We start from the raw sequence: 256656 nt of genomic DNA, 5'->3' as shown, positions 1-256656 counted from the left end.
CAATATACGCAAGTTGCTTGTTGATTTTGGAAAGGGAGAGAGGGATGAGTTGAGTGGTGTGGTCAGCTACCTGTCTGCCTTTGCCTAACCCCAAGCCTGGGCCCTTGCTTTGCTTCTCTTTTTCTTGAATAGAAAGTGAAGATTGGAAACATCATTTCTCAGTGATTCTTGGGCCATGAATTGTTAAAGAGTAATTCTCTCTCTATCTTTCTTTTACTATATCTTATTACCTTGCTGAATCAATTACACAGATGGAAGTTTCACAAACCCATATTCTGTGTCATCTATGCTATATTCTATCATCTGCCTGAAGGTTGGTATATTCATACATGACAAAGTGTTAAGAACAATGTGGAAGAGACAATTGTTGAAGGGAAGCCCCTTCCCCCCACCACCAGGAGAGACCATACAGGCTCAGAGAGTACAGTCAAAAGAAAGTCTTTAATACTGGCTGGGACTACACTGGACAGTCAGGTGCCCCAAAAAGTGCAGTGCCCAGTCTGGTCTTATGGCCCCTTTTAAATAAGAAAGTACACCCGCCCCCATCCTTATTCACTCAGGCGAAGAAAGTCCCTGATGGTTTTTTCCTGCAAGTGCAATCCAAGGGTGACGTTACAGAAGCTAAATCAATATTATAAGCAGGCATGAACAGGCTTAATCTCCCACTGCCCAGACAGAGATCATCTTGTTTCATGAAGTCAAGTTCTGGTTCTGCAGGACCATTTCTGCTAAAGAATCTACTTGGGTTTGTAGTCAGGAAAGGGAATTTTCTTTTTTTTTTTTTGTCAGTCGTGGGGCTTGAACTCTGGGCCTGGGCGCTGTCCCTCAGCTCTTCAGCTCAAGGCTAGCGCTCTACCACTTGAGCTACAGCGCCACTTCCGGTTTTCTGGTGGTTTATTGGAGATAGGAGTCTCACGGTCTCTTCTGCTGGGGCTGGCTTTGAACTGTGATCCTCAGATCTCAGCCTCCTGAGTAGCTAGGATTACAGGCGTGAGCCACCAGAGCCCGGCTAGGAAAGGGAATTTTCTAAGTGTCCTAAATCCATATCTCTCTGAGGGCATAGTTCTTTGAAGTTTTTTCTGCTATGACTAATGCAGATGTGCCAACAGCAGCTGACTTAGCAATCCATGCTCCAACTAAAAAAGGCATGAGGAATCGGATGGCCCTTTGAGTCTGGACCAGTCCTGTGTTTATGTGAATATAGGCTCTCCCTTCTTCCCTACTGTAGCTCTACACTTGAGGAATGACTTGGAGTAATACACGAAGACCTCACCCTTCTTGGCCTTCTAATAAATCAGAAGCTACACACTTAGCTAACCCATTCCAACCAGATAGTCTGATAATAATCTCTTTCTTTCTTTCTTTTTTTTTTTTTTGTTCATGGTGGGGCTTGAACTCTGGGCCTGGTCACTGTCCCTGAGCTCTTCAGCTCAAGGCTACTGCTCTACCGCTTGAGCCACAGCACCACTTCTGGTTTTCTGGTGGTTGTATTGGAGATAAGAGTCTCACAGACTTTTCTGCCCGTGTAGGCTTTGAACTGTGATCCTCAAATCTCAGCCTCCTTGGTCCCTAGGATTACAGCTATGAGCCACCAGCGCCTGGCTTGATAGTAATCTCGTTGGTTTGTTACTCTTCATGTATGCAGGGTAGCATAGCAGGCATCTGTGTAGGGAAATTTCTTTAGGTCATAGACAATCACCCTGGGGAGCCTTCAAAGTCCAGGAACCTTGTTGCCTGCCAGGGTGATTCCAGGGATTACAACCTATTGGATTTTTAACAGGAGTGAAGGTCTGGTTAGTCTCAACCTCTGTGTAGTAAGTAGGTTGCAGGTCTAAGCACAATCAACAGTCTTGACCTAGACTTGGACTAGAATGAGTTAGGAATTGATGGACCTTCTCTAACAGGCTTAACATTGAGAGACAAGCCTCTGATCTTGGGATATTGTGATCGGGATCAGTCCACAAGCGGTAACTATAGGGGCCTGAGAATGCCTGTGATCTGTAGGCCTCTGGGGTCCTGGTAGAACTAAACCAGAGATAGGGCCTATAGGCTGAGAGTCTCAACGTGGGAGCCTCCATTGTATGGTGAACTTCTCTCCGGGATCCTGACCCTGGGTCACATAGAGCCTGGCTGCCCGGGCCCTTCCAGTCTCCCAGCCAAGGTTACTAACAGCATTCCAGGCCAACACTTTGACATCATGAGATCACAGCTGCCCAAACAACAGATGGTAGGTTTTCTTTCCCAGAACACAGAGACATAAGAATCTACATGTTTTCACGATGCCTCTGTCTCACAATCCAGTGGGCACAGCAGCAGTGGCCCTCCCCTTGGTGAGAGGGTCCTGCAGTAGCAAGACACTCATAGAGTTGAATAGACTGATAACTTTCTCTATAGTCGCATTTCCACATTCATAGCCTCAGCTGCCCCCTCCTAATACTTGCCTTGATGGTAAGCAAAAGGATTTATCATGGAGCAAAGATCCTCTTTCAAGATGAGTTGACTAGCCAGGTGACAGTGGCTCAGGCCTATAATCCTAGCTACTCAGGAGGCTGAGATATGAGGATCATGGTTCAAAGCTATCGTGGGCAAGAAAGTCTGTGAGTCTCTTATCTCCATTGAACCACCAGAAAACCAGACGTGGCGCTGTGGCTCAAGTGGTAGAGCACTAGTCCTAAGATGAATGAAGAGCTGAGAGACAGTGCCCAGGCCCAGAGTTCAAATCCATGATCAAAAAAAAAAAAAAAAAAAAAAAGATTGGTTGAGTAGCAGTAGTTACAAGAAGTAGCAGTAGTTTGCAAGAAGTTTCCTATCGCCTGTCTTTCTGAGTTGCCATTCCCATGTTTGGAGACAGAGGTTGTTGTATATTGCCTGACCCATAAAATAAATGTAACCATTAAGGGGCTTGTCATAGTCTTATCTTTAGTAGATCAGAAGTTTGGGTGACTGTCCATGTTTCTTTCTCATCTGCTACTTCCTTTAGCTGCGGCTGGTGGATATAGGAGGGAACACCAGCTACCCTCACAGCCATTGCTGTGCTCAGGATTATAGGATAAGATCCCTTCCAGGTTGGATCTAAAGTCTGAGCAGGAACTCTTTTCACCCACCCCAAGTCCTCTGGTTGGAATCTGTGGACTGGCTCGAGCGCAGGCTGGGGGTCTGCTCCTCTGACTGCCTGGTGAATAGCCTTGCAAGTGGGCTGGAGGTCCTGAGATGACTTGAGAGAGTGATTATTCGTCTCTGCTCTGGGGACATCTCTTCATCTCGGGGGATAGGTGATGGTCTTCCAAACATGATTGCATAGGGAGTAACCCCCTCCTGGTATGGATACATGTAGTCCTGAGGGGGCAAAGGGAAGGAGGCGGGTCCAAATTGTGCCTGTCTCTCAGACCAGTTGAATCAAGGTTCCCATTAGGGTCCTATTCATCCTCTCTACTTGCTTTGAACTCTGTGGCTTATAGGCATAATGTAATTTCCAATTGGTATTTAATGCCTTTGCCATAATTTGGGATATTTTGGCTGTCAAAGCCAGGCCAGAGTAATTGGTAGGCCAAATGTAGGAACTAATTTTTTAAGTAACTTCTTGGTGACTATTACAGTCCAGGTGGGAAAAGCTCTGCCTAGCCTGAAAAAGAGTCCACGGTTACCAGGAGGTATCAGTATCCAAAAAACAGTAGGTTTGGTTTCAGTAAAGTCCAGTTCCCAATGCTCTCCAGGTGAGGTGCCTCGGGACCGTATTCCTTCGGGGGCCCTTCTTCCCTCTTTAGGACTCACATGAGCATAGGTAAGGCAGCTAGTGTGACACCCTTAACGATATAATCCAGTCTAGGGATGTAGGACCTTGGCCTAATGAGCTCAGCAAGTTTGGAGGTTCCCTGATGCCTGGTCTAGTGCAGTTGAGTCACCAACTGTTTTCCCAGCACTGCTGAGAGAACGGGTCTCTGCCTGGCAACCAGCCAACCTGTTCCTTCTAGCTTGAAGTCCAAGTATTCTGCCCATTCTTTCTCCTCTGATGTGTGGGAGGGTCTAGGAGCAGATCTGGCTCTGGCAGCATTATCAGACCCTAGAGAGGCCCCACTAATTCTAGGGGGCCTCCCTGGCTGCCAGATCTGCCACACTGTTCCCCTGAACTTCAGGAGATTCTCTCTTCTGGTGTCCCTGCCAGTGCACAATGGCCAATTTCTAGTTTATCCAAATAGCTTCTAGTCAAGCCAAAATCTCCTTCCCAGCTGAGGTGAGGAGCCCCCCTCTCCTGATACATAGCTCTGGGTACGTGAGTAGTAGCAAATGCATACTTGCTGACTGTGTATACTTCATGGCCGTGTCTCTTTCCCATCTCAATGCCTGTGCCAAGGTGATAATTTCAGCCATTTGAGCCAACATCCTTTGATTGAGGGACTGAGCCCATATTGTTTGATCTTTTTTTTTTTTTTTTTTTTTTCCGGTTCATGGGCCAGGAACTCTGGGCTGGGCGCTGTCCTCAGCTCTTCAGCTCAAGGCTAGCGCTCTACCACTTGAACCACAGCACCACTTCCCGCTTGATCTTTTGTGGAGACTGCTGCCTTCACATACCTTATCCCATCTTGAATAAAACTGCTCCTGTCCATGTATACCTCCTCTGCCTCCAGCAGCGGGGCATCAGGCAAGTCCAGTCTGGGAGACTAGATCAGGTCAGTTACCTCTGTACAGTCATGCAGAGGTCATTCTGGGTCATCATCGAGCAACAAGCTTGCTGGGTTCAGGGTTGATGTTCTGCAGAACTTGATACAAGGTTGATCCAGGAGAAGTGTCTGGTAGTGTGTCACTTGGCTATTTGACATCCATCTTTTCTGAGTACAATATTGATTTAGCTTCTGTAACTACACATTAAGCTGGCACCTGTAGAAAAGAATCCTCAGTTACTTTCCTCCCCTGAGTGAATAGAGGGGGTGTGGTTTTCTGGATTAAAAGGGGCCATGAGACCACACTGAGCACTACACTTTTTGGGCACCTGACTGTCCAGTGTAGTCCCAGCCAGTATTAAAGACTTTCTTTTGATGATACTCCCTGAGCCTGTGTAGTCTCTCCTGGTTGGAGGGTGTGTGGGGGGGGCCTTCCACTCAACAATTGTCTCCTTTACATTGTTCTTAACACTTTCTTACGTATGAATATACCAATCTTTAGGAAGATGGATAGAATACAGCATGCATGACAGGGAATATGGTTTTGTGAAACTTCCATCTATGTAATTGATTCAGCAAGGTAATAAGATTTAGCAAAGGAGAGATAGAGAATTACTCTTCAGCAATTCATGGCTCAAGTATCGCTGAGAAATGATGTTTCTAATCTTCACTTTCTATTCAAGGAAAACACAAGCAAAGCAAGGGCGCAGGCCTGGGGGTGGGCAGGGAGCTGACCACACCACTCAGCTCCTCCTGCTCTCCCTTTCCAAAATCAACAGGTAACTTGCCTATATTGTGGTGTGTGTTGTTCTCTGCACTTTGGCCCTCCCCATGGACCTCAGACAGATTGCAGATGCTGGTGGGTCTCCCCCTGGCCCCCCCTCTCTTTTTTGTTGTTTGTGGAGCTTGAACTCAGCCTGGGCACTGTCCCTGAGCTCTTCAGCTCAAGGTGAGTGCTTTACCACTTGAACCACAACTCTAATTCTGTTTTTTTGGTGGTTAACTGAAGGTAAGAGTTTCACTCTTGCCTCCCGTGCGCGTGCGCGTGCGCTGGTCCGGGGCTTGGCGCCTCCGTGCCAAAGGCCCTGCGTGTGGACAGCACCACGTCGGGGTCCGTCCTGAGCCTCAACAGGCCCGGGCCCCTCAGGCCCCTCGGCTGGCATCACCAGCGCCTCCGACCCCAGCGCGGGGCGCGCCCAGGGCGGGCCGGGATGCCAAGGTGACCTTGGGGCCCGCGGGCGGGGCGACGGGCCAGAGAGCCCAAGCGGCATGAGGTCCACCCCGGACTGGACTGGAGGAGCCGTCGCGCGCGCCCGCGAGAACCTAGCAACCGCCGGCCAATCCCCGCCCGCTCCGAACGTTTCCGACAGCAGGTCCCGCCCCGCGTCGCGCCGAGGGGTGGGGAAGGTGTGTGGCCGGTGCAAGCCAATCCGAAACGTCTATTTCAGCGCTGCGCCTTCCCATAGGATGGGAGGTGGGCGGCCGTAAGGCGTGGCCGAGCGTCGTGAGGCGGGCCCTGTAGCTTCGCGGTGGGCCGTGGAGGTTCTAAGGTGGAGTCTGCTTTCCGGGCCGGCACCGCGGGGCCCAGCAGCTGCATCTCCGCCATGGCCGGGGCCCTGGTGGGCAAAGAGCGGCGAACTATGTCGGGAGCAAGGATTTCCGGGACTACCTCATGAGCACGCACTTCTGGGGCCCAGTAGCCAACTGGGGTCTCCCCATTGCCGCCATCAACGACATGAAGAAGTCTCCAGACATCATCAGCGGGCGGATGACATTTGCGCTCTGTTGTTATTCTCTGACGTTCATGAGATTTGCCTATAAGGTTCAACCTCGAAACTGGCTGCTGTTTGCGTGCCATGCCACCAATGAGGTGGCCCAGCTCATCCAGGGAGGAGGGCTCATCCAATACCAGATGGGTCAAAAGGCCTCTGCATAACCATGGAACTGCTCTTGCTGGTCAGCACCCAGCCCCCACTGCGTGTCTCCGATCCCCTGCACGGGAATGGCCTTGCCAAGGAGAAAGTGCCCAACTCCTGCTCTCTCACACCATCGTGTAGAGGTGGTGGAGACTCCCTCACCCCCACTCTTCTGCCTTTCCAGTGCTGAATGCTTTATTTCCTTCAGCTCCAAAAAGGGAGCTGACTTAATCATGCCTGATGAGGATTTCATGAGTACTATATGTATACCTCTCTTGGGATTTGCTTAATAGACATCAACAAAAACAAAATTGTGTAAGTACTAACACTTTGGTCCTCGGAATTCTTGACTTCAGTGACCCTAGACACCCAACAGCTGGCCATATACCTAAAATCTGACTTCCAGTGTTGAGAAGTACCTTCTTATTCATACAGTGTGTATAGTGAGATGCTGTAACTTAAAGGCAATAAATGACATAAATATTTAAAAAAAAAAAAAAGAGTTTCACTCTTTCCTGCCTGGGCTGGCTTTGAACTGTGATCCGTAGATCTCAGCCTCCTGAGTAGCTACCTGGTGGCATGAGCCACCAGGGCTTGGTCTCTGCTTGTCTTGTAAGAGAAGAAGGAGGAGGAGGAGGAAGAGGAGGAAGAAGAAAGATAGGAGGGAGAAGTAAGAATTTCACCTAGAGATCCTTACAACCACAGCTATAATTTATAATCTTAGCATCTCCTTCCTAGATTTTTTTTTAAAATGTTGATCCTGGGGCTTGTATTCGGGGACTGTGCATTGTCTAATCTTTTTTGCTCAAGGCTAGTGCTCTACCTGTTCCACCACAGCTCCACTTCCTACTCTATTGTAGTTTATGGAAGGGAAGAGTCTCACAGACTTTCCTGACCTGGCTGGCTTTGAACTGCAACCCCCAGATCTCAGTACAATGAGTAGCAAGGATTATGTGTGTGTGTCACTGGCCCATGTTTTTCTGATTTTCATGATCTTGTCTCTGTTATAGAGAGATTCCCAACCCATACATCCTGTCTTCACCACCAATCAATCTAAGGATTTCAATTCTACTGTGCATCCCCTAAATCCCTATCTCTTTGGCCTGTCTTCAGTCTGGGGTTCCAAGTCCTGTCTCAGTCATCAGCCACACAGCTTTGAAAATCTCCCCTCCCCAGCTCTGAATTCAGCCTGGAGCTCCGGAACCTGTGAGTGTGCCCAGCTGCGTGTGCCCTGTCTTTCCTGGCTGTGGGTGTTTCAATGTATGGGTGGGGGATGAGATTCAGCGAGAAAGTGACACATTAAATAATAGGAGCTAAAGCCTAAAGGCACACTGCCCCAGCCATCCCTGCCTGTACAGAGGGTTACAGTTACATGAGTCAGGTAATGAGTACACTTCCTCTTGAACATTGTTACCCCCTCCATTGTTTTCCCCCTACCATCCCCTCCCTCCCTCCTTTCCCGGAGGTTCTTTTTTTTTTTTTTTTTTGATTGTGATTAAGTGATTACATAATTTCCGGAATTTCACAGTATTGTGGAATAATGATGCTCATTTAAAGTCACAAGTTCATTCTAACTTTCCTGGAGGAAATTGTCTAGCACAGTGTGTAACATAACGGTGTTCACATGTTATACACCATATATGTGATCAGCAGCATGGGGATATTTAGTAGTGGTTCGACCAGATGAGTGGGAGTTCTTTGTTTCTTAAGTCCTGTTAGTTTTGTCATATCACCTAACATTTTGGATTTAGCATCCACTTATCAGGGAGACCATGTACCGTTTGTATCTTCGCTCTTGGCTTACGTCGCTCAACATGATTCCTTCTAGCTCCATCCATTTCCCTGCAAATGCCATTATTTTGTCATTTCTAATGGCTGCATAATATTCCATTGTGTATAGATACCACAATTTTTGGATCCATTCATCTGTGGTGGGGCATCTGGATTGTTTCCATATCCTAGCTATTGTGAACAGTGCTGCAATAAACATGGAGGTGCACGTGTCCTTGTATATTGTTTCCTGTTGTTCAGGGTAGATGCCTAGAAGTGGTATGACTGGGTCGTAAAGGAGGTCAATGTTTAGCTTTCTAAGGACCCTCCAGACTGCTTTCCAAAGTGGTTGTATAAGTGTACATTCCCACCAGCAGTGTAATAGGGTTCCTCTTTCTCCACATTCTCTCCAGCATTTGTCATTGGCTGATTTGTGGATGTGGGACATTCTGACTGGGGTAAGGTGGTATCTCAGGGTTGTCTTTATTTGCATTTCCTTCACCACCAGGGATGATGAACATTTCCTCATGTGTTTCTTTGCCATTTTTATTTCTTCATTTGAGAAGTCCCTCTTTAGTTCCCTTGCCCATTTAGTAATTGGTTTGTTAGGTTTGGGAGGGATTAGTTTCTTGAGTTCCCTGTATATACAGGATGTTAACCCCTTGTCTGATATATTGCTGGTAAATATTTTTTCCCAGTTAGTTGGTTGTCTTTCTAGCTTGGTTGCAATAGATTTAGCTGTGCAGAAGCTTTTTATTTTAAGGTAGTCCAATTTGTCGAGTCTCTCTCCAACTTGTTGTGACCCTGGGACTCTGTTCAGAAAGTTCCTTCCTGTGCCTATTAGTTCAAGTGTTTCTCCTACTCTGTCCTGCAGTAGTTTCAGAGATTCAGGTTTAATGTTAAAGTCTTTAATCCATTTTGAGTTGATGTTGGTGCATGGTGATAGGCTGGGGTCCACTTTTAGTTTTCTGCATGTGGCTGCCCAGTTTTCCCAGCACCAGTGGTTGAAGAGGCTGTGTTTTTTCCATTGTATGTCTTTGGCTCCTTTGTTGAATATCAGCTGGCTGTAGGCCTGTGGATTTATTTCTGGATCTTCTATTCTGTTCCATTGGTCTTCAGGTCTGTTTTTGTGCCAGTACCATGCTGTCTTTGTTATTACAGCTCTGTAGTAGAGTTTGAAGTTCGGCATGGATAGCCCTCCCATATTGTCTTTATCCCCTAGAATTGTTTTGGCTATTCTAGGTTTTTTGTTGTTCCATATGAATTTTTGGACTGTTTTCTGTATTTCAGTGATGTACGTCATTGGGATTTTAATAGGAATTGTGTTGAATTTGTATATTAGTTTTGGAAGTATTACCATCTTTACTATATTAAGTCGGCCTACCCAGGAACATGGGAGGTCTTTCCATTTCCTAGTGTCTTCTGCAATTTCTTTCTTTAACTTTTTATAGTTCTCATTAAATAGTTCTTTTACATCTTTGGTTAGGTTAATTCCTAAATATTTTATTTTTTGGGAGGTTATTGTGAATGGGGTTGCTCCCCTTATTTCCCTCTCTTCTTGTACATTGTCAGTGTACAGGAAGGCAACTGATTTTTGTGGGTTTATTTTGTATCCTGCTATTTTGCCAAAGTGATTTATGATTTCTAAGAGTTTGGAGATGGAGTTTTTGGGATCGTGAAGGTATAGTATCATGTCGTCTGCAAAAAGGGATAGTTTAACTTCTTCTTTCCCTATGCGGATCCCTTTAATGTCTTTTTCTTGCCTTATTGCCCTGGCTAAGGGTTCCAGGACTATGTTGAAGAGGAGTGGAGACAGTGGGTATCCTTGCCTTGTTCCTGATTTTAAGAGAATTGGTTGTAACTTTTCCCCATTAAGTATAATATTGGCTATTGGTCTGTCATAAGTGGCTTTTATTGTTTTTAGAAATGTTCCTTCTATTCCTATTTTCTCCAGAGCTTTTAGCATGAATGAATGTTGAATTTTATCAAAGGCCTTTTCTGCATCTGTGGCGATAATCATGTGATTCTTGACCTTGGCTCTGTTGATATGTTGGATTACATTTATTGACTTACGTATGTTAAACCATCCCTGTGGCTCTGGGATGAAGCCTACCTGGTTATAGTGTATTATTTTTTTTATGTGTTTCTGGATTCTGTTAGCTAGAATCTTGTTAAGGATCTTTGCATCTGTGTTCATCAAGGAAATTGGCCTGTAATTCTCTTTTTTGGTTGGGTCTTTGCCTGGTTTGGGGATGAGTGTGATATTGGCTTCGTAGAATGAGTTTGGGATAGCTCCCTCCTTCTCTGTTTCTCTGAAGAGCTTGAGGAGTATGGGTATTAGTTCTTGTTTAAAGGTCTTGTAGAATTCTGCTGTGAATCCATCTGGTCCTGGGCTTTTTTTTGTTGGAAGACTTTTGATAGCTTCGTGTATCTCGTTATAGGATATTGGCTTCTTTAATTGGTTAACTTTTTCTTTGCTCAGTTTGGGCAACTTGTATTTCTCTAAAAATGCATCCATTTCTGCCCGATTTTCTTCCTTTAGAGAGTATAGCTTTTGAAAATAGTCTGTTAGAATTGTTTGGATATCTTGGGTACGTGTTGTGATGTTTCCCGTGGCATCCCTAATCCTGTTAATATGGGTTTCCTCTCTTCTTTTTTAAATTAATTTTGCCAACGGGCCTTCAATTTTGTTTAGTTTTTCAAAGAACCAGCTTTTTGTTTGGTTTATTTTGGTTATGATTTTCTGATTTTCTAATTGGTTAATCTCTGCTCTTAATTTGGTTATCTGGCTTCGTCTAGTAGCTTTAGGTCCCATTTTTTCTTGTTTTTTCTAGCTGTTTTAATTGCAACATCAGATTATTTACTTGGTCTGTCTCCATTCTCTTGATGTGGGCACAGAGGGCAATAAATTTGCCCCTCAGGACTGCTTTTGCTGTGTCCCACAAGTTTCTTTGTGAGGTGTTTTCATTTTCATTGAGTTGTAGGAAATACTTTATTTCTTCTCTGATCTCTTCCATTACCCAGGCGTTGTTAAGGAGTGTGCTGTTCAATTTCCATGTCTTAGAGAAATTTCTGCAGTATGCTTTGTTATTGAGAGCCAGCTTGATTCCACTGTGGTCAGATAGGATACAGGGGATTATGTCGATCCCTTTGTATTTGCTTAAGTTCCTTGCATGAACTATGATATGGTCTATTTTGGAGAAAGTTCCATGAGCTGCTGAGAAGAATGTGTACTGTGTTGTTTTAGGGTGAAATAGTCGGTAGATGTCAGTTAATTCCGCTTGAAGTATGGCCTCACTTAATTCGGTAGCTTCTTTGCCAATCCTCTGGTTAGTAGACCTGTCCTTTGGTGAGAGTGGTGTGTTAAAGTCTCCTAGTATTATCGTATTGGGATCTATTTTATTCTGTAAGTTTGAGAGCATTTGTTTAACATATCTGGGTGCACCAATATTTGGGGCATATAAGTTGATGAGGGTAATATCCTCCTCTTGGATTGTTCCCTGTATTAATATGTAGTGTCCGTCCTTGTCTTTCTGTACTGATTTTAATGAAAAGTTTATTTTGTCAGAAATCAGGATAGCTACACCTGCTTTCTTACTGGGGGCATTTGATTGGTAGATCCTTTTCCACCCCTTCACTCTGAGTTTGTTTGTATGTTTGGCTGAGAGGTGGGTCTCCTGCAGGCAACAGATGGATGGGTCTTGTTTTCTGATCCAGTCCTCATTTCATTTTCTTTTCATTGGTCAATTCAGCCCATTTATATTAAGAGAAAGTATAGAGAGATGCATTGTTGTCCCTGCCATTCCATTTTCCTAAGTTTTTCTTCTTTCCTTTCCTCCTGTGCTTGCTCAGTTAGACTTTGAGTAATGCCTATTTGGGGCAGGTCCCAGTTCCTGGTTGCTTTCTTCAGGTTGCGTCCCCCCTCTTAGAATTCTTTGTAATGTTGGCTTAATGTTTATGTATTCATTTAGTTTTTCTTTGCTATTAAAAGTTTTCAGTTCTCCATCGAATGTAAATGCTAGCTTTGCCAGATATATCAGTCTGGGTTGGCAGTTATTGGCTTTCAGGGCTCGTATGGTGCTTTCCCAGGCTTTTCTTGCATTCATTGTTTGTGTGGAGAGATCTGCAGTGATTCTAATTTTTTCCCGTTGTAGTATAGCTCCTTCTTCATTTTTGCTGCATGCAGGATTGTTTCCTTATTATTCCGGTCTATTATTTTTACTATAATGTGTCTAGAAGTGTTTCTCCTGGGATCTTGCTTGTTGGGTGTTCTATATGCTTCTGTGATGTAGGTAAGATGTTCTTTTTTGAGGTGGGGAAATTTTTCAGTGATTATCTTCTTGAATAGCTGTTGCATTCCCTTGCTCTGGGATTCCTCACCTTCGTCCACTCCGATTATACGAAGGTTAAATTTCTTGGCATTATCTGCTTGCTCTTGAATTTCCCTTTGGTTTAATTTGAGTGATTTTTCCATATCTGTCATTTTTTGGTCCAGTTGGTGTATTCTGTCTTCTGTATCTTACACTCTACTTTCCATTTCATTCAGTCTGTTGACCGTGGCTTCTATTGTGGTTTGCATGGAGGAAATGGATCCCTTTATGGATTCAATGTTGGTTCTCAGAGTACTGATCTCAGTATGTATTACCTCTACTTTGGTGTCTATCTCACTTCATACTGAGGTTTGTGCAGCTTCTATTTTTGCATCCAACTCTTGTTTGATATCCTGTATCTCTTTTGATAGTTCATCCTTGTGCTCTTTCAATTTCTGATCAGTTTCTCACTTTATTTCTTGAGTCATTGCCTCCAGCAACCCTTGGATGTAACTTTTGTCTTCTATTCCTGCTTTGCTCCCATTGGGGCTCTCCCCTGCCTGGCTGCTGGCTTTTGAGGTGAGCTTGCTGTCCTGGGTGGTGGTAAACCTTGTGATTTTTCTCTGTGATTTTCTCATGGGGGTTCAGGAGACTGCTCTGCAATTTTGTTTTGGTGTGTCTGTCTTTGCTTGGTTGCTGATTCTGTATTGGTAGAGAGAGTCTGTGCCTGATCTGGGTTCTGTTGGGGGCCTATTTCCAGCTGCTGTTCTGACCTACTTAGGATTCTCAGCTCTCTGCTGTAGATTGCTGGCAATTCCCGCCTTTGGAAGGGTTGAGCAGCCTAGACTGCTTGTGTTTGCTCCTACGGGTGCTCTTGGGAAGATCAGATGCTCTGGATGCACTCTCCCAAATACTGGAGTCTACTATGGGCTCCTGATGTGTTTTTGTTTGTTTGTTTGTTTTGGGCTGGTTGTGAGCTTGAACTCTAGGTTTGGGTGCTGTCCCTCAGCTCTTCAGCTCAAGAATGGCACCCTACCCTTTGAGCCACAGCACCACTTCTGACCCTTTTTGCTTTTGTGATGCTGAGGAATCAGATCCAGGGCCTCATACATCCAAGACTATCACTCTACTGCTGAGCCGCCTTATCAGCCTGAGCTCCTGCTTACTATCAGGTGCTGGCAGCCTGTGTTGCCCAATTTCCAGCCTAGGGTATATGGGTGGAGTTTTGGTGGGGTTTGGGCTTCTCTTGTCCTGAGCCTCCAGGTCTTTTGTTGTCACAGGCGTGCTCCCCGGGGAGTGCTGTTCCCTGTCTTTCTCCCCTCTGTTGAGGCGTATGCTCAGCTTTTGACTTCAGTTGGGAGGAGTTGGTTGTGTTGTTCAGGCACCAGATCCCAAGGCCTGGTTCCAGCCCCAGCCTGGAGTGCGCTCGTTAGGCCTGTGCTGCTGTGTTATGCAGCCTGGGTTCCACAGTTCAAATTTCTTCTACTGTTGGTAGTCTTGACCCAGAGGCGCTGTTCCTGGCTTGGGCATTTAAGCTTCCTTCCAGGGGCACTCTTGCTCTGGCCTGGCCAGCGGAGTGTGCTCCAGGGGCTGGTGGAGCTCTCAAACAGTTCCCAGTTTTAGTGAGTCCTGTGGTCCGGGTGTTGGGGTAGGGAGTCTAGGTCAGGGTCTGGGGATTCCCTCCAGCTCTGGTCTCCCTTAAGGGATACACTTCCCCTGTGGGGTACTCACCCTGGAGCTGGTTGTTTCTGTGTGTTGTAGGTCGTCAGTTGTTGTTGCAATCCGAGTTCAGTTGGGGTGGTTGCCGGCTGGGCTGGGCGGTGGTGGCTCTGTGTGATTCTTTTCTGTCTCTGCCTCTATGGAAGCTGTCAGGTCCCCAGTGTCCACGCCCAGGCGGCTTCTTCACGGGTTGTGGAGATCCGGTGGGTCTGACGCCGGTGACTCAGGGGGCTTCTCGCGGTTGATCTGCAGGCAGCCCCCTGTGCCTCTGGGACCTGGGCGGCCCCCTCCGGCTCATTGTGATCAAGGTCGGGCACGCGGTCGGGTGGGTCCGGTGCCTCAGGCGGCTTCTGCGAGGGTTATCTGCAGGCAGCCCCCTGCGTCTCTGGGGCTCCGGCAGCCCCAGCCGGGCAGTAAAGGTTGGGGGAGGGGTCTTTGCTTTTCTCTGTTCTGAAATTCTTCTTTTCCTCTCTTTCTTTTTTTTTTTTTTTATTTTCCACCTCCTGCTTTTCTCTGAGTGTTGGTCTTTTTGTTGTTGTCAGTCTCTTGGGGGAGATTAAGTGTTGGAACTTGAACTCTCTTTTTGGTTGGGGAGAGCTGTGGCATTTCCCTACTGCCCCGTCGCCATCTTGGTCCCCCCTCTCCCTAGATTTTTTTAAAATGTTGATCCTGGGGCTTGTATTTGGGGACTGTGCATTGTCTAATTTTTTTGCTCAAGGCTAGTGCTCTACCTGTTCCACCACAGCTCCACTTCCTACTCTTTTGTAGTTTATGGAAGGGAAGAGTCTCACAGACTTTCCTGACCTGGCTGGCTTTGAACTGCAACCCTCAGATCTCAGTACAATGAGTATCAAGGATTATGTGTGTGTGTCACTGGTCCATGGCTTTCTGATTTTCATGATCCTGTCTCTGTTATAGAGAGATTCCCAACCCACACATTCTGTCATCACCACCAATAAATCTAAGGATTTTAATTCTACTCTGCATCCCCTAAATCCCTATCTCTTTGGCCTGTCTTCAGTCTGGGGTTCCAAGTCCTGTCTCAGGCATCAGCCACACAGCTTTGAAAATCTCCACTCCCCAGCTCTGAATTCAGCCTGGAGGTCCAGCACATGTGAGTGTGCCCAGCTGTGTGTGCCCTGTCCTTCCCGGCTGGGGGTATTGCAATGTATGGGTGGGAGGGATGAGATTGAGCGATAAAGTGACACATTAAATAAATAGTAGCAAAAGCCTAAATGCACACTGCCCCAGCCATCCCTGCCTGTCACCTCCACCGCCACCATGCTGGCCTCAGGCATGCTTCTGGCGGCCATCCTGGCCTGCCTGAGCGCCATGGTGCTGATGTCTGTCTGGAACCAGAATTTCTGGAAGCTGCCACCTCCTGGCCCCAACCCACTGCCCCTCATTGGGAATTTCCTCCAGCTGGATACGGGAGACATGTACAATGCCCTTATGAAGGTACGGCCTGGCAGGGAGAAAAGTTATGCCTGGAAGATATAGAATTTGCCTCCATTTCACCTGGCTACATTGGCAGAATATTGGTAGGGTAAACCAAACGGTTAGCCAGAGTTTGGCAGATTGATGGATGAATGCAAGCCAGGAACAACCAGATCTTTGGATGTTTCATTCCTTGCTTTTCAACATCAGATTGAGCAGGGGCACTGCTCAGTTGAGTTCATGCCTGTCATCCTAGCAATTCAGGAGGCTGAGATCTGAGGATTGCAGTTCAAAGCCAGCTGGGGCAGGAAAGTCCGTGACACTCTTATCTCCAGTGAACCTCCAAATAAGCAGAAAGTCTAGCTCTGTTTCAAGTGGTAGAGTGCCAGCCTTTAGCACAACAGCTCAGGGACAATGCCCAGACCCAAGTTCAAGTCTTAGGATGGCACACACTCAAGAAAATGACACAAGCAATATCAAGCTTGATACTCTAGTACAGTAGTACATAATGATAGGCCGTATATTTTGACCTTTCTGCCTCTGTGTATGTGTGTGTGTGTGTGTGTGTGTGAGAGAGAGAGAGAGAGAGAGAGAGAGAGAGAGAGAGAGAGAGAGAGAGAGAGAGAGAGAGAGAGAGAGAGAGAGTTGTGCTGGGTCTTGAATTCAGGGCCTTGGCACTATCCTTTCAGCTTTGGTTCCTATGGCTAGTAATCTACTACTTGAGCCACAGCTCCACTTCCAGCTCTTTGGTGGTTCATTAGAAATAAGAATTTCAGGGGTTTTCTTGCCCAGGCTGGCTTCGAACTGCAACCCTCAGATCTCAGCCTATTGAGTAACTAGGATTAAAGATGTGAGCCACCAGTGCTCAGCTAAATGGGCTCCTTTTATTCTTTTCTTTTTAAAGTTGGTTTAAGATTTATTAATAGTACAAGATAGGGGACAGGTCATAAGAAAAGTTCACGGCTGCATATAATACCTTTGGATCCAGAAATCTTCCGGGCTGGGTAGAAACTGTGGTTTCAAGTCTGTGTTGGGCCAAGGCCAGGTGCTGGGCTCTGAGGCTGGCCTGAGGACTCTGGGGTTGATACTGGGCCCCATCAGGGTGGGAAGGGCAGAAACTTTGCTCCATCCATATGCACAAACTCTGCCCATCTGCTTGCTTCTGGGCCTAGGAGACAGGCTTTAGAAGAACACAGGTCTGATGGAGCTATTGATTGGCGGCTGGGGATGAGTAGGACGTGGATGTTGGCTCATGACTTCCATGAATAATTGCCTGTCTACCTTGAGCAGACTCCAAAAGGAGGGAGCATCAAGGCTTATTTGAATCATCTGTTGGCTGCTGAGGTGGGGTGGGGCCCCATTCTCCCTCTGCAAGCGAATCCTTTGTGTGTAATTTCCAGCCATAATAGGGGGAGCATGGACAGGAGCCACCAGGGCTGTGGTTCAAGTGGTAGAGCCCCGGCCTTGAGCACCAAGAGGCTCAGGATCAGCACCTTGCACCTGAGATCAAGCCCCAGGATTGGCAAAAAAGAAGGAAGGAAAGAAAGATGAAAGAAAGAAAGAACGAAAGAAAGAAAGAAAGAGAGAGAGAGAGATGGGGGATGAGGGAAGGGGAGAGGGAAGAAGGAAGAAAAAGAGGACAATCCTTTCTCTCTGGAGTTTGTTTCCTTTGTGTCTGTCCTTCGTTATATTTCTTTCTCAGCCAGGCATTAGTGGCTAACCCCTGTAATCCTAGCTACTCATGTGGCTGAGATCTGTGAGGATCACAGTTCAAAGCCAGCTTGAGCATAAAAGTCTCCCCCTTCTGACCCCATGACTCTTATCTCCAATGAACTACTAAAAAACCACAAGTAGAGCTGTGGCTCAGAGTGGTAAAGCATTAGCCTTCAGCACAAAGAGCTCAGAGACAGTGCTCATGACCTGAGTTCAAGCTCCATGACCAAATAAATAGAACACACACACACACACACACACACACACACACACACACACACACACACACACACGTAATAAAAAGCGATGGAAACGCCTCAGCAAATGTCATAAAGCTGCTGGGGACTTAGCTCCTGTCAAAGGCCATAACCAGGCTTGGAGCTGCACGGTCTGATTGTGCTCAGCCATGCACACAGGCTTTGAATGAGAGCTGCTGCTGCTGCTTGGAACTCAATCTCCAGACTTGCCTTTCTCCTTCCACTGAAAATCCCTACCCAGCTTTACCCTGCAGCCTGGATCTACAAAGATAAGCTCCCTTGTATGTGCATGATCCGCCCTCCTTCACTCCCTCTCTCTGTTCACCAAGCCTCACCCACAAGTTCCTACAGATGCCCCCAAAACAACATTAATTCATATGAATATCAGTTGTTCAAAGGAGCTTCAACATAGGCTTTTTTTTGTCTGTGTGCTGGTACTGAGGCTTGAGCTCAGGGCCTGGGCACTGTCCTTTAGTTTTGTCCACTCAAGCTTGGCACTCTAGCACTTGAGCCTTAAACTTCAGCTCCACTTTTGGCTTTTGAATAGTTCATTGGAGGTAAGAGTCTCATGGTCTTTCCTGCCTAGACTGGCTTTGAACCTCAATCCTCAGATCTCTGCCTCCTGAGTTGCTAGGATGACAGGTGTAAGCACTGGTGCCTGCCAGATGTCAGTTTGTGGTTTTGCATGAGAAATTCCCTTTGTGATTTCTTATGGTGTTCCCTTGTAGGGGAATGAAAAGTCACCAATCAATTCATGAACAATATAGAAGAGAGAACCCCAAAACAACAATTTAGGTTAGTTTCAGACCTTGTGTGTGAACATTTGCCAAACTGGAAGACACGTGTAATGTCAGTGTCAACACTGGGTCCAAGTGTTTTGGAACTGTGTGCTTTTCTTTGAGGTCCCTAGAGGCTGATCCATGCTCTCTCTGTCCCTGGCATGTTTGTGCTCAGCAGCAGCCTGACTGATGTTCTTGCCAAATAGCTCAGATGAATTTTCTATATTTATCAAAGCTTTGGCAATGCTCTTCCTGATGGTAGCAACAATTTTGCAGGGCTGAGACAGACAAAAGGGACCCAACTTTCTGGGTCCCTTTAGGTGTTGGGCCAAGAGCTAAGCAAGTAACTGGGAAATCCCTGTGACAAGAACCTGTTTTCATACGTATTTCCTCTTCTTTTATGTATGGTACAACTTTGAGGGGCAAGGAAATTGGACTTTGTGTATGCGTGTGTGTGTGTGTGTGTGTGTGTGTGTGTGTGTGTGTGTGTGTGTGTGTGTGTTTGCCAGGACAGGGGCATGAATTCAGGGCCTGAGCACTGTCCCTGAGCTTTCTCACTCAAGGTTGGTGCTCTACCACTTGAGCCACAGCTCCACTTCTGCCTGGCTCCAAGAGTTTCTTGAAGAGATTATTCTTTTCCCTGTGGCTTCTTGTCAAAGTTAAGAATTGGTATCTGGACACTGGTGGCTCACACCTGTCATCCTAGCTACTCAGGAAAGTAAGATCTGAGGATCATGGTTTGAAGCCAGCCTGGGCAGAAAAGTCCCTATGAAACTCTATTCTCCAATTAATGAGCAAAACCCCCCAGTGGGCTGGAGGACTGAAGTGGTAGAACAGCAGCTGTGAATAGAAATGTCAAGCAAGAGCAGTACCGCAGTCTGAGCGTGCGCACGCGCGCACACGCACACACACACACACACACACACACACACACACACACACACACACACACTACAATAGAATGGCTGCCCTACTTGATAGACAGGAAATGGAGACCCTAAAGGATAGACAGTTCCCAGTGAAGAAAAGCTCAACCTGAGAACCTACTTTGTCTTGAGTCCTAAACTCAACAGATACTCAGCTATCTTCCAGTCTACATGGAATTTTGAACCAGGGATGAGAAGAACTGGGGAATTCAACACAGGAAGAAAAACCAGGCACTGGTGGCTCATGCCTGTGACCCTAACTACTCAAGAGCCTGAGATCTGAGGATGGCAGTTCAAAGCCAGCCCCAGAAGGAGAGTCCCCATGAGACTCTTATCTCCAATGAACCTCCAGAAAACCAGAAGTGGCACTGGGGCTGGTGGTAGAGCGCTAGCCTTGAGCAAAAGCACTCAGAGACAGTGCCCAGGCCCCAAGTTCAATCCCCACGACTGACAATAAAAAAAAAAGAATCAAAAAGCAGTAAAAGGTAATAGGAAGAAAGGAGAAGACCCCTCCCCAGAGATTTTTCCCAAGGGTGAATTCAATCTATTTGTACTCAGGGGGAGATTATAAGTTACATAAATCCCCTGCCAAGGAATCTGTTCCTCTGATGGCATTACACCCAGCACACCTGAGTTTCAGGATATTTAGATTTCAGTTTAAGCTCCCAGAAACTATTTAGGAAGGACCTGAAGCCGAGGAGTGAACTTATCTCTCCGTGTGGCATGATGGATATTGAGGGGCCTTAACCATGTTTCTGGCATTCAGTGTATCTTTTCTGTTCATCCTCATGGCCTGGAAACAAATCAACACGGGAGGAAAGCTGTCCCCAGGCCCCACCCCAATTCCTTTCCTGGGGAACGTGCTGCAGGTCCGCATCGATGCCTTTTTCACTCTTTCATGAAGGTGAGTCTTGTGGGCCTCCCCCCACAGGAGAGGAAGTCATGATCCCCACGGCCCGGTGCCCAGGGCGAAAGTACACATAGGGAACACACTTGGTTGGCCATCTTAGAATGTGGAAAACAATCCCAGAATCAGAAACTTCATGAGAACTTACGTTCCTTGTGCATCGGGGTACATCTCTGCGTAATGTCAGGAAGAAAAGTTGGAGGGTCAGTATCTCAAGATTCTAGAAAGTTACCCTGGGGTGTCAGTGGCTCATGCATGGGATCTTAGCTACTCAAGAAGCTGATATCTGAGGATCCTGGTTCAAAGCCATCCTGAGAAAGAAAGTCTGTGAGACTCTTATCTCCAATTCACCAGCCAAAAAAAGAAAAGCCAGAAGTAGCTCAAAGTGGTAGAGTGCTAGCTAAGAGTCAGCACCTATGCCTTGAGTTCAAGTCCTAGTACACACACACACACACACACACACACACACACACACACACACACACACACACACACGCACGCACACACACACACAACATATACACAGAAAACATACGGTCAGAAAGTTAATGTTTTAGAGAGAAGCATGGATCTGAATTCATCTAATCCACATCCATCACTTTACAGATGATGAAACTAGAACATTCATCTTGTGTGTGTGTGTGTGTGTGTGTGTGTGTGTGTGTGTGTGTGTGTGTGTGTGTGTATGCTAGTTCTGCAGTTTGAACTCAGGGCCTGGGTAGGCACTGTTTCTAAGCTTTTGTGCTCAAGACTCGAACCACAGATCTACTTCTGGATTTTGGTGGTTCATTGGAGATCAGAGTTTCACACATTTTCCTCCCCAGGCTGGCTTTGAACCATGATCCTCAGATCTCAGTCTCCCAATTAGCTAAGATGACAGATTGGAACCACCAGCCCCTGTGGACTTTCATCTTTGGTTATCTGGATGTGGGTCCCCACCCAGCCTCTGCCCCAGGTCACAGAAGTAGACTGTCCATTAGTTCTTTCAAACTTAGGATGTATCTTTATGTTATTGCACTCCTCTGGAATCCCACTAATCTCTATCAGCTCCTTGACTGGTCCCTGTGTCCTGCTCTAATCCATCATCTCCTCCATGCCTTCCTTCCCTCCCAGCTCCAGAAGAAATATGGCAATGTGTTCACTGTGTACTTGGGTCCCCGGCCAGTGGTTATTTTATGCGGACATGATGCAGTAAAGGAGGCGCTGGTAGATCAAGCAGATGACTTCAGTGGCCATGGAGAAATAGCAACCATAGAGCAGAACTTTCACAACCATGACCAAATACCACCAAAGAAAAGTGATCACTATGTCAAAACTAGATCTCACACACACACACACACACACACACACACACACACACACACACACACACACACACACACACACACACACACACTGGATGTGATAAATGATATGGGACTCCAGACTTTCACTCACAATGAGATCAAAGATGAACAAAAAGGCACAATGCCTACATGCTTCTGATCATATAAAATAATACTGAATGAGCTAGGGGTCAGTGGCTTATGCCTGTCATCCTAGCTACTCAGGAGGCTGAGATCTGAGATGGGGGTTTGAAGCCAGCCTGGGCAGAAAAGTCCCCTTGAGACTGCTATCTCCAATTAACCATTCAAAAAACCGTTAAGTGTCACTGTGGCTTAAAGTGGTAATACTCTAGCCTTGAGCAAAAGAGCTCAAAGTCATTGCCCAGGCCCTGAGTTCAAGCCCTATAACCACCAAAAAAGAAAGAAAGTAAGAAAGAAGGAAAGAGAGAAAGAAAGAAAGAAAGAAAGAAAGAAAGAAAGAAAGAAAGACAGAAAGAAAGAAAGAAAGAAAGAAAGAAAGGAAGAAAGAAAGGAAGAATGGAAGGAAAAAAGGAAGAAAGGAAGAAAGAAAAGAAAGAAATGCTCACAGTGCATTTAGTATGTTCCATGTTTTGTAAGAAGAGCAGGAATCCTTGTTTTGAGTCCTTTGAGGAAACTATCAAAATTAGGCTAATTTTGCTAACATGAAAGCTGATGGTGAGAGACAGAAGGTAATGATACATGGTGAGTGGCATTCCACTTTGATTTTTATTATTAATTGGTGTGTATGTGTGTGTGTGTGTGTCAGCCCTGGGGCTTGAACTCAGATCCAGTACAATGTCCCTGAGGTGGTTTTTTTTTTTTTTTCGGTCATGGGGCTTGAACTCTGGGCCTGGACACTCTCTCTCAGCTCTGCAGCTCAAGGCAAGCGCTTTACCACTTGAGCCACTTCCTGTCCCTGAGTTTTTTCACCTCCTCAGTAGTAAGGATTCCAGGATTGAGGCACCGGCACATGGCCCTGCCAACATTGAGTTTTATCTTACCCCGCATACACATGTGTTTTCTAGAAGCTCCAGAAGGTTCTTTTCTAGTGTTTCTCTGGCACCCGCCTGTCTGCATCCTTCCATCCTAATCAGGTTACCTTGTCTGTTCCATCTCTAATCTACCCATTGGTCCCTGTATTTTTTCTCCTCCTATCTATTACTCCATAAATCTGTCAAAAATATATTTATTAGAGATTCTTCTAATAAAGAAGAATCTTTCCAACCAACTATATATACTAACCTATCAATTATTTTTCATTCACCCATCAATATATCATTTTATCTATTCTTTTACAAGCCTCTTCATCATTCATAAGTCTGTTACTCTTTCATCCATCCACCAATTTATCCATCTATCCATCCATTTCTCCATTACCCATCCATTCATCCATCCACGCACCCATCCATCCATTGCACCCACCTGCCATTCCAGTCATAAACCTTTCCATTCATCAAATTACATTTCCCAACAACTCACTAATATGGTTATTTCCACATGAGAGTTAATCTTAATGTTACCCCAACACCCACTGAGTGGAAAATTGGGGGAAGTTTCCCCCAGAGCAGAATTGAGACCTTTGCTAGTCCATCTCCATCCTGACTACCACAGTGTTAACCAGAAAGCAGGGCAGGGTAGAGGGAAGATGATTCTGACATCTTGGCAGGTTTGGTTATGGCCAATGGAGAACGATGGAAGGTCCTTCGCCGTTTTTCTCTGACTGTCCTTCGAAACTTTGGGATGGGAAAGCGGAGCATTGAGGAGCGGATTCAGGAAGAGGCTGGGTACCTACTAGAGGAATTCCGGAAGACAAAAGGTATGGAGGTTGGGGGGAGCTCCCCAATGGCTGCTAGGTGATGGAGTGTCAGTGGAGGGAGAGTTCAATCATAAGAAGATGGGCCTTGTGGCAGAAAACTGAAATGGGAGAAGATGGAAACTCTCCAGATTTACTGAGATTTCCAGCCAGGTTCCAGGTTAAAAAACTAACATGTGATAATCATAGCTCATTCCTGTAACCCTAGCTCCTAGGAGGCTCACACCTTGAGAATCACGGTACAAAGCCAGTCTAGGTAGGAAAGTTTGTGAGACTCTTTGTCTCTCATTAACCACTAAAACCACAAGTGGAGCTGTGGCTCAAGTGATAGATCAGCAGACTTCACCCTGAGTTCAAGCCCAGTACCCACCAAAAACAGTCAACATGGAAGACCCTTAGAAACTACTTATCCAGAGCCCTTCATCAATGGACTCCCAAAATCTGTATGTAGAGTTTTGGTGATAAGGGTGTAGCCAGGGCTGGTTTTATACTCTCAGTTATTCTCAGCCTGCCCAGTGCTGGGTCTATACTCATGTACCTCTATACCCAGCCCTCAGTGTGCTTACTGCACATCAGGAACTGAGTGAAGCCTTTTTTCATAACTCCATTACTGCGCGTGATCACCTCCAACATGAATGATTTCCACTCCCTCCCTCTCCCCTCACTCCCCCCTCCAGGCACCCCAATTGATCCCACCTTCTTCCTGAGCTGCACGGTGTCCAATGTCATCAGTTCTGTGGTCTTCGGAAACCGCTTTGACTACGAAGACAAGCAGTTCCTGAGCCTTCTGGGGATGATTAATGAGACTTTCATTGAGATGAGTGTGCCCTGGGCCCAGGTAACCATGGGGAGTCACTTTCCCTGCCCCTTCCTCGGGGTCCCCAACTCTGACATGCACCAGTGACTCATGCCTGTCATCCTAGCTACTCTCAGGAGACTGAGATCTGAGGATCGTGGTTCAAAGCCAGCCTGGGCAGAAAAGTCCATGAGACTCTTATCTCCAATGAACCACTAGAAAATCGGAAGTGGTGCGGAGGCTCAAGCAGTAGAGTGCTCGACTTGAGCTGAAGAGTGCAAGGATAGTGCCTAGGCCCAGAGTTCAAACCCCACAACTGACAAAAAAGAAAAAAAGAAAAAAGAAAATGAGAAGTGGTGTTCTGATTCAAAGTGGTAGAGAGCTAGTCTTGAGCACAAAGAGGCTCAGGGATAGTTCCTTATGTGCATGTGGTGGACGAAAAGAGGAAGTATTTCATACAGTTCACAGTGTGTGTTTGTGTGTGTGTGTGAACACAGGCATGCACATGCATGCACCCGCCAGTACTGGGGCTTGAACTCAGGGCCTGGGTGCTATCCCTGAGCTTTTTCCTTCAAGGCTAGTGCTCTACCACTTGATCCACAGCTCCACTTCTCACTTTTTTGGTGGCTCAGTAGAGATAATCGTCTCATGGATTTTCCTGACTAGACTGGCCTTGAACCTTGACCCTCAGATCTCAGCCTCCTGAATATCTAGGATAACAGGTGCAAGCCACTAGCGCCCAGCTAGAAATTTGCATCTTTGCATTGCAACATTTTCATGATAGAGTATTAGCCTTGAGCACAGAGAGGCTCAGGGACAGAGCCCAGGCTCCGAGTTTCAGCCCCAGGGTTGACAAAAACAAAACAAAACAGAAAGGAAGTTTTAATGACACTCTGCTTTCTTCTCCCAGTTCTCTCTCTCCCCCTCTTCTCCACCTCCCCCTCACCCACCCTGTGTCTGCCTTACTATTTTCAGATTCACTCCTGCTTCTGGACTTTGTTTACCCATATGTTATATTTTGGAAAACAATTGCCTTTCTGGGCACCAGTGGCTCATGCCTGTATTCTTAGGCATTCAGGAGGCTGAGATCTGAGGATCATGGTTCAAAGCCAGCCCAGGCAGGAAAGTACATAGTAGACTCATCTCCAATGAACCAACAAAATAAAATCTGGAAGTGGTGCTGTGGCTCAGGTGGTAGAGGGCTGGCCTTGAGCAAAACAGCAAATGGACAGCACCCAGTCCCTGAGTTCACCCACCAGGACTGATACACACACACACACACACACACACACACACACACACACACACACACACCCCACACATACACACACACAAATCAGCCTTGTACATGGGTGGAGGAGAACCCCAACAACACAGAGACAGAAGAAGGTAATCCTATTCACGATCTCCTTCTCTCCCAGGATAAAAAGGATCCACACACAGAATTCAACCTCAGGAACTTGGTGCTTACCACCCTCAATCTCTTCTTTGCTGGCACAGAAACAGTGAGCTCGACCCTACGCTATGGAATGTTGCTCTTAATGAAATATCCTCAGGTAGAAGGTGAGCTGAGGTGACATCTCCCACTCCTCTAATAGGAAGAAAGGAAGATACCATCTTGAAAGGGCAAGATATACCAGGCACTGGTGGCTCATACCTGTCATCCTAGCTACTTAGGAGGCTGAGATCCGATGATGATGGTTCAAAGCCAGCCTGGGCAGAAAAGTCTGTGAGACTCTGATCTCAATGAACCAGCAAAAATGCTAGAAGTGAAGCTGTGGGTCAAGTGGTAGAGCTCTAGCTTTGAGTGGAATAGCTCAGGGACTGTGACCAGGCCCTGAGTTCAAGCCCCAGTACCAACACAAAAAAACAACAAAATAAAACAAACAAAGCACACAAGGCTTTTACCTTCAGAGGTGAACAATAATTTGTAATGGAGATAAAGCAATCTCTCCATCTAAGGATCTATAACTCTATGGTATTTGCAAAATCCAGACCAGCATCTGCCTTAGCTACTCTGACAGAAACACCTGCTGCCCTTTCTTGCCTTCTTTTGCTCAAGGCTAGCACTCTACCACTTGAGCCACATCACCATTTCCAACCTTTACTGTTTATGTGGTACCCAGGGCTTCATGCAGGCTAGGCAAGCACTCTACCCCTAAGCCATATTCCCAGCCCTTTCCTGCCTTCTTTTGTGAAATGTCTTCCTGGATTCTTCCAGCTAAGGTCCAGGAAGAGATTATCCAGGTGATTGGACCACACTGGATTCCCACAGTGGATGAACGCATCAAGATGCCCTACATGGATGCTGTCATCCATGAGATCCAGAGACTGACAGACATCGTGCCCCTGGGAGTCCCCCATACCGTCGTCCGGGACACTCACTTCCGAGGCTACTTTCTGCCCAAGGTGATAGTTTTCACTGTTACCTCTTTATCTTCTCCATGCCCCCCCCTCTCTCACACACACAATGCTCCTTATTCAACACTGACTTTTTCTAAATTCCCTCCATCTTCTCACCAGGGCATAGATGTCTATCCACTACTTGGCTCCGTCCTCAGAGACCCCAAATACTTCCAACACCCAAATGACTTTTATCCTCAGCACTTCCTGGATGAACAGGGACACTTCAAGAAGAATGATGCCTTTGTGGCCTTTTCTTCTGGTGAGTTCCCATGGTCTATGAAACTCCCCCCAATAAGGACTAGAGCCATCTCTTCAAGTCCACAACAGAATGGGATGCTAAGGGCTATGTTACAGAATCATTAAATCCTAGAATCCCAGAATCAAAAATCTGAATGACTGACTCCATGATTAGTGGAAAAATGGTAGCTCTGGGCATGGTGGTGCATGCTTGTAATCCCAGCATTTGAATAGTTGAGGCAAGAAGATCGAGAGTTCCACTTTAGAACAACAGTACGACTGGACAAGGCCTCAACAGATTTCTTTCCATTAAGAAAAAAATTTAACACCGGTGCTGGTGGCTCCAGCCTGTCATCCTAGAGACTCAGGAGGCTGAGTCTGAGGCACACAGTTCAAAGCCAGCCTACGCAGAAAAATCCATTATACTCTTATCTCCAATAATCAACCAAAAAGCTGGAAGTGATAGAATGCTAGTATTCTATCACTCTATTCAAGCGGTAGAATGTTAGCCTCAAAGTGTGTGTGGGGAGCTCAAGCCCCAGGACTGGGACCCAAAGATAAGAAAAAAATCCCTAGACCCTGTTCAACCCTCCCACCTCTTCTGTACCCTTAGGAAAGCGGATCTGCGTTGGGGAGTCCCTGGCCCTCATGGAACTCTTCCTCTACTTCACCTCCATCTTTCAGAACTTCTCCTTCAGCTCACTGGTGCCACCTGCTGACATTGATATCACCCCCAGAATTTCAGGCTTTGGCAACATTCCCCCCAGTGTATAAGCTCTGCCTGGTGGCCCGCTGAGTGCCCCCTCCTGGGCCAATAAGAACCTTCCTGTTGCACAGGGTCCATGTCTCCTCCTTCTCCTCTTCATCCACCAATAAAGAACCTCCGCTTTGTACTGGCCCCATCTCACCTCCTCTTCCTCTTCCTCCTCTTCCTTCTGCTCGTCTTCCTCTTCTCAATATCACACTAAGAGTTGGCACTCTCCCTATTTTCCCTCAGGCTTAAGGTCAGGAAGAGTCATCTACAAACACACAGCTGGATATTTTATTCAGGCGGAGAAAACATTAAAAAAAATCTATGCCCTGTCCAAGATTTTGTGAGTTAACACAAACTCCATACCCTTCTTGCCTTGAAGTCTGCCTACACCAAACTCTGGTACTTTTTTTTCTCTACATCTTTATATTGTCTCTTTATTTTGCTTTTCTTTTCTGCCATGGATGTTACCAAAATGTAGTCCCTAATCCATTTCTCCCGTATTTCCATCTTCCTTCTCCCTCCTCCCTCAATAAAGTCAACACCAAACTCAAGACTGTTAAATGTAAACAAGTTTATTGTGCATCGTGCAAACACTCAGATTATCTATGCTAACAACTTGAAATTGAGATAGGAAAATGAAGAGCACAGGAAGGGGGAGAGTAAAAAAAAAGTAAAATATAGGGACAAGAGCTCTGGGCTCACAAGAAAACCCCAACGTGAACTGAAAATGACCCCATGAAGGTCCTGGACCTTCAAAAAACCTAGGTGAAAATGTAACTAACAGCCAGGTGCTGGTGGCTCACGCTTGTAGTTCAGCTACTCAGGAGGCTGAGATCTGAGAATCATGGTTCAAAGTCAGCCCAAGCAGGAAAGTCCATGAGGGTCTTATCTCAAATGAAGCACTGAAAAGCTTGAAATGGAGCTGTGGCTCAAATGGTAGAGTGCCAATCTTCAGCACAAAAGCTCAGGGACCGTGCCCAGGCCCTGAGCTCAAGCCCTAGGACCTCAGGGACAGTGTGTAGGTCCTGAATTCAAGCCCCAAACTGGCACACACACACACACACACACACACACACACACACACAAACACACACACACACACATACACACACAAAATGCAGAAGGGTGAAAATAAAGATCAAGCCTGATGATATTGTTAGTGTCATTTTTGTGTGTGTGTGTGTGTGTGTGTGTGTGTGTGTGTGTGTGTGTGTGTATGTGTGTCCTGGGGCTTGAACTCAGGGCCTGGGCACTATTCTTTTCCCTTTTGTGCCCACAGCTAGCCCCTACTACTTGAGCCACAACTTCACTTCCAGCTTTTTGGTGGTTCATTGGAGATAAGAATCTCAGGGGGTTTCTTGTCCAGCTTGGCTTCATCAAACTGGGACATTCAGAACTCAGCCTCCTGAGTAGCTAGGATTATGGGTGTGAGTTACCAGTGTTGGCCTATTGGCTCTTTTTATTCTTTTATATTTTTTGAAAGCTTACTTTAGTATTTACTAAGAGTACAAGAAAGGGGGCAATTGATATGAAAAGTCCATGGCTGGGCTGGGAATGTGGCTTAGTGGTAGAGTGCTTGCCTAGCATGCATGAAGCCCTGGGTTCGATTCCTCAGTACCACATGAACAGAAAAAGCTGGAAGTGGGCCTGTGGCTCAAGTGGTTGAGTACTAGCCTTGAGCAAAAGAAGCTCAGGGCCAGTGCCCAGGCCCTGATTTCGAGCCCTAGGACTGGCAAAAAGAATAAAGAAAAAAATAAAGGTCCATGGCTGCATATGTATTTGGATGAGGAAATCTTCCAGGTTGGGTAGTAACTGTGGTTTCAAATCTGTGTTGTGCCAAGGTTAGATGCTGGGCTCTGAGCTTGGCCTGAGGTTTCTGGGGTTGATACTGGCCCCATCAGAGTGGGAAGGGCAGAAACTTTGCTCTGCCCATATGCATAGAATCTGCCCATCTGCTTGCTTCTGGGCCTAGGAGACAGGCTTTAGAAGAACACAGACCTGGTGGAGCCTTTGATTGGCAGCTGGGGTTGGGTAGGATGTGGATGTTGGCTCATGACTTCCATGAATAATTGCCTGTCTGCCTAGAGCAGACTCCAAAAAGAGCGAGCATCAAGGCTTATTTGGATCATCTGTAGGCTGCTGAGGTGGGGTATGGCCCCATTCTCCCTCTGCAAGCAAATCCTTTGTGTGTAATTTCTGGGCAGGAACCATTCTGGTAGCTACATATATTATTTATCCAAACAATCAGACAGAGGAAAATAACCAAAGCAAAAGACACTGATTTTCTTCTCTTCCTTTGTTTTCTCCTTCATGACATTTCGCCAATCTTCTCCCTGCTCCAAACTCTCAGAAAGAAAGCACCCCATCCAAACGCTCAGAAACACAAATATTTTCAATATTCTGGTCACAACCTCTTAATCCCCAGCCTCACCTTCCTCTTCCATGGCCGGACCTGGCCTGGCACTACCTGATTGCTTGGATCTTTGGTTAAGATGGCAGAGAACATAAACAGTAGGTGGAAGATCAAATCTCTTTCCTCTTAAGAGACATGTGTGTGCATGCGTGCACTGAATCTGGGGCTTGAACTAGGGGCTTGGCACTGTCCCTGAATTTTTGTGTTCCAGACTGATGCTCTACCACTAGAACCACAGCTACACTTCTGACTTGATAGATAAGGATCTCAACAAAATTTCTTGCCTGGCTGGCTTTGAACCGTGATCCTCAGATCTCAGCCTCCCGAGGAGCTTGGATTATAGGCGTGAGCCACTGATGCCCAACCTTAAGAAACTTTGAAAATCTATTTTTTTTTCAGCGATGAGGACTGAACTCAGGGTCTTTTCACTTGTCAGTCAGTGCTCTTCCACTGAGCTAAATCCCCACTTTCAGGTTTAGGAGGACTTCCCCCCCCCCCCCCAAGAACTACAGGCAATAAAGTAACAAAAATAGAAAAGAAAGCCAGGCATTGGTTTTATTTTACTCAGTAGACACTACGTAGAAAATGAACTGTGCAATTTGTGGGGCAGGGACTGGAACGGAGAACTAGGGGAAAGCAAAGGAAGAGTGACATTGTCCCAAACAACAAAGATAATCATTACCTGAGTTATGGAAAGGGGACCCCCTGTACAACACCTTCATAATATCAACAAAATTATATTAACAATAAATGAGAAGTCCTCATCTTGCAACTCTTGTAGTATCTGCCTAATTTTCCTTCCCTACTCTCACATGAGTTTAGGAAAGTGGTGGAGGTGTCTGGAGTTTTCCCTGGTTTAATGTTTTTATTCACAGCTTATTCAGGGCCATCTCCTGGTGTTTCATACAGAAAAGCAAGCAAGGCTGGGTGATCAGGAGTGGTAGGTAAGGACATGGAATGTAGCAGGGTACCAGTGCTCATGCCTGTAATACCCTTTCCTCACGAGGCTGAGATCTGAGGATCTCAGTTGAAAGCCAACCTAGGCAATCCAAGAGACTGACTCTGATTTCTAATTAGCCACCAAAATGTTCAAAGCAGAGGTGTAGCTCAAGGGGTAGAGAACCAGCTTTGGGGTACAGCGAAGAGAGGGAAGCTCAGGGAGAGTGCCCAGGCTCTGAGTTCAAGCCCCTAGGACCCGTGAACTCAAAATAAATAAGCCAGGCACTGGTGGCTCCTACTCAGGAGCCTGAGATCTGAGGATCACAGTTCAAAGTCAGAATGGGCAGAAAACTACTCACCCACACTCTCATGTCCTAGGAACCACTTGCAAACTGGAAATGGAGCTGTGGCTCAGAATGCTACGAGTGCTAGCCTTGAGCACAAAGAGCTCAGAGACAGTGCCTAGGCCCTGAGTTCAAACCCCAGGACCAAATATGTAGATAGATAGATAGATAGATAGATAGATAGATAGATAGATAGATAGATAGATAGATAGATAGATAGACAGATAGATAGAAAACAAAATAAAATAAAACAGGGGCTGGGAAGGTGGCTCAAGTGGTAGAGCGCTAGCGTTGAGCTGAAGAGCTGAGGGACAGCGCCCAGGCCCAGAGTTCAGGCCCCACAACTGCCCCCCCACCCCAAAATAAAATAAATAAAATAAAACAAAGTAGTATGGAAATTCTTTAGCAAATGGCATAAAGCTGCCGGGGACTTGGCTCCTGTCAAAGGCCATAACCAGGCTTGGAGCTGCACGGTCTGATTGTGCTCAGCCATGCACGCAGACTTTGAATGAGAGCTGCTGCTTCTGCTTGGAACTCAATCTCCAGACTCGCCTTTCTCCTTCCACTGGAAATCCCTACCCAGCTTTACCCTGCAGCATGGATCCACAAGCTAGGCTCCATTGTATGTGCAAATTCTGCCCTCCTTCACTCCCTCTCTCTGTTCACCAAGCCTCACCCACAAGTTCCTACAGATGCCCCCAAAACAACATTAATTCATATGAATATCAGTTGTTCAAAGGAGTTTCAACATATGCTTTTTTGTCTGTGTGCCAGTACTGGGGCTTGAACTTGGCCTGGGCGCTGTTCCAGAACTTTTTCACGCAAGGCTAACACTGTACCAATAGAGCCACAGCTCCATTTCCAGCTTTTTGGTGGTTCATTGGAGATAAGTGTCACATGGACTTTCCTCCCCTGGGCTGGCTTTAAACCTCAGTCCTCAGACCTCAGCTTCCTGAGTAGTGAGGGTGACAGGGGTGAGCCATTGGCACCTGGCTTTTTTTGGTCAGTTGTGGAGCCTGAACTCTGGGCCTGGGTCCTGTCCCTCAGCTCTTCAGCTCAAGGCTAGCACTTTACCACTTGAGCCACAGTGCCACTTCTGGATTTTTCTGCTTATGTGGTGCTGAGGAATCGAACCCAGGGCCTGATGCATGTGAGGCAAGCACTCTACCACTGAGACACCTTCCCAGCCCTAAACCTGGCTTTTATCAGATGCTTTTTATGAAGGATGTATCACTCATATACACCCATCAAAACAGCCAAAGAGGTAGCTCCTTGGTCTCCTTGGTTCCAAAAGCTCAGAGAGCCAAATCATCTCTTCCAGGGCACATGAAAATGAAGAAAGAAGATTCTAGCCAGGCATTGGTACCCATGCCTATAATCCTTGCTAGAGGCTGAGATCTGAGCATCAGAGTTTGAAGTCAGTCAGGGCAGGAAAGTCCATGAGACTCTTAACACCAAAAAAAACAAAAAACAAAAAACAAAAAAAACCCCAAAACAAAACAGTGGAGCTGTAGTCTCATGATAGAGTGCTAGTTTGGGGCACCGAAGTTAAGGGACAGCACCCAGACACCAAGTTCAAATCCCACAACCAGCATAAAAAATAAAAATAAAAAGAGCATTCTAAAATCTGAGCTTCATACTTGCTCTTAACCTCAGGGAAACTGAGGGTCTGGCCAGGGGGTAGAGGGAGATATTTCTTTTGTTTTCTTTTTTTCTTTATTGAATATTTTCTTTCTTTTTTTTTTTTTTGCTTATGGGGAATCAAACCCAGGGCCTCATGCATGCAAGGTATGCGCTCTACCACTGAGCCATCTTCCCAACCCTTGAATATTTTCTTGAGTTTAGCCTCACTTGCTCATTTTGTCCTGAGTCACTACGACTGACAAGTGTCTCTCCCACGTGACTCCAAACATCGATCCCTCATTCCAAGTTCCAGAAAACATCAACAAGAGCAAACACACATGACCTCTTTGTCCTTAAGTCCATCTATTCGCCTATACCAAGCCCATTCCAGGAGGGCTCACTGGAGCCCAGCTCAACTCTCAGACCACTTCCTGATGCATCCTTCACAAAGCACTAAATTCTCCCAATGTCTCTTATTCAAGAAGAAGGAGAAAAAACACAGAGGGGAGAAGAGAGGCCCAGGCGAAGGGCTAGCCCAGGTGTACACCCCGATCTAGGGTAGCAATTTCTGCCAAGCCTTTGCTAATCCTTTTTCCCACCTCTTCCCTCTCCAAAATCAACAAACACCTTTTCTATCTCTCAGCTTTGTTCTCTGCACTTTATTCACCCCACATAAGGCTCAGAGTCCAGCACTTAAAATGGGAGGAAGCAAACCGCAAGCACCAGGCCAGGCCCGGGGATGCCAGCCTCACCCAGCTCCCACCCATCCAAAGTCCTGAAGTGGGTGGCCAGCTTCTGCTGTGTCAATAATCAATGCCTCTATATTGCTTATCCAGAGCCTCTGCCAGGGTCTGTGACACAACCCACATGACCCAAACTCACAAGTTATATGGCGTCATCTTTATGCCTTCTCCAAGGAACTTTGGTGACCTTCTCCTGTATCTACTCTTTCGCCACACAGGGCCCCAAGCTCAAGGCCAGCCTGATATCTCTCCATCTCTGAGTGTAGTTCAAGCTGACTGCACAACTATTCCAATCTTAGGACCCACCTTAGGCAGGGAGGGCTGGGCCAGGCAATGAAGTGTGGAAGGAAGAGAGTTCTAATCCTGCTTTCTCACACAGCACCTGGGTCACTTTAGTGGAGATGATGAGGCAGTGTCTTCATCACCACTAGCAATCAAAAGATAAGGAAGCCAGGAACCAGTGTGCACGCCTGTCATCCTGACAGCATAAGAGGCTAAGATCTGAGGATCTTGGTTCAAAACCAGCCTGGGAAGAAAAGTTCATGAGACTCTTTATCTCCAGTAAACCAGCAAAAAGCCAGAAGTGGAGGTGTGGCTCAAATGGTAGAAGGCCAGCCTTGAGCATAAATAAATAAATAAAGCTAAAGGACAATGCTGTGGCCCTGAGCTCAAACCCCAGGATTTGCATAAGAGAAAAAGAAAAAGAAAAACAGGCTGAGACCTGGTTGCTCATGCCTGCCATCCTAGCTTCTGAAGAGGCTGAGATCTGAGGATCTTGGTTCAAAGCCAGCCTGGGCAGGAAAGTCCATGAAACTCTTATCTCCAATGAACCACCAGAAATCCAGAAGTTGAACAGTGGCTCAAAGCGATAGAGTGCTAGTCTTCAGCAAAAGAGGGATAGCACCCAGGTCCTGAGTTCAAGCCCCACATTTGATGAGACAGTTTCCTATGTTTGTATTCTAGGCATAATCCCTGGGTTCTGGGCACAAGACACCTACATGTAAACTAGGCGACAATCATAAATAACCACAATAACAGAAGTGATATAATAAATTGAGTGCACTTGCCTATAGGTAGGAAATCCAGTGGGAGTTCTTTGCCAATCGGACCCCTTTGTGGATGGGATTTTCTGCCATACTGGTGGTTATTATTTCTAAACTTGGTCTGTTCCTCTGCCCATGGTGACCTTGGAATTCTGTCTTCAGGGCTGGGTGGTGTTCCACTGAAATGTGACTCTGGTGGCCGACCACAGGCAGTGGCAGGTCCTGGCTCCAGGGCCCCCAAACGTGACCTTCAACCTGGGGTCTCAAGAGACAGCACAGGGCTTGAGTCACAGTAGGTCCACATCTGGGCTCAGGGGCTCACTCTAGATTCCTATTGGGCTTTCTTACCCCACACTCACAGTTCTAGATCTTTCTTAGCCAATCTATCCAATCTATCATCCTACCCCTCCCAAATCTCACCTCATTGAAACATTGTCAAATTCATATCCAACTATCTTCTACCAATCATTTGAGTGAGACCCACACCTCTCCTGAGACCCTAAAAAAATCCATCCATGGCAGGGAATGTGTCTTAGTGGTAGAGTGCTTGCCTAGCATGAATCAAGCCCTGGGTTTGATTCCTTAGTACCACATAAACAGAAAAATCCAGAATTGGCACTGTGGCTCAAGCGGTAGAGTGCTAGCCTTGAGCAAAAGAAGCTCAGGGACTGTGCCTAGGTCCTGAGTTCAAGCCCCAGGACTGACAAAAAAAAAATCTACCCATACTTTCAGAGTCCTTGGTCTGAGAGACTTTCTATCTAAAGCTCCAGGAACTCTACCCTAGCTTTGAGGGTAACAGATCCACAGTCTTGGGATATTTTCTGGTCAAATGCCACCAGCCTGGCCTGTGCCCGGAGAATCTCGGAGGTCTTCCCCTCCCCAACTCACTGGCTACATCTCAAACTAGTTACAATGTATGGTCAGGGAGAAGGGGGGAAGGAGGTCTTGTACAAGGTAAAGGAGACAGTTATGCAATCAAGGCCAAAGTCCAGCCTTCCATCCCACAGAGTATAAAGGCAGCCAGAACAGCTGCTCAGCCACCAGCATCTGACTGGCACCCTGGCCGCCACCATGCTGGCCTCAGGCATGCTGCTGGTGGCTGTGCTCACCTGTCTGACTGTCATGGTGTTGATGTCTGTCTGGAAGCAGAGGAAGCTCTCAGGAAAGCTGCCTCCAGGCCCCACACCATTGCCCTTCATTGGAAACTATCTGCAGCTCAACACGGAGCAGATGTACAACTCTCTCATGAAGGTGCGTTGGGGATGGGAGATGGGTGGGATGGGGTGGTGGGAGGGAACTGCCCAGATTCACTGGGCACTGGCCACAGACTGGACAAGCCACAGTCTTAAATGGGGAATTTTTTTCTTGGAGGTGGAGGGAATTTAGAATTTAGAAGCCAATTTCTATCTTGGCACTGTGGCTTATGCCTGCCATTTAGCTACTCAGGAGACATCTGAAGATTGTGGTTCAAAACCAACCTGGGCAAGAAAGTCCATGAGACTCTCATCTCCCAAGAACCACTGGAAAACCAGAAGTGGGGCTGTGGCTCCAAGTGGCAGAGCGCTAGGCTTGAGCAAAAGAACTCAGGGACAACACCCAGACCCTGAGTTCGAGTCCCACGATGGGCACCAAAAAATAAAAATAAATGTGTGTTTTATTTTCTGAGTAGGAAAAGACCATGTGTGGGAATATTCAGTCTGTTGACTTGGCCAGAGTTTCAGGGGAATCAAAACCAATGCACCTTGGTACCTGGCTCCTTAAATTATTCCCATCTGCCCTTCCCCCAGTTGAGTGATCGCTTCGGTCCAGTGTTCACGGTTTACCTGGGCCCTCGGCGGGTCGTGGTGCTGTGCGGTCAGGAGGCCGTGAAGGAGGCGCTGGTGGACCAGGCCGAAGAGTTCAGCGGGCGCGGGGAGCAGGCCACCTGTGACTGGCTCTTCCAAGGCTATGGTGAGCGGGGTGCATGTCATCGTGTAAAGGGATGTGTGGCCTCCGTTTCCCCAGCCTTTCTCCTCTGGACCCTTCAAGTGTCTGCCATGCCTCATGTCCTCCCGGCGTCTTCCCACCTCGCCTTCCCGTTCTCTGTGGACAAAAACCATTCACTGTTTTTCACTTCAAGTCACCTCCCCTCTTGCTGCCTCTCCCCTCTCTCCTCCTCCCTCCTTTCCCACTCCCTCCATTGGCTGCCTCTGTGCCTGATGGGGCAGTGTGGGGGCTGCCTCCCCTTCTCTGTGCCTTGGGGACCCTGTCTCCCTTCTCTGTCTCTTTCTGATGATCTGCAGATCGTTGGCGCCGAGTCTGAGGCTTTCTTTCCTCTCTCCTTAGTGTTCTCTCTTTTACCTATAGGGTTTCCTTCCTCTCTTGCTCTCTGCAGAATCTGGCATCCTGGCCTCCCTGCTGCCCCAGTGTCTCCAAGGGTACTCTGCAGGTCCATTCCATATTCTGCAGGTCACCCTGGTCTGATCCCACCCTCCTTCCCAGCATGACCATCAGCCTGACCCCTTCTCTTGGCCAGGTATGGTCTTCAGCAATGGGGAGCGGGCCAAGCAGCTGAGGCGCTTCTCCATCACCACGCTGCGGGACTTTGGACTGGGCAAGAGAGGCATCGAGGAGCGCATCCAGGAGGAGGCAGGCTTCCTCATCCAGGCACTGCAGGACACACATGGTAGCTGCTGGACGGGGTGGATGGGGAGTAGGGGGAGGGGAGGAGGGAGGCCCTGGGGTTCAGACACCCCCCAAAATCTTTCCCAAATGGTCAGACTGGCATCAGAGCACTCCGTTTGGTTGTTTTCCAGGAAGACAGATATTTCCTGGGTTCCCCAGCATCCCCTACTTTCCACCCCTGCAGACCCCTACCCTCCACTCCTGCAGACCCCTCACCAGAGCCCTCACCCTCTACCCCTGCAGACCCCTCATCCTCCACCCCTGCAGACCCACACCCCCCACTCCTGCAGACCCCTCACCAGAGCCCTCACCGTTCACCCCTGCAGATTCCCCACCCTCCACCCCTGCAGACCCACACCCTCCACTCCTGCAGACTCCTCACCAGACCCCTCATCCTCCACCCCTGCAGACCCACACCCTCCACCCCTGCAGACCCACACCCTCCACCCCTGCAGATCCCTCACCAGACCACTCACCCCACCCCTGTATACACCTCTCCCTTCTCCCCTAAAGATCCTCACCCTCTACCCTTTCAGATCCAGACCCTCTACCCCTGCACACCCTTCACTCTCCATCCCTGCAGACCCAAACTCTCCAGCTCTGCAGCCCCACACCCTTCACCCCTGCAGACCCACATCTTCCACCCCTGCACACCCCCACCATCCACCCCTGTAGACCCTTATTCTCCACTCCTGCAGCTCCTCACCCATCATCCCTGCAGACCCCAACCTCCTCCTGCAGACCCCTACCCTCCACCCCTGCAGACTCTCACCCTCTAACCCTGCAGACCCCTCACCCTCCACCCCTGCGGATCCTTACTTTCCACCACTGCAGACCCCCATCCTCCACCCCTGCAGACCCACACCATCTACCCCTACAGACTCCTCACCCTCAACCCCTGCAGACCCCAACCCTCCACCCTGCAGATCCTCACCCTCCACCCTTGCAGACCCCCACCATCTACCCCTGCAGACCCTCATTCTCCACTCTTGTACACACTCACATTCCACCCCTGCAGACCACCACCATCCACCCTGCAGACCTCCACCATCCACTCCTGCAGACCTCCACCCTCCATCCCTGCAGACTCAAACCCTCCAGCTCTGCAGCCCCACACCCTTCACCCCTGCAGACCCACATCTTCCACCCCTGCACACCCCCACCATCCACCCCTGTAGACCCTTATGCTCCACTCCTGCAGCTCCTCACCCACCAGCCCTGCAGATCTTCATCCTCTACTCTTGCAGACCCTCCCCCTCCACCCCTGCAGACCCCAACCTCCTCCTGCAGACCCTTACCCTCCACCCCTGCAGACTCTCACCCTCCACCCCTGCAGACCCTCACCCTCCACCCTGCGGATCCTTACTTTCCACCACTGCAGACCCCCACCATCTACCCCTGCAGACCCTCTTGTAGACCCTCACACTCCACCCCTGCAAACCACCACCATCCACACTGCAAACCCCATCATCCACCCTGCAGACCCCACCATCCACTCCTGCAGACCTCCACCCTCCACCTTTGTGGACCCCAATTCTCCACCCTTGTAGGCTCTTCCATAGACCCTTCACCCTGCGACCCTACAGGCCCTCCATAGACCCACACCCCATCTCTGCAGGCCCCTCCATAGACCCACACCCCCATCTCTGCAGGCCCCTCCATAGACCCACACCCCCATCTCTGCAGGCCTTCCATAGACCCTCCACTCCAGCAGGTATCTTCATACACTCCCACCCATCACCCCTGCCAGCAAACCACCTCCACCCCCTGCAAACTCTCCCATTCTTTATCCCTTCCCTCTTGCACGTACCTGCATAAACCCCTCACTCTCCACCCTGCAGGCACCTTCATAGATCCCACCTTCTACCTGAGCAGAATGGTCTCCAATGTCATCAGCTCCATTGTCTTTGGGGACCGCTTCGACTATGAGGACAAGGAGTTCCTGTCTCTCCTGCGAATGATGACGGGCAGCTTCCAGTTCACAGCCACCTCCACTGGGCAGGTAACCCACGCCACGCCCTGCCCCGACTCTATGAGCAAAACCCAGGTCAGAAAAATACCTTGAGAATATCCAGGACTCACGCCTGTCATCCTAGCTGCTCAGGAAGATGAGATCTGAGGATGGCAGTTTAAAGCCATCCCTGGCAGGAAGGTCTCTGAGGCTCTTATCCCCAATTAACCACCAGAAAATCAGAAGTAGAACTATGGCTCAAAATGGGTAGAGTGCTAGCCTTGAGCAAAAGAGCTCGGGGACTGTGCCAGGCCCTGAGTTCAAGCCCTACAGTTGACAAAACAAACTTGAAGGCCTGTGACCCAAGCCTGGATTTCCAGCTATTCAGGAGGCTGAGATCTAAGGATCTCATCCTGGGCAGGAACAGCTGTGAGATTCTTATGTCTAATTAACCAGCAAAAAGCTATAAAGTGGAGCTGTGGCTCAAGAGGTAGAGCATGCGGGCAGTGGCCACACAGTCACGAGCCCAGGACTGGGCAGTGTGCATCTGTCAGAGACCATTCAGTTGGTTTGGTGCCACCTCACAGCCCAGGAGTCGAGTGGGTGGTGGTGCCCACGCTTTTACCAGCAGGCTCTGTTTTCAGGCCATGGTGGAAATGTCCAGGAGTCCTCAGAGACCTGCATATTAGACACTTGCTCTAGGTCCTGACATAACTGTTCAGATGTACAAAAGTGGAGGCTGGTTTTGAGGAGGCCTTGGAGGCAGGAGGATGGCAGATGGGGACCCCATGGCTGGGGGAGGGCAGTGACACTTGGGGTAGGGATGTGATTTTGCCTTTGGTTCCACTGGAGATTGAACCCAGGCTAGTGCATATTAGGCAAGTATTCTATAATTTGAACTATGTCTCTTAGTCCTTATTTTATTTATTCACTCATCTTTGTGAGGCAGAGTTGCCTCAAATGAGGCCTTTCTGGACTCTATTTCCAGAGAGGCTGGGATTCCCAGTATGCGCTACACCACCTGGTGAATGTCTGTCTTTTCTCTGCTTTCTCTCTCCACCCCTCTCCCCCACCACAGCTCTTTGAGATGTTTTCCTCCATCATGAAGCATCTGCCGGGACCACAGCAACAGGCTCGTAAGGAGCTGAAGGGGCTGGAGGACTTCGTAATCAAGAAGGTGGAACAGAACCAGCGCACCCTGGACCCCAACTCCCCACGAGACTTCATTGACTCCTTTCTCATCCGCATGCAGGAGGTGTGTGCCGGAGGTGGGAATGGAGGGAGGGAGGGAAGTTCAATGCCAGGCAGAGGGGACTCAGATTGGGCTGGGGTGGAGAGCAGAGGGCTATGCAAATTATATAAATTATCCTCAAGGTTGATTGTAATGAACATGGGTGTTCATCTACAGAGCCCTCATCCACAGAGAAGATAATCCCAACCAAGTCTACTGCATTATCTATGCTAAGCATTTTTGGGGGGTTGGTTGTGGGGCTCAGAGTCGTGTGTGTGTGTGTGTGTGTGTGTGTGTTTTGTGTGTTTGTGTATGAGTCAGTCCTGGGGCTTGAACTTAGGGCCTGGGTACTGCTCCTGAGTTCTTTTGCTCAAGGCTAGCACTCTACACGTGGGCCACAGTGCCGCTTTCAGTTGTTGTTTTTGGTTTGTTTGCTTGCTTGGTTGCTAGTTAGTTGGAGGTAAGAGTTGCATAGACTTTCCTGCCTACTCTGGTGTTGAACAGCAAATCCTCAGATCTCAACCTCCTGAGTAGCTGGGATTATAGGCGTGAGCCATCGGTGCCTGGCCCATTGTAGATGTTGAATGAAGTTATATTAGGATCACAATGAGGAATCGCAGCACAGAGAGTGTTGATGACCTGCCTGAGCTCCCATAGCATGGAAGCTGTGCCATCTAGCTTACTCTTGGTCTGTCTCTGAGGCTAGTGCTTTAGGCCTGGCTCAGTTGGTAGATCACCAGCCAATAAGCGAAAACATCAGGTACCAATGTTGAGTCCCAGTCTCAGCTTTTATAAAGAAAAAAAAAACCTCAGAGGTTCACCAGGCAAAGGTGAGAGGTATATTTTGGGCAGAGTCAGAATCCTGGGCAAAATTCTGCAAACTGGACAGAGCCTGGCAGATTCATTTTCCACCTGGACCTCACAGAGGTAGACTCTAAGGGAACCTTCCAGAAGATCCTGCTAAAGCATGGGAAGAGGGGTGAACTTGAAGGCCTCTCTTCCTGCAGGAGAAGAAGAACCCCAATACAGAATTCTTCATGAAGAATCTGGTGCTCACCACACTGAACCTCTTCTTTGCGGGCACAGAGACCGTCAGCACCACCTTGCGTTATGGCTTCCTGCTGCTCATGAAATATCCAAATGTGGAAGGTAAGGCTGGGTAGGGGTAGGGATAGAGAAGTGGGGGGTGGAGGCCCAGGCCCTAAAAGCTCCCCTAGGTCAGCTGCAATGTTCTGATTTCTCCCAAGAACCCAGACCCTCACATGGGTTTGGCTATAATCAAGACAGGAGAGCCAGCCTGTAGATTTAGCTATTAAAGTCTTAGCTATGAAAACACTGCACATGGGTGGCTCAGACCTGTCATCCTAGCTACTCTGGAGGCAGAGATGGGAAGATCATGGTTCAAAGACCATCTGGGCAGGAAACTCCTTGAGACTCTTATCTCCAGTGAACTATCACAAAACCAGAAGTGGAGTTGTGGCTCAAGATGGTAGAACACTAAGCCTTGAGTAAAAATAGCTCATGGACAGTGTCCAGGCCCCAAATTCAAGCTCCCCACCCCCACCAACAGAAAAATGATGCTAACTGAATGGATTGATAAATTGCTGATCTAAACCCCAAAGGACTCCTTCTCCAAGCCACACCCCTAAGCCTGCTCCTTTAATACTGACAGAATAGTGAGCTAATGGCCAACACCCACTGTGAATGAATGGGGAGCTGTTTGCCTGTCATCCATTGTTTCAAGTCCTTCATCCAGTTTTCTTTCCTTTTCGTTTCTTTTCTTTTCTCTTCTCTTCTTTTCTCTCCTTCCCTCCCTCCCTCCCTCCCTTCTTTCGTTCCCTTCTTTCCTTCTTTCCTTCCTTCCTTCCTTCCTTCCTCCCTTCCTTTCTTCCTTTCTTTCCATTTTTGTGGGTTATTGGGCTTAAGCTCAGGACCTGGGCATTGTCCCTGAGTTTTTTCCCTCAAGGCTAGTGCTCTACCACTTTGAGCCACAGCACCACTTCTGGTTTTCTGGTGGCTTATTGGAGATAAGAGTCTCATGAACTTTCTTGCCAGGCTGGCTTGGACCCTGATCCTTAGATCACAGCCTGCTGAGTAACTCGGATAGCAGGTGTGGACGACCAGTGCCTGGATCTTTTCTTTTCTTCTTCTTTTTTTTTTTTTTTTTTTTTTTTTTTGACTCTCATCCCTGCCTTGAAGCTTTCAGATATCTAAACATATTTCCCTTTCTCTCCCCAATCCCAGCCAAAGTCCATGAAGAGATTGATCGGGTCATTGGCAAAAACCGGCAGCCCAAGTTTGAGGATCGACTGAAGATGCCCTACACAGAGGCCGTGATTCATGAGATCCAGAGATTTGGAGATATGATCCCCATGGGGCTGGCCCGCAGGGTCACCAAGGACACCAAGTTCCGGGAATTCTTCCTGCCCAAGGTGCCACTTGCCCGCCCCTGGGATCCTGGCACCCCAAATCCCTAACAGGCAGGACTCCCTGGCTTCCCATCTTTTTTTTTTTTTTTTTTGTCGGTCATGGGGCTTGAACTCTGGGCCTGAGCACTGTCCCTCAGCTCTTCAGCTCAAGGCGAGCACTCTACCACTTGAGCTACAGCGCCACTTCCGGTTTTCTGGTGGTTTATTGGAGATAGGAGTCTCACGGTCTCTCCTGCCCGGGCTGGCTTTGAACCGCGATCCTCAGATCTCAGCCTCCTGAGTAGCTAGGATTACAGGAGTGAGCCACCAGCGCCCGGCTCTGGCTTCCCATCTTAATCAAAGACTCCCTCACCCACCCTGTCCCTTCTTTCCTACTGAGAGACTTCTGTATCCTAGCTCCCTGCAACCCCACCTTACCCCCAACTTCCCCTGCTCAAGAGATCCAAGCCTGGCCTTCTTAAATCAAGAGTTGACGCCAGGTGCTGGTGGCTCACACCTGTAATCCTAATTGCTAAGGAGGCTGAGATCTGAGGATCACAGTTCCAAGGTGGTCTGGCACAAAAATCCCCATGAGACACTTATCTCCAATAAACTCCCCCAAACCTGGAAGTAGCATTGTGGCTCACGTGGTAGAGCACTTGCTTTGAGCACAAAGAGGTCCAGGGACAGCACCCAGGCCCTGAGTTCAAAACTCACAATTAGAGGGGGGGGGATGGGAAAGAGAGGGAAATCCAGGCTCTTGTGACTCAGACCTTGTCATCCTAACTATTCAGGAGGCTGAGATCTAAGGATCAAGGTTTGAAGCCAGGCCAGACAGGAAAGTCCAGGAGACTCTTATTTGGAATTAACCACCAAAAATGCTGAAAGTGGAGCTGTGGGCTCAAAGCAAAAAACAGGGCAGGGACATTGCCCAGGCCCTGATTTCAAGCCCTAGGACTGGCACACACACACACACACACACACACACACACACGCACACACGCACACACACACACACACACACACACACACACACACACATACAAACACACACACGGAGGGCGGGGCAGTTCAATCTTCTTTACCCAGACCTCTTGCTTAAGAACAGGAATCTCCAGTTTGTGATCCATCCTTCTCAAGGATTCCATATCTCATGGCCCTGGCACATCTAACTGCCAAGTCTCCTGCCCCCCCCCCCTGCAATCACCTGCCTGGAGAGATGGGAGCTGCAGATCTCCCAATCTTTGGCATCAGAGACTCAAACCTGTGTCCATCAACCAGCTGATGTCATTGAACGGGAGCTTCTACACACCCTCAGGGACCTTAACTTCATGTCCCCTGAAGCTCTTCCTTCCACCCTCCACTCCCACAGTTCCACTTCCTGGCCCCTCCTACCATTGTCCAAGGGGAGTTTCAGCACATTCATTTTCCCATCTGCATATCTCACTCTCCCTGCTCCTCTTCTTTTCAGGGTACAGAAGTGTTCCCCATGCTGGGCTCTGTGCTGAGAGACCCCAAGTTCTTCTCCAACCCCCAGGATTTCAACCCTCACCACTTCCTGGATGACAAAGGACAGTTTAAGAAGAGTGATGCTTTTGTTCCCTTTTCCATCGGTGAGTGACCAGCGTTGGCCACTAGGCCACAACTCTCAGCAAAGGGGACAGCTGCATAGGCCAGCCCCCTCTGAGCTACAGCCTCATTAATGCCTTTCCTCAGCTTGGAAGTTCCTCTTGGATCTACTCTGCGATCAATTACATGCAATCCCCCATCATCCTCAAATATCCTGTATGGGGGTCCAGGAAAGCAAAAAGGGTTATCAGATCTCATTCATTCAGAGATGAGGAAAATCAAGAACAAACAGTTAGCCAGGTTGTCCATGGCTCACACTAGCTGTCCATTCTAGCTACTTAAGGGGCTGAAAGCTGAGGATTGTGGTTCAAAGCCAGCCCAGGCAAGAAAGTCCTTGAGACTCTTAGCTCCAACGAACTACCAGAAAACTGAAAGTGGTGCTATAGCTTAAAATGGTAGAGCACTAGCCTCCAGAGGAACAGCTCAGGACAGCACCCAGGCCCTGAGTTCAAGCTCCATGACTGACCAAAATTATATTGTAAGTGGAGCTGTGGCTCAAGTGCTATAACCAACCTCAATGGGAAAAGCTAAAGGACAGTGCCCAGCCCCCTCAATGACTAGGGAAACGGAGGCTCAGAGAGGATGAGAGCCTTCATGGAAAGTCTCCCGGGCAAGAATTTTACACCCCTCCCTACGCCTATTAGAGAACTCAGCTGGGGATTTGGGGTTTGGGGGTGACATCTCAGAGAGAGGGTTGGCTTCACCCCTGCCCTCTCTCCTCTCCTCTGCAGGAAAGCGGTACTGCCTAGGAGAAGGCCTGGCTAAAATGGAGCTCTTTCTCTTTCTCACCACCATCATGCAGAACTTCCGCTTCAAGCCCACGCAGGCTCCCCAAGACATCGACGTGTCCCCCAAATGTGTGGGCTTTGGCACCATCCCACCCACCTATACTTTAAGCTTCCAGCCTCGCTGAGCCCCAGGGGATTGCAAGGGGGTGTTGGAAGAGATGAGGATGGGGGATAGGGGGACCCAGGGAAAGGCAGAGACTTAGGCCACTCAGAGTGGGGAGGGCCAAAATGAGGGGGGAAGGGAGGGGACCAGATGGGAAGAGGAAACAGGCCAGATTGCTGACCTTGCTGAAGAAGATGGCCACTTCCAAGTTGAGATGCCAGAAAGGGAATTTTTAGGTCACAAAGAGTAATAAAAAATAAACCAGATCTTATTTATTGAAGGAAGGTTGTTTGTCAAATTCATATCTGGGGTCTGATGATGTCTGCACACACCACCTGTGCAACGGAAACAGGGCTTGTGCATCTTTTGCAGATGAGCAGCATGCTCATGTTTAGGAAGTTGAAGTGGTTGCTGAGTGCTGCTATTCATGCCTGTCATCCTATCTACTCAAGAGGCTGAGATGTGAGGATCAGAGTTAGAAGCCAGCCCAGGGAGGAAAAGTCCATGAGACACTTATCTCCAATGAACCATCAGAACACCAGAAGTGGTGTTGTGGCTCAAAGTGGTAGAGTTCTCACTTTGAGAAAGAAGAAGAAAGTTGAAGTGGTTGCTGAATGCTGTCACTCATCAGAAGGCTAAGATCTGAGATCCCAGTTCAACACCAGCCGGGGCAGGAAAATTCCATGAGAAGCTTATCTCCAATGAGTCAGCAAAAAACTGGTAGTGGAGGCATGGCTCAAGTGGTAGAGTGTTAGACTTGAGAGAGAAAGCTGAAGGACAAACAAGCACCCAGGCTTTAAGCTTAAACCCCATGAGAGAGAATTGGGGGCTGGGGGGGGGGAGAAAGCCAAGAAAAATTACGAAAGCTTAGGAAAAAAATAATTAAATCACCAAAAACTTTAATACCAGAAGAGGATTTTGGTATGAGAGTGGCATCTCCAATGTCTTCAATGGTCAGAAGTGGAAGAAACACATTGCGTCCCTCTCTGGTGCTGGTCCAGTGTGTTGGAAGTACATCAGGCGCCAGCCATGACTCCCCTGCTCCCCCTCCTGGCCCATCATAGTATTGTCAAGCATGGATGGAAACCACCCAATTTCTTATCATTTCTAAAAACTATTATCCTGGGGTTGGAGGAGTGGCTCAGGTGGTAGAGTGTCAGCCAATGAGCATCAGATACTGAGGTTTGAGTCCTGCTACTATTGCATATGTGTGTGTGTGTGTGTGTGTGTGTGTGTGTGTGTGTGTGTGTGTGTGTGTGTGTGTGTGTCCTGAGGTTTGAACTCAGGACCTGGGCAATGTCTCTAGAAGCTTTTGTGCTCAAAGATAGTGCTCTACCACTTGACTCCCAGCTCCACTTCTGGCTTTTGTTTTGGGTAGGTCATTGGTAGTTAACCTTGCTCAGGCTGGATTTGAACCATGATCCTCAGATCTCAGCCTCCTGAGTAGCTACCATTTAGGCATGAGCCACAGCACCCAGCTTCTATCTTAATTTTTAAGCTTATAGTGTAATAGGGATTCACCACTTTAGAGTTTACTCTTAGCTTATATAACTCTGTTTTTTTTGTGACTCCACCTTACAAGGCTGCACCCCACTTGTGAGATTAGTTCTTTATAGCTGGACACTTCCAGATATATGTAGGCATTGTTTCTTTCTGTTTCTAGGTAGCAATCATAGTAATGGGTTATGGAAATGATCACAGTAATGAGTTATAGGAATGATCATAGCAGTGGTTATGGTTATAGAAATGTCATGGTGACTATCATGTTGCCCCGCTTATGATTGCTTACAGCACTGTTTTAGCCCACTCATGCCTGCTTACAATATTGTTTTACCTTCTGTAACTTCACACTTGGCTTGAACCTGCAGGAAAGAACCAGGGACTTTCCTCCCCTGAGTGAATAAGTGGTGGTGGGGGGCTTTCTGCTTTAAAAGGGGCTGTGAGACCAGACTGGGCACTGAACTTTTGTGCACACCCAACTGCGCAGTGTATTCCTGGCTGGCAATAAAAGACTTTCTTTTGGTTGTACTCTGAGTCTGTGTGGTCTCTTTGGGGGGGTCTTCCCCTCAACGTTCTGGAGTCCCTAACGAGATCCCAGGAGACAAGACCTCAGACAACCCCAGGTTGTCTTGGCACCAGGGAGATAGGGTGAGTCGATTCCTAGGGGAGGCACCCCTTGGAATGCCCCAGGGCCCCAGGGACTGCACCCCTCTCCTCCTTGCTGCTCTCGAGGTAGCACCCCAAATTATTATTTTTCTTTATGTTTTCTTTTTGAATTGAAAATGTGATGAGCTGGGGGGTTACTTACGTAGGTAAGACAATAAGTATACTTGTTTTTAATCATCATCACCCCATCCGTCTTTATCTCCTACTTATCTCTCCCTAGCCCCACCCTAAGTTGTAATGTTCACATCCCACATAGTGTCGACTATGGATGTTGCTGTGGTTCATCCGTTGTTCTGCGGTTTCTGTGATTCCCTTTCCCTTTTACACATTGCATTGTCTGTTAGGCAAAACACGAGGCTCAAAACACTGAGAGAAATGAAGAAAGACAAAAACAACACTAGAGAAAAAGAATGAGCTATGTACAGGGTCTAAGGTGAATATCCGTTTCTATAAGTTGGAGTTCATATTAATATTCTTTATTATATATAGATTTTTGCACTAAGCACTTGGGTTCCTGAGATCCCCTGTTAAGAATATTTTCTACATATTCTAGTTCTTAGAGATGAAGCAGATCGTGTGACCTGCTTTTCTTTGGGTCTGGCTTACTTCACTTAATATGGCTTTTTCCAAGTCTTTCCATTTCCTTATGAATGTAACAATAATAACTAGGAGAAACACTAAGGCTCCTTGGCACAGGTCAAAACTTTCTTAATAAAGATCCAGAAACACAAGTCACAGAAAGCCTGGATAAATGGGATTGCATTAACCTGCAGAGCTTCTGCATGACAAAGGACATAGCTAGCAAAATATATGAAAATCCCATACAACAGACAAAGGTCTCATATCTAAAATATGCCAACAGCTCAAGAAATTAAATTCCCCCAAAACAAACCCCCAAAGAAACAACCACCCTATTAAAAAGTGGGCTAAAGACCTTAAGAGAGACCTCTGTGAAGAGGAAATAGGAATGGCCAAGAGACACATGAAGAATTGCTCAGCCTCTCTGCTTAGAAAGGAAATGCAAATCAAAACAACATTGAGATTCCACCTTACACCAGTTAGAATGTCCATAATCAAGAAATCTAACAACAGATGCTGGCGGGGATGTGACCAACGGGGAACGCTACTACCCTGTTGGTGGGAGTGCAAACTTACTCCACCACTCTGGAAAGCAGTGTGAAGATTCCTCAAAAACTACACCTAGAGCTCCCCTAGGACCTGGCAACCCTACTTCTGGGAATCTACCCAAATGTCCACAAACAAGGCCACACTAAACCCGCCAGTAGGATGATATTCATTGCTGCAGGATTTACCTTAGCCAAGATATGGAACCAACCCAAATGCCCCTCGGTAGATGAATGGATCAAGAAAATGTGGTACCTATACACAATGGAATTCTATGGATTCACCAAATTATTTTTTGACATCATAGAAAGTTGCTTTTCTTGGAGACCTCTGGCGGGAAGTTTGTGTGGGGTGCCCTCTTGTGGACATCGTGGAGAGTCTGGACACAGCCGTTGATCCAGTGTCCTAGGACCTTGAGAGACATCACAGGCCCTTTGAAACAGACTCAAGTCTTGGTTGGGATTCTCTGGCTTGAGTCCTGGTGTGTGTGTGTGTGTGTGTGTGTGTGTGTGTGTGTGTGTGTGTGTGTGTGTGTGCACGTGTGCGTGCACACATATGCATTGTTAGCCACCTAGTATTTGCTCTGTGATGGTTTCTGTTGGTGTTGGTCTTGTTTTCGTTGTTTTATAAAAAAAAGAAATGGGGGGAAGTTCAAGCTGCCGCAGAACTCCTTTGAAGTACATGCTGAAACATTTCAGAAGCGAGGTGTTGGTTGCTCAGGCCTGTAATCTTAGGTACTCAGAGGCTGAGATCTGAGGATCATGGTTCAAAGCCAGCCTGGGCAGAAAACTCTATGACTCTCTTATCTCCAATAAACCATTCAGAAAACTGGAAGTGGTGCTGTGGCTCAAGTGGTAGAGCACTGGTCTTGAGCTGAAGAGCTGAGGGATAGCGCCCAGGCCCAGAGTTCAAGGCCCACAACCGACCAAAAAAAAAAAAAAGAGTGTTCAAAAATAGGGAAAAAAGGACAGATGTCCAACTGAGTGCATTTCATGGCTCCCCAGGAGCCCATGGTGTCAGCAAAAGTTGCCCATGGTTGGAGGAATATTGCCTACAGCTGAAATCGGCTCCTGGCAGTACTCCCCAGCCCTCGGAGTATCCACACTCACTGAAGACCAGATTCCCCCAAGTCTGGGCAGAGAACAATCCACCTGGCCTGGCAGCCCACCGACCTCCATCTGTTGTCTAGTTACTGAGCTTGGCAAGCCCCATCAGAGTGAGGCGGTACCCCATGAGTCTAGAGGTGAAGCAGGGAATTGCACTCCACTTGCCCCACGTCATTCACCTTGGAAGACCCCATGACTCCCAGTCTTGAAACCCAAGACTACTGGCTGGTGCAGGACCTCAGGGCAGTTAATAGACAGGTTGAGACTATACATCCAATACATCCTCTGAACCCCGATACTCTCCCAAGTCTCCTTCCACCAGAGAGGTAGGTCTATACTGTCCTGGATCTTAAAGATGCTTTCTCCCTGCCCTTGGCACCTGTATGCTAACCCATCTTTGCTTTTGAATGAACTGACCCCAAAGGGGGATACACAGGCTAACTCACTTGGACTAAGTTGCCTCAGGGATTTAAGCACTCCTCAACCATGTTTGATGAAGCCATGAGTGTTGATTTATTGGAGTTTCACCAAAAATACCCAAAGAGCACCCTATTCTAATATATAGATGACCTCTTAGTTCCTTCTGAAACTGAGGAGTGTAGAGCAGCAATTGAAGGACTATTGGAGACTCCACAGACCCTGGAGTATGGAGTCTCACCAATGCCCCATGTCACCTACTTGGGGTAGAACCTTGAGGAAGGGAAACACACCCACTCTCAGAGTTGCATCTCAGTGATTTTGAAGATTCCTTCTCCAGAGAACAAGAAGCAGGTAGAAGAGTTCCTGGGGCCGCTTGGCTACTGCTACTTGTGGATTCTAGGGTTTGCTGAGATTGCCAAATCCTTCTATGCTGATCTCAGGGGAAGCTAACCCCTGCAGTGAACACTTTTTTATTTTTAGTCATGGGGCTTGAACTCTGGGCCTGGGCACTGTCCCTGAGCTCTTCAACTCAAGGCCAGCGCTCTACCACTTGAATCACAGCACACTTCCAGTTTTCTGGTGGTTCATTGGAGAGAAGAGTCTCATAGACTTTCCTGCCAGGGCTGGCTTTGAACTGTGATCCTCAGATCTCAGCCGCCTGAGTAGCTAGAATGACAGGCTTGAGCCACCAATGCCCGGCCAGAAAGCTTTTGAGACTTTAAAGAAAGCCTTTTTGTCTGCACTAGCCTGGGCCCTCCTGGACATCACAAAACCCTTTCACCTATTCATGGAGGAGGCTAAAGGGATAGCAAAGGACATCTTAACCCAAACCCTGGGACCCTGAAAGCAGCCTGTGCCCTATCTCTGCAAAAGGCTGGGCCCAGTGTCTGCTGGCTGTCCAGCCTGTATTGGAGCCGTGGCAGCCACTGCCATACTCAAAAAGGAAGCTGATAAGCTAACTCTGGGACAGGAACTTTAGCTAACTATTCCTCACTCAGTTGAGACTCTCCTGCAGGGATTTCAGAAAGATGGATATCAAATGCCCGGTGACACGCTACCACGCGCTTCTCTTAGATCAACCCCCTGTATCAAGTTCTGCAGAACCTCGGCTATCAATGTGGTAAGCCCGGGGCCCGATGATGACCCACAACAACCTCTGCATGACTGTGCAGAGGAACCCACTTGATCCAGTCTGCCAGTCCAGACCTGACTGATGCTCCACTGCTGGAGGCAGAGGAGGTATTGTCCGTGAATGGGAGCAGTTTCTCTCAAGAGGGTATAAGGTATATGGGAATAGCAGTCATCAGAAAAGATGAAGCAATCTGGGCTCAGTCCCTCAATCTAGGGATATCAGCTCAAAGGGTTGAAGGTATCGGCTTCGCCACAGGCATTGAGACGGGGAAGAGAGAAGGCCATGCAGTATACACAGACAGCTGGCATGCATTTGCTACCACTCACGTACCCAGAGCTCTATATCAGGAGAGGGGGCTCCTCACCTCAGCTTGGAAGGAGATCAGAAACAAAGAAGAGATCTTGGCTTTATGGAAAGCCATTTGGATGAACTAGAAATTTGCCATTGTGCACTGGCAGGGACACCAGAAGAGAGAATCTCCTGAAGTTCAGGGGAACAGGGTGGCAGATCTGGCAGCCAGGGAGGCCCCCTAGAACCAGTGGGGCCTCTCCAGGGTCTGGTAATGCTGCCAGAGCCAGATCTGCTCCTAGACCCTCCCACACATCAGAGGGAAAAGAATGGGCAGAGCACCTGGGCTTCAAGCTAGAAGGAAAAGGTTGGCTAGTTGCCAGACAGAGACCCGTTCTCTCAGCAGTGCTGGGAAAACAGTTGGTGACTCAACTCCACTAGACCAGGCATCAAGGAGCCTCCAAACTTGCTGAGCTCCTTAGGCCAAGGTCCTACATCCCTAGACTAGATTATATCGTTAAGGGTGTCACACTAGCTGCCTTACCTGTGCTCATGTGAGTCCTAAAGGGGAAGAAGGGCCCCGGAAGGAATACGGTCCCGAGGCACCTCACCTGGAGAGCATTGGGAACTGGACTTTACTGAAACCAAACCTACTGTTTTTGGATACTGATACCTCCTGGCATTCGTGGACCCTTTTTCTGGCAGAAGCTTTTCCCACCCAGATTAAAACAATCTCAATAGTCACCAAGAAGTACTTCAAAGTTTAGTTCGTAGGTTTTCCTTTGTTGTTGTTTTTAATGTACTATGTGATTTATTAGTTTCTTTTGTATGTTCTTCCCCCTATGATATATTCCTTGTTGTCACTGTATTTGAGTTTGGTATCCTGGTATTGTATATACATTTATTTGAATTAGGGAAGAGAAGGGAATAGCAAAATGGTGAGACAAAGGACAAGGGAGGATCCAATGCAACAGCGACATCCACAGACAATGTGATGGAAATGATCCGTACAGCCAGGGGCTGGGCAGGTTGTGGGGGAGGGCAAATAGGAGAAAAATGAGGGAAGGGGTAACCAGTTTGACAAGAAATGTACTTATCACCTTGACAATAAAAATAATTAAATACACAAATAAAATAAAAATAAAAAGTAAAAAAAATAGTTCCTAGTTTTAGCCTACCTCTTATTTTAGGGTCTGATAATGGCCTGGCTTTGACAGCCAAAATATCCCAAATTATGGCAAAGGCATTAAATACCAATTGGAAATTACGTTGTGCCTATAAGCTACAGAGTTCAAAGCAAGTAGAGAGGATGAATAGGACCCTAATGGGAACCTTGATTCAACTGGTCTGAGAGACAGGCACAATTTGGACCCGCCTCCTTCCCTTTGCCCCCTCAGGACTACATGTATCCATACCAGGAGGGGGTTACTCCCTATGCAATCATGTTTGGAAGACCATCACCTATCCCCCGAGATGAAGAGATGTCCCCAGAGCAGAGACGAATAATCACTCTCTCAAGTCATCGCAGGACCTCCAGCCCACTCGCAAGGCTATTCACCAGGCAGTCAGAGGACCAGACCCCCAGCCTGCGCTCGAGCCAGTCCACAGATTCCAACCAGAGGACTTGGGGTGGGTGAAAAGAGTTCCTGCTCAGACTTTAGAACCAACCTGGAAGGGATCTTATCCTATAATCCTGAGCACACCAATGGCTGTGAGGGTAGCTGGTGTTCCCTTCTGAATCCACCAGCCGCAGCTAAAGGAAGTAGCAGATGAGAAAGAAAAATGGACAGTCACCCAAACTTCTGATCTACTAAAGATAAGACTATGATGAGCCCCTTAAAGGTTATATTTATAGTTCCTTTTATTCCATGGTGGACAGGCAGTACACAACAACCTTCATTTCCAGTCTCCAGACATAGGCATGGCATTCAGAAAGACAGGATATGGGAAACCTCTTGCAAGTGTAACTACTGCTGGTCAACCAATCTTTCTTTCTTCTTCTTTTTTTTTTGTTGGTTATGGGGCTTGAACTCTGGGCCTGACAGCTGTCCTTGAGCTCTCCAGCCCAAAGCTAGTGTTCTACCACTTGAGCCACAGTGCCACTTCCATTTTTCTGGTGGTTAATTGGAGATGAGTTCTCAGACTTTCCTGCCCAGGCTGGCTTTGAACCGTGATTCTCAGATCTTGGCCTTCTGAGTAGCTAGAATTACAGGTGTGAGCCATCAGTGCCTGGCTCAACCCATTTTTTCAGTGCATCTTGGCTCATTAATAAATCCAGTTGTTTACTTCCCCACTGGGAGAACCAGAGGTGGGGTGGGGAGCTAAGGCTGTGGATGTGGAAATGCGAAATAGAGAAAGGTGTCTACATATACATATACACATAGACATATACACTCTTGTGAACAAAGATTGTTTTTTGTGTGTGTCCGGTCATGGGGCCTGAACTCTGGGCCTGGGTGCTGTCCCTCAGCTCTTCAGCTCAAGGCTAGCGCTCTACCACTTGAGCCACAGTGCCACTTCCGGCTTTTTTCTTTTTGCTTATGTGGTGCTGAGGAATCGAACCCAGGGCCTCAGGCATTCAAGGCAAGTGCTCTACCACTGAGCCTCCTTCCCAGACCGTGCACAAAGATTTTACATGTGCAAAATGAATACCAGCTGTACATTTTCCAGAATTTTCAGTTGCAAGAGATCTTCTTGCTAATCTTACTCTTGCAGTTGACTAAGATTTAAGATGAAAGTTTTAGCAAATCACTTTAGTATTTTCCAGCCCCATCACCTCAGAGCTTGCTCGCTTTACCAAGCAAGGCATATTAGCACATGAAATATTTTTTTGCTAGAGAAAGCTGAGTGTGGGTCTCCGGAGCTAAACTCAGCCCACCCAGTACTTGACTCTAGATGTTAGCCAAAGTTTGACTAGAGCATTTTACATATTAATTGACTTTTTGAATACCTTCAGTTGGGGGAAAGGATGGGGGTTACCTGAAGTTAATCTCAGCCTATCTGGTGGCCTGACTGTCTTTTACCAGTTATAGCTTTACCATTTTTAATCTGCTATGATTAGCAAGTTGTTTGAATCAGGCTCTCAGTTGCCTGCACGCTCCAACTGCCTCCTTACAGAAGGGTCATAGCACCTAGCAGGTCTGATTTCCCCCATAGAGACCCAAGACCAAACCCAACAAGAGACTCAAGACCAAGACAAACACAGAAAAAGTTGGCCAAGGTGGGGTCTCTCCCACCATGAGTGGGACCCCCCAACGCAACCGTATCCAGAACTCTAGACTGCACAAGAACACTCGTGGTGGGATTTGATCCACAGATCTTCCATCAGAGGCTGCAGAACTGTCCACAGTATCAGAGTCTGCAGAGTGAGCCACTCACACCCAGTGCCACCAGAACCTCCCGACTCTGTCGGTATGGGAGGAGGAAGAAGGGCGGGTCTCGAACATGTCGGCTCCCTTTACCTCTTCAATCTCCAGATGGATCGGTCCCCAGATTTCAGAAAAACATAGAAACATAAAAGAGGACAGAGAAGCAGAGACTTACTTCCGGAAGATTTCTAAGAGACTCCAGGAAGATTTCTTTTTGATGGCATGTCTGGCATCAACAAGCTAGCTGTCACAGCGGCAGAATAGACCACAGGGCCCTGGAACTTTTCACAGGGTGCACTTCCCTCGTAGGGGTTTCCATCCCTTGACAGCTGGCCCTCCAAGGCCAGCTTCAAGACCAGGGCTTCAAGGAACCCAGATGCTCTCCTTGGACCTGGGATCTCGGTGGGGTCTCTATCTGTTGTAAGGTGAGAATTCAAAGAAGCCGCATTTTGAAAGATTGAATCTTGGAGTCTTTACTAGAGCGCTAGCACTGTGCAGGCAGTCAATTGTTACGAAGGCCTGCCACCCACAAACTCACTTAACACTGTTAGGAAACAGACCAGAGAGGAAAGAAAGAGCAATCACAGCACCAACAAACCAATTCAGCTCCAGTGGAGAGCTGAATTGAGATATGTGGTGACAGAAAGAGCCAGGGGACAAGATCCAGGACGTGAACATGGACACACATGGTATAGCATATGGTGTCTATGCTCGGCTCGTCCTAAATAGGGTCAGAGCAGGGGGCAGCGTCACAGGAAATTCCCAGGCACTGAACTGAGAGGCCCAGCAACACATCAGCCAAGTGCCCACCAAGTGCCTGCCTGCAGGGATTCAGGTTCGCCATCACATGAGGGGTGTAGGCTCCACCTTCCCCCACTATGAAGGCAAGATGCCAGACCTTAAATGGAGATACCTAGGTACCAGCAGAATTTTTCCATCAGGGAAAATAGGCCTTAACCTTCCACATAGGGTATGCGAAGAGGCTACTCAGAGGCTAGGGATTAAAACCATTTAGGGAGTTAATCAGTGCAGAATTGGAGTATTCTCTCTCTCCCTCTATCTCTCTCTCTATATCTATATCTCTATTTCTATCTCTAGATATCTAGAGATATATATCTATTTCTAGATATATATAGGTATATCTAGATATCTAGATATATATAGAAAGATACATACATACATATATAGGGATAGATAGATAGACAGATAGATATACATATAGATATAGCTTTCCTAAAGCGATAACATCTGAATTTCTCTGAAGCAGAGCCCTCCTAGCTCACCTTGAGCTAGCATCTGTATTGAGTGAAGCCTCTCTCGCCTTTAAGCTTTTCAGCATTGGATGGAGAATTTCCCCCACATGCAAGAGGCATATGGATGGCTACCAGAAATTACTTAGACTCAGCTTCCTTACTTCAGCACCTTTAATCCTCGAAAGAGCATCAGACACATCCATCCCAGGGGACCAGGCAGAGGCAGGCAGGCACAGGAGAAAGATTATTACCAGGTTTATCAGAGGAGCCATATTTCCCCCAAGAGGGCGCACAGGACACCTGTCCCTATCAGGTAGTAGGAGGGTCTGAGGGATAGGAAGTGAGGTAGATGGGAGATCAGGTGGGTCTGGTCGGAGAGAGGGAGGGGCCAGATGTATAGCGGGAACTCCAGGAATGGGAGAGGGCCCAGGTGTGGGTGGAGCTGAGGACCAAAGGTGAGCATCATACTAACAATCCTAGCTACTCAGGAGGCTGAGACCTGAGGGTTGTAGTTTGAAGCCAGCCTGGGTAAGAAAGCCCCTGAGTATCTTGTCTCCAATGACCCACTAAAAAGCTGGAAGTGGAGTTGGGGCTCAAGTAGTAGAGTGCTAGCACAAAAAGCTGAAAGTATAGTGCCCAGGCCCTGAGTTCAAGGCCCAAGAGACTCTGTCTCTCTCTCTGTCTTTCTATTTCTGTCTGACTCTCTCTCATACACACACAAAGCTGAATGGCGGAAATAAAGGACATATCATTATGCATTACTACAATAGAGGATCAAGCTGATATTGTTAGTGTCATTTTCTTGTGTGTGTGCCAGTCTTGTGGCTTGAATTCAGGTCCTGTGCACTGTCCCTGAGGTCCTAGGGCTTGAAGTCCTGGGCACTGTCCCTAAGCTTTTGTGCTGAAAGCTGGCACTCAACCACTTGAGCCACAGCTTCACTTCAAGCTTTTCAGTGGTTCATTGGAGATAAGAATATCATGGACTTTCCTGCTTGGGCTGGCTTGGAAACATGATTCTTGAATCTCAGCCTCCTGAGTAGCTGAACTACAAGTGTGAACCTCCAGCCCCTGGCTGTTAGTGACATTTTTCACCTAGGTTTTCTTGAAGGTCCAGGACCTTAATGGGGTCATTTTCAGTTCTTGTTGGGGGTTTCTTGTGATCCCAGAGCTCTCTGCATGAATAAACATAATAGGGAAAGCTAGTCTCTATATCTTACTTTTTTTTTTATACTCTCCCCTTCCTCATGCTCTTCATTGTCCTATCCCAATTTCCACTTGTTAGCATAGTTAATCTGAGTGTTCGCATGGTACACGATAAACTTACTTACATTTCACAGTCTTGAGTTTGGTGTTGACTTTATTGAGGGAGGAGGGAGAAGGAAGATGGAAATGCAGGCCAAATGGATTAGGGACTACATTTTGGTAACATCCGTGGCAGAAAAGAAAAGGAAAATAAAGAGACAACATAAAGATGTAGAAAAAAAGTACCAGAGTTTGGTGTAGGCAGACATCAAGGAAAGAAGATTAGGTATGGAGTTTGTGTTAACTCACTAGCTTTTTGCCAAAATCTTGGACAGGGCATAGATTTCTTTAAATTTTCTTTTCTCTTCTTGATTAAAACATCCAGCAGAGAACCCTTCCTGATCTGAGGCCCCAGAAAAAAAGGGGAGAATGCCCATTCTTAGTGTGATGGTGAGAATTTAAGGAGGAGGAGCAGGAGGGGGAGGAGGAGGAAGAAAGGCAGCCAGAGGAAGAGGAAGAGAGGAGGAAGAGGCCCAGCAAAAGCACATGGTGTATTATTGGCCCATCAAGGGGCATTCAGCGGGCCACTAGGCAGAAATGATAAATTGGGGGAATGTTGCCAAAGCCTGAAATTCTGGGGGTGATATCAATGTCAGCAGGTGGCACCAGTGAGCTTAAGGAGAAGTTCTAAAGGATGGAGGTGAAGTAGAGGAAGAGTTCCATGGGGGCCAGGGCCTCCCCAAGGCAGATCCACTTTCCTGCAGGCACAGAAGAGGTGGGAGGGTTGAATAGTGTCTAGGGAGATTTTTTTTTTCTTTTACTTTCTTTTGGTGTCAGTCCTGGGGCTTGAACTCAAGGCCTGGGCATTGTCCCAGAGCTTCTCCACCCCCATCCAAGCCCTTCAAGGCTAATGTTCTACTGCTTGAATAGAGTTACAGAGTTACCAGAAGAAAAGGCCACAAAGGCATCATTGTTCTTGAGGTGTCCCTGTTCATCCAGGAAGTGCTGAGGATAAAAGTCATTTGGGTGTTGGAAGTATTTGGGGTCTCTGAGGACGAAGCCAAGTAGTGGATAGACATCTGTGCCTGGTGAGAAGATGAAGGGAGTAAGAAAAAGTCAGTGTGGAATAAGGAGCATCATAAGAGAGAGAGGGAGGTGTGGAGAGATAAAGAGGTGAGAGTCAACGCAATCTCACCTTGTGCAGAAAGTAGCCTCGGAAGTGAGTGTCCCAGGTGATGTTCCGGGGGATGCCCACAGGTGCGATGTCTGTCACTCTCTGGATCTCATGGATGACCGCATCCGTGTAGAGCATCTTGATGCGGTCGTCCATCATAGGAATCTGGTGTGGTCCAATCACCTGGGTAATCTCTTCCTGGACCTTAGCTGGACGAATCCAGGAAGACATTTCACAAAAGGGTACAGGAAAGGGCTGGGAATGTGGCTTAGTGGTAGAGTGCTTGCCTAACCTGCATGAAGCCCTGGGTTCCATTCCTCAGTAACACACAAACAGAAAAAGCTGGAAGTGGTGCTGTGGCTCAGGAGGTAGAGTGCTAGCCTTGAGCAGAAGAAGCTCAGGGACAGTGCCTAGGCCCTGAGTTCAAGCCCCAGGACTAGCAAAAAAAAATAATAAAAGGCAGGTAAACTGATGCTGCCAGTGACTCATGCCTGTCATCACAGCTACTCAGGAGGCTGAGATCTGAGGATTGCTGTTTGAAGCCAGCTTTAGGCAGAAAAGTCCATCAGTCTCTTATCTCCAATGAAATCACAGAAAAAGCTCGAAGGGACACCATGGCTCAAAGTGGTAGATTGCTAATTTTGAGCAAGAGGAGCTCAGGGACAGCACCCAGGCCCTGAGTTCAAGCCCCACAAGTACAAAACATAAAAGTTAATAAAAAGAAGGCAAGAAAGGGCAGGAGGTGTTTCTGTCAGAGTAGCTTGGGCAGATGCTGGTCTGGATTTTGCAAACACCATGGAGTTATAGATCTTGAGTTGGGGAGATTAATTTTTATCCGCAGTACAAATTATTGTTCACCTCTGAAGGTAAAAATCCTTGTGTGCTTAGTTGTGTTTTGTTTGTTTGTGTTGTTATTGGGGCTTGGACTCCGGGCCTGGGCACAGTCCCTGAGCTTTTCCACTCAAGGCTAGAACTCTACCACTTGAGCCACAGCTCCACTTCTAGTTTTTTTTTTGCTGGTTCATTAGAGTCTCACAGAATTTCCCGCCTAGGCTGGTTTTGTACCACAATCCTCAGCTCTCAGCCTCCTCTGTAGCTAAGATGACAGGCCTGAGCGACCAGCGCCTGGCATATCTGGCCTTTTCAAAATGCTATCTTCCTTTCTTCTTGTCAGAGGAATGGGAGAGGTCAGCTCGGCTCACCTTCTACATGAGGATATTTCATTAAGAGCAACATTCCATAGCGTAGGGTCGAGCTCACTGTTTCTGTGCCAGCAAAGAAGAGATTGAGGGTGGTGAGCACCAAATTCCTGAGGTTGAATTCTGTGTGTGGATCCTTTTTATCCTGGGAGAGAAGGAGATCATGAATAGGATTATCTTCTTTCTCTTTCTTTCTCTGTGTTTTTTGGGTTCTCGCCCCTCTCCCCCCACCTCCCCACAATGTAAAATGTAGATTTCTATGTGTAAGTCCTGGGGCTTGAACTCAGGAGCTATCCTTTCGCTGCTTTGCTCAATACTAGCACTCTACCACTTGAGCCATAGCATTACTTCTGGCTCTTTTTGGTGGTTCTTTGGGGATGAATCTCCTATGGACTTTCCTGCCTGGGTTGGCTTTGAACCATGATCCTCAGATCTCAGCCTCCTGAATGTCTAGGATTACAGATGGGAGTTACTGATGCCTAGCAAGGTAGATATTTTTGGAAATGTAGAAGATAGGCAAGCCAAGTCCAGAAGCAGGAGTGAGTTTGGTGTGTTAGAAGAATAGCAAGGCAGACATGGGGACTGGGGAGGAGGGGGGAGAGCAGAGAGAACTGGGAGAAGAAAGCAGAGTGCAATTAAAATTTGTGTGTTTCTGTGTTTTTTTTTTTTTTTTTGCCAATCCTGGGATTGGAACTCAGGGCCTGGGTTCTGTCCCTGAGCCTCTCTATGCTGAAGGCTAGTACTCTATCAGGAGAATTTTGTGATATGAAGATGCAACTTTCTAGCTGGGTGCTGGTGGCTCATGCCTGTTATCCTAGCTACTCAGGAGGCTGAGATCTGAGGATTGAGGTTCAAGGCCAGTCTGGACAGGAAAGTCTATGAAGCTTTATAATGAGCCACCAAAAAAAAATCCAGAAGTGGAGCTGTGGCTCAGGTGGTAGAGCACTAACTTTGAGGGGAAAAGCTCAGGGACAGCGCTCAGGCCCTGAGTTCAAGACCCAGTACTGGCGTGCACACGTGTGCATGTACACACACATACACACACACACACACACACACACACACACACATGCACACACACACACAGTATGAAATAGGGATTAAGTGACCCCAGCAGAACTTCAAGGAGAGAGAACAGGGCAGGGGGGGGAAGCATCTTTATAAGGAAGCAGTCGATGAAATCTCACGGGTTTTGGGGTCAAGCGTGGCTTCATTGGCCTTCACTCTGGATGCTATGAAGGCCTTAAGGTCCTCTATCAAGTCATAGAGGTGGTTGTGTCTTCTGAGCAAATACTGCATGACTCCCGAATACATGTCATATAGCTGAGGACCCGAGTGACAGAGATGTGTCAGCCATGGGGAGCAGGGGGCCAGGGGAACCAACCAGGTGACCTGAGACTGGGATCAGGAAAGAGCTAGGGTTGAGAATTTGGGGTGACCTTTATAGATTGATTGATTGTTTGATGGATGGATTGAATTTTGTCATTCACAGGTCTTGCATTTGGGGCCTGGACGCTGTCCCTGAGCTTCCTTGTGCTCAAGGCTAGCTCTCTACCACTTTGAGACACAGTGGCACTTCTGGTTTTCTGATGATTCATTGGACATAGAGTCTCACAGGGACTTTCCTGCCCAGGCTGGCATTGAACTGCAATTATCAGCTCTCAAGTGTCCTGAGTAGCTAGGATGACAGGCAGGAGCCACCTTCGTCTGTCAGGGTTGGGACTGGGGGTCCAGGGAAAGTGACTCCCCATGGTCACCTGGGCGCAGGGCATGCTCATCTCAATGAAACTCTCATTAATCATCTCCAGAAGGCTCAGGAACTGCTTGTCTTTGTAGTCGAAACGGTTTCCAAAGACCACGGAACTGATGACATTAGACACTATGCGGCTCAGGAAGAAGGTGTGATAGATCGGGGGGCCTGGGGCCGGGCAGTGGAAACCATCCATATTGGACATGATCTCGGGCGACAATGGAGTCAGTCATGCAATGGTGGAATTTGACTCTTAGATCTGCTACTCTGTGGCATCAAGGGAGTGACTTCATGTTTGTAAACTGAGTCTATATCTCCCTGTCTGCAAAATGGTTGAGACCCCAACTAGGCATCTAGATAATGATTTGTAAGAACAATTTCACTCAGTGCCTGATGTGCAGTAAGCACACCGAGAGCCAGGTATAGTGGTGCATGAGCGTAGTCCCAGCACTGCAAAGGCTAAAGATAAATGGAAGTATAAAGCCAGCCTGGGCTACACAACAACAAGCCTTTATCATCAGAACTCTCCATACAGATTTTGGGAGTCCATTGGTGAAGGGTTCTGGATAAGTAGCCTCTAAGGGTCTTCCATTTTGTTTATTTTTTGATCCATCATGGGGCCTGAACTCTGGGCCTGGACGCTGTCAATCAGCTCTTCAGCTCAAGGCTAGTGCTCTACCACCTGAGCCACAGCACCATTTCTGGCTTTTTGTGCTTATGTGGTCTGAGCAATCAAACCCAGGGCCTCATGCAGGCAAGGCAAGCACTCTACTAGTGAGCCACCTTCCCAGTCCCCATGCTGATGTTTTTTGGTGGGTACTAGGGCCTGAACTCACGGTGAAGTCTGGTCCTCTATTATTGAGCCGCAGCTCCACTTGTAGTTTTACTGGTTAATAAGAGATTAAGAGTCTCACAGACTTTCCTGCCTGGACTGGCTTTGAACCACATTCCTCAAGATAGGAGCCTCCTAGTAGCTAGGATTATAGAAGTGAGCTACAGGTGCTTGGCTAATGTCAAATTTTTAACATGTAACCTGGCTGGAAATCTCAGTACATTGTGGAGAGTTTCTATCTTCTCTCATTTCAGAGATTTCTGCCACCAAGGCCCATCTTCTTATGATTGAACTTTCCTCCATTAACAGCTCACCATCTAGCAGCCCTTCCCATTGTGGGAGCCCCACCATTCCTATACCTTTTGTCTTCCAGAATTCCTCTAGTAGGTACCCAATCTCTTCCTGAATTCGTTCCTCAATGCTCTGCTTTCCCATACCAAATTTTGGAGGACAGTCAGAGAAAAACAGCGAAGGACCTTCCATGGTTCCCCATTGGCCATAGCCAAATCTGCTGAGATGTGAGAGTAACTTTCCCTCTGTCCTTCCCTGCTCTGTGGTCAACACTGTGGTAGTTAGGATGGAGACAGACTAGTAAAGGTCTCAACTCTGATCTGGGGGAAACTTCCCACAATTTTCCACTCAATGGGTGTGTGTGGAGGGGAACAACTACAATTGCCTCTCATGTGGATATAACCAGATTAGTGAGTTGCTTGAAAATATAATGAACTTATTTTGGCAGTTTAATGAATGGAAGAGTTTATGACTGGAATTGTGAGTGGGTGCAATGGATGGATGGATGGATGGATGGATGATGGATGAATGGATGGATGATAGATAGAAAGATACATGGATGGATGGATGGATGCACAGATGGGTAATGGAGAAATGGATAAATGGATGGATAGATGAAAGAGTAATAGACTTATGAATGAGGAAGAAGCTTGTAAATGGAATGATGGGTGAATGAAGTATGATTGAGAGGTGTATTCATAGTTGGTTGGAAAGGCTCTTCTTTATTAGAAGACTCACTAATAAATGTATTTTTGACAGATTTATGAAGCAATAGATAGGAGGGAAAATACAGGTTCCCTACAAGGGAACACCATAAGAAATCATAAAGGGAATTTCTCATGCAAAACAACAAACAGACATCTGGCAGGCACCAGTGCTCACACCTGTCATCCTAGCAACTTCGGAGTCTAAAGTCTGAGGATTGAGGTTCAAAGCCCATCTAGGCAGGAAAGTCCATCAGATTCTTACTTCCAATGAACCATTCAAAAGCCAAAAGTGGAGCTGAAGTTTAAGGCTCAAGTGCTAGAGTGCCAGCCTTGAGTGGACAAAGCTAAAGGACAGTGCCCAGGCCTGAGTTCAGGTTTCTGCTGAGGCTGGCTTTAAACCATGACCCTCAGATCTAAGCCTCTTGAGTAGCTTGGATTACAGGGGTGAGACACTAGTGCCTGGCTGAGAAATATAATGAAGGACAGACACAAAGGAAACAGACTCCAGAGAGAAAAGATTTTCCTTTTTTCTTCTCCTTTCTTTTTGTTTTTCTTTTTTTTGCCAGCCCTGGGGCTTGATCTCAGGTCCTGAGTGTTGTTCCTAAGCCTCTAAGTACTCCAGGCCAGGGCTCTACCACTTCAACCACAGCCCTGGTGGCTCCTGTTCATGCTCTCCCTATTCTGGGTGGAAAGTACACACAAAGGATTCGCTTGCAGAGGGAGAATGGGGCCCCACCCAACCTCAGCAGCCAACAGATGATCCAAATAAGCCTTGATGCTCGCTCCTTTTGGAGTCTGCTCTAGGCAGACAGGCAATTATTCAGGGAAGTCATGAGCCAACATCCACGTCCTACTCATCCCCAGCCACCAACCAATAGCTCCACCACACCTGTGTTCTTCTAAAGCCTGTCTCCTAGGCCCAGAAGCAAGCAGATGGACAGTTTATGCATATGGGTGGAGCAAAGTTTCTGCCCCGCCCATTCTGTGAGGCCCAGCATCAACCCCAGAGATCTGAGGCAGGCCTCAGAGCCCAGCACCTGGCCTTGGCCCAACACAGACTTGAAAACACAGTTACTACCCAGCCCGGAAGATTTCCAGATCCAAAGATATTATAGGCAGCCATGGACTTTTCTTATGACCTGTCATCCATTTTGTACTACTAATAAATCTTAAACTAATAATAAAAGAAAAAAGGATAGCTGGGTACATTGGCTCATGCCTGTAATCCTAGCTACTAAGGAGGCTGAGATTTGAGGATCACATTTCAAAAGTCTGTGAGACTCTTATCTCCAATAAACCACCAGAAGACTAGAAGTAGGGCTGTGGCTCAAGTGGTAGAGCCCTAGCTCTGAACTGAAGCTGAGGGACAGCACTCAGGCCGAGTTCAAACCCCATGACTGACAAAAAAAGAAGAAAAAAGACTAAAAAGAGCTGATTGGTTAAGTACTGATGGCTCACACCTCTACTGCTACTCGTACCTTTAATCCCAACTACTCAGGAGGCTGAGATCTGAGGGTTGCAGTTCAAAGCCAGCCTGAGCAAAAAAACCCGTTGAGTTTCTTATTTCAATGAACCACCAAACACCTGGAAGTGGGTTGTGGCTCAAGTAGCAGAGTGCTAGCTGTAGACACCAAAGCTCAAAGGACAGTGCCAAGACACCGAGTTTAAGACACTGGACTCATTCACACACACACACACACACACACACACACACACACAAACACACACACACACACACACAGCAGAAAGGTAAAAATAAGGGCATATCATTATGTACTACTGCACTAGAGTATCAAGCTTGATATTGTTTGTGTCATTTTCTTGAGTGTGTGCCATCCTAAGACTTGAACTCGGGTCTGGGCATTGTCCCTGAGGTTTTGTGCTAAAGGCTGGCACTCTACCACTTGAAACAGAGCTCTACTTTCTGCTTATTTGGTGGTTCACTGGAGATAAGAGTCTTGTGGACTTTCCTGCCCCAGCTGGCTTTGAACTGCAATCCTCAGATCTCAGCCTCCTGAGTTGCTAGGATGACAGGCATGAGCTCAACTGAGCAGTGCCCCTGCTCAATCTGATGTTGAAAAGCAAGGAATGGAACATCCAAAGATCTGGTTGTTCCTGGCTTGCATTCATCCACTCAATCTGCCAAACTCTGGCTAACCCTCTGGTTTACCCTACCAATATTCTGCCAATGTAGCCAGGTGAAACGGAAGCAAATTCTATATCTTCCAGGAGTGACCCTTCTCCCTGCCAGGTCATACCTTCATAAGGGCATTGTACATGTCTCCTGTATCCAGTTGGAGGTAATTCCTAATGAGGGGAAGTGGGGGGGGGCCAGGAGGCAGCTTCTCTAGAACTTCTGGTTCCAGACAGACATCAGCACCATGGCACTCAGGCAGGCCAGGATGGATGCCAGAAGCATGCCTGAGGCCAGCATGGTGGCGGTGGAGGCGACAGGCAGGGATGGCTGGGGCAGTGTGTGTTTAGGCATTTGGGGGATAGAAGGGGAGGCCTTTGCTCCTATTTATTTAATGTGTCACTTTATCGCTCAATCTCACCCCCACCCATACCTTGCAACACCCTCAGTAGGGAAGGACAGGGCACACAAAGCTGGGTACACTCACAGGTTCTGTTGCTCCAGGCTGAATTCAGAGCTGGAGAGTGGAGATTTTCAAAGCTGTGTGGCTGATGCCTGAGACAGGGCTTGTAACCCCAGACTGAAGACAGGCCAAAGAGATCGAGATTTAGGGGATGCACAGTAGAATTGAAATCCTTAAATTTATTGGTGGTGAAGACAGGATGTATGGGTTGGGAATCTCTCTATAACAGAGACAGGATCATGAAAATCAGAAAGCCATGGGCCAGTGACACACACACATAATCCTTGCTATTCATTGTACTGAGATCTGGGGGTTGCACTTCAAAGCCAGCCAGGTCAGAAAAGTTTGTGAGACTCTTCCCTTCCATAAACTACTGAATAGTAGGAAATGGAGCTATGGGTGGAACTGGTAGAGCACTAGCCTTAAGCAAAAAAAAAAAAAAAAAAAAAAAAAGGCTTGGATAGTGCACAGACCCTGAGTTCAAGCCCCAGGACCAGCATAAAAAATGTTAGGGAGGGATATACTAATATTATAGAGTATAGCTGTGTTGCAAGGATTTCTATGTGAAATTCTTCCTTTTCCCTCCTCTCCCTCTTCCTCCTCTCCCTCCTCCTCCACCTTCTCTTAGGATACAGGCAGGGGGGAGATGCACCAGCAACTGCTACCTTTCTGGGGTCAATGGGGAGGGCCAAAGTGCAGAAAACAAAACACACAACAATATAGGCAAGTTGCTTGTTGATTTTGGAAAGGGAGAGAGGGAGGAGTTGAGTGGTGTGGTCAGCTACCTGTTGGCCTTTGCATAACCCCAGGCCTGTACCCTTGCTTTGCTTCTCTTTTTCTTGAATAGAAAGTGAAGATTGGGGGCTGGGAAGGTGGCTCAGTGGTAGAGTGCTTGCCTTGCATGCTCGAGGCCCTGGGTTCGATTCCTCAGCACCACATAAGCAAAAAGAAAAAAGCCCGAAGTGGCGCTGTGGCTCAAGTGGTAGAGCGCTAGCCTTGAGCTGAAGAGCTGAGGGACAGCGCCCAGGCCCAGAGTTCAGGCCCCACCAACGGACCCAATAAATAAATAAATAAATAAATAAATAAATAAATAAATAAATAAATAAATAAAGTGAAGATTGGAAACATCATTTCTCAGTGATTCTTGGGCCATGAATTGTTAAGGGCAATTCTCTCTCTATCTCTCTTATTATATCTTACTACCTTGCTGAATCAATTACATAGATGGAAATTTCACAAATCCATATTCTGTGTCGTCTATGCTATGTCTCTTTCCCATCTCAATGCCTGTGCCAAGGTGATAATTTCAGCCATTTGAGCTGATACCCTTTGATTGAGGGACTGAGCCATATTGTTTGATCTTTTTTTTTTTTTTTTTCCGGTCATGGGCCTGGAACTCTGGGCCTGGGCACTGTCCCTCAGCTCTTCAGCTCAAGGCTAGCGCTTTACCACTTGAACCACAGCACCACTTCCTGCTTGATCCTTTGTGGAGACTGCTGCCTTCACATACCTTATCCCATCTTGAATAAAACTGCTTCTGTCCATGTATACCTCCTCTGCCTCCAGCAGCGGGGCATCAGGCAAGTCCAGTCTGGCAGATTAGATCAGCTCAGTTACCTCTGTACAGTCATGCAGAGGTCATTCTGGGTCATCATCGAGCAACAAGCTTGCTGGGTTCAGGGTTGATGTTCTGCAGAACTTGATACAAGGTTGATCCTGGAGAAGTGTCTGGTAGTGTGTCACTTGGCTATTTGACATCCATCTTTTCTGAGTACAATATTGATTTAGCTTCTGTAACTACACATTAGGCTTGCACCTGTAGGAAAGAATCCTCAATTACTTTCCTACCCTGAGCGAATACAGGGGGTGTGGTTTTCTGGATTAAAAGGGGCCATGAGACCAGACTGAGCGCTACACTTTTTGGGCACCTGACTGTCCAGTGTAGTCCCAGCCAGTATTAAAGACTTTCCTTTGACAGTACTCCCTGAGCCTGTGTAGTCTCTCCTGGTTGAGGCTTCCCCTCAACAATTGTCTCCTTTACATTGTTCTTAACACTTTCTCACATATGAATATACCAATCTTGAACTCAGCCTGGGCATTGTACCTGAGCTCTTCAGCTCAAGGTGAGTGCTTTACCACTTGAACTACAACTCCAATTCTGTTATATTGGTGGTTAATTGAAGATAAGAGTCTCACAGTCTTTCCTGCCTGGGCTGGCTTTGGACTGTGATGCTCAGATCTCAGCCTCCTGAGTAGCTAGGATTATAGGCGTGAGCCACCAGGGCTTGGCCTTTGCTTGTATTTTAAGAGAAGGAGGAGGAGGAGGGAGAGGAGGAAGAAGAGAGATAGGAGGGAGAAGGAAGACTTTCACCTAGAGATCCTTACAACCACAGCTATAATTTATAATCTTAGCATCTCCTTCCTAGATTTTTTTTAATGTTGATTTTGGGGCTTGTATTCGGGGACTGTGCATTGTCTAATCTTTTTTGCTCAAGGCTAGTGCTCTACCTGTTCCACCACAGCTCCACTTCCTCCTCTTTTGTAGTTTATGGAAGGGAAGAGTCTCACAGGCTTTCCTGACCTGGCTGGCTTTGAACTGCAACCCCCAGATCTCAGTACACACACATACACACACACACACACACACACACACACACACACACACACACACACACACACACACACACACACACACTAAAAAGCAATGGAAACGCCTCAGCAAATGGCATAAAGCTGCCGGGGACTTGGCTCCTGTCAAAGGCCATAACCAGGCTTGGAGCTACACGGTCTGATTGTGCTCAGCCATGCACACAGGCTTTGAATGAGAGCTGCTGCTTCTGCTTGGAACTCAATCTGCAGACTCGCCTTTCTCCTTCCACTGGAAATCCCTACCCAGCTTTACCCTGCAGCCGGATCCACAAAGATAAGCTCCCTTGTAAGAGCACGTTCCGCCCTCCTTCACTCCCTCTCTCTGTTCACCAAGCCTCACCTACAAGTTCCTACAGATGCCCCCAAAACAACATTAATTCATATGAATATCCATTGTTCAAAGGAGTTTCAACATATGCTTTTTTTTGTCTGTGTGCTGGTACTGAGGCTTGAACTCAGGCCTGGGCACAGTCCTTTACCTTTGTCCATTCAAGGCTGTCACTCTACCACTTGAGCCTTAAACTTCAGCTCCACTTTTGGCTTTTGAATGGTTCATTGGAAGTAAGAATCTCAGACTTTCCTGCCTAGACGGGCTTTGAACCTCAATCCTCAGATCTCTGCCTCCTGAGTTGCTAGGATGACAGGTGTGAGCACCGGTGCCTGCCAGATGTTTGTTTGTTGTTTTGCATGAGAAATTCCCTTTGTGATTTCTTATGGTGTTCACTTACAGAAGAAAGAAAAGTCAACAATTAATTCTTGCATGATATAGAAAAGAGAACCCCAAAAGAACAATTCAGTTTAGTTTCAGACCTTGTGTGTGAATATTTGCCAAACTGGAAGACACGTGTAATGTCGGTGTTAACATTGGCTCCAAGTTTTTTGACATTGTGTGCATTTCTGTGAAGTCCTTGGAGGCTGGTGCATGTCCTTTATATGAGGTCATGCACCACACACACACACACACACACACACACACACACACACACACACACACACACACACACACACACATATACTAATTTGCTTCATTTAGCTCAATTGATAATAGCAAAATATTACTTTTTCACATCCTATATTGTTTTATTCCTCAATCAAAACTCCAAATTTAAAAATATCTTTCTCCCTGGAGTCTGTTTCTTTTGTCCCTCTCTTTCATTAAACTTCTTTCTCTGCGGGGCACTTGTAATCCAGTAATATAGCTCACACCTGGAATCCTAGCTACTCAGGGGTCTGAGATCTGAGGATCCTGTTTCAAAACCAGCCCCGGCAGAGAAGTCTTCCCTATGAGACTCTTATCTACAATTAATCATTCAAAAACCAGAAGTAGAGCTGTGGCTCAAAGTGATAGAGCACTAGCTTTAAGCAAAAGAGCTCCAGGATAGCACTGAAGCCATGAGTTCAAGCCCCAGGACCAACTAAAAACAAATTAATAAACTTCTTTCTCTTTGTTTCCACACTAGTTCTTCTCATTTCTGGGCAGGAACCATTCTGGTAGCTACATGTATTAGTTATCCAAACATCTAGACAGAGGAAAAAAAAAAACAAAACAAAAGACACCAACTTTCTTCTCTTCCTTGGTTTTCTGCTTCATGACATTTCACCCACCCTACCCCCAGCTCCAAACTCTCAGAAAGAAAGCACCCCACCCAAACGCTCAGAAACAAATATTTTCAATATTCTGGTCACAACCTCTTAATCCCCAGCCTCACCTTCCTCTTCCCTGGCCAGACCTGGCCTGGCCTGGCACTACCTGATTGACTGGATCTTTGGTTAAGATTGCAGAGAACATAAACAGTAGGTGGAAGATCAAATCTCTTTCCTCTTAAGAGACACGTGCATGCATGCGTGCACTGAATCTGGGGCTTGAACTAGGGGCTTGGCACTGTCCCAGAATTTTTGTGTTCAAGACTGATGCTCTACCACTAGAACCACAGCTACACTTCTGACTTGATAGATAAGGATCTCAACAAATTTTCTTGCCTGGCTGGCTTTGAACCATGATCCTCAGATCTCAGCCTCCAGAGTAGCTTGGATTATAGGCATGAGCCACTGATGCCCAACCTTAAGAAACTTTTTTAAAATCATTTTTTTCAGCACTGAGGACTGAACTCAGGGTCTTTTCACTTGTCAAGCAGTGCTCTTCCACTGAGCTAAATCCCCAACCCCTAAGATCTGTTCTAACATTCTGGAATCTTCACTTTCAGGTTTACAAGGATTTTCCCCCCAAGAACTATAGGCAATAAAGTAACAAAAATAGAAAAGAAAGCCAGGCATGGGTTTTATTTTACTCAGTAGACACTATGTAGAAAATGAACTGTGCAATTGTGGGGTAGGGACTGGGGAACGGGAATCTGGGGGAAAGCAAAGGAAGAGTGACATTGTCCCAACCAACAAATATAGTCATTACCTGACTTATGGAAAGGGGACCCCCTGTACAACACCTTCATAATATCAAGAAAATTATATTAACAATAAATGAGAAGTCCTCATCTCCCAACTCTTGTAGTATCTGCCTACTTTTTCTTCTCTACTCTCACATGAGTTTAGGAAAGTGGAGGAGGTGTTTGGGGTTTTCCCCCATTTTTATGTTTTTATTCAGAGTTTAATCAGGCCTATTTTCTGGCATTGCATAAAGAAAAAGAAGCAAGGCTGGGTGATCAGGTGTGTTAGCTAAGAACATGGAATGTAGCAGGGTACCAGTGCTCATGCCTGTAATACCCTCTCCTCATGAGGCTGAGACCTGAGGATCTCAGTTGAAAGCCAACCTAGGCAGAAAACCCAAGAGACTGACTGATCTCTAGTGAACCACCAAAATTCTGGAAGTGGTCCTGTTGCTCTATAGGAAAGAGGGAAGTAGCGGGGGAAGTAAGGGGGAAGCTAAAGGGACAGCACCCAGACTCTTCTGAGTTCAAGCCCCCAAGATGTATGAATTCAAAATAAATAAACAAGCCAGAATGAGCACCAGTGGCTCACTCCTGTAATCCTAGCTACTCAGGTGGCTGAGATCTGAGGATCACAGTTCAAAGCCAGCCTGGGCAGAAAAGTCTCTCCCATGAGAATCTTTACTCCAATGAACCACTCAAAAACCAGAAGAAGAGCTATAACTCTGAGTGGGAGAGCACTAGCCATCAGCACAAAAAGGTCAGAGAGTGCCCAGGCAGAATTCAAGCCCCATGACCAAATAAAAAATAAAAATAGGGTCAGGCGCTGGTAGCTCAGACCTGTAATCCTATGTACTCAGGAGGTTGAGAGCTGAGGATGACAGTTCAAAGACAGCCTGGGCAGGAATGTCCGTGAAATATTTATCTCCAATAAACCATCAGAAAACCAGAAGTGGCACTGTGGCTTAAGTGGTAGTGTGCTTGCCTTGAGCTGAAGAACTTAGGGACAGCGCCCAGCCCAGAGTTCAAGCCCCATGACCAAATAAAAAATAAAAATAGGGTCAGGCGCTGGTAGCTCAGACCTGTAATCCTATGTACTCAGGAGGTTGAGAGCTGAGGATGACAGTTCAAAGCCAGCCTGGGCAGGAATGTCCGTGAAATATTTATCTCCAATAAACCATCAGAAAACCAGAAGTGGCACTGTGGCTTAAGTGGTAGTGTGCTTGCCTTGAGCTGAAGAACTTAGGGACAGCGCCCAGCCCAGAGTTCAAGCCCCATGACCGACAAAAATAAAATGAAATAAAATAAAATAATAAAAATTTAAAAATAACAATAAAATAAAAAGTATGGAAACTCCAACACAAATTGCATAAAGCTGCCGGGGACTTGGCTTCTGTCAAAGGCCATAACCAGGCTTGGAGCTGCACGGTCTGATTGCGCTCAGCCATGCACATAGACTTTGAATGAGAGCTGTTGCTTCTGCTTGGAACTCAATCTGCAGACTTGCCTTTCTCCTTCCACTGGAAATCCCTACCCAGCTTTACCCTGCAGCCTGGATCTACAAGCTAGGCTCCCTTGTAAGAGCACGTTCCGCCCTCCTTCACTCCCTCTCTCTGTTCACCAAGCCTCACCTACAAGTTCCTACAGATGCCCCCAAAACAACATTAATTCATATGAATAGCCATTGTTCAAAGGAGCTTCAACATATGCTTCTTTGTCTGTGTGCTGGTACTGAGGCTTGAGCTCAGGGCCTGGGCACTGTCCATTAGCTTTGTCCACTCAAGGCTGGCACTCTACCACTTGAGCCTTAAACTTCAGCTCCACTTTTGGCTTTTGAATGGTTTATTGGAAATAAGAGTCTCATGGAATTTCCTGCCTAGACTGGCTTTGAACCTCAATCCTTAGATCTCTGCTCCTGAGTTGCTAGGATGACAGGTGTGAGCACTGTTGTACTGTTGTTGTTTTGCATGAGAAATTCACTTTGTGATTTCTTATGGTGTTCCCTTGTAGGGGAAAGAAAAGTCACCAATCAATTCTTGCACGATATCGAAAAGAGAACCCCAAAACAACAATTTAAGTTAGTTTCAGACCTTGTGTGTGAACATTTGCCAAACTAGATGACACGTGTAATGTCAGTGTTGACACTGGGTTCAAGTGTTTTGGAACTGTGTGTTTTTCTTCAAAGTCCTTAGAGGCTGATCCATGCTCTCTCTGTCCCTGGCATGTTTGTGCTCAGCAGCAGCCTGACTGATGTTCTTGCCAAATAGCTCAGGTGAATTTCCTATATTTATCAAAGCTTTGGCAATGCTCTGCCTGATGGTAGCAACAATTTTGCAGGGCTGAGACAGACAAAAGGGACCCAACTTTCTGGGTCCATTTAGGTGTTGGGCCAAGAGCTAAGCAAGTAACTGGGAAATCCCTGTGACAAGTACCTGTTTTCATACTTATTTCCTCTTCTTTTATGTATGGTACAACTTTGAGGGGCAAGGAAATTGGACTTTGTGTACGCATGTGTGTGTGTGTGTCTGTGTCTGTGTGTCTGTGTGTCTGTGTGTGTGCGTGTGTTTGCCAGGACAGGGGCTTGAATTCAGGGCCTGAGCACTGTCCCTGAGCTTTCTCACTCAAGGTTGGTACTCTACCACTTGAGTCACAACTCCACTTCTGCCTGGCTCCAAGAGTTAATTGAAAAGATTATTCTTTTCCCTGTGGCTTCTTGTCAAAGTTAAGAATTGGGATCTGGGCACTGGTGGCTCACACCTGTCATCCTAGCTACTCAGGAAACTAAGATCTGAGGATCATGGTTTGAAGCCAGCCTGGACAGAAAAGTCCCTATGAAACTCTAATCTCCAATTAATCACCAAAAACCCTCAGTGGGCTGGAAGACTGAAGTGGTAGAACAGCAGCTGTGAATAGAAATGTTAAGCAAGAGCAGTACCCCAGTCTGAGCGTGTGCGCGCATACACACACACATACACACACATACTCTCTCTCTCTCTCTCTCTCTCTCTCTCTCTCTCTCTCTCTCTCTCTCTCTCTCTCTCTCTCTCTCTCTCTCTCTCTCTCTCTCTCTCTCTCTCCCCAATAGACTGGCTGACCTACTTGATAGACAGGAAACTGAGACCCAAAAGGATAGACACTTCCCATTGACGAAAAGCTAAACCTGAGAACCTACTTTGTCTTGAGTCCTAAACTCAACAAAGATACTCAACTATCTTCCAGTCTACATGGAATTTTGAACCAGGGGATGAGGAGAACTGGGGAATTCAACACAGGAAGAAAAACCAGGCACTGGTGGCTCATGCCTGTGACCCTAACTACTCAAGAGCCTGAGATCTGAGGATGGCAGTTCAAAGCCAGCCCCAGAAGGAGAGTCCCCATGAGACTCTTATCTCCAATGAACCTCCAGAAAACCAGAAGTGGCACTGGCGCTCAAAATGGTAGAGCACTAGCCTTGAGCAAAAGCACTCAGAGACAGTGCCCAGGCCCTGAGTTCAAGCCCCACGACTGACAAAAAAAGAAAGAATCAAAAAGCAGTAAAAGGTAATAGGAAGGAAGGAGAAGACCCCTCCCCAGAGATTTTCCCAAAGGTGAATTCAATCTATTTGTACTCAGGGGGAGATTATAAGTTACATAAACCCCTGCCAAGGAATCTGTTCCTCTGATGGCATTACACCCAGCACACCTGAGTTTCAGGATATTTAGATTTCAGTTTAAGCTCCCAGAAACTATTTAGGAAGGATCTGAAGCCAAGGAGCGAACCTCTCTCTCTGTGTGGCATGATGGAACTTGACGGGCCTTGACTGTGTTTCTGGCATTCAGTTTGTCTTGTCTGTTCATCCTCATGGCCTGGAAACAAATCAACAAGGGAGGAAAGCTGCCCCCCAGGCCCCACCCCAATTCCTTTCCAGGGGAACGTGCTGCAGGTCCACATCGATGCCTTTTTCACTCTTTGATGAAGGTGAGTCTGTGGGCCTCTCCCCACAGGAAAGGAAGCCATGAACCCCATGGCCAGGTGCCCAGGGCGAAAGCACACATAGGGGACACACTTGGTTGGCCATCTTAGAATGTGGAAAACAATCCCAGAATCAGAAACTTCATGAGAACTTACGTTCCTTGTGCATCGGTGCACATCTCTGCCTAAAGTCAGGAGTTTGGAAGACAAGGGCTCTTGTGGTCAGATTATTTTACAAGTTGGAGGGTCAGTATCTCATGATTCTAGAAAGTTAGCATGGATGCCAGTGATTCATGCCTGTAATCCTAAGTACCCAGGAACCTGAGATCTGAGGATCCTGGTTCAAAGCCAGCCTGAACAAGAAAGTGGGGAGACTCTTATCTCCAATTCACTAGCAAAAACAACAAAAAAGCCAGAGGTGGCTCAAAGTGGTAGAGTGCTAGCTAAGAGACAGTGTCCAGGCCTGGAGTTCAATTCCCAGTATTCTCTCTCTCTCTCTCTCTCTCTCTCTCTCTCTCTCTCTCTCTCTCTCTCTCTCTCTCTCTCTCTCTCTCTCTCTCTCTCACACACACACACACACACACACACACACACACAGACACAGATACACACACATAAAGCATGCACACACACACAACAAACACATGGTTAGAAAGTTAACATTTTATAGAGGGAAGCATGGATCTGAGTTTCTCTAATATACATCCATCACTTTACATGTAAGGAAACCAGAACATTCATCGTGTGTATAGGTATGTGTGTATGTGTGTTTATATATGTGTGTATGTATGTGTGTGTATCAGAGAGAGAGGAAGGGAGGGAGGGAGAGAGGGAGAGAGAGAGTCTTGGGGCTTTAACTTAGGGCCTGGGTGGATGCTGTTTCTGAGCTGTGGTGCTCAAGGTTGGTGCGGTACCACTTGAAACACAAATCTATTTCTGGCTTTTTGGTGGTTCACTGGAGATCAGAGTCTCACAAACCTTCCTGCTCAGGCTGGTTTGAACCATGATCCTCAGATCTCAGTCTCCTGAGTAGCTAGGATGACAGGCTTGACCCACCAGCTGACAAGGACTTTCATCTTTGGTTATCTGGTATGGGTCTCCACCCCAGGGTCACAAAAGGAAAGACTGTCCATTAGTCCTTTCAAACCTAAGATGTATCTTTATCTGTTATTGCATCCCTCTGAAATCCCTTAGCCCTCCATCAACTCCTTGACTTGTCCTTATGACCTACTTCAGCCCTCACCTCCTCCATGCCTTCCCTCCCTCCCAGCTCCAGGAGAAATATGGCAACTTGTTCAATGTGTACTTGGGTCCCTGGACAGTGGTTATTTATGCAGACATGACACAGTGAAGGAGGCGCTGGTAGATCAAGCAGATGATTTCAGTGGCAATGGAGAAATAGCAACCATAGAGCAGAACTTCCAAAGCTATGGTAAGTTACAACCATGACCAAACACCACCAAAGAAAAGTGGTTACAATGCCGAAGCTATACTTCAAAGACACGGGCACATAATAAATGATGCAGGACTCCATGCATGCACTCACAGTGAGACCAAGGAGGAACACAAAGGTGAAATGTCTACATGCTTCTGATCAGATAAAATAATACTGATTGAGCCAGATGCTGGATGCTCATGCCTGTAATCCTACCTACTCAAGAGGCTAAGATCTGAGAATCACAGTGTGAAGCCAGCCAGTGCAGAAAAGGCCCACTGAGACTCTATTTATTTATGTATTTGTTCATTTATTTATTTATATTGGCTGTGGGGCTTGAACTCAGGACTTGGGCAGTGTCTCTGAGCTCTTTGTGCTCCAGGCTAATGTTCTACCCCTTGAGCCACAGCTTCACTTCTGAGTTTTTGAGTGGTTAATTAAAGAAAAGAGTCTGATGGGGATTTTTCTGCCCAGGCTGGATTGGAACCATGATCCTCAGATCTCAGCCTCTTGAGTAGCTAGGATGGCAGGCGTGAGCCATCGGCACCCAGCAGGGCCTCCCTTTTATCACTGTCCACTGTCCCCACATGCTGCCTGGCCCACCACCCTCATGTACACCCAGGGTGTCTAGAGACTTGCACCTCATGGGTCTTGAAGAAGGGGGAGGTCTCCAGAGCTTCTCAAGGTTCTTCTAGTGGCCATGTACTTTTTCTGAGTAGGAGAAGTTGGGTGTTTTGGTTAGAGACTTAGTGGGACCTTTGTCAATCACTTTAAGACCTGCCCTCATTCTGTGCTCTCCAAAGTGGCCAGACTCCACAATCACAAAAAAATAGAATAGGAACGAAGGAAGGAAGGAAGGAAGGAAGGAAGGAAGGAAGGAAGGAAGGAAGGAAGGAAGGAAGGAAGGAAGGAAGGAAAGAAAGAAGGAAGGAAGGAAGGAAGGAAGGAAAGAGGGAGGGAGGGAGGGAGGGAAGGAGAGAGAGAAGGAAGGAGAGAAAAGGAAAGAGAGAGTGGAAAAACAGAAGGCAGGAAGACAAGAAGGAAGGAAGGAAGGAAGGAAGGAAGGAAAAAAGGAGAAAGAAAATGATCACAGTGCATTTGGTATGTTCCATGTTCTTTGAGAAGAGCAGGAATTCAAGGATTCCTTGTTTTGAGTCCTTTAAGAAAACTATCAAAATTAGGCTAATTTGCTGATATGAAAGTTGGTAGTTGGGCTGGGAAGATGGCTCAGTAGTAGAGTGCTTGCCTCCTATGCATGAAACCCTAGGTTCGATTCTTCAGCACCACATAAACAGAAAAAGCCGGAAGTGGTGCTGTGGCTCAAGTTGTAGAGTGCTAGCCTTGAGCAAAAGAAGCTCAGGGACAATTGCCCAGGCCCTGAGCTCAAGGCCCAGGATTGGCACAAAGAAAAAACTACAGGTGATGAGAGAGAGCAGGTAATGCCACACAGCAAGTGGCATTCCACTTTTGGAGTTACTAGTAATCTTGGGGTGGGGAGGGTGAGCCCTGGCTGGGGATTAAATGCAGGACAATGCCCCTGAGCTTTGTTTACCCCCTCAGTAGCAAGGATCCCAGGCATGACCCATCAGCATGTGGCCTTGCCAACATTATTTTTGTCTTCCTCTGCATACAAGTGTATAAACACAACAGGTTCCACAAGGTTCTTTTCTAGTGTACCTCTGGCATCCAACAGTCTGTGTTCTTCCATCGCAATCAAGTTCACCTTGTTCCATCTCTCATCTACCTGTTGGTCCTGTATTCCCCCCTCCTATCTATTGCTCCATAAATCTGTCAAAAATACATTTATTAGCAAGTCTTCTAATAAAGAAGAACCTTTCCAACACTGTATGGCTGGCGACATTAGCTAGTGCTCGCTCTACTCTATCTAATGGGGAAGTAGAGGAGTATAAGAGACGGAACTGTATCTGCCTCTATTTCCAATGGGCTCACGTTCAACTTACACACAACACACACACACACACACACACACACACACACACACACACACACACACACTCCAGGAAAATTGTATTAATCCTTTTTTTTAAGTTAATATAAAATTATAGCAAAAAAATTTAAAGGAACCTGGACTTTGCTAACAGCTGGGATCATCCGCAGCAGCGGCGGGAGAAGAGATTTAACTGAGTTGATTTGCTGTGGTCATTGGTTGTTCTCTAGTCTCACAGTGATGGTGGCTGAGCATTGTTTTTCAAAGGGACCCAGAAGCTGCTGGAGGTTTGGTTCTTCTGGCATCAGCCCGATGCAAACCAAGGATCTGGGGATCTTTGCACTACCCCAAGATCTGAATAGGAAGTACTTTTGAAGGATGTACAATGTTCAATCATAAGTGTGACAAAAACTGACAAGCAGGAAGCATACGGATTCAGTGAAAGTACTGTGTTTGTCTCCAAGAGACGGTTCAGTTTGAAGATATGGGGTACCACCCTCTTGCTGAAAGCACTGGTTCCACTATTGAAGCTTGCTAGGGATTACAGTGGGTTCGACTCAATTCAAAGCTTCTTTTATTCTCCTAAGAATTTCATAAAGCTGTCCCACCAAGGATACCCACACTGGAATTTCAGGGGGGAAAAATAGAGTTTCTTAATGCAATTTTCCCAAATGGAGCAGCATATTGTATGGGACGGGTGAATTCTGACTGTTGGTACTTGTATGCTTTGGATTTCCCGGAGAGTCAAGTAATCAGTCAGCCAGATCAAAACCTTGTCAATTCTGATGAGTGAGCTTGACCCAGCAGTTATGGACCAGTTCTGTATGAAAGATGGTGTTACTGCAAAGGATGTCACTCGTGTGAGAGTGGAATTCATGACCTGATACCAGGTTCTGTCATTGATGCCACACTGTTCAAGCCTTGTGGGCATTCAATGAATGCAATGAACTCAGATGGAACTTATTGGACTATTCCCATCGCTCCAGAACCAGAATTTTCTTAGGTTAGCTTTGACACAAACTTTAAGGCAGACTTCCTATGACAACCTGATGGGGAACGTTGTAGAAGTCTTCAAGCCAGGAAAATTTGTGACCACCTTGTTTGTTAATCAGAGTTCTAATTGGTGCACAGTGCTTTCTTGGCCTCAGAAGATTGAAGGCTTCAAACGTCTTGATTGCCAAAGTGCTACATTCAATGATTATAATTTCATTTTTTTTTACCAGTTTTACTTAGGAGCAGCATCAACAGCAGTGTTGATTAAGAAAAATAAAGAAAAAATACAAAACAAGATGACACATAGATGGTGGCGAATGCTTTCTAGATGTTGATACGGGGGCCTTGTGTTCCATAACCACCACTTTGTAGTTGGAGAAAGCCCTAGATGTAATGATAGTGTAATCATTTTGAAGTGTATGCATCATTGTATCAATGAGTTAGATATCTTGCATGAATGCTCTCTTCTGTGTTTAGGTATTCTATGCCACTCTTGCTGTGAAATTGAAGTGCATGTAGAACATAACTGTTACTATAAGAAACGTTACAACACTTATGAAAACAATTCAATTTGGTTTATGCACAGTATAAAAGTTCTGCAAGTATCATCCAAAATTCCCCAGACAGCGCTTTCATTGTCCTTAGGTGATGGCCTCAGTCTAACCATCTGGGACTGTTCTATTAAATTGCTGCCAGTAACCTCCACTTTCTAGAATATGTTCTCTACTAAAGTTACTGAAACGAGTTTCTACTTCATACAGATGTTTTTTGCAATAGCAGTTACACTTTTTTCTTCCACAAGTTGGATCCTTGTAGAATGATTCTAGTTCTCTCTTCTTGTATGACTATTTTCATCATTGTTCTTGCATTTGTACTCTTGTAACTGGTGTCTTCCCTCACCAGGAGGACTTTTCCCTCTGCCCCTCAAATAAACAATACACTGTTACACTGTGGGTTTATATACGAATCTCATTCCCCACGTGGGAAAGCTTGGAGATGATCCCTGAGTTTAATTTTCTTTCAAGGGCGTCAGAATTTTGCCTCCTTTATTGGCATAGCAAAGTTGAATGTATCCAAACTCTTTTGAATCATTTCCAGCAAGAACCCATACAGAATTATAGATGTTCAGAGTATTCTGTAAATAATCTAACTATGTTCTACTTGTGAGTAAATTGGATTAGCTTCTAATGGAATATACTAACTTGTCCTAAGTAGCAGTATAAAAAAAGAACTTATCACTGAGTATGTAAGCAAGGACATAGCATAAAGATGATCTGTTCAGTTTGGATCATTTACCTTATACTTTGAGCAGCTATTGCCACTAATTTTCATTAATAATCACTGCTATAAACTTGAGTTCAGAGCAGAATCAGTGGCTTTTTTCATCTTGTGGCTTAAAGTTCTGTGGTTCTGTAATACACATGAGAGGTGGATTCTTCCTGTTCCTGTATGGTCTTTTCACCATGGCAGTCACAGGATGAATAATGTCCAGAATGAGAAGTCAAGTTAGTCAGACAACTGTGTGGCAGGATTTTTATTATCTTTAAGTAGTTGTACAAAGAAGTTCCCATTCTACAAACAGTATATGAGTACAAAGTGTCTGACAACATTGTCACCCATCTCTCTTAACTCATCCCTTCTCTCATTTTTTTCTTCAATTGAGATGAGGTGATTACATAAATTTCACATATTTCACAGTATTGTGGAATAGTGATACTTAGTTAGAGTCACAAACACATTTTAGCTTTCACAAGACAAATTGTCATTGTCATGGTCTATACAGTTGGTGAATTCTATGAGTTTTGACAATACAAGTTATTTTTTCACATCAGGTGATGTTTACATTTCTTTCCTTTTGCTTAGTGTGGGCTGTTCCCGCTTATTCTTTTCCTCCTCTAGGCTTCCCACTGTTGCGTGCATATATCCACCATATGTATGGTCAAGAACATGAAGTCATTTAGCAATGATATGACAGAATGGGTGGCTGTCCTTTGCTTCTTGAGTCCTGTTTGCCATATCTTCTTGTATTTTGGCTTTAGCATCCACATATCAGGGAGACCATGTGCTGTTTGTCTCTTTGTTCTTGGCTTACTTTGCTCAATAATCTGCTCTAGTTCCATCCATTTCCCTGCAAATGCCATTATTTTGTGCTTTCTAATGACTGCATAATATTCCATTGTATATAGGTACCACAATTTTTGGATCCACTCATCAGTAGTGGGGCATCTGGGTTATTTCCAAATCTTGGCTATTGTGAACAGTGCTGCAATAAACATGGAGGTTCATGTGTCTTTGTATATTGGTACCTGTTGCTCAGGGTGGATGCCTAGGTGTGGTATAGCTGAGTCATAGGGGAGGTCTATATTTAGCTTTCTGAGGTATCTCCAGACTGTTTTCCAAAGTGGTTGTATTAGAATACATTCCCACCAACAATGCAGTAGGGTTCTTCTTTCTCCGCATCCCCTCCAGCATTTGTCTTTGGCTGACTTTAGAATGTGGGCCATTCTGACTGGGGTAAGGTGCTCTCTCAGTGTTGTTTTTATTTGCATTTCCTTTACAGCCAGGGATGATGAACATTTCCTCATGTGTTTGTTTATCATTTTTATCTCTTCTTCTGAGAAGTCTCTCTTTAGTTCCCTTTCCCATTTCATGATTGGTTTGTTAGATTTGTGAGGGGTTAGTTTCTTGAGTTCCCTATATACAATGGGTATTAGACCCTTGTCTGATATTTTGCTGGTAAATATTTTTCCCAATTAGTTGGCTGTCTTTCTAGTTTGATTGCTATTTCTTTGTCTGTGCAGGAAGTTTTTATTTTAAGGTAGTCCCATTTGTCCAGTCTCTCTCCAATTTGTTGTGACCCTGGGACTCTGTTCAGGAAGTTCCTGTCTGTGCCTATAAGTTCAAGTGTCTCTCCTACTCTGTCCTGCAGTAGTTTCAGAGTGTCAGGTTTGATGTTAAGGTCTTTAATCCATTTTGAGTTGATGTTAGTGCTCGGTGATAGGCAAGGGTCCACTTTCAGTTTTCTGCATGTGGCTACCCTGTTTTCCCAACACCAATAGTTGAAGAGGTTATGATTCTTCCTCTGTATGTCTTTGGTTCCTTTGTCAAATATCAACCAACTATATATGTGGCCTTATTTCTGGGTCCTCTAGTCAGTTCCATTGGTCTTCAGGTCTCTTTTTGTACCAGTACCAAGCTGTCTTTGTTATTATGGCTCTATAGTAGAGCTTGAAATTCGGTATTTTGATCCCTGTGTTGTTTCTTTTGCTTAGAATTGCTTTGACTATTCTAGGTCTTTTGTTGTTCCATATGGAGTTTTGGACTGTTTTCTCTATTTCAGTAAATGACATCATTGGGATTTTAATGGGAATTGCTTTGAATGTGTGTATCAATTTTGACAGAATAGCCATTTTCACTGTTAATTCTGCCTATCCAGGAACATGGGAGATCTTTCCATTTCCTGGTATCTGTTATGATTCCTTTTTTTAGGCTTTTATAGTTTTCATGAAATACATCCTTTACATCTTTGGTTAGGTTAATTCCTAGATACTTTATTTTTTTGAGGTTATGAACAGGGTTGTTTCCTTGATTTCCCCTTGTGCTTGCACATTGTTGGTGTACAAAAAGGTGACTGATTTTTGTGGGTTAATTTTGTATCTTGTTACTTTGCCGAAGTAGTTTATAAGCTCTAAAAGTTTGGGGATGGAGCCTTTTGGATTGTTAAGGTATAAAATCATGTCATCTGCAAAAAGAGATAGTTTAACTTCTTCCTCCTCTATGTGGAACCCTTTAATATCTTTTTCCTGCCTTATTGCTCTGGCTAAGAATTCCAGAACTATATTGAATAGGAGTGGGGAGAGTGGGCATCCTTGCCTTGTTCCTGTTTTTAGGGGAATTGGTTGTACGTTTTCCCCATTAAGTATGATATTGGCTGTTGGTCTGTCATATAAGGCTTTTATTGTTTTAAGGAATGTTCCTTCTATTCCAATTTTTTCCAGAGCTTTTAACATGAATGAATGTTGTATTTTATCAAAAGCCTTTGCTGCATCAATGGGGATAATCATGTGGTTCTTGACCTTGGATCTGTTGATGTGATGGATTACACTTATTGACTTATGTATGTTAAACCATCCCCACATCTCTGGAATGAAGCCTACATGGTGATAATGTATGATTTTTTATATGTTTCTGGATTCTGTTGGCTAGAATTTTATTGAGGAGTTTTGCATCTGTGTTCATCAAAGAGATTGGTGTGTAGTTCTCTTTTTTTGTTAAGTCTTTGGTTAGTTTGGGGATGAGTGTGATATTGGCTTCATAGAATGAGTTTGGGATTACTCCCTCTGCTTCTATTTCTCTGAAGAGCTCAAGGAGTATGGGTATTAGTTCTTCCTTAAAGGTCTTACAGAATTCTGTAGTGAATCCATTTAGTCCTGGCCTTGTCCTTGTTAGAAGGCTTCTGATTGCTTCCTCTATCTCATTGAAGGTTATTGGTGTATTCAATTGAGTTATTTCTTCTTGGTTCCATTTGGGCAATTTGTATCTCTCTAGCAATTCATCCATTTCTGCTAGGTTTTCCTTCCTTTCTGAGTATAGAGTCTGGAAATATTTCTTTATAATTGTTTGGATGTCTTGGATGTTTGTTGTAATTTTTCCTGTAGCATCTTTGATCTTATTAATTTGGGTCTCCTCTCTTCTTTTTTTAGTTTATCTTGCTAGTGGCCCTTCAATTTTATTGATTTTTGTCAAAAAACAGCTTTTGGTTTTATTAATTTTATTTATAGTTTTCTTAGTCTCTATTTCATTACTTTCAGTTCTTGTTTTGGTTATCTCGCTCCATCTAGCAACTTTAGGTTCAACTTTTTCTTGTGTCTCTAGCAGTTTTAGTTGCATCATGAGATTGTTTATTTGGTCTGTCCCTGTTTTCTTGATGTGCACACTGAGAGCAATAAGCTTGCCCCTCAGGAATGCTTTTGCTGTGTCCAATAGGTTTCTTTGTGCCGTGTCTTCATTTTCATTGAATGGTAGGAACTTTTTCATTTCTTCTGTGACCTATGTGTTGCTCAGCAATGTGCTGTTTAATTTCCATGTGCTTTTTTCTACTGTATGCCTTGTTATTGAGAACTCATTTGGTTCCAGTATGGTCAGATAAAATACAAGGGATTATGTCTATCTTCTTAGACTTGCTCTGTTGGTAGAATTTTGTTCTTGAACAGTCTCCCAGGAAATTGTGATGACATTTTGGGCTTGAGGTCTGGTTTTTCTTTTCCTAACATAATTAAGAGTTCTAATGTTGAAAACTTGCACAAGTTTATGTGGAGCAAAGCCTAGAAAATGAGAACTGTAGATTGAATAGAAATCTATCTTAGCATGGTAGAGGAGGGAAAATTTTGGTGCCATAATTTCTCTCTTCATTGGTGTTGGACTTTAATCAGTTGCAATGTATTTCTGTACCACAATGGACGTTTCCACAAAAATTTGCTTAATTTAAACAATAAGAATATTTCCAACCAACTATGTATATACCTCTCAATTATTTTTCACTCACCTACCAGTCTATCATTCCACCCATCCATTTATGAGCTTCCTCATCATTCACAAATATATTACTCTTTTATCCATCCATCCATTCATCCATTTATCCATCCATTTCTCCATCACCTACCAGTGCATCCATACATGTATCTATCCATCATCCATCCCTCCATCCATCCACCTATCTAACCATCTAACCATCCAATGCACCCACCCAACATTCCAGTCATAAATACTTCCATTCATCAAACTGCCAAAATAAGTTCATTACATTTCCAAACAGCTCACTAATCTGGTTATTTCCACATAAGAGGTAATCTTAGTGGTCCTCCCACCCCCCAATTAAGTGAAAAATTGGGGGAGGTTTCCTCCAGAGCAGAGTTGAGACCTTTGCTAGTTTGTCTCCATCCTGACTACCACAGTGTTGACCACAGAGCAGGATGGGGCAGAGGGAAGCTGACCCTGACACCTCTGCAGGTTTGGTTATGGCCAATGGAGAATGATGGAAAGTCCTTTGCTGTTTTTCTCTGACTGTCCTTCGAAATGTTGGAATGGGGAAGCAGAGCATTGAGGAGCAGATTCAGGAAGAATCCGGGTACTTACTAGAGGAATTCCAGAAGACCAAAGGTATGGGGGTGGGGAGGGCTGCTAGGTGATGGGATGTCAATGGAGGGAGAGTTCAACCATAATAAGATGGGCCTTGGTGGCAGAAATCTTTGAAATGAGAGAAGATAGAAACTCTCCAGGATTTACTGAGGTTTCCATCAGGTTCCATGTTAAAAAGTGAACATGTGCTAAGCACCCATAGCTCATTCCTGCAACTCTAGCTACTAGTAGGCTCAATTCTTGCAGAACATGGTTCAAAGCCAGGAAAGTCTGTGAGACTCTTTATCTCTCATTAACCATTAAAACCACCAGTGGAGCTGCAGTTCACCCTGAGTTCAAGCCTCAGTACCCACCCAAAAAATATCAATATCAAAGACCCTAGAAACTACTTATCCAGACCCTTTCATCAATGGACTCCCAAAATCTGTATGTAGAGTTCTGGTGATGAGGGTGTGTCATTGTGTAGCCTGGGCTGGTCTTATACTCCCAATTATCCTCAGCCTCCCCAGTTCTGGGTCTATACTTATGCACCACTATACCCGGCCCTCAGTGTGCTTACTGCATCATCAGGCACTGAGTGAAGCCTTTTTTCATGAAATGATTATTGCTCATGATCACCTCCAACATAGATGATTTCCACTCTCTCCGACTAACCTCCTCCCCCCCCAGGCATCCCAATTGATCCCACCTTCTTCCTGAGCTGCACAGTGTCCCATGTCATCAGTTCTGTAGTGTTTGGAAAGCACTTCAACTATGAAGACAAGCAGTTCTTGAGCCTTCTGGAGATGATTGACAAGACTTTTATTGAGATGAGCATGCCCTCGGCCCAGGTGATCACTGAGACTCACTTTCCCTGCCACCCAGGTCCCCAACCCCGACAGACATCGGTGGCTCATGCCTGTCATCCCAGCTACTCAGGAGGCTGAGAGCTGAGGATTATGGTTCAAAGCCAACATGGGCAGAAAAGTCCATCGGACACAACAAATCACCAGAAAACTGGAAGTTATACTGTCGCTCAAAGTGGTAGAGCACTCGCCTTGAGCTGAAGAGCTGAGGAACAGCGCTCAGGCCCAGAGTTCAAGCCCCACAACCAACAAGGAAGGAAGGAAAGAAGGAAGGAAGGAAGGAAGGAAGGAAGGAAGGAAGGAAGGAAGAAAGGAAGGACGGAAGGAAGGAAGGAAGGAAGGAAGGAAGGAAGGAAGGAAGGAAGGAAGGAAGAAAGGAAGGACGGAAAAGAAAAGAAACATTTAACATGGGCACTGGTGGCTCACACCTGGTGCCCTAGCTACTCAGGAGGCTGAGACCTGAGGATCACAGTACAAAGTCAGCCCAGGCAAAAAAGTCCATGAAACTCTTATTTCCAATGATCCACCAAAAAGCCAGAAGCAGTAGAGTGCTAGTTCTTTATCACACTTCTTCAAGGGGTAGAATATTAGCCTTGAAGGGAAAAAGAACAAGCTCTGGGACAATGCCCAGGTCCTGAGTTTAAGCCCGGAGACTGGCACCAGAAGAAAAGAAAAAAAATCCCTAGACCCTATTCCACCCTCCCACCTCTTCTGTTCCTGCAGAAAAGTGGATGTGTGTTGGGGAGGCCCTGGCACCCATGGAACTCTTCCTCTACTTCACCTCCATCCTTCAGAACTTCTCCTTATGCTCACTGGTGCCACCTGAGGACATTGATATCATCCCCAGAATTTCAAGCCTTTGCAACATCTCCCCAATATATAATTTCTGTCTGGTGTCCCTCTGATCACCCCCTGCTGGGCCAATAAAGAAGCTTCCCATTGCCCTGGGTCCATCTAACCACCTCCTTTTCCTCCTCCTCCTCTTCCTCTCTCTCAAATTCTCACTATCATGCTAAGAATCAGCACTCTCCCTTTTTTTTACCTGGGGCCTCCTGTCAGGAAAGTTCATCTGCAAACACCCTCCTGATGTTTCAGTCAGGAGGAGAAAAAAAATGTTAAAAACTCTATGCCATGTCCAAGATTTTGGAAAAAAGCTTTCTGGTTAATAAAACTCTTCTTGCTGTGAAGTCTGTCTACACCAAACTAGTATTTTTGGTCCATTGTTGTGTTGTCTCTTTATTTTCCTTTTGTTTTCTGTCACTGATGTTACCAAAAGATAGTCCCTAATCCATTTCTCCTGCATTTCCATCTTCCTTCTCCCTCCTCCCTCAATAAAGTCAACACCAAACTCAAGACAGTTAAATGTAAGCAAGTTTATTGTGCACAAAGAGAACTTTAAATACCCCATTAAGGTTCAGGATCTTCAAGAGAACCTAGTTTAAAATGTCACTAACAGCCAGATGCTGGTGGCTCACTCCTGTAATGCCAGCTACTCAAGAGGTTGAGATCTAAGAATCATGGTTTAAAGCCAATCCAAGTAGGAAAGTCCATGAGACGCTTATCTCCAATGAACTGCCAAAAAGCTTGAAGTGCAGCTGTGCCAGTGATAGAGTGCCAGCCTTCAGCACCAAAGCTCAGGGACAGCATCTAGGCCTGAAGTTCAAAGCCTAGGACCTCTGGGACAGTGTGCAGGCCCTCAGTTCAAGCCTCATAGATAGATAGATAGATAGATAGATAGATAGATAGATAGATAGATAGATAGATAGATAGACAGACAGATAGACAGACAGACAGACTGACAGACAGATAAATAGATGGATAGATAGATAGATAGATAGATAGATAGATAGATAGATAGATAGATAGATAGATAGATAGATAGACAGACAGACAGATAGATAGATAGATAGATAGATAGATAGATAGATAGATAGATAGATAGATAGATAGATAGATAGATAGATAGATGATAGATAGATAGATAGATAGATAGATAGATAGATAGATAGATAGATAGATAGATAGATAGATAGATTGGTAGAATAAAACAAAGAATGAACAGTGGATACCCCTCAGCAGTTTGTGTAAAGCTGCCTGGGACTTGGCTGCTGTCAAAGGCTTGGAGCTGCATGGTCTTGTTGCACTCAGCCATGCACTCAGGCATTGAATGAAAGCTGGTTTTTCTGCTTAGAACTCAATCTCTAGACTCACCTTTCTCCTTCCACCAAAAATCCCTACCCAGCTTTACCCTGCAGCCTGGATCCACAAGTTAGACTCCATTGTATGAGCACGTTCTGCCCTACTTTACTCCCTCTCTCTCTGTTCACCAAGCCTCACCCACAAGTACCTACATGTCCCCCAAAGAACACTGATTCATATGAATATCCCTTGTTCAAAGGAGCTTCAACATATGCTCTTTTTTTGGTCTATGTGCTGGTACTGGGGCTTGAACTCAGGGTCTGGGTGCTGTCCCTGAGCTTTTTCATCAAATCTAATGCTGTACCAATAGAGCCACAGCTCCATTTCCAGCTTTTTGGTAGTTGATTGGAGATAAGAGTCACATGGACTTTCCTTCCCTAGGCTGGCTTTTTTTTTTGGGGGGGGGATGTCCGGTTGTGGGGCCTGAACTCTGGGCCTAGGCACTGTCCCTCAGCTCTTCAGCTCAAGGCTAGCGCTCTACCACTTGAGCCACAGCGCCATTTTCAGCTTTTTTCTTTTTGCTTATGTGGTGCTGAGGAATCGAACCCAGGGCCTCATGCATGCAAGGCAAGTGCTCTACCACTGAGCCACCTTCCCAGCCCCTTAGACTGGCTTTAAACCTCAGTCCTCAGACCTCAGCTTCCTGAGTAGTGAGGATGATAGGTGTGAGCCACTGAAACCTGGCTTTTATCAAATGCTTTTTATTAAGGATGTATCAACTCATATACACCTCATCAAAACAGCCAAAGAGATAGCTTGTCGCCTTGGCTCTGTTACGGATTTCAGAGAGGGGAAGTCATCTCTTCAAGGGCACATAACAATGAAGAAAGAAGATTCTAGCCAGGCACTGGTGCTCTTGCCTGTAATCCTTGCTAGACCCTGCGATCTGGGGAATCACAGTTGAAGTTAGTTAGGGCAGGAAAGCCCATGAGACTCTTTTAACCAATGAACCACAAAAAAGGCTAAAAGTGGATATGTGGCTCAAGCAGTAAAGTGCTAGTCTTGTGCACAGAAGTTCAGGGACAGCACCAAGGCCCCAAGTTCAAATCCCACCACCAACCAACACACACACACACACACACACACACACACACACACACACACACACACACACACATACACACACATTCTAAAATCTATGCTTCTTCCTCTTTCCTCAGGAAAACTGAGGGTCTGGCCAAGGGATGGGGAGAGATGTTTTCTTGAGTTCACCCTCACTCACTCATTTTGTCCTGAGTCACTGTAACTGGCAAGTGTCTCTCCCACGTGACTCCAGACACTGATCCCTCGTTCCACGTTCCAGAAAACACAAATAAGAGCAAACACACGTGACCTCTTTGTCCTTAAGTACTTCTCTTATTCGACTATACCAAGCCCATTCCGGGAGGGCTCACTGGAGCCCAGCTCAACTCTCAGGCCACTTCCTGATGCATCGTTCGTGAAGCACTAAATTCTCTAAATGACTGTTATTCAAGAAGAAGGAGTGGGGAGGAGGAGGAGGTAACCCAGAAAGGAGAAGAAAGGCCCAGGCCAGGGATAGCCCAGGTATAGGCTGGTCAACCTGATCCAGCGTAGTAATTTCTGCCAAGCCTTTTCTAATCCCTTTTCCCCACCTCTTCCCTCTCCAAAAATCAACAAACAACTTGTCCATCTCTCAGCTTTGTTCTCTGCCCTTTATTCACTCCATACACGGCTCAGAGTCCAGCACCTAAAATGAGAGGAAGCAAACCACAAGCACCAGGCCAGGCCCGGGGATGCCAGCCTCACCCAGCTCCCCCCATCCGATGTCCTGAAGCGGGTGGCCAGCTTCTGCTATGTCAACAACAATCAATGTCTGTACAGTGCCTACCCAGGGCCTCTGCCAGGGTCTGTGATGTAACCCACATGGGCCCAAACTCACAAGTTATATGGCATCATCTTTATGCCTTCCCCAAGAAACTTTGGTGACTCCCTCCTGAATCTACTCTTTTGCCACACAGGGCACCAAGCTCAAGGCCAGCCCGATATCTCTACATCTCTGAGTTTAGTTCATGCTGACTGGTCAACTGTTTCAATCTTAGGACCCACCTTAGACAGGGAGGGCTGGGCCAGGCAATGGAGGGTGGAAGGGAGAGTTCCAATCCTGCTTTCTCACACTGTACCTGGGTCACTTTAATGAGTGAGATGATGAGGCAGTGTCTTCATCACCACTACAATCAAAAGATCACTCAGCAAGGCACCGGTGTGCATACCTGTCATCCTGGCAACTCAAGAGGCTAAGATCTGAGGATCCTGGTTCAAAACCAGCCTGGGAAGAAAAACCATGAGACTGTTATCTTCAATGAACCAGAAGAAAGCCAGAAGTGGAGGTGTGGTTCAAATGGTAGAGGGCCAGAGTTGAGGGGAAAACAAAAAAAAAATGAAAGGATGGTGCCAAGGCCCTGAGTTCAAACCCCAAGACTTACACAAGAGAAAGGAAAAAGGAAAAACAGTCTAGGAGGTAATAGCTCATGCCTGACATCCTAGCTGCTCAAGAGACTGAGATCTGAGGATCTTTGTTCAAAGCATTCTAGGTAGGAAAGTCCATGAGACTCTTATCTCCAATGAACCACCAGAAAACCAGAAGTGGAGCAGTAGCTCAAAGTGATAGCATGCTAGCCTTGAGCAAAAGATCCCAGGGACAGCGATCAGGTACTGAGTTCAAGCCCCAGAACCAACAAGACTCTCCCATGTTTATATTCCAGGCATAATCTCTGGATTCTGGGCACAAGACACCTACATGTAAAATAGGCAGCAGTCATAAATAACCACAATAGAAGTGATATAATAAATTGAGTACATTTGCCTAGCAGGTAGGAAATCCAGAGTTCTTTGCAAATCGGGCCCTTTCTGTGGACGGGATTTTCTGCCATACTGGTGGTTATTATTTCTAAACTTGGTCTGTTCTTCTGTACATTGTGACCCTGAAATTCTATCTTCAGGGCTGTGTGGTGTTCCACTGAAATGTGACTCTGGTGGCCGATCACGGGCAGTGTCAGGTCCTGGCTCCATGGCCCCCAAACATGACCTTCAACCTGGGGTTTCAAGAGACAGCACAGGGCTTGAGTCACAGTAGGTCCACATCTAGGCTCAGGGGCTCACACTAGATTCCTGTTGAGCTTTCTTCTCCTACACTCAACACTCTGGATTTTTCTTAGTCCACACCTTCCAATCCATCACCCTGCCGCTCCCAAATCTCACCTCAGCGCAACATTCTCAAACCCATAACCACCTATCTTCTACCAATCATTTGAGTGAAACCCACACCTCTCCTGAGATACTAAAAGAAAATCCACCCATGGGAGGAAATGCATCTTAGTGGTAGAGTGCTTGCTTAGCATGCAGGAAGCCTTGGGTTTGATTCCTTAGTACCACATAAACAGAAAAGCTGTAAGTGGTGCTGTGGCTCAAGTGGTAGAGTGCTAGCCTTGAGCAAAAGAAGCTCAGGGACAGTGCCCAGGCTCTGAGTTTAAGCCCCAGGTCTGGCAAAAAGAAAATCTGGAAGTAGACATCTGGTTCAAGTGATAGAGTATTAGCCTTGAGCAAGAGATGCTCAGGGACAGTGCCCCAGCCCTCAGTTCATACCCCAGTACTGGGGAAAAAAATCCATCCATACTTTCAGGGTCCCTTGGTCTAAAAGACCCTCTGTCTAAAGCTCCAGGAACTCTACCCAAGATTTTGAAGGTAACAGATTCACAGTCTTGGGGTACTTTCTCCTCAAATGCCACCAACCCAACCTGCTCCCAGTTAATCTCTGAGGTTTTCTCCTCCCCAGCTCACTGGCTACATCTCAAACTAGGTGGGGTGCATGGTAGGGGAGAAGGGGGGAAGGAGGTCTTGTACAAGGTAAAGGAGACAGTTATGCAATCAAGGCCAAAGTCCAGCCTTCCATCCCACAGAGTATAAAGGCAGCCAGAACAGCTGCTCAGCCACCAGCATCTGACTGGCACCCTGGCCGCCACCATGCTGGCCTCAGGCATGCTGCTGGTGGCTGTGCTCACCTGTCTGACTGTCATGGTGTTGATGTCTGTCTGGCGGCAGAGGAAGCTCTCAGGAAAGCTGCCTCCAGGCCCCACACCATTGCCCTTCATTGGAAACTATCTACAGTTCAACACGGAGCAGATGTACAACTCTCTAATGAAGGTACATTGGGGATGGGAGATGGGTAGGATGGGGTGGTGGGAGGGAACTGCCCAGATTCACTGGGCACTGGCCACGGACTGGACAAACCACAGTCTTAAATGGGGAATTTTTTTTCTTGGACAGTGGGGAGTGGTGAGGGTACCTTTAGAAGCCAATTTCTAGCCAGGTACCGTGGCTCACATCTGTCATCTTAGCTATTTAGATGACTCACATCTGAGTTCAAAGCCAGCCTAGCCAGGAAAGTCCATTAGACGATTATCTCCCATGAACCACTGGAATACCTGAAGTGGGGCTGTCACTCTAAGTGGCAGAGTGCTAGCCTTGAGCGAAAAAGAGCTCATGGACAGAGCCCATGCCCTGAGATCAAGCTCCAGGATAGGAATCCAAAAATAAAAATAGATGTGTGTGTGTGTGTGTGTGTGTGTGTGTGTGTATGTGTGTGTGTGTGTGTGTGCATGCGTGTGTGCGTGCATGCATGCGTACATATGTATTTTCTGAGCAGGAAAATATGACGTATGGGGATACTCAATCTGTTGACTTGGCCAGAGTTTGGGGGGGAATCAAAACCAATATACCTTGGTACTTGGCTCCTTAAATTATTCCCATCTGCCCTTCCCCCAGTTGAGTGATCGCTTCGGTCCAGTGTTCACGGTTTACCTGGGCCCTCGGCGGGTCGTGGTGCTGTGTGGTCAGGAGGCCGTGAAGGAGGCGCTGGTGGACCAGGCCGAAGAGTTCAGCGGGCGCGGGGAGATGGCCACCTTCGACTGGCTCTTCCAAGGCTATGGTGAGCGGGGTGCATGTCATCATGTAAAGGGATGTGTGGCCTCCGTTTCCCCAGCCTTTCTCCTCTGGATCTTTCAAGTTTCTGCCTTGCCTCATGTCCTCCTGGCATCTTCCCACCTCGCCTTCCTGTTCTCTGTGGACAAAAATCATTCACTGTTTTTCACTTCATTTCAAGTCACCTCCCCTCTGTCTGCCTCTCCCCTCCATCTTCCTCTCCCCTTTCCAACTCCCTCCATTGGCCCATCTCTGTGCCTGGGGGAGGTGGGAGGCTGTCTCCCCTTTGCTGTGTCTTGGCCTGTCTCCCTTCTCTGTCTCTTTCTGATGATCTGCAGATCTTTGGCACGCTGAGTCTGAGGTTTTCTTTCCTCGCTCCTTAGTGTTGTCTCTTTTACCTATAGGGTTTCCTTCTTCTCTTGTCTTCTGTACAACCTGGCCTTCTGGCCTCCCTGCTCCTGCAGTGTTCCCAGGGGTGCCTTGTGGGTCCCCCCATATTCTATGGATCACCTGGGTCTGACACCACCCTCCCCCCCGCCCCGCCTTCCTCAGGAGTGGCTTTCAGCAATGGGGAGCGGGCCAAGCAGCTGAGACGCTTCTCCATCACCACGCTGCGGGACTTTGGCGTGGGCAAGAGAGGCATCGAGGAGCGCATCCAGGAGGAGGCAGGCTTCCTCATCCAGGCACTGCGGGACACGCACGGTGGGTGTGGACGGGGCAGGGGGAGGTAGGGGAGGTTGATCACCCAGTTTGGTTCCCCAACCCCCACTGCTTTCCACCCCTGCAGACCCCTGTTATGACCTCAGTGCAATAAAATCCACGAAGGCATGATTAAGGGTGACAAAGAAGTTTTATTAGTCAGTCTGCAACTGCCTTGTCCTAAGCTACCTTAGAACTAGGAACAGCTGCAACATCCAAGAGGAAGAGCTTCTTTCTCTTCTTCCTTCCTCCAGACCTCTCCTCTCCTCGGGCCTCTTAGCAGGACTCTCTTTTCTTCAGGCCTCACCGCTCCAGAGACCTCACCCCTCCACCAGTCTTGCCGCTCCTCAGGCCTCTCCTCTCCACAGGCCTCTCAGCAGACCTAACCTCTCTGAAGTCTTCCTCTTCTCCTTAGGCCTCTCAGCAGGCCTCTTCTCTCCTCAGGCCTCACCGCTCCAGAGGCCTCACCTCTCCACCAGTCTTGCCACTCCTCAGGCCTCTCCTTTCCTCAGGCCTCTCCACAGGCCTCACCTCTCCTCAGGTCTCTCAGCAGGCCTGGCCTTTCCACAGGCTTCCTCCTCTCCACATGCCCCTCCCCAGGCCCAGGCATTCCTTAGGCCTCTCCACTGGCTTGGGCACTGCTCTGCTCTGGAAAGTGCCTCTTGCAGCCTGTCTCTCTTTCTGTCCCATATGTATGTGTACACACACACACACACACACATATATAAACTGGTGCCCTGCCCACTGCCCAACAGCTCCCTTTGATGCCACACCCCTCTCAAGCAGCTTGGCTTGTGGGGTAATGATGTCAGCGCAGGATAGGACTTCTTTCCCTCTGGTTCTCACACCTCTCACCCTCCCCCCTGCAGACCTCCACCTTCTACCCTTGCAGACCCCAACCTCCACCCCTGCAGAACCCTACTCTCCACCTCTGCAGACCACCCTCCCACCTCTACTCTTTCAGTCCCCTCACCCTCCAACCTTGCAGGCCCTTCCATAGACCCTCCATCCCAGCAGGGGTCTTCATAGATGCCCTGCCCATCACCCCTCAGGCAAACCCCTTCCACCCCTGCAGACTTTCCCCTCCCCCCCCTGCACGTACCTTCATAAACCCCTCACTCTCCACCCTGCAGGCACCTTCATAGATCCCACCTTCTACCTGAGCAGAACGGTCTCCAATGTCATCAGCTCTATTGTCTTTGGGGACCGCTTCGACTATGAGGACAAGGAGTTCCTGTCTCTCCTGCGAATGATGCTGGGCAGCTTCCAGTTCACAGCCACCTCCACTGGGCAGGTAACCCATGCCACGCCCTGCCCCGACTCTATGAGCAAAACCCAGGTCAGAAAAATAACTTGAGAATAGCCAGGGCTCACTCCTGTCATTCTAGCTGCTCAGGAGGTTGAGATCTGAGGATTGTAGAATAAAGCAAGCCCAGGCAGGAAGGTCTCTGAGGCTCTTATCTCTAATTAACCACCAGAAAATCAGAAGTGGAGCTGTGGCTCAAAATGGGTAGAGTGCTAGCCTTGAGCAAAAGAGCTCAGGGACCGTGCCCAGACCCTGAGTTCAAGCCCCACAGCTGACAAAACAAACCTGAAGGCCATTGACTCAAGCCTGTAATCCCAGCTATTCAGAGGCTAAGATCTGAAAATCAATGTTTGAAGACATGCTGGACAGGAAAGTCTGTGAGATTCTTATGTCCAATTAACCAGTAAAAAGCTATAAAGTGGAGCTGTGGCTCAAGAGGTAGAGCGCGTGGGCAGTGGCAACACAGTCACGAGCCCAGGACTGGGCAGTGTGCATCTGTCAGAGACCATTCAGTTGGTTTGGTGCCACCTCACAGCCCAGGAGTCGAGTGGGTGGTGGTGCCCACGCTTTTACCAGCAGGCTCTGTTTTCAGGCCATGGTGGAAATGTCCAGGAGTCCTCAGAGACCTGCATATTAGACACTTTCTCTAGGTCCTGACATAACTGTTCAGGTGTACAAAAGGTGGGGGCTGGTTTTGAGGGGGACTTGGATGGCAGTTGGGGACCCCATGGCCTGGGGGAGGGCAGTGACAATTGGGGTAGGGGTGTGATTTTGCCCTTGTTCTATTGGAGATTTAACCCAGGCCTTGTGCAGATTAAGTAAGCACTCATTATTTTATTTATTCACTCATCTTTGTGAGGTAGAGTTGCTTCAAATGAAATCCTTCCTGACTCCATTTCCAGAGTAGCTGGGATTACCAGTATGCGCTACACCTGGTGAATGTCTGTCTTTTCTCTGCTTTCTCTCTCCACCCCTCTCCCCCACCCCAGCTCTATGAGATGTTCTATTCCATCATGAAGCATCTGCCAGGACCACAGCAACAGGCTTTTAAGGAACTAAAGGGGCTGGAGGACTTCATAACCAAGAAGGTGGAACAGAACCAGCGCACCCTGGACCCCAACTCCCCACGAGACTTCATCGACTCCTTTCTCATTCGCATGCAGGAGGTGCGTGCTGGAGGTGGACGGAGAGGGAAGTAGGGAAGTTCAATGTTGTGCAGAGGAGACTCAGATTGGGCTGGGGTGGAGAAGAGAACTATGTGAATTATATAAATTATCCTCAATGTCGATCATAATGAACATGGGTGTTCATCTACAGAGCCCTTAAACACAGAGAAGATAATCACAACCAACTCTACTGCATTATCTATGCTAGGCATTTGTTGTTGTTGTGGGGCTTGAACTCAGGGCCTGGGTGCTGTCCCTGAGCTCTTTTGCTCAAGACTAATGCTCTACCACTTGAGCCACAGCAACACTTCTGGCTTTTGAGTGGTTCGTTGGAGAGAAGAGTCTCATGGGGACATTTCTGCCCAGGCTAGCTTCAAACCATGATCCTCAGATCTCAGCCCACTGAGTGGCTAGGATTATAGGCATAAGCCACACTGGCTATGCTAGGCATTATTTAGTGCCCATAAGAACCTTTTGTGTAGGTGTGTATGTTTGTGTGAGTTGTGTGTGTGTGTGTGTGTGTGTGTGTGTGTGTGTGTGTGTGTGTGTGTATGGGCACTGTCCCTGAGCTTCTTTTACTCAAAGCTAGTACCCTACCATTTGAGCCACAGCTCTCCTTCCAGGGTTTTTTGCTTGTTAACTGGAGATAAGAGTCTCACAGACTTTTCTGTCCAGGCTAGCTTCAAACAGCAAATCCTTAGAGCTCAGCCTCCTGAGCAGCTATGATCACAGGCATGTACCACCAGTACCCATCTTAGCTGTTGAATGAAATTATATTAGGATCACAATGAGGAATCGCAGCCCAGGGAGCATTGGTGATCTGCCTGAGCTCACACAGGATGGAAGCTGTGCCATCTGGCTTACTCCTGGTCTGTCTCTGAGGCTGGTGCTTGAAGCTACCACACCAAATGAGAGTGAGTGGTCTAGAGTTCAAGCCCTAGTACTGGCACACACACACACACACAAATCAGATGATCAGGGGTTGGAGGCCTGGCTCAGTTGGTAGAGCACCAGCCAATGAGCAAAATCATCAGGTACCAAGTTTCAGTCTCAGTCTCCAACCTTAGAAAGAAAAAACAGCTGGGTACTGGTGGCTCTCATCTCTAATCCTAGCTACTCAGGAGGCTAAGATCTGAGGATCATGGTTTAAAGCCAGCCTGGACAGAAAAGTCTGTGATGCCCTTATCTCAAAAACTAGAAGTGGAGCTTTGGCTCAAAGTGGTAGACTGCTAGCCTTGAGTGAAAGAGCTCAGGGACAGTGACCAGCTCCTGAGTTCAAGCCACAGGACCAACAAAATCAATCAATCAACCAATCAACCAGAGAGTCAGCTATGCGATGGTGAGAGGTGCATTTTGGGCAGCAGAATCCTGGGCAAATTTTTTTTTTTTTTTTGTCGGTCGTGGGGCTTGAAGTCTGGGCCTGGACGCTGTCCCTCAGCTCTTCAGCTCAAGGCGAGCACTCTACCACTTGAGCCACAGAGCCACTTGTGGCTTTTTCCATTTATGTGGTGCTGAGGAATCGAACCCAGGGCCTCATGCATGCGAGGCAAGCGCTCTACCACTGAGCCACCTCCCAGCCCTCCCCCTCTTTCTTTTATGTCTGTCATGGGGCTTGAACTCTGGGCCTGGGCACTGTCCCTCCGCTCTTCAGCTCAAGATGAGCACTCTACCACTGAGCCACCTTCCTAGCCCTCATGGGCAAAATTATGCAAACTGGACAGAGCCTGGCAGATTCATTTTCTACCTGGACCTTACAGAAGTAGACCCCAAGGGAACCTTCCAGAAGAGCCTTCTAAGGCATGGGATGCAGGGTAAACTTGAGGGCCTTTCTCCCCACAGGAGAAGAAGAACCCCAACACAGAATTCTACATGAAGAACCTAGTGCTCACCACACTGAACCTCTTCTTTGCGGGCACGGAGACCGTCAGCACCACCTTGCGTTATGGCTTCCTGCTGCTCATGAAACATCCCAATGTGGAGGGTAAGGTTGGGTAGGGGTAGGGATAGAGAAGTGGGAGATGGGGAGCCCTGGCCCTAAAAGCTCCCCTAGGTCAGCTGCAATGTTCTGAGGGTCCAAGAACCTGGACCCTCACATGGACTTTGCTATAATCAAGACAAGAGAGTCAGATTGTAGACTTAGCTGTTAAAGTCTTAGCTATGAAAACATTGGTAGCTGGACAGTGGTGGTTCATGCCTGTCATCCTAGCTACTCTGGAGGCTGAGATCTGAGGACTATGATTCAAAGCCAGCCTGGGCAGGAAAGTCCATGAGATTCTTATCTCCAATGGACCACCAGAAAACTGGAAGTAGAGCTGTGGCTCAAGGTGGTATAGAGTGCTAGCCTTGAGCTAAAGAGCTCAGGGACAGCACCAAGGCCCAGAATTCAAGCCCTACAACTTACAAAAAAATTTGGTGCTACCTGAACTGATTAGTAAGTTGCTGATCTGAAGGACAGAGGACCCCACTGCCTCCTTCTCCAAACCACACCCTTAAGACTCCTCCCTCAATACCGACAGAACAATGAGCTAATGGCCAATAGCTGCTGTGAATGAATGCTGAGCTCTAAGCCCATCATTCATTGTCCCAAGGCCTGCATTTAGTTTTTCTTCTTTCTTCTCTTTCTTTTTTCCTTCCTTCTTTCTTTCTCTTTTCTTCCTTTTCCTTCTTTCTTTCTTTCTCTCTCTTTTTTATTATTTGTTGGTTGTGGGTCTTGAACTCAGGGCCTAAGTGCTGTCCCTGAGCCCTTTCACTTAAGGCTAGAATCTACCACCTGAGCCACAACTACACTTCTAGTGGTTCATTGGAGATGAGAGTATCATGGACTTTCCTGCCTCGGTTGGCTTTAAGCCCCTGATCCTCAGTTTCCTGAGGAACTAGGACAGGGCACCAATGCCTGGCACTTTTAATTTTTTTGACCCTCATCCCTGCTTCACAGACCTCAGGTATCAGCCCGGCACCAGTGGCTCACGCCTGTAATCCTAGCTACTCAGGAGGCTGAGATCTGAAGATCACAGTTCAAAGCCAGCAGGGGCAGGGAAGTCCATGAGACTCTTGTCTCCAATGAACTACCAGAAAACCGGAAGTGGTGCTGTGACTCAAGTTGTAGAGCACTTGCCTTGAGCTGAAGAGCTCAGGGACAGTGCCCAGGTGCAGAGTTCAAGCCCCACAAATGACAACAACAACAACAACAACAACAACAACAAAAGACTTCAAGTATCTAAACACATTTCCCCTTTCCCCACCCCCAGCCAAAGTCCATGAAGAGATTGATCGGGTCATTGGCAAAAACCGGCAGCCCAAGTTTGAGGATCGAGCAAAGATGCCCTACACGGAGGCTGTGATTCATGAGATCCAGAGATTTGGAGATATGATCCCCATGGGGCTGGCCCGCAGGGTCACCAAGGACACCAAGTTCCGGGAGTTCCTCCTGCCCAAGGTGCCACTTGCCAGCCCCTGGGACCCCGGCACCCCAACTCCCTTACACACGCAACTCCCTGGCTTCCCATCTTAATCAAAGACTTCCTTGACCTCCATGTCCCTTCTTTCCTACTGAGAGACTTCTGTATATTAGGTCCCCGCAACCCCACCTCGCCCCCAACTTCCCCTGCTCAGGAGATCCAAGCCTGGCCTTGAATCTTCCTAAATCAAGAGATAGAAATCCAAGTCCTGGTGAATCAAGCCTGTCACTCATAGGCTTCCTGGGGCTTGAACTCAGGGCACAGTCACTGTCCTTGAGCTCTTTTTGTTCAAGGCTAGTACTCTACCACTTTGAGCCACAGCGCCACTACCGTGAGACTCATCTCTGCAGTTAAACACCAAACATGCTCCACCCTCCACTCCCATGATTCCACTTCCTGGTCCCTCTACCATTGTCCAAGGGGAGTTTCAGCACATTCATTTTTCCATCTGCATATCTCATTCTCCCTGCTCCTCTTCTTTTCAGGGTACCGAAGTGTTCCCCATGTTGGGCTCTGTGCTGAGAGACCCCAAGTTCTTCTCCAACCCCCAGGATTTCAACCCTCACCACTTCCTGGATGACAAAGGACAGTTTAAGAAGAGTGATGCTTTTGTTCCCTTTTCCATCGGTGAGTGACCAGCATTGGCCACCAGCTCATGGCTCACAGCTGTGTGGGCTAGCCCTCTTACTGAGCTACAGCCTCACTAATACCTTTCTCTGTCTTGGAAGTTCCTTCTCACACCTGTCCTTTCTAGCTACTCAGGAGGCTGAAAGCTGAGGATTGTGGTTCAAAGCCAGCCCGGGCAGGAAAGTCTTTGAGACTCTTAACTCCAACGAACCACCAGAAAACTGGAAATGATGCTATAGCTTAAAGTGGTAGAGCACTAGCCTCGAGTGAAAAAGCTTAGGGACAGCACCCAGACCCTGAGTTCAAGCTCTACAACTGACTAAAAAAATATACTGTAAGTGGAGCCAACTTTGAGGGGAAAAGCTAAAGGAAAATGCCCAGCCTCCTCATGGACTAGGGAAACTGAGGCTCAGAAAGAATGAGAGCCTTCATGGAAAGTCTCACAGGCAAGAATTTTACACACACACACACACACACACACACACACACACACACACACACACACACGTCCCTTAGACAACTCAGCTGGGAATTTAGAGGTTTGGGGGTGACATCGCAGAGAGAGGGTTGGCTTCACCCCTGCCCTCTCTCCTCTCCTCTGCAGGAAAGCGGTACTGTTTTGGAGAAGGCCTGGCTAGAATGGAGCTCTTTCTGTTCCTCACCACCATCATGCAGAACTTCCGCTTCAAGCCCACGCAGGCTCCCCAAGACATCGATGTGTCCCCCAAATGTGTGGGCTTTGCTACCATCCCACCCACCTATACTTTAAGCTTCCAGCCTCGCTGAGCCCCAGGGAATATGCAGGGGGGTGGGGGGAGAGCAGGGGATGGGGGAGGCAGGGGGACTGAGGGAAAAGGCAGGGGCCTGGGACACTGTGGGGGGGAGGGCAAAAATGGGGGGGAGGGGAGGGTACCAGATGGGAAGAGGAAACAGGCCAGATTGCTGACCTTGCTAAGAAGATGGCCACTTCCAAAATGGGAATGTCAGAAAGGGAATTTTTATGTTGCAAAGAGTAATAAAAAATAAATCAGTTCTTATTTATTGAGGGAAGGTTGTTTGTCTAATTCATATCTGGGGTCTGATGATGTCTGTGCACACCACCCGTGCAAAGGGAACAGCAAAAAGCTGGTAGTGGAGGCGTGGCTCAAGCAGCATAGTGCTAGCCTTGAGCAAGAAAGCTGAAAGACAAGCAAGCACCCGGGCTTTGAGGAGGAAGGGAGGAAGTAAGGAAGCCAAGAAAAATAAATCACCAGAAGCTTTAATGCCAGAAGAGGATGTTTGGTGTGAGAGTGGCATCTCTGATGTCACGCAAGTTCACTTTCAAAGGCCAGTAGTAGAAGAAACACATTGCTGCCTTTCTGCCTCACAGTGCCATCCCAGAGTGTGTTAGAACTACTGCAGGCCCCAGCCATGACTCTTCTGCTCCCCCTCCTGGTCCATCCAGGTATTGCCCAGCATGGACAGAAACTTCACCCAATGTCTTATCATTTCTAAAAATTATTACCAAAAAAAGAGAGCGAGGGGCTGAGAAGGTGGCTCCATGGAAGAGTGCTTGCCTCACATGCACAATGCCCTGGGTTCAATTCCTCAGCACCACATAAACAGAAAAGGCCAGAAGTGGTGCTGTGGCTCAAGCGGTAGAGCACTAGCTTTGAGCTGAAGAGCTGAGGGACAGTGCCCAGGCCCAGAGTTCAGGCCCCACAACCAACAACAACAACAACAACAACAAAAGGAAAGACATTACCTAATACAGACAGTAACTCCAAAATATAATAAAATAAAAACTATTATCTTGGGGCTGGAGGGTGTGGCTCAAGTAGTAGAGTGTCAGCCAATGGGCATCAGATACTGAGTTTGAGTTTGAGTTCCACTATCTGTGTGTGTGTGTGTGTGTGTGTGTGTGTGTGTGTGTGTGTGTGTGTGTGTGTGTGTGTCACACACACACCAATCCTGAGGCTTGAACTCAGAGCCTGGGCACTGTCTGAGCTTTTGTGCTCAAGGCAAGTGCTCAACCACTGAGCCACAGTTCTACATCTGGCTTTTTAAATTTTCAGTAGTTCATCGGCAGTTAATCCTGCCTGGGCTGGTTTTGAACCATAATCTTCAGATCTCAGCCTCCTGAGTGGCTTCTATCTTAACTTTTAACTTTATAGTCTATTTTACATTATTCTTGATGCTTTCTCACATTTGAATATACCATTCTTTAGGCAGATGGATATAGCATAGATGACACAGAATAGGGCTTCATAAACTTCCATCTATCTGATTCAACAAGTTAATAAGATTTAGTAAGAGAGAGAGAGAGAGTTGCTCTTAAACAATTCATGTTCCAAGATTTAGTAAGTGACAATTGCTCTTAAACAATTTATGTCCCAAGAATCACTGAGAAATGACTTCTCCAATCTTTTCTTGCTAGGCAAGAAAAAGAGAAGCAAAACAAGTACAGGCCTGGGGTTAGCCAAAGGCAGACAGGTAGCTGACCAGACCACTCAACTCCTCCTTCTCTCCCTTTCCAAAATCAACAAGTAACTTGCCTATATTGTTGGGTGTTTTGTTCTCTGCCCTTTGGCCCTCCCCACTGGCCCCAGAAAGATAGCAGAACTGGTGCCTCTCCCCCCGCCTGCCTCTTTGGAGAAGAAGAAAAGGAAGAAGAGTAAGAAGAGGAAGGGGAAGGGGAGAGAGAAAGGCAGGAGTGGAAGTGGAGGTAGAAGAGGGAGAGGCAGGAGAGGAGGGAAAAGGAGAAATTTCAGTTAGAGCTCCTTACAACCACAGCTATCATCTATAATCTTAGCAACTCTCTCCCTGACTTTTTTTATGCCGGTCCTGGGGTTTGAACTCAAGGACTGTGCACTGTCTAAGCTTTTTTTTTTTTTCTCAAGGCTAGTGCTCTAACATGTCTGCCAGGGCTCCACTTCCTTCTTTGGTAGTTTATGGAAGATGAGAGTCAAGAGTCTGGCTTTGAACTGGGATCCTCAGATCTCAGTCTCCTGAGTGGCTAGGATTACAGGTGTGCATTACCATTGCCTGACCTTTCCTTTCATGATCCTGTCCCTCTCATGGAGAGATTCCCAACCCATCCTGTCCACACTGCCAATAAATCTAAGGATTTCAGTTCTGCTGTGGAGCCCCTAAATCCATATTTCTGAGGCCTGTCTTCAGTCTGGGGTTCCAACTCCGGTTTCAGCCGTCAGCCACACAGCTTTGAAAATCTCCACTCTACCAGCAATCAACTCAGCCTGGAGCTCCGGAACCTGTGAGTGTCCTGTCCTTTCCCGATGTGGGTGTTTCAAGGTTTGGGGGGCGGGGGCGGGGAGAATGAGATTGAGCCATAAAGTGACACATTAACTAAATAGGAGCAAAGGCCTCCCCTTCTATCCCCCAAAAGCCTAAACACACACTGCCCCAGCCATCCCTGCCTGTCGCCTCCACCGCCACCATGATGGCCTCAGGCATGCTTCTGGCGGCCATCCTGGCCTGCCTGAGCGCCATGGTGCTGATGTCTGTCTGGAACCAGAAGTTATGGAAGAAGCTGCCTCCTGGCCCCACCCCACTGCCCCTCATTGGGAATTACCTCCAGCTGGACACGGGAGACATGTACAATGCCCTTATGAAGGTATGACCTGGCAGGGAGAAGGGTCACGCCTGGAAGATATAGAATTTGCCTCCGTTTCACCTGGCTACGTTGGCAGAATATTGGTAGGGTAAACCCGAGGGTTAGCCAGAGTTTGGCCGATTGATGGATGAATGCAAGCCAGGAACAACCAGATCTTTGGATGTTCCATTCCTTGATTATCAACATCAGATTGAGTGGGGCACGATTTATTTGATCTCATGCCTGTGTCATCCTAGCCACTCAGGAGGCTGAGATCTGAGGATTGCAGTTCAAAGCAGCCCAAGCAGGAAAGTCCGTAAGACTCTTTATCTCCAGTGAAACACCAAGAAAGCCAGAAGTGGAGCCATGGTTCAAGTGGTAGAGCACCAACCTTGAGAGAAAAAAAGGCAAGAAAGATGGGGTTGGAGGCATGGCTCCATTGGTAGGGGGCTAGCTAATAAGTAAATGCATCAAGTACCCAGTTTGAGTCCCAGTCTCAGACCAAAAAAAGAAAAAAAAGAGTGAGAGAAAGAAACAAAGAAAGAAAGAAACAGAGAGAAAGAAAAGAAGGAAGGAAGGAAAGAAGGAAGGAAGGAAGGAAGGAAGGAAGGAAGGAAGAGCTGGGAGCTGGGAGCTCATGCCTGTAATCCTAGCTCCTCAGGAGGCTGAGATCTGAGGATCACAGTTCAAACCCAGCCTGGGCAGGAAAGTTTGTGAGACTCTTTTTTTGGGGGGGGGTGGGGGTCCAGTCGTGGGGCCTGAACTCTGGGCCTGGGCACTGTCCCTCAGCTCTTCAGCTCAAGGCTAGCGCTCTACTACTTGAGCAACAGCGCCACTTCTGGCCTTTTTCTTTTTGCTTATGTGGTGCTGAGGAATAGAACCCAGGGCCTCAGATATGTAAGGCAAGCGCTCTACCACTGAGCCACCTTCCCAGCCCTGTGAGACTCTTATCTCCTATTAACCACCAGAAAATTGGAAGTGGCACTGTGGCTCAAGTAGTAGAGCGCTCACCTTGAGGTGAAGAGCTGAGGGACAGTACCCAGGCCTCATGACAGAAAAGAAAGAAAGAAAGAGAGAGAGAGAGAGAAAGAAAGGAAGGAAGAAAGGAAGAAAGGAAGGAAGGAAGGAGAAAGAGAGAGAAGAGGAAGAAAGAAAGAGAAAGAGAGAGAAAAAGAAAAAGACAGCGAAAGAGAGGGAGGGAGGGAGGAAGAGAGAGAAAGAAAGAAAAATAAAGAAAGAAAGAAAGAAAGGAAGAAAAAGAAAAGAAAGAAAGAAAGAGAAAGAAAACGAAGAAAGCCAAGCAAGGACATGAGGCATTGAGTTCAAGGTCCAGTAGCAGCATGCATGCGTGCATGCACACACAGGACATAGGTCAGAACTGACTTCTGGGGGGACACGGCCTATGAGCCAAAGCGATCTCCACTCCCTTCATTCCCCTTCAGATCGGCGAGCGCTATGGCCCCGTGTTCACCATCCACCTGGGGATCCGCCGGGTCGTGGTGCTGTGTGGGTATCAAACTGTGAAGGAGGCGCTGGTGGATCAGGCGGAGGAATTCAGCGGGCGAGGCCAGCAGGCCACTTTTAACATGCTCTTCGACAACTACGGTGAGGGAGCCATCACTGGTGGACAGTGTAGCCAGAGCCTCCTAATGGCCTCGTTTTGCCCTGTTCTCCGCTGGTGTCTCTCTGTCCATCTCTGTGCCCATCCAAGGTCTTCTTGTGCATCCCATTTTCTCCCTGTCTCTACCTCTGTCTCTTTCTCTCATACTGGGTATCTTTTCTTTCTTAGAAACTCTTGAGAAACCAAGTCAGCTCTGGTAGCTCATGCCTGCAGTCTGAGCTACTGGGTTTCAGAATCACAGTCCAAAGCCAACCAAATCCAACATTGTTATCTCCAATGAAGCAGAAAAAACAAATCAAACCAGAAATGGAGCTGTGACTCAAGTAGTAAAGCAATAGTTGTGAATGGATAAAGCTGATAGGACTCAGGCCCTAAGTTTGAGCTGAGAAGTGGCACAGAATATTTAAAAATAAGAAGGAGAGGAAGAAGAAGCAGAGGAAGGAGGAGGAGGAGGAGGAGGAAAGAACTTTTTGAGAGCCTCCTCATTGGAATCTAGCTTTTTCCTCCTTTTCCTCATGTTTTTGTGTTTTGGTCATGCTCAGATTCTCTATTTCCCCAAAATTCTTTGTCCCTTCCCCCTTTTCTCCTCCTGAATCTCATGCAAAATCATCTTGAATGTTCCCATACTTGGATTTCCCAGAAACAACCTCTCCTCTTCCCAGACCTTCTCTGGGTCCTCTTCCCTGATTTCTGCTTCTTGTCCCACTCAGTATGGAAAATGTCACACACTTTGTACCCGTGCCAGATCTCGACCATCTTAGCCCCTTCTTTCCCTCTTCCCTTCCTTCTTCCCTTCCCTTCCTGCACTGGGGTAGCTCTGAATCTCTCTTACTACTTCTGTCTCACCTCCTGCCTTCCTCCTCCTCCTCCTCCTCCTTCTTCAGCTCTCTCTGTCTCTGTCTCTCTCTGTCTCTGTCTCTCTCTCTCTCTCTCGTGTGTATGTGTGTGTGTGCGTGTGCAGGTACTGGTGCTTGAACTCAGGGCCTGGGTGCTGTCCCTCAGGTTGTTTTGTTTTTCCACTCAGAGATGGCACTCTAACACTTGAGTCACAGCTCCATGCTAGCTTTTTGCTGGTACACTGGACAAAAGAGTCTCACAGGCTTTCCTGCCCAAGCTGGCTTTGAATCACGATCCTCAGATCTCAGCCTCCTGAGTATCCAGGATCCTGGTGCTGAGCCACTGGCGCCCAGCCTTCTAGCTTGCCTTTCCATGTCTCTCTTCTTTTTGACTTCTCCCCACTCAGGCACTTTTTCTGTGTGGGTCTGAGACTGGCTCTACATTTTTAACTCTTCTTTGTGCTCTTTTCTTCTCCCCTCTCTTCCTGTCTCTTCCTCTCCCCTCCTCTCCTCTCTCTTCTTTTGTCTCCCCTTCCCTATCTTCCTCCATCCTCCCTTTCCCTCTTCCCCTTCTTCCTCCCCCTCTTCTTCCTCTGTCTCCCTCCCCCCACGTTTGCCCCTCTTCCTCTCAGGCCCCCTCACTCAGGGGGTGGGTAGCCCCCCATACCCCCCAGTCCCCCCTCCCCTGTGACCCCCACACACACCACCTCTTCCAGGCGTGGCACTGAGCAACGGGGAGCGCGCCAAGCAGATGCGACGCTTCGCCATGTCCACGCTGCGGGACTTTGGCATGGGCAAGCGCGGCATCGAGGAGCGCATCCAGGAGGAGGCAGGCTTCCTCATCAAGACCTTGCGGGGTACCCAAGGTGAGCCACGGCCGGAACAAGGGGAGGTCCCCTAACTTGTTGGACGAAAGGGAAACAAAACATTGTGACTGCGCATATGGGGCTCAAAGCCGGGCCTGCGCTGCACTGGGAGGCCTGGAACTCAGGGTCAGAAGTTTGGTGGTCCTCAAATGCTCGACTGACACAGCCCACCAAGGTAACTTTTTTTTCTTTTGTCAGTCGTGGGGCTTGAACTCTGGGCCTGGGCGCTGTCCCTCAGCTCTTCAGCTCAAGGCGAGCGCTCTACCACTTGAGTCACAGCACCACTTTTAGTTTTTTGAGTGGTTTATTGTAGATAAGCGTCTCATGGACTTTCCTGCCCAGGCTGGCTTTGAACCATGATCCTCAGATCTCAGCCTCCTGAGTAGGTAGGATGACAGGCGTGAGCCACCAATGCCCTCCTGGCTTCAAGTTGACTGTTCTCATCTTTCCTTAACCCTGCCCACCCCTCCAGGTGCCTTTGTTGACCCCACCTACTACCTGAGCCAAACTGTCTCCAATGTCATCAGCTCCGTGGTGTTTGGGGACCGCTTTGACTATGAGGACAAAGAGTTACGGTCCCTGCTAAAGATGATGATGGTGATCAACGCATTTGCAGCTTCTCCTGTGGGCCAGGTGACCAGTGCCCGCTCCGCCTACTGTATGCACCACCATGCCTGTCTAATGGCCTGAACTCAGGGCCTGGGCACAGTTCTTGAGCTTTTTCACTCAAGTAGTGCTCTACCACTTGAACCACAGCACCACTTCTGGCTTTTCAGTGATTCATCGGAGATACCAGTCTCACAGACTTTCCTGCCCTGGGCTGGCTTTGAACCACAAGTCTTCAGATCTCAGCCTTCTGAGTAGCTGGGATGCCAGGCTTGAGCCACCAGTGCCCATTTTAATTGTCTTTCCTTCATATCTCCTCTTCTTCCCACCCTCCAGATCTATGACATATTCTATTCCATCATGAAACACTTTCCAGGGCCACAGAGAAAGATCGTTAAAAGCATTCGGGGGCTAGAGGACTTCATAATCAAGAAGGTGGAACAGAACCAGCGCACCCTGGACCCCAACTCCCCACGAGACTTCATCGACTCCTTCCTCATCCGTATGCAGGAGGTACTGCCAGTAGCATCCCCTGGGGGTGGGGGAGCAGGGAGAACTAGGAAAAAGGAAGCCAAGAAGAAGGAAATCAGGCTAGGGAGTGTAGAGGAGAAAGGCCCAATCAAATGTGGCCCTGTGCTAATCATCCTCACAGTCCCTCTCATAATGAAAATTGCTGGTTCCAGGTGCCACTGACTCACACCTGTCATCCTAGCCACTCAGGAGGCTGAGATCTGGGGATCATGGTGCAAAGCTAGTCTGGGCAGGAAAGACTGTGAGATTTTTATCTCTAATGAACCACCAAAAAGCCAGAAGTAGAGCTGCAGCTTAAGTGGTAGAGTGCCAGCCTTGAGCAAAACCACTAAAGGATCATGACCAAGCTCTGAGATGAAGCCCCAGTATCTACACACACGCACACACACACACTCATACACACACAAACAAACACACACACACACACACACACACACACACACACACACACACACACACATACCACTTTCATCTACTAAGCCCTGACTATAGGACATGGGCAAGCAAACCCTCACAAGAACCATGTTCACAAGACACCACCGTGTGCATGGTGTTATTTTAGCTTTTTCTTTCTTTCTCTCTCTTTTGTATGTGTGAGTTGCCATACTGAGGCTTCAACTCTGGGCCTGGATGCTGTCCAACTTTTCCACTCAAAGCTAGTGTCCTGCCACTTGAGCCATAGCTCCACTTCCGGCTTTCATTGATTATTTTTTGCTGAATCAGTGGAGATAGGAGTTTTATTAATGGTACTTTCCTTGCCTGGGCTGGCTTGGAACTGAGACCCTCCAGATCACAGCCTCCTGAGTAGGTAGATGACAGATGTGAGACACAGCACCTGGCCTCATGTTAGCTCTTGACCCCAGTTTTACAGAGGAAGAATGTACAGCCCAGAGACGCGAATGCCTTCCCTAGGCACACACGGAGGAGAGCGTGAACCCTCGCTCCTCCCAACTCTATGGCTCTAAGCCTTTTAGGCTCCATTCTGTCTTCTATTTCTTGATATCAGATACACTTGGGGGGCCAGGTGGCCTGGCTTTACAGGTGACCTGACATGGGAGGCTCACACCCTAATCTGTATGACAGTCTCCCATCTGGGAACAAAACAAAAGTTGAGGATTTATGAAATCTGATGGTTAAAGGATTTGGAAACATTTTAAGGTACTTAAAGGAGTCAGATGCTATCACAGAAAGTTCTGTCTCAGAGAATGTGTCTCTATTTCACTCTCACGGTGACATACCTGCCCTTCTTTTACCTAGGCCCTCCCTTGCTTGCTATATACCCTGACCATTTAGAGTAACAACAGCCAGGCATCAGTGGCTCATGCCTATAATTCCAGCTACTCAGGAGGCTGAGTTTCAAGGGTCATAGTTCAAAGCCAGAAGGGGCAGGAAAAGTTGTGAGACTTTTATCTCCAGTTAACCAACAAAACAGAACAGAATGGAACTGGAGCTGGGTAGCATTAACCTCTGAGCACAAAAGCTCAAGGTCAGTGCTCAGGCCCTGAATTCAAACCCTAGGACTGGCACAAAAACAACTGACCAGGAAAAAAAAAAGAGTAACAACCAAAGGACAAAGAACAGATATTTGGGGTTTGTTTGTTTGTTTTTGTCAGTGGTGGGGCTTGAGCTTGGGCCTGGGTGCTGTCCCTGAGCTCTTCAGCTCAAGGCAAGCGCTTTACCAATTGAGCCACAGCACCATTTCCAGTGTTCGATGATTAATTGTATTTAAGAATCTCACAGACTTTCCTGACCAGGCTGGCTGTGAACCATGATCCTCAGATCTAAGCCTCCTGAGTAGCCAGGATTACAGGTGTAAGCCACCAGCACCTGGCAGGACAGGTAGTTTCAGCTTGGCAGAAAAGCACAGCCAGGAGCCAGGACAGTGGAGCAAGCCTGGCAGATCTAGAATTCATCTTTCTAAGGATCATGGTTCAAAGCCAGCCCAGGTAGGAAAGTCCATGAAACTCTGGTCTCCAATGAACCACCAAAAAAGCCAGAAGGGGAGTTGTGACTCAAGTGATCGAGTGCAGGCACTGAGCAAGAAAGAAAATCAGGGACAGTGGCCAGGCCCCAGGACACACACACACACACACACACACACACACACACACACACACACACACACACACACACACACACACACACACACACACACACCCCATCAGAATGAACCCAAGATGGCAGTTGATAGACAGATTCAAGTTGAGGCCTCTCTTCCTCCAGGAGAAGAAGAAAAACCCCAACACAGAGTTCTCTATGAAGAACCTGGTGATGACAGCACTGAGTCTCTTCTTTGCAGGCTCGGAAACAGTCAGCTCCACGCTCCGTTATGGCTTCCTGCTGCTCCTGAAACATCCAGAGGTGGAGGGTAAGGCTGAAGGACAACAGGAAGCCGGGGACTCCTTCCTTAGGACCTCCAAACTTCTCTGACACCCGGGCATGCCCACAAGCATTGATCCTCACACATGCCCTGCTTTGCATAGTTGGGGATTGTAAGTTGTCAAAATGGCACACGTTTCTGGTCAATCAGAGATCTAGGTTGAAAATCAAATATGAAGCCAGGTGCTGGTGGCTCATGTGTGTAATCCCAGCTTACTCAGGAGGCTGAGATCTGAGGATCATGATTCCAACTCAGGCAGGACAGTGTGAGACTATCTCCAGTGAACCACCCAAAAGCCGGAATTGGTGCTGTGGCTCAAGCGGTAGGGTGCTCTTTGGACTCTCGTCCTTGCACCCCTAAACACACACCCCTTCTGCCTCAGCCAAAGTCCATGAAGAGATTGACCGGGTGATCGGAAGGAACCGGCAGCCTCAGTTCGAGGACCGCCACAAGATGCCCTACACAGAGGCGGTGATCTACGAAATCCAGAGATTTGCCAACTTTGCCCCCATGGGCATCCCTCGCCGGGTCACCAAGGACACCAGATTCCGAGGCTTCTTCCTCCCTAAGGTGCACACCGCCCCACTCCCCGGGACCCCAGAATGAATTTCCACCCGCAACTTTCAAACCCTCACTCAATTTTCTCACCCAACAATTCCTGACCCTCCATGTCACCCCAGAGGTCGCTCTCAGACTCATCCTGCTATTCTCTCCCCCCCCCCCCCCCACTCTGCCATCTGAATGTCTCAAGGGGGATTTGACCCACTGGTTCCCAGCTCCTTGTCTCGAGACAGGTAACCCTCCTAGTCCAGTCCCCCTCAAAAAAAAAAAATTCCTGGAGCTGAGAAGGTGGCTCAGTGGTAGAGTGCTTGCCTTGCATGCCTGAAGCCCTGGGTTTGATTCCTCAGCACCACATAAGAAAAAATCCGGGAGTGGCGCTGTGGCTCAAGTGGTAGAGCGCTAGCCTTGAGCTGAAGAGCTGAGGGACAGCGCCCAGGCCCAGCATTCAGGCACCACGACCGGACCCCCCCCCCAAAAAATTCCTACCTTGAAAGACACCAGCTGCAACTGGGTGCCAGGGCTCACCTCTGTAATCCCAGCTACTCAGAGGCCAAGATCTGAGGATGGCAGTTCCAAGCCAGCCAGGGCTGGAACACCCATAAGACTCGGATCTCCACTTAACCAGCAAATAGCCAGAAGTGGAGCTGTGGCTCAAAGTGGTAGAGCACTCGCCTTGAGCACAAAACCTCAGAGACAGCACCTAGGCCCTGAGTTCAAGCCTCAGTACTGGCATCAAAAGAAAAGCCAGGACTGGGCATTGGTGGTTCATGTCTATAATCCCAGCTACTCAGGAAGCTGAGATCTGAGGATCATGGTTCAAAGCCAGCCCGGGCAGGAAAGTCCATAAGACTCTTACCTCCAATGCATCACCAGAAAACCAGAAGTGGAGCTGTGGCTCAAATGGTAGAAGTCTAGCCTTGTGTGAAAAAGCGCAGGGACAGTGCCCAGTCTCTGAGCTCAGGCCCCAGGACCAGTGCACCTGTGAACACACACACACACACACACACACACACACACACATACACAGCATGTGCCAGTGAGGCTCCAGACCCTCTGCTTCAGGAGATCCAGACCTAATATTTCCCATGCGTCTGCCTCAAGGACATAGTGATCCTGCTCCTCCAAGTTCCCTCCCTCATGGACCCCCCGCCCAGCTCCAGTGGCTGCTTCTGTTTCTCTTCACCTGGGTCTCTGCAACTTCCCACCCTCCCACCATCTCTAGTAGAGTCTCTGCCTTGAGCACACTAATCATTTAATCTTGCTAATCAAATCTCCCTTTCTCTTCCTCCTCCTCCTCTTCCTCCTTTTTTCAGGGTACTGAAGTGTTCCCCATGCTGGGCTCTGTACTGAATGACCCTAAGTTCTTCCCCAACCCTGGAGATTTCAACCCTCACCACTTCCTGGATGACAAGGGACAGTTTAAGAAGAGTGATGGTTTTATTCCCTTTTCCATCGGTGAGTATCCAGTGTTTGCAACCAGGCCATGGCCCACAGCAAAGGGGTCAACTGTATAGGCCAGCCCCCTCTCTGAGCTACGGCCTCATTAATACCTTTCTCCGGCTTGGAAGTTCCTCTTGCAGCCAACTAGGAGAATCACAAATAAGTGTAAAGTGCCAAGCATTTATATCCAGGACAAAAGTAATGTGCAAACCCCTTTCAGAGATGGGCAGGGATCGGGGGAGGGATCAAGGGTCAGTTAGTCATCGGTTTTTCCAAAGGCACAACCAATTCTTCCAGCTCTTTGAAAGGGGATGGGATCTGGGTGCTAATGGCTCACACTGGTCACCCCAGCTCCTCAGGAGGCTGAGATCTAAGGATCGTGGTTCAAAGCCAGCTGGAGGAGGAAAGTCCATAAGACTCTTATCTCCAATGAACCACTGAGAGCCAGAAGTAAAGGTGTGGCTCAAGTGGTAGATAGCTTTGAGGGGCGGGGGGAAGCTAAGGAAAAGTATCCAGGCTCTGAGTTCAAGACCCAGGACTGACACAAGAGAAAAGCAAGAAAGAGAAGGGGTGAGGGAGGGAGCAAGGGAGGGAGAGTGCATGCCTAGCATGCAGGAAGCCCTGGGTTCGAGTCCTCAGCACCACATAAACAGAAAAGGCCGGAAGTGACACTGTGGCTCAAGTGGTAGAGTGCTAGCCTAAAGCAAAAGAAGCTCAGGGACAGTGCCCAGGCCCAGAGTTCAAGCCCCAGGACTGGCAAACAAACAAAAAAAAGGACAAGAAGAGAAGAGAGTGGGAGGGAGAGAAAGCGGGAATAAAAGGAAGGAAGGAAGAAAAGGAAGGAGAGGGAGGGAGGGAGGGACATGGTAGCACAGTGGTCTTATTTGAGTATATTTTGGATACAGGTGTCTAGATTTCCCATTGCTCCAGCTTGGCATGGACCACCCCATCTCTTATATGAGGGACTCTGGGCTCAGAGAGACTTAGAACCTTCGTGGAAAGTCTCTCCGAGACTTAGAGCCCCCTCCCCTCCCCTATGGAATGCAGCTGGAGGCTCCATATTGAAACTAGGCCCCAGGGAGTTGCCTTCACCCCTGCTCTCCTCCCTCTTCTCCTCTGCAGGAAAGCGGTACTGCCTGGGAGAAGGCCTGGCTAAAATGGAGCTCTTTCTCTTCCTCACCACCATCTTGCAGAACTTCTGCTTCAAGTCCCCAAAGGCTCCCCAGGACATCACAGTGGCCCCTGATTCCTTAGGCTTTACCAGAATCTTACCGAAATACACCTTGGGTTTTCTGCCTCTCTGAGCCAGGCTTGTGCCCAGGAAGGAAGTGTGGGTGGGGCTGGGGGGAAATAGAGGGCAGAGAGTGGACCAGATGCATAGGAGAGGAAGAAAGAATAAGAGTGAGAAGGGGAGGGATAAATGAGAATGCTGGAAGAGATGACCTTGATCTAGGTATATTTTATTCATAAACTGCTTTGTCACATGGCAACTCCTCTGTACAACTACTTAAAGATAATTTTTAAAGAGTAAAGAATAAAAAGAAGGGCTGGGAAGGTGGCTCAGTGGTAGAGCGCTTGCCTTGCATGCATGAGGCCCTGGGTTCGATTCCTGAGCACCACATAAGCAAAAAGAAAAAAGCCAGAAGTGGTGCTGTGGCTCAAGTGGTAGAGTGCTAGCCTTGAGCTGAAGAGCTCAGGGACAGCGCCCAGGCCCAGAGTTCAGGCCCCACGACCGGACCCCCCCCAAAAAATAAATAAATAAAAAGAAAACATACCTTGAAAAGGAACAGAGGAGGGAGAATGTATTCTGTTGAGGAAGAATATAAATAAGTATAGATAGTAATAATAATAAATAATACTAATAATAGATACAAGAAGCTACTACTAATAGTAATAGATATTTTTCATCATGCAAGTCAGCTCTATGCTACAAATAGCTTATGATCCTCTCACTTGAGTGTTTGTAACCCATGTCCAGCCTGCTTTAAAAGAAACAAAGCTGCCAGGCGCTGATGGCTCACACCTGTCATCCTGGCTACTCAGGAAGCTGAGATCCCAGGATCACAGTTCAAAGGCAGCCCTGGCAGAAAAGTCCATGAGACTCCAATGAACAAGCAAAAAGCCAGAGGTATTTTAACGATAATGAAAAAATGTTATGAAGTTGGGCATTGGATCCACAAACCATGTGAATATAAAAGTCATTAAATCATACATATTAAGTGGGTAAATCGTATATGAATTATAGCTCAATAAAACTTTTTTAAAATGGGAAAGATGGAAGTGTGGCTTAAGTGGGAGAGCACTAGCCTTGAGGAAAAGAGCCAAGCAATAGCTGAGGCCTTGAGTTGAAGACTGTGTACTAGAACAGACACACACACACACACACACACACACACACACACACACACACACACACACATTTCAAAACAGAACAGGACATGATCAAAACAAGCGCATAAAACAAAACTCAATTTCATTAGCTCCCTGGGAGATATAGACAAATTGATCAATCGATAGATCAATAGATAGATATCCCAACTATATATTAGTCATTGCTACATATTATATACTATACTATATGTAATAATATACAATGTATATCATTTTAATATAGCATAATTTACATTAAATATATAATAATTTGTGTAATATAATAATATGTTATATTTAATAAATATACTATAACATAGAATATATTACATATACTAGGATATATTTATACTATATAATAGTATATAGTATCATAGCATATAATACATAGTACATAATAGTATATGCTATGCTATTATATGCTGCACAATATATTATATATAGCATGTTATACATTATATTATAATGTTATTATAATATATAATCTAATTTAAAATATAATACATATATTTATAGATAGAATATGTAATTGTGTGATTTTTTTATATATATGAATTACATATACACACATTATATACAGTGGGCACTGGTGGCTCACACCTGTAATCCTAGCTACTAAGGAATCTGAGATCTGATGATAGGTCAAAGCCTGTCCTGGCAGGAAAGTCTATGACACTTATCTCCAATAAACTACCAGAAAACTGGAAGTGGTGCTGTGGCTCAAGTGGTAGAGTGCTAGCCTTGAGCTGAAGAGCTGAGGAACAGAGCCCAGGCCCAGAGTTCAAGCCCCATGACTCTCTCTCTCTCTCTCTCTCTCACACACACACACACACACACACACACACACACACACACACACACACAATAGCTATAATACACCACAAAATGCTGTAATATAGCAAAAACTCCACGATACAGAATTATATATGCATATGTATATGTACACATATATATATTTAAACCCATGCTACAGTGAAGCCACAAGAAGTGACCCGTGATATGGTGAGAGAAGTCTGTATTTATCCCCTCAGTGGCTAAGTCTTGGTCTACTTGTCTTAGTTTTTCTGGAACTCAGAACACAACCTCCAGAACAGACTTCTAGGCCCTCATAGCTCCCACTAAACATGCAGCTTCTGCTCTGAGGTTTCCCCCCTCCCCCCAAATCTCTCTCCCTCTATTGTAGTGTGCAGGTGAACAGCCCCTCCCCCCATCTCCCAGGTGGAGCTGAGGTTGGATGAGCTCAGCAGTATTCTGGTCCCTGCACCCTGTGGGCCCTGTGGACCCAGGGAGCCCTGAGCCCCCTCCCACACCCTCCCACCCAACCCAGGACCCGCTGTATCCTTGGCACCATCCATGCAGGTCTGTGGCTTGTACTGGGGACCTGAAGTACAGTCTCGAGCCACTTGGGAACACTGTGGCTCTTGGGGTAGTCCTAGCAAGCGGGTTGTACCTGGACACCCCCTCCAAAGCCTGAAGTGAGGCCTAAAACCACTGGGGAGCTTCTAGATGTGTCCAGATCATGGGGGTCTGTCCCCTGAGAGCTTCGGGGGACTACCATGGAATTGCTAGATGAAGGAGTCTTGGTTCCACCCCCTCATGAAGACCACACGGACCTGGGGCAGGTACCCACCCCCCTGCCCCAGGCCAGGATGGGAGCCCTGGGGCTGCATTCGATTAGGGTAACCAGTTGGGGACCTCAGCACCTGCCGTCTATGGATCCATCCTGCCCCCAGCTACTGGCCTTGTGTGATGGCGTCAGCCATGCCCAAGGCACTTTGATAGCAGTTCCTCAGGGATCTGGATGTAGAAATAGTTACTCAAGGGTGCATGTGCGTGTGTGTGCGTGTGCCAAGTGTAATATCATCTTGAACAGCCTATAATTTATATTTCATCTGTGATATCTTTATCTGATGTGTGTGTCAAGACTGATTAAGGCTGATGAAAAAACTGTTGGGGATTTTTCTCTTTTTTCCCCCTTTTTTCTTTTTTGGAAGAATTTAAGAAGGATGGGTATCAACTTTTGAGCCATTTGGTAACATTTACGATGGCATGAATCTGCTTTGGCTTTGTAAAAAGCTTTTTTTTTCTTTTTCTGGTTCTGTTTCTTTTGATCAGTCAGTTTCAGATTTCCTGTTTCCTCATCAGTCAGTTTGGCTAATTTGAGGGGAATTTTAGTAGTCTTTTTTTCCCCTTTCGTTTATCTCGGTTATCTGATTTGTGGCTAATAATTTGCTTATGGGATTCTATTATACTAGCACTCCACATTTATTTCTGATTCTTTATGTACAGATTTCTTCTTTTCCTCATTAGTCTAGCTAAGAGTGTTGATTCTGTTCAATCACCTTTTGTATCATGGTTCCTATGTACTAGTCTTCTTTTTTGACTTACTTTTCTTCTTCAATACTAGGTTTTGAACTCAGGGCCTCCTAGTTGCTAGGCTGGTGCTCTACCATTTGAGCCATGCATCCAGCCCAGCTTTTTGCTAGTCAATTGGAAATGAAGTTCAGCAAACTTTCCCACTCAGACTGATTTTTTTTTTGTTTTTTTGTTTTTGTTTTTGTTTTTTTGGTCCGGTCGTGGGGCCTGAACTCTGGGCCTGGGCGCTGTCCCTCAGCTCTTCAGCTCAAGGCTAGCACTCTACCACTTGAGCCACAGCGCCACTTCTGGCTTTTTTTTTCTTATGTGGTGCTGAGGAATCGAACCCAGGGCCTCATGCATGCAAGGCAAGCGCTGTACTACTGAGCCACCTTCCCAGCCCTCAGACTGATTTTAAACTGTTATCCTCCGATCCCAGGTTTTTGAGTAGCTAGGATTACAGTCATGAACCACTGATGCCTGCCTTGATCCTTCCTTTTTACTTTTTTGGAGGTTAGGCTATCCTGGGGCATGAACTCAGGGCATTAACGCTATCCCATGCCTTTGGTGCTCAAAAGCTAGTTAGCACTCTACCACTTGAGCCACAGCTCCACTTCTGGTTTTCTGGTGGTTCCTGGGAGATAAGAGTCTCATGGAGTTTCCTGCCTGGGCTGGCTTTGAACCACGATCCTCAGATCTCAGCCTCCTGAGTAGCTAGATGATAGGCATCTAAGAAGGTCCTGTTGCATATAAGTCCCCTCCCTTTGAGAGGGTGTTGGAGAAGAGGCATCTTAGTTCCAACCCCCCTGAATCATGGCCCAGGGCACCAAGCTGGATGCATTACTGGGCGGGGTGGGGGGGGGGCGGTGGAGCACAGCTGCTCCATTGAGGGTAAATTCTGTCATCCCAGAAGGCATATCCATAATGTATAGACCAAAGATTAGAGTCCCCTACACCCCTTTCATGAGCCCCTTCCTTTTTTCTCTAAGTCTGAACTCAAAAAGGTCTAGAAGCCAGGCACTGGTGGCTCACACTTATAATCCTAGCTACTCAAGAGGTTGAGATCTGAGGATCATGGTTCAAAGCCAGCCTGAGCAGGAAAGTCCATGAGACTCTTATCTCCAATAAACCACTCAGAAAATTGGAAGTGGCGCTGAGGCTCAATTGGTAGAGCGCTAGCCTTGAGCAAAAGAGCTTAGGGACAGCGTTCAGGCCCAGAGTTCAAGCCCCATGACTGACCAAAAAAAAAGGTCTAGGAAGGAAAGAAAGTTCACTTGAAATAAAACCACACTTAGTGGTAGAGTACTTGCCTAGCATGCATGAAGCCTTAGGTTTGATTCCTTAGTACCACATAAAACAGAAAAAGCCAGAAGTAGTGCTGTGGCTCAAGTGGTAGAGTGCTAGCCTTGAGCCAAAGAAGCTCAGGGATAGTGTCCAGTTCCTCAGTTCAAGACCCAGGACTGGTATAAAAGAGGGGTGGAGCCAGAGAAGAAATAAAACCACAAAGTTGGGTGCTGGTGGCTCATATGAGAGCTGCGGGAAAGGAGGCAGGGAGAGGAAGAAAAAATAAAACCACAAAGTTGGGTGCTGGTGGCTCACACCTGTCATCCTAGTTACTCAGGAGGCTGAGACTTGAGGATCGTGGTTCAAAGCCAGCCTAGACTCTTATCTCTAATGTGCCCAGGCCCTGAGTTTAAGGCCCATGGCCCATGAAAAAATAATAAAATTAAAATTAAAAAAATAAAACCACGAAAAGGATCAGTCATCTGTATGTAGGACACATAGGGAAAGGGGTTCTGAGACTGCCAATAGAGAGACAAGATTAATCCTGTCCTCCAAACAGGATAAAAACAAGAAAATTTTATTGTCCTCATGTTTTCAGAAATGACTTGGTTTATTAGTCACCAAGTGAAGAATTGTCGACCAGATGCCACTAACTCTCACACAGTTGGAAGTTCACAGACTGAAATAGAGACAAATGGATCGCCCTTTCTGAAGCTAATAGTTTGGTGGGTTGAAGTTTGTGCTTCTGAAGTTGCAAGACTTTAAAAGAAATTGCAACCAGGCTTCCAGTGGCTCCCACCCTAGCTACTCAGGAGACTGAAATCTGAGAACTGAAGTGCAAGGCAATACAACGCAGGAATGTTTGTGAGACTTTTATCTCCAATGAACCATCCAAAAGCTGGAAGTGGAACTGTGGCTCAAGTGGTAGAGTACTAGCCTTGATCCAAAACACTCAGGGACAGTGCCCGGGCTCTGAGTTCACACACACACAAATCCCAGAAAATCTGTTTCTCTGCAATCAATTCTGTCCCATCTGTCCCCATGTTTGTTTTTCTAGAAGAGTCATGATGTCTTTGTTGAAGTTTACAAATAGTGTTTTTGGTTGCATTTTTGGTGTCTGTTCTGAGATTTGAATTCAGGGCTTGGGTACTGTCCCTGAGATTTGGTGCTCAAGGCTATTACTTGAGCCACAGGTCTACTTCCAGCTTTTTTATTTTTGAGTCATTGGAGATAAGAGTCTCACAGACTTTCCTGCCTGAGCTGGCTTTGAACCTTGATCCTTAGACCTCAGCCTCCTGAGTAGTTAGTTAGGATGACAGGCATGAGCCACTGGCACCCAGATGGAATTTTTTTTATTACTTGTTCATTTGTTTTTTAAAAATACTTATTTTGTTATGAAGGTCTCCCTTAATTCAGTTATGTTCAGAAAAGGTATTTGTATTTATATGGTTTGGGCAATGTTAAGCTTATTGAGCCTAACTTTGTGCCTCTGAGTGGAGAATGTTCCAGTGCAGCTAAGAAGGAGGTATTTTCCACTCTTAATTTCTCCAAGGGCTTTTCAGGTCACTGGTGTTGCATAAAAGACCCAAGAAAGTGATGTATGTTCCTCTCTATTGAGTCATTTAAATTGAGAAATATTAGTTGTCTCTTACCCAGGCCTGCCAAAGCCAACATGTGCGTGTGACAAACTTACCATGGTGATGTTGTCTCAGCTAACAGTATTTGGTTTACTTATTTATTTTTTAATTCCTTAAGCAATCCAGGGGAAGGGAACATACCTTTATTGACTTAACTGGCTGGCTACCTGCAGTGGGTAGAATTATGGTCACATTCTAATCTCAGGAATCCTGTCACTACATTGTTACTCAGAGGGGGAGAAGAAGAACTTTGCAGATAGAATTAAGGTTAAGGACTTTAAGATATGGCCCTTCTATCCAGATGGACATGATCTAATTATGTAGGCCCTTAAAAAAACTTTTCTGGTTAGAATCAGAGACAGTGCAGAGAGGCTGTCAGGGAGATTCAAGGGAGGAGAAGGATTTGTAGCTCTATTGCTGGCTCTCACAAGTAGAGGTCATATGTCTCTACAGGTGACACTCAGCATGGAAGTAAAGACCTTTAGCCTTTCAACCACAAGGAAGGGGAGGGACACAGCCTACAATCTCTGTGAACTTGGAAAGAGATTATTCTCAGGGACTCTTGATAAGAGTAGAGTCAGCTGACATCTTGATTTAAGTCTTCTGCAACCCAAAGTTGAAAAACCAGGCAAGCCAAGGCAGATTTCTGAACTGTAGAACTGGGAGAAATATTTATTGTTTTGTTATGATTGTGGTTATTATTGTTACTGTAGCAATTGGGAACTATATCCAGAGTCTACCATTTGCAGTTAAGAGGAAAGAATCCAGGTAACTTGGCTTCTAAATAACATTGGAGTCAACCATAATATACACAAATGATGAGATGTATTCCTAGGGATTGTCCCCTTTCTTCCCTTCCTTCACAACACTTTCGCAAAAGAAGTTTACGAAATTTTAGAATATAGTCATTTAGAAAGCTCAAAACCAATAGGCACTGGTTGCTCATGCTTATCATCCTAGCTACTCAGGGAAATGAGATCAGAGGATCATCGCTCCAAGCCAGCCCGGGCAGAAAAGTCCCCATGAGACTCTTATCTGTAATGAACCATCACAAAACCGAAATGGAGCTGAGGCTCAAAGTGGTGGAGGGCTAACCTTGTACAAAAGATTACAGGGACAACACTCAGGTCCTGAGTTCAAACCCCAAGACAGACCAAAAAGAAAAAATAAGAAAAAAGTTCAAACCCTTAGTAGTATGGTATTATCTTACTCATATGCATTATTTTGGTTTCTAAATATCATTTTCATTTTTTTTTTTGTCGGTCATGGGGCTTGAACTCTAGGCCTGAGCTCTGTCTCTCAGCTCTTTGAGCTCAAGGCTAGTGCTCTACAACTTGAGTGCCACTTCCAGTTTTCTGGTGGTTTATTGGAGATAAGAGTCTCACAGACTTTTCCTGCCTGGGCTGGCTTTGAATCTTGATCCTCAGATCTCAGCCTCCTCAGTAGCTAGGATGACAGGCATGAGCCTCTGGCGCCTGGCTCGTTTTCATTTTTAAACAACTAGTGTTTATTAAAATTAATACCAAGTAATGGTCTTAATGAGGTGGGCGTCACAGGAATGAAGGCAGGAAGGGTAAAGCAAATGAAGTCATTGTATTCAATGGACACTATGTAGAAAATAAACTTTGTACCTTGTGGGTGGGGACCAGCAGGGAGAAAATAGGGGAGAATAAAGGAAGGGGTGACACTGATCACCTGACTTATGGACTTGTAACTCCCTTATACAACTACTTAACAATTAAAGAGTTGTTCTTAATTATTAGATAATACCCCTTAAGTATGAAATTTTAATAAATTTGAAATAAAAACCAAAAGGGTAGCCAGGCACCAGTGGCTCACATCTACAGTGCTAGTTACTCCAGAGGCTGAGATCTGAGGATCGTGGTTTTCACAGAAAAGTCTGTGAGGCTTTTAGCTCCAATTAAACAGCAAAAAGCCAAAGTGGAAAGTATGGCTCAAGTGGGAGAACACCAATCTTGAGTTGGACTTCAAGCGCCAGTACCAGCACAAACACACAAAAAAGCCACCAAGTGCAGTCAGTATTTGGTTTATTATTCACTAAGTGAAGAAAATCATTTACTAATTGCCAAAAGAGAGCCGGGGCGGGTGTTCACGCCTATAATCCCAGCTATTCAGGAAGCCAACATCTGAAGATCTTGGTTTGAAGCCAGCCTGAAGAAGGAAAGGCCATGCAATCATTTGGACACTTCCAACTCCTCCTCTGGGCACCACTTGAGTCTTCAGATAATTTTTAAATCTGATAGACCCAAGGATTCCTTGGGGGTCCCCTTACACCCTTCCATCCCCTGCCCAAATCATCTTACAACAACAGCCTAAAGCCAACTAATCCTCAAAGATAGGACTGAGCCAGGACCTGCAGTAGCTAAGGAGCCCAGGAAATCATTACGTTTGCCTGTGAAAAAAGACGCAATCATGTTTGCAGTTACTGCTTATGCAACACTATCCTAGCAATATATAATTAGCATAATTCTTCCATGTAAGTCCTTGTCTTGCCTAGTGTACTCTCTAGTCTGAAGGCTAATTTTAAAAGGTAAATAGCAACAGTTATCCTAACAAGAAGCCAGGCACGCGGTGGTTCACGTCTGTCATTCTAGCTACTCAGGAGGCTGAGATCTGAGGATACAGGTTCAAAACCACTGTCAGGAAAGTCCATGAGACTCTTATCTCCAATGAACCACCAGAAAACCAGAAGTGGCACTGTGGCTCAAAGTGGTAGAATGTTAGCCTTGAGCTAAAGAGCTCAGAGACAGCACCCAGGCCCTGAGTTCCAGCCCCATGACTGAAAAGAAAAAAAAGAAGATATTTTAACATGAAATAAGAAGTAGGAAAGGGGGGGCGATCCTCTTTCCTGTGACACAGGAAAGTATACAGTATACAGATAAAAAAAAAAAGTCTAGCCAGGCACTGTAATCCTAGCTACTCAGGAGGCTGAGATCTGAGTATTAAGGTTCAAAGCCAATCCAGGCAGGAAAGCCTTATCTCCAATTAACCTCCAGAAAACTGGATGTGGAGCTGTGGCTCAAAATGGTAGAGTGCTAGCTTTGAGCAAAAGAACTCAGGGACAATGCCAATGGAGACTTGAGTAAGGATGTAATTTTAACTTCTTATATAATATTGAAACCCACACAATTGAAGTAGATGTCTAATTTTCACCTTCTGGAAACATATTTTTATTTTTAGTTTTAGTTTTTTGGGTCCAGATGTTGGGCCTGAACTCTGGGCCTGGGTACTGTCCCTCAGCTCTTCAGCTCAAGGCTAGCACTCTACCACTTGAGCCACAGCGTCACTTCTGGCTTTTTTCTTTTTGCTTCTGTGGTGCTGAGGAATCAAACCCAGGGCCTCAGGCATGCAAGGCAAGCACTCTGCCACTGAGCCACCTTCCCAGCCCAACCTTGTGGCAATATAAAGGGAAGGATTCCTATAGTGTTAGACTGAAGATTCCTGGTTCACTGATTTAGACAAAGATTTTTGTCTTTTTTTTTTGTTGTCAGTCATGGAGTTTGAACTCAGGGCTTCAGATCTATCCCTGAACTCCTTTGCTCAAGGCTAGCACCTTACCACTTTGAGCCCCAACTCCACTTCTGGTTTTCTGGTGGTTTCACAGACTTTCCTGCCCAGGCAGGCTTTGAACCATGATCCTCAGATCTCAGCCTCCTGAGCAGCTAGGATTATAGGTGTGAGTATCCAGTACCTGGCTTCAGACAAAGAATTTGGAGACAGAATTTTGCCTTGGTTTTTCTTTTTATCTTTTTCTTTTTTGGGGCTTGAACTCAGGGCCTGGGCACTGTCTCTGAGCTTCTTTTGCTCAAGGTGAGTACTCTACCACTTGAGCCACAGCACCACTTCTGGCTTTTCTGTGTATGTGGCACTGAGGGATTGAACCCAGGGCTTCATGCACGCTACCACTAAGCCACATTCCCAGCCCCTTGCCTTGGTTTTTCTACAATCCTTCAGTGCATCATCACTGCCACTGCTACTGAGACAATCATTATTGTCAGCTTGCAGGAGAGAAAAAAAAATCAGTGTCCAGAGGCGCTGCTGACAGCTTCGGGCCTGAGCCCCATGAGCCTGGCTCTCTCCAGAGCTTTCCAGTTCTAAAGGCAGACCAGGGGAGTCAGTGCAAAGTAACTGAATCTCTTGGGCCTTGTGTGTGTGTCATAATATGGCAGAATAAACAACTCTCAAATACTTCCAGATTTTCAATGGGTGCTGGCTGCTTTCACTGCCTGGTGGGACAAGGAGACAGGAGAGGAGGCATTAGTGTCACTTGTCATGTTTCACCACAAACAAGGTCATATAGCATGGTACACCATCCCTGAACACTGGAGCAAACAGGGAACCTTAGACATACACCGTGTTCTACCCATGGCAGAAAGGGGCATTGAATCTTTGTAGGCTGTACAGAATGGTAAGAATAAAGAAGAAAAGGGGAAGGGAGGGAAGGGGTAGAGAGGACGGAAGGAAGCAAGCAAGTAAGCAAGTCGGGTGCTGGTGGCTTGCTCCTGTAATCCTAGCTACTCAGGAGGTTGAGATCTGAAGATCACAGTTCAAAGACAGCCTGGGCAGAAAAGTCCACATGACTCTTATCTCCAATTAACCACCAGAGAACTAGAAGTGGAGCTGGTGCTCAAAGTGGTAGAACACTAGCCTTGAGCAAAAGGGCTCAAGGCTCAGAGTTCAAGCTCCATGACTGACAAAGAAGGAGGAGGAGGAGGAGGAATAGGGAAAGAATGAAAGGAAGGAAGGAAGGGAGGGAGGGAGGGGGGGAGGAAGGAAGGAAGGGAGGGAGGGAGGGAGGGAGGAAGGAAGGAAGGAAGGAAGGAAGGAAGGAAGGAAGGAAGGAAGGAAGGAAGGAAGGAAGGAAGGAAGGAAAAAAAGGAAAAAAGAAAGCCGGGCACCAGTGTTTCACGCCTATATTCCTAGCTACTCAGGAGACTGAGATCTAAGGATTGCAGTCTGAAGCCAAGCGAGGCAGACAAGTCCCTGTAGAGACTGACTCTTCTCCCCAACAAACCACTCAAAAACTGGAAGTGGGGCTGTGGCTCAAGTGGCAGAATGCTAGCCCTTGCACACAAAGAGGCTCAGGGACAGTGCCCAGGCACTGAGTTCAAGCCCCACAACCAACAAAAAGAAAGAAAGGAAAGAAAGAAAGTCATGCACCTCTGATTTATTTCTACAATCCCAGCTACTCAGGAAGTTGAGGAGGAGAAGAAGAAAGAGGAATAGGAAGGAGAAAGTATTAAAAAATGCTCTGGCATTGCAATAATCCTCATTGCACAATTTAAAAATAAATCATTATTGAGCTGGAAACTATTTTCTTAGAGGAAACTAAACCCATTCAAGATGTTCATAATTTTTGTCATCCAATAAACTCATTTTGTTATCTTGACCATGGAAGAACAATGTTTTCTCAGAAATTTTTACGTGGAAGTTGGCCATATCAATATTCTGTTTATCCTTCCTAGTATACAGAAGAGATTTTTTACTGCAAAGTGGTCTCAATTTTTATTTAACTTTGTGTATCTTTGTGTATGTGTCTGTGTGTGTATGGTTATGTGTGTGTCCATGTGCATGTGCTGGTCCTGGGGCTGGAATCAGGACCTGGATGCTATCCCTGAGCTTTTTTGCTCAAAGCTAGTGCTCTACCACTTGAACCACATCTCCATTTCTGGCTTTTTGGTAGTTCATTGGAGATAAGAATCTCACTGACTTTCTTGCCCACGCTGGCTTAGAAATACAATCTTCAGATCTCAGCCTCCTGAGTGGCTAGAGTAACAAGTGCCAGCCACAGAATTTTGCATGCTGTCTTTAGGTTTTGCCTCTGTTACAAGAATACTTCTCAACTCATTCAATTCTCAACATGCCATCCTGATACCAAACCCCTCACAGACAGTGAATACCTGTACTCCAAGCACTCAGGAGGCCGAGGCAGGAGTATGGAAAGTTCTAGTGCCATAGTGAGAATTTTTCTCAATGAACAACAAAAAAACTCCAGCTATTGAACGTTTTTGTATTTAACTTTTTTATTGTTATGATAAAGGTGATATACACAGGGGTTATAATTACATAAGTCAGGTAATGAGTACATTTCTTTTTCTTTTTTTCAGTCAGTCATGGGGCTTGAACTCAGAGCCTGGTCATTGTCCTTGAGACTTATTTTGCTCAAGGCTACTGCTCTACCACTTTGAGTCCACAGAGCCAAAAGAGATAAGAGCATGACTCAATTGTGGTGGTTAATTGGAGATAAGAGTCTCACAGACTTTCCTGACCCAGTTAGCTTCAACACCATGATCCTCAAATCTCAGCCTCCTGAGTAGCTAGGATTACAGGTGTAAGCCACAGGTGCCCAGCTTTGGACAATGTCACCCATTTTCTTGTTCTCTCAGATTTTTCCTCCCATCCCCACCCACAAGTTGTAGAATTCTTTTCCCACATAGTATCTAGTGAGTATCATTGATGCATCTATTTTACATTAAATATTTTCCACACGAGAAAAGGATGAAGATACACAAATCCCAATGCTGCTTCAGATTTAGTACTTTAGAAGTGAATAGTAGCCCAAGGGATAGACAGCAACTTCAGTGGGTGTGGAGGAGAAAACATTGTGGGGGGTGGATTCAAAAGACAATACAAAGCCGTGAATGGTAGTGCACACCTGTAAACTCATCTCCACGGAAGGAAGAGGTGGGAGGATCATGGTCTAAGATCTAAAATTAAAAAAAAATAGAAGCCCAGCCTGAAAAACAAACGAAAAGCCAAAAGAGATGGGAGCATGATTCAAGTGGTGGAGCTCTGGCCTAGAAAATGCAAGACCCTGAGTTCAAATCTTACTACCACCCTAAACAGCAACCAAAAGAATAAAAAAGCAGAGCGCCAAGATGATCCTTTCAAAGCACTTATTAGAGGTGTTATTCTTATTTACAGAGTGGCCTGCGGTTCTCACCGTGGAGAGAAAATGGAGCATTTCCAAGGTGTGTCAGAAAGGAGACCAGCTGTGAATTTGGTTTACATAAGGCATTAAGAAGTTCTGGGCTCAGAATAAAGGTCAGATTCCTACAGGACCATGAACAACAAGGGCGACCTGTATCAGCACTTTACAAAACAGTCAGCTAGCAGGTCATGGGGAGGGCAAGGCATTCGTACCTTTTCTTTGTGTCTGTGTGTGTGCCAGTCTGGAGCCTTGAACTCTGGGCCTGGGCGCAATCCCTGAACTTTGGAGCTCAAGGCTAGCACTCTACTATTTGAGCCACAGCGCCATTTCTAGGTTTTTTGATGGTTCACTGTAGATAAGAATCTCACGGGGGGCTGGGAAGGTGGCTCAGTGGTAGAGCGCTTGCCTTGCATGCATGAGGACCTAGGTTCGGTTCCTCAGCACCCTATAATCCGAAAAAGCCGAAAGTGGCAGTGCAGCTCAAGTGGTAGCATGCTAGCCTTGAGCTGAAAAGCTGAGGGACAGCGCCCAGGCCCAGAGTTCAGGCCTCATCACACACACACACACACACACACACACACACACACACACACACACACACACACACACACACACTCAAAGAATCTCACGGACTTTCCTGCCTGGTCTGGCCTTAAACATCAATCCTCAGAGCTCTGCCTCAAATTCCATGGCTTTTGATTGCAGAAAGAAACCCTGGGCCTTTTGAGGTGTAGCTCAGTGGTAAGTTATGTGTTTACCATGTGGGCCTGATCCTCAGCAAGAAGAAAGGAGAAGGAAGAAGGGAAGGAGGAGGAGGAAAAGAGGAAGAACAAGAGGAGGAGAAGGTAGAGAAGGAGGAGGAGGAAGAGGAGAAAGAGGAAGATGGCAAAGAGGAAGGGAAAGGCGAGCTGGGCGAGCTAGGGTTGCACACGCCACTCCATCCTTGGCATTTACCTTCTCACAGGCTCAATTCTTCATCCCAGTCTCATGGGCCAGCAGGAAAGTTGGGGTCTCTGCCAAGTCCTTTTCCCCAGCTTTACAAAACACTGCAAACGAACTCCACCCCTACAGTAAACACAGGTGTGCAATACAGAATCTAAACTCACCTTTCTGAAGCTTGCCCCCAGAGCTTCCCTTCCCAGGATGCCATCCCCACAAACATGGGCTTGGTGGAGCCCACCAGGAGTCCTGAGGATTGACTGATTCCCTTGGGTGGCTTTGGGACAGAGAAACAACTTTCCAGTGGTTGTAGTTTCGTGGTTGTCGTTGCTCATGGCAGGGGTGTGTTGGCCTGGAGTCCACCATCCTCCTGCTTTGGCCTCATCAGTGCTGGGATTATAGGTGTTTACTACCATCTCCAGCTTAACATTCAGTTTTCTTTTTAAAGGGCCCTGGGGTCCCCCTGGTGTAGTGGTTGTACATCAAAGCCTTCCAGTTCTGTGGGAGCTTTCAGTGTCCAAGTCCTGCAAACCCTGTTCTGTGGAGACAAATCTACCATCTGCCCTCCCTCCACAGGAACCAATGCAGCCCATAATAGGCCCACCAAGAGCTGAGGTGAACTCAGGAAGAGCGCTCGCTAGAATGTGTAAGACCCTGGAATTGATCCTTAGCGATATACATAACCATTGTGGTCATTATTAATCTTGTTTTGTCATCATGACACCATCATTGTTATCAACAATCACCACTGTCATAATAATCATCACTGTCACCATCATCACCATCACCATGGTCATAATATCACCATCATTGTCACCATTATCATCATCATCATCATCACCATCATCATCTTCATCATCATCCCACTAAGAAAAAAACAGACTGTTGCACTGACACACACCCCCATCCACTCCCAGAGGTTCTAGAATCACCCACAGGAGACTAGTGGTCCCCAGTCCAAGCCCCCAATCAGAGGGTCATAGGACACCAACAAGGGCGGCACGATATATTCCTGGACTAGGGGCCTCAGGAGGACCATGTTTTCTCCTTACTAACACCATGTGTTAGAATGAAGTGTCTATATATATCCATGAAGAACAAGCCCAAGTTTTGTTTGGTATTCCTGGGGTTTGAACCTTGGACTTAGTAGACAAGTGCTTTATCGCTTGAGCCACTACATCCCAGTCTAGATCTAAGCTCTTCTAAGCAGCGTGCACTGTTTGCCATCTCCAACCCCATCACCTTCAAATGTCCTCTTTCTGGGTATTCACCAGCTATTCAAAAAGTGGAGGTTAAATAATTGCTCCATGGCAGTTTATAAATCAGAGCCCAAGTGGAAGTGCTCAGAGCTTCCAGAAAAAAAATATTCAGGGCTGGGAAGGTGGCTCAGTGGTAGAGCAGTTGCCTTGCATGCCTGAGGCCCTGGGTTCGATTCCTCAGCACCACATAAGCAAAAAGAAAAAAGCCAGAAGTGGCGCTGTGGCTCAAGTGGTAGAGCGCTAGCCTTGAGTTGAAGAGCTTAGGGACAGCACCCAGGCCCAGAGTTCAGGCCCCACAACCGGACCCAAAAAAAAAAAAAAAAAAAGAAAGAAAGAAAAAAAGAAAAAATATTCATCTGGCAGACCACAGAACGGGCAGAACACCAAGGGCTTGAGTGCTCACCTGGTGCTCATGAGCCTTGGGCTCAATCCCAAAGAAGGAAAAAAACAAAGGCTACAAATCTGAACCATGACATTCCAATTAGGCTCTGGGTGGCTCTTCCTGCTTTCTGCTTCTTCTCTGCACATAGAGATTTGGAATATGTAGTATACACATTTCCAGCTCTCCAAAAAAGGAGGGGTTTGGAAAAAAAAAAAACCCTTGGACAAACAGTACAACAAGCACAGAAGGACAAACTAAACAAGGAATATAAAAAAAGTCTCCAGAATTAAATTCCTGCAGCCAGGAGAAAGAGCCACTTCCTCCAACTACCATATTCTTTTTAAAGATCTAACACCAAAGGCATCAGAAGGTTGCCTTGTGGGATGCCAGTGCTCACACACTTAAATCAGCTATGCACTCAGGAGGATGAGATCTGAGGATTGGGGTTTCAAGCCTGCCTAGGTAGGAGAATCCATGAGATGAGATTCTTATCTCCAATTAACCAGCAAAATGCTGGAAGTGTGGAGCCGTGGTTCAAGTGGTAGAGGGCTAACTCTGAGGAAAAAAGCTACACCACACACACACACACACACACACACACACACACACACACACACACACACACACACACACACACACACACGAGTCAGCACTCAGTCCTCCCAAGATACACTTGAGTGTTGCCAGACTCCAAGCCAAAGTCTGTGGACATCTCATATTTCCAGCATGGCTGCATTATCCACACATGATTATGGGGCTTTCCCAGCCCCATAACTAAGACATAAATAGCTCTATGGAGTTTTAAGATTAGTAGAATACCGCAGAAATTGGATACCTAATGTGGGGGGGGGGGGGAGAGAGAACAGAGAGGAACAGAGAAACAGAGGTATGAGGAGGGAGGGAAGGAAAGAAGGAAGGAAGGAAGGAAGGAAGGAAGGAAGGAAGGAAGGAAGGAAGGAAGGAAGGAAGGAAGGAAAAGGAAGGAAGAGAGGGAGGAAGAGAGGAAGGGAGGAAAGAAGGAAGGAAGGAAAGAAGGAAAGAAGGGAGGGAGGAAGGGAGGGAGGGAGGAAGGGAGAAAGAGAGGGAGTGAGGAAGGGAGGGAGAGGAGAAAGAGGGAAGGAGGGAGGGAGGAAAAGGAAGGAGGGAGGAAAAGGAAGGAGGAAAGGAAGGGTAAAAGGAAGGAAGAAGGAGGGAGGGGGGAAAGAGGAAGGGAGGAAGGAAGAAGTGGAGAGGGGAGGGAGAGAAGGGAAGAGAGAGGATAGGGAGGGGAGGGCAAGGAAGGGGAGGGAACCATATTGCAGGTTCTAGACGGAAGCTGGTGTGTGGAGGGGGAGGCTGCGGGGGAAGTGGGTCAGGTCTGTGTCTGTCTCCTGTCACCCCTCAGTGCCATGGCTGTCATCTGCACTGCCTTCTTCCTCTCCGGAGGATGGTAGTGGTGGCGGGGATCCATGTCTGGGATTACTAGAGGGCTGGAGGCCTGGTTTCTGGCCTGTGGACAACCCTGGAGTGGGGCCCATGTGGAAAAAGGACAGCCCATCCCTCCTCCCCCTCCCCCAGCCACTCCAGCTGGAGCCCATCCAACCCTGACAAGCACTCAAACCCCTTCTTCTGAATTCCCGCGGGTGGGGGTCCCCCCGAGGGAGGCGGGCACCCCTCAGATGCCTCTGAACACAGTTCCAAGTCAGGGCAAACTGCTGAGAGGGCTGGAAGGGGTCCAGGCAGCACCCTTCCCCCCAGGGGAGGCAGGGAGGCCCTGGGAAAGCAGAGACCTGTAATCCCATAATCCCCCTCTCCCAGCCCTGCCCAAACCAGACTTTCAGGACAGAATCCACACCATGGGTCCCTCCCCACCCCCCAGCTCTCAGGTACCTGACACCTGGGGTGTCACCTTCCCCCCCAGGTGGGCCCAGCCTTCCTTCCTTTGCCTCCCAGAGGAACAGAGCTGTGGTATTGGGGAGGGGAAGCCCCACCTCCATTCGCTCCCCCAGATCTTTGGCCTCAAGAGTCCTCTGCCAAAATCTGCATCTGACACTCTGTACTCTGACTTGGACACCAGTTGAGTAATGGAGCAAAACCGAGCTGGCGGAACACTCCCTGGGGCAGCCAAAGAACTTAATATGGACTGAAGCATGGCTTGGGGGAGGCTGGGGGCTTTTTTCTCCCCTTCCAATGACCCTGACTTTCTCCTTTGCTTTTCTTCAACCTCACTGCTCTGCAGTCACTCCTGGAAACATAAGAAAAAGACAGAAACAGACCCACAGAAAGAGAGACAGAGACAGAGACAGAGAGAGTATAAATAAGGGTTTATCAGGATGGGAGATAGACAAACAGAAGAAGAAAGCAAGCCAAAGACCCTAAGACACAGAGGAAGAGGGAGAGAAGCAACTAGAACCCATAGCTGAGACCTTCCCCAACAGAAACTAAGTGATATCCCACAGAAACTCAGAGACAAGCAAGCCCTAAGAGATAGAGGACCAAAGAATAGCTCTGAAGAATATAGAGCTATGGTTCAAGCTGTAGAGCACCAGCCTAGAGGAAAAATAAAGCTACAGGACACAGCGTAGGCCCTAAGTTCCATCCCAAGGACCAAGATAGATAGATAGATAGATAGATAGATAGATAGATAGATAGATAGATAGATAGATAGGAATATGTATGAATGTGTATGTATATATATGTATGTATATTTAAGTATATATACATATACTTAAATATGTATATAAGACTATAAAGAAGCAGGAGGGGCTGGGCATATGGTTTAGTGTACAGTGTTTGCCTAGCATGCATGAAGCCCTGGGTTCAATTCATCCATACCACAAAAACAGAAAAAGCTGGAAGTGGCGCTGTGGCTCAAGTGGTAGAGTGTTAGCCTTGAGCAAAAAGAAGCTCAGGGACAGTGCCCAGACCCTGAGTTCAGGTGCCAGGACTGGCAACAAACAAATAAAAGGAGGAAGAGGAGGAGAGGAAAAAGGAGAGGGCTATGGGAACTCAGCCCCCTAGACACAAGAAAATCCCAGGGAAGAAATCACCTTCCCCCAGGTCTCTGACCAGTAAGTTGCAGAATTGGCCTTAAACCCAGAGAAATAAAAAACTGAAGTATCCAAATATGCTGCATGAACTCAGTGCTGCTCCTGTCCAGGCTGGCTCTGTCCTGCAGTCACACCCAACAACCCCACAACCACCCCTCCCCTCCTAGAACCCAGCCTAGAGCAGAAGCCTTTGCCATGATCAGGGACAAACATCTAGCATTGACCTCAGCTGGGAGAGCACAGCTCAGTCTGCAGCCTACAAGGCCCCAGGTGAAGGAGGGTTCCTGGGCTGTGGTCCCCACCCCCAGGACTGCTGGCCCAGGGCATGGTGGGGAGGTGGGCGGGGACGGGGTAGGGCAAAGGAGGGGTGCAGATAAAAACAATCTGAGAAGGCACCACAGCCCAGATCACCCAGTTACCTCCCGCTGTGCACAGTAGGTAAGGGGAGGGGTGTGGAGGAGGAGGGATGACTCTGCAAAGCTAAGGCTGTGGGTTCCATATCTCCCTCTCCCCAAACCCTGCCAGCTTCTAGGGGAATCAAGATGTCTCTGGGTCTGTGTTCTGTCTCTGTGGCTCTTTTTTGTCTAAGTCAGTCTTTGCCTCTCTCCTTTCTCTCCCTACCCCCCACTTTCTCTTCTTTTCTCTTCCTGTCTTGCAGTGTCTATCTCTCTGGGTGTTGTTTTTTTCTGTTTTCTGTTTTTGTTGTTTTGGACACAAAGCCTGCTTCCTCCTGTGGTTGTAGTTGTTGATGTAAATAACTATACCTCGCTGTCTCCTCATCTCCATCTCTTCTGTCTTTCTCAGCTCTAGGTCTGATTATGCCTCTTTCTCTAGTCTATGTTAGCCTCTCTTTCTGAGAGTTTCTCTCTCTCTCTCTCTCTCTCTCTGAATCTGGTTCAATCCTCTGTTTTGATTTACCTAATCTCTGTGTTTGTGTACCTTTACATCTTGTTATGGAGTGGGTACATTTACAGATAGGAAAATATATAGATGGAGAGTGAGACAGAGAGACAGAGAGACAGAGAAACAGACAGACAGACAGACAGACAGACAGACAGACAGACAGACAGACAGATAGATAGATAGATAGATAGATAGATAGATAGATAGATAGATAGATAGATATCTAAGAACAGAGACATGTCTCCAGGTATCTGTCCGTGTCTCTCATCCATATCCCTGTCTCTCTGTATTTGGAACATCCCAGCCTCTATTTTTTGCCCCATACTCCTGCTCTTCACTCCCCTCCTCCCCTTCTCTTCTCTCCTCTGACTTCTCCCTATCTCTGCTTCTTTCTATCTCCCTGCCTTCTCCACCTGCCCCATTGCCAGGACCTGAGGAAGGAAGACTCCATAAGGAGAGAGGACTGATAGGTCCCTACTCTCATCTCCCTTTGCTTTCCAGACCCAGCAGCTGCCTGGGCATGGACGGTGTGGGCACCGCGGTGCTGTTCCTGCTGCTGGCCGGCATCTACTTGCTCCTGTCCTTTGGCTTTCGCAGCAAGGGCCGGCTGCCCCCGGGCCCCAGGCCTCTCCCCATTCTGGGGAACCTGCTGCAGCTCCGCTCCCAAGATTTGCTGACCTCACTCACCAAGGTGCAGTCATGGGGCCTTGGGGGAACAGGATGGAGTGGGGGAGGGGGAGGGGGAAGAGCCCCCTGTGACCTCCTCCTTCCATCCTCAGCTGAGCAAGGAATATGGCTCCATGTACACTGTGTACCTGGGGCCCAGGAGAGTCGTGGTACTCAGCGGGTACCAAACGGTGAAGGAGGCGCTAGTGGACCAGGGGGAGGAGTTCAGTGGCCGTGGAGATTACCCAGTGTTTTTTAACTTTACTAAGGGCAATGGTAAGCCTCCTCCTTTCTCCACCATTCCCTAAGCTTCTCCTCCTCACCCCCGTCACTCCAGAACCTTGAATGGCACCACCATCCCAATCCCCATCACTATGCAACTCTAGTTTTGTGCTTAAGACAGGTGCTCTGCCACATGAGCCAAGCTCCACTTCTAGCTTTTTTTGTGGTTCATTAGACATAAAAGTCTCGCAGACTTTCCTACCCAGACTAGCTTTGAACCATGATCCTCAGATCTCAGCCTCCTGAGTAGCTAGGATGACAGGTGGGAGCCACCAACATCCAGCAGTCATGGGGTCCTTAAAGAAATAGTCAGAATGTTCAGAAGTGGGGAAAGGAAAGCCCACGGCCCCGTGAAAACTCCAAGAAAACAACCTGGCTCAGCCTGGAGGGTCAGGGATGGTTCCCTGGAAAGAGACTCAGTCTCCCTTCCAGCAAACACCAGGAAAAGGGGGGGTGGTCAGGGGCTGAGTTGTCCACTGAGCTAAGCACTGCTCCTCTCCCCAGGCATCGCTTTCTCCAATGGAGAACGGTGGAAGGCCCTGAGAAGGTTCTCTGTCCAGATACTACGGAACTTTGGGATGGGAAAGAGAAGCATTGAGGAGCGGATCCTGGAGGAAAGCAGCTTCCTGTTGGAGTCCCTGCAGAATACACAAGGTGGGGGGGGGGAGGGTTCTTAGTGAATGCAGTCTGCACCCCTAACCCACACCCATCCTTCTCAGTAGGCACTGTGGTGAATGCAAGACTTCTGAAGGGGCCTTCCTTGACTCATTATGAGAATAGCGCCCCTAGAGGAGGGTCCACTTATGACCAAGATTTCAGGCATGAGTCACCAGCACCTTCTCTCCCATACTTATTATTTTCTTTTTTTTTTAACTTTCTTTTTTATTCTCTTCATTCTTTTTTTTTTTTTGTGGGGGGGGGGGATCGGTCATGGGGCTTGAACTCAGAGCCTGGTACTGTCCCTGAGCTCTTTTGCTCAAGGCTGGTGTTCTAGCACTTTGAGCCACAGTGCGGCTTTTGGCTTTTTCCGTAATTAATTGGAAATAAGAGTCTCATGACTTTCCTGCCCAGGCTCCCTCTGAACTGTGATACTCAGATTTCAGCCTCTTAAGTAACTAGGATTACAGGCATGAGCCACCAGCACCTGGCTCTCCCCATTCTTTATCACATCTGCAAAGTCACTTTTACTATGAGAAACAAGACGTGGGTTGTAGTGAAGGAGACATCAACGTTTTGGTGGGGGGAAAGGGAGCATTATTCTACAGTCTCCTAATCGGTCAGGTCTTATCAGGAGTTTCCACCCTTGAACACTGATGTCTTCTAACAGCCTCACAAAGAGGCAGGGCACTGCCATGGAGCCCATTTGACAAGAGAAAAGTTTCAGAGAAAGAGATTCATTCTGGCCCAGGTCACCTCAGGACTAAGGAGAGCCCAAGTCAACCTTCAAATTAAGTCCCTTTAACTGCAGACTGGGCTGGGACTAGTGGGTCTTGGTGGCTCTGTTGAGATGGGTTCCTCTGCTCTTGTTGGGTGTGGTCTGTTTGGCTGTTGGAGGTTTTGAGGATTGTGTTCCTGTGTGTGGGTAAGTGTGTGCACTGTGAGATTGCTGCTGTGTTCTGTGAATTCTGATCATCTGGAATGGGCTGTGTGGTCTCAGGCACAGCCTGTTTTGTTGGTATCGTCTTGTTGAGATTTGCAGAATGTCGTGGTTTTCAGATGCCCAGCCTGTTGCCAGATATTTTCTGGGTCTGGTATACGGCTTCTATGCTGGGTGGCCCTGTGGGTGCTGCAAGATGTGGACTGGGTCAGTGGTTGCATGCCAGCGTGGCAATTCCAGCTGAGGTTGCATGGGTTTGCGGGCCTTGGGTGGCGCGGGGTGTCTTCCCAAATCCGCGCCTCACACCTTCTCCCGCCTTCTCCACGCTTCAGGTGAGCCCTTCGACCCCGTGTTCGTGCTGAGCCGCTCCGTGTCCAACATCATCTGTTCTGTGATCTTCGGCCACCGTTTCGATTACAGCGACGAGCGTTTGCTGGCCATTATCCGCTTCATCAATGACAACTTCCAGATCATGAGCAGCCCCTGGGGCGAGGTCAGTCAGCAGAGTGAGAGATGGGAGAGAGCTGGGCTGGGGCTGGGGTAGGAGGGGGTGTGGTTCCCGGTATTTAAACACAAATTGGAAATAGCCAGCAGAGAAGGGACTACCAAAGAACAGGTCTGGCCACGCCCCCATGGGCCTTGCCCTTGGAGAAGGGACTTCCCCTAGCCCAGGCACCCCACCCCTATGCTTATCTAACTGCTCCAATATGGCCATGCCCACTAGAGAAGGACCAGCCCTGACTCAATCTGGACACCCTGTTTTGTGTGACCACGCCCCCTTTGGCCACGCCCCTCTGGAGAAAGGCCCTGCGTGGACCCAGTAGGGACACCCAGTTCTTATTTAGCCACACCCCTCTGCAGAAGAAACCTTAACTGACCCAGTCTACCAACTACCCAGCTCTACCACCCACATCCCTAAAGTGGCTTAAAGCTCTTCATTTACCCGATGTCCTCTTCCCCTAACTTCATCCATTCCCCCCAAAATACCATCCTAACGCTGTTGGTTAACTCATGCCTGTAATCTTAGTACTCAGCAGGTTAACATCTGGGAAATCCAGTTCAAAGCCAGCCTAGACCAAAAAAGTCTATGAGACTTGTATTTCTCATTAACCAACCAAATAGCCAAAAAGAAGTGTGTTGAAGTTGTAGAGAGCTAACTTTGAGCGCAGAAGTTCAGGGACAGTGGCCAGGCCCTGAGTTCAAGATCCAGGGGAGGCAGCAGGCACAAGAAAGAAAAGAAAACTCTGCCTGCTCCTCCAAGCCCTTCCAACTCTTCCCACTCCCCAGCTATACAACATCTTCCCGGGTCTTCTGGACTGGCTGCCTGTGGGATCGCACCAACGAATGTTCCAGAACTTCAGAGGTATGAAAGATCTGATCGCTCGCAGCGTCCGAGAACACCAGGCTACCCTAGACCCCGACAATCCCCGGGACTTCATCGATTGTTTCCTCACCAAGATGGCACAGGTAATCCTCAGCTTGGAGATCACACCTGTAGTCTAGCCTAAAACCAACTCTCTTGCTACCCTGGCCTCAAACCTAAAGGAATCCCAGATTAAGCAAGGGCTGGGGTACTTGGCACTGCTGAGAGCGCCAATTAACAGCTCATTAAGACCTTGCCACTGCCCAGTTCATCCTGGAGCCTGAGGCTGAGATTTTCCCCATCTGGCCTTTGCGCCTCCCCAAACCACCCCCCCCACACCCATCTTCCTGGAAAGGGAACCAGGGAATGAGCCAACCTGGCACCCAGCAGCATTGGCGGCACCGGTTTGGGAATGGGATCCCCTGGCCCTGGCCTGTACCGTCATGTGTCAACCTCTGCAGGAGAAGAAGGACCCGCTCACCCACTTCCAAATGGACACCCTGCTGATGACCACACATAACCTCCTTTTCGGTGGCACCGAGACAGTGGGCACCACGCTGCGCCATGCCTTCCTCATACTAATGAAATACCCCAAAATTCAAGGTGCTGCCCCCCTGCCAGCTGGCCCTGAGTCCTATCCACATAACACTAACGCCTGAGGTGGCCCAGCCAAACCCTTAGGGGTCTACACCTGCTACCAAGGGTCCTACCCGCGCTGCAGGGGTCCCACCTATGACCACTTTTCTAGGTCCTCCCCAAGCCCTGCCCAAAGCCACGCCCCCAATCCTTGCCCAGAACACGCCCCTAACCACGCCCACATGTCCCATGTAAAGCCACACCCCTAACCACGCCCCTGACCACCCCTCCAACCATATCTCCCAATTGATGCCTGTGGCCACATACCCAATCCATCTCTCCAGCCGGGCCCCTAACTACGCCTCCCAAGTCCCCACCTTGGAGCAAGTCCAAGACACAACCCCCCCCCCCATTGTCTTACCTCATTCACAAAGCCCTGTCTGCAACTCCCAACTCCTGAGGTCCAGCCTCTGGGTAGATCCCCAAGTTTCTTTCCTGCCCCACCCAATACACACACATGCGTGCACCATCCAACCAACCACTGTACCCATCAGTCAACCAGCCCAGGAAGCCCCGCCCAGAATCCCAGGTGCACCGGAAGTCCCACCCACAAAGCATGACCCTGGCTCCCGGGCTCCCCCCTGCTTTTTGCACTCACTCGAATTTGCATACACACACACACATGCACACTGCAGCAGTAGCCCCTCTCGTGCGCCTTGCACACGCCTGGTGCCCAGCCCCTCCCCGCCTTCCCTCCTCTGCCTCCAGCCCGCGTGCAGGAAGAGATCGACGCCGTGGTGGGCCGCTCGCGACAGCCCACGCTGGAGGACCGCGTGGCCATGCCCTACACCGACGCCGTGATCCACGAGGTGCAGCGCTTCGCTGACGTCATCCCCATGAACCTGCCGCACCGCGTCATCAAGGACACGGCCTTCCGCGGCTTCCTGATACCCAAGGTGTGCTAGGCACCTGGCCCACGACTTCCCGCGCTTACAGCTGGCCGTGGGCTCCTAGGACATGGCCACCAGTGCCCTAAGGCCTTAGCAAGGAAGCATCAAAAGCCCTAGCATCGCACCTCTGATCCTTAAATCTACAACTGCAGCCTCTTCCCAGGACCCCATCCAGAGTGCACTGGGGCCTGTCCTTAATCACACATCCCTTTCCTGTCATAAGACTTCCATCTTGGGGCTCATCTTTCCAATACCCAGGGTTTGCAATTTAATCTTAGGACCCCCTGTGGCCCAAAACCTTATCTTCAGAATTCTCCCCTGTCCAGGAATCAAACAGGAAAGGTGGGGGGAACCCCCATTCCTTCCTCAGACACCAATACACACACCAGTATCACTGGGAACTCCAGATAAAGATGGAGTCCAGTGTCCTACCCTCACCCCCTTTCAAAGTCCCCAGGAATTCCAGGTCTGTAAAGTGGAAATGTCAGCTTGCACAACACTAACCCCTCCACATCCACACAGGGCACCGACATCATCACCCTCCTTAACACCGTGCACTACGACCCCAGCCAGTTCAAGACACCCCAGGAGTTCAATCCTGAGCATTTCCTAGATGCCAATCAGGCCTTCAAGAAGAGTCCAGCCTTCATGCCCTTCTCAGCTGGTAAGCCCATGAGTCAGTCTCCAAACCTTAGGGTTTTTGTTGTTTGTTGTTAACCAGCTTTTTGCTGGTTAACTCAGGAGGCTGAGTCTGAGGATCGAGGTTCAAAGCAAGCCAGAGGAGGAAAGTCCATGAGACTGTTATCTCCAATTAATCACCAGAAAACCAGAAGTGGGGCTGTGGCTCAAGTGATAGAGCACTTGCCTTGAGCTGAAGAGCTGAGGGGAAGTGCCCAGGCCCAGAATTCAAGCCCTACAACTGACAAAAGAGAGAGGGGAGAGGGAAGGAGGGAGGGAAAAAGAGAGAGAGAGAGAGAGAGTGCTTTATGGACCTTCCTGCTCTGGCTGGCTTTGAAACAGGATCCTCAGATCTCAGCCTCTTGAGTAGCTAAGATTACAGGCAGAGCCACCAGCACCTGTCACAGCCCTAGTGCTAACTTCACTCCATAAACTCTTGCTTCTCCATCTCACCCCATGCTTATCCGTGAATGCATAGATAGTCACTCTCCCAACTCTAAAGTAACTTAAAAGCTCTGTCACTACAAGGCACAGTTGAAGTACTGCCAGCTTTGGTGCTTTGTTTTGGCTCATTCCTGCTTTTAGGGGAGAAATCCCTATTTACTCTGTAGCAAGGAGAAAAATAATAAATGACCATATTCAGTAGTGTGTGCCAGACCCTACCTGAGAGGGATTACCAGGAAAGAGGGTGAGAGCTGAGCTCACACCCAGAGGGTTTGCACCCCATTTCTGTCCTGCTTGTGTGGCCTTGGATTTCTTACTTCCCTTCTTGGAGCCTCAACTGCCACACCCATAAAAAGGCAGATAATAAGTCAGGCCCTGGTTGCTCACACTTGTAATCCTAGCTCTTTAGGAGGCTGAGATCTGGAGGATCATAGTTTAAAGCCAGCTGTAATTAACGAGCAAATAAGCTCGAAGAAGAGCTGTGGATCAAATAGTAGAGAGCCAGCCTTGTGGGAAAATGGCAACTGACTACTTCATGGAGCTGAGTTCAAGCCCTAGTCCCAGCACACACACACATACACACACACACACAGAGGCCAGAAATTGTGCCTTTTCCAAGAACACAAAAGTTAGCTCTGACACTATCAATATTTAAACCTGGAACAGCTGTGTTTGAATTTGCACTTGCTCCATTTTCTCCAAGCATCTTTCTACTTCAGGATTTTCTCTGGGAGTTTTAGGGGGAGAGGTGCAGTCCCTCACCCCTCTTAATTCCCCTTAACTCCTCCTGGCCCTCCCCTCTCCACCCCTGCAGGACGCAGGCTGTGCCTGGGGGAGCCTTTGGCCAAAATGGAACTCTTCCTCTACTTCACTGCCATCCTGCAGCGCTTCACCTTGCAGCCGCTGGGGGCGCCCGAGGACATCGACCTGACCCCGCTCAGCTCTGGGCTGGGCAATGTACCCAGGCCTTTCAAGTTGCGGGTGCTCCCGCGCTGACACCCCCACACCTGGAAGCCTGGCCTGTGAGCTTGGTGTGGGGTGTCTATCTAGGGAATATTCTGCCCTCCTCCAGCGTCACGTTCCCTTTGCCTGTCATCCTACATCCATCCTGTACCTTTATTCACTGTGGGTTCAGAGAGAAATACTTGGGGATGGAAATGTATCTCCTGTGCCCTGGACCTGCACAATGTGTTCTGTGACTTGCCCTTTCCTGGAATTTCCAATCCAATTATCTTTCTAATAGATCTGAGTTAAATGACACTGGTATTACCTATCCATGGTCAGAATGGCCATCATTAAGAAAATAAACAATTGGTCACTGGTAGCTCACCCTTATAATCCTAGATACTTTGGAGGCTGAGATCTGAAGATCCAGGTTCAAAGCCAGGCTTGTTTGGAAGTCTAAGAGACTCTTTGTTGCCAGTGAACCACCAAAAAAGCCAAGGGTGGGGGTGAGGTTCAAGTGGTAGAGCACCAGCCTTGACTGAAAAAGGTCAGGAACAGTACCTAGGCCCTGAATTCAAGCCCCAAGACTGGTATACACACACACACACACACACACACACACACACACACACACACCCTAGTAGCAACAGAGGTACCAGAAACCTAAGCCACCAGTGCCTGTCTAGCAGTAGATATTGTCACATGAAATAAGAAGTACAAGAAAGAGGAAAGTGTGTGTGTGTGTGAGAGAGAGACAGAGACAGAGACAGAGCAAGAGAGAGGGAAGAAGAGAGAGGGAGAGAGAGGGAGAGAAAGAAAGAAAAGAAGGAAGAAAGAAAGAAAGAAAGAAAGAGAGAAAGAAAGAAAAGAAGGAAGAAAGAAAGAAAGAAAGAAAGAAAGAAAGAAAGAAAGAAAGAAAGAAAGAAAGAAAGAAAGAAAGAAAGAGAAAGAAAGTCTAATAATGTTGTTTGTGGTATGGAGATCAAGAAAACTTCTAGAGAGGAGCCTTTACTCCTAGCTACTCAGGGGGCTGAGATCTGAGGGTTGTGGTCTGAAGCCAGTCCAAGCAGACAAATATGAAAGACTTATCTCCAGTAAACCAATAAAAAGCTAGAAGTAGAGGTGTGGCTCAATTGGCAGAGTGCCAACCATGAGCAAAACAAAAATAAATAAATCAATCTAAGCCAAAGCACAAGGTCTTGATCTTAAGTTCTGCTACTGATATTTAAATATAAAAATTTAAAAAGGCAAAAGGGGACTTGGGTGGGGATGTGATTTCAACTTCTGATATAATTCTGCAACCCACACAATGAACTTTGTGTGTAATTAACACCCTGTGGCAATAGAAAGGAGGAGACACCTACGGCAGTGGACAAAAGCTTCCTCGTTCAGTGATTTAGAGGAAGAATCTGGAGACAGGGCTTGCCTTGGGTTTTCCACAATCCTTCAGTGCATCACTTCCACTGCTACTGTGACAATCATTCTTGTCACCTTGCAGGAGAGGAAAAAAATTATTGTCAGAGGCGCTGCTGACAGCTTCGGGCCTGAGCCCCACCACCCTGGCTCTTTCCAGAGCTTTCCAGTTCTACAGGCAATCTGTCTTCCGGGCAGTAACCGAATCTCTCCAGTCCTGTGTGTGTATGTCATAATATGACAGAGTAAACAACTCCCAAATACTTCCAGATTTTCAGTGGGGTTCAGGCTCTGGTACTGGCTGCTTTCACTGCCTGGTGGGACAAGGAGACAGGAGAGGAGACATTAGTGTCACTTGGCACAAAGTCATAGCACGGTCTGCCATCCCTGAACGCTGGAGCTAACAGGGAGAGTCAGGCTGACTTTCTCCAAAGGGGTGCGGCCATGCATGCGCTTCAGGCGAGCCCTTCCACTCAGTGTTCATGCTCAGCTACTCCGCAGCCAACATCATCTGTTCTGTGATCTTCGGCCACCGTTTCGATGACGGCGACGAGTTTGCTGGCCATTATCCGCTTCATCAAGGACAACTTCCAGATCATGAGCAGCCCCTGGAGCGAGGTCAGTCAGCAGAGTGAGTTGGGCGAAGGCTGCGCTGGGGCGGTGGAGGGGTAGGAGGGTGGGAGTGGGGACGATGGCTCCCAGGATTTAAACACTACTAGAAATAGCCCACGGAGAATAACCATCATTGAGCCTTTGAGCCACGCCCCCATCTGACCACGCCCTTCGAAGATGAGATGTGTATTGGTCCGGCCTGGCCACGCCCACACATGGCCACACCCCTTTGAGGGTGGTCAGCCCTGACAAGACACGCCTCTAACCCTACCTAGGACACCCCAGTCCCGCCTCTGAGCAAGTCCAAAACACAATTCCCCCCTCCATTATCTTGCTCTACCCACAAAGCCCTGTCCGCCTTCCCCACCTTCCTAAGCCCAGCCTCGGGATGGATCCAGCCTCACCCCGGGCCCTCACACACGCGCACTGTCCACCATCAGCCAACCAGCCAGGTCCTGGAGGCCCCGCCCAGAATCCCAGCAGCAGCCGGAAGTCCCACCCCCAGAGCCCCACCCAGTCCCTCCCCGCCTTCCCTCCTCTGCCTCCAGCCCGCGTGCAGGAAGAGATCCACGCCTGCCACAGCCCACGCTGGAGGACCGCGCGGCCACGCCCTACGCCGACGCCGTGATCCACGAGGGGCGGCGCTTCGCTAACGTCATCCCCATGAACCTGCCGCACCGCGTCATCAAGGACGCGGCCTTCTGCGGCTTCCTGATACCCAAGGTGTGCTAGACACCTGGCCCACGACTTCCCGCGCTTATAGCTGGCCGTGGGCTCCCTAGGACATGGCCACCAGTGCCCTAAGGCTTTAGCAAGGAAGCATCAAAAGCCCTAGCATCGCACCTCTGAGATCCTTAAATCTACAACTTCAGCCTCTTTCCAGGACCCCATCTCACATCAGAGTGCACTAGGGCCTGTCTTTAATCACACAACCCTTTCCTGTCCTAGACCTCCTTCTTGGGGCTCATCTTTCCAATCCACAGGGTTTGGGACTTGATCCTAGTGGCCCCAAACCCTATCCTCAGAATTCTCCCCTTCCCAGGAATCGAACAGCTGCTTACACAAGGAAAGGTGGGGGAAACCCCCATTCCTTCCTCAGCCACCACCACCCGCACCAGCATCACTGGGAACCCCAGATGAAGATGGAGTCCAGTGTCCTACCCTTACCCCCTTTACAACTCCCCAGGAATTCCAGGTCTGAAAAGTGGAAATGTCAGCTTGCACAACACTAACCCCTCCACATCCACACAGGGCACCGACATCATCACCCCCCTTAACACCGTACACTACGACCCCAGCCAGTTCAAGACACCCAAGGAGTTCAATCCTGAGCATTTCCTAGATGCCAATCAGGCCTTCAAGAAGAGTCCAGCCTTCATGCCCTTCTCAGCTGGTGAGCCCATGAGTCAGGCTTCAAAGCCTTAGGGGTGTTGTTGTTGTTGTTGTTTATATGTGTGCCAGTAAGTGGAGATTAAACTCAAAGCCTTGTGTTCTCACATGGTTTTCCCCCTAAAGCTGGCATTCTACAACTTGAGCCACAGCTCCACTTTCAGCTTTTTGCTGGTTAGTTGGAGATAAGAGTTTCATGGACTTTCCTTCTCTGGCTGGCTTTGACACACAGTCCTCAGATCTCATCCTCCAGAGTAGCTACAGCTCAGACATAGTTCTAATTTCACTCCATAATCTCCCTTGCCTCTTCATCCCACTCCACACTTATCTTTGAATGCAGATAGTCATCTCACAACTCTAAAGTAAATTAAAATCTCTGCCATTAGGTGGCCCCCTTGAAGTACTGCTAGCTTTTGTGCTTTATTTGAGCTCAATCACTATAGCATGGAGAAAAATCGTAAATGACAATATTGACTAGTATGTGCCAGTGGCTGTTTGAGAGGGATTACCAGGGAAGTGGCTAAGAGCTGGGCTCACAGCTGGTGGCCCAGAAGGTTTGCACCCCACCCCTGTGTTGCTTCCCTTCTCTGAACCTCAACTCCCACCCCCATAAAAATGAAGATAATAAGTCAGGCCCTGGTGGCTCATGCTTGTAATCCTAGCTACTTAGGAAGCTAAGATCTGAAGTTTCACAGTTTGAAACCAGCTAGGGCAGGAAAATCCATCAGCCTCTTAGCTGTAATTAACCAGCAAAGCAAGCTAAAGGAGAGATGTGGTTCAAGTACTAGAGAGCCATCCTTGCTCAGAAAAGGCAACTGATCACTCCCAGGAGCTGAGTTCAAGCCCTAGTCACACACACACACACACACACACACACACACACACACACACACGTATGCATGCACACACATACACAAAATGCCCAGAACACACACACACACACACACGTATGCATGCACACACATACACAAAATGCCCAGAAATTATGACTTGTCCAAGAGTAGAAAAATTAGCTCTGACTGTCAAAATTTGAACCTGGGACAGTTGTGTCTGAATTTTCTCCAAGTATCTTCCTATCCCAGGATTTTCCCTCTGAGAGTTTGAGAGGCAAAGTGTAGTCTCTCACCTCTTTAACTTACCTTATTAACTCTTCTGGCCCTTCCCTCCCCACCCCTGCAGGATACAGGCTGTACCTGGGGGAGTCTCTTGCTAGAATGCAACTCTTCCTCTACTTCACTGCCATCCTGCAGCGTTTCACCTTGCAGCCGCTGGGGGCGCCCGAGGACATTGACCTGACACAGCTCAGTTCTGGGCTGGGCAATGTACCCAGGCCTTTAAGTTATGGGTGCTCCCGCGCTGACACCCCCACACCTGGAAGTCTGGCCTGTGAGCTTGGTAGTGAGTGTCTATGTAGGGAATAGTCTATCTTTCTCCTCCACCGTCACTTTCCCTTTGCCTGTCATCCTACATCCATTCCATATCTTTATGCACTGGGAGTTCAGAGAGAAATATTGGGGATGGAAACAGAACTCTGTGCCGTAGACCTGCAGGATGTGTTCTGTGAATTGCCCTTTCCTGGAATTGCTGTACCATTCCCCCCAAAATTATCTTTTCTTTGCCCTTTTTTGTTTGTTTGTTTTTGTTGGTTGTGGGGCTTGAGCTTAGAGTCTGGGCACTGTCTCTGAGCACTTGCTCAAGGCTAGTGCTCTACCACTTGAGCCACAGCACCACTTCCAGATTTTGAATGGCTAATTGGATATTAGAGTCTAATGGGGACTTTTTTCCCAAGGCTGGCTTTGAAACACAATCCTGGGCTGGGAAGGTGGCTCAGTGGTAGAATGCTTGCCTTGCATGCATGAGGCCCTGGGTTCAGTTCCTCAGTACCACATAAGCAGAAAAAGCTGGAAGTGGCACTGTGGCTCAAGTGGTAGAAAGTGGTAGAATGCTAGCCTTGAGCTGAAAAGCTGAGGGACAGCACCCAGGCCCAGAGTTCAGGCCCCATGACCAACAAGACATCATCATCATCACCACCACCATCATCATCATCATCATAACAATAAAATAAAATAAACACAGTCCTTAGATCTCAGGCTCCTGAGTAGCTAGGATAACAGACCTGAGCCACCAGCACCCAGCTACGTTATCTTGATAATGATTCTAACCTGTCTTGGCTGAATTAAATGACACTGCATTGCCTAGCAATTGTGTCAGAATGGCTGTCATTAAGAAAACAAACTCTACACTGGTGGCCCCCACACCTGTTATTCTAGCTACTCAGGAGGCTGAGATCTGAGGATTCTTGGTTCAGGTTCAAAGCCAGGCTGGTTCAGAAAGCTGTAAAACTCTTATCTCCAATGAACGACCAAAAAAGCCAGAAGTAGAGTGTGGCTCAAGTGGTAGAGCACCATTCGTGAGTGAAAAAGGTCAAGGACAGCACCCAAGCACCGAGTTCAAGCCCAAAGTCTGATACACACACACACACACACACACACACACACACACACACACACACACACACACACACACACACACACACACACACACTAGTAGCCCTGTGCCACCAGTGCCTGGCTTGCAATAGATATTGTCACATGAAATAAGTACAAGAAAGGGGGAAAAGAGAGAGAGAGAGAGAGAGAGAGAGAGAGAGAGAGAGAGAGAGAGAGAGAGAGAGAGAGAGAGAGAGAGAGAGGTGTAATAATGTTACTGTGGTATACAGATCAAGAAAACTTCTAGAGAGGAGCCTATACTCAAGCTCCTCAGGGGGCTGAGATCTGAGGATCATGGTTTGAAGCCAGTCCAAGCAGACAAATCTGAAAGACTCTTAACATCTTTTTTTAATCTTTATTTATTTTTCTGTGTTTATGTGGTACCAAGGAATCGAACCCAGAGCTTCATGTATGCTAGGCAAGCACCCTATCACTAAGCCACATTCCTTGCCCCAAAATCTGAAAGACTTATCTCCAATGTATTAGCAAAAAAAGCTAAAAGTAGAGGTGCAGCCCAAATGGCAGAGTGCCAGCCATGAATAAAACAAAAATAAATAACTCTAAACCAAAGCAAAGGTCCTGAATTCAAGTCTTCGTACTGACATTGAAAAGTGAAAGGAAAGCAGCAGAGCTCTCTGGTCTACCCCACCAAGGAGCCGCCAACTCCAGCATGGGCCATCTCCCGGCAACGGGGGACTGTGGGAATCAGAACCCTGTTTGAGTCTGGGGAGGGGGGCATCCACCACCTCTGACCCCCACGCATACACACACATCAGCACCTTGTTGTTTCCCAAGATGGTGGGAGCTAGTCCTGGGGTGGACTCTGTTCCCAATTCCCACTGGGCTTCTGTGCGGTCAGCCAGGCTGGCCAGCCAGGCTGGGTACCCAGCACCTGTGAAGCTATCCCCAATGTGGCACTGGGCATCTGGAGCCCCATATGGGCAACTCTGGGGAAGTGGGGGTCTTCCTGCTTTTCCCTATCCCCAGCCAGTGGCGAGGACTCCCATGAGTTCCCAGAGACCCCACACACACACCACATGGGTCAGCTGCATCTCCATAGTGGTTTCTTCACCCTTCATGATGCCTGAAATGTTCTTCATTGCTAAGCTGGTGTCTCTTCCCACATCCAAACTTCCTTGGGCCCTCCCTTGTGGAAATGCACCCCCCCTTGCTTTACACCAAGCCTTTTTGCCCACAGACCTGCCCACTTCCTCTCAAAATGTCCTCCCAGGAGAAGGAGAAGCAAGCAGTTTCCAGAAACCCAAAAAGGTGAGTCAGGGGCTGGGAAGGTGGCTCAGTGGTAGAGCGCTTGCCTTGCATGCATGAGGCCCTGGGTTCAATTCCTCAGCACCACATAAGCAAAATGAAAAAAGCCGGAAGTGGCGCTGTGGCTCAAGCGATAGAGCGCTAGCCTTGAGCTGAAGAGCTGAGGGACAGCGCCCAGGCCCAGAGTTCAGGCCCCACGACCGTACCAAAAAAAAAAAAAAAAAGGTGAGTCAGGACCCTACTGGAGGTATGGCGGAGGACTATGGCCCCTCCCTCAGTACCTCAGGTCTTCCTCCCCCAAGAAGCATTCTCAGAGGGAATGGATGCACAGACAGGCTGGGGAGAACCAAGGCCAGGCCCAACATGGACATTGCATCTTGGAGCCCAACATATGTAGGGAAGAACCATCCACCCATTTGCCTCCACCCTCTGGAGAAGTCTAGACTGGTCCCACCTCCTACCATTAGAGGACAGGTTGGGTATGGTAAGATCTCTGCATTAGGCAGCTGCCTAAGCTTTTGCCTTGGTATTCCCCATCAATTTCATACTTTCCTCACTCTGCAGTCAGATGAATGTCACCCTTAATCTGTGCCCCACAACCCGGACCAAGGTTGGGACTTCAAAGGAGGTAAGGAGATCCTGTGGCAGGACCTAGGGACAGATGCCCCAAGCCAAAGGTCTAAGCGCAGATAGGCAGTAGATGCTTATGGCAAGTGGGAGGAAGAGGATCTATGCACCCAGAAGAGGGGCTGTTCTCTGTCCAGGTGTCCCCAAAAGGCCACTAAAAGCCCAAAGATTTGTGCATCACCAACTGATCATTGTAAATAAAGTGCATCTGCTTAAAAAAAAAGTAAAACAAAAAAATCAAGAGATTTGTTTTGTTTTATTTTGGGTCCAGTAGTGGGCCTGAACTCTGAGCCTGGGCGATGCCACTCAGCTCTTCAGCTCAAGGCTAGTGCTCTACCACTTGAGCCACAGCGCCACTTCCAGCTTTTTTTTTTTTTTTTACTTATGGGTGCTGAGGAATGGAACCCAGGGCCTCAAGCATGCAAGGCAAGCGCTTTACCACGAAGCCACCTTCCCAGCCCAAAACAAGAGATTTGAATGAGCATATAATTTCAACTCCTGAGATAATACTGCAACCCACACAATTAAGTTGGTGTGTAATTTCTACCCTGTGGCAATAGAAACAAGACTTCTACAGGAGTGGAAGGAAGCTTCTTGGTTCACTTATTTAGAGGGAGAACTTGAAGATAGAGCCCTAGCTCCACTTCCTCTTTTCTGATGGTTCACTGAGGATAAGAGTCTCATGGATTTTCTGCTCAGGCTGGCTTTGAACCATGAGCCTCAGACCTCAGCCTCCTGAGTAACTAGAATGTCAGGCATGAACATCCAACACATGGCTTCAGACTACAAATTTGGAGATAGAGTTTGCCTTGGTCTTTCTACAATCTTTCAATGAATCACTTCTACTACTATTGGTACCATCGTTATTGTCATCTTGCAGGAGAGAAAAAATTACTGTCAGAGGCTCTGACTGACAGCTTCAGGTCTGAGCTCCACGGGCCTGGCTCTCTCCAGAACCTTCTAGTTCAATAGGCAGACCAGTGTAGTTAGTGCAAAGTAACTGAATCTTTCAAGCCCAGTGTGTGTCGTGATATGGCAGAGTAAGCAACTCCCAAATACTTCCATATTTTTAATGGGGGTTTGGGTTCTGGTACTGGCTGCTTTCACTGCCTGGTGGGACAAGGAGACAGGAGAGGAGCCATTAGTGTCATGTGTCACATTTCATAACAAACAAGGCCATATCATGGTCTACCATCTCCAAACACTGGAGCAGATGGTGGACCTTTGACTTTCACAGTGTTCAACTCAGGGCATAAAAAAACATGAATCTTTGTTAGCTGCCCGGAATGGAAAGAGAGATGGGAGGGAGGGAGGGAGCTAGGGAGGGAGGGAGGGAGCGAGGGAGGGAGGGAAAGAAAGAAAGAAAGAAAGAAAGAAAGAAAGAAAGAAAGAAAGAAAGAAAGAAAGAAAGAAAGAAAGAAAGAAAGAAAGAAAAAGGGAGGGGGAGAGAGGGAGGAAGAAAGAGAAGGAAAGCTAGGAAGGAAGGAAGGAAGGAGGGAAGGAAGGAAGGAAGGAAGGAGGGAAGGAGGGAAGGAAGGAGGGAGGGAGGGAGGGAAGGGGAGAGCACAAAAGGGAGAAAAAGAAAAGGAGAGCTAGGGAAGAAGAAAGGGAAGGAAGGAAGGAAAAAAGGGAGGGAGGGATGGAGAGAGGGAGGAAAATGGAGAGGGAAGGAGGACAAGAGAAAGGAAGGGGAGGGTAAAAGGAGAGGGAAGGTGGAGAGGGAGGGAGGAAGAGAGAGAGAACACTGTGAGGAGACTGACATATGGTTCAGGAAGAAAAGAATTTATTGTGGTGAGAGCAAACTGCAAGTCTGCATGAGATAGAGGCATGTGGAGAGAAAAGAGAAGAGGGAGGAGACTGTGGGTGAGTAAAATTATATGAGGAAAGACGGGAGGCGGGACCACCGCAGATACAGAAGTGATCTCAGAGCCAGGGGAACCTCTCATTGTCCGAAGGAGGCATGACCAGCTTGTTCAGGAAGTGACCTCAAAGCCGGGTGCCGGTGGCTCATGCCTATAATCCTAGCTACTCAGGAGGCTGAAATCTGAGGATCGTAGTTCAAAGCCAGCCCAGGCAGGAAAGTCCATGAAACTCTTATCTCCAATAAACCACCAGAAAACTGGAAGTGGCGCTATAGTTCAAGAGGTAGAGCGCTAGCCTTGAGCTGAAGAGCTGAGGGACAGCAACCAGGCCCAGAGTTCAAGCCCCACGACCGACAAAAAAAAAAAAAAAAAAAAAGAAGTGACCTCAGCAGATGAGGAGGTGTCCTCAGAATCTGGGGTCTATTGCTGACTCACAGTCAGGTGGTTTAAAGCAGGTGATTACTGGTTTCAGGTGATTTCTGGTAAGGCCTTGCACTATCTTTCACAAGGAAGAAGGGGGAGGGGCTGTTCTCATAGGCAGACCTAACATTCTAGCCTTTCCATAGTTAGAAAGGGGTACCAACTCTCCCTACTTCCTGCTAGCAAGGGGTGGAGATGTCCAGTCCTGGAGAAGGAAGCAGTAATCATTCCTAGATGGTGGACACATGTATGGGTCTTTGGATGAAATCTGAATCTTATGAGGCACAGGCTGAGCAATAAGAAAACAAATACAAGAGGTCACACAAATAGAAGGAAGGGCATCCATTCATTCGGGGTAGAAAAGAAAAAATTGTATGACACGTCTAGTTCCTATCTCCTGTGTTCCAGGCAGTCCTGGAGTTGGCAGAAAATGTCCCTAGCTACTTCTGAATAACATCTGGCCACTGAGTAGGGAGAGCACAGTCAGAAGCTGGGGATGGATTGGAGTTAAGAGCCCAGGGGGAGGCCTTAGGAGATGTCTGAATTACAAAGATGGGAGACCCAGGAGGATCCACAGGCAAACTGTCCCGAGTCTAAGATTCACTATAAGTTCCTGTCCATTTAGAAGAAAGACAGGTATGAACATTAGATAGGCATGCTTATTAAGTATTTCCTTTTGATCTCCCAGCTCTGGTTAATTTTGTAAGGGCAAGCACAAAATGACTCCATTTAAAATGTGACACCATCCCGTTTTACTCCTCTCCATGGTCCCTTGTTGCCAGGAGTAGCGTGGGGTGGGGGGCAGGTACTCGTGGTTGGAATGGCTTGTCCCAGTTGGCATCTCTTTTGTTAGTCACAGGACTTGAACTCAGGGCCTGGGCACTGTCTTTGAGCTTTTGCTCAAGGTTAGTACTCTACCACTTTGAGTCACAGGGCCACTTCAGCATTCTGCTGATTAATTAGAGTTAAGAGTCTCGCAGGGATTTTTCTGCTCAAGCTGGCCTCAAACTGCAATCCTCATGGGCTGGGAAGTTGGCTCAGTTGTAGAGCACATGCCTTGCTTGCATGAGGTCCTGGGTTAGATTCTTCAGCACCACATAAGCAAAAAGAAAAAAGCTGAAAATGGCACTGTGGCTCAAGTGGTAGAGCACTAGCCTTGAGCTGAAGAGCTGAGGGACAGCGCCCAGGCCCAGAGTTCAGGCCCCACAACCAGACACCCCCCCCAAAAAAAAAGCCAGCCTAGGGAAGGAAAGTCCATGTGACTCTTATCTCCAATCAACTACCAAAAAGCTGGAAATGGAGCTGTGGCTCTATTGGTACAGCATTAGATTTGATGAAAAATCTCAGGGACAACACCCAGACCCTGAGTTCAAGCCCCAGTACCAGCACATAGACCAAAAAAAGAACATATGTTGAAGCTCCTTTGAACAGGAATATTCATATGAATCAATGTTCTTTGGGGGACATGTAGGTACTTGTGGATGAGGCTTAATGAACAGAGAGAGGGAGTGAAGGAGGGCAGAACGTGCTCATACAATGGAGTCTAGCTTGTGGATCCAGGGTAAAGCTGGGTAGGGATTTTTGGTGGAAGGAGAAAGGTGAGTCTGGAGATTGAGTTCTAAGCAGAAAAACCAGCTTTCATTCAATGCCTGAGTGCATGGCTGAGTGCAACAAGACCATGCAGCTCCAAGCCTTTGACAGCAGCCAAGTCCCAGGCAGCTTTACGCAAATTGCTGAGGGGTTTGCACTGTTCATTCTTTGTTTTATTCTATCTATCTATCTATCTATCTATCTATCTATCTATCTATCTATCTATCTATCTATCTATCTATCTATCTATCTACCTATCTACCTATCTATCTATCTATCTATCTATCTATGAGGCTTGAACTGTGGGCTTGCACACTGTCCCAGAGGTCCTAGGCTTTGAACTTCAGGCCTAGATGCTGTCCCTGAGCTTTGGTGCTGAAGGCTGGCAGTCAATCACTGGCACAGCTGCACTTCAAGCTTTTTGGCAGTTCATTGGAGATAAGCGTCTCATGGACTTTCCTACTTGGATTGGCTTTAAACCATGATTCTCAGATCTCAACCTCTTGAGTAGCTGGCATTACAGGAGTGAGCCACCAACATCTGGTTCTTAGTGACATTTTGAACTAGGTTCTCTTGAAGATCCTGGACCTAAATGGAGTATTTAAAGTTCTCTTTGGGGTTTTCTTGTAAGTCTAGAGCTCTCTGCATGAATAAATACCATACAGAAAGGCTTGTCACTACATCTTACTTTTATTTCCCCCTTCCTTGTCCTGTTCATTTTCCTTTCTCTCAAATTGTTACCATAGTTAATCTGAGTGTTCTCACAGTGTACAATAAACTTGCTTACATTTAACTGTCTTGAGTTTGGTGTTTACTTTATTGAGGGGGGAGGGAGAAGGAAGATGGAAATGCAGGAGAAATGGATTAGGGACTACCTTTTGGTAACATCAGTGACAGAAAACAAAAGGAAAATAAAGCGACAACAGAACAATGGACCAAAATACTAGAGTTTGGTGTAGACAGACTTCACAGCAAGAAGCGTTTTATTAACCAGAAAGCTTTTTTCCAAAATCTAGGACAGGACATTTTTTTTCTCCTCCTGACTAAAACATCAGGAGGGTGTTTGCAGATGAACTTACCTGAAGGAGACCCCAGGGAAAAAAAGGGAGAGTGTCAATTCTTAGCATGATAGTGAGAATTTGAGAGGGAGGAAGAGGAGGAGGAGGAGAAGGAGGTGGTTAGATGGACCCAGGGCAATGGGAAGCTTCTTTATTGGCCCAGCCAGGGGTGATCAGCGGGACACCAGACAGAAATTATATATTGGGGGGATGTTGCCAAGGCCTGAAATTCTGGGGGTGATATCAATGTCCTCAGGTGGCACCAGTGAGCATAAGGAGAAGTTCTGAAGGATGGAGGTGAAGTAGAGGAAGAGTTCCATGGGTGCCAGGGCCTCCCCAACACACATCCACTTTCCTGCAGGAACAGAAGAGGTGGGAGGGAGGAATAGGGTCTAGGGATTTTTTTTTCTTTTCTTCTGGTGCCAGTCTCTGGGCTTAAACTCAGGACCTGGGCATTGTCCCAGAGCTTGTTCTTTTTCCCCTCAAGGCTAATATTCTACCCCTTGAAGAAGAGTGATAAAGTACTAGCACTCTACTGCTTCTGGCTTTTTGGTGTATCATTGGAAATAAGAGTATCATGGACTTTTTTGCCTGGACTGACTTTGTACTGTGATCCTCAGGTCTTAGCCTCCTGAGTAGCTAGGGCACCAGGTGTGAGCCACCAGTGCCCATGTTAAATGTTTCTTTTCTTTTCCTTCTTTCCTTCCTTCCTTCCTTCCTTCCTTCTTTCCTTCCTTCCTCCCTCTCTCCCTCCCTCCTTCCCCCTCTCCTCCCTCCTTCCTTCCTTCCTTCCTTCCTTCCTTCCTTCCTTCCTTCCTTCTTTCCTTCCTTCCTTGTTGGTTGTGGGGCTTGAACTCTGGGCCTGAGCGCTGTTCCTCAGCTCTTCAGCTCAAGGCGAGTGCTTTACCATTTTCAGCCACAGTATAACTTCCAGTTTTCTGGTGGTTTGTTGTGTCTCATGGACTTTCTGCCTGTGTTGGCTTTGAACCATGATCCTCAGCTCTCAGCCTCCTGAGTAGCTAGGATGACAGGCATGAGCCACCGGTGTCTGTCGGGGTTGGGGACCTGGGTGGCAGGGAAAGTGAGTCTCTGTGATCACCTGGGCCGAGGGCATGCTCATCTCAATAAAAGTCTTGTCAATCATCTCCAGAAGGCTCAAGAACTGCTTGTCTTCATAGTTGAAGTGCTTTCCAAACACTACAGAACTGATGACGTTGGACACTGTGCAGCTCAGGAAGAAGGTGGGATCAATTGGGATGCCTGGGGGGGAGGAGGTGAGGCGGAGAGAGTGGAAATCATCTATGTTGGAGGTGATCATGAGCAATAATCATTTCATGAAAAAAGGCTTCACTCAGTGCCTGATGATGCAGAAGCACACTGAGGGCCGGGTATAGTGGTGCATAAGTATAGACCCAGAACTGGGGAGGCTGAGGATAATTGGGAGTATAAGACCAGCCCAGGCTACACAATGACACACCCTCATCACCAGAACTCTACATACAGATTTTGGGAGTCCATTGATGAAAGGGTCTGGATAAGTAGTTTCTAGGGTCTTTGATATTGATATTTTTTGGGTGGGTACTGAAGCTTGAACTCAGGGTGAACCGCAGCTCCACTAGTGGTTTTAATGGTTAATGAGAGATAAAGAGTCTCACAGACTTTCCTTTCTTTGAACCATGTTCTTCAAGAATTGAGCCTACTAGTAGCTAGAGTTGCAGGAATGAGCTACGGGTGCTTAGCACATGTTCACTTTTTAACATGGAACCTGGTGGAAACCTCAGGAAATCCTGGAGAGTTTCTATCTTCTGTCATTTCAAAGATTTCTGCCACCAAGGCCCATCTTTTTATGGTTGAACTCTCCCTCCATTGATATCCCATCACCTAGCAGCCCTCCCCATTGTGGGAGCATCTCCACCCCCATACCTTTGGTCTTCTGGAATTCCTCTAGTAAGTACCCGGCTTCTTCCTGAATCTGCTCTTCAATGCTCGTTCTCCATTGGCCATAACCAAACATGCAGAGGTGTCAGGATCAGCTTCCCTCTGCCCCATCCTGCTCTGTGGTCAACACTGTGGTAGTCAGGATGGAGACAAATTAGTGAAGGTCTCAACTCTGCTCTGGAGGAAACCTCCCCCAATTTTTCACTTAATTGGGGGGTGGGAGGACCACTAAGGTTACCTCTTATGTGGAAATAACCAGATTAGTGAGTTGTTTGGAAATGTAATGAAGTTATTTTGGCTGTTTGATGAATGGAAATATTTATGACTGGAATGTTAGGTGGGTGCATTGGATGGTTAGATGGTTAGATAGGTGGATGGATGGAGGGATGGATGATGGATAGATACATGTATGGATGCACTGGTAGGTAATGGAGAAATGGATGGATAAATGGATGAATGGATGGATGGATAAAAGAGTAATATATTTGTGAATGATGAGGAAGCTCATAAATGGATGGATGGAATGATAGACTGGTAGATGAGTGAAAAATAATTGAGAGGTTTATAAATAGTTGGTTGGAAATATTCTTATTGTTTAAATTAAGCAAACTTTTATTGAAACTTCCATTGTGGTACAGAAATACATTGCAACTGATTAAAGTTCAACACCAATGAAGAGAGAAATTATGGCACCAAAATTTTCCCTCCTCTACCATGCTAAGATAGATTTCTATTCAATCAACAGTTCTCATTTTCTAGGCTTTGCTCCACATAAACTTGTGCAAGTTTTCAACATTAGAACTCTTAATTATGTTAGGAAAAGAAAGACCTCAAGCCCAAAATGTCATCACAATTTCCTGGAAGACTGTTCAAGAACAAAATTCTACCAACAGAGCAAGTCTAAGAAGATAGACATAATCCCTTGTATTTTATCTGACCATACTGGAACCAAATGAGTTCTCAATAACAAGGCATACAGTAGGAAAAACACATGGAAAATAAACAGCACATTGCTGAGCAACATATGGGTCACAGAAGAAATGAAAAAGTTCCTACAATTCAATGAAAATGAAGACACAGCACAAAGAAACCTATGGGAAAGCATTCCTGAGGGGCAAGCTTATTGCTCTCAGTGTGCACATCAAGAAAACAGGGACAGACCAAATAAACAATCTCATGATGCAACTAAAACTGCTAGAGACACAAGAAAAAGTGGAACCTAAAGTTGCTAGATGGAGCGAGATAACCAGAACAAGAACTGAAATTAATGAAGTAGAGACTAAGAAAACTATAAATAAAATTAATAAAACCAAAAGCTGTTTTTTGACAAAACTCAATAAAATTGGCAAGATAAACTAAAAAAAGAAGAGAGGAGTCCCAAATTAATAAGATCAAAGATGCCACAGGAAAATTGAAACAAACATCCAAGACATCCAAACAATTATAAAGAAATATTTCCAGACGCTACACTCAGAAAGGAAGGAAAACCTAGCAGAAATTGATGGATTCCTAGAGAAATACAAATTGCCCACACTGAACGAACAACAAATAACTCAATTAAATACACCAATAACCTTAGAAGCCTTCCAACAAGGAAAAGCCCAGGACGAAATGAATTCACCATGGAATTCTGTAAGATCTTTAAGGAAGAATTAATACCCATACTCCTCAAGCTCTTCAGAGAAATAGAAGCAGAGGGAGTAATCCCAAACTCATTCTATGAAGCCAATATCACACTCATCCCCAAACCAAGCAAAGACCTAACAAAAAAAGAGAACTACACACCAATCTCTTTAATGAACACAGATGCAAAACTCCTCAATAAAATTCTAGCCAACAGAATCCAGAAACATATAAAAAATCATACATTATGACCATGTAGGCTTCATCCCAGAGATGCGGGGATGGTTTAACATACATAAGTCAATAAGGGTAATCCATCACATCAACAGATCCAAGGTCAAGAACCACATGATTATCCCCATTGATGCAGCAAAGGCTTTTGATAAAATACAACATTCATTCATGTTAAAAGCTCTGGAAAAAATTGGAATAGAAGAACATTCCTTAAAACAATAAAAGCCTTATATGACAGACCAACAGCCAATATCATACTTAATGGGGAAAAACTACAACCAATTCCCCTAAAAACAGGAACAAGGCAAGGATACCCACTCTCCCCACTCCTATTCAATATAGTTCTGGAATTCTTAGCCAGAGCAATAAGGCAGGAAAAAGACATTAAAGGGTTCTACATAGGGGAGGAAGAAGTTAAACTACCTCTTTTTGCAGATGACATAATTTTATACCTTAACAATCCAAAAAGCTCCATCCCCAAACTTTTAGAGCTTATAAACTACTTCGGCAAAGTAGCAAGATACAAAATTAACCCACAAAAATCAGTCACCATTTTGTACACTAACAATGTGCAAGCAGAAGGGGAAATCAAGGAAACAACCCCATTCATAATAACCTCAAAAAATAAAGTATCTAGGAATTAACCTAACCAAAGATGTAAAGGATGTATTTCATGAAAACTATAAAAGCCTAAAAAAAGGAATCATAGCGGATACCAGGAAATGGAAAGATCTCCCGTGTTCTTGGATAGGCAGAATTAACAGTGAAAATGGCTATACTGCCAAAATTGATATACACATGCAAAGCAATTCCCATTAAAATCCCAAAGATGTACTTTACTGAAATAGAAAAAACAGTCCAAAAGTACATATGGAACAACAAAAGACCTAGAATAGTCAAAGCAATTCTAAGCAAAAGAAACAACACAGGGATCAAGATACCGGATGTCAAGCTCTACTATAGAGCCATAATAACAAAGACAGCTTGGTACTGGTACAAAAAGAGACCTGAAGACCAATGGAACTGACTAGAGGACCCAGAAATAAGGCCACATATATAGTCGGTTGATATTTGACAAAGGAGCCAAAGACATACAGAGGAAGAATCATAGCCTCTTCAACTATTGGTGCTGGGAAAACTGGGTGGCCACATGCAGAAAACTGAAAGTGGACCTTGCCTATCACCATGCACTAACATTAACTCAAAATGGATTAAAGACCTTAACATCAAACCTGACACTCTGAAACTACTGCAGGACAGAGTAGGAGAGACACTTGAACTTATAGGCATAGACAGGAACTTCCTGAACAGAGTCCCAGGGTCCCAACAAATCTGGAGAGAGACTCCACAAATGGGATTACCTTAAAATAAAATGTTTCTGTACAGACAAAAAAATAGCAACCAAACTAGAAAGACAGCCAACTATACCAGCAGTACATCAGACAAGGGTCTAATACCCACTGTATACAGGGAACTCAAGGAACTAACCCCTCACAAATCTAACAAACCAATCATGAAATGGGAAAGGGAACTAAAGAGAGACTTCTCAGAAGAAGAGATAAAAATGGCAAAGGAACATATGAGGAAATGTTCATCATCCCTGGCTGTAAAGGAAATGCAAATAAAAACAACACTGAGATACCACCTTACCCCAGTCAGGATGGCCCACATCCTAAAGTCAGCCAACAAAAATGTTGGAGGGGATGCGGAGAAAGAGGAACCCTACTGCATTGCTGGTAAGAATGTATACTAACACAACCACTTTGGAAAACAGTCTGGAGATACCTCAGAAAGCTAAATATAGACTTCCGCTATGACTCAGCTATACCACACCTAGACATCTACCCTGAGCAACAAGAACCAGTATACAAAGACACATGCACCTCCATGTTTATTGCAGCACTGCTCACAATAGCCAAGATTTGCAAACAGCCCAGATACCCCACTACTGATGATTGGTCCAAAAATTGTGGTACCTATATACAATGGAATATTTTGCAGCCATTAGAAAGGACAAAATAATGGCATTTGCAGGGAAATGGATGGAACTAGAGCAGATTATTGAGCAAAGCAAGCCAAGAACAAAGAGACAAACAGCACGTGGTCTCCCTGATATGTGGATGCTAAAGCCAAAATACAAGAAGATATGGCAAACAGGACTCAAGAAACAAAGGGCAGCCACCCATTCTGTCATATCATTGCTAAATGACTTCATGTTCTTGACCATACATATGGTGGATATATGCACGCAACAGTGGGAAGCCTAGAGGAGGAAAAGAATAAGCGGGAACAGCCCACACTAAGCAAAAGGAAAGAAATGTAAACATCACCTGATGTGAAAAAATAACTTGTATTGTCAAAACTCATAGAATTCACCAACTGTATAGACCATGACAATGACAATTTGTCTTGTGAAAGCTAAAATATGTTTGTGACTCTAACTAAGTATCACTATTCCACAATACTGTGAAATATGTGAAATTTATGTAATCACCTCATCTCAATTGAAGAAAAAAATGAGAGAAGGGATGAGTTAAGAGAGATGGGTGACAATGTTGTCAGACACTTTGTACTCATATACTGTTTGTAGAATGGGAACTTCTTTGTACAACTACTTAAAGATAATAAAAATCCTGCCACACAGTTGTCTGACTAACTTGACTTCTCATTCTGGACATTATTCATCCTGTGACTGCCATGGTGAAAAGACCATACAGGAACAGGAAGAATCCACCTCTCATGTGTATTACAGAACCACAGAATTTTAAGCCACAAGATGAAAAAAGCCACTGATTCTGCTCTGAACTCAAGTTTATAGCAGTGATTATTAATGAAAATTAGTGGCAATAGCTGCTCAAAGTATAAGGTAAATGATCCAAACTGAACACATCATCTTTATGCTATGTCCTTGCTTACATGCTCAGTGATAAGTTCTTTTTTTTATACCACTACTTAGGACAAGTTAGTATATTCCATTAGAAGCTAATCTAATTTACTCACGAGTAGAACATAGTTAGATTATTTACAGAATACTCTGAACATCTATAATTTTGTATGGGTTCTTGCTGGAAATGATTCAAAAGAGTTTGGATACATTCAACTTTGCTATGCCAATAAAGGAGGCAAAATTCTGACGCCCTTGAAAGAAAATTAAACTCAGGGATCATCTCCAAGCTTTCCCACGTGGGGAATGAGATTCGTATATAACCCACAGTGTAACAGTGTATTGTTTATTTGAGGGGCAGAGGGAAAAGTCCTCCTGGTAAGGGAAGACACCAGTTACAAGAGTACAAATGCAAGAACAACGATTAAAATAGTCATACAAGAAGAGAGAACTAGAATCATTCTACAGGAAACAACTTGTGGAAGAAAAAAAGTGTAACTGCTGTTGCAAAAAAACATCTGTATGAAGTAGAAACTCGTATCAGTAACTTTAGTAGAGAACATGTTCTAGAAAGTGGAGGTTACTGGATGTAAAATTCTGGCAGCAATTTAATAGAACAGTCCCAGATGGTTAGACTGAGGCCATCACCTAAGGACAATGAAAGCATTGTCTGGAGAGTTTTGGATGATACTTGCAGAACTTTTATACTGTGCATAAACCAAATTGAATTGTTTTCATAAGTGTTGTAACGTTTCTTATAGTAACAGTTATGTTCTACATGCACTTCAATTTCACAGCAAGAGTGGCATAGAATACCTAAACACAGAAGAGAGCATTCATGCAAGATATCTAACTCATTGATACAATGATGCATACACTTCAAAATGATTACACTATCATTACATCTAGGGCTTTCTCCAACTACAAAGTGGTGGTTATGGAACACAAGGCCCCCGTATCAACATCTAGAAAGCATTCGCCACCATCTATGTGTCATCTTGTTTTATTCTTGTAATTTTTCTTCATTTTTCTTAATCAACACTGTTGTTGTTGTTGCTCCTTAGCAAAACTGGTACGAAAAATGGAATTATAATCATTGAACGTAGCACTTTGGCAATCAAGACGTTTGAAGCCTTCCATATTCTGAGGCCAAGAAAGCACTGTGTGACAATTAGAACTCTGATTAACAAACAAGGTGGTCACAAATTTTCCTGGCTTGAAGACTTCTACAATGTTCCCGATCAGGTTGTCATAGGAAGTCTGCATTAAAGTTTGTGTCAAAGCTAACCTAAGAAAATTCTGATTCTGGAGCGATGGGAATAGTCCAATAAGTTCCATCTGAGTTCATTGCATTCATTGAATGCCCACAAGGCTTGAACAGTGTGGCATCAATGACAGAACCTGGTATCAGGTCATGAATTCCACTCTCACACGAGTGACATCCTTTGCAGTAACACCATCTTTCATACAGAACTGGTCCATAACTGCTGGGTCAAGCTCACTCATTAAAATTAACAGGGTTTTATTCTGGCTGACTGATTACTTGACTCTCTGGGAAATCCAAAGCATACAAGTACCAACAGTCAGAATTCACCCGTCCCATACAATATGCTGCTCCATTTGGGAAAATTGCATTAAGAAACTCTATTTTTCCCCCTGAAATTCCAGTGTGGGTATCCTTGGTGGGACAGCTTTATGAAATTCTTAGGAGAATAAAAGAAGCTTTGAATTGAGTCGAACCCACTGCAAGCTTCAATAGTGGAACCAGTGCTTTCAGCAAGAGGGTGGTACCCCATATCTTCAAACTGAACCGTCTCTTGGAGACAAACACAGTACTTTCACTGAATCCGTATGCTTCCTTCTTGTCAGTTTTTGTCACACTTATGATTGAACATTGTACATCCTTCAAAAGTACTTCCTATTCAGATTTTGGGGTAGTGCAAAGATCCCCAGATCCTTGGTTTGCATCGGGCTGATGTCAGAAGAACCAAACCTCCAGCAGCTTCTGGGTCCCTTTGAAAAACAATGCTCAGCTACCATCACTGTGAGACTAGAGAACAACCAATGACCACAGCAAATCAACTCAGTTAAATCTCTTCTCCCGCCGCTGCTGTGGATGATCCCAGCTGTTAGCAAAGTCCAGGTTCCTTTTTTTTTTTGCTATAATTTTATATTAACTTTTTAAAAAAGGATTAATACAATTCTTCCGGCCTGTGTGTGTGTGTGTGTGTGTGTGTGTGTGTGTGTGTGTGTGTGTGTGTGTGTGTGTGTGTGAAAGTTGAATGTGAGTCCGTTGGAAATAGAGGCAAATACAGTTCCGTCTCTTATACTCTACTACTTCCCTGTTAGAGAGAGTAGAGCGAGCACTAGCTAATGTCGCCAGCCATATGGTATTGGAAAGATTCTTCTTTATTAGAAGACTTGCTAATAAATGTATTTTTGAGAGATTTATAGAGCAATAGATAGGCGGGGGGAAATACAGGACCAACAGGTAGATGAGAGATGGAACAAGGTGAACTTGATTGCGATGGAAGAACACAGACTGTTGGATGCCAGAGGTACACTAGAAAAGAACCTTGTGGAACCTGTTGTGTTTATACACTTGTATGCAGAGGAAGACAAAAATAATGTTGGCAAGGCCACATGCTGATGGGTCATGCCTGGGATCCTTGCTACTGAGGGGGTAAAAAAAGCTCAGGGGCATTGTCCTGCATTTAATCCCCAGCCAGGGCTCACCCTCCCCCACCCCAAGATTACTAGTAACTCCAAAAGTGGAATGCCACTTGCTGTGTGGCATTACCTGCTCTCTCTCATCACCTGTAGTTTTTTCTTTGTGCCAATCCTGGGCCTTGAGCTCAGGGCCTGGGCAATTGTCCCTGAGCTTCTTTTGCTCAAGGCTAGCACTCTACAACTTGAGCCACAGCATCACTTCCGGCTTTTTCTGTTTATGTGGTGCTGAAGAATCGAACCTAGGGTTTCATGCATAGGAGGCAAGCACTCTACTACTGAGCCACCTTCCCAGCCCAACTACCAACTTTCATATCAGCAAATTAGCCTAATTTTGATAGTTTTCTTAAAGGACTCAAAACAAGGAATCCTTGAATTCCTGCTCTTCTCAAAGAACATGGAACATACCAAATGCACTGTGATCATTTTCTTTCTCCTTTTTTCCTTCCTTCCTTCCTCCCTTCCTTCCTTTCTTCTTTCCTTCCTTCCTTCCTTCCTTCTTTCTTGCCTGCCTGCCTTCTGTACTTCCACTCTCTCTTTGCTTTTCTCTCCTTCCTTCTCTCTCTCCTTCCTTCCCTCCCTCCCTCCTTCCTTCTTTCCTTCCTTCCTTCCTTCCTTCCTTCCTATTGTATTTTTTTTGTGATTGTGGAGTCTGCCCACTTTGGAGAGCACAGAATGAGGGCAGGTCTTCAAGTGATTGACAAAGGTCCCACTCAGTCTCTAACCAAGACACCCAACCTCTCTTACTCAGAAAAAGTACATGGCCACTAGAAGAACCTTGAGAAGCTCTGGAGACCTCCCCCTTCTTCAGGACCCACAAGGTGCAAGTCTCTAGACACCATGGGTGTACATGAGGGTGGTGAGCCAGGCAGCATGTGGGGACAGTGGACAGTGATAAAAGGGAGGCCCTGCTGGGTGCCGATGGCTCACGCCTGCCATCCTAGCTACTAAAGAGGCTGAGATCTGAGGATCATGGTTCCAATCCAGCCTGGGCAGAAAAATCCCCATCAGACTCTTTTCTCTAATTAACCACTCAAAAACTCAGAAGTGAAGCTGTGGCTCAAGGGGTAGAACATTAGCCTAGAGCACAAAGAGGCTCAGAGACACTGCCCAAGTCCTGAGTTCAAGCCCCACAGCCAACATAAATAAATAAATAAACAAATACATAAATAAATAGAGTCTCAGTGGGCTTTTTCTGCACTGGCTGGCTTCACACTGTGATTCTCAGATCTCAGCCTCTTGAGTAGCTAGGATTGCCCGCATGAGCATCCAGCATCTGGCTCAATCAGTATTATTTTATCTGATCAGAAGCATGCAGACATTTCACCTTTGTGTTCCTCCTTGGTCTCACTGTGAGTGCATGCATGGAGTCCTGCATCATTTATTATGTGCCCGTGTCTTTGAAGTATAGCTTCGGCATTGTAACCACTTTTCTTTGGTGGTGTTTGATCATGGTTGTAACTTACCATAGCTTTGGAAGTTCTGCTCTATGGTTGCTATTTCTCCATGGCCACTGAAATCATCTGCTTGATCTACCAGCGCCTCCTTCACTGTGTCATGTCTGCATAAATAACCACTGTCCAGGGACCCAAGTACACATTGAACAAATTGCCATATTTCTCCTGGAGCTGGGAGGGAAGGAATGCATGGAGGAGGTGAGGGCTGAAGTAGGTCATAAGGACAAGTCAAGGAGTTGATGGAGGGCTGAGGGATTTCAGAGGAATGCAATAACAGATAAAGATACATCTTAGATTTGAAAGGACTAATGGACAGTCTTTCCTTTTGTGACCCTGGGGTGGGGACCCACACCAGATAACCAAAGATGAAAGTCCTTGGCAGCTGGTGGGTCAAGCCTGTCATCCTAGCTACTCAGGAGGCTGAGATCTGAGGATCATGGTTCAAACCAGCCTAAGCAGGAAGGTCTGTGAAACTCTGATCTCCAGTGAACCACCAAAAAGCCAGAAATAGATCTGCGGTTCAAGTGGTAGAGCACCAACCTTGAGCACAAAAGCTCGGAAACATCATCCACCCAGGCCCTTAGTTAAAGCCCCAAGACTCTCTCTCCCTCCCTCCCTTCCTCTCTCTCTCTCTCTCTCTCTCTCTCTCTCTCTCTCTCTCTCTCTCTCTCTCTCTCATACACACACATACATACACACATATATAAACACACATACACACATACCTATACACACGATGAATGTTCTAGTTTCCTTATATGTAAAGTGATGGATGTGTGTTAGAGAAGCTCAGATCCATGCTTTCCTCTATAAAATGTTAACTTTCTAACCATGTGTTTGCTGTGTGTGTGTGCATGCTTTATGTGTGTGTGTCTGTGTGTGTGTGTGTGTGTGTCTGAGAGAGAGAGAGAGAATGAGAATACTGAGAGTTGAACTCAAGGCCTGGGCACTGCCTCTTAGGTAGCACTCTAACACTCTGGCTTTTTTGTCATATTTGCTAGTGAATTGGAGATAAGAGTCTCACAGACTTTCTTGCTCAGGCTAGCTTTGAACCAGGATCCTCAGATCTCAGGTTCCTGAGTACTTAGGATTACAGGCATGAATCACTGGCACCCATGCTAACTTTCTAGAATCATGAGATACTGACCCTCTAACTTGTAAAATAATCTGACCACAAGAGCCCTTGTCTTCCAAACTCCTGACTTTAGGCAGAGATGTGCACCGATGCACAAGGAATGTAAGTTCTGATGAAGTTTCTGATTCTGGGATTGTTTTCCACATTCTAAGATGGCCAACCAAGTGTGTTCACTATGTGTGCTTTCGGCCTGAGCACCTGGCCGTGGGGTTCATGGCTTCCTCTCCTGTGGGGGAGGCCCACAGACTCACCTTCATGAAAGAGTGAAAAAAGGCATCGTTGCCTGCAGCATGTTCTCCAGGAAAGGAATTGGGGTGGGGCCTGTGGGGCAACTTGTTGTTTTGTTGATTTGTTTCCAAGATTTGAGGATGAACAGACAAGAGACACTGAAGGCCAGAAACACGGTCAAGGCCCCTCAAGTTCCATCATGCCACACGGAGAAAGAGGTTTGCTCCTCGGCTTCAGGTCCTTCCTAAATAGTTTCTGGGAGCTTAAACTGAAATCTAAATATCCTGAAACTCAGGTGTGCTGGGTGTAATGCCATCAGAGGAACAGATTCCTTGGCAGGGGATTTATGTAACTTATAATCTCCTCCTGAGTACAAATAGATTCAATTCACCTTTGGGAAAATCTCTGGGGAGGGGTCTTCTTTCTTCCTATTACCTTTTACTGCTTTTTTTCTTTTTTTTAATTGTCAGTCGTGGGTCTTGAACTCAGGGCCTGGGCACTGTCTCTGAGTGCTTTTGCTCAAGGCTAGTGCTCTACCACTTTGAGCCCCAGTACCACTTCTGGTTTTCTGGAGGTTCATTGGAGATAAGAGTCTCATGGAGACTTTCCTTCTGGGGCTGGCTTTGAACTGCCATCCTCAGATCTCAGCCTCCTGAGTAGTTAGGGTCACAGGCATGAGCCACCAGTGCCTGGTTTTTCTTCCTGTGTTGAATTCCCCAGTTCTTCTCATCCCCTGGTTCAAAATTCCATGTAGATGGAAGATAGTTGAGAATCTTTGTTGAGTTTAGGACTCAAGACAAAGTAGGTTCTCAGGTTTAGCTTTTCCTCACTGGGAAGTGTCTATCCTTTTGGGTCTCAGTTTCCTGTCTGTCAAGTAGGGCAGCCATTCCATTGGAAAGAGACAGAGAGAGAGGGAGAGAGAGAGAGAGAGAGAGAGAGAGAGAGAGAGAGAGAGAGAGAGAGAGAGAGAGAGAGAGAGAGAGAGAGAGTATGCGCGCACACACTCAGACTGCAGTACTGCTCTTGCTTGACATTTCTATTCACAGCTGCTGTTCTACCACTTCAGTTCTCCAGCCCACTGGGGGTTTTTCCTGATTAATTAGAGATTTGAGTTTCATAGGAACTTTTTTGCCCAGGCTGGCTTCAAACCATGATCCTCAGATCTTAGTTTCCTGAGTAGCTAGGATGACAGGTGTGAGCCTCCAGTGCCCAGATCCCAATTCTTAATTTTGACAAGAAGCCAAAGGGAAAAGAATAATCTCTTCAAGAAACTCTTGGAGCCAGGCAGAAGTCTAGCTGTGGCTCAAGTGGTAGAGCACCAACCTTGAGTGAGAAAGCTCAGGGACAGTGCTCAGGCTCTGAATTCAAGCCCCCTGTCCTGGCAAACACACGCACGCACACATACACACACACACACACACACACACACGCACACACACACACACACACACATGCACACATGCATACACAAAGTCCAATTTCCTTGCCTCTCAAAGTTGTACCATATATAAAAGAAGAAGAAATAAGTGTGAAAACAGGTACTTGTCACAGGGATTTCCCAGTTACTTGCTTAGCTCCTGGCCCAACACCTAAAGGGACCCAGAAAGTTGGGTCCCTTTTGTCTGTCTCAGCCCTGCAAAATTGTTGCTGCATCAGGCAGAGCATTGCCAAAGCTTTGATAAATATAGGAAATTCACCTGAGCTATTTGGCAAGAACATCAGTCAGGCTGCTGCTGAGCACAAACATGCCAGGGACAGAGAGAGCATGGATCAGCCTCCAGGGACCTCAAAGAAAAGCACACAGTTCCAAAACACTTGGACCCAGTGTCGACACTAACATTACACGTGTCTTCCAGTTTGGCAAATGTTCATACACAAGGTCTGAAACTAACCTAAATTTTTGTTTTGGGGTTCTCTTTTCTATATCGTGCAAGAATTGATTGGTGACTTTTCTTTCCCCTACAAGGAAACACCATAAGAAATCACAAAGGGAATTTCTCATGAAAAAACAACAACAACAGTACAACAGTGCTTACACCTGTTATACTAGCAACTCAGGAGCAGAGATCTGAGGATTGAGGTTCAAATCCAGTGTAGGCAGGAAAGTCCATGAGACTCTTACCTCCAATGAACTATTCAAAAGCCAAAAGTGGAGCTGAAGTTGAAGGCTCAAGTGCTAGAGTGCCAACCTTGAGTGGACAAAATTAAAGGACCGTGCCCAGGCCTGAACTCAAGCCTCAGTACCAGCACACAGACAAAAAAAGCATATGTTGAAGCTCTGTTGAACAACTGATATTCATATGAATTAATGTTGTTTGGGGGGCACCTGTAGGAACTTGTGGGTGAGGCTTGGTGAACAGAGAGAGGGAGTGAAGGAGGGCAGATCATGCACATACAATGGAGCCTAGCTTGTGGATCCAGGCTGCAGGGTAAAGCTGGGTACAGATTTCCAGTTGAAGGAGAAAGGCGAGTCTGCAGATTGAGTTCCAAGCAGAAGCAACAGCTCTCATTCAAAGTCTGCATGCATGGCTGAGCGCAATCAGACCGTGCAGCTCCAAGCCTGGTTATGGCCTTTGACAGGAGCCAAGTCCCAGGCTGCTTTATGCAATTTATGGAGGAGTTTCCATACTTCTTTCTTTATTTTATTTATATTTTTATTATTTTATTATTTTATTTTATTTTATTTTATTTTTGTCAGTTACGGGGCTTGAACTCTGGGCTGGCTACTGTCCCTAAGCTCTTCAACTCAAGGTGAACATGCTACCCTTAAGCCACAGCTCCTCTTCTGGTTTTCCGGTGGTTTATTGGAGATAAATATTTCTCGGACTTTCCTTACCAGGCTGTCTTTGAACTATGATCCTCAGCTGTCAACCTCCTGAGTACACAGGATTACAGGTTTGAGCCACCAGCCGCTGACCCTATTTTTATTTTTTATTTGGTCATGGGGCTTGAATTCTGCCTGGGCACTCTCTGACCTCTTTGGGCTAATGGCTAGTGCTCTCCCACTCAGAGTTATAGCTCTTCTTCTGGTTTTTGAGTGGTTCATTGGAGTAAAGATTCTCATGGGAGAGACTTTTCTGCCCAGGCTGGCTTTGAACTGTGATCCTCAGATCTCAGCCTCCTGAGTAGCTAGGATTACAGGAGTGAGCCACTGGTGCTCATTCTGGCTTGTTTATTTATTTTGAATTCATACATCTTGGGGGCTTGAACTCAGAAGAGTCTGGGTGCTGTCCCTTTAGCTTCCCTCCACCCACCCCCACCTACTTCCCTCTTACCTATAGAGCAACAGGCCCACTTCCAGAATTTTGGTGGTTCACTAGAGATCAGTCAGTCTCTTGGGTTTTCTGCCTAGGTTGGCTTTCAACTGAGATCCTCAGGTCTCAGCCTCATGAGGAGAGGGTATTACAGGCATGAGCACTGTTACCCTGCTACATTCCATGTTCTTAGCTAACACACCTGATCACCCAGCCTTGCTTGTTTTTCTTTATGAAACATCAGAAAATAGGCCTGATTAAACTCTGAATAAAAACATAAAAATGGGGGAAAACCCCAAACACCTCCTCCACTTTCCTAAACTCATGTGAGAGTAGAGAAGAAAAAGTAGGCAGATACTACAAGAGTTGGGAGATGAGGACTTCTCATTTATTGTTAATATAATTTTGTTGATATTATGAAGGTGTTGTACAGGGGGTCCCCTTTCCATAAGTCAGGTAATGACTATATTTGTTGTTTGGGACAATGTCACTCTTCCTTTGCTTTCCCCCAGATTCCCGTTCCCCAGTCCCTACCCCACAAATTGCACAGTTCATTTTCTACGTAGTGTCTACTGAGTAAAATAAAACCCATCCCTGGCTTTCTTTTCTATTTTTGTTACTTTATTGCTTATAGTTCTTGGGGGGAAAATCCTTGTAAACCTGAAAGTGAAGATTCCAGAATTTTAGAACAGATCTTAGGGGTTGGGGATTTGGCTCAGTGGAAGAGCACTGACTGACAAGTGAAAAGACCCTGAGTTCAGTCCTCAGTGCTGGAAAAAAAAAAGATTTTCAAAAGTTTCTTAAGGTTGGGCATCAGTGGCTCATGCCTATAATGAAAGCTACTGGGGAGGCTGAGATCTGAGGATCATGGCTCAAAGCCAGCCAGGCAAGAAAATTTGTTGAGATCCTTATCTATCAAGTTAGAAGTGTAGCTGTGGTTCTAGTGGTAGAGCATCAGTCTTGAACACAAAAATTCTGGGTCAGTGCCAAGCCCCTAGTTCAAGCCCCAGATTCAGTGCACGCATGCATGCAAGTGTCTCTTAAAAGGAAAGAGATTTAATCTTCCACCCACTGTTTATGTTCTCTGCAATCTTAACCAAAGATCCAGTCAATCAGGTAGTGCCAGGCCAGGCCAGGTCTGGCCAGGGAAGAGGAAGGTGAGGCTGGAGATTAAGAGGTTGTGACCAGAATGTTGAAAATATTTGTTTCTGAGCATTTGGGTGGGGTGCTTTCTTTCTGAGAGTTTGGAGCTGGGGGTAGGGTGGGTGAAATGTCACGAAGGAGAAAACCAAGGAAGAGAAGAAAGTTGGTGTCTTTTGTTTTGTTTTGTTTTTTCCTCTGTCTAGTTGTTTGGATAACTAATACATGTAGCTACCAGAATGGTTCCTGCCCAGAAATGAGAAGAACTAGAGTGGAAACAAAGAGAAAGAAGTTTATTAATTTGTTTTTAGTTGGTCCTGGGGCTTGAACTCATGGCTTCAGTGCTATCCTGGAGCTCTTTTGCTTAAAGCTAGTGCTCTATCACTTTGAGCCACAGCTCTACTTCTGGTTTTTGAATGATTAATTGTAGATAAGAGTCTCATGGGGGAGACTTCTCTGCCGGGGCTGGTTTTGAAACAGGATCCTCAGATCTCAGACCCCTGAGTAGCTAGGATTCCAGGTGTGAGTGTATTACTGGATTACAAGTGCCCCGCAGAGAAAGAAGTTTAATGAAAGAGAGGGACAAAAGAAACAGACTCCAGGGAGAAAGATTTTTTTTTAATTTGGAGTATTGATTGAGGAACAAAACAATATAGGATGTGAAACAATAATATTTTGTGTTATCAATTGAGCTAAATGAAGCAAATTAGCATATATATATATATATATATATATATATATATATATATATATATATATGTGCATGACCTCATATAAAGGACATGCACCTCCAAGGCCTTCACAGAAATGCATACAATGTCAAAACACTTGGAAGCAGTGTCAACACCAACATTACACGTGTCTTCCAGTTTGGCAAATGTTCACACACAAGGTCTGAAACTAACCTAAATTGATGTTTTGGGGTTCTCTTTTCCTTTTTGCGGGGGGGTCCAGTCGTGGGGCCTGAACTCTGGGCCTGAGCACTGTCCCTCAGCTCTTCAGCTCAAGGCTAGCGCTCTACCACTGGAGCCAAAGCACCACTTCTGGCTTTTTTCTTTTTGCTTATGTGGTGCTGAGGAATCAAACCCAGGGCCTCAGGCATGCAAGGCAAGCGCTCTACCACTGAGCCACCTGACCAGCCCTTGGGGTTCTCTTTTCTATACCGTGCAAGAATTGATTGGTGACTTTTCTTTCTCCTACAAGGAAACACCATAAGAAACCACAATGGGAATTTCTCATGCAAAACAACAAACAGACATCTGGCAGGCACCGGTGCTCACACCTGTCATCCTAGCAACTCAGGAGGCAGAGATCTGAGGATTGAGGTTCAAAGCCAGTCTAGGCAGGAAAATCTATGAGATTCTTTTTTTTTTTTCTTTTTTTTTTTGGTCCAGTCGTGGGGCCTGAACTCTGGGCCTGAGTGCTGTCCCTCAGCTCTTCAGCTCAAGGTTAGCGCTCTACCACTTGAGCCACAGCGCCACTTCTGGCTTTTTTTCTTTTTGCTTATGTGGTGCTCAGGAATTGAACCCAGGGCCTCATGCATGCAAGGCAAGCACTCTACCACTGAGCCACCTTCCCAGCCCCTCTATGAGATTCTTACTTCCAATGAACCACTGAAAAGCCAAAAGTGGAGCTGAAGTTGAAGGCTCAAGCCTTGAGTGGACAAAGCTAAAGGACAGTGCCCAGGCCCTGAGTTCAATCCTCAGTACCAGCACATAGACAAAAAAGAGCATATGTTGAAGCTCCTTTGAACAATGGATATTCATATGAATCAGTGTTGTTTTGGGGGCATCTGTAGGAACTTGTAGGTGAGGCTTGGTGAACAGAGAGAGGGAGTGAAGGAGGGCAGAACGTGCACATACAATGGAGCCTAGCTTGTGGATCCAGGCTGCAGGGTAAAGCTGGGTAGGGATTTCCAGTGGAAGGAGAAAGGCGAGTCTGGAGATTGAGTTCCAAGCAGAAGCAGCAGCTCTCATTCAAAGTCTGTGTGCATGGCTGAGCGCAATCAGACCGTGCAGCTCCAAGCCTGGTTATGGCCTTTGACAGGAGCCAAGCCCCCGGCAGCTTTATGCCATTTGCTGAGGCGTTTCCATCGCTTTTTATTACGTGTGTGTGTGTGTGTGTGTGTGTGTGTGTGTGTGTGTGTGTGTATTCTATTTATTTGGTCATGGGGCTTGAACTCAGGTCATGGGCACTGTCTCTGAGCTCTTTGTGCTGAAGGCTAATGCTTTACCACTCTGAGCCACAGCTCTACTTCTGGTTTTTTAGTAGTTCATTGGAGATAAGTGTCATGGGGTTGGAAGGGGGAGACTTTTATGCTCAAGCTGGCTTTGAACTGTGATCCATACAGATCTCAGCCACACAAGTAGCTAGGATTACAGCGGTGAGCCACTAATGCCTGGCTGAGAAAGAAATATAATGAAGGACAGACACAAAGGAAACAAACTCCAGAGAGAAAGGATTGTCCTCTTTTCCTTCCTTCTTCCCTCCCCCCTCCCTCCCTGCCCCCTTCTTTCTCTTTCTTTCTTTCTTTCTCTCTCTCTCTCTCTCTCTTTCTTTCTTTCTTTCTTTCTTTCTTTCTTTCTTTCTTTCTTTCTTTCTTTCTTTCCTTCCTTCTTTTTTGCCAATCCTGGGGCTTGATCTCAGGTGCAAGGTGCTGATCCTGAGCCTCTTGGTGCTCAAGTCCGGGGATCTACTACTTGAACCACAGTCCTGGTGGCTCCTGTCCATGCTCCCCCTATTCTGGATGGAAATTACACTGAAATGAGAATGGAGCCCCACCCCACCTCAGCAGCCCACAGATGATCCAAATAAGCCTTGATGCTCGCTCTTTTTGGGGTCTGCTCTAGGCAGACAGGCAATTGTTCATGGAAGTCATGAGCCAACATCCACGTCCTACCCAACCCCAGTTGCCAATCAAAGGCTCCACCAAGTCTGTGTTCTTCTAAAGCCTGTCTCCTAGGCCCAGAAGGAAGCAGATGGGCAGAGTTTGTGCATATGGGTGGAGCAAAGTTTCTGCCCCACCCATTCTGTGAGGTCCAGCATCAACCCCAGAGACCTCAGGCCAGCCTCAGAGCCCGGCACCTGGCCTTGGCCCAACACACACTTGAAACCACAGTTTCTACCCAGCCCGAAAGATTTCTGGATCCAAAGGTATTATATGCAGCCGTGAACTTTTCTTATGACCTGTCCCCTATCTTGTACTATTAATAAATATTAAACTAACTTTAAAAAGAAAAGAATAAAAGGAGCCCATTTAGCTGAGCACTGGTGGCTCACATCTTTAATCCTAGTTACTCAAGGGTTGCAGTTCGAAGCCAGCCTGGGCAAGAAAACCCCTGAAATTCTTATTTCTAATTAACCACCAAAGAGCTGGAGGTGGAGCTGTGGCTCAAGTAGTAGAGTGCTAGCCATAGGAACCAAAGCTAAAAGGATAGTGCCAAGGCCCTGAATTCAAGACCCAGCACAACTCTCTCTCTCTCTCTCTCTCTCTCTCTCTCTCTCTCTCTCTCTCTCTCTCTCTCTCTGTCTGTCTCTGTCTCTGTCTCTGTCTCTCTCTCTCTCTCTCTCTCTCTCTCACACACACACAGGCAGAAAGGTCAAAATATAGGGCATATCATTATGTATTACTGCACTAGAGTATCAAGCTTGATATTGTTTGTGTCATTTTCTTGAGTGTGTGCCATCCTAAGGCTTGAACTCAGGTCTGGGCATTGTCCCTGAGCTTTTGTACTAAAGGCTGGCATTCTACCACTTGAAACAGAGCTCCATCTTCTGCTTATTTGATGGTTCACTGGAGATAAGAGTCTCACAGACTTTCCTGCCCTAGCTGGCTTTGAACTACAAGCCTCAGATCTCAGCCTTCTCAGTGGCTAGGATGACAGGCATGAGGTCAACTGAGCAGTGCCCCTGCTCAATCTGATGTTGAAAAGCAAGCAATGGAACATCCAAAGATCTGGTTGTTCCTGGCTTGCATTCATCCACTCAATCTGCCAAACTCTGGCTAACTCTCTGGTTTGCCGTACCAATATTCTGCCAATGTAGCCAGGCGAAATGGAGGCAAATTCCATATCTTCCAGGTGTAACCTTTCTCCCTGCCAGGCCGTACCTTCATAAGGGCATTGTACATGTCTCCCGAGTCCAGCTGGAGGTAATTCCCAATGAGGGGCAGTGGGGTGGGGCCAGGAGGTGGCAGCTTCCAGAACTTCTGGTCCCAGACAGACATCAGCACCATGGCGCTCAGGCAGGCCAGGATGGCCGCCAGAAGCATGCCTGAGCCCAGCATGGTGGCGGTGGAGGCGACAGGCAGGGTGGCTGGGGCAGTGTGCGTTTAGGCTTTTGGGGGATAGAAGGGGAGGCCTTTGCTCCTATTTATTTAATGTGTCACTTTATCGCTCAATCTCATTCCCCTCCCCTACATTGCAACACCCACAGCCGGTAAGGACAGGGCACACACAGCTGGGCACACTCACAGCTTCCGGAGCTCCAGGCTGAATTCAGAGCTGGGGAGGGGAGATTTTCAAAGCTGTGTGGCTGATGACTGAGACAGGACTTGGAACCCCAGACTGAAGACAGGCCAAAGAGATAGGGATTTAGGAGATCCACAGTAGAATTGAAATCCTTAGATTTATTGGTGGTGAAGACAGGATGTATGGGTTGGGAATCTCTCTATAACAGAGTCAGGATCATGAAAATCATGGACCAGTGACACACACACATAATCCTTGCTACGCATTGTACTGAGATCTGGGGGTTGCAGTTGAAAGCCAGCCAGGTCAGGAAAGTCTGTGAGACTCTTCCCTTCCATAAACTACAAAAGAGTAGGAAGTGGAGCTGTGGTGGAACAGGTAAAGCACTAGCCTTGAGCAAAAAAGATTAGACAATGCACAGTCCCCGAATACAAGCCCCAGGATCAACATTTTAAAAAAAAATCTAGGAAGGAGATGCTAAGATTATAAATTATAGCTGTGATTGTAAGGATCTCTAGGTGAAATTCTTCCTTCCCCCTCCTATTTCTCTTCTTCCTCCTCTCCCTCGTCCTCCTCCTTCTTCTCTTACAAGACAAGCAGAGACCAAGCCCTCGTGGCTCACGCCTGTAATCCTAGCTACTCAGGAGGCTGAGATCTGAGGATCACAGTTCAAAGCCAGCCCAGGCAGGAAAGACTGTGAGACTCTTATATTCAATTAACCACCAAAAAAACAGAATTGGAGTTGTGGTTCAAGTGGAAAAGCACTCAAATTGAGCTGGAGCTCAGGGACAGTGCCCAGGCTGAGTTCAAGCCCCACAACCAACAAAAAAGAGGGCGGGGGCCAGTGGGGAGATGCACCAGCATCTGCTATCTTTCTGAGGTCAATGGGGAGGGCCAAAGTGCAGAGAACAAAACACACCACAATATAGGCAAGTTACTTGTTGATTTTGGAAAGGGAGAGCAGGAGGAGCTGAGTGGTGTGGTCAGCTCCCTGCCCACCCCCAGTCCTGCGCCCTTGCTTTGCTTGTTTTTTCCTTGAATAGAAAGTGAAGATTGGAAACACCATTTCTCAGTGATTCTTGAGCCATGAATTGCGGAAGAGTAATTCTCTCTCTTTTGCTAAATCTTATTACCTTGCTGAATCAATTATATAGATGGAAGTTTCACAAAACCATCTTCTGTGTCATGCATGCTGTATTCTATCCATCTTCATAAAGATTGGTATATTCATATGTGAGAAAGTGTTAAGAACAATGTAAAGGAGACAATTGTTGAGGGGAAGCCCGCCCCCTCCCAACCAGGAGAGACTACACAGGATCAGGGAGTAGTGTCAAAAGAAAGTCTTTAATACTGGCTGGGACTACACTGGACAGTCAGGTGCCGAAAAAGTGTAGCGCTCAGTCTGGTCTCATGGCCCCTTTTAATCCAGAAAACCACACCCCCTGTATTCGCTCAGGGGAGGAAAGTAACTGAGGATTCTTTTCTACAGGTGCCAGCCTAATGTGTAGTTACAGAAGCTAAATCAATATTGTACTCAGGAAAGATGGATGTCAAATATTCAAGTGACACACTACCAGACACTTCTCCTGGATCAACCTTGTATCAAGTTCTGCAGAACATCAACCCTGAACCCAGCAAGCTTGTTGCTCGATGATAACCCAGAATGACCTCTGCATGACTATGCAGAGGTAACTGACCTGATCTAGTCTCCCAGACTGGACTTGCCTGATGCCCCGCTGCTGGAGGCAGAGGAGGTATACATGGACAGGAGCAGTTTTATTCAAGATGGGATAAGGTATGTGAAGGCAGCAGTCTCCACAAAAGATCAAGCAGGAAGTGATGCTGTGGCTCCAGTGGTAGAGCACTAGCTTTGAGCTGAAGAGCTGAGGGACAGTGCCCAGGCCCAGAGTTCCAGGCCCATGACTGGAAACAAAAAAAAAGATCAAACAATATGGCTCAGTCCCTCAATCAAAGGATGTCAGCTCAAATGGCTGAAATTATCACCTTGGCACAGGCATTGAGATGGGAAAGAGACATGGCCATGAAGTATACACAGTCAGCAAGTATGCATTTGCTACTACTCACGTACCCAGAGCTATGTATCAGGAGAGGGGGGCTCCTCACCTCAGCTGGAAAGGAGATTTTGGCTTTAGTAGAAGCCATTTGGATAAACTATAAACTGGCCATTGTGCACTGTAAGGGACACCAGGAGAGAGAATCTCCTGAAGTTCAGGGGAACAGGGTGGCAGATCTGGCAGCCGGGGAGGCCCCCTAGTCTGGTAATGCTGCCAGAGCCAAATCTGCTCCTAGACCCTCTTACACGTTGGAGGAGAAAGAAGGGGCAGAGCACTTGGGCTTCAAGCTAGAAGAAAAAGGTTGGCTGGTTGCCAGACAGAGACCCGTTCTCTCAGCAGTGCTGGGAAAACAGTTGGTGACTCAACTCCACTAGCCCAGGCATCAAGGAGCCTCCAAACTTGCTGAGCTCCTTAGGCCAAGGTCCTACATCCCTAGACTGGATTATATCGTTAAGGGTGTCACACTAGCTGCCTTACCTGTGCTCATGTGAGTCCTAAAGGGGAAGAAGGGCCCCGGAAGGAATACGGTCCCGAGGCACCTCACCTGGAGAGCATTGGGAACTGGACTTTACTGAAACCAAACCTACTGTTTTTGGATACTGATACCTCCTGGTATTCGTGGACACTTTTTCAGGCTAGGCAGAGCTTTTCCCACCTGGACTGAAACAGTTTCAATAGTCACCAAGATGTTACTTAAAAAATTAGTTCCTACATTTGGCCTACCAATTACTCTGGCCTGGCTTTGACAGCCAAAATATCCCAACTTATGGCAAAGGCATTAAATACCAATTGGAAATTACATTGTGCCTATAAGCCACAGAGTTCAAAGCAAGTAGAGAGGATGAATAGGACCCTAATGGGAACCTTGAGTCAGCTGGTCTGAGAGACAGGCAAAATTTGGACCCGACTCTTTCCCTTTGCCCCCCTCAGGACTAGATGTATCCATACCAGGAGGGGGTTACTCTCTATGCAATCATGTTTGGAAGACCATCACCTATCCCCCCAGATGAAGAGATGTCCCCAGAGCAGAGACGAATAATCACTCTCTCATGTCATCGCAGGACCTCCAGCCCACTCCCAAGGCTATTCACCAGGCAGTCAGAGGAGCAGACCCCCAGCCTGCGCTCGAGCCAGTCCACAGATTCCAACCAGAGGACTTGGGGTGGGTGAAAAGAGTTCCTGCTCAGACTTTAGAACCAACCTGGAAGGGATCTTATCCTATAATCCTGAGCACAGCAATGGCTGTGAGGGTATCTGGTGTTCCCTCCTATATCCACCAGTTGCAGCTAAAGGTAAGTAGCAGATGAGAAAGAAAAAAGAACAGTCACCCAAACTTCTGATCTACTAAAGATAAGACTATGACAAGCGCCTTAATGGTTACATTTATTTTATGGGTCAGGCAATATACAACAACCTCTGTCCCCAAACATGGGAATGGCAACTCAGAAAGACAGGCGATAGGAAACTTCTTGCAAACTACTGCTACTTCTAGTAACTACTGCTACTCAACCAATCTTTTTTTTTTTTTTTTTTTGATCATGGATTTGAACTCTGGGCCTGGGCGCTGTCTCTCAGCTCTTCATTCATCTTAGGACTAGTGCTCTACCACTTGAGCCACAGCGCCACTTCTGGTTTTCTGGTGGTTCAATGGAGATAAAAGTCTCACAGACTTTTTTGCCCAGGCTAGCTTTGAACCATGATCCTCATATCTCAGCCTCCTGAGTAGCTAGGATTATAGGCCTGAGCCACTGTCACCTGGCTAGTCAACTCATATTGAAAGAGGATCTTTGCTCCATGATAAATCCATTTGCTTACCATCAAGGCAAGTATAAGGAGGGGCAGCTGAAGCTATGAATGTGGAAATGCGACTATAGAGAAAGTTATCAGTCTATTCAACTCTATGAGTGTCTTGCTACCGCAGGACCCTCTAACCAAGGGGAGGGCCACTGCTGCTGTGCCCACTGGGATTGTGAGACAGAGGCATCGTGAAAACATGTAGATTCTTATGTCTCTGTGTTCTGGGAAAGAAAACCTACCATCTGTTGTTTGGGCAGCTGTGATCCCATGATGTCAAAGTGTTGGCCTGGAATGCTGTTAGTAACCTTGGCTGGGAGACTGGAAGGGCCCGGGCAGCCAGGCTCTATGTGACCCAGGGTCAGGATCCCGGAGAGAAGTTCACCATACAATGGAGGCTCCCACGTTGAGACTTTCAGCCTATAGGCCCTATCTCTGGTTTAGTTCTACCAGGACCCCAGAGGCCTACAGATCACAGGCATTCTCAGGCCCCTATAGTTACCGCTTGTGGACTGATCCCAATCACAGTATCCCAAGATCCTGAGGCTTGTCTCTCGATGTTAATCCTGTTAGAGAAGAAGGTCCATCAATTCCTAACTCATTCTAGTCCAAGTCTAGGTCAAGACTGTTGATTGTGCTTAGACCTGCAACCTACTTACTACACAGAGGTTGAGACTAAGCAGACCTTCACTCCTGTTCAAAGTCCAACAGGTTGTAATCCGCGGAATCACACTGGGGAGCCTTCAAGGTCCAGGAAGCTTGTTGCCTTGTCTAACTATGACCTAAAGAAATTTCCCTACACAGATGCCTGCTATGCTACCCTGCATATATCAAGAGTAACAAACCAATGAGATTATTATCAAGCAGGTTGCTGGTGGCTCACAACTGTAATCCTAGGGACCAAGGAGGCTGAGATTTGAGGATCACAGTTCAAAGCCAACCTGGGCAGGAAAGTCCGTAAGACTCTTATCTCCAATAAAACTACCAGAAAACCAGAAGTGGTACTGTGGCTCAAGTGGTAGAGCTGGAGAGCTCAGGGACAGTGAGCAGGCCCAGAGTTCAAGCCCCACGATGGACAAAAAAAAAAGAAAGAGATTATTATCAAACTCCAGAGACTATCTGGTTGGCATGCATGAATGGGTTAGCTAAGTGTGCAGCTTCTGATTTATTAGAAGGCCAAGAAGGGTGAGGTCTTCGTGTATTACCCCAAGTCATTCCTCAAGTGTACAGCTACAGTGGCGAAGAAGGAAGAGCCTATATTCACATAGACGCAGGACTGCTCTGAACTCAAAGGGCCATCCAATTCCTCATCCCCTTTTTAGTGGGAGCATGGATTGCTAAGTCAGCTGCTGTTGGCACATCTGCATTAGTCATAGGAGACAAAAACTTCAAAGCACTAAGCACTCAGAGAGATATGGATTTAGGACACTTAGAAAATTCCCTTTCCTGACTACAAAGCCAAGTAGATTCTTTAGCAGAAATGGTCCTGCAGAACCAGAACTTGACTTCATGAAACAAGATGATCTCTGTCTGGGCAGTGGGAGATTAAGCCTGCTCATGCCTGCTTATAATATTGATTTAGCTTCTGTAACGTCACCCTTGGATTGCACTTGCAGGAAAAAACCATCAGGGACTTTCTTCGCCTGAGTGAATAAGGATGGGGGCGGGTGTACTTTCTTATTTAAAAGGGGCCATAAGACCAGACTGGGCACTGCACTTTTTGGGGCACCTGACTGTCCAGTGTAGTCCCAGCCAGTATTAAAGACTTTCTTTTGACTGTACTCTCTGAGCCTGTATGGTCTCTCCTGGTGGTGGGGGGAAGGGGCTTCCCTTCAACAATTGTCTCTTCCACATTGTTCTTAACACTTTGTCATGTATGAATATACCAACATTCAGGCATGATGATAGAATATAGCATAGATGACACACAATATGGGTTTGTGAAACTTCCATCTGTGTAATTGATTCAGCAAGGTAATAAGATATAGTAAAAGAGAGATAGAGAGAGAATTGCTCTTTAACAATTCATGGCCCAAGAATCACTGAGAAATGATGTTTCCAATCTTCACTTTCTATTCAAGAAAAAGAGAAGCAAAGCAAGGGCACAGGCTTGGGGTTAGGCAAAGGCCAACAGGGAGCTGACCACACCACTCAACTCCTCCCTCTCTCCCATTCCAAAATCAACAAGTAACTTGCCTATATTGTGGTGTGTTTTGTTTTCTGCACTTTGGCCCTCCTCATTGACCCCAGACAGATAGCAGTTGCTGGTGTATCTCCCCCCTGCCTGTCTCCTAAGATAAGGTGGAGGAGGAGGGAGAGGAAGAAGAGGGAGAGGAGAATTTCACATAGAAATCCTTACAACACAGCTATACTTTATAATCTTAGTACATCCCTATTTAACATTTTTTATGCTGGTCCTGGGCTTGAACTAGGGTCTGTGCACTATCCAAGCCTTTTTATTTTTTTTCCGTAAGGCTAGCACTCTACCAGTTTCACCCATAGCTCCATTTCTTACTATTCAGAAGTTCAATTGGTTCAAGTGGTAGAGCCCCGGCCTGGAGCACCAAGAGGCTTAGGAACAACACTCAAGACCTGAGGTCAAGCCCCAGGACTGGCAAAAAAAGAAAAACAAAAAGAAAGGAGAAGAAAAAAGGAAAGTCTTTTCTCTCTGGAGTCTGTTTCCTTTGTGTCTGTCCTTCATTATATTTCTTACCCAGGCACTAGTGGCTCACCCCTGTAATCCAAGCTACTCCAGAGGCTAAGATCTGAGGGTCATGGTTTAAAGCCAGCCTGGCCAAAAACGTTCCCTTGCCATTTCTCCCCTGGCTATGACTCTTATATCCAATGAACCATTCAAAAACCAGAAGTAGAGTTGTGGCTCTAGCCTTCAATATGAAGAGCCCCTGAGACAGGGCCCAGGTCCTGAGTTCGGCCCCGGGAGCAAATAAATAGATAAGTAAGTAAGGAAATAAATAAATAAATAAATAAATAAATAAATAAATAAATAAATAAATAAATAACACAAAGGTAGGAGTATGGAAACTCTTCCACAAATTGCATAAAGCTGCCTGGGACTTGGCTCCTGTCGAAGGCCATAACCAGGATTGGGGCTACCTGGTCTGATTGCATTCAGCTATGCACGCAGACTTTGAATGAGAGCTGCTGCTTCAGCTTGGAACTCACTCTCCAGACTCGCCTTTCTCCTTCCACTGAAAATCCCTACCCAGCTTTACCCTGCAGCCTGGATCCACAAGCTAGGCTCCATTGTATGTGCACGTTCTGCCCTCCTTCACTCCCTCTCTCTGTTCACCAAGCCTCACCCACAAGTTCCTACAGATGCCCCCAAAACAACATTAATCCACATGAATAGCCATTGTTCAAAGGAACTTCAACATATGCTTTTTTTGTCTGTGTGCTGGTACTGGGGCCTGAACTCAGGGCCTGGGCACTGTCCATTAGCTTTGTCCACTCAAGGCTGGCACTCTAGCACTTGAGCCTTAAACTTCAGCTCCACTTTTGGCTTTTGAATGGTTCATTGGAAGTAAGAGTCTCATGGACTTTCCTACCTAGACTGGCTTTGAACCTCAATCCTCAGATCTCTGCCTCCTGAGTTGCTAGGATGACAGGTGTGAGCACCGGTGCCTGCCAGATATTTGTTTGTTGTTTTGCATGAGAAATTCCCATTGTGATTTCTTATGGTGTTCCCTTGTAGGGGAAAGAAAAGTTACCAATCAATTCTTGCACGGTATAGAAGAGAGAACCCCAAAACCACAATTTAGGTTAGTTTCAGACCTTGTGTGTGAACATTTCCCAAACTGGAAGACATGTGTAATGTCACTGTCGACACTTGGTCCAAGTGTTTTGGAACTGTGTGCTTTTCTTTAAGGTCCCTGGAGGCTGATCCATGCTCTCTCTGTCCCTGGCATGTTTGTGCTCAGCAGCAGCCTGACTGATGTTCTTACCAAATAGCTCAGGTGAATTTCCTATATTTATCAAAGCTTTGGCAATGCTCTGCCTGATGGTAGCAACAATTTTGCAGGGCTGAGACAGACAAAAGGGACCCAACTTTCTGGGTCCCTTTAGGTGTTGGGCCAGGAGCTAAGCAAGTAACTGGGAAACCCCTGTGACAAGTACCTGTTTTCATACGTATTTCCTCTTCTTTTATGTATGGTACAACTTTGAGGGGCAAGGAAATTGGACTTTGTGTACGCATGTGTGTGTGTGTGCGTGTGTGTGTGTGTGTGTGTGTGTGTGTGTGTGTGTGTGTGTGTGTGTGTGTACGTACGTGTGTTTGCCAGGACAGGGGCTTGAATTCAGGGCCTGAGCACTGTCCCTGAGCTTTCTCACTCAAGGTTGGTGCTCTACCATTTGAGCCACAGCCCCACTTCTGCCTGGCTCCAAGAGTTTCTTGAAGAGATTATTCTTTTCCCTTTGGCTTCTTGTCAAAATTAAGAATTGGGATCTGGGCACTGGAGGCTCACATCTGTCGTCCTAGCTACTCTGGAAACTGAGATCTGAGGATTATGGTTTGAAGGCAGCCTGAGCAGAAAAGTCCCCATGAGACTCTTATCTCCAATTAATGAGCAAAAAAACCCCAGTGGACTGGAGAACTGAAGTGGTAGCACAGCAGCTGTGAATAGAAATGTCAAGCAAGAGCAGTACCGCAGTCTGAGTGCGTGCGCGCATACTCTCTCTCTCTCTCTCTCTCTCTCTCTCTCTCTCTCTCTCTCTCTCTCTCTCTCTCTCTCTCTCTCTCTCTCCCTCTCTCTCTCCAATAGAATGGCTGCCCTACTTGACAGACAGGAAACGGAGACCCAAAAGGATAGACACTTCCCAGTGAGGAAAAGCTAAACCTGAGAACCTACTTTGTCTTGAGTCCTAAACTCAACAAAGATACTCAACTATCTTCCATCTACATGGAATTTTGAACCAGGGGATGAGAAGAACTGGGGAATTCAACACAGGAAGAAAAACCAGGCACTGGTGGCTCATGCCTGTGACCCTAACTACTCAGGAGGCTGAGATCTGAGGATGGCAGTTTAAAGCCAGCCCCAGAAGGAAACTCTCCATGAGACTCTTATCTCCAATGAACCTCCAGAAAACCAGAAGTGGCACTGGCGCTCAAAATGGTAGAGCACTAGCCTTGAGCAAAAGCACTCAGAGACAGTGTCCAGGCCCCGAGTTCAAGCCCCACGACTGACAATTTAAAAAAAAGAATCAAAAAGCAGTAAAAGGTAATAGGAAGAAAGGAGAAGACCCCTCCCCAGAGATTTTCCCAAAGGTGAATTGAATCTATTTGTACTCAGGAGGAGATTATAAGTTACATAAATCCCCTGCCAAGGAATCTGTTCCTCTGATGGCATTACACCCAGCACACCTGAGTTTCAGGATATTTAGATTTCAGTTTAAGCTCCCAGAAACTATTTAGGAAGGATCTGAAGCCGAGGAGCAAACCTCTCTCTCCGTGTGGCCCAATGGACCTAGAAGGGGCCTTGACTGTGTTTCTGGCATTCAGTGTCTCTTGTGTGTCCATCTTCATGGCCTGGAAATGAATCAACAAGGGAGGAAAGCTGCCTCCAGGCCCCACCCCAATTCCTTTCCTGGGGAACGTGCTGCAGGTCCGCATAGATGCCTTTTTCACTCTTTCATGAAGGTGAGTCTGTGGGCATCCCCCCACAGGAGAGGAAGCCATGAACCCCATGGCCAGGTGCCCAGGGCGAAAGCACACATAGGGAACACACTTGGTTGGCCATCTTAGAATGTGGAAAACAATCCCAAAATCAGAAACTTCATGAGAACTTACTTGTGCATCGGTGCACATCTGTGCTTAATGTCAGGAGTTTGGAAGACAAGGGCTCTTCTTGTGGTCAGATTATTTTACAAGTTGGAGGGTCAGTTTCTCAAGATTCAAGAAAGTTAGTGTGGGTGCCAGTGGTTCATGCCTGTAATCCCAGCTATTCAGGAACCTGAGATCTGAGGATGCTGGTTCAAAGCCAGCCTGAGCCCGAAATTCTATGAGACTCTTATCTCCAATTCGCCAGCAAAAAAAAAAAAAACCAGAGGTGGCTCAAAGTGATAGAGTGCTAGCTAAGGGGCAGAGCCCAGGCCTTGAGTTCAAGTCCCAGTACATATAGATACACACACACACACACACACACACACACACACACACACACACACACACAGCATGCACATACACACAGCAAACACATGGTTATAAAGTTAATGTTTTATAGAGAGAAACATGGGTCTGAGTTCATCTAATCCACATCAACCACTTTACAGATATTAAAACAATTATCTTGGTGTGTTTGTGTATGTGTGTGTGTGTGTGTGTGTGTGTGTGTGTGTCTGTCTGTCTGTCTGTCTGTCTGTCTGTCTGTCTGTCCTTTGGAAGGTGCTGTTCTTAAGCTTTTGTGCTCAAGGCTGGTGCTCTACCACTTGAACCACAGATCTATTTCTGGCTTTTTGGTGGTTCATTGGAGATCAGAGTCTCACAGACCTTCCTGCCCAGGCTGACTTTGATCCATGATCCTTAGATCTCAGTCTCCTGAGTAGCCAGGATGACAGGTTGGAGCCACCTGCCCCCAAGAACTTTCACCTTTGGTTGTCTGGGTGTGGGTCCCCACCCAACCCCTGCCTTAGGGTCACAAATGTGAAGGCTGTTCAAACATAGGATGTATCTTTATCTGGTATTGCATTCCTCTGAAATCCCTCAGCCCTCCATCAACTCCTTGATTGTTCTTATGACCTACTTCGGCCCTCACATCCTCCATTCCTTCCTTCTCTCCCAGCTCTAGAAGAAATATGGCAACGTGTTTACTGTGTACTTGGGTCTCCAGCCGTTGATTATTTTATACGAGCATGATGCAGTGAATGAGGCGCTGGTAGATCAAGCAGATGACTTCAGTGGCCATGGAGAAATAGCAACCATAGAGCAGAACTTCCAAGGCTATGGTAAGTCACAACCATGACCAAATACCACCATAGAAAAGTGGTTACAATGCCGAAGCTATACCTGAAACACACGGGGACATAATAAATGATGCAGGACTCCATGCATGCACTCACAGTGAGACCAAAGGAGAAACACAAAGGTACAATGTCTACATGCCTCTGATCATGTAAAATAATACGGATCAAGCCAGGCACCAGTTGCTCATGCCTGTAATTCTAGTTACTCAAGAGGCTGAGATCTGAGTATCACAGTTCAAAGCCATCCCAGGAAGAAAAGTCCTCTTGAGACTTTATTTATTTATGTTGGTTGTGGAGCTTGAACTCAGGACTTGGGCAGTACTCTGAGTCTCTTTGTGCTCAAGGCTGGCGATCTACCCCTAGAGCCACAGCTTCACTTCTGGGTTTTGGAGTAGCCAATTAGAGATAAGAGTCTCTCAGGGACTTTTCTACCCAGGCTGGATTGGAACCTCGAACCTCAGATCTCCAGCCTCTTAAATAGCTAGGATGATTGGTGTGAGCCATCGGCACCCAGCGCAGCCTCCCTTTTATCTCTGTCCACTGTCCCTCATGCTGCCTGGCCCACCAGCCTCACATACACCCATGGTGTCCAGGGACTTGCACTCGTGAGTCCTGAAGAAGCCAGAAATCTCCAGACCTTCTTGAAGTTCTTCTAGGTGGGTCATGTATTTTTTCTGAGTAGGAGAGGGTAGGTGTCTTGGTTAGAGACTTGTTGAGACTTTTGTCAACCACCTAGAGGCCTGCCCTCATCCTGTGCTCCCTAAAGTGGGCAGAGTCCACAACCACCACAAACAAAAGAGAAAAGAAAAAGGAAGGACAGAAGGAAGGAAGGAAGCAAGCAAGCGAGGAAAATGATCACAGTGCATGTGGTATGTTCCATGCTCATTGAGAAGACCAGAAATGCAGGAATCCTAGTTTTGAGTCCTTTATGAAAAACTTTCAAAATTAGGCTAATTTTGCTGATATGAAAGCTAGTAGTTAGGCAGGGAATGTTGCTTAGTGATAGAGTGCTTGCCTAGCATTCATGAATCCCTGGGCTCGATTCCTCAGTACCACATACACAGAAAGCTGGAAGTGGTGCTGTGGCTTCAGTGGTAGAGTGCTAACCTTGGGAAAGAAGCTCAGGAACTGAGCCTTGAACTTAAGGCCAAGGACTGGCACAAAGAAAAAGAAAAAGAAAGCTGGTGGTTAGAGAGAGCAGGTAATGCCACATGGTGAGTGGGATTCCACTTTGGGGTTTACTATTAATCTCTGTGTGTGTGTGTGTGTGTGTGTGTGTGTGTGTGTGTGTGTGTGTGTGTGTGTGTGTGTGTGTGTGTGTGTGTGTGTGTGTGCGCTACCCCTGGCTGGGGATTAAACTCAGGTCCAGGACAATGTCTATGAGCTTTTTCACCTCTTCAGTAGTAAGGATTACAGGTATGAGCCACCGTCGCATGGCCCTGCCAACATTATTTCTTATCTTCCACTGTATACACGTGTATAACACAAGAGGTTCCAGAAGCTTATTTTCTAGTGTATCCTTGGTATCTTCCTCTCTGTATCCTTCCATCCCAATCGGGTTCACTTTGTCTGTTCCTTCTCTCGTCCACCTCTTGGTCCCTGTATTTTCCCCCTCCTATCTATTGCTTCATAAATCTGTCAAAAATACATTTATTAGTGAGTCTTCTAATAAAGAAGAACCTCTCCAACCAACTGTGAATACACCTCTCAATTATATTTCATTCACCCATCATTCCATTTACAAGCCTCCACCTCATTCATAAGTCTATTACTATTTCATCTATCCATCCATTTATCCATTTCTCCATTACCCATCTGTGCATCCATTCATCCATCCATGTATCTATCTATCATCCATCCATCCATCCATCCATCCATCCATCCATCCATGTATCTATCATCCATCCATCCATCCATCCATCCATCATCCATCCATCCATCCATTGCACCCACCCACAATTCCAGTCATAAACTCTTCCATTCATCAAACTGCCAAAATAAGTTCATTATATTTTCAAACAACTCACTAATCTGGTTATATCCACATGAGAGGCAATTGTAGTTGTTCCCCTCCACACACACCCTTTGAGTGGAAAATTGTGGGAAGTTTCCCCCAGATCAGAGTTGAGACCTTTACTAGTCTGTCTCCATCCTAACTACCACAGTGTTGACCACAGAGCAGGGAAGGACAGAGGGAAAGTGACTCACATCTCGGCAGGTTTGGCTATGGCCAATGGAGAACAATGGAAGGTCCTTCGCTGTTTTTCTCTGACTGTCCTCCAAAACATTGGTATAGGAAGGCAGAGCATTGAGGAAGAATTCAGGAAGAGATTGGGTACCTACTAGAGGAATTCCGGAAGACAAAAGGTATAGGAGTAGTGGGGCTCCCACAATGGGAAGGGCTGCTAGATGGTGAGCTGTTAATGGAGAAAAGTTCAATCATAAGAAGATGGGCCTTGGTGGCAAAAATCTCTGAAATGGGAGAAGATAGAAACTCTCCACAATGTACTGAGATTTCCAGCCAGGTTACTTGTTAAAAATTTGACATTAGCCAAGCACCTGTAGCTCACTTCTCTAATCCTAGCTACTAGGAGGCTCTTATCTTTAGGAATGTGGTTCAAAGCCAGTCCAGGCAGGAAAGTCTTTGAGACTCTTTATCTCTTATTAACCACTAAAACTACAAGTGGAGCTGTGGCTCAAGTAATAGAGGACCAGACTTCACCCTGAGTTCAGGCCCTAGTACCCACCAAAAAAAACCATCAGCATGGGGACTGGGAAGGTGGCTCACTAGTAGAGTGCTTGCCTTGCCTGCATGAAGCCCTGGGTTCGATTGCTCAGACCACATAAGCACAAAAAGCCAGAAATGGTGCTGTGGCTCAGGTGGTAGAGCGCTAGCCTTGAACTGAAGAACTGATTTACAGTGTCCCAGCCCAGAGTTCAGGCCCCATGATGGATCAAAACAAAAATCAAAATGGAAGACCCTTAGAGGCTACTTATCCAGAACCCTTCACCAATGGACTCCCAAAATCTGTATGGAGAGTTCTGATGATAAAGGCTTGTTGTTGTGTAGCCCAGGCTGGCTTTATACTTCCATTTATCTTTAGCCTTTGCAGTGCTGGGACTAAGCTCATGCACCACTATACCTGGCTCTTGGTGTGCTTACTGCACATCAGGCACTGAGTGAAATTGTTCTTACAAATCATTATCTAGATGCCTAGTTGGGGCCTCAACCATTTTGCAGACAGAGAGATATAGACTCAGTTTACAAACATGAAGTCACTCCCTTGGTGCTACAGAGTTGCAGATCTAAGAGTCAAATTCCACCATTGCATGACTGACTCCATTGTCGCCCGAGATCATGTCCAATATGGATGGTTTCCACTGCCCGGCCCCAGGCATAGTGTCTAATGTCATCAGTTCCGTGGTCTTTGGAAACCGCTTTGACTACAAAGACAAGCAGTCCCTGAGCCTTCTGGAGATGCTTAATGAGAGTTTCATTGAGATGAGCATGCCCTGCGCCCAGGTGACCATGGGGAGTCACTTTCCCTGGACCCCCAGTCCCAACCCTGACAGACGAAGGTGGCTCCTGCCTGTCATCCTAGCTACTCAGGACACTGAGAGCTGATGATTGCAGTTCAATGCCAGCCTGGGCAGGAAAGTCCCTGTGAGACTCTATGTCCAATGAATCACCAGAAAACCAGAAGTGCCGTTGTGTCTCAAAGTGGTAGAGAGCTAGCCTTGAGCACAAGGAAGGCCCCAAATTGAAGACCTGTGAATGACAAAATTCAATCCATCCATCAACCAATGAATCAATCTATAAAGGTCACCCCAAATTCTCAACCCTAGCTCTTTCCTGATCCCAGTCTCAGGTCACCTGGTTGGTTCCCCTGGCCCCCTGCTCCCCATGGCTGACACATCTCTGTCACTCGGGTCCTCAGCTATATGACATGTATTCGGGAGTCATGCAGTATTTGCACAGAAGACACAACCACCTCTATGACTTGATAGAGGACCTTAAGGCCTTCATAGCATCCAGAGTGAAGGCCAATGAAGCCACGGTTGAGATTTCATCGACTGCTTCCTTATAAAGATGCACCAGGTACCCACTCCCCCCCCCCCGCCCTGTTCTCTCTCCTTGAAGTTCTGCTGGGGTCACTTAATCCTAATTTCATACTGTGTGTGTGTGCGTGCGTGTGTGTGTGTGTGTGTGTGTGTGTGTGTGTGTGTGTGTTTGTGTGTATGTGTGTGTACATGCACATGTGTGCACGCCAGTACTAGGTCTTGAACTCAGGGCCTGAGTGCTGTCCCTGAGCTATTCCCCTCAAAGCTAGTGCTCTACCCCTTGAGCCACAGCTCCACCTCTGGATTTTTTTTGGTGGCTCATTATAAAGCTTCATAGACTTTCCTGTCCAGACTGGCCTTGAACCTCAATCCTCAGATTTCAGCCTCCTGAGAAGCTAGGATAACAGGCATGAGCCACCAGCACCCAGCTAGAAAGTTGCATCTTCATATCACAAAATTTTCCTGATAGAGTACTAGCCTTCAGCATAGAGAGGCTCAGGGACAGAACCCAGGCCCTGAGTTCCAGCCCCAGAATTGTCAAAAAAAGAAACACATAAATTTTAATTGCACTCTGCTTTCTTCTCCCAGTTCTCTCTGCTCTCCCCCCTCCTCCCCTGTCCCCATGTCTGCCTTGCTATTCTTCTAACACACCAAACTCACTCCTGCTTCTGGACTTGGCTTGCCTATCTTCTACATTTCCAAAAATATCTACCTTGCTAGGCATCAGTAACTCCCATCTGTAATCCTAGACATTCAGGAGGCTGAGATCTGAGGATCATGGTTCAAAGCCAACCCAGGCAGGAAAGTCCATAGGAGATTCATCCCCAAAGAACCACCAAAAAGAGCCAGAAGTAATGCTATGGCTCAAGTGGTAGAGTGCTAGTCTTGAGCAAAGCAGCGAAAGGATAGCACCTGAGTTCAAACCCCAGGACTTACACATACAAATCTACATTTTGCATTGTGGGGAGGTGGGGGGAGAGGGGCGAAACCCAAAAAACACAGAGAAAGAAAAGAAAGAAGAAGATAATCCTATTCATGATCTCCTTCTCTCCCAGGATAAAAGGGATCCACACACAGAATTCAACCTCAGGAATTTGGTGCTCACCACCCTCAATCTCTTCTTTGCTGGCACAGAAACAATGAGCTCGACCCTACGCTATGGAATGTTGCTCTTAATGAAATATCCTCAGGTAGAAGGTGAGCCGAGCTGAAATCTCCCACTCCTCTGACAGGAAGAAAGGAAGATACCATCTTGAAAAGGCCAGATATGCCAGGCGCTGGTCGCTCAGGCCTGTCATCTTAGCTACAGAGGAGGCTGAGAGCTGAGGATTGTGGTACAAAACCAGCCTAGGCGGGAAATTCTGTGAGACTCTAATGAACCAGCAAAAAAAAACTAGAAGTGGAGCTGTGGCTCAAGTGGTAGAGCTCTAGCCTTGAGTGGAAAAGCTCAGGGACTGTGCCCAGGCCCGGAGTCCAAGCCCCAATAACAACACAAACAAACAAAACACAACTAAGCACACAAGGATTTTTACCTTCAGAGGTGAACAATAATTTGTACTGCGGATAAAAATTAATCTCCCCAACTCAAGATCTATAACTCCATGGTGTTTGCAAAATCCAGACCAGCATCTGCCCAAGCTGCTCTGACGGAAACACCTCCTGCCCTTTCTTGCCTTCTTTTCATTAACTTTTATGTTTTGCACTTGTGGGGCTTGAACTCAGGGCCTGGCTGCATTCCCTGAGCTCCTATTGCTCAAAGTTAGCAATCTACCACTTTGAGCCATGGTGTCCCTTCCAGCTGTTTCTGTGATTTCATTAGAGATAAGAGTCTGATAGACCTTTCTGCCCAAGCTGGCTTCAAACAGCAATCCTCAGATCTCAGCCTCCTGAGTAGCTGTGATGACAGGAATGAGCCCCTGGCAGCATCAGTTTACCTGCCTTTTATTGTTTTTTTTTTGCTAGTCCTGGGGCTTGAACTCAGGGCCTAGGCACTGTCCCTGAGCTTCTTCTGCTCAAGGCTAGCACTCTACCTCCTGAGCCACAGCACCACTTCCAGCTTTTTCTGTTTGTGTGTTACTGAGGAATGGAACCCAGGGCTTCATGCAGGTTAGGCAAGCACTCTACCACTAAGCCACATTCCCAGCCCTTTCCTGTACCCTTTTGTGAAATGTCTTCCTGGATTCGTCCAGCTAAGGTCCAGGAAGAGATTACCCAGGTGATTGGACCACACCAGATTCCTATGATGGACGACCGCATCAAGATGCTCTACACGGATGCGGTCATCCATGAGATCCAGAGAGTGACAGACATCGCACCTGTGGGCATCCCCTGGAACATCACCTGGGACACTCACTTCCGAGGCTACTTTCTGCACAAGGTGAGATTGCGTTCACTCTCACCTCTTTATCTCTCCACACCTCCCTCTCTCTCTTATGATGCTCCTTATTCCACACTGACATTTTCTTATTCCCTTCATCTTCGCATCAGGCACAGATGTCTATCCAGTACTTGGCTCCATCCTCAGAGACCCCAAATACTTCCAACACCCAAATGGCTTTTATCCTCAGCACTTCCTGGATGAACAGGGACGCTTCAAGAACAATGATGCCTTTGTGGCCTTTTCTTCTGGTAACTCTGTAACTCTATTCAAGCAGTAGAACGTTAGCCTTGAAAGGCTTGGATGGGGGTGGGGAAGCTCTGGGACAATGCCCAGGCCTTGAGTTCAAGCCCCAGGACTGGCATCAAAAGAAAGTAAAAGAAAAAAATCTCCCTAGACCCTATTCAACCCTCCCACCTCTTCTGTGCCTGCAGGAAAGTGGATCTGCCTTGGGGAGGCCCTGGCCCCCATGGAACTCTCTCTACTTCACCTCCATCCTTTAGAACTTCTCCTTAAGCTCACTGGTGCCACCTGCTGACATTGATATCACCCCCAGAATTTCAGGCTTTGGCAATATTCCCCCAATTTATCATTTCTGCCTAGTGGCCCGCTGAATGCCCCTTGATGGGCCAATAATAAACCATGTACTTTTGCTGGGCCTCTTCCTCCTCTCTTCCTCTTCCTCTGGCTGCCTTTCTTCCTTCTCCTCCCCCTCCTGCTCCTCCTCCTTAAATTCTCACCATCACACTAAGAATGGGCATTCTCCTCTTTTTATCCGGGGCCTCAGATCAGGAAGGGTTCTCTGCAAATACACAGCTGGATGTTTTAATCAAGAAGAGAAAAGAAAATTTAAAGAAATCTATGCCCTGTCCAAGATTTTGGCAAAAAGCTAGTGAGTTAACACAAACTCCATACCTAATCTTCTTGCCTTGATGTCTGCCTACACCAAACTCTGGTACTTTTCTTCTACATCTTTATGTTGTCTCTTTATTTTCCTTTTCTTTTCTGCCACGGATGTTACCAAAATGTAGTCCCTAATCCATTTGCCCTGCATTTCCATCTTCCTTCTCCCTCCTCCCTCAATAAAGTCAACACCAAACTCAAGACTGTTAAATGTAAGTAAGTTTATTGTGCATCGTGCGAACACTTAGATTAACTATGCTAACAACTTGAAATTGGGATAGGAAAATGAAGAGCACAAGGAAGGGGAGAGTATAAAAAAAGTAAGATATAGAGACAAGCCTTTCCCTAGTATGTTTATTCATGCAGAGAGCTCTGGCTCACAAGAAACCCCCAACAAGAACTGAAAATGACCCCATTAAGGTCCTGGACCTTCAAGAAAACCTAGGTGAAAAGTGTCACTAACAGCCTGGGGCTGGAGGTTCATACTTGTAGTTCAGCTACTCAGGAGGCTGAGATTCAAGAATTATGTTTCCAAGCCAGCCCAAGCAGGAAAGTCCATGATATTCTTATCTCCAATGAACCACTGAAAAGCTTGAAGTGAAGCTATGGCTCAAGTGGTTTAGTGCCAGCTTTCAGCACAAAAGCTTAGGGACAGTGCCCAGGATTTCAAGCCCTAGGACCTCAGGGACAGTGCACAGGACCTGAATTCAAGGCACAAGACTGGCACACACACAAGAAAATGACACTAACAATATCAGCTTGATCCTCTGTTGTAGTAATGTGTAATGATATGTCCTTTATTTCCACCCTTCAGCTTTGTGTATGTATGAGGGAGAGTCAGACAGAGATAGAAAGACAGAGAGAGAGACAGAGTCTCTTGGGCCTTGAACTCAGGGCCTGGGCACTATACTTTCAGCTTTTTGTGCTAGCACTCTACTACTTGAGCCCGAACTCCACTTCCAGCTTTTTAGCGGGTCATTGGAGACAAGATTCTCAGGGGCTTTCTTACCCAGGCTGGCTTCAAACTACAACCCTCAGGTCTCAGCCTCCTGAGTAGCTAGGATTGTTATTATGATGCTCACCTTTGTTCCTCAGCTCCACCCACACCTGGGCCCTCTCCCATTCCTGGAGTTCCCACTATACATCTGGCCCCTCCCTCTCTCCGACCAGACCCACCTGATCTCCCATCTACCTCACTTCCTATCCCTCAGACCCTCCTACTACCTGATAGGGACAGGTGTCCTGTGCGCCCTCTTGGGGGAAATATGGCTCCTCTGATAAACCTGGTAATAATCTTTCTCCTGTGCCTGCCTGCCTCTGCCTGGTCCCCTGGGATAGATGTGTCTGATGCTCTTTCGAGGATTAAAGGTGCTGAAGTAAGGAAGTTGATTGAGTCTAAGTAATATCTGGTAGCCATCCACATGCCTCTTGCATGTGGGGGAAATTCTCCATCCAATGCTGAAAAGCTTAAAGGCGAGAGAGGCTTCACTCAATACAGATGCTAGCTCAAGGTGAGCTAGGAGGGCTCTGCTTCAGAGAAATTCAGATGTTATCGCTTTAGGAAAGCTATATCTATATGTATATCTATCTGTTTATCTATCTATCTCTATATATGTATGTATGTATCTTTCTATATATATCTAGATATCTAGATATACCTATATATATCTAGAAATAGATATATATCTCTAGATATCTAGAGATAGAGATAGAGATAGAGATATAGAGAGAGAGATAGAGGGAGAGAGAGAATACTCCAATTCTGCACTGATTAACTCCCTAAATGGTTTTAATCCCTAGCCTCTGAGTAGCCTCTTCCCATACCCTATGTGGAAGGTTAAGGCCTATTTTCCCTGATGGAAAAGTTCTGCTGGTACCTAGGTATCTCCATTTAAGGTCTGGCATCTTGCCTTCATAGTGGGGGAAGGTGGAGCCCACACCCCTCATGTGATGGCGAACCTGAATCCCTGCAGGCAGGCACTTGGTGGGCACTTGGCTGATGTGTTGCTGGACTTGTCAGTTCAGTGCCTGGGAATTTCCTGTGACGCTGCCCCCTGCTCTGACCCTATTTAGGACGAGCCGAGCATAGACGCCATATGCTATACCATGTGTGTCCATGTTCACGTCCTGGATCTTGTCCCCTGGCTCTTTCTGTCACCACATATCTCAATTAAGCTCTCCACTGGAGCTGAATTGGTTTGTTGGTACTGTGATTGCTCTTTCTTTCCTCTCTGGTCTGTTTCCTAACAGTGTTAAGTGAGTTTGTGGGTGGCAGGCCTTCGTAACAATTGACTGCCTGCACAGTGCTAGCGCTCTAGTAAAGACTCCAAGATTCAATCTTTCAAAATGCGGCTTCTTTGAATTCTCACCTTACAACAGATAGAGACCCCACCGAGATCCCAGGTCCAAGGAGAGCATCTGGGTTCCTTGAAGCCCTGGTCTTGAAGCTGGCCTTGGAGGGCCAGCTGTCAAGGGATGGAAACCCCTACGGGGGAAGTGCACCCTGTGAAAAGTTCCAGGGCCCTGTGGTCTATTCTGCCGCTGTGACAGCTAGCTTGTTGATGCCAGACATGCCATCCAAAAGAAATCTTCTTGGAGTCTCTTAGAAATCTTCCGGAAGTAAGTCTCTGCTTCTCTGTCCTCTTTTATGTTTCTATGTTTTTCTGAAACCTGGGGACCGATCCATCTGGAGATTGAAGAGGTAAAGGGAGCCGACGGGTTCGAGACCCGCCCTTCTTCCTCCTCCCATACCGACAGTCGGGAGGTTCTGGTGGCACTGGGTGTGAGTGGCTCACTCTGCAGACTCTGATACTGTGGACAGTTCTGCAGCCTCTGATGGAAGATCTGTGGATCAAATCCCACCACGAGTGTTCTTGTGCAGTCTAGAGTTCTGGATACGGTTGCGTTGGGGGAGTCCCACTCATGGTGGGAGAGACCCCACCTTGGCCAGCTTTTTCCATGTTTGTCTTGGTCTTGAGTCTCTTGTTGGGTTTGGTCTTGGGTCTCTATGGGGGAAATCAGACCTGCTAGGTGCTATGACCCTTCTGTAAGGAGGCAGTTGGAGCGTGCAGGCAGCTGAAAGCCTGAATCAAACAACTTGCTAATCATAGCAGATTAAAAATGGTAAAGTTATAATTGGCAAAAGACAGTCAGGCCACCAGATAGGCTGAGATTAACTTCAGGTAACCCCCATCCTTTCCCCCAACTGAAGGTATTCAAAAAGTCAATTAATATGTAAAATGCCCTAGTCAAACTTTGGCTAACGTCTAGAGTCAAGTACTGGGTGGGCTGAGTTCAGCTCCGGAGACCCACATTCAGCTTTCTCTAGCAAAAAAATAATTGACGTGCTAAAATGCCTTGCTTGGTAAAGCGAGCAAGCTCTGGGGTGATGGGGCTGGAAAATACTAAAGTGATTTGCTAAAACTTTCATTTTAAATCTTAGTCAACTGCAAGAGTAAGATTAGCAAGAGGATCTCTTGCAACTGAAAATTCTGTAAAATGTATGGCTGGTATTCATTTTGCGCACTTAAAATCTTTGTGCACAAGAGTGTACGTGTCTGTGTGTATATGTATATGTAGACACCTTTCTCTATTTCGCATTTCCACATCCATAGCCTTGGCTCCCCACCCCACCACTGGTTCTCCCAGTGGGGAAGTAAACAACTGGATTTATTAATGAGCCAAGATGCACTGAAAAAATGGGTTGAGCCGGGCACTGGTGGCTCACACCTGAAATTCTAGCTACTCAGAAGGCTAAGATCTGAGAATCACGGTTCAAAGCCAGCCTGGGCAGGAAAGTCTGAGAACTCATCTCCAATTAACCACCAAAAAATGGAAGTGGCACTGTGGCTCAAGTGGTAGAACACTAGCTTTGGGCTGGGGAGCTCAAGGACAGCTATCAGGCCCAGAGTTCAAGCCCCATAACCAACCAACCAACCAAAAAAAAAAAAAAAAGATTGGTTGACCAGCAGTAGTTACACTTGCAAGAGGTTTCCCATATCCTGTCTTTCTGAATGCCATGCCTATGTCTGGAGACTGGAGATGAAGGCTATTGTTTACTGCCTGATCCCCATGGAAGAAAAGGAACTATAAATATAACCATTAAGGAGGTCATCATAGTCTTATCTTTAGTAGATCAGAAGTTTGGGTGACTGTCCATTTTTCTTTCTCATCTGCTACTTCCTTTAGCTGCGGCTGGTAGATACAGAAGGGAACACCATCTACTATCACAGCCATTAGTGTGCTCAGGATTATAGGATAAGATCCCTTCCAGGTTGGTTCTAAAGTCTGAGCAGGAACTCTTTTCACCCACCCCAAGTCCTCTGGTTGGAATCTGTGGACTGGCTGGAGCGCAGGCTGGGGGTCTGCTCCTCTGACTGCCTGGTGAATAGCCTTGCGAGTGGGCTGGAGGTCCTGCGATGACTTGAGAGAGTGATTATTCGTCTCTGCTCTGGGGACATCTCTTCATCTCGGGGGGTGGGTGATGGTCTTCTAAACATGATTGCGTAGAGAGTAACCCCCTCCTGGTATGGATACATCTAGTCCTGAGGGGGGCAAAGAGAAGGAGGCGGGCCCAATTTTTGCCTGTCTCTCAGACTAGCGGAGTGAAGGTTTCCTTTAGGATCCTATTCATCCTCTCTACTTGCTTTGAACTCTGTGGCTTATAGGCACAACGCAATTTCCAATTGGTATTTAATGCCTTTGCCATAATTTGGGATATTTTGTCTGTCAAAGCCAGGCCATTATCAGACCCTAAAATAAGAGGTAGGCTGAACCTAGGAACTATTTTTTTTTACTTTTATTTTTATTTTGTTTGTGTATTTAATTATTTTTTATTGTCAAGGTGATGTACAGAGGGGTAACAGTTACATAATTAAGGTAATAAGTACATTTCTTTTTTTGGGGGGGAGGGCCGGTCGTGGGGCCTGAACTCTGGGCCTAGGCTTTGTCCCTCAGCTCTTCAGCTCAAGGCTAGTACTCTACCACTTTGAGCCACAGCGCCACTTCCGGCTTTTTTCTTTTTGCTTATGTGGTGCTGAGAAATCGAACCCAGGGCCTCATGCATGCAAGGCAAGCGCTCTACCACTGAGCCACCTTCCCAGCCCATAAGTACATTTCTCATCAAACTGGTTACCCCTTCCCTCATTTTTCTCCTATTTGCCCTCCCCCACAACCCGCCCACCCGCTAGCTGTACGGATCATTTCCATCACATTGTCTGTGGATGTCGCTGTTGCATTGGTTCCCCCCTTGTCGTTTGTCTCACCATTTTGCTGTTCCCTTCTCTTCCCTAATTCAAATAAATGTATATACAATACCAGGATACCAAACTCAAATACAGTGACAACAAGGAATATATCATAGGGGGAAGAACATACAAAAGAAACAAATAAATCACATAGTACATTAAAAACAACAACGAAGGAAAACCTAGGAACTAAACTTTGAAGTAGCTTCTTGGTGACTATTGAGATTGTTTTAATCTGGGTGGGAAAAGCTTCTGCCCAGCCAGAAAAAGAGTCCACGAATACCAGGAGGTATCAGTATCCAAAAACAGTAGGTTTGGTTTCAGTAAAGTCCAGTTCTCAATGCTCTCCAGGTGAGATGCCTCGGGACCGTATTCCTTCCGGGGCCCTTCTTCCTCTTTAGGACTCACATGAGCACAGGTAAGGCAGCTAGTGTGACACCCTTAACGATATAATCCAGTCTAGGGATGTAGGACCTTGGCCTAAGGAGCTCAGCAAGTTTGGAGGCTCCTTGATGCCTGGGCTAGTGGAGTTGAGTCACCAACTGTTTTCCCAGCACTGCTGAGAGAACGGGTCTCTGTCTGGCAACCAGCCGACCTTTTCCATCTAGCTTGAAGCCCAGGTGCTCTGCCCATTCTTTTCCCTCTGATGTGTGGGAGGGTCTAGGAGCAGATCTGGCTCCGGCAGCATTACCAGACCCTGGAGAGGCCCCACTGGTTCTAGGGGGCCTCCCTGGCTGCCAGATCTGCCACCCTGTTCCCCTGAACTTCAGGAGATTCTCTCTTCTGGTGTCCCTGCCAGTGCACAATGGCAAATTTCTAGTTCATCCAAATGGCTTTCCGTAAAGCCAAGATCTCTTCTTTGTTTCTGATCTCCTTCCAAGCTGAGGTGAGGAGCCCCCTCTCCTGATATAGAACTCTGGGTACGTGAGTGGTAGCAAATGCATGCCATCTGTCTGTGTATACTGCATGGCCTTCTCTCTTCCCCATCTCAATGCTTGTGGCGAAGCCGATACCTTCAACCCTTTGAGCTGATATCCCTAGATTGAGGGACTGAGCCCAGATTGCTTCATCTTTTCTGATGACTGCTATTCCCATATACCTTATACCCTCTCAAGTGAAACTGCTCCCATTCACAGACAATACCTCCTCTGCCTCCAGCAGTGGAGCATCAGTCAGGTCTGGACTGGCAGACTGGATCAGGTGGGTTCCTCTGCACAGTCATGCAGAGGTTGTTGTGGGTCACCATCGGGCCCCGGGCTTACCACATTGATAGCCGAGGTTCTGCAGAACTTGATACAGGGGGTTGATCTAAGAGAAGCGCGTGGTAGCGTGTCACCGGGCATTTGATATCCATCTTTCTGAAATCCCTGCAGGAGGGTCTCAACTGAGTGAGGAGTAGTTAGCTAAAGTTCCTGTTCCAGAGTTAGCTTATCAGCTTCCTTTTTGAGTATGGCAGTGGCTGCCACGGCTCCAATACAGTCTGGACCCGGCAGACACTGGGTCCAGCCTTTTTCAGAGATAGGCCACAGATTGCTTTCAGGGTCCCAGGATTTGGGTTAAGATGCCCTTTGCTATCCCTTTAGCCTCCTCCACGAATAGGTGAAAGGGTTTTGTGATGTCCAGGAGGGCCCAGGCAAGTGCAGACAAAAAGGCTTTCTTTAAAGTCTCAAAAGCTTTCTGGCCGGGCGTCGGTGGCTCACGCCTGTCATTCTAGCTACTCAGGCGGCTGAGATCTGAGGATCACAGTTCAAAGCCAGCCCTGGCAGGAAAGTCTATGAGACTCTTCTCTCCAATGAACCACCAGAAAACTGGAAGTGCGCTGTGATTCATTCAAGTGGTAGAGCGCTGGCCTTGAGTTGAAGAGCTCAGGGACAGTGCCCAGGCCCAGAGTTCAAGCCCCATGACTAAAAATAAAAAAGTGTTTACTGCAGGGGTTAGCTTCCCCTGAGATCAGCATAGAAGGATTTGGCAATCTCAGCAAATCCTAGAATCCACAAGTGGCAGTAGCCAAGCGGCCCCAGGAACTCTTCTACCTGCTTCTTGTTCTCTGGAGAAGGAATCTTCAAAGTCGCTGAGATGCAACTCTGAGAGTGGGTGTGTTTCCCTTCCTCAAGGTTCTACCCCAAGTAGGTGACATGGGGCATTGGTGAGACTCCATACTCCAGGGTCTGTGGGGTCTCCAATAGTCCTTCAGTTGGTACTCTACACTCCTCGGTCTCAGAAGGAACCAAGAGGTCATCTATATATTAGAATAGGGTGCTCTTTGGGTATTTTTGGTGAAACTCCAATAAATCAGCACTCATGGCTTCATCAAACATGGTTGGGGAGTTCTTAAATCCCTGAGGCAACCTAGTCCAAGTGAGTTAGCCTGTGTATCCCCCTTTGGGGTCAGTTCATTCAAAAGCAAAGATGGGTTAGCATACAGGTGCCAAGGGCAGGGAGAAGGCATCTTTCAGATCCAGGACAGTATAGACCTACCTCTCTGGTGGAAGGAGACTTGGGAGAGGATCAGGGTTCAGAGGATGTATTGGATGTATAGTCTCAACCTGTCTATTAACTTCCCTGAGGTCCTGCACCAGCCAGTAGTCTTGGGTTTCAAGACTGGGAGTCATGGGGTCTTCCAAGGTGAATGACATGGGGCAAGTGGACTGCGATTCCCTGCTTCACCTCTAGACTCATGGGGTATCGCCTCACTCTGATGGGGTTTGACAAGCTCAGTAACTGGACAACAGATGGAGGTCGGTGGGCTGCCAGGCCAGGTGGATTGTTCTCTGCCCAGACATGGGGGAACCTGGTCTTCAGTGAGTGTGGATACTCCGAGGGCTGGGGAGTACTGCCAGGAGCCGATTTCAGCTGTAGGCAATATTCCTCCAACCATGGGCAACTTTTGCTGACACCATGGGCTCCTGGGGAGCCATGAAATGCACTCAGTTGCACATCTGTCCTTTCTTCCCTATTTTTGAACACTCTTTTTCTTTTTTTTGGTCGGTTGTGGGCCTTGAACTCTGGGCCTGGGTGCTATCCCTCAGTTCTTCAGCTCAAGGCAAGCGCTCTACCACTTGAGCCACAGCACCACTTCCAGTTTTCTGAATGGTTTGTTGGAAATAAGAGTCTCATGGAGTTTCTTGCCCAGGCTGGCGTTGAACCATGATCCTCAGATCTCAGCCTCCTGAGTAGCTAAGATTACAGGCCTGAGCAACCAACACCTGGCTTCTGAAATGTTTCAGCATGTACTTCAAAGGAGTTCTGGGACAGCTTGAACTTCTCTCCATTGCTTTTTTTCTAAAACAACGATAACAAGACCAACACCAAGAGAAACAATGACATAGAAAATACTAGGTGGCTACCAATGCATATGTGTGCACGCACACGCATGCTCACGCACGCACGCACGCGCGCACACACACACACACACACACACACGCGCGCGCGCGCACACACACACACACACACACACACACACACACACACACACGGAGGACTCAAGCCAGAGAATCCTAACCAAGACTTGAGTCACTGGATCAAAGGCTGTGTCCAGCCTCTCCACGATGTCCACAAGAGGGCACCCCACACAAACTTTCCTCCAGAAGTCTCCAAGAACAAGCAACTTTCTATGATGTCAAAAAATAATTTGGTGAAACCATAGAATTCCATTGTGTATAGGTACCACATTTTCTTGATCCATTCATCTACCGAGGGGCATTTGGGTTGGTTCCATATCTTGGCTAAGGTAAATCCTGCAGCAATGAATATCATCCTACTGGCGGGTTTAGTGTGGCCTTGTTTGTGGACATTTGGGTAGATTCCCAGAAGTAGGGTTGCCTGGTCCTAGGGGAGCTCTAGGTGTAGTTTCTGAGGAATCTTCACACTGCTTTCCGGAGTGGTGGAGTAAGTTTGCACTCCCACCAACAGTGTAGTAGCGTTCCCCGCCAGCATCTGTTGTTAGATTTCTTGATTATGGACATTCTAACTGGTGTAAGGTGGAATCTCAATGTTGTTTTGATTTGCATTTCCTTTCTAAGCAGAGAGGCTGAGCAATTCTTCATGTGTCTCTTGGCCATTCCTATTTCCTCTTCACAGAGGTCTCTCTTAAGGTCTTTAGCCCACTTTTTAATGAGGTGGATGTTTCTTTATGGTTATTTTGGGGGAATTTAATTTCTTGAGCTGTTGGCATATTTTAGATATGAGACCCTTGTCTGTTGTATGGGGTTTCCATATATATTGCTAGCTATGTCCTTTGTCATGCAGAAGATCTGCAGGTTAATGCAATCCCATTTATCCAGGCTTTCTGTGACTTGTTGTGTTTGTAGATCTTTATTAAGAAAGTTTTGACCTGTGCCAAGGAGCCTTAGTGTTTCTCCTAGTTATTGTTACATGCATAAGAAAATAGAAAGACTTGGAAAAAGCCGTATTAAGTGAAGTAAGCCAGACCCAAAGAAAAGCAGGTCACATGATCTCCTTCATCTCTAAGAACTAGAATATGTAGAAAATATTCTTAACAGGGGATCTAAGGAACCCAAGTGCTTAATGCAAAAATCTATATATAATAAAGAATATTAATATGAACTCCAACTTATAGAAATGGATGTTCTCTTTAGACCCTGTACATAGCTCATTCTTTTTCTCTAGTGTTGTTTTTTCTTTCTTCATTTCTCTCAGTGTTTTGAGCCTCGTGTTTTGCCTAACAGACAATGCAATGTGTAAAAGGGAAAGGGAATCACAGAAACCGCAGAACAATGGATGAACCACAGCAACATCCATAGTCGACACTATGTGGGATGTGAACATTACAACTTGGGGTGGGGCTAGGGAGAGATAAGTAGGAGATAAAGACGGATGGGGTGATGATTATTAAAAACAAGTATACTTATTGTCTTACCTACATAACTAACCCCCCAGCTCATCACATTTTCAATTCAAAAAGAAAACATAAAGAAAAATAATAATTTGGGGTGCTACCTCGAGAGTAGCAAGGAAGACAGGAGTATGGTCCCTGGGGCCCTGGGGCATTCCAAGGGGTGCCTCCCCTAGGAATCGACTCACTCTATCTCCCTGGTGCCAAGACAACCTGGGGTTGTCTGAGGTCTTGTCTCCTGGGATCTCGCTAGGGACTCCAGAACGTTGAGAGGAAGACCCCCCCAAAGAGACCACACAGACTCAGAGTACAACCAAAAGAAAGTCTTTTATTACCAGCCAGGAATACACTGCACAGTTGGGTGTGCACAAAAGTTCAGTGCCCAGTCTGGTCTCACGGCCCCTTTTAAAGCAGAAAGCCCCCCACCACCACTTATTCACTCAGGGGAGGAAAGTCCCTGGTTCTTTCCTGCAGGTTCAAGCCAAGTGTGAAGTTACAGAAGGTAAAACAATATTGTAAGCAGGCATGAGTGGGCTAAAACAGTGCTGTAAGCAATCATAAGCGGGGCAACATGATAGTCACCATGACATTTCTATAACCATAACCACTGCTATGATCATTCCTATAACTCATTACTATGATCATTTCTATAACCCATTACTATGATTGCTACCTAGAAACAGAAAGAAACAATGCCTACATATATCTTGAAGTGTCCAACTATAAAAAATGAGTCTCACGAGTGGGGTGCAGCCCTGTAAGGTGGAGTCACAAAAAAAGGGGGAGTTACAGAAGCTAAGAGTAAACTCTAAAGTGGTGAAGCATGATGAGCCCTATTACATTATAAGGTTAAAAATTAAGATAGAAGCTGGGTGCTGGTGGCTCATGCCTAAATGGTAGCTACTCAGGAGGCTGAGATCTGAGGATCATGGTTCAAATCCAGCCTGAGCAAGATTAACTACCAATGACCTACCCAAAACAAAAGCCAGAAGTGGAGCTGGGAATCAAGTGGTAGAGCACTATCTTTGAGCACAAAAGCTTCTAGAGACAGTGCCCAGGTCCTGAGTTCAAACCTCAGGACACACACACACACACACACACACACACACACACACACACACACACACACACACGCACACACACACACATATGCAATAGTAGCAGGACTCAAACCTCAGTATCTGATGCTCATTGGCTGACACTCTACCACCTGAGCCACTCCTCCAACCCCAGGATAATAGTTTTTAGAAATGATAAGAAATTGGGTGGTTTCCATCCATGCTTGACAATACTATGATGGGCCAGGAGGGGGAGCAGGGGAGTCATGGCTGGAGCCTGATGTACTTCCAACACACTGGACCAGCACCAGAGAGGGACGCAATGTGTTTCTTCCACTTCTGACCATTGAAGACATTGGAGATGCCACTCTCATACCAAAATCCTCTTCTGATATTAAAGCTTTTGGTGATTTAATTATTTTTTTCCTAAGCTTTCGTAATTTTTCTTGGCTTTCTCCCCCCCCTAGCCCCCAATTCTCTCTCATGGGGTTTAAGCTTAAAGCCTGGGTGCTTGTTTGTCTTTCAGCTTTCTCTCTCAAGTCTAACACTCTACCACTTGAGCCATGCCTCCACTACCAGTTATTGGCTGACTCATTGGAGATAAGCTTCTCATGGAATTTTCCTGCCCTGGCTGGTGTTGAACTGGGATCTCAGATCTTAGCCTTCTTATGAGTGGCAGCATTCAGCAACCACTTCAACTTTCTTCTTCTTTCTCAAAGTGAGAACTCTACCACTTTGAGCCACAACACCACTTCCGGTGTTCTGATGGTTCATTGGAGATAAGTGTCTCATGGACTTTTCCTCCCTGGGCTGGCTTCTAACTCTGATCCTCACATCTCAGCCTCTTGAGTAGCTAGGATGACAGGCATGAATAGCAGCACTCAGCAACCACTTCAACTTCCTAAACATGAGCATGCTGCTCATCTGCAAAAGATGCACAAGCCCTGCTTCCGTTGCACAGGTGGTGTGTGCAGACATCATCAGACCCCAGATATTAATTTGACAAACAACCTTCCTTCAATAAATAAGATCTGGTTTATTTTTTATTACTCTTTGTGACCTAAAAATTCCCTTTCTGGCATCTCAACTTGGAAGTGGCCATCTTCTTCAGCAAGGTCAGCAATCTGGCCTGTTTCCTCTTCCCATCTGGTCCCCTCCCTTCCCCCCTCATTTTGGCCCTCCCCACTCTGAGTGGCCTAAGTCTCTGCCTTTCCCTGGGTCCCCCTACCCCCCATCCTCATCTCTTCCAACCCCCCCTTGCACATCCCCTGGGGCTCAGCGAGGCTGGAAGCTTAAAGTATAGGTGGGTGGGATGGTGGCAAAGCCCACACATTTGGGGGACACGTCGATGTCTTGGGGAGCCTGCGTGGGCTTGAAGCGGAAGTTCTGCATGATGGTGGTGAGGAACAGAAAGAGCTCCATTTTAGCCAGGCCATCTCCTAAACAGTACCGCTTTCCTGCAGAGGAGAGGAGAGAGGGCAGGGGTGAAGTCAACCCTCTCTCTGAGATGTCACCCCCAAACCCCAAATCCCCAGCTGAGTTCTCTAATAGGCGTAGGGAGGGGTGTAAAATTCTTGCCCGGGAGACTTTCCATGAAGGCTCTCATCCTTTCTGAGCCTCAGTTTCCCTAGTCATTGAGGGGGCTGGGCATTGTCCTTTAGCTTTTCCCATCGAGGTTGGTTATAGCACTTGAGCCACAGTTCCACTTACAATATAATTTTGGTCAGTCATGGAGCTTGAACTCAGGGCCTGGGTGCTGTCCTAAGCTGTTCCTCTGGAGGCTAGTGCTCTACCATTTTAAGCTATAGCACCACTTTCAGTTTTCTGGTAGTTCTTTGGAGCTAAGAGTCTCAAGGACTTTCTTGCCTGGGCTGGCTTTGAACCACAATCCTCAGCTTTCAGCCCCTTAAGTAGCTAGAATGGACAGCTAGTGTGAGCCATGGACAACCTGGCTAACTGTTTGTTCTTGATTTTCCTCATCTCTGAATGAATGAGATCTGATAACCCTTTTTGCTTTCCTGGACCCCCATACAGGATATTTGAGGATGATGGGGGATTGCATGTAATTGATCGCAGAGTAGATCCAAGAGGAACTTCCAAGCTGAGGAAAGGCATTAATGAGGCTGTAGCTCAGAGGGGGCTGGCCTATGCAGCTGTCCCCTTTGCTGAGAGTTGTGGCCTAGTGGCCAACGCTGGTCACTCACCGATGGAAAAGGGAACAAAAGCATCACTCTTCTTAAACTGTCCTTTGTCATCCAGGAAGTGGTGAGGGTTGAAATCCTGGGGGTTGGAGAAGAACTTGGGGTCTCTCAGCACAGAGCCCAGCATGGGGAACACTTCTGTACCCTGAAAAGAAGAGGAGCAGGGAGAGTGAGATATGCAGATGGGAAAATGAATGTGCTGAAACTCCCCTTGGACAATGGTAGGAGGGGCCAGGAAGTGGAACTGTGGGAGTGGAGGGTGGAAGGAAGAGCTTCAGGGGACATGAAGTTAAGGTCCCTGAGGGTGTGTAGAAGCTCCCGTTCAATGACACCAGCTGGTTGATGGACACAGGTTTGAGTCTCTGATGCCAGAGATTGGGAGATCTGCAGCTCCCATCTCTCCAGGCAGGTGGTTGCAGGGGGGGGAGGGGCAGGAGACTTGGCAGTTAGATGTGCCAGGGCCATGAGATATGGGGCCCTTGAGAAGGATGCATTGCAAACTGGAGATTCCTGTTCTTAAGCAAGAGGTCTGGGTAAAGAAGATTTAACCGTCCCGCTCTCCGTGTGTGTGTGTGTGTGTGTGTGTGTGTGTGTGTGTGTGTGTGTGTGTGTGTGTGTGTGTGTGTGTGTGTGTGTGTGTGTGTGTGGGTGGGTGGGTGTGTGTGTGTGTGTGTGTGTGTGTGTGTGTGTGTGTGTGTGTGTATATCTGTGTGTGCCAGTCCTAGGGCTTGTGTGTGTGTGTGTGTGTGTATCTGTGTGTGCCAGTCCTAGGGCTTGAAATCAGGGCCTGGGCAATGTCCCTGCCCTGTTTTTTGCTTTGAGCCCACAGCTCCACTTTCAGTATTTTTGGTGGTTAATTCCAAATAAGAGTCTCCTGGACTTTCCTGTCTGGGCTGGCTTCCAACCTTGATCCTTAGATCTCAGCCTCCTGAATAGTTAGGATGACAAGGCCTGAGTCACAAGAGCCTGGATTTCCCTCTCTCTCCCATCCCCCCTCTCTCTTTCTCTCTCTCTAATTGTGGATTTTGAACTCAGGGCCTGGGTGCTGTCCCTGGACCTCTTTGTGCTCAAAGCCAATGCTCTACCACGTGAGCCACAATGCTACTTCCAGGTTTGGGGGAGTTTATTGGAGATAAGTGTCTCATGGGGATTTTTGTGCCAGACCACCTTAGAACTGTGATCCTCAGATCTCAGCCTCCTTAGCAGTTAGGATTACAGATGTGAGCCACCAGCACCTGGCGTCATCTCTTGATTTAAGAAGGCCAGGCTTGGATCTCTTGAGCCGGGGAAGTTGGGGGCGAGGTAGGTTGCAGGGAGCTAGGATACAGAAGTCTCTCAGTAGGAAAGAGGGACAAGGTGGATGAGGGAGTCTTTGATTAAGATGGGAAGCCAGGGAGTCCTGCCTGTTAGGGATTTGGGGTGCCAGGATCCCAGGGGCAGGCAAGTGGCACCTTGGGCAGGAAGAACTCCCGGAACTTGGTGTCCTTGGTGACCCTGCGGGCCAGCCCCATGGGGATCATATCTGCAAATCTCTGGATCTCATGAATCACAGCCTCTGTGTAGGGCATCTTCAGTCGATCCTCAAACTTGGGCTGCCGGTTTTTGCCAATGACCCGATCAATCTCTTCATGGAGTTTGGCTGGGATTGGGGAGAGAAAGGGAAATATGTTTAGATATCTGAAAGCTTCAAGGCACGGATGAGAGTCAAAAAAAAAAAAAAAACAAAGAAGAAAAGAAGAGAAAAGATCCAGGCACTGGTGGTTCACACCTGCTATCCTAGTTACTCAGGAAGCTGTGATCTTAGGATCAGGGTTCAAAGCCAGCCAGGCAGGAAAGTTCATGAGACTCTTATCTCCAATAAGCCACCAGAAAACCAGAAGTGGTGCTGTGGCTCAAAGTGGTAGAGCACTAGCCTTGAGGGAAAAGACTCAGGGACAATGCCCAGGTCCTGAGCTTAAGCCCAATAACCCACAAAAATGGAAAGAAAGGAAGAAAGAAAAGGAAGGAAGGAAGGAAGGAAAGTAGGAAGGAAGGAAGGAAGATAGGAAGGAAGGAAGGAAGGAAGGAAGGAAGGAAGGAAGGAAGGAAGGAAGGAAGGGAAAGAAAGAAGGGAGGGAGGAGGGAAGGAGAGAAGAGAAGAGAAGAGAAAAGAAAAGGAAAGAAAACTGGATGAAGGACTTGAAACAATGGATGACAGGCAAACAGCTCACCATTCATTCACAGTGGGTGTTGGCCATTAGCTCACTATTCTGTCAGTATTAAAGGAGCAGGCTTAGGGGTGTGGCTTGGAGAAGGAGTCCTTTGGGGTTTAGATCAGCAATTTATCAATCCATTCAGTTAGCATCATTTTTCTGTTGGTGGGGGTGGGGAGCTTGAATTTGGGGCCTGGACACTGTCCATGAGCTATTTTTACTCAAGGCTTAGTGTTCTACCATCTTGAGCCACAACTCCACTTCTGGTTTTGTGATAGTTCACTGGAGATAAGAGTCTCAAGGAGTTTCCTGCCCAGATGGTCTTTGAACGATGATCTTCCCATCTCTGCCTCCAGAGTAGCTAGGATGACAGGTCTGAGCCACCCATGTGCAGTGTTTTCATAGCTAAGACTTTAATAGCTAAATCTACAGGCTGGCTCTCCTGTCTTGATTATAGCCAAACCCATGTGAGGGTCTGGGTTCTTGGGAGAAATCAGAATATTGCAGCTGACCTAGGGGAGCTTTTAGGGCCTGGGCCCCCACCCCCCACTTCTCTGTCCCTACCCCTACCCAGCCTTACCTTCCACATTTGGATATTTCATGAGCAGCAGGAAGCCATAACGCAAGGTGGTGCTGACGGTCTCTGTGCCCGCAAAGAAGAGGTTCAGTGTGGTGAGCACCAGATTCTTCATGAAGAATTCTGTATTGGGGTTCTTCTTCTCCTGCAGGTTGAAAGGCCTCAAGTTCACCCCTCTTCCCATGCTTTAGCGGGATCTTCTGGAAGGTTCCCTTAGAGTCTATCTCTGTGATTTCCAGGTGGAAAATGAATCTGCCAGGCTCTGTCCAGTTTGCAGAATTTTGCCCAGGATTCTGACTCTGCCCAAAATATACCTCTCACCTTTGCCTGGTGAACCTCTGAGGTTTTTTTTTTCTTTATAAGAGCTGAGACTGGGACTCAACATTGGTACCTGATGTTTTCGCTTATTGGCTGGTGCTCTACCAACTGAGCCAGGCCTAAAGCACTAGCCTCAGAGACAGACCAAGAGTAAGCTAGATGGCACAGCTTCCATGCTATGGGAGCTCAGGCAGGTCATCAACACTCTCTGTGCTGCGATTCCTCATTGTGATCCTAATATAACTTCATTCAACATCTACCATGGGCCAGGCACCGATGGCTCATGCCTATAATCCCAGCTACTCAGGAGGTTGAGATCTGAGGATTTGCTGTTAACACCAGAGTAGGCAGGAAAGTCTATGCAACTCTTACCTCCAACTAACTAGCAACCAAGCAAGCAAACAAACCAAAAACAACAACTGAAAGCGGCACTGTGGCCCACGTGTAGAGTGCTAGCCTTGAGCAAAAGAGCTCAGAAGCAGTACCCAGGCCCTAAGTTCAAGCCCCAGGACTGACTCATACACAAACACACACACACACACACACACACACACACGACTCTGAGCCCCACAACCAACCCCCCAAAAATGCTTAGCATAGATAATGCAGTAGACTTGGTTGGGATTATCTTCTCTGTGGATGAGGGCTCTGTAGATGAACACCCATGTTCATTACAATCAACCTTGAGGATAATTTATATAATTCGCATAGCCCTCTGCTCTCCACCCCAGCCCAATCTGAGTCCCCTCTGCCTGGCATTGAACTTCCCTCCCTCCCTCCATTCCCACCTCCGGCACACACCTCCTGCATGCGGATGAGAAAGGAGTCAATGAAGTCTCGTGGGGAGTTGGGGTCCAGGGTGCGCTGGTTCTGTTCCACCTTCTTGGTTATGAAGTCCTCCAGCCCCTTCAGCTCCTTACGAGCCTGTTGCTGTGGTCCCGGCAGATGCTTCATGATGGAATAAAACATCTCAAAGAGCTGTGGTGGGGGAGAGGGGTGGAGAGAGAAAGCAGAGAAAAGACAGACATTCACCAGGTGGTGCAGCGCATACTGGGAATCCCAGCCTCTCTGGAAATAGAGTCCAGAAAGGCCTCATTTGAGGCAACTCTGCCTCACAAAGATGAGTGAATAAATAAAATAAGGACTAGGGGACATAGTTCAAATTATAGAATACTTGCCTAATATGCACTAGCCTAGGTTCAATCTCCAGTGGAACCAAAGGCAAAATCACATCCCTACCCAAGTGTCACTGCCCTCCCCCAGCCATGGGGTCCCCATCTGCCATCCTCCTGCCTCCAAGGCCTCTTCAAAACCAGCCTCCGCTTTTGTACATCTGAACAGTTATGTCAGGACCTAGAGCAAGTGTCTAATATGCAGATCTCTGAGGACTCCTGGACATTTCCACCATGGCCTGAAAACAGAGCCTGCTGGTAAAAGCGTGGGCACCACCACCCACTCGACTCCTGGGCTGTGAGGTGGCACCAAACCAACTGAATGGTCTCTGACAGATGCACACTGCCCAGTCCTGGGCTCGTGACTGTGTGGCCACTGCCCGGGTGCTCTACCTCTTGAGCCACAGCTCCACTTTATAGCTTTTTGCTGGTTAATTAGACATAAGAATCTCACAGCTGTTCCTGCCCAGGATGAGATCCTTAGATCTCAGCCTCCTGAATAGCTGGAAATCCAGGCTTGGGTCACAGGCCTTCAAGTTTGTTTTGTCAACTGTAGGGCTTGAACTCAGGGCCTGGCACAGTCCCCGAGCTCTTTTGCTCAAGGCTAGCACTCTACCCATTTTGAGCCATAGTTCTACTTCTGATTTTCTGGTGGTTAATTGGGGATAAGAGCCTCAGAGACCTTGCTGCCAGGGATGGCTTTAAACTGCCATCCTCAGATCTCAACCTCCTGAGCAGCTAGGATGACAGGAGTGAGCCCTGGCTATTCTCAAGTTATTTTTCTGACCTGGGTTTTGCTCATAGAGTCGGGGCAGGGCGTGGCGTGGGTTACCTGCCCAGTGGAGGTGGCTGTGAACTGGAAGCTGCCCGTCATCATTCGCAGGAGAGACAGGAACTCCTTGTCCTCATAGTCGAAGCGGTCCCCAAAGACAATGGAGCTGATGACATTGGAGACCGTTCTGCTCAGGTAGAAGGTGGGATCTATGAAGGTACCTGCAGGGTGGAGAGTGAGGGGTTTATGCAGGTACCTGCAAGAGGGAAGGGATAAAGAATGGGGGAGTTTGCAGGGGTGGAGGGGGTTTGCTGGCAGGGTGATGGGTGGGAGTGTATGAAGATACCTGCTGGAGTGGAGGGTCTATGGAAGGCCTGCAGAGATGGGGGTGTGGGTCTATAGAGGGGCCTGTAGGGTTGCAGGATGGATGGTCTATGGAAGAGCCTACAAGGGTGAAGAATTGGGGTCCACAAAGATGGAGGGTGGAGGCCTGTAGGAGTGGATGGTGGGGTCTGCAGGGTGGATGATGGGGTTTGCAGTGTGGATGGTGGTGGTCTGCAGGGGTGGAGTGTGAGGGTCTACAAGAGTGGAGCATGAGGGTCTGCAGGGGTAGATGTGGGGGTCTGCAAGGGTGGAGGGTAGAGGCCTGCAGGAGTGGATGGTGGGGTCTGCAGGGTGGATGGTGGTGGTCTGCAGGGTGGATGGTGGTGGTCTGCAGGGTGGATGGTGGTGGTCTGCAAGGGTGGAATGTGAAGGTCTACAAGAGTGGAGCATGAGGGTCTGCAGGGGTAGATGGTGGGGGTCTGCAAGGGTGGAGGGTGAGGACTGCAGGGGTGGAGGATGGGTGTCTGCAGGGGTGGAAGGTAAGGGTCTGCAGTGATGGAGGTTAGGGGTCTGCAAAGGGAGGTTGGGGTCTGCAGGGGTGGAGAGGGAGGGTCTGCAAGAGTGGAGGATGAAGGTCTAAAGGGCTGGTGGGTGAGGAGCTGCAGGAGTGGAGCATAAGAGTCTACAGGTGTGGATGGTGGGGGTGTGCAGGGGTGGAAGATGTGGGTCTGCAGGGGTGAAGGGTGTGGGGCTGCAGAGCTGGAGGGTTTGAGTCTGCAGGAGTGGAGGGTGTGGGTCTGCAGGGGTGGAAGATGTGGGTCTGCAGGGGTAGAGGGTGAGGGGTCTGGTGAGAGGTCTGCAGGGGTGGAGGGGGGGGAATCTGCAGGGGTGAACGGTGAGGGCTCTGGTGAGGGGTCTGCAGGAGTGGGGGGTGTGGGTCTGCAGGGGTGGAGGATGAGGGGTCTGCAGGGGTAGAGGGTGAGGGCTCTGGTGAGGGGTCTGCAGGAGTGGAGGGTAGGGGTCTGCAGGGGTGGAAAGCAGGGGATGCTGGGGAACCCAGGAAATATCTGTCTTCCTGGAAAACAACCAAACGGAGTGCTCTGATGCCAGTCTGACCATTTGGGAAAGATTTTGGAGGGTGGCTGAACCCCAGGGCCTCCCTCCTCCCCTCCCCCTCCTCCCCACCCACCCCGTCCAGCAGCTACCATGTGTGTCCTGCAGTGCCTGGATGAGGAAGCCTGCCTCCTCCTGGATGCGCTCCTCGATGCCTCTCTTGCCCAGTCCAAAGTCCCGCAGCGTGGTGATGGAGAAGCGCCTCAGCTGCTTGGCCCGCTCCCCATTGCTGAAGACCATACCTGGCCAAGAGAAGGGGTCAGGCTGATGGTCATGCTGGGAAGGAGGGTGGGATCAGACCAGGGTGACCTGCAGAATATGGAATGGACCTGCAGAGTACCCTTGGAGACACTGGGAGGCCAGGATGCCAGATTCTGCAGAGAGCAAGAGAGGAAGGAAACCCTATAGGTAAAAGAGAGAATACTAAGGAGAGAGGAAAGAAAGCCTCAGACTCGGCGCCAACGATCTGCAGATCATCAGAAAGAGACAGAGAAGGGAGACAGGGTCCCCAAGGCACAGAGAAGGGGAGGCAGCCCCCACACTGCCCCATCAGGCACAGAGGCAGCCAATGGAGGGAGTGGGAAAGGAGGGAGGAGGAGAGAGGGGAGAGGCAGCAAGAGGGGAGGTGACTTGAAGTGAAAAACAGTGAATGGTTTTTGTCCACAGAGAACGGGAAGGCGAGGTGGGAAGACGCCGGGAGGACATGAGGCAAGGCAGAAACTTGAAAGATCCAGAGGAGAAAGGCTGGGGAAACGGAGGCCACACATCCCTTTACACGATGATATGCACCCCGCTCACCATAGCCTTGGAAGAACCAGTCGAAGGTGGCCATCTCCCCGCGCCCGCTGAACTCTTCGGCCTGGTCCACCAGTGCCTCCTTCACGGCCTCCTGACCACACAGCACCACGACCCGCCGAGGGCCCAGGTAAACCGTGAACACTGGACCGAAGCGATCACTCAACTGGGGGAAGGCCAGATGGGAATAATTTAAGGAGCCGGGTACCAAGGTGCATTGGTTTTGATTCCCCTGAAACTCTGGCCAAGTCAACAGACTGAATATTCCCACACATGGTCTTTTCCTACTCAGAAAATAAAACACACATTTATTTTTGTTTTTGGTGCCCATTCTGGGGCTGGAACTCAGGGTCTGGGTGTTGTCCCTGAGCTCTTTTGCTCAAGGCTAGCGCTCTGCCACTTGGAGCCACAGCTCCACTTCCGGTTTTCCAGTGGTTCTTGGGAGATGAGAGTCTCATGGACTTTCTTGCCCAGGTTGGTTTTGAACCACAATCCTCAGAGGTCTCCTGAGTAGCTAAATGGCAGGCATAAGCCACAGTGCCAAGATAGAAATTGGCTTCTAAATTCTAAATTCCCTCCACCTCCAAGAAAAAATTCCCCATTTAAGACTGTGGCTTGTCCAGTCCGTGGCAAGTGCCCAGTAAATCTGGGCAGTTCCCTCCCACCACCCCATCCCACCCATCTCCCATCCCCAACGCACCTTCATGAGAGAGTTGTACATCTGCTCCGTGTTGAGCTGCAGATAGTTTCCAATGAAGGGCAATGGTGTGGGGCCTGGAGGCAGCTTTCCTGAGAGCTGCCTCTGCCGCCAGACAGACATCAACACCATGACAGTCAGACAGGTGAGCACAGCCACCAGCAGCATGCCTGAGGCCAGCATGGTGGCGGCCAGGGTGCCAGTCAGATGCTGGTGGCTGAGCAGCTGTTCTGGCTGCCTTTATACTCTGTGGGATGGAAGGCTGGACTTTGGCCTTGATTGCATAACTGTCTCCTTTTCCTTGTACAAGACCTCCTTCCCCCCTTCTCCCTGACCATACATTGCAACTAGTTTGAGATGTAGCCAGTGAGTTGGGGAGGGGAAGACCTCCGAGATTCTCCGGGCACAGGCCAGGCTGGTGGCATTTGACCAGAAAATATCCCAAGACTGTGGATCTATTACCCTCAAAGCTAGGGTAGAGTTCCTGGAGCTTTAGATAGAAAATCTCTCTGACCAAGGACTCTGAAAGTATGGGTAGATTTTTTTTGGTCAGTCCTGGGGCTTGAACTCAGGACCTGGGCACTGTCCCTGAGCTTCTTTTGCTCAAGGCTAGCACTAGCTTGAGCCACAGTGCCACTTCTGGATTTTTCTGTTTATGTGGTACTAAGGAATCAAACCCAGGGCTTGATTCATGCTAGGCAAGCACTCTACCACTAAGACGCATTCCCTGCCATGGGTGGATTTTTTTAGGGTCTCAGGAGAGGTGTGGGTCTCACTCAAATGATTGGTAGAAGATAGTTGGATATGGATTTGACAATGTTTCAATGAGGTGAGATTTGGGAGGGGTAGGATGATAGATTGGATAGATTGGCTAAGAAAGATCTAGAACTGTGAGTGTGGGGTAAGAAAGCCCAACAGGAATCTAGAGTGAGCCCCTGAGCCCAGATGTGGACCTACTGTGACTCAAGCCCTGTGCTGTCTCTTGAGACCCCAGGTTGAAGGTCACGTTTGGGGGCCCTGGAGCCAGGACCTGCCACTGCCTGTGGGCGGCCACCAGAGTCACATTTCAGTGGAACACCACACAGCCCTGAAGACAGAATTCCAAGGTCACCATGGGCAGAGGAACAGACCAAGTTTAGAAATAATAACCACCAGTATGGCAGAAAATCCCATCCACAAAGGGGTCCGATTGGCAAAGAACTCCCACTGGATTTCCTACCTGTAGGCAAGTGCACTCAATTTATTATATCACTTCTGTTATTGTGGTTATTTATGATTGTCGCCTAGTTTACATGTAGGTGTCTTGTGCCCAGAACCCAGGGATTATGCCTAAAATACAAACATAGGAAACTGTCTCGTCAAATGTGGGGCTTGAACTCAGGACCTGGGTGCTATCCCTCTTTTGCTGAAGACTAGCACTCTATCGCTTTGAGCCACTGTTCAACTTCTGGTTTTCTGGTAGTTCATTGGAGATAAGAGTTTCATGGACTTTCCTGCCCAGGCTGGCTTTGAACCAAGATCCTCAGATCTCAGCCTCTTCAGAAGCTCGGATGGCAGGCATGAGCAACCAGGTCTCAGCCTGTTTTTCTTTTCCTTTTTCTCTTATGCAAGTCCTGGGGTTTGAGCTCAGGGCCACAGCATTGTCCTTTAGCTTTATTTATTTATTTATGCTCAAGGCTGGCCTTCTACCATTTGAGCCACACCTCCACTTCTGGCTTTTTGCTGGTTCACTGGAGATAAAGAGTCTCATGAACTTTTCTTCCCAGGCTGGTTTTGAACCAAGATCCTCAGATCTTAGCCTCTTATGCTGTCAGGATGACAGGCATGCAATGCACACTGGTTCCTGGCTTCCTTATCTTTTGATTGCTAGTGGTGATGAAGACACTGCCTCATCATCTCCACTAAAGTGACCCAGGTGCTGTGTGAGAAAGCAGGATTAGAACTCACTTCCTTCTACCCTTCATTGCCTCCCTGCCTAAGGTGGGTCCTAAGATTGGAATAGTTGTCTAGTTAGCATGAACTAAACTCAGAGATGGAGAGATATCAGGCTGGCCTTGAGTTTGGGGCCCTGTGTGGCGAAAGAGTAGATACAGGAGAAGGTCACCAAAGTTTCTTGGAGAAGGCATAAAGATGACGCCATATAACTTGTGAGTTTGGGTCATGTGGGTTGTGTCACAGACCCTGGCAGAGGCTCTGGATAAGCAATATAGAGGCATTGATTGTTGACACAGCAGAAGCTGGCCACTCACTTCAGGACTTTGGATGGGTGGGAGTTGGATGAGACTGGCATCCCCGGGCCTGGCCTGGTGCTTGCGGTTTGCTTCCTCTCATTTTAAGTGCTGGACTCTGAGCCTTATGTGGGGTGAATAAAGTGCAGAGAACAAAGCTGAGAGATAGAAAAGGTGTTTGTTGATTTTGGAGAGGGAAGAGGTGGGAAAAAGGATTAGCAAAGGCTTGGCAGAAATTGCTACCCTAGATCGGGGTGTACACCTGGGCTAGCCCTTCGCCTGGGCCTCTCTTCTCCCCTCTGTGTTTTTTCTCCTTCTTCTTGAATAAGAGACATTGGGAGAATTTAGTGCTTTGTGAAGGATGCATCAGGAAGTGGTCTGAGAGTTGAGCTGGGCTCCAGTGAGCCCTCCTGGAATGGGCTTGGTATAGGCAAATAGATGGACTTAAGGACAAAGAGGTCATGTGTGTTTGCTCTTGTTGATGTTTTCTGGAACTTGGAATGAGGGATCGATGTTTGGAGTCACGTGGGAGAGACACTTGTCAGTCATAGTGACTCAGGACAAAATGAGCAAGTGAGGGTGAACTCAAGAAAATATTTAATAAAGAAAAAAAGAAATATCTCCCTCTACCCCCTGGCCAGACCCTCAGTTTCCCTGAGGTTAAGAGCAAGTATGAAGCTCGGATTTTAGAATGCTGTTTTTATTTTTATTTTTTATGCTGGTTGTAGGATTTGAACTTGGTGTCTGAGTGCTGTCCCTTAACTTTGGTGGCCCAAACTAGCACTCTATCATGAGACTACAGCTCCACTGTTTTGTTTTGGGTTTTTTTTTTTTTTTTTTTGGTGTTAAGAGTCTCATGGACTTTCCTGCCCTGACTGACTTCAAACTCTGATGCTCAGATCTCAGCCTCTAGCAAGGATTATAGGCATGAGTACCAATGCCTGGCTAGAATCTTCTTTCTTCATTTTCATGTGCCCTGGAAGAGATGACTTGGCTCTCTGAGCTTTTGGAACCAAGGAGACCAAGGAGCTACCTCTTTGGCTGTTTTGATGGGTGTATATGAGTTGATACATCCTTCATAAAAAGCATCTGATAAAAGCCAGGTGTAGGGCTGGGAAGGTGTCTCAGTGGTAGAGTGCTTGCCTCACATGCATCAGGCCCTGGGTTCGATTCCTCAGCACCACATAAGCAGAAAAATCCAGAAGTGGCACTGTGGCTCAAGTGGTAAAGTGCTAGCCTTGAGCTGAAGAGCTGAGGGACAGGACCCAGGCCCAGAGTTCAGGCCCCACAACTAACTGACCAAAAAAAGCCAGGTGCCAATGGCTCACCCCTGTCACCCTCATTACTCAGGAAGCTGAGGTCTGAGGACTGAGGTTTAAAGCCAGCCCAGGGGAGGAAAGTCCATGTGACACTTATCTCCAATGAACCACCAAAAAGCTGGAAATGGAGCTGTGGCTCTATTGGTACAGTGTTAGCCTTGCGTGAAAAAGTTCAGGGTCAACGCCCAGGCCGAGTTCAAGCCCCAATACTGGCACACAGACAAAAAAGCATATGTTGAAACTCCTTTGAACAACTGATATTCATATGAATTAATGTTGTTTTGGGGGCATCTGTAGGAACTTGTAGGTGAGGCTTGGTGAACAGAGAGAGGGAGTGAAGGAGGGCGGAATTTGCACATACAATGGAGCCTAGCTTGTGGATCCAGGGTGCAGGGTAAAGCTGGGTAGGGATTTCCAGTGAAAGGAGAAAGGCGAGTCTGGAGATTGAGTTCCAAGCAGAAGCAGCAGCTCTCATTCAAAGTCTGTGTGCATGGCTGAGTGCAATCAGACCGTGCAGCTCCAAGCCTGGTTATAGCCTTTGACAGGAGCCAAGTCCCAGGCAGCTTTATGCCATTTGCTAAAGAATTTCCATACTTCTTTGTTTTATTTTATTTATTTTATTTTTTATCTATCTATCTATCTATCTATCTATCTATCTATCTATCTATCTATCTATCTATCTATCTACATATTTGGTCCTGGGGTTTGAACTCAGGGCCTAGGCACTGTCTCTGAGCTCTTTGTGCTCAAGGCTAGCACTCGTAGCATTCTGAGCCACAGCTCCATTTCCAGTTTGCGAGTGGTTCGTAGGACATGAGAGTGTGGGTGAGTAGTTTTCTGCCCATTCTGGCTTTGAACTGTGATCCTCAGATCTCAGCCTCCTGAGTAGGAGCCACCAGTGCCTGGCTTATTTATTTTGAGTTCACGGGTCCTAGGGGCTTCAACTCAGAGCCTGGGCACTCTCCCTGAGCTTCCCTCTCTTCGCTGTACCCCAAAGCTGGTTCTCTACCCCTTGAGCTACACCTCTGCTTTGAACATTTTGGTGGCTAATTAGAAATCAGAGTCAGTCTCTTGGGTTGCCTAGGTTGGCTTTCAACTGAAATCCTCAGATCTCAGCCTCGTGAGGAAAGGGTATTACAGGCATGAGCACTGGTACCCTGCTACATTCCATGTCCTTACCTACCACTCCTGATCACCCAGCCTTGCTTGTTTTTCTGTATGAAACACCAAGAGATGGCCCTGAATAAGCTGTGAATAAAAACATTAAACCAGGGGAAAACCCCAGACACCTCCACCACTTTACTAAACTCATGTGAGAGTAGGGAAGGAAAATTAGGCAGATACTACAAGAGTTGCAAGATGAGGACTTCTCATTTATTGTTAATATAATTTTGTTGATATTATGAAGGTGTTGTACAGGGGGTCCCCTTTCCATAAGTCAGGTAATGATTATCTTTGTTGTTTGGGACAGTGTCACTCTTCCTTTGGTTTCCCCTAGCTCCCCGTTCCAGTCCCTGCCCCACAAATTGCACAGTTCATTTTCTACGTAGTGTCTACTGAGTAAAATAAAACCCATGCCTGGCTTTCTTTTCTATTTTTGTTACTTTATTGCCTGTAGTTCTTGGGGAGGGGGGAAATCCTTGTAAACCTGAAAGTGGGGATTTAGCTCAGTGGAAGAGCACTGACTGACAAGTGAAAAGACCCTGAGTTCAGTCCTCAGCGCTGAAAAAAAAAATAGATTTTCAAAAGTTTCTTAAGGTTGGGCATCAGTGGCTCATGCCTATAATCCAAGCTCCTCGGGAAGCTGAGATCTGAGTATCACAGTTCAAAGCCAGCCAGGCAAGAAATTTTGTTGAGATCCTTATCTATCAAGTCAGAAGTGTAGCTGTGGTTCTAGTGGTAGAGCATCAGTCTTGAACACAAAAATTCAGGGACAGTGCCAAGCCCCTAGTTCAAGCCCCACATTCAGTGCACGCATGCACGCACGTGTCTCTTAAGAGGAAAGAGATTTGATCTTCCACCTACTGTTTATGTTCTCTGCAATCTTAACCAAAGATCCAAGCCATCAGGTAGTGCCAGGCCAACCAGGCGAGGGAAAGGGAAGGTGAGGCTGGGGATTAAGAGGTTGTGACTAGAATATTGAAAATATTTGTGTTTCTGAGCGTTTGGGTGGGGTGCTTTCTTTCTGAGAGTTTGGAGCAGGGAGTAAGGTTAGCAAAATGTCATGAAGGAGAAAACCAAGGAAGAGAAGAAAGTGTCTTTTGTTTTCCTCTGTCTGGTTGTTTGGATAACTAATATGTGTAGATACCAGAATGGTTCCTGCCCAGAAATTACACACAAATGCTTCGCTTGCAGAAGGAGAATAGGGCCCAACCCCACCTCAGCAGCCAGCAGATGATCCAAATAAGCCTTGATGCTCCCTCCTTTTGGAGTCTGCTCTAGACAGACAGGCAATTATTCAGGGAAGTCATGAGCCAACATCCACGTCCTACTCATCCCCAGCCGCCAATCAATAGCTCCACCAGACCTGTGTTCTTCTAAAGCCTGTCTCCTAGGCCCAGAAGCAAGCAGATGGGCAGAGTTTGTGCATATGGGCGGAGCAAAGTTTCTGCCCTTCCCACTCTGATGGGGCCCAGTATCAACCCCAGAGACCTCAGGCCAGCCTCAGAGCCCAGCATCTAACCTTGGCCCAACACAGACTTGACACCACAGTTACTACCCAGCCTGGAAGATTTCCTCATGCAAAGACATATGCAGCCATGGACCTTTCTTTTTTTCTTTTTCTTTATTCTTTTTGCCAGTCCTAGGGCTCAAACTCTGGGCCTGGGCACTGTCCCTGAGCTTCTTTTGCTCAAGGCTAGCACTCAACCACTTGAGCCACAGGCCTACTTCCAGCTTTTTCTGTTCATGTGGTACTGAGGAATCGAACCCAGGGCTTCATGCATGCTAGGCAAGCACTCTACCACTAAGCCACATTCCCAGCCCAGCCATGGACTTTTCATATCAATTGCCCACTTTCTTGTACTCTTAGTAAATACTAAAGTAAGCTTTCAAAAAATATAAAAGAATAAAAAGAGCCAATAGGCCAACACTGGTAACTCACACCCATAATCCTAGCTACTCAGGAGGCTGAGTTCTGAATGTCCCAGTTTGATGAAGCCAAGCTGGACAAGAAACCCCCTGAGATTCTTATCTCCAATGAACCACCAAAAAGCTGGAAGTGAAGTTGTGGCTCAAGTAGTAGGGGATAGCTGTGGGCACAAAAGGGAAAAGCACAGTGCTCAGGCCCTGAGTTCAAGCCCCAGGACACACACACACACACACACACACACACACACACACACACACACACACACACACACACACAATGCAGAAGGGTGAAAATAAAGATCAAGCCTGATGATACTGTTAGTGTCGTGTGTGTGTGTGTGTGTGTGTGTGTGTGTGTGTGTGTGTGTGTGTGTGTGTGCACCAGTTTGGGGCTTGAATTCGGACCTACACACTGTCCCTGAGGTCTTAGGACTTGAACTCAGAGCCTGGGCACAGTCCCTGAGCTTTTGTGCTGAAGATTGGCACTCTACTATTTGAGCCACAGCTCCATTTCAAGCTTTTCAGTGCTTCATTTGAGATAAGACCTTCATGGACTTTCCTGCTTGGGATGAATTTGAACCATGATTCTCAGATCTCAGCCTCCTGAGTAGCTGAACTACAAGCATGAGCCACCAGCACCTGGCTGTTAGTGACATTTTCACCTAGGTTTTTTGAAGGTCCAGGACCTTCATGGGGTCATTTTCAGTTCACGTTGGGGTTTTCTTGTGAGCCCAGAGCTCTTGTCTCTATATTTTACTTTTTTTTTTACTCTCCCCTTTCCTTGTGCTCTTCATTTTCCTATCTCAATTTCAAGTTGTTAGCATAGATAATCTGAGTGTTTGCACGATGCACAATAAACTTGTTTACATTTAACAGTCTTGAGTTTGGTGTTGACTTTATTGAGGGAGGAGGGAGAAGGAAGATGGAAATACAGGAGAAATGGATTAGGGACTACATTTTGGTAACATCCATGGCAGAAAAGAAGAGGAAAATAAAGAGACAACATAAAGATGTAGAGAAAAAAAAGTACCAGAGTTTGGTGTAGGCAGATTTTAAGGCAAGAAGGGTTTGGAGTTTGTGTTAACTCACAAAATCTTGGACAGGGCATAGATTTTTTTTAATGTTTTCTCCTCCTGAATAAAATATCCAGCTGTGTGTTTGTAGATGACTCTTCCTGACTTAAGCCTGAGGGAAAATAGGGAGAGTGCCAACTCTTAGTGTGATATTGAGAAGAGGAAGACAAGCAGAAGGAAGAGGAGGAAGAGGAAGAGGAGGTGAGATGGGGCCAGTACAAAGCGGAGGTTCTTTATTGGTGGATGAAGAGGAGAAGGAGGAGACATGGACCCTGTGCAACAGGAAGGTTCTTATTGGCCCAGGAGGGGGCACTCAGCGGGCCACCAGGCAGAGCTTGTACACTGGGGGGATGTTGCCAAAGCCTGAAATTCTGGGGGTGATATCAATGTCAGCAGGTGGCACTAGTGAGCGCAAGGAGAAGTTCTGAAGAATGGAGGTGAAGTAGAGGAAGAGTTCCATGCGGGCCAGGGCCTCCCCAACGCAGATCCGCTTTCCTAAGGGTACAGAAGAGGTGGGAGGGTTGAACAGGGTCTAGGGATTTTTTTTTCTTTTCTTTTAGTGCCAGTTCTGGGGCTTGAATTCCCCTCCCAACCTTGAGGCTAACATTCTACCATTTGAGTAGAGTGATAGAGTACTAGCCCTCTACCACTTCCCGCTTTTTGGTGGCTTATTGGAGATAAGAGTGAAATGGATTTTTCTGCGTTGGCTGGCTTTGAACTGTGAGCCTCAGATCTCAGCCTCCTGAGTCGCTAGGATGACAGGCTTGAGCCACCAGCGCCTGTGTTAAATTTGTTTCTTAATGGAAAGAAATCTGTTGAGGCTTTGTCCAGTGGTACTGTTGTTCTAAAGTGGAACTCTCGATCTTCTTGCCTCAACTATTCAAATGCTGGGATTACAAGCATGCACCACCATGCCCAGAGCTACCATTTTCTCCCCTAATCATGGAGTCAGTCATTCAGATTTTTGATTCTGGGATGCTAGGATTTAATGATTCTGTGACATAGCCCTTTGTATCCCCTTTTGATGTGGACTTGAAGATATGGTTCTAGTCCTTATTGGGGGGAGTTTCATAGACCATGGGAACTCACCAGAAGAAAAGGCCACAAAGGCATCATTCTTCTTGAAGCGTCCCTGTTCATCCAGGAAGTGCTGAGGATAAAAGTCATTTGGGTGTTGGAAGTATTTGGGGTCTCTGAGGACAGAGCCAAGTAGTGGATAGACATCTGTGCCCTGGTGAGAAGATGGAGGGAATTAAGAAAAAGTCAGTGTTGAATAAGGAGCATTGGGGGGGGGGGGAGGGCGTGGAGGAGATAAAGAAATGACAGTAAAAACTATCACCTTGGGCAGAAAGTAGCCTCGGAAGTGAGTGTCCCGGACGACGGTATGGGGGACTCCCAGGGGCACGATGTCCGTCAGTCTCTGGATCTCATGGATGACGGCATCCGTGTAGGGCATCTTAATGCGGTCATCCACTGTGGGAATCCGGTGTGGTCCAATCACCTGGATAATCTCTTCCTGGACCTTAGCTGGAAGAATCCAGGAAGACATTTCACAAAAGAAGGCAGGAAAGGGCTGGGAATATGGCTTAGGGATATAGTGCATGCCTAGCCTGCATGAAGCCCTGGGTACCACATAAACAGTAAAGGCTGGAAATGGTGATGTGGCTCAAGTGGTAGAGTGCTAGCCTTGAGCAAAAGAAGGCAAGAAAGAGCAGCAGGTGTTTCTGTCAGAGTAGCTAAGGCAGATGCTGGTCTGGATTTTGCAAATACCATAGAGTTATAGATCCTTAGATGTAGAGATTGCTTTATCTCCATTACAAATTATTGTTCACCTCTGAAGGTAAAAGCCTTGTGTGCTTTGTTTATTTTGTTGGTTTTTTGTGTTGGTACTGGGGCTTGAACTCAGGGCCTGGTCACAATCTGAGCTTTTCCACTCAAAGCTAGAGCTCTACCACTTGACCCATAATTTCACTTCTAGCATTTTTTGGGGGGTGTCCGGTCATGAGGCCTGAACTCTGGGCCTGGGCGCTGTCCCTCAGCTCTTCAGCTCAAGGCTAGCACTCTACCACTTGAGCCACAGCGCCACTTCCAGCTTTTTTCTTTTTGCTTATGTGGTGCTAAGGAATAGAATTCAGGGCCTTATGCATGCAAGGCAAGTGCTCTACCACTGAGCCACCTTCCCAGCCCCGACTTCTAGCATTTTTTTTGCTGGTTTATTGAGATAAGAGTCTCACAGACTTTTCTGCCCAGGCTGGCTTTGAACCATGATCATCAGATCTCAGCCTCCATAGCTAGGATGACAGGTATGAGCCACCAGTGCCTGGTATATCTGGCCCTTTCAAGATGGTATCTTCCTTCCTTCCTATTAGAGGAGTGGGAGATGTCAGCTCAGCTCACCTTCTACCTGAGGATATTTCATTAAGAGCAACATTCCATAGCGTAGGGTCGAGCTCACTGTTTCTGTGCCAGCAAAGAAGAGATTGAGGGTGGTGAGCACCAAGTTCCTGAGGTTGAATTCTGTGTGTGGATCCTTTTTATCCTGGGAGAGAAGGAGATCGTGAATAGGATTACCTTCTTCTGTCTCTGTGTTGTTGGGGTTCCCCTCCACCCATGTACATGGCAGATTTATGTGTGTGTATGTGTGGTGTGTGTGTGTGTGTGTGTGTGTGTGTGTGTGTGTGTGTGTGTGTGTCAGTCCTGGGGCTTGAACTCTGGGCCTGGGTGCTGTCCCTTTGCTGTTTTGCTCAAGGCCAGCCCTCTACCACCTTAGCCACAACACCACTTCCGGATTTTATTTTGGTGGTTCATTGGAGATGAGTCTACTATGTACTTTCCTGCCTGGGCTGGCTTTGAACCATGATCCTCAGATCTCAGCCTCCTGAATGCCTAAGAATACAGGCATGAGCCACAGGTGCCCAGAAAGGCAATTGTTTTCCAAAATATAACATATGGGTAAACAAAGTCCAGAAGCAGGAGTGAATCTGAAAATAGTAAGGCAGACACAGGGTGGGTGAGGGGGAGGTGGGGAAGAGGGGGAGAGAGAGAACTGGGAGAAGAAAGCAGAGTGTCATTAAAACTTCCTTTCTGTTTTGTTTTGTTTTTGTCAACCCTGGGGCTGAAACTCGGAGCCTGGGCTCTGTCCCTGAGCCTCTCTGTGCTCAAGGCTAATACTCTATCATGAAAATGTTGCAATGCAAAGATGCAAATTTCTAGCTGGGTGCTAGTGGTTTGCACCTGTTATCCTAGATATTCAGGAGGCTGAGATCTGAGGGTCAAGGTTCAAGGCCAGTCTAGTCAGGAAAATCCATGAGACTATTATCTCTACTGAGCCACCAAAAAAGCCAGAAGTGGAGCTGTGGATCAAGTGGTAGAGCACTAGCCTTGAAGGAAAAAGGTCAGGGATAGCACCCAGGCCCTGAGTTCAAGCCCCAGTACTGGCGGGTACACGCATGTGCATGCATGTGTTCACACACACACACAAACACACACTGTGAACTGTATGAAATACTTACTCTTTTCTTCCACCACATGTACATAAGGATTAACTGACCCCAGCAAGACTTTGAGGAGAAAGAACAGGGCTGGGGCGGGGGGAACCGTGTACCTGGTGCATCTTTATAAGGAAGCAGTCGATGAAATCTCGAGGGTTTTGGAGGTCAAGTGTGGCTTCATTGACCTTGACTCTGGACGCTACAAAGGCCTTAAGGTCCTCTATCAAGTCATAGATGTGATTGTGTCTTCCGGGCAAATACTGCATGACTCCCGAATACATGTCATACAGCTGTGGACACAAGTGACAGAGATGTGTTGGCCATAGGGCCCAGGGGCCAGGGGAACCAACCAGGTGGCCTGAGTCTGGGGTCAGGAGAGAGTTGGGGTTGAGAATTTGGGGTGCCCTTTATTGATTGATTGATTGATTGATTGATTTTTGTCATTCATGGGTTTTGAATTCGGGGCCTGGGCACTGTCTCTGAGCCTCTTTGTGCTCAAGACTAGCTCTCTACCACTTTGAATCAGAACGCCACTTCTCATTTTCTTTTTTTCTTTTTTGTCAGGTGTGGGGTTTGAACTCTGAGCCTAGGCACTATTCCTGTGCTCGTCAGCTCAAGGCGAGCACTCTACTGCTTGAGCCTCCGCACCACTTCCGATTTTCTAGTGGTTTATTGGAGATAAGAGTCTCATGGACTTTTCTGCCCAGGCTGGCTTTGAACCAAGATCCTCAGATCTCAGTCTCCTGAGAGTAGCTAGGATGACAGGCATGAGTCACTGGTGCATGTCAGAGTTGGGGACCCCGGGGAAAGGGCAGGGAAAGTGACTCCCCATGGTTACCTGGGCCCAGGGCACACTCATCTCAATGAAAGTCTCATTAATCATCCCCAGAAGGCTCAGGAACTGCTTGTCTTCGTAGTCAAAGCGGTTTCCGAAGACCACAGAACTGATGACATTGGACACCGTGCGGCTCAGGAAGAAGGTGGGATCAATCGGGGTGCCTGGCGGGGGGGGAGTGAGGGGAAGGGAGGGAGTGGAAATCATTCATGTTGGAGGTGATCACGCACAGTAATGGAGTTATAAAAAAAAGGCTTCACTCAGTTCCTGATGTGCAGTAAGCACACTGAGGGCTGGGTATAGTCGTACATGAGTATAGACCCAGCACTGGGCAGGCTGAGAATAACTGGGAGTATAAAACCAGCCCTGGCTACACCCTTATCACCAAAACTCTACATACAGATTTTGGGAGTCCATTGATGAAGGGCTCTGGATAAGTAGTTTCTAAGGGTCTTCCATGTTGACTTTTTTTTGGTGGGTACTGGGCTTGAACTCGGGGTGAAGTCTGCTGATCTATCACTTGAGCCACAGCTCCACTTGTGGTTTTAGTGGTTAACAAGAGACAAAGAGTCTTACAGACTTTCCTACCTGGCTTTGAACCACGATCCTCAAGGTCTGAGCCTCCTAGGAGCTAGGGTTACAGGAATGAGCTATGGATATCATATGTTAGTTTTTTAACCTGGAACCTGGCTGGAAATCTCAGTAAATCTGGAGAGTTTCCATCTCCCATTTCAGTTTTCTGCCACCAAGGCCCATCTTCTTATAATTGAACTCTTCCTCCACTGACATCCCATCACCTAGCAGCCATTGGGGAGCGCCCCCCAACCTCCATACCTTTTGTCTTCCGGAATTCCTCTAGTAGGTACCCAGCCTCTTCCTGAATCCGCTCCTCAATGCTCCGCTTTCCCATCCCAAAGTTTCGAAGGACAGTCAGAGAAAAACGGCGAAGAACCTTCCATCGTTCTCCATTGGCCATAACCAAACCTGCCAAGATGTCAGAATCATCTTCCCTCCACCCTGCCCTGCTCTGTGGTCAACACTGTGGTAGTCAGGATGGAGACGGATTAACAAAGGTCTCAATACTGCTCTGGGGGAAACTTCCCCCAATTTTCCACTCAGTGGGTGTTGGGGTAACATTAAGATTAACTCTCATGTGGAAATAACCAGATTAGTGAGTTGTTTGGAAATGTAATTTGATGAATGGAAGGGTTTATGACTGGAATAGCAGGTGGGTGCAATGGATGGATGGGTGCATGGATGGATGAATGGATGGGTAATGGAGAAATGGATGGACAGATGGATAAATTGGTGGATGGATGAAAGAGTAACAGATTTATGAATGATGAAGAGGCTTGTAAAAGAATAGATAAGATGATAGATTGATGAGTGAATAAAAAAATTGATAGGTTAGTATATATAGTTGTTTGGAAAGATTCTTCTTTATTAGAAGAATCTCTAATAAATATATTTTGACAGATTTATGGAGCAATAGATAGGAGGAGAAAAAATACAGGGACCAAGGGGTAGATTAGAGATGGAACAGACAAGGTAACCTGATTAGGATGGAAGGATGCAGACAGGCGGGTGCCAGAGAAACACTAGAAAAGAACCTTCTGGAGCTTCTAGAAAACACATGTGTATGCGGGGTAAGATAAAACTCAATGTTGGCAGGGCCATGTGCCGGTGCCTCAATCCTGGAATCCTTGCTACTGAGGAGGTGAAAAAACTCAGGGACAGGAAGTGGCGCTGTGGCTCAAGTGGTAAAGCGCTTGCCTTGAGCTGCAGAGCTGAGAGAGAGTGTCCAGGCCCAGAGTTCAAGCCCCATGACCGAAAAAAAAAAAAAACCACCTCAGGGACATTGTATTGGACCTGAGTTCAAGCCCCAGGGCTGACACACACACACACATACACACCAATTAATAATAAAAATCAAAGTGGAAAGCCACTCACCATGTATTATTACCTTCTGTCTCTCACCATCAGCTTTCATGTTAGCAAAATTAACCTAATTTTGATAGTTTCCTCAAAGGACTCAAAACAAGGATTCCTGCTCTTCTTACAAAACATGGAACATACTAAATGCACTGTGAACATTTCTTTCTTTTCTTTCTTCCTTTCTTCCTTTCTTCCTTCCATTCTTCCTTTCTTTCTTCCTTTCTTTATTTCTTTGTTTCTTTCTTCCTTCCTTCCTTTCTTTCTTTCTTTCTTTCTTTCTTTCTTTCTTTCTTTCTTTCTCTCTCTCTTTCCTTCTTTCTTACTTTCTTTCTTTTTTGGTGGTTATAGGGCTTGAACTCAGGGCCTGGGCACTGTCTCTGAGCTCTTTTGCTCAAGGCTAGAGCATTACCACTTTAAGCCACAGTGACACTTCTGGTTTTTAATTGGAGATAGCAGTCTCAAGGGGACTTTTCTACCCAGGCTGGCTTCAAACCCCCATCTCAGATCTCAGCCTTCTGAGTAGCTGGAATGACAGGCATGAGCCACTGACACCTAGCTCATTCGGTATTATTTTATATGATCAGAAGCATGTAGGCATTGTGCCTTTGTGTTCATCTTTGATCTCATTGTGAGTGAAAGTCTGGAGTCCCATATCATTTATCACATCCAGTGTGTGTGTGTGTGTGTGTGTGTGTGTGTGTGTGTGTGTGTGTGTGTGTGTGTGTGTGTGTGTGTGTGTGTGTGTGTGATCTAGTTTTGACATAGTGATCACTTTTCTTTGGTGGTGTTTGGTCATGGTTGTGACTTACCATAGCCTTGGAAGTTCCGCTCTATGGTTGCTATTTCTCCACGGCCACTGAAGTCATCTGCTTGATCTACCAACGCCTCCTTTACTGCATCATGTCCGCATAAAATAACCACTGGCCGGGGACCCAAGTACACAGTGAACACATTGCCGTATTTCTTCTGGAGCTGGGAGGGAAGGAAGGCATGGAGGAGATGATGGATTAGAGCAGGACACAGGGACCAGTCAAGGAGCTGATAGAGAGTAGAGGGATTCCAGAGGAGTGCAATAACAGATAAAGATACCTCCTAGGTTTGAAAGAACTAATGGACAGTCTACTTCTGCGACCTGGGGCAGAGGCTGGGTGGGGACTCACATCCAGATAACCAAAGATGAAAGTCCACAGGGGTTGGTGGTTCAAATCTGTCATCCTAGCTAATTGGGAGACTGAGATCTGAGGATCATGGTTCAAAGCCAGCCTTGGCAGGAAATTGTGTGAGACTCTCATCTCCAATGAACCACCAAAAAGCCAGAAGTAGATCTGTGGTTCGAGCCTTGAGCACAAAAGCTTAGAAACAGTGCCTACCCAGGCCCTGAGTTCAAGCTGCAGAACTAGCATACACACACACACACACACACACACACACACACACACACACACACACACACAAAAGATGAATGTTCTAGTTTCATCATCTGTAAAGTGATGGATGTGGATTAGATGAATTCAGATCCATGCTTCTCTCTAAAACATTAACTTTCTGACCATGTGTTTTCTGTGTATATGCTGTGTGTGTGTGTGTGTGTGTGTGTGTGTGTGTGTGTACTAGGACTTGAACTCAAGGCCTGGGTGCTGACTCTTAGCTAGCACTCTACCACTTTGAGCTACCTCTGGCTTTTTTTTTTTTTTTTGGGCTGGTGAATTGGAGATAAGAGTCTCACAGACTTTCTTGCTCAGGATGGCTTTGAACCAGGATCCTCAGATATCAGCTTCTTCATTAGCTAAGATCCCATGCATGAGCCACTGACACCCAGGGTAACTTTCTAGAATCTTGAGATACTGACCCTCCAACTTGTCTTCCAAACTCCTGACATTAAGCATAGATGTACCCTGATGCACAAGTAAGTTCTCATTTAGTTTCTGATTCTGGGATTGTTTTCCACATTCTAAGATGGCCAACCAAGTGTGTCCTCTATGTGTGCTTTCGCCCTGGGCACCTGGCAGTGGGGTTCATGACTTCCTCTCCTGTGGGGGGAGGCCCACAGACTCACCTTCATGAAAGAGTGAAAAAAGGCATCAATGCGGACCTGCAGCACGTTCCCCAGGAAAGGAATTGGGGTGGGGCCGGGGGGCAGCTTTCCTCCCTTGTTGATTTGCTTCCAGGCCATGAAGATGAACAGACAAGACAAACTGAATGCCAGAAAGATGGTCAAAGCCCCTCCTAGGTCCATTGTGCCACACGGACAGAGAGGTTCGCTCCTCGGCTTCAGATCCTTCCTAAATAGTCTCTGGGAGCTTAAATTGAAATCTGAACATCCTGAAATTCGAGTGTGCTGGTGTAATGCTATAAGAGGAACAGATTCCTTGGCAGGGGGTTTATGTAACTCGTAATCTCCCACCCTGAGTACAAATGTATTGAGTTCACTGTTGGGAAAATCTCTGGAAAGGAACCTTCTCCTTTCTTCCTATTTCTTGTTGGTTTTCTTCTTCTTCTTCATTTTTTTTATCAGTTGTAGGGCTTGAACTAGGGTCTGAGCACTGTTTCTGAGCTCTTTTGCTCAAAGCTAGTGCTCTACCACTTTTAGCCACAGTGCTGCTTCAGGTTTTCTGGTGGTTGATTGGAGATAAGAGTCTCATGGGAATTCCCCTGCCAAGATTGGCTTTTAACCACGATCCTCAGATCTCCGTCTCCTGAGTACCTAGGATTACAGGCTTGAGCCACCAGCACCCAGATTCCAATTCTTAATTTTGACAGGAAGCCAAAAGGAAAAGAATAATCTTGTAAGAATGGCTATAATCAAATCTAATAACAACAGATGCTGGAGGGGATGTGGCCAAAAGGGAACCCTACTGAACTGTTGGTGGGAGTGTAAACTTGTTCAGCTACTCTGGAAAGCAGTATGGAGGCTCCTGAAAAGACTATACATAGAGCTCCCCATGACCCAGCAATCCCACTTCTGGGCATTTGCCCAAATGATCACAAACAAGGCCATACTAAAGCTACCAGCACAACTATGGTTATCGCAGCATTATTTACCATAGCTAAGATATGGAACCAACCCAGATGCTCCTCAGTAGATGAATGGATCCAGAAAATGTGGTACATATAAGCAATAGAATTCTATGCCTCCATCAGAATGACACCGCCCCATTTGTTAGGAAATGGTAAGGCTTTGAAAATATCTTATTAAGTGAAGTTACCCAGTCCCAAAGAAATTTAAGTCCAGGTTTCCCTTATTTGCAATAATTAGTATACACATAGGGTAATCGTATCAGATGAATTGAAAAGCTCAAAAACAACACGTACAAATGATGATATAAGATGATGCTAAGTGAAATGAACCCCAAGATATGGACACAAGAGTTCTGTCTTTTTTGTTACTGTTTTAAATGTACCATGTGACTTTATTTTTTGTTGTTGTTGTTGTTTCCTTTGTATGGTCTTTCCCCTATGGCATATCCCCTGTTGTCACTGTACTCGATTTCAATACCCTGCATCTTGTATATACATACGTCTAATTGGGGATGGGAAGGGGAATAACAAAACACTGAAACAAGGACACAGGATGACCCATTGCAACAAAGATACCCACAGAACAGTATATTGGAAACGAACTTTACAACTTCAGGCCAGGTGAGGGGAGGGAGGGGGGAGTCCTGAGGGAAGGAGAGGGGTAGACTGTGGGAGGTGGGGGAGGGAAGGGATAGTGGGACAACAATAAGGAAGGGAAGAAGTAACAATGATCGATAAGTAATGTATTCATTGCCTTACTCATGTAACTGTAACCCCTCTGTACAGCATCTTAACAATACAATAAAAAAGAAGAAACAAAGAATAATCTCTTCAACGAACTGTTGGAGCCAGTCAGAAGTGGAGCTGTGGCTCAAGTGGTAGAGCACCAATCTTGAGTGACAAAGCTCAGGGACAGTGCTCAGGCCCTGAGTTCAAGCCCCAGTACTGGCAAACACAGACACACATGCACACATGCACGCGCACATGCACACACACATACAGACAAGGTCAAAATGTCCTGACTTTCAACATCATACCATACATAAAAGAAGAGGAAATAAGCATGAAAAGAGGTACTTGTCACAGGGATTTCCCAGTTACTTGTTTAGCTCCTAGCCCAACACCCCAGGAGAGACTTGGGTCCCTTTTGCTTCCCTCAGCCCTACAAAATTGTTGCTAACATCAGGCACTCCTGAAGCTTTGATAACTATAGGAAATTCACCAGAGCTATTTGGCAGGAGCATCAGTCAGGCTGCTACTGAGCACAAAACCTGCCAGGAACACAGAGAACATAGATCAGCTTTCAGGGTCCTCCCAGAACAGCATACAATTTCAAAGCACTTTGACCCAATGTCAACATGGATATTGTGTGTGTCTTCCAGTTTGGCACTCTTCACACAAAAGGTCTGAAACAAATTTAACTTTTTTTACTCTAATTTTTGGGTTCTCTTTTCTATAGCGTGCACAAATTAATTGGTGACTTTTCTTTCCCCTCCAAGGGAACACCATAAGAAATCACGAAGGGAATTCCTCATGCAAAAACAACAAACAAACATCTGGCAGGTACCAGTGCTTGCACCTGACATCCTAGCAGCTCAGGAGGCTGAGATCTGAGGATTGAGGTTCAAAGCCAGTCTAGGCAAGAAAGTCCATGAGATTCTTATCTCCAATGAACTATTCAAAGACCCAAATGGCTCAAATGGTAGAATGCCAGCCTTGAGTGGAAAAAGCTAAGGAACAGCCCTAGGACAAGTGTGTGCATGCACACATAAACACTTACACCCACCCACCCTCACACACACACACACACACACAGATACAAATTGGAGGGCTGAGGATTCATTTCAGTGATAGAGCACTAGTTCTGTCATGTAAAGTCCTGTATTTGACCCCTAGAACATTAGAAAAAAAATAAAGAACACTGGAAACTTTATAAGAACATGTTAAAAAATATATGTATATATGTATGTGTGTATATATATATATATATAGCTATAGAAAGAATATAGTTATTTTACTATGTTGATTATATATGTGTGTGTGTGTGTGTGTGTGTGTGTGTGTGTGTGTGTGTGTGTGTGTGTGTGTGTGTGTGTGTGTGTCTTTTATGGGACACTCTGAGCCTGGATTCTGTCCCTGAACTTTTTCACTCAAGGCTAGCACTCTCCCACTTTAAGACACAACACTACGTCTGGTTTTCTGGTGGTTCATTGGAGGTAAGAGTCTCACAGACTTTCCTACCCATGCTGGCTTGGAACCATGATCCTCAGTTCTCATTTTCCTGAGTAGCTAGGATGACAGGCGTGAGCCACCAGCACCTGATTTATAAAATAGTTTTGTTACATATATATTTTTATTTTTATTGTGCTGATACTGAGGCTTGAATTCAGGGCCTTGTGTTCTTGTTTGGCTTTACTTGTTCAAGGCTGGCCCTCTACCACTTGGACCACAGCTTCATTTCCAGTTTTTTGATGATTAATTGGGCATAAAAGACTCACGGTCAGGGCTGAGAAGGTGGCTCAGTGGTAGAGCGCTTGCCTTGCATGCATGAGGCCCTGGGTTCAATTCCTCAACACCACATAAGCAAAAAGAAAAAAAGCCGGAAGTGGCGCTGTGGCTCAAGTGGTAGAGCAATAGTCTTGAGCTGAAGAGCTGAGGGACAGCGCCCAGGCCCAGAGTTCAGGCCCCATGACCGGACCCCCAAAAAAAAAACTTATAAAAGATTCATGATCTTTCTAACTCTGGGTCTGACTTTGAACCTCAACTCTCAGATCTCATTCTCTTCAATAGCTAGGATTATAGTCAGGAGCCATCGGCTCCTGGCAAGAACAACATATTTTAATTAGTAGTAATATTTAAGGTATTAGAAATTCTAAAGTCCTTTGCCACTACAGATTATTTTTTACCTGTTTTAGCATTTCCTGTGTATGGACTCTTACGAAGTCCACACAATTGTGTAACATGTCTTCTATTTTTATTTGTTTTTTGTTGTTGTTGTTAACTAGGATAAAATACATCTAATACAATATTTACCATTGGAATGGCTTTTAAGTGTACAAATCAGCAACAGTAAGAACATTTAGATTATAAAATTACTGGTACTGTCCAACTCGGTAACTCTTTTAATTTTGTGAAACTAAAACTTGAGACCCATTAAATAATAACTCCCCATTGTCCCTCCCTCCTCCCAACATTCGCAAACCACAACTATCTTGTTCAAGGTAAGCGTACTACCTCTTGAACCACAGTTCCACTTCCAGCTTTTTTTGATAATTCATTGGAGATTAAAAAGTCTCTTTGAATTGTTACTAAGTATCCCAGGCTCAGTCTTGAATTTATAATCTTCCTTCCTCAGCCTCCCAAGTGCTGGGATTAAAGGTGTATACCACCATGCCTTGCCAGTATTTCTTTTTCCTTTTTTTGCCAGTCCTAGGACTTGAACTGAGGGCCTGAGCACTGTCCCTGAGCTGCTTTTTGCTCAAGGCTAGCGCTCTACCACTTAAGCCCACAGCACCACCTCTGGTTTTTCTGTTTATGGGGTACTGAGGAATCAAGCCCAGGGTTTCATGCATCTAGGCAAGCACTCTACCACTAAACCACCTTCCCAGCCCAGTATTTCTGGGGGTGGGAGTGGGGGGGGGGGTGTTTTGTTGGTCATGAGGTTTGAACTGAAGGCCTGGGTATCCCTGAGTTCTTTGGCTCAAGGCTAATGCTCTACCACTTTGAGCCACAATTCTCCTTCCTGTTTTCTGGTGGTTCGTTGGAGATAAGAATCTCACAGATTTTTCTGCCACAGCTGGCTTCTAACCATGATCCTCAGATGTCAGCCTCCTGAGTAGCTAGGATTAGAGGTATGAGCCACCAGTACCTGAGCACTGTCCCTGAGCCTCTCTGTGCTCAAGGCTAGCACTCTACCACTAGAGCCACAGCTTCATTTCTGGCTTTTTATGTTTATGTGGTACTGACAAATCGAACCCAGGGCTTCATGCATGCGAGGCAAACGCTCCACCACTGAGCCACATTCCCAGCTGTCACTAGTATTTCTCGAGTTGCTCACTACACCCGTCAGGCATTTTTCCATGGATCATTATTCTATAAATTCCTCAACAAATCAACAAGATGGGGTCTGAACCACTTTGCAGACTGGAAAATCTCAACTTAGATACAAAAACGAAGATATACTCCAGTGTGCTATTTGAGCGGCAACAATCAAACCCACCACAAATGATTCAAGAGTTTCCACCATTTCCTGGGACATCCCAATCTACCCAGTGGAGGACGACATTCCACCCAAGAGGACCACAGGGAGCAGGGCTGGGAAACAGCCTGGAGGTCACACAATGAGGCCACTCACACTCATTGATAATCTCAAAGGTGTGCCTAGCTGCAAAGGATGCTGGGAAGTGTAGTCTTTCCATTGAATCATCTTGAGCTCCATTCAGAGTTAAGGGTTCAATTCTGATTGTTGGGGTTTTGTTTTTTGGTGTGTTGTGGTGGGTGGTGTTTTTTTTTTTTTTTTCTGGTTGTTTGGTTGATTTGGTTTGTTGGGTTGTTCCTTTGATGCCAGTCCTAGGTTTTGAATTCAGGGCCTGGGCAATGTCCTTGAACTTTTGTACTCAAAGCTAGTTCTCTACCACTTGAGCCACAGTTCCAGTTCTGGTTTGGTTTATGTTGTTGGCGGTGGTGGTGATTCATTGGAGATAAGAGTCTCATATGGGACTTTCCTGCTTGGGTTGGCTTTGATGAGTCTCAGATCTCAGCCTCCTGAGTAGCTAGGATTATAGGCGTGAGCCACCAGCACCCAGGTTGGCCCTGGCAGCAGCAGGGGGTGGGGTCAATTCTTAAAGGAAGAAGAGGCAGGTGGATGTTAGTGGTAAGGGAAATCTTCCAGGCATGAGAAGATGGATGGATGGAAGGATGGATGGAAGGATGGATGGATGGATGGATGGGGAATCTGAAAAGAATTGAGCTACAAAGGAGCAGGGCTGGGGCTGGGAAGGTGGCTCAGTGGTAGAGTGCTTGCCTTGCACGCATGAGGCCCTGGGTTTGATTCCCCAGCACCACATAAGCAGAAAAAGCCACAAGTGGTACTGTGGCTCAAGTGATAGAGCGCTAGCCTTGAGCTGAAGAGCTGAGGGACAGTGCCCAGGCCTAAAGTTCAGGCCCCTGACCAAAACAAAAAAAAAAAAAAAAAAAGAGCAGGGTTGATATTTCATCTCATGGAAGTTTCCAGGTGGGGCAGAGGGAGGAAATCAGAGATGTAAATGGCTCCCATACATAGCAAAGAGATAAACCTTTAGGTAGTAACCTTTAGGTATCTTAGTAGCGGCTTAGGTTCTCATATTCTCCCATGGGAAGGACCACTAAAAGGTGTGAGGCACCAGGAAGAAGGAATTGTACTCACTCTGATTACCATAGCCTTGGGGCTCCACCTCTTAGTAACCACAACACCTTTGGATTAAGTGCATCCTGAGAATTGGATACAAAAGGGGCTGGCTGTGACCACGGGCTTACATAACTTCCTGTCCCTCCTCTGAACTTATCTTGGAGCTATTTGCTTTTTGTCACCACTTTAGCCATTGCTTGCATATGCATTTGTGCATGTGTGTGTGCACGTGTGTGTGTCTGTGTGTGTGTGTGTACTAAGGCTTCAACTGAGGCCCAAGGTACTGTCTCTTCCGTTTTTGTGCTCAAAGCTAGCACTGTACCACCCTAGCACCATTCTACTTCCGGCTTCTTGGTGGTTCCTTGGAGATAAAGAGTCTCAAGGACTTTCCTGTCCAGGCCGGCTTCAAACTGCGATTCTCAGATCTCAGTTTCTTGAGTCGCTAGGATTACAGGTGTGAACCACTGGCTTCCTGGCTCCAGAATCTTCTTCCAGAAACATCATGTGAATGAAATTCATCACTTTCCATTGACCAGATCCTCATGTGTTCCTGTGTCATCTCCTTCATCTGAATGGACGGTGATTGACCTGGGGTCATTTGACCCGACAGGCACGGTAGAGTTCTGGTATACCAAATCACAGGTATTTCTGGAAAGCAGTGAATCACTTCCATCCTGGGGGGGAATCGGTACCAGTGGATCAGAAAGGAGAGCAGGAGCTTCTTCTTCTATCGTCAGAGACTTTGCTTCTAAAGCTTAGAAACTCTAGGCCATGCCGGGCACCAGCAGCTCACGCCTTTCATCCCAGCTACTCAGAAAGCTGATACCTAAGGATCACTGTTCAAAGCCTGCCTGGGCAGGCAAGTCTATGAGACTCGTATGTGCCATGAACCACCTAAAAACCTGAAAGTGGAGCCGTGGCTTATCGCTAACCACAACTAGGAACAGCACAACAAGATACCAGAGCTGAAGAAATGAGAAAGAGAAAGAGACTAGGAAAGTGGAGTACTGGGGGATCCAGAGCTCACTGGCTCCTGAACCCTGAGCTTCTGTAAGCAAGTTTATTTATTTAGTTCAGCATAGAGAAGGTTACTATAGGTACATGCAGAAAACAAGATGTCAGTCTATCTTGTGTCTACAATCATTAATATAAGACACAGCCAGGCACCGGTATCTCATGCCTGTAATCCTAGCTACTCAGAAAGCTGAGACCTGAGGAGCACAGTTCGAATCCAGCCCAGGCAGAAAAGTCCTCATGAGACTCTTATCTCCAATAAACCACCCAGAAATGAAATGGCACTGTAGCTCAAGTAGAGTAGTCTTGAGCACAAAGAGGCTCAAGGCCAGCGCCCAGGCCTTGAGTTCAAGCCCCACAACTGACTATATAGTTTAGGTACATAGCAAAACTAACTCCCTAAAGTGAAGGAGCTGTGAGAAGCTGTGACCACAACGCAAGCATTCATCTTATCCCCATTGTCTCAAGCTTCATAAGGGCCAATCAACTGGGACTCACACACCATCAGGTCCAGCTAATTGTAATTTACACATTTCTTTTGCCCTGCCTTGTTCTGATCTGTCTAAGGTGCAGTTCTCAGCTTGCTGAGTACTGAGGAGGCCTTGTTCCAACCTCTTAATCCTTTGCTGGTCTCACAGCTCGGCTCCAGAGTACCCTACAGTGGCTCAAAGTGGTAAAGCACTAGCCTTGAGCAAAAGAACTCATGGATAGTGTCCAGGCCCTGAGTTCAAGCTCCATCACTGACAAAAAAAAAAGAAAGAGAAAAAGACAGACAGACAGACAGACGGATGGACAGATGGACGGATGGACAGGCAAGCAGGCAGACAGACAGACAGACAAAAGAGAAACCCAGAGAACATTGAGGCTTGTAGAATGGTTCGTGAAGAACCATCAGCCTTGAGTGAAAAAGCCAAGTGAGATCTCAAGGTCCTGAGATCAAGCCCCAGTTCCAGAACAAAAAGAAAGGAAGGAAGGAAGGGGGGGAGGGAGAAAGAAAGGAAGGAAAGGAAGGAGTGAAGGAGGGAAAAAAGAAAGAAAGAGAAGGAGAAAGAGAGAGACAGAGACACAAAGAGACAGAGAAATCCTGCTCCATGCTGGGCACAGGTTGCTCACACCTATAATCCTAGCAACTCAGAAGGCTGAGCTCTAAGAACTGAGGTTCAAAGCCAACATAGGCAGGAAAGTCCATGAGACTCTTACCTCTAATGAACCACCAGAAAACTGGAAATAGAGCTGTGGCTTAAAGTGGTGGAGTGCTAGCCTTGAGCATCAAAGCTCAGAAACAGTGCCCAGGCCCTGACTTCAAACCCCACAATGAACAAAAATGGAAAATTTACTCCATAAATACTTGACATCAAGTTAACTTAAAAGACCGCAGGCTGCTATGGCTGGGCAGGTGCGATGCCGTCGGGGTCTGGGCTGGGGCTGGTGTGGTGGTTTGGACGCTGAATGTCCTCCAACAAAGGCTTGGGCCCCAACTGGGTGTGAGTGGACAGAGGTAGAAGCTTTAAGAGTCAGGGCTTAGTGGGAGATGTTAGGTTATTTTGGGAGTGCCTTATAAAGGCCCATGCAGAGTTCCAAGCCCTTCCTCTTCCTCTTCCTCACTTCCCATCCATGGAGGAGGAACAGTTGTGATCTTCCCTTCCTGTTCCAGGTGCTGATCCTCCCACCTCCAAGGTTCTCTCTGTCTCTGTCTGTCTGTCTCTCTGTGTCTCTCTGTCTCTGTCTCTCTGTGTCTCTCTGTCTCTGTCTGTCTCTGTCTCTGCCTCTGTCTCTCTCACCAACAGTGGGGCTTGAACTCGGGGCCTGAGCACTATCCCTGAGCTTCTTTGCCCAAGGCTGGCACTCTACCACTTGAGCCACAGCTATACTTCTGGCTTTACTGTATAGTTCATTGGAGAGAGTATCATTGACTTTCCTGCCCAGGCTGGTTTTGAACCCCAATGCTCAGATCTCTGCCTCCTGAGTAGGTAGGATGACAAGCTTGAGCTAGTGGCCCCCAGCTTTAGCTGTCTCTTCACAGCACCGATCACTGTCTGCCCTCACCCTGTTTATTAATCCTCTCCTGATGTCAGTTCACCAGGAGAGGGGTGTCTCCTTGGTTTGATGCTCAAATCCCAACTCAGCACTCTGCTGCTACCTACTGGTCACAGGGGAGCAGTGCATGAACTCCCCTCAAGCGCAGGTCCGCCTGTATGTTTGATGGTGAGGAACACGGAAAATTCTTTGTGAAGGGTAGGAAAGAATTAACAAAATGTGTACTTTGCAACATGGGAAGGGGGAAAAAAATCACCTCATAAAAATTGGCTTGGTCAAGGTATTGGCAAACAAATCAAAATGTGTGGGATTTACAAGCCACTGTGTAGACTCCAGTATTTCTAAGAGCTCAACCTCTCACAGTCTAGACCCAAACATTGTAAAATGTCAAGTGCTTGGTAAATGTCGAGGCTCTTAAACACACACACACACACACACACACACACACACACACACACACACACGAGAGAGAGAGAGAGAGAGAGAGAGAGAGAGAGAGAGAGAGAGAGAGAGATTCTGTAAGCAGAATATTCTGTTTCCAGGGTGTTGTGGAATATTCTGTGAACAGCTCATGCTAAAGGCAATGGTGCATGTGTGCACACACATGTGCATGAATTCAGTCTGTGTATGTGTGTGTGTGTCTCTCTCTGAGCACTCTCCATTGGTTTATTCTCGCTCAAGGATGGTGCTCTACCATTTGAGCCGCAGCTCTATTACCTACTGCATTTAGATACCTGGTTTATGGTTGATTTATTTATTTGGATTTTACTGTCAGCTCTTTTTCATCTGAGTGGAAATGCAAGAGAAATCTGTCCCCAACCAATGTTCAAATCACAATCTAGAAACACAAGTAATATGAAAATATGGCTTTGCCATACATGACATCACCCCTTCAGAACTGAATGGACTCACGGACACATAATTATAGACCAAACTATGCTATAGGGAAAAGTACCAATGTTCCTCAAATGATTCACTCCCCCACCCCCCCAAAAAAAATAGGAAGAGAAACAATACTATTGAAGTCATTTTATGAAGCCAGTATGAGACCCTAAAACTAAAACCTGGAAAAGATGTCACAAAAAAAAGAGAAAATTGTAGCCCAATTTCCTTACTGAGTATACACACAAAAATTCACAAAAAGGCCGGGCATCAGTGACTCATGCCTAGCTACTCAGGAGGCTGAGATCTAAGGATTATGTTTCACATCCAGCCAGGATGGGAAAGTCTAGGAGACTCTCTCAAATGAACCAACAAAAAAAAAACTAGAAGTGAAGCAATGGCTCAAGTGATAGAATGCTAGCCTTGAGCAAAAGTGAGACTGAATACAAGCCCTAGTACTGGCAAAAAAAAATAGATAAATAAATGAATGGATGCATGGATAGAGCAATAGATGAGGGAATATAAAGATGGCTATATAGAGATAGATAGATGGATAGATAGATATAGATGATGGATAGATGGATAGATAGATGGAGAGGTAGATGGTGGATGGATGACTAGAGATAGACAGACAGACAGAAGATAGATAGATAGATAGATAGATAGATAGATAGATAGATAGATAGATAGATAGATAGATAGATAGATAGATAGCTAGATAGATATAGTAGGTACTCCAAAGTGCCAATATAAGAATTTAACCACTCAAGGGTATGGGCTAAGGAAATGATTGTTCAGAGAGAAGGAGGGGAGAAAGGTGAGAATGCAGGTGACAGGGTTTGGTAATGTGGCTCAGTGGTAGAGTGCTTGCGTAGCATGCATGAAGCCCTGGGTTCCATTCCTCAGTACCATATGCACAGAAAAAGCCAGAAGTGGCCCTGTGGCTTAAGTGGTAGAATTTTAGCCTTGAGCAAGAGAAGCTCAGGGACAGTGCCCAGGCCCTGAGTTCAAGCCCAAGGACTGGCCAAAAAAAAAAAAAATGCAGGTGGCTGAGGGTTATGGCCTTGGGTGACTGTGATCTCCTTCATGGTGGAGGAACATGGAGATTATCATGTGGAATAAAGGCAGCAGACACAGGAGATCACACTGTGTTTGAGTCTATTTATTTGAAACCCACCGGATAGACAAGTCATTGGACACCAGTCCGATTGGCCGGTGTGAGGGCCGGGGGAGGGAGGAGGGAAGGCAGGAACGAATGAGGAGGCATGGCTTTACTGGGTTCAGAGGCAGGAGGAACGGCCAAATGTGTTGAATGAGGTGAACAATGTTAAAAGACGCGTTGGAAAGCAGTGCATTTTGCACGCTGCACATCTTACTTGCGATCTACATGGAGGGCAAGGGGTGGCCTCTGGAGCCACACAGGAACCCGGCCCCTCTGTTCACAGGTGGGGGACATTTCATGACTTCAAAAATCCTCTGAGCCCTCTTCTGCTAGCCCGTTCAGAGGGGCAGGAAGCGGAGCTGGTAGGTGGGGGGCACTCTGCCCACGCCACTCTCACGGGGGGACAGGTCAATGTCCTTCGGAGCCACGGGACTGGCCAAGGAGAAGTGCTGAAGGATGGTGGTAAAGAAGAGGAATAATTCATTCCGGGCGATTCCTTCACCAAGACAGATGCGCTTTCCTGTGGACACAGAAGAGCAGCCTGTGGGTGCTGGGACAGGGCAGAGTCTTGGCCTGGCCTCATCCTTACACCCAGATGCCTGTGTCCTTCAGATGGAATGGACTATAAACTGGAGATTAGGGGTACACATTTTGGGGGGGGGGACAGTCCTGATCCTTCTGACGCTGGGAGGAGAAGTTGAGGTGGGTGTCCTGTGTGCATTTCTCTACTTCTTTTGTGCCTGAGATTTGAACTCAGAGCCTAGGCACTGTGCCTCAGCAGTTCTCACTCAAGGCTGGTGCTCTACCATTTGAGTCACAGCTCCACCTCTGGCTTTTTTTTGGTGACTCATTGGAGAAGAGTTTCACAGACTGGTCTGCCTGGGCTGGATCTGAACTGTGATCCTCAGATCTCAGCCTCTTGAGGAGCGAGGATGACAGGCGTGAACCTCTGGTACCCGGCCCACGTTCATTTCATTGTCCATTTTGTTACATTTCTAGAGGGGTCAGTGGTCCATAGGAGATAAAGACACAGTTGTGGGTGAAGTGGGCAGATGTGAGGGTCTACATATAATATACATTTCTGAGGTAACATTCTGTGTGTGTGTGTGTGTGTGTGTGTGTGTGTGTGTGTGTGTCCCAAGGCTTGAACTCAAGGCCTGGGTGCTGTGTCTGAGCTTTTGTGCTCAAGGCTGGTACTCTATCACTTGAGTTACAGCTCCACTTCTGGCTTTTTTGGTCTCAAGGACTTTCCTGCCCAAGCTGGTCTTGAATCGTGATCCTCAGATCTCAGCCTCCTGGGTAGCTGGGATTACTGGTGTGAGCACCGGCACCCAGCTGAAAAGTAGGTTTTATAGACTGTTAGCCCAACATTGGTTCCCATGAGGAATCCTAATGTGGGTGGGGTGGGTGGGGAATCGCGCCTGCATGGGCAAGGGTCCAACATCCTTTGGCACCTCTAGAATGGAGGAGGCAGGTGGTGAGGAGGGCTCAAGCAGGCCCTTCCCCAGGAACTGGTTCTGGGACTGGCTTTTCTCCCTTCTTTTTTCCTTGAGGCTATTTGTACACCCTTGATATCTCCTTGACTCTAACAGTTTGTTAGTTCAGTCTATCTGTCTGCAGGAGGGAGCCTCTGTTTTTCGTTTTGTTGTTGTGATCCTTGGTGGTGGTGGTAGTGGTGGTGATGGTGACAGTGTGTATGTACCAGACCTGGCACTTGAACTCAAAGCCTGGCCACTGTCCCTGATCTTTTTTCTTCATGCTAGTGCTCTACAACTTGAGCCACAGCTCCACTTCTGGCTTCTGGCTGGTTCATTGGAGATAAGAGTCTCAAGGATTTTCCTACCCTGGCTAGCTTTGAACTGTGATCCTCAGATCTCAACTTCCTGAGTAGCTAGGGTGACTGGTGCCTGGCCCAGATTATGTCTTTAGGACATAATCTAACCTCTCAAGTCCCCTCACCAGCTTGTAGTGCAGACAGAATGGGGGTGGTTCAGACTAAGCAGCTAGAATATGCTATATGCTCAATAAACAAGCACCTGCTGTTGTCTGTCTCAGGAAGAGGGTCGGGCCTGCCCTCTGGTGTCCGGGAAAGGAATGGAGGATTCCACTTACCAATGGAAAAAGGCATGAAGGCATCATTCTTCTTCAGTGCCCCGTTGGCATCCAGAAAGTGGTCAGGGTTGAACTCATCTGGTTTTGCAAAGTAGTGTGGGTCATGGAGAGCAGAACTCAGGATGGGGTAGACTTCAGTGTTCTGGAAAAAGTTACAAGATCAAAGATCAAAGATATTGCTTTTTCTGGGACTGGACTGGAGGTGTGGTTTTGGCTGTAGAGCACCTGCCTAGCCAGCCTAAAACCAAGTTCAAACGCCAGTAGCATCAAATATAATTAAGTTTAACAAGGAAAAACGGGACTGTGTTGGGAAAAAAGTAGCAACAGGTTGAGATAGAAGGTTAAGGACAGAAGAGGTAACCTGGGCACCTGTAGTTCAAACCCTTATTCCTAGCTACTCAGGAGGCTGAGATCTAGAGGATCTCAGTTTGAAGCCAGTCCAGACAGGCAAGTCCATGAAACTCTTATCTTCTGTGGTTCAAGTGGTAGAGCACCAGCCTTGAACACAAAAACTCAGGAACAGACCCCAGGCACTGAGTTCAAGGTGAAGAAAAAGGAGGGGGAGGCAGAGGAGGAGGAGAAGAAGGGAAGGGGAAGGAGAAAAGGAAGGAGAAGGAGGAGAATAAGAAGAATGAAGGGGGAGGAGACGGAAGAGAAAGAAAAGGAGGAAGAGGAAGAGAAGGAAGAGGAGACAGGGAAGAGAAGGGTAAAGAGAAGACAAAGGAGGCAGAAGAGGAGAAAAAGAAAGAAGAAGAGGAAAGAAGAGAAGGAGGAGGGGGAGAAGGAGAAAAAAGGAGGAGGAGGAGGAGGTGGTGTTAGTGGAGGAGGAGGAGGAGAAGAAAAAGACAGAGAGGGAGAGGAGGAGGAGACGGGGGTGGGTTCCAGTGGCTCACACTTGTAATCCTAGGTACTCAGGAGGCTGAGATCTAAGGATTATGGTCCAAGGCCATCCCAGGAAGAAAAGTTCCTGTGAGATTCTTACCTCCAGTGAACCAGAAAACTGGAAGTGGAACTCTGGCTCAAAGTGGTAAAGTCGGGCTGGGAAGTTGGCTCAGTGATAGAGTGCCTGCCTCCCATGCATGAGGCCCTGGGTTCTATTCCTCAACATCACATAAGCAGAAAAAAGCTGAAGTGGTGCTGTGGCTCAAGTGGTAAAGTGCTAGCCTTGAGCAAAGAAGCTCAGGGACAGTGCCCAGGCCCTGAGTTCAAGACCCATGACTGACAAATGGAGGAGGAGGAGGAGGAGGAGGAGGAGGAGGAGGAGGAGGAGGAGGAGGAGGAGGAGGAGGAGGAGGAGGAGGAGGCAGGGAAGGAGGAGGAGGAGGAGGAGGAGGAGGAGGAAGGGAGAGGGATTGGAGGGGAGGGCCCAGCCTGCCTCACCTTGGGGATGATGTACCCTCGGAACTCAGTGTCTTTGGTGACCACATGAGGCACCCCGATAGGGAGGAGGTCAGAGAACCTCTGGATCTCGTGGATGACAGCGTCGGTGTAGGGCATTTTGGTGCGGTCATCGAGGGCTGGCGGGCGGTGAAGGCCGACGACCTCCTTGATTTCCTTTTGGACTCTCTCTGCACAGACAAGGGGGACAGTGAGCTGCACCTCACGGAGACACTGCAGCGAGGACACTGTTTCCCGAGTGTTCATGACGTCATGACAACCTGCAGCGAGTAGCTCCATGATCGATGCCCTCAGCACAGTCCTCTAGGGGACAGGGCAGGGGGAGACGCAGCAAGAATTCACAGCATGTCACGACATAAAAGTGCAAGCCCTTGGCTACCTCATAGATGAGTCAGTGAGTAGACAGGTGAATTAATTAATGGATGAGTGAATTGATCAATCAATCAATGAGCAGATGGATGGGAGGGAGAGTGGATGGATGGATGGGTGGGTGAATGGAGGGGTGGGTGGATGGATGGATGGATGGATGGATGAGTGGATGGATGAGTAGATGCATGGGTTGATGAGTGAATAAGTAGACTAGATAGATGGATAAGTGGATGGATGGATGGATGGATGGATGGATGGATGGATGGATGGATGGATGGATGGATGGATGGATGGATAAATGCATAGATGAATGGATAATGAATGTTGTGGGTAGACAGATGAATATCTGGATTGGTAAATGGATAGATGCATAGATGGATTGATGGATTGATGGATGGATGGATAGATAAAGGGGTGGCTTGATGTATTGGTATATGGATGGAAGGATTGGTAGATAGATCAATGAATGGGTGGATAGATGTATGCATACAAGGATGGATGGACAAATAGGCAGATGGATGGATGTAGGCAAGGGTGGATGGACCGGTAGATAGATGGACAGATGGATAGCTCAATCTTTAAACAATGGGACAACGGAGTGGAAGAAGGAATCAACAATTCTTTCTTTGCCCACCAGAGGTCAAGCTTAGTTAAGAGGTCGTCCAGAGCCTGCAGAGATGCTGGAATAAGAGGCCAGTGTCTCTCCCATGCCTTGCCCACCTCTGCAGCGCACAGAGGCTCCGCAGGCCTCGCCGACCGGCTGCCCTACCTGCGACGTGGGGGAACTTCATCAAGATGAGGAAGCCATAGCGCAGGGTGGTGCTGCTGGTCTCGGTGCCCGCAAAGAAGAGCGAGAGCAAGGTGAGGATGAGATTCCGGTCGGTGAACTCGGTATGGGGAGTGGATTTCTCCTGGGTTAGAGGAAGAGGGGATGAGGGGGTCTGGGGAGATGGGGACTGCAAATGGGGGAAGGTGCACAGAGTCTCTGGGAGCCCTCTCTGTTTGGGGGCGGGGGGCTCATGCTATTTCACCCGCTTTGCATTCCTTTGTTCTGACCACATTGAACCATTTAATTCTGTCTCTGGCTCTCATCCCTCTATCTCACTCTCTCCTGTTCTTTAGTATGCTTCTCACGTATATATATTTGTAAGAAACATATAGAGGGCCGGGCGCTGGTGGCTCACGCCTGTAATCCTAGCTACTCAGGAGGCTGAGATCTGAGGATCGCGGTTCAAAGCCAGCCCGGGCAGGAAAGACCGTGAGACTCCTATCTCCAATAAACCACCAGAAAACCGGAAGTGGTGCTGTAGCTCAAGTGGTAGAGCGCTCGCCTTGAGCTGAAGAGCTGAGGGACAGTGCCCAGGCCCAGAGTTCAGGCCCCATGACTGACCAAAAAAAAAAAAAAGGAAGCATATAGAGGTGATGGAAGGGGGAGGGGGGGCGGGGTACATCTCTTTTTCTTTCCTTTTCTTTTCTTTCTTTTTTTTTTTTGTCAGTCATGGGGCTTGAACTCTGGACCTGGGCGCTGTCCCTGAGCTCTTCAGCTCAAGGCAGTGCACTGCCACTTGAGCCACAGCGCCACTTCCCGCTTTCAGATGGTTAATTGGGGATAAGAGTCTCAGACTTCCCTCCCAGGATGGCCTTGAACTTTGATCCTAAGATCTCAGTCTCCTGAGTACCTAGGATTACAGGCATGAGCCACCAGGCCTAACTAGTGCCTTTCTTTCTCTTTCTTCTTTCCTTCCTTCTTTCCTTCCTTCCTTCCTTCCTTCCTTCCTTCCTTCCTTCCTTCCTTCCTTCCTTTCTTTCTTTCTTTCTTTCTTCCTTTCTTTCTCTCTTTCTTTCTCTCTTTCTTTTTGTCAGTCATGGGGCCTGAACTCTGGACCTGGGCAGTATCCCTCAACTTTACCACTCAAGGCTTAGCGCTCTACCACTTGAGCCACAGTGCCACTTCTCGCTTTTTCTGTTTATGTGGTGCTGAGGAATGGAACCCAGGGCTTCATGTACGCTAGGCAACCACTCTACCACTAAGCCACATTCCCAGCCCCATGACTACATTTCTTTTTAAACACTGTTACCCCCTCCCTCATTTTCTCCTGCTTACTCCTCCCCACACCCCTTTGGGTTTCTCACTTTTTGTCTCCCATTCTCTTTCTGCATCTGTGGGTCTTTTTACATGGTTGTTGTTTTGTTTGTTTGTTTGTTTTTTGGGTCCAGTCGTGGGGCCTGAGCTCTGGGCCTGGGCGCTGTCTCTCAGCTCTTCAGCTCAAGGCTAGCGCTCTACCACTTGAGCCACAGCGCCACTTCCAGCTTTTTTTTTCTGCTTATGTGGTGCTAAGGAATCGAACCCAGGGCCTCAGGCATGCAAGGCAAGCACTCTACCACTGAGCCACCTTCCCAGCCTGATTGTTGTTGTTTGTTGTTGTTGTTGTTGTTGTTGTTTTGCCTTACCATGCACATCTTCCTCTGACAGTCTTCTTCTCTGGTTGGATAGATGGATAGATGGATGGATGGATGGATGGATGGATGGATGGGTGGATAAGTGAATGAATGGGTGGAGGGTGGGTAAGTGGATGGATGATGGATATGAGTGAATAGATGGATGTTGTTTAGAGAAATGGATGGGCATGGGTGGATGCATTGATGGATAAAGGAGTGGTTGGGTAGATAAATGGATGGGTGGATGGAGAAAGTGGAAGATGGATGGTGAATGAGTAGATGGGTGTTGGGTAGATGGATGATAGATCTTGGGTGGAGGCATTGGTGGATGGTTGGTGGATGGGTGGATAATGGATGTCTGCATTGATCCTTCTCTTCCTTCCTTATCGCCCTATCTCTATCCTCTCCACTCTGCTCTTCCTCTCCTCCATTTCCTTTCCTCTCTGGCTGCCACCCTTTTCCCGTGGCGCCTACTTTGTCCATGCGCAGGAGGTAGGTGTCGATGAAGTCTCTCGGCATGCTGGGGTCCAGGGTTGCCCGGTGCCATTCCACACGCTGGGCAATGAACGCAATGACCTCCTGCAGGTTTTTGTAGATCTCTCTGTGCTTCCCAGGGAAATGCTTCATGACACTGGAGAAAAGCTCAAACACCTGCCGCCAGATGCAGGGGCCAGAAGATCCGGGGCGGGGTCAGGGAGGGGCACTTCATGTGGAACCCTCACTCCCCCCTTCCCTCCCTTTCTCTCTCTCTCTCTCTCTCTCTCTCTCTCACACACACACACACACACACACACACACACACACACTTCCACATTGTCTTGCACAAGTTACCTCTATTCTGTCTTCTTATTCTTAACTCTTCCTATCTCATATCTCTTCTTTCCTTTCCACCTTCCTTTCTTCCTTTCTTCCTTTCTCTTTTTTTCCTTCCTTTCTTCCTTTCTTTCCACCTTCTTTCTTTTCTTCCTTTTCCACCTTCCTCCCTTCCTTCCTTCCTACCTCCTTTCCTTCTTTTTTTTCCTCCTTCCTTCTTTCCTCTGCCTCCTTCCTTCTTTCCTTCCTTTCTACCTTCCTTTCTTCCTTCCTTCCCCCTGCCTTTCTTCCTTCCTTCTTTCCTCCCTTTTTCTTTCTTCCTTCTTTCCTTCCTCCCACCCTCTGTTCCTTCCTTTCTACCATCCTTCCTTTGTTCTTTTCCTTCCTCCCTCCTTCCCTCACTTTCTTCTTTCTTTCCTTTCTTCATTTTTTCTTCTTTTCCTCCTTTCTTATTTCCTTCCTTTTCTCCCTCCTTCCTTCCTTCCCCTTCCTTTTCCTTCCTTCCTTCTTTCCTTCCTTCCTTCCTTCTTTACTCCCTCTCTCCCTCCTTTTCTTTCTTTCTTTCTTCCTTCATTTCTTTCTCTCTCTTCCTTCCTTCTTCCTTTCCTTTCTTTCTATACCTCTCTCTCTCTCTCTCTCTCTCTCTCTCTCTCTCTCTCTCTCTCTCTCTCTCTCTCTCTCTCTCTCTCTCTCTCTCTCTCTCTCTCTGTTCACCATCTCTCCCTAAATCCAGATCTCAGCATCCCTGTCTCCCGCTGTGGTTTCTGCCCCTCTTCCATTCCTTTTGAGCCTCCAAAACACATCCTCCTTTTCCCTTCCACCCTGTGCGGGCCCTTCTGCCCGCGTCTCTCCCCTCCCGTCCACACCTGGCTGTAGAAGGAGCTGATGAGTGCGAAGCTCTGATAGAACATGTCCAGAAGGTGCAGGAAGTTGCGATCTTTGTAGTCAAATCGTTCTCCAAAGACAATGGAACAGATGATGTTGGCCGTGATGGACTGGAAGATGAAAGTGGGGTCCACGAGTTCCACTGGGAGGAGGAGAAGGGGCACAGGAGACTGGGGATCAGTTTCCCCCTTTTTGTTTGACTGTCCTGCATTGCTCAGTACTGAACAACTAAAAGAATCTGCCAGGTGCTGGTGACTCATGCCTGTAATCCTAGCTACTCAGGAAGCTGAGATCTGAGGATTGCAGTTCAAAGCCAGCCTGGGCAGGAAAGTCCATGAAACTCTTATCTCCAATAAACCACCAGAAAACCAAAGTGGTGCTGTAGCTCAAGTGGTGGAGTGCTCATCCTGATCTGAAGAGCTGAGGGGCAGCACCAAGGCCCAGAGATCAAGCCTCACAACTGGCAAAAAAAATCTCTGTCTCTCCTTCCTTGTGTCTCTGTCTGTGGTTCTGTGTGTGTGTGTGTGTGTGTGTGTGTGTGTGTGTGTGTGTTGGTACTAGGCTTGAACTCAAGGACTCTCACCATCCCTTGGCTTTCTTGCTCACAACTGCAGCTCTATCACCTGAACTATGCCTTCATCCCTGCTTTTTTTGGTCTGTCACAGGGCTTGAACTCAGGTCCTGGACACTGTCCTTGAGCTTTCTTGCATAAGCTAGTGTTCTACCACTTGAGCCACAGGGCCACTTCTGGTTTTCTGGTGGTTCGTTGGAGATAAGAGTCTTACAGACTTTCCTGCTAGGTCTGGCTTTGAACCTGGATCACAGGGCATGAGCCACTGGTGCCCAGCTCTTGAGTCATTCTTGAACATAATCATCAATAATCAATAATCATGCCTCTCTCCCTGGGTGTCTCTCATTCTCGTCTTCATCCTTAGCTCTCTGCTCACATGGACAGCTCTGTCTCTCAATTGCTCCCCCTCCCCCCCAGCCCATCCCCCTCCTCCCTGGGCCTGGGCCTCACCATTGGTTTTCCGCAGCTCCTCCACCAAACACTGCGCCTCCTCCTGGATCCGCTCCTCCACACTCCGCTTCCCCATCCCAAAATCCCTCATGGTGGCCAGAGAGAACCGCCGAAGGGCCTTCCAGCGCTCCCCATTGGCAAATACCACACCTATCCAGGCAGGGAGAAGGGGGAAGGGGAGGGGGCATGGGGTCATGGAGGCAGAAGTTACAGGAGGAAGATCCAAGGAGACCAGGTCCTCCTCTCCCCCTTCCCACCTTCTCCCCTACATCCTGCAGAGCCCTCACCATAGTCCTGGAAGATTGGCTGGACACTGGCGATCGTCCCTCGGCCAGAGAAGGCCTCAGCCTGGTCCACCAGGGCCTCCCGGATGGTGTCCGCCCCGCACAGCATGACCACCGGCCTTGATCCCAGATACACGGTGAACACATCCCCATACCGTTCTCGAAGCTGCCAAGGCAAGAGTTGCTGCTAGCTCCTTATGAGACTGTGCAAACCATTAGATGCAGCCGGCCCCCTGGCTGATGGCTCAGGCCTGTAATCCCAGCTACTCGGAGGCTGAGATCTGAGGATTGTGGGTTGAAGCCAGCCCAGGCAGCAAAGTCTATGAGACTCTGAGCTCTAATGAACCACCAGGAAATCAGAAATGGAGCTGTGGCTCAAAGTAGTAGAGTGCTAGCCTTGAGCACAAACGCTCAGGGACATAGCCCAGGCCCTGAGTTCAGGTCCCATATCTGATAACAGAGAAAAAGTAGTGATAATAACTTAAGCAAGAAAGGGCTAGAGGTGAGGCCCAAGTGGTAGAGTTTCCTGCACAGAAAAGCATTAGGCTCTTGAGTTTCATTTTTCCTTTTTCCTTCTTTTCTTTCTTTCTTTTTTTTTTTTTTGTCGGTCATGGGGCTTGAACTCTAGGCCTGAGCGCTGTCCCTCAGCTCTTCAGCTCAAGGCCAGCGCTCTACCGCTTGAGCCACAGCGCCACTTCGAGTTTTCTAGTGTTTTATTGGAGATAAGAGTCTCACAGACTTTTCTGCCCAGGCTGGCTTTGAACCGTGATCTTCAGATCTCAGCCTCCTGAGTAGCTAGGATGACAGGCATGAGCCACTGGCACCCGGCTGAGGCTCTTGAGTGTCAAACTCTAATACCACCAAATAATAAATATAAAAAATAAATGTAAGATGTAAGTAACTATAAGATAGGCAGTGATTGATCCCTCTGGTGGAATGTTACACAGCCATGAAAAGGATCAGTCTACCGCTATCCCTGACAACAGGGACGAAACTCGAAGAGAGAATGTGGGGTGAAAGCAACTAGACACAAAAGCCAGATTTGGTTTGTCTTTTAGTGCTACTTACAGGAATTCCGACCCAGTTGCAACCAATGTCCAGTGGCAAGATAATGACTAGAACGTGGGAGGTGGCAGGTTATCCTGGAGCAGGCTCTGGTCTTACTTGGTCTTTGTGATCGGTTACAATCTCATCAAGCTGTGCACTCTTCAGGGTTATGGTCAACTTCAGGCTTGACTCAAATAATCATAGCAATAAGACAGGTGTGGTAGCGCATATCTGTAATCCTAAGAAGCTAACTCAAGAAGCTAATTCCTGGTTGGACCTTTACTTTTCCCAGTGTAGTTTTGTGTTAGGCCTTCGGTTCCTAGTGCCTGTAGTCACTTCTGCAGCTCAAACACTGGGTGGTGCTCTGCATCTGGGTTTTCACCAATTCTCTGTGTGTGTGTGTGTGTGTGTGTGTGTGTGTGTGTGTGTGTGTGTGTGTGTGTGTGTGTGTGTGTGTGTGTGTGTGTGTGTGTGTGTGTGTGTGTCCCAGACCTGGGGCTTGAACTCAGGGCAGGGACACTGTCCTTGAACTTTTATCCTCCAGGCTGGTGCTCTACCACTTGAGCCACAGCTCCAGTTCCAGCTTTTTGGTAGTTTGTTGGAGATGAGAGTGAGAGTCTCACGGTCATTCCTGCCTGCATTGGCTTTGAACTGTGATCCTCTAGATCTCAGCCTCCTGAGTAGCTGGGATGACAGGCGTGAGCCACTGGCATTCGACTGGTTTTCCCCAACATTTCAACCACTGTGTGTCAACTTTAGGAGAATGCCCACCTTCTCTACATGGCCACGATACTGCAAAACTCATTTTGCTTATCAAGTTAAATTCATATGATTCATGCATTGTGTTGTTGATACCATCGGGGTTTTGTGGCTGTGTTGCTTTTATGCCTCCACAGGAAAACACGCAGCTGTTCTGATCATCTTATTCCACCCCCAGAAACCCAAAATCCATGTCCTTGCTACATGGAAGATGCATTCCTGCCCTCCCACGAGTGTGACTCATTCCAACATCGACACAAACATCTGAAAGTCCAGAGTGTTCGCTGGGTGCCGGCAGCTCACATCTGTCATCCCCGCTACTCAGGAGGCTGAGATCTGGAGGATCGAGGTTCAAAGCCAGCCTGATCTTGGAACGATCATCTGGCAAAGGCCATTGTTAGTTATACACCTCTTGACTTTGCCAAGTTCTCAGCCTAGAGCGTTTTGTGATAACAACAGGACACAGACAAAGACACCTGCGAGACACCGTCTTGCCCACCCTCTGAGGCCACTCTGCTGCTTCCATGACCTTTGGTGCTGGTTAGGCCAAGACCTCACCCCGCCATCACCGTTGAATGGCTGCCTCATCACCGTGTGGGACTTGAAACCCACTCTTTCCTGCACCTCAGCCTTCTTAGCAATGGCTCCTCCAGAATGACTTCTTCTTCCAGCTCATTCTCACCCCCTCATCCAGTTGTTGAGGCTCTGTTCAAGTTCCATCTCTCTCTTTTTTTTTAATCAGTCATAGGGCTCGACCTTGGGGCCAGGGTGCTGTCCATCAGTTCTTTTGCTCATGGCTAGTGCTCTACCACTTTGAGCCGCAGCGCCGCTTCTGGTTTTCTGGTGGTTCACCATCTCGTGGACTTTCCTGGCCAGATTGGCTTTGAACTGTGATCCTGTACATCTCAGCCTCCTGAGTGGCTAGGATGACTGACACCTAGCTTTCAGAAACCCTCTGCATCTTCGTGTTCTAGTAGCAGGGTGTTTGTTCTCTTGGCCCCTCTGATAAGCACAAAACTACATGTTTAAAACACTGGAGGATGCAAGCATGGTGACACACTCCTGTAATCCCAGCCCTCAGGGGGCCAAAACATGAGGGATGGGAGCTCAAGGCTAACCCTGTTTCATTAAAAGTATAAATAAATAAAATAAAGATATAACTCCAAATCTCAGGAGTAGAGCACTTGCCTGGCATGAGCTCTACAAAAAAATACAATGGAATGGAAAGGCTCTTCTGGGCTCTGTTCTGTGCTGGCCCCGCTCATCAGGTTCATTTGGACAGGCAGTAGACCCGCCCCTTCCTCCGCCCTCCACTGACCTCCCTTTAGCCCTGACACCAATTCCTGCCAGACTTTGCTCACCCTTGTTGATCATAGCAAAACCGATTCTGCTGTTACTTCCACCCTGTTTCTTTGTTTGCTCGCTCTCTCTCTCTCTTTCCCCCCACCTCTCTTTCAGGACACATACCCAAGGACATAGCAAAGGGTGACAGAGGAGAGTACAAGTTGACACCCCGACACCCTGTCTTGGAACAGTAGACCCCAGAACTTCCCAACAGAGCAAGATTGCTTCTGACAACCTAACCACCATCCGTCATGCTTCAGGATCCTGCCTTGGACTCCTCGCTCTTCCCCCTCCTACTCCTCCCTCGCCCAACCCCTGCGTCTGGAGAGGGGTCCTCCCTCTCTCTGCTGTGTGATCCCCACTTCCCTTCTTGTCCAAGTGGAGGAATCCCCCCATCACCTATATCCCAGGCTCCGTCCAGCCCTGTCTCACCTGCAGGAAAGATTTCAGGAGCCCGTGTCTGTCCATTTGCAGAACGTTCCCCAACAAGGGCAGAGGCCGGGGCCCCGGAGGGAGGCGGCCACGGGCCTTTGAGCCAGCCCTGAGCAGGAGAAGGAGGAGGCCAGTGAGGAGCAGCAGGGAGAGGAGGGCGCTGAGCTCCATGATCCCGGGCTGGGTGGAGTCCACTTCAGCCCAGCCTTGAACTTGCCCTTTTATTCTGATCAAGTCTCCTCACCCAGTTGGCCACGCCTCCCCTTCCCGCCTTTTCCCTCCCCGCCCCCTTGTCCCCAAGTGCCAGCTCAGGGGAGGGGTGCAGGCTCCTCTGCTTCCTGCCCAGCCAGCCTGGCCACTCTGCTCCCCCACCTCAGCCCTAGAAACCATTTGGCAGGGGTGCACGAGTGTGAGTGAGTGTGTGTGCACAAGTGTGTTTGTGTGAATGGGGGAGTGTGTGTGTGTGTGTGTGTGTGTGTGTGTGTGTGTGTGTGTGTGTGTTCAAGCCTGAGTGGGAGCTTCTGTAGTACAGGCATCTGCTTTACCATGCCAAAAATGTGTTTCCCTTGGTTGAGCTTATGGAGATGTTCATTTGTGTGGGATCCAGGTGTGTGTGTGTGTGTGTCTGTGTCTGTGTGTGTGTGTGTCTGTGTGTGTGTGTGTGTGTGAGAGAGAGAGAGAGAGAGAGAGAGAGAGAGAGAGAGAGAGAGACCCCAGACTCCAGAAGCACAAGGGCCATGCCATGCCTCGTTCCATGTTCGGCAGGTGCAGCCGAGGCTGAATTCACAGTGGATGGAAATGCACCTGGCCCCTGGAGCCTGCCGAGGGCTTTTCTCCCAGCACTGCAGAAGAGCAAGCCATGGGGAGAGAAGGGGAAAGGCCAGTGGCCAGCCCACTCCCACAACAATGCC

General features: G+C 47.1%; 9 protein-coding genes and 5 pseudogenes across 9 annotated transcripts; 9 read left to right on the top strand and 5 right to left on the bottom strand.

Annotated features, from left to right (window-relative positions):
- The first annotated feature begins 6262 nt into the window (after positions 1-6262).
- LOC138811199 (mitochondrial pyruvate carrier 1 pseudogene) lies at positions 6263-7074 on the top strand (annotated as a pseudogene).
- An 8580-nt stretch (positions 7075-15654) lies between these two features.
- LOC138811198 (cytochrome P450 2G1-like) lies at positions 15655-28278 on the top strand. Its single transcript, XM_069998871.1, is given in 9 exon segments — positions 15655-15831; positions 21506-21667; positions 23404-23554; positions 24229-24389; positions 25769-25910; positions 26569-26756; positions 26871-27012; positions 27604-27758; positions 27760-28278. Coding segments are annotated over 9 exon segments (1305 nt in total). The 3' UTR covers positions 27787-28278.
- Positions 28279-35901: 7623 nt separating this feature from the next.
- On the top strand, positions 35902-45903 carry LOC138811197 (cytochrome P450 2A5-like). Its single transcript, XM_069998870.1, has 9 exons — positions 35902-36100; positions 36637-36799; positions 37365-37514; positions 39355-39515; positions 40543-40719; positions 41703-41844; positions 42940-43127; positions 44575-44716; positions 45464-45903. The coding sequence occupies exons 1-9, from the start codon at positions 35921-35923 to the stop codon at positions 45643-45645; spliced, it is 1485 nt and encodes a 494-aa protein (XP_069854971.1). The 5' UTR covers positions 35902-35920; the 3' UTR covers positions 45646-45903.
- Positions 45904-57988: 12085 nt separating this feature from the next.
- Positions 57989-175682, bottom strand: LOC138811195 (cytochrome P450 2G1-like; annotated as a pseudogene).
- Positions 75237-79895, top strand: LOC138811275 (S-adenosylmethionine decarboxylase proenzyme 1-like; annotated as a pseudogene).
- LOC138811192 (cytochrome P450 2A5-like) lies at positions 92776-101827 on the top strand. Its single transcript, XM_069998867.1, has 9 exons — positions 92776-92974; positions 93596-93758; positions 94304-94453; positions 95584-95744; positions 96746-96922; positions 98762-98903; positions 100171-100358; positions 100866-101007; positions 101612-101827. Exons 1-9 carry the CDS (start codon positions 92795-92797, stop codon positions 101791-101793), a joined length of 1485 nt encoding a protein of 494 aa, XP_069854968.1. The 5' UTR covers positions 92776-92794; the 3' UTR covers positions 101794-101827.
- Positions 104409-115706, top strand: LOC138811191 (cytochrome P450 2A3-like). Its single transcript, XM_069998866.1, has 9 exons — positions 104409-104620; positions 106042-106204; positions 107773-107922; positions 108395-108555; positions 108865-109041; positions 111283-111427; positions 111822-112009; positions 113314-113455; positions 114563-115706. Exons 1-9 carry the CDS (start codon positions 104444-104446, stop codon positions 114742-114744), a joined length of 1485 nt encoding a protein of 494 aa, XP_069854967.1. The 5' UTR covers positions 104409-104443; the 3' UTR covers positions 114745-115706.
- LOC138811194 (cytochrome P450 2F2-like) lies at positions 135056-142366 on the top strand. Its single transcript, XM_069998868.1, has 9 exons — positions 135056-135241; positions 135330-135492; positions 136003-136152; positions 137428-137588; positions 138383-138562; positions 138920-139061; positions 139803-139990; positions 140507-140648; positions 141921-142366. The coding sequence occupies exons 1-9, from the start codon at positions 135071-135073 to the stop codon at positions 142100-142102; spliced, it is 1479 nt and encodes a 492-aa protein (XP_069854969.1). The 5' UTR covers positions 135056-135070; the 3' UTR covers positions 142103-142366.
- On the top strand, positions 142528-146064 carry LOC138811196 (cytochrome P450 2F1-like). Its single transcript, XM_069998869.1, has 3 exons — positions 142528-144082; positions 144625-144799; positions 145328-146064. Exons 2-3 carry the CDS (start codon positions 144740-144742, stop codon positions 145499-145501), a joined length of 234 nt encoding a protein of 77 aa, XP_069854970.1. The 5' UTR covers positions 142528-144082; positions 144625-144739; the 3' UTR covers positions 145502-146064.
- Positions 162492-165025, bottom strand: LOC138811274 (S-adenosylmethionine decarboxylase proenzyme-like; annotated as a pseudogene).
- A 9527-nt stretch (positions 175683-185209) lies between the features above and the next one.
- Positions 185210-193763, top strand: LOC138811357 (cytochrome P450 2G1-like; annotated as a pseudogene).
- Positions 193764-206227: 12464 nt separating this feature from the next.
- Positions 206228-215574, bottom strand: LOC138811190 (cytochrome P450 2A5-like). Its single transcript, XM_069998865.1, has 9 exons — positions 215376-215574; positions 214679-214841; positions 213973-214122; positions 212504-212664; positions 211301-211477; positions 210185-210326; positions 208864-209051; positions 207416-207557; positions 206228-206668 (listed from the first exon to the last, which is right to left on the bottom strand). The coding sequence occupies exons 1-9, from the start codon at positions 215553-215555 to the stop codon at positions 206487-206489; spliced, it is 1485 nt and encodes a 494-aa protein (XP_069854966.1). The 5' UTR covers positions 215556-215574; the 3' UTR covers positions 206228-206486.
- Positions 215575-223395: 7821 nt separating this feature from the next.
- Positions 223396-231579, bottom strand: LOC138811356 (cytochrome P450 2G1). Its single transcript, XM_069999100.1, has 9 exons — positions 231400-231579; positions 230153-230315; positions 228243-228392; positions 227412-227572; positions 226687-226863; positions 225480-225621; positions 224422-224609; positions 224172-224313; positions 223396-223577 (listed from the first exon to the last, which is right to left on the bottom strand). The coding sequence occupies exons 1-9, from the start codon at positions 231577-231579 to the stop codon at positions 223396-223398; spliced, it is 1485 nt and encodes a 494-aa protein (XP_069855201.1).
- Positions 231580-242827: 11248 nt separating this feature from the next.
- On the bottom strand, positions 242828-255947 carry LOC138811189 (cytochrome P450 2B4-like). The gene is made up of 9 exons (XM_069998864.1): positions 255746-255947; positions 252167-252329; positions 251880-252029; positions 250840-251000; positions 249635-249811; positions 247491-247632; positions 246335-246522; positions 244955-245096; positions 242828-243362 (listed from the first exon to the last, which is right to left on the bottom strand). The coding sequence occupies exons 1-9, from the start codon at positions 255914-255916 to the stop codon at positions 243181-243183; spliced, it is 1476 nt and encodes a 491-aa protein (XP_069854965.1). The 5' UTR covers positions 255917-255947; the 3' UTR covers positions 242828-243180.
- Positions 255948-256656: the final 709 nt, after the last annotated feature.

Source organism: Dipodomys merriami, unplaced genomic scaffold (assembly GCF_024711535.1).
Source record: "Dipodomys merriami isolate MVZ:Mamm:240054 unplaced genomic scaffold, mDipMer1.0.p SCAF_52, whole genome shotgun sequence".
In the NCBI taxonomy this organism is placed as follows: Eukaryota; Metazoa; Chordata; class Mammalia; order Rodentia; family Heteromyidae; genus Dipodomys; species Dipodomys merriami.
The sequence above is the reverse complement of the archived record's forward strand: the minus strand, read 5'-3'. Positions and strand labels throughout refer to the sequence as shown.

Bases quoted from the DNA above. Each gene is read 5' to 3' on its own strand.
- LOC138811196 (XM_069998869.1), top strand. From the start codon at position 144,740: ATGAACCTGCCGCACCGCGTCATCAAGGACGCGGCCTTCTGCGGCTTC. The intron at 144,800-145,327 runs GTGTGCTAGACA...ACATCCACACAG, and splicing joins GCGGCTTCCTGATACCCAAG to GGCACCGACATCATCACCCC.
- LOC138811191 (XM_069998866.1), top strand. From the start codon at position 104,444: ATGATGGCCTCAGGCATGCTTCTGGCGGCCATCCTGGCCTGCCTGAGC. The intron at 108,556-108,864 runs GTGACCAGTGCC...CCCACCCTCCAG, and splicing joins CAGCTTCTCCTGTGGGCCAG to ATCTATGACATATTCTATTC. The intron at 109,042-111,282 runs GTACTGCCAGTA...CTCTTCCTCCAG, and splicing joins TCCTCATCCGTATGCAGGAG to GAGAAGAAGAAAAACCCCAA.
- LOC138811194 (XM_069998868.1), top strand. From the start codon at position 135,071: ATGGACGGTGTGGGCACCGCGGTGCTGTTCCTGCTGCTGGCCGGCATC. The intron at 136,153-137,427 runs GTGGGGGGGGGG...TCCACGCTTCAG, and splicing joins GTCCCTGCAGAATACACAAG to GTGAGCCCTTCGACCCCGTG. The intron at 140,649-141,920 runs GTAAGCCCATGA...CCACCCCTGCAG, and splicing joins CTTCATGCCCTTCTCAGCTG to GACGCAGGCTGTGCCTGGGG.
- LOC138811192 (XM_069998867.1), top strand. From the start codon at position 92,795: ATGCTGGCCTCAGGCATGCTGCTGGTGGCTGTGCTCACCTGTCTGACT. The intron at 95,745-96,745 runs GTAACCCATGCC...CCCCCACCCCAG, and splicing joins CAGCCACCTCCACTGGGCAG to CTCTATGAGATGTTCTATTC. The intron at 98,904-100,170 runs GTAAGGTTGGGT...CCCCACCCCCAG, and splicing joins GAAACATCCCAATGTGGAGG to CCAAAGTCCATGAAGAGATT.
- LOC138811356 (XM_069999100.1), bottom strand. From the start codon at position 231,579: ATGGACCTAGGAGGGGCTTTGACCATCTTTCTGGCATTCAGTTTGTCT. The intron at 226,864-227,411 runs GTAACCATGGGG...TTGTGTCCACAG, and splicing joins TGAGTGTGCCCTGGGCCCAG to CTGTATGACATGTATTCGGG. The intron at 224,610-225,479 runs GTGAGCTGAGCT...GGATTCTTCCAG, and splicing joins GAAATATCCTCAGGTAGAAG to CTAAGGTCCAGGAAGAGATT.
- LOC138811197 (XM_069998870.1), top strand. From the start codon at position 35,921: ATGCTGGCCTCAGGCATGCTGCTGGTGGCTGTGCTCACCTGTCTGACT. The intron at 37,515-39,354 runs GTAGCTGCTGGA...TCCACCCTGCAG, and splicing joins GGCACTGCAGGACACACATG to GCACCTTCATAGATCCCACC. The intron at 40,720-41,702 runs GTGTGTGCCGGA...CTCTTCCTGCAG, and splicing joins TTCTCATCCGCATGCAGGAG to GAGAAGAAGAACCCCAATAC.
- LOC138811190 (XM_069998865.1), bottom strand. From the start codon at position 215,555: ATGCTGGCCTCAGGCATGCTGCTGGTGGCTGTGCTCACCTGTCTGACT. The intron at 214,123-214,678 runs GTGAGCGGGGTG...TCTCTTGGCCAG, and splicing joins CTGGTTCTTCCAAGGCTATG to GTATGGTCTTCAGCAATGGG. The intron at 207,558-208,863 runs GTGCCACTTGCC...TCTTCTTTTCAG, and splicing joins GGGAGTTCTTCCTGCCCAAG to GGTACAGAAGTGTTCCCCAT.
- LOC138811189 (XM_069998864.1), bottom strand. From the start codon at position 255,916: ATGGAGCTCAGCGCCCTCCTCTCCCTGCTGCTCCTCACTGGCCTCCTC. The intron at 252,330-255,745 runs GTGAGACAGGGC...TTGCCTTGGCAG, and splicing joins TCCTGAAATCTTTCCTGCAG to CTTCGAGAACGGTATGGGGA. The intron at 251,001-251,879 runs GTGAGGCCCAGG...TCCTCCTCCCAG, and splicing joins GGAGCTGCGGAAAACCAATG to TGGAACTCGTGGACCCCACT.